At 45.5% G+C, this 225089-nt stretch overlaps 1 protein-coding gene across 9 annotated transcripts; it reads left to right on the top strand.

Moving 5' to 3' along the window:
* Nucleotides 1–16085: 16085 nt before the first annotated feature.
* On the top strand, nt 16086–213766 carry DTNB (dystrobrevin beta). 9 transcript variants are annotated; one of them, XM_082757277.1, is made up of 22 exons: nt 16086–16115; nt 16485–16563; nt 29771–29838; nt 34266–34346; nt 36184–36397; nt 41311–41396; nt 50978–51132; nt 57210–57315; nt 68856–69022; nt 76773–76897; nt 102525–102602; nt 120561–120650; nt 126994–127081; nt 142789–142874; nt 144572–144685; nt 149901–149997; nt 157089–157109; nt 194483–194642; nt 200802–200891; nt 203979–204032; nt 207374–207409; nt 209061–213766. In XM_082757277.1, the coding sequence occupies exons 3-21, from the start codon at nt 29772–29774 to the stop codon at nt 207376–207378; spliced, it is 1884 nt and encodes a 627-aa protein (XP_082613403.1). In that variant the 5' UTR covers nt 16086–16115; nt 16485–16563; nt 29771; the 3' UTR covers nt 207379–207409; nt 209061–213766. The 9 variants fall into 9 exon arrangements, with proteins under 9 accessions (XP_082613403.1, XP_082613405.1, XP_082613406.1 ...); XM_082757279.1 differs by having other exon boundaries at nt 203982–204032; XM_082757278.1 differs by lacking the exon at nt 16086–16115 and adding an exon at nt 16231–16269.
* Nucleotides 213767–225089: the final 11323 nt, after the last annotated feature.

The following is a 225089-nucleotide window of genomic DNA, read 5'->3' on the forward strand; positions in this document are numbered from 1 at the left end:
CAAGGCACAGTGCCTGCCTCGTCCCCTTTTCTATGACACCCATTTTGGCTTAAGTGAATCTCAAATCGCATTTATATTCCCCTTATTCCTGCAAGCAATTGCAGGACTCGTATAAATTGGAGGTGTTCAGAGCAACTCTGTTGCTGGGACTGAGGGGGAAGGAAACTGGGGGAAAAAAAGAAAAAAAAAAAAAAAAGAAGAAGTATTAACAAGTTAGGTTTTAAAATACAAATTTAAAAACTGAAAAGGCAGGCAACGGGTGTTTGAATATACTGCTTCGATTATTATTGGAATCCCTTGGGGAAAAAAAATATAAATAAATAAAAAGAAAGAAAAAAAGAAAAGACAATAAACGAGGCACCCAGTGACTGCCAAAAGTTGCTACCTACCCTGGGAAGGGCTGTCGCTCCCCAGAGTTGCACTGTAAGGGTGTGGGGCACGTACAGGTCGGGTCTGGATGCGGGGGGCTGCGCAGGGGTGCAGCTGAGCGTGCACAGCGAGAGCAGCTTCATCTCAGTCTCCTGGTGACGTTACCCCTTGGGAAGTTACCGCAGGCCTGAGACGGAATTACAGCTTTTGTATTCGTTTTCCTATTTAAGATGTATGGGTTAGATGAAATATATGATAGTACGGATGTCTTTTGATCTGCTGCACTTTTTAAGAAACATTCCTTATTCCCCTGGTACTGCTGCATCTCCCGTCCCCTCCTACCCCCCTTAGAACTTAAGCCCGGTCGGTCTCCCGTGGGCTCCGGCGACCTCGCGGCAGAGCCCGGGGCCAGCACCGTGATTCCCTTCCCGTCCATCCTCTGTGCCCCCGTGAGCCCGTGCCCTGTTTGCAAAGTCAAATTTAGGCAAGAAATCCGGCAAAGTTTGCATGGGAAAAAAAAAAATAATTGTAGTTGAGTGAGGTAACGCCTGGGCGTGTAAGAGCTACGTGGGCCAGTTCTAGCAGGAGCAATACATCAGGGACAACGTGGTCCGTCGTGCTGCAGCTATGCATTTTGGCAAAGGTTGTTTTGTCACCCGGTCTTCACCCATTTTGCTGTGTAAGATTCCACCTTAGCTTCTCACCAGCATTAAGAGGAATCTGAGGAGTGCTGAGAGCGGCCTATTCCTAACCTGTCACTCGAGGCTCTGTGTGCCCATAGGAGGTAGCACTTGGACAAGCAAAGCCTGCCCCGTGGCTTCTGTCTTATTGCAGATTCTGTTCCTCTTCCTCTCACTTATTTTTGTCATGTAAAACTACCTGCTTTATAAATGAATGTAAAATACCGTAGTTCTTCAGCACATGGACAAATGTGTATTTTATCTTAATGTTTCATTTTATGTTAAATAAAAAGCATATGATTTTATGGGTGTTAGTGCTGCTAATGTTGATTTTTCAGTGATTACCTTCTGTCTTTTTAACGGACCCCGATAAACAATACTGCACTACATTTTTCTGGCTTCGATATCTGTAAAGTCTTTTCCATACATTTCATGGGGAAAATTCTGGTTTAATAAACACTTTGCAGTTCCCTCAAGCCTCACTTCTTGGGGTGCTGAAACACTTTAAGGGCTTTGAGCTGTAAATTTGGGGAAAGGAAGGAACAGGAAAAAACCCGTATCACATGATAGCAAAGTCATTTATTATAAAGGGAAGAGTTCAGAGAAGTAAATCTGAAACCAACTTTCCTGATTTGTCAGGTAAACTTTGGATACAATTAACAATTAATAAAATCAGCAGGACTGGGATTTCTTTTCACTGAATCTGTTATAAGCACCAACAATCTGTATTTCAAGCATAGAAAGGTAATGTGAAGAGGCTGTGAACCTACTGAGTGAATAATCACAACGAGCATTAAGACTTAACATTAAATGGAGAAGGAAGGCTCAGTAAAGAAATGTGTGTCTTGCAGTACAAAGCGAGAATACAAGGCCAGCTGAGTTGGAGTTTGCAACCAATGGCCAAAAAAAATTAAAAAATTTTTTAAAAAATCACCTCATGCAGAGAAAAAAAAAAAAAAAGGCAAAAAGGTGATTAAAGATGGTCCACAGGCATGACCCAAACCAAAAGTAATGCTATTCCCCTGTTTTCACTGAGGACATTGTTGCATGTACCACTTCAACCAGGTGACAAGGGTTTCCTGTAAGAGCTGACACAACGCTGCAGCTCAGGCAATGCACGGGTTTGTTTATCAAGAGAACTGCAGTGACCTGTGGAGCACAGGGTTGATAGAAAGTAGTCCATAATATAGGATTGCACGCTTTCAAATACAGAAAATATTCTATATTTAAGAGTAAAAAAATTACATCATTCATATGCAAGGTTCTACAAGTTTTGAAGTAAAAACTACTTGAAGCCATGCTGAAAAATGGGATAGAAAACAACACAATCTCACCAAAGATCATCTCACCACAGACTAATTCAGTGTAAATTGTTTTCCGGTCACATAAGGAATATCTTCAGTCATACACATGATACAGGAAACTGGTATGCGGGAAATTGGTAATAAAACTTGAGAAGATGATGTAAACGTAAAGAACTGGTTTAAGGGGTCTTAATACAAATGGGCCCAGAAGTGGGAAATCGGTTTGAATGGGGGATCCTACTGAAATTACTCAGATTTTCATCTGTGACATTAGCACCAGAAGTCAGGAGTAGCCCAAGAAAATTAACCGACGACAGGAACTTGGGAAGTATCAGCAATGCACACATGGATAAAACTGGTAATCCACAACCCAAGTGACACGAAAACCAATCGAACACGCTGGTGTCACAAGGCATTTGGGAACAAATAACAAGCTTCTGCTTCAGGAGTGGGTGTACAGTAACTGGAAGTAACAGGGATGAGAAGGACCTTGACATACTCATTAATCATACCCTGTAATTATAAGCTGTCAGTGTGATACAGCCACGGGAAAGGAAAAACAACTCTGAAAGTCCAGCCCATGTATTGCCAGGAGAGATAAAATCAGTGACTTGCACAAGGTAATGAGGTATTTTGTGTGGTTCTGCTCACTTGCATTCAGGAAAGACTACTTAAAGCTGGAACAAATGTACTGAAAAACTTCCAAATAATCAGGAAAGGAAAAAGCTCTGACAGGTAAGAAAGAAGTCAAGAAGTTCAAGTTAAAACAAAAGCTGAAAGGTTTGGCATGGCGAGCTAGCAGCAGGCTAAACATTAATGGGCAAAACCAGCTGCTCAGCACTGGTACAAGAACAAATGGATATAAATTTGCTGTGGATAAACTTAGTTTAGAAATAAAAGAAAGTTGCTACTCAGTTGGCAAAATGTAAGACACAATGAAGCGAGTTACGGGGATGGTATGACTCCACCGAAGTATTGGGCTTTGTGCTCTAGGAAGGCTTTAATAGGCTTGTTTTCCTGAATGAGAAATTTTAGAGCCCAGTAATTTTTTATGAGCAATTTGAATTATTCCTTTCATTGTCGTGTCTGTGTTAACAGTGATGCCATGTCCTTGGCACCGCTTCGGCTATTTTGTTCTACTCTTTAAAGGTTATTATATCAGATTAGTACTGTACCATCTCAGTCCCACAGTAATGTGTCATAAATGTGAACAATTTCTCATGCACTCATGCTCTATTTCTCATCTTAAGGGCTCCTAAACACCCCGCAGTGCATGGCTGAAACAGCACAAAGTCTCTGAAGCCCTGCAGTCACAAGCTCCTGCTGTATTACCCATGGCTGTGCACCCTGCAAAGCAGCGGCCCTCCCCGACCAGCTCACAAACAACTGTTTTTAATTTCTGGCAACATTGGTTCCTCATGGGCATCTAACGAAAATTACCTGTCATTCCCTGTGGCAGCAAGTATTGCCCATCCTGAAGGAACTGAGCAGGCAGGCAGCCTGTCACCTACCAGAACCTGCTCCTCGCTTCCCACCCCGCAGGAGTTGAGCTGCTATCAGCAAGAAGTCATGGGACTTCTTGAACTTCTTTTTCTCTTTTTGAATTCATGTAACTGATCAGTTGCTGTGCCTTTTTGCTAAATGAATAAATAAAACTCTAAGCTTTTGTTAGCCCCACTGAACTCCGCTGTGACACCCGGGAGGAGAGAGGATGGGCACAGCCCACAGTTAGAAAGCAGCAGAGCCTGAAATCCAAGCATCAAAGGCATAAATAAAGCCAGGTCACCATCTGTTGCTCTAGGTTTCAAAGCCTCTCCCTACTGACCACAGGGCAAACTGTTTTTCCAAATGTTTATGCATACGCTAGGAACACTGCTAGTGGGGTGGTATGAAGGACGCATGCCCTCCAGCACATCTAATGTGGAGTCTGCATCTTCCTAGGAAGTGATGAATTGTTAATTTATTAACAATTAAAATTAAATTAAAGTTAAATTGTTAATTAATTAAAATGTTGAACAGTTAGAACAGCACCACAACCTATTACTTCAGCTGCAAGGGCGATCACACTGAAACAACCTCGACACAAAGTGCAGGTTCTCCATCTCCTGCTGTCCTTAAACCACAAGAGGATGACTGCTCGGATGATGGGCTTTAGCCAGTCAGCAGTAACGCAGCAGTGCAAGGAGGAGCTCATGAAAAAGAAAGAATTATGGGTCGGGAAAAAAAAAAAAAAAAATCATCCCTGGAAATAAGGATTAAAAATATTTTATCAATATCAAAAAAGACCAGAGAATAAAGTACAAAAGGAATACGACACAAAGTGAAAAATTCACTTCCTACCTCTGTTCCCACTATGGAAAGACATGGAAGTAAAAATCCTTTCCTTACCTTGCTGTCTCATTTCCTCCATTTTACATGGAGAACATGGAGTTTTCCAAAGGTCCATCTGGTGGTGCAGTGAGGCTCCAACATTATCGTCCCTACAACACACAACAAATACTTGCAGAAGTAGACAGAATCCTGTTGTTATGCAGTGGAAAACCCTGCCTCAGGAAAAACATCCCAGCTATTCACAGAATAATGTAGGTTGGAAAAGACCTCTAAGATCATCTAGTCCAACCTTTAATTGCTCCTAACTGGTTGTAACAAATGGGTGCTCATATTCTAAGGCTGCTGTACCTTCCCATGCCTGTTTTGTTTCAGCTCTCCATGCGCCTCTTCAGAGCAGCGAGTCAGCTGTGATAAGTGCCCTGCAAGAGAGCCATACAAAGCGTATCTTATTAAACAGACATTTCATCTGTATTTTAACAGACTCTGCTTTCAATTTAATAATCGTCATCTGGTTTGTTTTGTTCGCTGCCAACTTGCAATTAAGAAAAAAAAAATAAAAGCACCTCGTAAGTGAAAGAAAAACTGCAGAATCAATTTCTAAATATAGATAAGAAGCACACTCGTGGCTCAAGCAAGGGAATTATCTTGTCACATTAAACAGGAACAAAAAAGAGATTGCTTTTCTCATGAACTCAGGTCCTGCTTTATCTCATTTGCTGTGCTGGCTGTCAGAAGGGAATACCTGTGAGGTGGAGAGCAGCTTGAGGCACAGGAAACTGCAAGCAACAAACGCTGCTTGTTAAGCCCACAGCTGGAGATACAAATATACAGGGGCTGTAAGGACTTTTTTTGGTACTAGGATGGCTGCTAATGACCAAAAATGTGCATTCATAATTTTAAAAAATTAAATCATTACCAAAAAAAAAAAAAAAAGGAATCCAAAATTGTTATTCCGGTTTCTCAGATAGCCCATTCTCAACCTTACCCTTTTACTTACACACATTTTAGACTGGCCTTGGATCTCTTTACAACCATGTACAGCACAACTTCAAGTAAAGGGTAAGAAAAGCTGACAGATGATTTAAACTTAGAGCCATCTAACTTCTGAACACTTCCGATGGCATGGCACACTGAGAGATCATGCATAAACAGCAGTACAAGCACATGAGGGAAAAAAAAAAAAAAAAAAAAAAAAAAAAAAGGGCAAATGAAAGGCGACGGTAGCAGTCTGGTCATGAAAGATATCACCCAAAAGGCCAGCATTAATAGTGATACCAAAAAAGAGGGGAAATAGAAGATGTGAAAATGATGGTAGCATTACAAAGTGTAGACCAGTCTCACATGAGCTGTTACAGCCATGTAACAAGAGCTGTCCACCCCCTGCAGATGAAATATCAACAGTGCAAAGACAAATAGGACACTGAGGTTGGGTGAATTCTGATGTATAAATGTTTAAATCTATAAATGTGTAAATCTATCTTTTTCTATAAATGTGTAAATCTACAAATGTGTAAATCTGTAATGGTGAAAGAGCAAAAAAGCGTGCTATAGAGGAAATTAAAATCAAGATATCAGTAAAACATACAAGGTGGAAAGCCATGTGCAAATGCATCCTTCAGTGTTAGAAAAGAATTAGCTCCTAACTCTCACATGAGTGCAGAGGTATGAAGAGGAGGAAAATGGACGCCTGGAGTCCTGCAGACAGCGAGGAGCTGGCAGAGCAGACGGGTTCTGCTTTGTGTTTCAAACAACGTTAACCAGTAGCACCAGGCCAGACGGTCTTGTCTTTACCTTCTGTATTACTCAGGAATCCAGCAAAGGACAGCAGACTACAAGGTGGGCTGGCACCTACAAAAACAGTGTCAAGAACATTTTAAATTACAAGTATATACGGAAAGTTCCCTTTTCTTTACTTAGACCTGATCATAGACAATGAAGTCTGATGACAGTGGGGTACGACGTTAAAAGCAAGCCTGTCTTCAAAGAGGTACTTCAGGTTTCATCTGGAGAAATGAGGTTAAAAATTACTAAAGTATGTCAGAAGGCAAACAGCCAGGAAGAACATCACATTGAGGCCAGGTTGAGGAAAACATTTCAAAGCATTTCAGAGCTCCGGGCTGGTGTCAAAGCCCTTAGACCTGGCAATCACCGTGTTCAGCCACAAAGCCGCTGCCTGGCACACAGCAATGTGCCCGCTGATATTGCTCTGGGTTTCTGTTTTTTGGTAAAGAATGAAGCAATGAAATCTGAGAACAGGTTGGTGCGAGCCATCTGGAAGAAGCCAAAACTCTGCACGGTCAACTCTCTGGGTGACTGAAAAAAATATTTAAAGCTCAGTAACTACAGAGACAATAAAAACCTACAGCATGAGCTAAAAATTACGCTTTGGCAAGTTTAAAATTTAGAATTTTTAATATAAATAATATAAATAAACGTTAACTAGTACATTTAAGCATTCCTGTGCAGAACACCATGCACAGCCCTGATCAGCCACGACCATGGACAGGGAATTCGTCCTGGCACAGGCTCCAGGAAAGCTTCTCAGTCTGACCACGGGGACAGAGGATCTGCCACTGAGAGAACTGACACAAAAATGGAGGCAGGTTTCTTGCTCTTCATAAACACATTAAAACAAACAAGCAGAAAATTGCTACTGGAACTAAAGAGCAATATTAGCATAGGATTGGTGTGGTCTGAAAAGGGAATTAGAATGAAAGCCAGAAAATGCTTTACAGCTACAAAAAAACAGGATTTTTGAACCATCTTCTGATAGATGGGCAGGTGCAAAATTTAACAGTTTTTAAACCTTGAAAACTTACAAAGTGGATTACAGGCATGGTGTCAGTGATATGAAGGAGCTGTTCTTGCTGATCCAAGAGATTATTTCCAGTTTGACGTTTCTAATCACCAAATGAAAGCTGTGCAGTATGTCAGATTTGGTGATGGCATATGAAGGAGGGTCCAACTGATGCAATGTGCCGCTGTCGAATCACCCCATACCAACATCCTTCATACCCAGAGGAAACAAGCAGTGAACTCAGGCAAGCAATGTCTGAGATTAATTTAATGCTTCTTCTCTTTGATATGCCACCAAGAGCTCCAATTGTAGTAGCAGTTTCTGAAAAATGAAAGTCTCTCCTTGTGAGACCTGAACTGAGATTTTTTTTTTTCACATGATTTCACCATTGTCTCTACCATGAGCTGAAAAGAACGAGCTCCTTGGTTTGCTCTTCTTGCACAGGGCTGTTGTTGGCCAGGCGAGCTGTCCTTATCTCAACCCACGAGTTCTTGCCCTTTTACCTTCCCTATTCTGTCCCCCAGCCCACCTGGGGTGGTGGGGGGGGGGGGAGCAAGCAGCTGGGTGGTGCCGAACTGCTCTGCACTCTGAATTCTATGAATTTTGCCACTTTGCTAAGAAAGCAACAGTTGTAAAAGGCAAAGAACATAAAAGATCATGCCTTTCCCCACCCCCACTCCAATTTTTGCCATATTTTGCACAATTTATCTTTGAGAAAACATTTGCCCTTGGGATGACTCTGGTTTGAGTTTGCTGCCTCAGCACTGGGGGAGATTTCACTGCTGATGACTCAGTGCTGGCGCGGGCAGGCCAGGCTCTGTGCCGCCCCCTCTTCTTGATTCTTTGTGGTTCTTTTAGACAGAATCCTTAATACTCTTGTGTTGTTGAGAAAAACCACAAAGGAGACAAATACAGCCTGTTGAAAATATTTTTTACTTTAGAAAAATGGAAAACATGTCATGTACACTGATATGCAACTTTACGACCGATGTTGCAAATCCTTCACTTCTCCATACAAAGCTTAACCAACTCCAATGTTGTTTTTTTCTGCTTTCATTTCTTCTTCACTGCTACTAAATTTGGTTTAGCCCTTTCCCATCAAACTTACTGAAAATCTGCTATCTTGCCTGAAGCTGGTCCAAAACACAGCTTTTTACGTGTGTAGAAACTGAGTGGAGTAGGCCTAGCAGGTATTTTGTTTTTTTTTTTTTTTTTTTTTTTTTTAATTCCGTTCAGTTCTGCTTGGTTAGTGATGAAAACTAAACCAAAAGGCTGAATCTCTGCTGAAGGTCTGGAATGTGGAGACTTGTAAACTGATGTTATGGCTATGTTCCACACCGTGCCGGGCGCTGAATGCAAGCAATGCGGTGCTGAGGTACGTGATATTCCCATTCCCCTTCAGAGCTGTGCCCAGCAGTTTTTTACACAAATACTGGGAAAACCGTGGTAGCAGCAGGCAGCAGAGGCAGCACGTGTATGTACAGTGCACAGCACAAAGGGGGACAGTGTAGTGGGTTTACGTGGCAAGGTTTTGGTAGCAGGGAGCCATAGGGGTGGTTTCTGTGAGAAAGATCTAGAAGCTGCCCCATGTTTGGGAAGGGCCCCATTGTTTTCCAGATCCGAGCCAATAAGCGATGTTGTTTTGCGCCTCTGTGAGAGCATATTTAAGACAGGGAAAAAACGCTGCGCCACACAGCAGCCGGGAGAGTCAAGGGAGTGGGAGAACAGCCTTGCACCAAGGTCAGTGTAGAAGGAGGGGGAGAGGTGCTCCAGGCGCCGGAGCAGAAGTCCCCTGCGGCCTGTGGTGAGGACCATGGTGAAGCAGGATGTCCCCCTGCAGCCCATGGAGTACCACGGTGGAGCAGGGTTCCACGCTGCAGCCCGTGGAGGAGACCACGGTGGAGCAGGTGGCCCTGCACCCACGGAGGCTGCCGCCTGTGGAAGACCCCTGCCGGAGCAGATTCCAGGCCGGACCTGTAGCCCGTGGAGAGGAGCCCACGCAGGAGCAGGTGACCTGGCAGGAGCTGCTGCCCGTGAGGGAGCCAGGTTGGAGCAGTTTTCTCCTGAGGGATGGACCCCGTGGTACGGACCCATATCTGGAGCAGTTCTGGAAGAGCTGCTGCCTGTGGGAAGCCCACGCCGGATCAGTTCATCAAGGACTGCATCCCGTGGGTGGGACCCCACAGCACAGGGGTCGAGAGTGTCTGAGAAGGAGCGGCAGAGAAGAAGTGCTGTAGACTGACCATAACCCCCATTCCCCGTTCCCCTGCGCCGCTCGGGGGGAGGAGGTGGAAAAAGGGTGGATGGGGGGGGAAGGTGCTTTTGTTTTTTTTTTCCTTTGTTTTCTCACTTCTCTCGCTTGTTAGTTGTAGGCAATAAATCTTACTATCTCCTTATGCCGAGTCTGTTTTGCCCGTTACAATAATTATTGCGTGATTTTCTCGTCCTTATCTCAATCCTTGAGCCCTTTTCACATATTTTCTCCCCATTCCTCTTTGAGGAGGGGGAGTGAGAGAGCGGCTGTGGTGGAGCTCGGCTGCCCACTCGAGCGGAACCACGACAGACAGGCAGGTGGTGGTGCTGTGTAAGGTGATGGAAGAGTTATTTCAGACAAACATCACACTTGCGAAAAAGGAAAATATAATACCAGGATGCCTAAAGAGAAATGCTATTTGTAAGTCGTGCGAAGGTGTTATTTACCGTATACAGTACCAGGATGGCACTGACTTGGAGTATTGCATCTTGTTTTGGGAACTGAAGCTCGAGGATGAGTGGGCCAACTGGGCAGGAGTCCAGAGAAGAGCAGCTGAATGCTTCTGCACAGAAAACATGCCCTACGAGGAGGGCTGCTGTTTGACTGCGAGAAGAGAATGCCTGAGGAACATCACAGCCATCCAGAAATAACCATGAAGAGGAAGGGAGTCATTGCTCAATACCCTGTGGAGGAAGGACAGAGAATAGCACAGATCTAACTTGCTAGTGGTAAGGATAATTTCATGCTGAAACATATTACCAAGGAAGATTGCGAATTTTCCATCACCAGAAATTTTTGCAGCCAGGTTAAACAAGCACGTGTTAGGAAAGAGGCCCATTCAAGACTCCCTTTCTGTGCACCAAGAACACTACATTCCAAACAAGCATGATGTTTTTCTAAAATAAAACAATAACAAAGAATGTTATAAACCTTCTACATCTACAGTCATCTCACTTAGGGTTTACTTTTATTCCTCTTAACATCTTTGTGACAGCCCCAAAATGTAAATTCACTCTTGTGCTCATATCTGAGGTGACATCATCTGAGGTTTCCTTTTATTTTCGTGTTTTGTTCACAACTGGATGAAATGACATATGATGACACTGAAGCTGAGGATCTCAACAAGAAGGAAAGTATTTCCTATGCCAAATTTCCTGTTATTTTTAAACCGGTACCACTGCTCTGGAATGCTAAGTACATTCTTCTGACAGAAACTTCTGTCAGAATTGTGTCATCAAAGCAGACGCCTACAGAAGAATGTCTCTTCTGCTTTTTTGTGGAGCCGTTTCTGCATCCAAAAGAGGAACACCGTGGGCTTGTAAAAGCTGTTTGATATTACCAGCTCCAATCCACTTGTTCATCATTTAAAGAAAATGATATTTTGAAATAAGAGGTATTTGTAATATTTTATTCTCTCGATGCACACATCTATTGCCCATAAATACAGGGACAATTTGTGTGTATGCAAACTGAAGGGAGAATCCATTCCTCTGTATGCAGGCATTTTAAAGCTGTGACAGTGGGAAGCAGCAGAAAATGACAGTGTGGGGTTTCTTCATGTTTATCTCTCGAACGTGGCATTCGCTGTCTCTCACAAATTCTGACGAGGAAGTTAGTACGCAGAGGTGAGATGAACAGGATCTCCAAATACTCGTTATCCCTTAACAACTAAGCAGCAGCAAGACAATAAAGCAATTTACTGTAAAATCTATATTTTCAGCTGCTGATGATCAAAATGTTATAAATTTAATTTAACATCATTTTATGCAATTGAAAGAACTTGTTAACAATCCTGTATTACATTCTCATTTCTTTATGGCCTGTTCTCATTCAGTGGTTTCTTTCATAGCCACACAGAGTGTTTCTTGGACAACAAAGTCTAAATTCTACAAATACACAGCGCTGTGGAAGCAATAAACAAACCTCAAGCTGAAGCACCAAGCTCAGCTATTGTACTGTTTTCTGCATGCTTTCAGTGTAGCTTTCGTCCCTTCATGTCAGGACCCTGTTGGTGCCCAGTATTTCTTAAATGCTTCAGGGGACTGAGTGTAGCACTGCACAATGCAGTTTTACAGAGCACTCCAATCAATGCACAAAGATGATGTTGAAATTCAACACAGCAAATTAAAAAAAAATTATATATATATATATATATATATATATATATATACTGGTTTGGGTTACCTTAACTCAGGAAGTCATCACTATACCTGCTGCACTCCTCCTTTAGCAATTGTTACCCATAAGGGTGAGGCCATGGAGTTCACTCACTGATTCTATGCCAGAAACATGAGATAAGATTACTTTATCTCACTGTTGCCATTTCACAATTAGATGTCTAGATCTGAGCAAGTTACGATTTCCCTTACAGGCAATGCAGACAAAGGGAATTCAGAGAGCAATTCCTGCCACCATAAGACAGGTGCTTACTGCAGGTCACATAACTGCCATCTGAAAGCTAATTAAGTGAATAGGTACAATGGTCTCAGGGTGCCCAGATCAGACTCATTTATCTCATTTTTAGATTTCTCAGATTAGATGACAAGAACTCTGCTCAGGGGCTAGATTCACAAAGATACAGCTGTTTAAATGTCTCTTTATTCACAGAAGTACAACATGGGGACACTATTAACACTCATAAAACCTCTATCTAACCCTGCAGGTGGTTAAATTTCTATCTTATATAATGGAGTAATTCTCTTGTCTTTCTAATCCAAGTTAGAAAGTGGCTCCTGGGCCCCAGGCCAAGCAGAGGAAAATGCTTTCTGTCCATATTTTCCTACGTCTAGGATCCCACACCATCAGCAAACCAGCTGGGAGCACGACAGCTGTTGCTTTAGCCTTTGTACCTCCCTAACATAAGCCTCTCTTGTGTACACCATTAATGCTCTCAGCTCATTTTCTCGAGCCTACAGCAGTGTGAACATCACAGGGAAATACTGTCACTGTGCACCTTCCGCTGCTGTTTTTCTTGAGCTGCCCAAGTGTCCCATGTACTACTGCAGTGGTTCATCCTTTTCTTTTTCCTGGCATGGCTTGGAGAGGCTGCGGCCTACAATGGAGCAACACTGCCAGATGGACGTCGGCATCTCAGAGGAAATCATACTGCAAAGCCACCAGGGAATGCAAGGAGTCTTGTGCAAAGCCCAGCCATTAATCTTCCCTCACAGACAGTGAGGCTGGTTTGGGCCACAGCCCAGGCTTGGTTTCCCTTCTGTCGAGGCGAGGTTTTAGGCCAAGGGACTAAGTACACACTAGTGTGACTGTATTGCCCTGTCTACTCAGAGCAATGCTTCAGGAGGGAAGAGAGCGGTGTCTTACACCTCCGCCAGGAGCTGCTGCCCACTCAGGAGGCCTGAAGGAGCCTGCCTGTGTCAGGAGGAGCCCATTCCCAGCTATGCCACAGTGACCAGGGCATGTTCCTGAGGACTGGGCAAAAGCAAACCTCACTTCTATCATCAAGAAAGGCAAGAGAGATTCAGCTTCACCTCAGTCCCTGGGAAAGTGGTATCTGGAAGCCATTCTTAAACACAGGAAAGGCAAAAAGGTGATTAGGAGTGGTCAGTGAAGAAAAAATCAAGCATGACCAACCTTGCAGCCTTCTACGGTGAAATGACCAAGCTGATAGCCATCTGAGATAAGGAAAGGCCAGCGGATGTTTACTTTGACTTTAGCACAGCTCCTCAAAGTGTCTCCCATGACATACTCCAAATACAAAGTGTACACAGTGAGGTGGACTGAGTGCTGGCTCAGCAGGTCATGGTCAGTGCCCCAAGTCTGGCTGGGGACCAGTCACTAGGGGTGTTCCCGGGGGCTCAGATGGGGTCCAGATGTTTAACACCTTCATTAACCATCTAGATGATAGGACAGTGAACTCCCTCAGCAAGTTTGCAGTGGATACAAAGCTGGAAGGAGTGGTTGATCCTCAGATGGTTGTGATGCAGTTTAGAGGGGCCTCAAAAGGCTGGAGATGGGCAGGGCAGAACCTCTTCAAGTTCAAGGGGAGTGCCAAGTCCTGCACTGTGAACAACTCCACATACCAGTACAAACTGGTGGACAACTGGCTGGAAAACAAGCTGGCAAAGGACTGGTGGCCAGCAATGTGCTCTCAAGGCAAAGAAGGTCAGCACCATCCTGGGATTCATTAAGCAGTGTCACCAGCAGCCTCGGGGAGGCAATCCTTTCCCTCTTGTCTGCACCAGTGAGATCACTGCTGGCATACTGTGTTCAGCTCTGGGTTCCCCAGTACAAGAGAGACTTACTGGAGTCAGTCCAGTGAAAAGCCACAAAGACAAATGAAGGCACTGGAACACCTGTGATGCAAGGAAAGATTACAATCGCTGCACTGCACACCCTGCAAAAAGCCTCAGGTAAGCCTTTCTGTATCGAATGAATTCAGCAGCTGCTTCTAGACCAACACCCAAAGGTTGTTCACTGGTGTGAGAGCACACAGCACAGAACTGAAAGCCTGCAGGCTGCAAAAAGGTGATTCTATCCCAAATGCCTACCTGGAATGGCCCCTACCCCTTGCAGGATTGCCAGGATTGCCTGGAAGTTGTTTGGGACAGTACTGATTGGTCTGGAGCTTAGATGTACGCCAAAATATATTGGTCCCGTAACTGTTCCAGCAGTTAACAGTACAATCACATTCCAGTGCCAATGCCTATATCCTGCTGCTACCTAATTTACCAGCATAGATGCAGCCAGCAGAAACAACCCTTCGTATCTGCCCGATCTGGTTCCACTGCTGCCAGCGGGCCTAACTCCAGGATTCGGTAAAAAAAAACACATGTACTATCGTGCACATATATAGCTCACAATAAACATTAACGCAGCACCAGCTAGAATGTCTACGCAGTGCTGTTTTCTCTCATCTTTTTATCCCGTCGTGACCGAGTATTTCCCTCCCACGCGTGCAATGTTAGCGGTCCCTCCTCGCCGCACACCAAGACTCCCGTTCCTTTCCCGCAGGCACAGAGAAAGAACATTTTGCAGAAGGCGCCGTGGCATTTCCACGCTGGGAGGCTGAGCAGCGGGAGGGAGGCTGCACGCGCTGCCGTGAATGTGAGGGGGCTGCTGTGTGCTGTGAGGTGACAGAGCTGGGCCAGGCTGCCCCAAAGGCTGTGCAGCCTCCTCTGGGGATACCCAAACCCCTGGGATCTCGGGGTGACCCTGCTGGGCAGGGGTGGGCTAGGGATCTCCAGAGCTCCCTGCCAACCCTGGCAATAGAGCTTAGTGATATGGTTTAGTGGAGGAGTTGATAGTGTTAGCTCAGAGGTTGGTCTGGGTGATCTTGGAGGTCTCTTCCAATGTAGATGATTCTGTCATTCTGTGACAATATGCTTCACTGGGCTAAACTGGGCTGCATGGGGCTCAATTGGGCTGCACCGGGCTAAACTGGACCTGTTATACTGGGCTGGGCTGCTCAGGCCTAAATTGGGCTGCAGTGGGCTGTACTGGGTGAAAATGTGCTAAACTGGGCTCTGCTGGCTCAGATGGGCAACATTGGGCTAAACTGGGCCAATTGGCGCTGTGCTTGGCTGCACTGGGCTAAATTGGGCTAAACTGGATTCCACTGGGCTAAACTAGACTAAACTGGGCTGCACTGGGCTAAAATGGGCTACACTGGGCTGAATTGGACCTTTTACACTGGCCTGGGCTGCACAGGCCTAAGTTGGGCTGCAGTGGGCTGTACTGGGCTAAACTGGGCAGCACTGGAGCACTGTGCCCGGCTGTGGGCTCCCCAGCCCCAGGGGAACACGGAGCTGCTGGGGCACATCCAGGGGGGCTGCGGAGGTGCTGAGGGGCCTGGAGCAGCCGCAGCACGAGGCCGGGGGCCGGGCAGCCTGGAGAGGGGATCCCGAGGGGAACCAGGGACCCCCAGAGCCCCCCGCCAGCCCCGGCGCTCGGTGGCTCCGTGACAAGAGCGGCCGGGGCCCTGCCGCCCCGTCACCGCCCACCCGCCTGACTGACTGCACTGACCGCCCCCCCCCCACACACACACTGCGCATGCGCGGGGTCGCTGCGCCCCGCGGGGCCGCTCAAAGCAGCCGCTCCGCGAGCCCGCGGCGGGCGCGCGCAGCCCCGGCGCCTGATTGGCTGAGGGGCAGGTGGGGGACGCGCGGGGCGAGCGCACGCACGTCCGCCGCCGGCGCGGCGTCCCGCCTCCTGATTGGCTCCCGGCCGGCGTTTCGCGGTAGAGGGAGTGGGGCGGGGCTTGCGGGCCTGCCCTCCGATTGGCGGAGAGGGAGGAGGGCGCGGGCTGCGATTGGCGGCGGCGCGCGCGGCCCTGCGGAGGCGTGCCGTGATTGGCTGGGCGCCGCGCGGCGGCCGGGGAGCGCTGGAGCGGGGAGGCTGAGGCGGGCGGGCGGCCCCGGGAGGTGCGTGAGGGGCCGGGGGGGGGGCGGGGAGCGGGGAGCGGGGCCCGAGCCCTGCCCGGGGCCGGCCGCAGCCCCCGGAGCCCCCCGGGACCCTCGCCTCAGGCCCGGCGGTGTTGGGAGCCCGGTTTGTCCTGCTCAGGGCTGGTGCTGGGGGGTCCGTGTGGGTCCTGCTGGGGGCCGGGGGGGTGCGGAGGCTCCGCGGGTGCGTTTGGGCCGCCGACGGCTTCACCTCAGGGGGGTCCGGACGTCACCGGCTGCGTTCGTGGCTCCTGGCTTTGTAAAGAAGTTGAGTGTTGAAAAAAAGCCTGACTTTTTCACAGAACTTTCTTTTTTTTTTTTCTCCTTTTTATTTTTATTTTTTTTTTTTAGGTTGTCCGTAAATGTTCGAAGAAGGAGCTGAGGCCAGGAAAGCGAGAGTTGCCCTGAGAGACTTCTCCACGTAACCCAGGTGTGTGACGGGTCGGGGCTGACCTGCGGCATCGAGCACAGAACCTGATGTGAGGTAGCTGTGGTGCCTGCTCATTCACACTCAAAAATACCAAAGTTTTTCACTTATGACAGGCTTCTGGTGTGAATGAGGGGTTTCCGAGGGGTCACTGACACGCGTGAATGTTCCCGTGTGAGATGCTATGCTGTACTTTAAACAAAAAGGCAGTTACATTGCTTGTGCAACGGATCCCATAGCTGGGGAAGTTGAAACTTAATAAATGTTTTGTGAAGACCCAGGAGAATCTCTGTAGTATGGAGAACACCAGAGTAGCAGTGCCTTCGCCTTTCAGAGGGGACTGGTGAGCTGCCCAGGATGGTCTGGGTGGCACAAGTGTACTTTGAGAGCTGTGTCTGTGCTGCTGGAGGAGGCACGTCAGATAGCATCTGAGCTGTTAAGAGTTTGCTCAATAGCTGTGAGTTGCTGCCCTTTAAAAGTATTTTGAACTTTCAGTTTTCGTTTCTTATTCAGGTTCCTGAAATTGACACTGTACTGTGTGAGCTTCCATGTTCTGAGGCGCTGTCTGTTGTGGCTGCTCAGGCAAAGCATTCTATGTGCCTGGTTCAAAAAGATCAAATCCTCAATACAGGTTGTAGAATTTGAGAAATTGGCCTGAATAATTGTGTTTTATTTTACTCTTTTCTTTTCTTGGGAAGTGTACGTGGTCCTATATTGCTAAATGATATTATAAAGTGCACTTGAAGAAATGGAGGTAACCTAAAAGCAGCAGTTTAAGACAACTGTTTTCTGTTTCCTCTTTTCGAAAGGATATTTTAGATGAGCAGAGAATTTGGATAAAAGGGCGAAATGTTACTGACAAGCCTTTCTTTCTAGGGAAGCTGGAAAGAGGAGAGCTAATCACTATAGGCAGGGTAGCGCAGTTCAAGCAGTGACCTCTCATCAGAACGAGTATTTTGCAGAGGCAATCTATGGTCTGTGCTGCAGTCTGCCCGAAGTTATTTTCCAGACTGTTCGGCTCATGTCATGAGCAAAATCCTTTCTGTGACCCTTGAAGTCTTGCTGTACTTTCACCTGTCCAGGGTGCTGCTCCAGAGCCAGCTTTCCCAGGTGGTTGGGTTGTTGCTTTGGCTGTGTTGCCCCGTTTAAATCTTCCTTGGGTGTCTGCTTCTTGTCATACGCAGGACTTTTGTCTTCGTTGTGTAGCTGCTCAGTGATATACTCCCAGTCTGCAGCTGAGCTCTCCTTCATGACCAGGAAGGGAACTTCCTTTCCAGGTGTTTGGGACTTTTTTTTTTGCCAGGTTTCATCACCTGCTTGTTGTGATCTCACAGTTAGGAGGACAGACCCAGCAGGTCTCTGTGTAAGGACCGTGTGACCCCCATTTACCGATGTCCATTAAAGTTCTTTGCAGGGAATACAGAAGCCACGATTGCATCTAGGCTGCTGCGGGCAGGTCAGCGTCGTCTCAAACTGTTCGTTTGCAGCGGGCTGCCTCCTGCCTTAGGCTGTAGGGTGTTAGAATGGTGAACTCCTTGTATATTGTCTGTGCTGCAGCCAGTGTGTTCAGACTTCTCATTTATCACAGAGTGTAAACATTTCAATAATGATAGAAATTAACGTTAAGTGCTGAATGGTATAGAAAACTTATGAAGAAGCCGTGATGCAAAAAGAAGGGCTTTTGCAGTATCATGAAGAGTTGATAAACATTGAAAAATTATGCTTTTTAATTATATTACCCACTTAGGACCTCAGGGTGGCATTACGAGTACCAGCTTAGAATTTCTGCTAACTATGGTCTTCCGTTACGTGCTGCATGTTGTGGAAGTATATTGACAGTTTTTGGAAAGGGAGAGAATGTCAAGTCTTGAAGTGTAAACCAATGGCTTGAGGAGCAGTTGGCATCATTACACATGAACCACGGTGCACGTGGGTGCAGTACGTTCAGTCTGCGTACCTCAGAGAGTCTGCCTTCATGCAGCTGGTCATTTACAAGCTTTTCTGGGACCTAAATGATGCTTTTCTAATAAAGCTCCTTGCATATAATTCCCTATAACTTTTAAAAGGAAAGGTAACTAATTTAGGTTGGGTATTAGGGGAAGTTCCTTTACTGCAGAGGTTGTGCAGCATGGGAACAAGTCGCCCAGGGAAGTGGTTGAGTCACCGTCCCTGGAGGTCTTCAAGAAATGTGTAGATGTAGAACGTGAGTACTAGGTTACAGGTTGGACTAAATGGTCTTTTTTAGGGGGTCTTTTCCATCCAGAATAGTTCTGTGATTCTGTAGTTCTCTTACTACAGGCTGCTGTGTCTGTGCCATTGTGATCACCGAATAGAAACGGAGGCTACTTCCCTGTAGGCAAGGAGGGCTGGTTCTCAGACTTCCACTCAGAGCACAGCCTGGTTCTCCTGCTATTATCGCTGCTAATTTTTTTTTTTTATCATCTCTGTGGTTTCAGGATTATGCTATTTGGTGATAAGGATTTGAGTTCGTAACATTTGTATTAAGTTAATATTTCATTTTTTTTTCCTGGAGCGCTAAGGAAAAGAAACCATGATTGTATAGCATGTGTTTGATGTAGTGTTTAAACAGGTTTCTACTGATAAACTGTGGCTAAACTTAAATAGTTTCATGGATATTTTCCAGTCCCGTGGACTTTCAAGGCTTACCAGAAAGAACTAAAGTATTTTAACGTCTCAGCTGTGCTGAAGTAATACAGATCTATAAAAGAATACTTACACCAAGGAAGATTTTAGGTGACCTAAATATGGAAGGCATAGTAAGAGACCTTAGAATGCAGTATCAGTTGTGGAATTTTATTTGGCCAATTTCATCTGTTTGAAAATGAGTGGAATTACAATAGCAGATACTTAAACTTTTTGAAATTGAGATATACATATGCAATGTGTGCTGTAGTTATGAAACACTTGAAGTTATACCAGCTATACTGTAAGCATTGACTGTAAATGCAACATTTTTTTTTAGTCTTTATCTGTCTTGCTGCTTTCAAGTGCTGCTTTTTATTTCATTTATGAGGTGGAGGGATGAAGGAGGTTTGTCATAAAGCAAACGGGGGGAAGCTTAGTCCCTATCTTATATTTTCCAAAACAGAAACAGTGACATAGCTGAGATATAAAAGCTCTTAGTTTTTTAGAAGTGAGGGGTAAGAAATGTTGGTGACGTAGAGTTTTACTTGCCTTATTTTATTCCTCCTTTCTTAAAGAAGAATCTTCATTTCTGTTCAAAGTTGGTCAGATTCTGGGGATGTTGAATCATAGGTGATTGAAACAGGATCTAACAGTTCTTTTGCATGTTACAGACACGTACGTCAGAGCAGAAATAGAAGAGCACATAGTGCTGAATATTAAGGACCAAAAATTCTAGAAGGAAATTCTTGAATATAGTCTACCTGAGGAGTTGGATGGAGGCAGGGAAGCAAGGGAAGTTTCCAGTTCTACTCCAGTGTATTCTGGCTTAACGCATGGAGGTCAACTTCTTGTAACACCTGAATAGCCTATGAGGAGAAACCTCGGGCAGCAGTAAATGTTAAAACTTGGCTGGGCAGCAACAGCAGTTAACATACTGTGAACCTGCAGGTGTGTAGCAGAGCGGACAGCAAAGTATGTGGAAGCAGATGTGCTGTGAAGTATGCACATTAAAATGTTTCTCGTCCTGGTCACCTAATGTATGCAGCTAAAAAAATATTTATTTTTAAAATAACGTGGAATTTGAGCAAGCCTGCATGTCTTGAGAGGCCCAACAAGGAGTGCTGAATGGAGCTGCCGGGGTGTGAAGGTTGTGGTGGGGTTGAGTGCAGGAGGTGGGTGTTTCTGGGGCAGGCAGAGTGCCACGTAACAAGCACAACAGCAGTCCTTGAGTTTGTTTGTTTGTGTAACACTTTGCAGTGCTTACAGAATCTTGTCTTTTAATTACAGTTTTTTTTTCAGTAGAACGATCACATCAAAGACATAATGAGGCGGTAGGGAGGCACTGATGGTTTTGACAACTAGTTTGGGGACAGCCAATATTTTTAGACCAAAGTAGGTGCCAGGCGCTTCTGACACTTCAGAAAAAAAAACAGGTTTTCTTATATGTGGTACTATAAATATGTTCACTTTCCTGTTGACCATGACAAATGGCAGATACTCCTTTATAGTCAGTGTGGTACCAGAAATTTACATTCATCTCTGATACTTTCTTAATGACCTGTAACACTTGTTTAACAGATAAAGACAACTTCGTAGATTCATGAGGTTAATGAGGATATCTTTGCAGGCTAAATTAATGCAGGAGATAAAGTGATCCTTATGTGAAGAGTGAAACCTTGGATAAGCTTTTTTTGTATAATCCAGTTGTGGTACCAAAAATAGCCCGTTTCCAGGTGTTTGTCACTGCCTGTTGACTGGAATCGACTATCTCTACAGGTGCACCGAAGGAGCAGTTTGGGACCTTCTCCTTATGGGCTGAAACTTTTAATCTGGAGCACGGGGCAGGAAGGTCTCACGAGTTACTGCGCTGACTGGTGAAGGTGGTAGCAGGCAATAGGAGAGTGGAGGTGGTGATGTACTGCAAGTGGTGTTACCTTCTGATGGGGATGGGCTGGGAGGAGAGCGGTGTTCGTGGTCTCACCCAGCGAGCTGGAGAACAGGGTTAGTTTGCCTTCGGTCAGTGCCTCCTGTGTGTGTTATCCTGCTGGTGCTGCATTCATTGCTCCTCGTGCTCATTCCACTTCTCTAGGTGGGGAGAAAAGGGCAAAATGTAACCGAAAACGTTTCCTAATAAATATTTCATTTTCATGAAGAGGCAATTTCAGGCTTCTCTCCTGCTCCAGTAAGCATTTCTGGGAAGCCGTGCAGGTTAGCAGGGGCTTGTAGGGGTCAGGCTGGGAAAGCCAGGAAGCACAGGCTGCACAAATCCCCTCCAGTGGTGCAAAGAAGGCATCTTCCCTTCCTGAGAGAGAGTTAAACTATTGATTAGGGTACTTCTAACTTCCTACTGCTTGAAAATCATGGGGTAATACTTCATTTATCTTACCCAGCGTTAGCAGTGCTTTATTCTGAGGAAAACATTTTAGCTGCTCAATTCATTTTTGTTTGCGGGCTCACAGTAAGTCTATATAGGTGTCACTTTGAACTCAACCCTCAAAATAACAGGGCGAGTTGTAGAAATCATTTTTGTTCCTCAGGCTTTCTGGCAATAAAGAAGAATACGTGTGATCTCTGGTTAAAGAAAAGCATTTTTGTATTCTGGGCACCTTGAGCCCAACATCCGTGTACACTTCCTTTAACTTGCTGGAAAACGGATTTGACTGTACAATGCATGCTTCAACATGCAGTGTTGTCCTTAACAGCCTGTGGTTTTCCTGTTCCCTGTGCTTAAGGATGCCCTCTTACTAGAACTGCACGTGTATGGATACATGCCTGTAATCTGCCTCGTGTTCTCTTAAAGCTTTCTTTGCTTTTGCAGCTTCAAAAACTTTAACTCAAAAACTTTGCAGTATGTAGGCAACTGATGTTCCACGCTTACTGCTCGCCTCATCAGCCAGTCTTTGGCCTTGCACTGGCCCTGTGAGGTCTTTGGGGCAGGATTGCTCTATTTGTGCAATGCCTGGAACAGCAGTTACACACTTAAGCTGAAGTGTTGTACTGCTTAAATGCGACGGTGACTCAGATGGACTGGAACTCTACCCGGATGGGAGTTTTTTGTATTTTGTCTTAAGGTAATCCAGAGCTGCTTTTTAAAATAGTGTCCAACTTTGGAAAGAAACCCATGATTAAACATTTTTGCGTTCCATCTTTAACTTGGATCTAGTAGAATCTCTGTTTATGAATTTCTTCCTAATTGGGAAGATGAGCTTGCTGGTCTCAGGCCGGGACTCAGACCGGTGCTGTGGTCGTGAATTAAAGCCCTGAGGAGCAGCTGAGCATGTTGCTGCACGCTATGTGCTGTACAAACAAAGCAGATGGCATTTTATGCCTCAAAAATCTTAACAGCTTAAACAGAAGTGGCAAGGCATGGAGTAGGGAGGTGTTTATTTCTTAGCACTGATTTTTCTTCCAAACTTGATTGCCCATTAATTTAAAGGAAATGCACTGTATGATATGTGCATGGGTTTTGATCTGCTGCATTTGTGTGTTTTTGTTTTGTTTTGTTTTGTTTTGTTTTTAAACAAACAAACAACCCCATTGATCTGTAAGTTTGTTTGCAATGAAATGCAATATGAGTTTGGTCTTAATCCAGTGGTTTTTTATTTGTTTTTTTTTACTTACACCCTCCTAGACTGGAGCCAGCTCTGACTTGTGAAGATCTTTGGCAAGCATTTGAGCTTTCTGTTAGGAAACTAGGGACTAGAAGTTATGTACCATTTTTCAAAGATGTTCCGTTACTCATGTTCCTGTAGAAACTGAAGCAACATTTAAAGTATTTTTAATAGTTTTGTGCGCAATTATTGATGGTTTTAATGAACTCTGTTCAGTGATGGGAGCAGCATTTGAAATCTCAGTTAAAGTAGAATAATTATCAGAAAGTTTAAAATACACTTTAAAAAGCTGATGGTTTTGGTCTGTTGGCATAAGCAATTTGTCTTTTTTTTTTCTCTCTGGATTTTGATCCAAATGTGTTAAATATACCCCCTTGAAATAACTTCTACATCTCTTCCATTTTCCTCATGACAGGCGTAGTGGAATGAAGGAATACTTCTGATCATTGCATATATTCATGCTTGCTGATTAAAGTGAGGTCAGACTATGAACCCAGTCAGAATGAAAAATGAAGAAATGAGGAAAAAAGTAGGACAACAGCAGGTGTGCAGATGGACAGCAAGAGGTGAAGGAATGATCAATCCTTGGTTTCTGGTTCAAAGTCTTAGTAAAGCAAAGAGGAAAAAATACTTCAGTATTGTTTTACTGAGGTCAGCCTAGGGTAAGTAAATACAGGCTCCTCTGTACTATACATAAATTCATTTCTAGACTTTAACAAAACCAAGCTATTTAAAATTATTCAAATCAAATGAAGATTGAAGCCGTCGAAATTTAGAAGCCCAAAACGAATGAAGTCCTAAAGCAGATGTGACAGCAATAACTTCTTTCTGCAAGCACAGATATGCCCTAGTTTTTTTATTCAATATCTTCAGCTCAGTGACAGGTTTGTTAAAATCTTCAAAACTAAAGGAACTGACAGGGGATGTAAACTCTTCTTTATAGCACCAGTGAAGGTGGATTCCTTCTAATTAGAAAATTGACAGAAAATTATTAAACTTGTTTCACTGTGTATCTAGCACATTTAGATCAACATACATCCCAGTGTGGTATTCTGATTTTCTTAATTACAAATTTTACTGAACATAAATAAGGATAAATATGATTTTATCCTCACATAGCAACTGCAGTCTTCCTAGCAGTGCTATCAAATATTATTTCTGCTAGTAAAAGGTAACATCAGGAATCTGAACAAACTCAAATTTAATAATTCATAAATAAACTTGTATTTCTCTGTTCTCCTGTTTAGCTGATGAGGATGCATTTCATTATAAACAATGCCTGGAAAAAAACAGTTACCAAATCATAAAATTTTCTTTAGGAGAGGTTGTCTTACAGGTGGAAATACAAGATAAAAAAAATATATCAAGTATTTGAAGACTCCTCCCTCCCACCAAAAAAAAATAAAAGAAAACAACAAACAAGAAAATAGCCACCAGACCTCTCTAGCTAAGACACTGATTGATTTAGTCAGTAAATTAGAATAATCAAGAAGCAGTGAGAAGGTAGGGATGTGGAACCAGGATGGCAGCTTGCAGTCTGCAGTCATAACGGGGTGGGAGATGTGTGTGAGAGGGGCTGGGGGGAACAACGTGTGGCTGTAGCTAGCGCAAGAGCCAGGGCTGCTGCCTTAGCTGAATCAACTATGCAGTCTTCCTCCCACTGATCTGGAAAGAAAAAAAATGTTGTTTAGGCCGTTACCTACAGCTGATGAGCTCCAAGAAGAGCGAAACCTCTTAAAACAGGTCCTGTAGTATTGGCCTAACGCCCTCCCGAGGGGGCTTGCTGGCACTCAGTGTTGTGCCGAGGCTGTGAGCGTGGTCCAGAACCACAGAAACGTACACTAGTGTCATCAGAGGCTGGACCTGTGAAGGCAAATAGAGGAGAAAAACTGTTGTTAGGTTTCACTTTTTTATTTATATCATTAGTTTTTATCCAGCCAGATATAAAAACATAATGCACGCGTGCATTGTAGGAGTGGGAGAGAATTTTTAAAGGTAAAGAAAAGGGAGAACTGCGGAATAGAAGAATGGAATATAAACAAGAAAAGGGGGAAAAAAAAGAATAACAGAAATGTTTGGATTTACTTTTCTATTGAAGATTGATCAGATAGTGACAGTAACAGTAGCAGTTCCCAGCTGTATCAGTATGGAATTTGTTATCTTTCATACTAACTTTGTCATAGAGGTAATTCATGAGGCAATCAGTGTTATTGAAAGAGGGAAGGGATGAATGGATAAAAGAGAACTCTTTTTGAAGGTCTGCACAAAACATCCTACACGATATTTTAGTAAGGTACTTGTTTTGTTCTTACTTTTTTTTTTTTTGCAATGAGTATATACAAATAAGTGATTGCATTGAATGTTTTTTGTTTGTTTGTTTGTTTTTTAGAATATTCAATAAGAATCATGTATAAATATAAGTGGTTTCATTAGTGAATATTGTACTTTAGTGCACATACTTCCTACTAATTCTCAACATTATAAATGTAAATAATAGGCAACTTGAACTAATCCTCCCATAGGTCTTAGTACAATTCTTTCTGTTGTAGTAAAAAAAAAATAATAAATATTATAATACTACACCTCAGTAATTTTTGACAGCCTCTGCCTCACTCTGAATGCCTGGAGACGTCAGCTGAGCACATGCCTGATGACAGCACGAGCTGAAACTGGAGCAGGTTGCGGTTTGCTCTCACTATCTCTGAAGTTAAATCAGTAAATGCGACCCACAGCGTCAGATGCTGGCTTCAGCAGGAACTTCAACACCTTCCTTTCTGGTTTCAACTCCCGCATACATGCCTGTTAAGACTTCTAGACCTCAGTATTAGCACCTCTGCCAACTCATCTGGCAGATAAAAGATAAGCTCTTTGCCAGTAATGGGTTCGTCTTACTGATTTTGTGTTTCCTTTAACAAGGTTTCTGCCTCCTGACGTAAAGCAGAGCTGCGTGCTGTGGAAGCAGCACCACACTCACTTGAAATTCAAGCACTGTGCTGCTATTGCAGGGAGAAAACTCTGACTCAGACTTCAACAGAGCATCTGTGCGCTCTCTTGGAAGTTCTGCCTTTCAAGTCCTCCACCTTTGGTAGATAGAGAGTGTAAATTTAGCCCGTGCTATCAGAGCCAGGACTGATGTGAAGACCAGAACCTGTAGAACATGCTTTTACTTCCAGCTCTCTGTGTTTCTCAGAATCCTTGAAACTTTGGGACACATCCAGCCAGAAGGATTGGCTCTGGCATGCAAATTCAACTGAAGTTGGTCTTAGCAGCCTCTAAGGAAAAAAGGCAGTGGTTGAACATCCTCTTAGTCCTTAAGTGAAACAAGGGCTGTCATAATGCATGTGTCCTCTCCAGATTGCTCAAGGTTACAGAGCAGCTTCTGAGGAAGAAATACGTATGGAAATTATCCAGGACAGATCGTAGAGGCTCACTGTCACATCACCATGACCAGAAGCAGAGCAGGTTATCTGCCCAGACTGCTTTTTAGTTAAAGGACAAACGGGGCATTTTGTGAGAATAGCAATAATGTGACCGTGTCTTCTGGGTCTCGTTAGCAGCAAGCAGGAAAAGACCCACAGGTTGGTTTCATCTCGCAGAATACAGATGTTTAACTTGGAAAACACTGGGGTGAGGAAAGGGGTAGCAAAAGAAAACCAGACTTATGCATTGTCTTACTGTTAAGAATGCATCAGTATGGAGAGGAGGTGAGAAGGACCCCTCTCTTCTGTAAGAGCAAGGTTACGTTCTTGCCCAGAAGAGAAATCCAGCTGGAGTCAGAGATCCATTCCTTGGGGTCTCACTGTTCCCAGGTTAACTCTGTTCTCTCACAATCCTAAACATCACAAATGATAATGACCAGAGGGTGAACGAGGTGTCTGCTGAAGGAAATCATAAAGAATGCAGGCTGATGATTGGGAAGTTTAGGAGGACTCCGTTAGTAGTTGGATTTTGTTTGCTATTTTATTGTCCAGTATAGAGGCATGTAAAATTATGCAGAGAGTTGTCTTTCTCCTTTGACACATGTGCTATGATATATTCAGCATTGTTCTTATAAAGGTCTGATTAACATGCAGGGTAGTTTTAATATGAAATTCCTTCCTGATTTAATTTTCTGAATCAGTGTTGATTCCTGCATGGCTTTTCATCTGGAACTTCCAACTTTTGTAGCAGTTGACACCTTCAGGAAGCATCAGCAGATGTGTGAACAGCAACAGGTCACATGCCTTTTGTTATACTCCATTGTTACAGTGAAACTTAAATTCTGAGTTAACTGTATTTTGGAAGAGCTGTTTTTTCTGCTGCCTGTAGCAGTTGTGATCCTCACCCCTCATCTTTCAGCTGGTTCACATCAAACACTACCGCACGTGTAATGCCTTGCTGCTCCTGGCTGTTCCAGCTAGTCCTGTGCAGAGCTGCAACCCTCAGCTTTGTTTTTACTTCTTGTTCCTCTGTGCTTTCATGTCCTAGGCTTTTCCAGTTCCATCACAGAGCAGTTGGAGTTGGAAGCACCCCTGGTTCTTCTCGTGTTCTTCTCTGGGCATCTGCTTTGGGCTCCTCTTGGAGACACGACACTGCTTTGGCAAGCTGGCTTTGGCCCTATTGGAAGCTTTTATTTTCTCATTAGAACAGTAATAAAATGATTAATGCTTTTAAGTGTGACCAAGTATATTTCTTCATCCAAGCCCCTTTAATCATTTTATCTGGATTTTCTGTTACTGCCGTCCAACAAGTTGATCAGGGTTACTGTTCCGGAAGGCTTCGGGTCAAAAGCTGAAGTTCTGTGACAGAATAAGAATGGTTCTATTGACCAGATGTTTAGAATTATTACAGAATTACATGGTCAAGTTTCATTGACCACGTTTCGACCACATCTGAAAAATCTGCACATGATTAGTTCCTGAGCTGTGGTCAGTCGGGCTGTGTTAATCATAGTTAATGTTTATTTGAGCACATTCTGAGCATGGAGAGGCCAGTTTGCTTGTTCACGTCCCATTTCAAGGGCATCACTGGGCAGATGAGACACTTTTGCTTTGCAGAGAGAATAAAGGATAGTGCTAGCTCCTTTAAAAGCGTGCGTCCTGGTCAGCATCACTAATCTGGGTGTGAATTACGTAGGGCACTGTTCCGTAGCCGTGGTCGATGCAGCCTGAATGACCTCGTAAAAAAATAATAAAAAAAAACCATATCCTGATAAGTGCAAAGCAATGCAGCCTCTGTAGGGTTGGTATTACGGAAATGTCATGGTTTCATGTGTACACGCTACCAAACAGCACCACAATTAATTGCAGCACTCAATGCAACGTGCAGCCTTAGCCCAAGGACTGGCAGATGTTAACGGTATCGTGATGGTTTTTTGCTCTTGCAGAAGATTCAAGTGGTATTGTGCCTTATGTCTTCATAAAATAGTCTTTACTAAAAACAGTTTAAAAGACCAAGTAATTAATCCACCCCTCGGAGTCCATCTGTTGTGTAGAGAGGTGCTAGCGTTTGAGAGAGAGCTGCTTACTGGTGCAGTCGCTGGCCTTCAAGATGATGCGCGTATTTCATGGGATGAGGAAGTAAAGGGATATTAGTACTGAAAAACTGCTCTTAGGCTTGGGGCAGTGTGTGAGGGTAGCAGGAATATGTGGGTGAACACGGTGAATCCCATAGGCACTGTTTCCTGGAGTTTGGCTTTTGGAACGCGTGGCGAAGAGCCTTGGTTGAGAAGACAAGACGCTGATTTTGCAGATGCCCATTTAACTTAATGACATGAATTTATTGAGAGGAGTCTGAAAATGGAACTCTTACATGTACAAAAAAAGGCCATTGTTTTTTTTTGTTTTTTTTTTTTTGTTTTTTCCTTGAAAGCAAACAAAAAACCAGGAACACATAGGTTGAGTCTGTGATTTTTCTCAAGTCAGAAACATAACAAAGTAGTGTATTGCAGGTTACATTACACAACCAAGCAGCTATTTTCATTTTATGAACTGGTAAGGGTAAAGGTTTTGGTGGCTTCCAAGACGAATATATGCTGAGATCTTTATTGGAAAATAATTAACAGGCATTGGAGGACTACTGAGGGAAGCTGTTAATCAGGGAGTGTGTATTAAGTGCCAAGATGCGACTTTCTGTTCCTCGGTTGACATTTAAGCCTAATGAAATCTGTCCTGCCATGCTGCACGAGGATGAGCTGGCGATCTCCCTAAGAGCTGGATTCTGGTGCGATTGTAGAATGATTGGTGTTTTCTTTTATTTATTCATATATATAGATGCATATATGCGTATATATATTCATTTTAAAAACATTTAATTAGTTGGTGAATCGGGTAATGAAAGAATAATGTAATGTAGTAATTTTGAGTGAAAATTTGCACCAATGCTTAATTTAGTCACTTATTTTCGTGCCGCAGTTGATTGAAGTTCAGTATTTGTCTTTTAGGGCTATAGAACGAAATAAGCTGTAGGAGGTACTAAATTGTCCTGTGCCTCCTTACCTTGTGGTGTAAGTTGCACTATTCTGATGTTGTATCTTTAACCCATTTTCCTAAGACTGTGAGGACTTTGTTTTGGGCTGGAGGTGTCAAAGTTAAATGAATCCTTACAAGTTCAAGGGAGAGGAATGCAGCGTGCCTTCTCCTGATGAACACCAGAGCCTAAGCTGCGGATCTGTAGGGCTCAGCCGCTCGTAGAGAGGTCTGTCTTGCTTTGGGTTTTGCAGACAAGATCTCTGAACTTTCTAGGACTTTGCATAATATTGCTATGTATTTGTATGCAAGGTGTTAAAAAGCACGAAGCAGTTTTCTCTGCTGTGGAATGCTGTAGTTACGGACAGATGACTGTTTCTTTCTACTGGTCTCACTTACCAAATATACCCAAACTATTTCAGTTGAGGAATGAAATAATACTGTTTGCAGTAAGTTGCTCTTGTAACAAATTCTAGCACAAACAGTGTTTGCGATTTTTGTCTTCAGAATGATTGAGGAGAGTGGGAAGAGGAGGAGGACAATGGCGGAGAAGAGACAGCTGTTCATGGAAATGAGTAAGTATGAAATTTGAAGATAATATCATTTATTCTTTACCGAGAGCTTCATTTTTAGAATTTTACCAGGTCATTTACATCTTGTTTCCACAAGACCACTGCCTCATCCAGTGAAAATCATTCTGGGTGCTGGTGAAGAGGAGAGCACAAGAGGTGGGTCACAGCTGCCTAAAGAGTCACACATTCCTAGGTTATGCAGAGCTCTTTTTTAGGGAACATTCATGTTTCCTGTATATGGTGATTTCTGAATCTGGTTTGTGGACAGCTACTAAAATAAATAATGACAAAAAGGTCATCTTTTACCTTAAATTGTACCACAACATTAGTGTGGCTTGGAAGTGAAACGGTTTGAGGGTTTCAGGGGGTTGTTTTTTGTTTGGGACCATTCTCTGAAAGATAGGCTGTGATTGTTGCTACAAATCAAGTGCCTGTCTAGAGATAATCTAGATTCAAGGAATGAGACATAGCCTTTGTAGGTATGAGCAGTTAGATGTAAAAGCTTCTACGTTTGCGTGTCATCATATTATTTTACTTTCCTATTGAAACACGGGACTGAATGAAACTCCTAGGTTAGGCAAGCACATCCTGTAATCCCAAATATAGGCTGATGAGTGTCTGTCTTAAAACAAGTTGTATGTTAGTGCTACTATTTTTTTTGGAGGATTTCCAGAGCATCGTTCTTACCGTGGTTGTAAGTGTCTTATAATTTCAAGAGCAATTTAATTCTTGGCTAATTTATATCTGCTTCCTTTCATGTGAGGGCTGTCTCGTACACTATTTCTCCCCACCTTCCCAGCTGGGTTTGGGTTTGTAGTCATTTCCCTCTGTGGCTTGTTCAGCAGAGGGCACAAGCTTCAGTCTCCCTGCTCTACACCTCATCTCCTTCTCTGCCTCTGCTCAGTTCTACTTCAGCAAAGATGACTGCAATTGTACGCGATATCCCAGGTGAAATCTCATTTTAGGATCTTGTAAACTGATAATAGCACTTCACTACTGGAAAAGCTTTGGCTGATACGCTGGAGTATCACATTTATCTTTTATCTTCAGAGTGTTGTCGGCTTGCCATCGCTTAGGAACAGCTAGGTGTGTTCCTACAGATAGTGGCGTCTTGTTAGTAACCACCCATGGCCATACGTTTTTTTCTTCGATACTAATTTGATGAAGAGCCTGTTAATCCAGTCCTCAGTCATCTGATTCTTACTTTGATATTCTAATGACCTTGCAAATTGATACCTTTATAGCTACTTTAGCAAAAGATTTCTTCTGAAGCACCCATAATGTCTGGCTAGAGTGCTGTCTTCAAAGAGTTCCCCTGGCAGCTTTATTTGTGGCTGTTATTCAACAGGAAACTGACCTGCTAGTTCTTAGCTTTGGCTAAATTGCTAACGAAAATATTCAGACTTCTTCTGATTGTGTACTAGATATATAAATAATCAGAAGAATGATCTGTTCTAAGGCGTTTTTTTTGTTTTTTGCAGCTCTGGTTCTTGCTGGCTTTTATCAGTGAAAGTGCTGGTGTATGGGCACATTGAACAGCCTTTCTCTGTAAAGCTTTTTAACATGTCAGATGAGAAATCTAACGTTTTGAGCTTCATCTGTCCCTTGATGGAATATTTCTCCGTGAAGGCGAATGCATAAATGTTTTCCTCTGGATGAGCTTTTCATATTGCGATGTGCAAAATCGATGCTTTCAGCGATCGTTTGTTGTAGATCAACGTGCAGGTGTGTAGGTGGCTGCTCATGGGAGACAAAAGTAGATCTGATGGCATTCACCCACGTTGGACGTGCTGCCCCAGGATGTGCTTGTTTTATAGTACTTGCGGAGCTGTGTAACGGGCCACAACTCTGTGCAGGCTGTTCTCATTTGTCTCACCTGCAGAATACACACGGGAGGGTGTAAAGAAGACAGATCCAGACCTGTGGCAGGATACAAGGCAGGGGGCACAAACTGAAAAACAGCAGGTTCCTTCTGAATCCGAGGAGAAAAACAGTTTTACTCTGGGTGTGGTTGAGCCCTGGAAGAGGCTGCTCAGGGAGGTCTGCAGCGTCCACCCTGCAGATGGTTGGAACACAGCTGAACGGTGTCTGGGGCAGATTTCTGTAGCTGACACTACTTGAGGGGGAAGGTTGGACCAAATGGTCTCCAGTTGTCCCTTCCAGCCACAACTGTTCTGGGATTCTGAGCTTAATTGTCTCGAAAACACATCCTAGTCTATCTTCGGGTTGTTTAGAAGAGTGACCTTGTTGAAGCTTGTGACGCAGGAAGAGAGGGACAGAAAATGGACTTTTTTTTTGTTTTTGCATATAGCTGTTAAATAACCTTTTCATTTATGTATTTGTCTTGAGAGGGAGTGGTGAGCCTCCAAGTCCCAAGAGCCATCAAAGCTGTAAGGGCTGGAAGTGAGGCTGAAAGCTGATCAAGCTGTACTGCACATGTACCTGTGATATGGGGTGCAAGGCTAGCCAAGGACTGGACAAATAAATATTTCTGCTAGACTAAGCATGTTTTGAAGGCTCCTGGTCTGTTCCAGTGCTTTCTGTCTGTTGAAAGGTAGACACAGGCACCCTACTTGAGAGTTTTTTAAGGATATTGCTTAAGAAGCACAAAATCAGTTACTTTGTTCTAGTCTTGAATCAGAATACTTCACTTTAAGTTATTTGGCCAGATACTTTCCTGAAATGTAGCAGATGTTAGATTCTGTAGACCGTACAGTGAAATCATCCAGGAATGTTTGTTGCACCTCACTGTCATGCAGATGCTCCTCAGGTGCTGGCTGGTCCAGTGCCACTCTTGGGCAAGCTGCCATGGGGAGCCTTGGATTGGGAACTTGGTCATTGTCCTCACTGATTTTACAAATCTTCTCACCTCATTCCTTGGTGATGAAAAGAAACAATCCTTTCACAGTGGCTTCAAGACAGAGGACAGGTCTGTGCGAGGCCAAGCAGATGCTTTGACACTGTATTTGCAAATTTGTCATGAAATACCGGAAAGGCAAGGAGACTGTATTTTTGAAATTTGCAACTGTGAGTCAGTGGGTGCAAACACAAAGGTAATTCAAATGAGGTGTTTGCAAGTTGGTTTCTGAATTCAGAGTGCTGTAGGAGTGAATAAGTTATCACCTTTGAGCACCGCCCCTGATACAGCAGCCAGATACCTACTTCATCAGGATGTGGGTTTGTTGTTGTTGTTGTTTTTAAGTGTCTTTTAGAAGCCTAGATTGTATGAGTCACAGTTTTCTCCATTTCTCAGTTCTGTACTCATCTAGGTTGTGACTTCTGAGAGAAGCCTGAAAGACTACAGCAGATCTTTCTTTCATGCACTCCCGTGAGAAAACAAGAGGTGCAGGATCAATGTGCATCCAAACCCCTGCCCACGTGCAACTGGATTGTTTCACTTCACCTTAGAACTCCATTGATTATAGGGCATAGCCACAAATGCTGTTGAACTGTGAGCCCATTTAAAGGCATTTCTGTTTATGATTAATGGGATTTTCAAGCCTTAGACTGTTGGCTGCTTCCAAATTAAAAATGATCAATACCAGACTTTAGACCAGTATCATTTATCATCCCCACATCATTTATCATCTTATTTGATTGTAGAACCCTAGAATGGTTTGGGATGGAAGGGACCTCAAAGATCATCAACTTCCAACCCCCCTACCGTGGGCAGGGACCCCTACTCCCAGCCCAGGCTGCCCCCAGCCCCATCCAGCTTGGCCTTGGGCACTGCCAGGGCTGGGGCACCCACAGCTCCTCTGATGAGGACAGGAGATGAGCAGATCTGCTCAGTCTTTGGCAAAGGGTTAGTACATGTAAAACTTTCTGGAATTGCTCAAGTTTGTGACATTCAGAGTAACTGCAGTGCTGGCTGGAACTGGTAGCTGTGGTACAGGCTGGTGATAGGTTATAGCGTTCAAATCTTTCGTGATGTGGTATTGTTTGAAGGTATAATCGTGCTTTTAAATGTCTCGAAGTGGGAGGTTGGTGGTGAGGAAAGGATCCTCTCTTCTATGCTTTTTCTTCTGCTTCTTACCTTATTTGGATCTATTTGAGAGAAGAAAAGCATTCTCCTGGTGGGGCTGCAATGCAGATGGTGGTAGGAGTATCCACCCCCCTTTTCTTTCTCTTCTCTCTTTTGTGTACATGCCTTCCAACATCAGTGCAGTCCTCTTCCTTACACGCTTGCAACTTGATGGATTTATTGCTTCCATTTAGGGACTTCAGAGTTCTCCTGTCAGTCTCACACTTACCTCAGTTCTAATACGCTGTTGAAAATGACTTCTTCCTGAAATACCTCGTGAAAATCTTTGTCATGGGTACGTGACAAAGATGATGTATGTGAAGAAACAGTCATGCCATTTTTGAAGTAATCAAATAAGCTGAATGTCATAGAGGAAAGAAAAACACAAACTTTTTTTTATCCTTAGGGGCACAGAATTTTGATGTCATCAGACTTTCAACGTATCGAACAGCCTGTAAACTGCGGTTTGTACAAAAAAGATGTAATCGTAAGTTATAATTACTCTTTATCTTCATAAATTTTTCATGCATGATGGTTTCGAATATTCTACCCATATGAAATTCAAGTATAGCAAGAATAATCATCAATGGTAGTTGTTAACTTAAAAATAAATAGAGATTAAATGTACAATTAAAAAGAGGCAGTGATTTTTGACTGATACTCTGGTTTCTTCAGCTTTAGTCTCTAATGTTTAAAAAACAAAACTATAATTATGGGCCAGATTGACATATTTCAGTTGCCCTAAGTGTTGTCTGCAGACAGTCTCAAGCTGTTTTAGCTCCTGTTCCACCGTGGTGTAGCACAAGCCAGCAGACAGCTAGATGCAGGTATGAGTTTGGTGATGTGTAAGATGGTCACTAGCATGAAAGTCTCCAAGATTTGACTGTGGTGGCAGGCAGTGTAGTAGCCTTAAAGAATTAAGTTCGCACCACACTAGTCACTGTATGTTTTCTTATTCTGTTCTGTAGTCCTTCTACCTTAAACAGGTCACCAAAGTGAAGATTAATCTGAGGGTCAGTAGGTGATGCTACTTTGTGCTCTATTCCTTTGTTGAACCAGACCAAGCAAAAAGCTTGACGGACTAATGGACTCAGGAGTAGCTCCCTCCTTCCCGCGGCTACGACGTGGAATTGGCGTGGCAGAGGGCAGGAGAACGGCTGGGGAGTCCAGTGGAGGATGTGTGCAGCTGTAGAATGAAGATCCCTCGTAGCGCAGCTGAGCCAGGGATATGTCTCTGTTAGGGCTGCTGTAGCAGTAACTGCAGTGCCTTTAGTTTGATGGGTTGCAACTTCTTCATTCCTTTGGAAAAGTGTTAGTTCTTGTCTATAATGAATGCTTTTGAATTCAAAATACCTCTTAATTGGTAGTAAGGTATTAAGATAAGGTAATCATAGTGCATTACACACTTAGTGCCCAATTCACTGATGCCACACTTATGCCTTGAGTAACCCTTGATCCACACGTATGTACAGATGAGACCGTGCGTTTATGTTGTTCATCTGGACTGTGCAGTGATCCACAGGCATATGTTTGGTGTGAATACTTAGTTTGATTTTTATTGCTGTGGATTTTTATGTGAGAAATAAAAAGAGTGTTTTTACCTAAGAAATGTTAAAGGTGAGGCTTACATTAAACCCTTTCTACAAGGTAATAAAGATAACGAAGAAAATACGAAGTTAGCAGATAAATCTGTCCTTTGTAACTGTTGGATCATGCTCAGTGTGAACTGATGCTCAGTGTGAACTGCTGATCCTTAGACATCTTATCCCACTATCATGCATACCTTTTAAGCTGTGAACTATTTTAAAACATTTTTAATGTGGTTCTGCAGATCACTTAGTGTGGTTTTGTAAAACTATTTGACTACAAAGTTAACATTTAGATGCGCTAAGATACAGCGGGATAATTTAGGGACACACTTTGGAGTTCCAGATGTATGTTTACAAAGTGTTATGCTCTAGACTTGGCACCCAGATAATCTGGGAACAGTTGTAGTTTAACTGGAACATCAAGTTCCTCCTTCAGCACTGAACTGCTAGTTAACATGGGGATGTTGAAAATTATTGGAACCAGTTTATAGTGGATTTTGAATATGGCTGATGTCTTTCTGAAATGAAAATGGCCACAAGGACTTTGGGCACTGCTCTGTTGCTTAACACTAGCTGACGCTAACTCTGAGTATTGAGACTGTCTCTCACTTTGAATATGAAAACATAATGGTTAATTCCAAAACAGAAGCTAACGCAGTATTCAGAAACAGTACCATAAAAGTAAGCTTGTATGCATAACAGAACAGAAGTTAATTTTTTTTCCTTTATTTTTAGTTCATCTTGTTGATATCTGGAATATGATTGAAGCCTTCCGAGATAATGGCCTTAACACTTTGGATCATAACACAGAGATCAACGTGTCTCGACTAGAAACAATCATTTCATCCATCTACTACCAGCTAAACAAACGCCTTCCTTCTACTCACCAAATCAGTGTAGAGCAATCCATCAGCCTTCTCCTCAACTTCATGATAGCAGCATATGACAGGCTAGTAACTCCTCTAGTTGTACTCTTAAACTAATTTTCTCTTTTAGTTAGGTGAATGAAGCCAGCAACTGCATGAGTCTCTGACAAACTGTCTGCATGCTATTTCTTTATTTCATGAAAATGTGTGTTGCGCGCTCACACTTAATATCATAGTAGTGCCTGCAGAGATTTACATTGCCACAGCAGCAATGCTTTGTCTTAAAATGTGCTTTCTTGAGAAAGATGAGTTAGTGCTTTCTGGAACTTGCAGGGTGCTGTGAGCCAGGTATCTGAACTGAAATGCAACTGTGTTCTGTGGACTGTGATGAACTTGATGTGAACTTCATGGTGGTGTAGCAATGTTTTAAAAAGTGAACTTGTTTTGTAGAACCTGGATCAACAAGACCATTTAATAACGCTGCCTTGTTTTGACACTCAGCTTGGATCCTGTTATACATTATTTGACCCCATACACACTAATTCTCATTTGTTGGCTGGAAGAAGCTTGGTTTCCTGTTCAGAGTGCTGCCTAGGCACTTCGTTGTGTCCAATTGTATGAGTTTCTTCTGCAGCCTCTTTTCTTCAGGGGTTGGTTTGCTAATCTTCTTGACTATAAGTTATTTCTGTGGGTACTTTGAATAGCAACTGCAAATCTTTCACTGTTGTTTAGCACTTCCTATGCTTATTTTCTGATCTTTCTCACAGTCAGCTATTATTTCTGTCTCATCTTTCTTTTGCTTTTGCACTCCCTTCAAGCAGTAGAGAAGTACTTGTGGCTAGGAAGTTGACACAGAGACTAAGGAGTTCTACCCGAAACAACCTGGACCACTGAATGTGCCAAATAGTTGTTCTGTTCATAATGTCCAGGCTTTGATCCATTGATATGACCTCTTCTTAAGGTCACTGAAGAGAAGGTAGGTTTCCACCACAAAAGAAGTCCGAGACTTCAGAACAGTTGCTACCTCACTAAGGACAGTTAAAAACAACACAGCTCAGAGCAGGAGTACTGCTGTGACAGCAGAATCAAACCTGTGTTTTTCTCTGTTGTCTCATTTCATGTTAATTGCAAGAGGTGTTATAACTGATGAGTTGTGATTCTGAGACAGATCACAGTGGAAATGTAGAATTTAAAATAGAAATGGTTATGTTTTGGTGGACACACTCAAAAGATTGAGGCTTTAGTGAGAGCTTTGTCTTGCCCCTGCCCCTAACCTTGCAAGTTTGACCTTGTCTGCAGCCCAAGCAGTGCCCTTGTTCCCAGCACACTACAACAGCTTCTGTTGAGCTTCCTCTGTCTGGCGTGTGGGGCTGAGAGAAGCTGTGATGCTGCACTGCATTGTGCTATAGCAGAGCCAAGAATAAGATGAGAGGCAGGCTGAGGCCCCTCTGCAGCAGCCATCATGGCAGACACGTATTTTATAAAAATATACACATCTGCACTGGAATTGCATCGTTGGGGTAGCTGCATGGAAGTTTGAATCCACGTAGCCCAGTAGTTTCTTACAACGCAGTACTGGTGGTAACATCACAGGGCAGTATTAGCACTCCACCAAACAGGGATGTGAATCAGAGATATGATGCGTGTCTTTCCCATGGAGCTATTTAAGTTAGAGCTGATGTTAGGTAAGTATGAAAAATCTGTATAATGAACTATTCACTGACCCCCAGAACAACACTGATCATGGTGCAGAGCTGATGGTTCATACTGCCTACGATGGTGAGTTGGGCAGAGGAATAACTTTGCTATGATGTTCTTGCTGCTTTCTCCTACAGAGCTTTACATACGGGTGTTTGATGGTGCTGGTAGCTTATTCCAGTCTTGTTTTTCTTAATAGCATTCTGCAGCTTTCCAAAGTCCCCGACCCCAGAGTAGTGGCTCATTCCCTGACTCCATTTGGTGGCTTCAGGGTCTCGTGTCAGCAGTCCTAGAAATCGCATTCAGTTTAACAGCAAGCTTAGTCACTCCAACTTCTGTTTTTCTCTTTATACTGGAGGTAACAAACAACACCGTGTGCAGGTAATGAAGCAGTGTGCAGGAAGGGGGAGGGAGAGGCTGGCCAACAGTCAGGTGAGGAGTTGAGCTGGAAAGCAGAGAGTGCAGAGTGATGTGATCAGGAGGGACCTTGCAGCACAGCAGAGCTGGAGGGGGCTCCCTCATGTGCATCGGGAAGCGCCTGCAGATCAGCTCTGTGAGCACAGCTCTGATGCCTCTTCTGGGACATCGCCACCTCCGGATGCCTCTGAAATGGCTGCATGCTACGGCACGTGGCGTGGGGAGCGGAGAGAAGGGGTTGCAAGTCTGAGTCCTCTCCTGAGGATGCATTGGGAGAGCCAACGTGAGTGGAGCACTGTGAGGGGTGGTACGGGCCCACCAGGAGATGCCCCCCGTATGTGTGGAGCCCTGCTGGTGGTGGGCCAGGAGCCAGCTGGGGTAGGCCAGCATGAAGGGCATCGCTGCTCCAGTTGCACCCCCTCCAGTTAGGAAGAAGTGGGGTGGGAGGATTTCTTCAGGAGGCTGGAAGAGGCTTCCTACACAGGCCCAGTCTTTTTTGAACAAGTCCCCCAGTCCTGTTCGCTATCCTGAGAACTCCTGGATGTTGCAGGAGTTCCAAAATTACACTGGAAGTTCTGTCCTTTTTCCATTTGATAGGAAATTCAGCAGGTCGAGTAGCATTGTTCCAAAAATCCATTTAGGCATTGGCAATGAGTTAATAACTACGTCTCTCTACCACGTTGCAGGGGGAGGAATTTTTTGTTCTCAATTAATAAACAGAATGTCAGCAGAAGCAGGCCTAATACCTGAAATATCTCACTGAAGGCACCGTGTGATATTTTTCAAGGATAAAATTTTGTCCTGTGAGGACATATTGATGCCTTTACTCACTTTTTTTTTCCTGAAAATTAATTCAAAGCTGAACTCTGTTGTGAGAGGAGGAGTGTCTATTAAAAAGAAAAGGGAGGGAGGAGTTGAGACATGAAAGAAATTTGAGTTAGGTACCAAGATTTGCTTGGACAAGACTGATGGTCAAGGCTTCAAAATAATGAAATAATGGATCTTTTCAGACTTCTGATATAGGTGTAGTAAAGTCTTGTTTTCTTCTATTTGGCATAGAGCTGACTTACTCCTTTGAGGAAACTACCTAAGAGAAAAGACAGAAATGAAGTGGAATAGCTGAGTCCTTTACCTTGTCACTAACTTTATATTGCTCAAACCTTTATATTGCTCAACCTTTATATTGCTCAAAATAACAAAAGAATGTATTTTTTCTCTCTTTGTTTAGTTTCTTTAAACAGAAGTTAAAAGGTACCGGGATCTTCATAGATCTTCCTGCAAGTATAGTTCTGGAGAGATTGCCTCTCTTCCGCAGAGGCAGTGTTTAAAGCACGTTCTGAGTCCACGTTAGAGAAATAGCATACTGCATTTCTGATGCTTCTCAGCCTCAGAAAGGTCGAGAGCCTTTAACCTCACCATGGAGCGTGCAACAGCACCGTTTGCATATTAACTTAGGGTGAAGGGGGAAGAGAAGTCACTTGTTTACTTCATGGTGTCTCCATCTGGTTGCGTGTCTGTCGGTGGCAGTAGGCCGCGTCACCACTTCAGTGCCATGAGGCAATATTTACTTCCAGTGATTTCACTCCTCACACTTTCCAAGTGCTAGTCTTCCATGTGTGAGTGTTAAAGAAGCATCTCATTTACACCAAGAAGTATTCTAGAGGGTTTTCTTAGGTCTCCTCTAAATCTAATGATGTATTTTCCCCTTTGTTGTATTTACCATAGCAGTACAGATGATCAGTCCTGTACATTTAATTGCAATTAACTGAACTTTTTAAATATTCTTTTTCTCCCTTTACATGAAGTTTTAGCTTTCTCAGTAGTTTTTCATTCTGTTCTCTGTTGCTGTTTATAGTCGGGGATAAAGACTTGGATTTCTGCTTGGGAACACGTTGCTCAGAATTCAAGCAGCCGTTACCCCCTCCATGCACCTTCCTTTGCCCCTCTGAGCCACTAAGCTCGCTTTCTGCCAGCTTCACAGTGACAGTGGATTTACACCAAGATCGCCACGCTGTGGCCATCTAATATCATTTACTGGAGGTGCTCTACCCTGCCTGTGTTGATGTGAAGGGGTTTACAGAAATGCAGGGAGGCTGGACGTGTTCCTCTGGCCAGCAGTGAGCTGGCAGGGCTGCAGCGGGTGTTAGCTGTGTGAGCCTTACCCCGGCCAGCCTCGGGGCTGTGACTTGCTTCCCTCCTACCTTCATCCTCCTCTTGCTCTTCGGTAGCAGGAATAACAGGCGTGGCTGTTTCTGCATGCTGTGCGGTGCTGAATGGGCTTTTTCGTGCCTTCCGTAGAGACAATTGCTGATATTATAAAATAATGCCCCAAATATGCCACCTGTTCTGATAGCACAGCAGCTTTGTTAGCTGAGATTAGAATAAAACATTGTTCACGTTATTCCTGTTCCATGTGGTATATTGAGGATATCATACCCTTCTAGTGTGCTGTCAGTTACCGTACCATTTTTAGTATAAAATGTTTATTTCAACATCAAAGTTTAAATTGAGAAGTAAACATTTAAAGCAACCAACAAAGCATAGCAGAGGAACAGAGATGTATTACAATGAACAAATGTGTTTTAATGGAAGAGATTAACACTTTTTTTTTCAGGAGACATGGGATGAACAAGACAAATTCTAGTCTCTTTATCTGTGCACTTTTCGTAATTCTGCAAGAAAACTTAATTTCTGATAAGACACCTATTAAGAATTCTGCTTTATTAAAAATGCTTATGTTAGTAATACTGTTTTAATGTTAAGTAGTATTGATAGACCGTAGTAATTAATGGTTATGCATTTCCTTCCTAGGTCTTTTAGTATTTTTGTTACTTCTCACTCTATGTAGTAATTACTTACCATGTAATTTTTTTTTTCACAGCGAGGGCCATGGGAAGTTGACGGTATTTTCAGTGAAATCCATGTTAGCAACAATGTGTGGTGGCAAAATCCTGGACAAACTAAGATGTAAGTATTTGAAAGCAAAATCAAACTGTTTTATGAAATGTTTTTTTCTGTTATGGGTCACATGTGATGAAAGCTAACTTTTTTTGTATATTCAGCATTCTTTATCCTGAAGTGAAAATGGCTGTTTTTTGTGTAGCACATGCCATCTGCTGGCCATGCAATATATTGAGTTTGTTACTGAGTAGGCCTTACAAGTGCACTTACTTATTTTAAAGTGCTTTGACACTTCTTTACATGTAAAAATTCAGGCCTGATTTTTATGATAGTAATGTCAAAACTTGGTGCCATTTCCTCTGTTTTGAGGTCATGTTGCGGGGGGAGGAGGGTTCTGTACATCCTCTGCTTCAGCTGAGACACTCTCAGCATTGTCTCGTTATGTTAATTCCAGCTTCTGTGTTCTTGTTTTTGAACTCCTTTTTATTCTCTTTTCATCAGTCTTTACTTCTTTTACCTTGTTTCTGTGAGCCCTCTGCTCTATCTACAGAGAATCAATGCTACCCAGAAACATTGGGTTTGTCTTGTAATTCTCATCTTGTGTCCTTCTCAGTGGCAAGGCATACTGTTGTTTGATGGATTTTTTTTTTCCCTTTTCCATCCTGAAAAGCTGGGAAGTTAGTCTTACTGTCAGTGCCAGATTTTACTGTTCAAATGTTTGTCATTTTTCATCTCACTCTAAATTTCCTTTATGAAAGTTATTTTATAATAAATCATTCCTTCTGATCTCCATCGTTGTTATTCACTCTAAGTAATTCTTTAGACTTTTTTTTACAGCATTAAACTTCCTTATTTTTTTTAAATTATACAAAATACTAGTGTAATAAATTAAACTACTTGACAAAATCTGAAAAATAAATAGTGTGAAGGTATCACATCAACATGTTAATAGTAGGGTTGCAAGAGTTTCAGTATCAGAAGGAGCTATTTTTGCATCTGGTAGTAAATACAAAACTATCTAAAAGCAAAGCTGTAGGTGGCTAAAGTTAAATAAAGAGGAGAGGATGGGCGTATGTTACAGAGGATATTTAAGGCTTCTTTAAGCATTTTTAACAAATGTAAAATATATTAAGTATGCAAGATCAAACACTGGGAAAAACATAGAGACTACTTCTTGAGTAAAAAGTTACATTTTTGGATCCAATTAGGTTAAGGTTTGAGGAGGTTACAGTAGATAAACAGTGCAGCATAAGCTTGGGCCATTAAAGGAGCATTGTTTTTACGTGTAAGCAGGACAATACTGAAACATCAAGCAAATGGTAATAAGTGATCTGTTAATGGAAAAGTCAATTAACCAGTGGAATTAAATGTTACAAGAATCAATAAACTTTTGATGTTTTCAAACAAAGCTCAGCTACCATTCTGGAGGTTATGCTAAGCTGCAAGTTACTGATTGAAAAGGTGGCTAGGTGAGATGCTTTCACCTGAAGGAAATCTCATTTAATAGCTTTATTTCACAGATGTGTGTAGCCTGAAAACTTAACATTTTGATGTCCCATTCTGTCCCTCCCCCCCGCCCGCTTTCCTGCTTTTTTTCATACTATTTGAAACTCTCTTTCTTTTTGCTAATTATGTTGAATCCTGTTTCCTTTGCTACAGTAACTTTCTTTGTAAAAATTCTTAACTGAAATACATACCAATCGGAGGAAAGGCTTTTGAATGCTTTCACTGAATACTGCTATTTCCTGTAGCTTTGTTATATTCTGCTCATATCTTATCAGCTGACCTTTAATTTGCGTTGTACTCCTGGGATCTGTCCTCCAGTATCTGCTCTCCCTATTTTCCTAGTGCACTTTTATCTGAATGTGGAGCATTGTTTTCAAAAGAGCACATGGCTCCTGAATTTTGGACATCTCGTTTGGAAACCAGCACTTCTGTCTTTTTTGAATTCAGTGTTAAAGCTCAGTTCTTCTCCTTAGTGTTTTCAGTATGTCACTCGCATTGACTTCACCCCTTGGTGTTGTCTGTTTTATGACAGAACACTACCTGTTGACCACATCTCTTTGCAATCTGTTTTGTTGTTCTGTCAGGTATAATATTTTACAAATCAAAAGTAAATTTCTTTATTTGTGCCTGTAACCATAATGCTGACTTGCCACTGCTTTATAAAGTCATGGCAGTTCCTTCATGTGCACCTTTGGCTGTGGCCATTCCTGTGCCACTTCTGGACAGTCCCAGGTCCCCTCATGCCCTGTTGTTGTCTCTGCTTAGTTGAAGAGAAACTGAAGGACTGGAAGCTCCTCGCTGTTAATGTCTGAAAAGTTCACAGTGCCATAACAAGGTTAGACACAGAGGTGGAGTATCAATGCTTGGTGCTTAGGGACGTGGTTCAGTGGGTGACTTTAGTGGTAGGGGATGGTTGGACCCGATGAGCGTGGAGGGCTTATCCAACCTTAATGATTCTATGACTGCATGACTGACGAAGTGATCCAAGAAATGGAGATTTCAACTAATAAGAGGTTGAGATATAGGAGCAGGGGAAACCTGTGCAGGAGGCAATAGCTTTCTCTAAGCCAAGCTGTTTCCTAGAATCAAATTGTTGGCTTTTCAGAAAAAACAATAGGACATTTTTTTGTGGAAGATGGGGGAAAATTAAAAGTGTGATACAGGATAGTAGGCACTTGTAAATCTTCTGAGGGCAGAGAAGAAGAAAAGAAGTGTCTTACTGTTAGCAGCAAAAGTTGTTGAGTATCACTAGAAGTCAAGAAGAGTAATAAAACAGCTGAACTATTAACAGCTTTTCACCTGTCTTTCTGGAAAATTTCTAAAGACCAAGAGATGAGGAAAAATAAAAGTAATGTCATATTTGGAAAGAGTTACATGGGGAACTGTAGGTCTGCATACCTGCCACGCTTCTGGGCAAGCAGTCGGTAACAAATAATAGAATTAGTTGACTCATGGATAAATAAATTCTCATGGGGATGGGGAAGGAATGGCTTTTGGGGAGGACTGTCTTATGAAATTGTAGGAGTTTTTTAAAGTAAGAGGAAAAAAGAAGAAAAGATGGGCAAAGGAGTTCTGGCTGATACAGGCTTCTTGAGTTTTTGAAAGGTATTCAGGAATGTCACTTATCAAACACTCCAAGACATTAAAGTTTTAAAGGGATGAAAGATGAGGTCTTTGCATGTGTAACAGATGAGCTAAAAGGAACCTAAAAAAGAGCAATGAGGATCCTTTTGTATATTGAAATTGGTGGATAGTGCTGGACTTGAACTGTTTGAAACATGTCATAAATCTGGAAAAACACAATGAAAGGTCACAGTTTGGTACAAAGCAAATGAGTGTAGTAAAGCTAAGATAGTCTGTGAAGAGTTGTAATATCATCTGACAAAGCTGAGTAACTGAAATAAAATGGGAGCTGAATTTCAGTGTTAATTTATGTGAATTATGTAAAGTGGCACGTGCTGGAGGAGTGAAGTGCAATCCTAACGTCATGCACAGAAAGGTGAGCTAAGGGAGTTATCGCTCAGCTGGCAGATCCTGGAGTTACACTTCTAAGAAAAGGTTGACACTGTTTAGTAGTGGTTAAAAAATAAAATGTTATGAACAGGGAGAAAGGGCATAAAGAACAAAATAGGAAGGTTAGTATTGATTAGTAGTGTGTTTATACTTTAAATGAGTCCTGCTCTTGTACCTGTCACTGTACCTTTTCCAGATCTGCTTTATCTTTTCTGAGAAGAACAGCAAGGTCACCAAAGGTAGGGGAAGCCTTCTGTATCAGGAACAACTGGCTGTAGAGCAGGATTCTTCAACCTGGAAAGAAAAATGGTGGTGAAAGGATAGTGTTCTATAAAATCATGGCAACATGTTAGTGGTGAATAGAAAACAGCTGCTCCTTTCCCCCTCAGTACAAGAACTGAAAGGCATTAAGTGAAATTAGCAGTGACAGGTTAAAACAACAAAAAATAAGTATCTTTAAACTTTGCCAAAGGATGTTGTCCGTATCAGACTCACATCACCTGGTCACTCCTTGAACCAATTTCACTGACAGCAAATACATCAAGGGTTGCTGAATGCAAAACTACTAAGAGTGAGTGGAAGGATATTCCGGGGAATGTGCTTGCCTTAGCCATCTGCTGTTGGGACAAACAGACTTTTGATCTGATCTGCCTCAGCTGTTCTTACATTCTTTATTTCTTCTGTTCGTTATGAATATGCTGTCTTGTTTTTTCCCTTTCCTGTCTTTCCCACCTGTCTCTCTGATTACTGACCCATTTCATCACTGGACGACTTCTGTTTCCAGTTTACTCCTTCCCCCGACACCACTGCCTCCACTCCCTTTCCTAAGCAGGCTGTCAGCTCAGGCTCAGCTGGATCATGAGGCTTTCTGGAAACCGGGAAGTTGTAAATATTTTTTTTTCTCATCTCATAATTTATATGAGTGATAGTAATTTGGTTTCTGTACTTGCATATGTACAGGCTTTCTTTCTAAATTCTGAAAATGTGGACAAATGGTGTGTGTTTGCAGACCATACAGTGTCTGACAGTACATATAAAATGGAGTTGTTCCATGATACTGCTTTGCTCTCACTGGGAAAGATTATTTCCTGTGACATGATGCTCCTCGGGAAAGAGTTGCTTTACATGGTGTGCAAGGAAGGAGTAATAAACAGCCTATTGCTATGGAGTTTATTTTTTTAGCATAGATTTTTTTTTTAAACCAAAGCAATACTGTATTAAAATGTTGAAGTTTGTGGATTTGGGTGGCTCCATTTTAGCATTCAAGCACAGTGAAGTAAATAGCGTTTCCTTCCATGTCCTTTCTGCAGGGGAATTGCGAACAAAACTTGACTTTGAGTAATTTAAAACTCCACCCTGCTCATCTTTAGGGCTGTCCAACTTTTGTAATCATTATTTCCACCCGTATGGTGCTCCTTGGCTGCATTGCCTCAGTAGCTCCTTCTTTCCTCCCACCATCTGGCTGATAAGCCGTTAGTGCTTGCTGAAGTTCACCCTAAAGATTCATACAACAGTCTATACAAAATACTAGGTTTCACATACTGGCAGCCCCCAAAATTAATCTGCTGTAGGTGAATTAACCTTTTGGTGGACTTTTGATTTGGGGGAGGGGGCATTTTGTTTTTCGGAGAAGTTTGTTTTGGTCCTAATCAGTGGATCAAAGTAGCAGCAGTGGTAATAATATGTGGTTTCTTGTGATATCCCATCTTCTCAAACAGCATGAGCCCAGTGTATGGCTTTATACAGGCCTTCTTATATCTCATTTGTTTATACCAAATGTTGGAGTTGCCAAATCTGTTCAATCTATAGGTGACCAGGATGAAAGCCTGTTAGTGGCAAAAATACACGTGTATACAGACATGCTTGTACCTTAGAGATGCCTCCAGTGAATGACCATAGACGCTCAGTCTATCTGGTGGCTGTCCTTGGGTCCTCTGGTGTCTCCACTGGACGTAGGGCCTCTCCAATCCCAACCCTCATCACTAAATCTTCCTCCAAAAGCATCTTTTTCTGTGTCCTTCATAACCTCTTTGTAGGTGCTGGGGTGCTGTTATTAGGTCTTCCCGTTGTCTTAACCTTTTCCAGGCTGAACAAGTGCCATTTCCTCAGCCTGTCATGGGATTAGCACTCCAGCCTGCTGACAATCCTTGTAGGTTGTACCTTGTAAACCGTGTCCTCAGAGCTCACTTCAGAACATCTTCCATATTCTGTGGTTCTCAAATACTCGGTGATTCTGGTGGTCCCCAGACTGGGCACAGTATCTAGGGGAGGGGGTCTAACAAATGCAGAGTGGAGGAGGATAATTGCTTCTTTGATCTACTGGGTGGGTTCCTGCTCGTGCCGCTCAGCACACTGCTGGCCTTCTTTGCTGCCCTGGTGTGCTGCTGGCTTATCTTCGTTTTGGGACCCAGAGCCCCCAAGGACTTTCCAGCACAGCTGCTGTATTGCTGCCAGGCTCTCTTTGTGCTTGAGAGCAGGACTTCGCATTTGGCCTTTGGATTTCATACAATTCCTGCTGGCCCATTCCTCCAGCCTGTCTGGGTCCTGGTGGATGGCAGCCCTCGCTCTGCAGGTATCATAGAGCCATGCACCAGTTTGGGCTGGCAGGGCCCTCAGAGCCCCCCAGTGCCACCCCTGCCATGGGCACGACCCCTGCCCCCAGCCCAGGCTGCCCCCAACCCCATCCAGCCTGGCCTTGGGCACCCCCAGGGATGGGGCACCCCCAGCTCCTGGGGCAGCCTGCACCAGGCCTCACTGCCCTCAGAGGGAAGGATTTCTTCCTAATTAACTGGTCCTCCCCAGTTTTGTGTCTGTAAACCTGACAAGAGTGCACACTGACACCTCTCCCAGATCATCAGTAGCCACGTTAAACAGGGCAGATCCAGCATTAGGCCACTTGTCACTGGTCTCCACGCAGGGTATGACCCCTTGTCCCCAACCCTCCGAGCCTGAACATCCAAGCAGCCACATCCCCTTTGGTGCTTCAGCCACCCAGGCTGCGACATCCCCCCGGCAGAGCTGAGTTCTGAGGGAAACAAAAGCAAAAAGCCTTGCTCAGGTTGGTGAAAGCATTGCTTTCTCATAGAAGGCCAAATCAGAGGGTTTGCTCCATGATTTTCCCAGGAGCCAAGGTGGGGCTGACTGGCCTGTACTTCCTTGCATTGTCCTTCTGACCTTGGTTTGTGTGTTGAATTAAGACGGGGAAAAACGGCAACCATTTAAAAAGCACAAACTGATTCTTTTAAATTGATTTTTGTAGCTTTTACTGCTATTAAACGTAGTATTTAACAACTATTTCTTGAAGTTGTACAATAAAATTTGACAACATTGTAGGAATTGAGACAGGATAGCCTCAGAGGCAAGACCCTAGAAAATGAGGGTGCTGATTGTTGCTTTTGTTTTTCTTTATTTTTAACTTGTTCAGAGAAATGGTGGGGTTTTCAGCTATAACTGCGTAATGCATCAGGCAAACACCTAGCAGAGAAAGCAACAGTCAGTTTTGGCAAAATTATGAGCAACTGAAGAGACTCTCGAGGGAAATACTGGGCAGGTTTATCAGACGATACGAGCTCTGTTCGTAATGTTCGTAAAGTTCTACAAATATTTGAAAAAGGAAATCTTGAGTGGAACAAGCACTTTTATGTTGGTCTTTTTGGAACTGAGCAGCCTTTTGGTACAGTTCTAACTTTTTTATATTCTCTCTAGTTAAAAAAAGTTCATAGTAGCTTTGAATTGAAACTTTATATGAGAATTAAAGCTTAATTCCTTGTCATTGGGAAACTTTATTAACATACCTGTTGTAACATTAAGGTGGGATCTTGAAAAATTCCACTGTTAGCCCCTGTTTAGCTTGGGGCTTTCTCTTTTAAGGTAATTTACTGCCCTTCAAAAGGGGAGATGACTATTTAATTATATCCAACTAATCTTTATCTTTTCCAATTTCACCCAGTAATTTCCCATGTGGAGGTTTCCCCTTGTAGACTTCACTTTGACTATAAAACCACGTTTTCGTGACAGCAAGATATAGGTTAGTGGGTTTCTTTTAATTTACCCTTGATGTAGCCTGTTCTATTTTATCTCATATTTCACTTCTTTCCATAGCTTTAATTACTTTCTCCTTAAAATCACTTAAATCTTGCATGCTGTTGAAATTAGATTAATAGACTGTATTTACCCAGATGATTTTTGTACTTTTTAAATACAAGTACCGTCACGTTGCGGTCGTGTTCTGCCAGTCCCACCTTAGCGGATCTATTATTAGACCTTCAGTTTTTGGGAATGTGCCAGTCTGGAGTGAGTCTGATCTTGAATGGCTTAGGATTCTGAAGGGTTTGCTCTAATTAGTTAATTAATTTCAGTTATTTCCATAGTTTCCTTTTGTGTACATTACTCACCCTGATTTTTTTTTTGCATCATTCAATTTTCAGGTGAAACTTAACTTTTCTGCTTGGCTTAATTCTTTAAAAATATAGTATTCTTTAATAATCTGCCTTCCCCTTGTCCTCAAATTCCTCTCCCCCTCCTTTTTTTGTCCTATTCCTAGTATGCTTCATAAGATTATTCAGCAAGGACTTCAGACCTTCACTTCAAGCTTGTCCATTTAGCCTGTGATAAAAACTCCAGGTAGTTGCATCACCTGTAGACTTCTTCAAGGGCTCATTCATTCAGGAGTCTGAAGTCATTTCTCCAGTTTACTGGAAAAATGCCTCTCTGAAATAGTCTTTTTTACAGACCTGGCTTTGATCACTTAAATTAAGCTTATTTTCTGTCAACACATCCTTTTTGATGATTAATTTCTTATGGTGTCTTAAATAACCTCGTAGATGATTCAGGGGCTGTGTGGTGAAGAATTCTGGTATCTGTCACATCTTGGAAAATTTTAGGTCTTACTGATATTGCTGCTTTTCTTAGAGAAATCTTCCTTTATAGACTAACCCGACTGCAGTTAGATCAGAAGCCAAGCTTTACTGTTCAAGAGATTTGTGTTTTCCAAAGAGATTTTTGATGCCAGGACAGTTCTGGCTTATCTCTGTATGCAGCAGCCCTAATACCTTAAATGACACCATTTTCCTCCATTGCTATCTATCCATCTCTTCCTATATTTTTACTTTTCCTGAGATGTAAGAGTTGGGAGCCCTGGGTTAGTAGCATGGAACGGTTGGAGGGTTTGAGCCTTGTGAAGTAAGGGGGTAGAGGGATGCCAGAGCAGCATGCTGAGGACACGTCTTTCCATGGTGTGCCTGCAGCTCGGAGCGTGGCGTGGGGCTGGAAATGCCTGCAGAACTGCCCCCCTCCCTGCCAGCTGCTGGCAGGTACCCTTTCTCTTTCCATGCACACACAAGGCTGCAGAACATCTTGCCTGATTCTCTTTTTGGATTCAGAAATGCATTTAGGCCCACGTAGCTAATCTAAAAAGCATCCCTTTGCTCATTAAAAAACAAATCTTTTTTTTGGTGTCAAATAGAAGTTCTTATTTCAGTTCTTCAGTGTGCACAGAAACAAAATGAGATCAGATTTCATCTTCCCCACTCACCCAGCCCATGATTTGCAGGTTTTAGCCTGGGCAGCAGCAGTCATCACACCCCAGTTCGGCCACTTTGCCTGCTCCTGATGCTCTTTTCCAGCACTGGGCAACTTAAATCCAACACACTGCTGAAGTGCACTAGAGGTACCAGGAGTTTTAACAGCTTTGACTTTGTGATCCTAGAACTTTTTTTTTTTTTTTTTTTTTTTTTTTTTCAATTTTAGGAGGTTTCTGAAAGGATTCTACTTAGTTTTATTTTGAAGGCATAAGCATGAAGACGCAGTGTCCTGTAACTACAGTCTTACAAGGCATCCTGGCCTCTGCTTTCTTGCAGTTACAGTTAGTGAACTACGAGAGTCTTTTCTCTGGTTGAGATGGGATGGAGGAAACAGGAAGATTTATATCATCATGGCATGTTCAAACATGTTCATTCGTAAATTTTACCTTGTCAGCAAGTAAAATAAGAAATAGTCTTCAGATTTTTTTTAACAACAACAAAAAAAAAAAATAGAAATGTCTTGGGGTATAAATGAGTTGAAATTATTTTTTTCTTTTCTGCAGCAAGCATGTATTTACTCTAGGGTTTTATTATATTTTCTTACAGATATTTTCTCTCAAATATCAGATTCAAATGGACTAATGATATTTACAAAGTTTGATCAGTTTTTGAAAGAAGTTCTAAAACTTCCAACAGCTGTGTTTGAAGGGCCTTCTTTTGGATACACAGAGCATTCCGTACGGACGTGTTTCCCACAACAAGTAAGAGTCAATGAAACAGGATTTTTATATTGCTTGTTGATACAGTGCTTTCCTCTAAAGTCCACTGTCTTCTTTGGGTGTAACTTGTATGGGTTTGGAGGGAGGGGGATTGGTAATACGCAGTGTGTTATCTAAGCAATTTTAAGAAAGTCTGAATAATTCAAAATAGTGCATCTACGTATTAAGCAATTAAAGGATTTCACACAGTTTTAGTTTGTTTCCTTTTTGTGACCATTTCTACCCATCAGAAAAACAGCAAGGATAACCTTTCCCTTGAATTTTTTAATCTTATCAGCTTGTTGAGAGTATTAGTTTCAACAAATCAATTGTGAGTTGGTTTAGTCTGCACAAAATAAATACATTTGTACACGTAGCCTGTTTTTTAAACCACTTTAACTCTTGTCCTTATGGGTATAGCTGTTTTTTCCAAAATAGTTCCATTTAATATAATTTTTGGCGTACATGTTGCAGTACTGATCTTTTTTCTCTTTATACACTTTTGTCGTAATTTGCTTGTTCCAAGGATTTGTTTCTAATTTGATATATAAAATAATATAATTAAACCTTAAATCTACTGTAAACACAAGCCTAGATAATTTTAGGCCTAAACTTTAATGTTTAGACTCTGGTTATGACTATATTCTTGGAAGCATTGCTTGAAGAATTTTTTGTTAAATTTAAGTTAACTAGCAATTAATATATTTGAAGTACAGCACACTAGGAAAGAGCCTTTGATGTAGGAAGTGATGAGGGCTCCAGCTCATCTGTAAGTTACTGAGGGCAGAGCATTTTCATACTGATGGTGTAATTAAGAAATGTTTTTTTTTTTTTTTTTCTGTTTCAGTACTGGCTGAGGCATTTGTGGGCCATCTCTTGTTCCCACCAACCTGCCACCCTTTTTGTCAAGTCAGTGCAAGCCATTTCTGCACGTAGGGATATCAAGCTGATTAAATCAAATTTCATTTAAGGGACACCACTGTCGAATATCAAGCTGTGGCCTCGCTTTAGAGCTCTCAAGGTCAAACAGCAGATTGTAAGCTATACATGCTGTGTCCATTGTCTGCAAAGGGAAGCTAAATGGGAGTTGTTTTTTCCTAATTTGTTCTGAAGGCTACCCTAGGATGAGATGCCTGCTCGCCCTCTGGAGGTTACCATTTCTCTGTTAGCCCTAGAGAAGCTGCTTTAGCCAGCCAGGCTGTGAGAGCTGCCTGAGATTTGTCTGATTGATGGCAAGCTCATCATGTTCCAGGTGAGGTGCAATAACTGCCCACTTGCACATTTGTGCTGCTTGCCTGCAGCGTGTCATAGCACACTGATACCCATGAACAAGAAAGGTATTTCTTCAAATTGAGTCACTTTCAGAAATTCTTTTGTTCTAATCTTATTCAGCAAAGCAAAACCTCTACCATAAGGCAAGGTTGGTAAAGAGTGGTGATTTTTTTTGTTAGTTCTGCTATAGAGAGTGCCCCAAAACACCTCTCTCGTTTCTTTGAAAGCAGTGAAATGAAGTGGTCCTGGGAAGTGCATGGATAATCTGTCTCAGATTTGAATCCATTTTCTCATGCCTCCCAGGTTTGAAAATAAGCTTCCCAGAGGTGCTTCTCTGATACTGTTCTGTTACAGCATGTCATTTTGCTTGAATTATTTCCAGATGGCATCAATAAAGCCGCTGGGTTTCAGACTTTGGCATTTACATGATGGACATGTAAGCTACATCTGTACTAGTTAACTAAACAGTGCCAGGAGCTGTTCCATGGTCCAAAGATCAACTGGAATGGTCTGACCACATCCACGCTAATCATCTCTTATTCCCTCAAGAAAGGTGGTTACATGGAAACTTTATTGAAAACGCTTTCTAGCTGATATTAACACCAGATCGGGATGCTGGAATGATTTGGGAGACTGAGTGTTTAAATCAGGCACGGTTACACTAATACAAAACCATGTATAATTGAGTTTTAGGGCCAGGAACATTCCCTGGTGTTGCTTAAACTACCGAGAGACAAATACTTCCTGACCAGCAATGGTTCCTTCAGGAGATGCTTCTTGGAGGTGCAGAAGGTTAATGATTTACTGCTGCCTGAGTGGTGAGAGGGCAGACAAGCGAAGTGTCAGGGATGGTATACACTGCACAACTCTATTTCGTTTCCTGGGTCACAGATGGAATAATTCAGACTTGTTGCCCATGCAAAATGGGGTTTATTGGGATGCTTTTGGCAAGAGCTGCATTCTTTATGATGGTTTCCAGATGTATATAGAGCTTCCAGTCATAATTTACTATTCAAGGTCAAATGGGTGCTTCCACAGATATGAGATCATGTCATACTTTTCTTAAAACTTCTGTTCACCTGGCTACAGTCCATCTATTTGTCATAGAGATGCTGTATCACCATGACATTCCCTGGCTTAGTCAGAATCCGTCTGTATTTATGGCACAGCCTATCCCGCTATTGCAGTTATCTACTTCATGTCTCGTTTACAAAGCAGTTTAATTGCAGCGTTTCTACAGAGCTGTCAAGTTCCCTTCAGAGACCTGAGAGCCCCAAGCTTGGCTTCTGTAGAGGTCAAGTTGCAGGTTATTCTGTTGAAACGCAGCAGCACGAAGCAAACAAGGAGGCCAGGTGAGCAGGCACTCATCTGTAGGTACCTTGCTCACATAGTGGCTTTGCTGAAGCATTGACTGACTTGGGCAGTGTGGCTGATAGCCAAGCTGGCTGCCTAACAGCACCAACAGGGTCAGAAGATCTTATTACTCACTTTAACCAGACTGCAGGATAGATATATCCTATTTTTATCTATTAAACATAGGTCTTGTGTATAGGGATGGTATAAGCACAGCCTGGTGGAGTTGCAGAAGGAGCACAAGATGCAGGACAGTCGAAGTTACAGGTGGGGTCTAACACACAGCTGCTTGCTTGCACTGGTGGAACTTCACAGGTTGCCCAGAGAAGCTGTGGCTGCCCCATCCCTGGAGGTGTTCAAGGCCAGGTTGGATGAGGCCCTGAGCAACCTGATCTGGTGGGTGGCATCCTGCCCATGGCAGGGGGTTGGAACTGGGGGACTTTGAGGTCCCTTCCAACTCAAACCATTCTGTGATTCTGTGGACTTGATTTCTTCACTGCAGAGTTAAAAAACCACATATCTTTGTGTTGGCTCAGGGGTTCTAAATACAAGAGTAGCATTGGTATAACTTGTCACTGCTCCCACCTGCAAGGAGATTTGAGACAGCAGAGCCATTAAGACAAGTAGGTGTGCTAACAGCAAGATTTAAAAAGAAAGAAAAAAAAAGAAAAAAAAAAAAAAGGAGAGAAAAATTATTACAATAGTTTGGAGCATCAGCAGGTGATTACAGAAAATAGCAGTGTGGAAATGTGTTCGTTCTGCTGGGAGGCATTTGACCCTCACGACTGCTTTCACATTTGCTAATTTTCAGCTTGTGTTCTTGGAGCTGGGAACCTGTTGGCAGATTATTTGACTGTTTTTGAATCACAAATGGTGTCTGAGTGATGTTTTTGTGTTTGCACTCTGGTTAGGTTCTGAACCCAGCGGGAAATGTTAGACTAGCTCCGAGAAAAGCTGTTATTTAGGCTCCTTCTCTGCATTCCTAATTTTCAGGAGGAGGAGAGTGCTGCTTGCTTTGCTGTCAGCTGTGTCCTTACCAAGAATGCCTGCACCCAGGCAGGGTGATGCAGTGGTGGTAATGCTGCGTGCTTCTTTTCGGGTTGCAACACATCCTGTTATCGCTGTACAAACCCAAAGCCTGTGTCCCTGCTGCCCTCTTGTGAACGACGTGGCAGTGGCATCTCAGGCTAACAACCCACGAGGTTTCACAGCCGTTTTTGCCCCAAGGAGCCCTTAACAGCACAACGAAGCTCTCCTGCTGGCTTTGGGTTCTAACGTGGCTGTGCATATCCTACGTCTGCCCAAGGGATCCTGAGTCTTGCCTCCAGAAAATGTGTGTTCCTCGGAGTGACCCACAGCAGGGAGAAGAAGCTGCTCCTCTTCTGGGATGCAAACATTTTTTCATTTTTTATTTTTTTTTTTACTTTAACCAAAAAGTAGCATTCTTTTGAAATTATAGTACTATGCGTGAGCATTCCTATCCTGCCTGGTCTTTCCTCATCATAACCCTTGTAGCCACGATGAATTCTCTTGTTGACAAGGGGGCAACCGTGGCATTTATGTAGCCTGCAAATGCCACATAGCAGTGTGGTCCCTGCAGGTCGTGTTAAAACAAAGTCCTCTCGGGACAGAAGTGCTAGCACGTGGTGTGAGTGGACAGATGCGTAACGTGTGTCTTGAACTGTGATTTCTGGTAAATAACCTGATTTCTCTGTGGTATTTAGTGACGGTACACGTGGGAATGGCTCAAAGTTGTGCCCAGGGAGGTTCAGACTAGATGTTAGGAAAGACATTCTCTGCCATTCTTCTGCCAGTGCAGTAAATCCCAAACGTGTCTTTCAACTTTGATTTAGTTCGGATGTGATGATCCAGAACTTCTGCCTGCATTCTCCATCTCTTGCTGTAAGCAGTGTGTCAAACCCAAAGGGATCACAGCCCGTGTTGGTAGGGCCAGGTGCTGCAGCATTCCTTTTGAGAGCTCTGGCAAAAGGTTGCAGCCAGAAAATGTTTCATATGCTGTCATACATGAAACACGAGAGGTGAAAGCCAGTCAGAATCAGGAGCCTTGGAGGAGTATTGCAATGTTGTACAGCATCTATGTAAATAAGCAGCCAGGTGAGTGTGTTAGGACTGGAAACGTGCCATCTCACATCAGTCCCAGACCGCGTAATATCAGCAGTGGCTCCTCGTTGCGTGAGCAGAACTTCATGATCTGACCCTCACACTGCAGTTACTTCCAGTTAAACACTGTGGCTCTCCCACCAGAAGGCTTTCAGCACACGTAGAGCACATCCTGATCTTGCTGAGATGTGCATTTATTGAAACAGGTTGGGTTTCTTCGCCTCCCAACGGAGTTAGCTTCAGGGACAGATCTGTGTATTTGCCACTAATCACAAAAATATTGACACTTAAATATAAAACTTATCTTTACCAAAATAAAATATATGTAAATACATATATATTAAATATAACTTTTCTCCTTAAATATAAATTGCCTCTTTACCCCTGTAATTTTTGGCATGAGAGCTGCAAGTGATAGCTGCAGTTAGTTTCAGAGCTCCTGGAAAACCAACCTGGCTTTTCCTCCAGCTCTGCTTTACCCTCCCTGGTTCGGATCCTTTTTGAAGTAGCACTGCCATATGCTAAGGTGAGAAGAAAGCGTGATCTGACCAGCTGGTCTGCTGCCTATGAGAAATTCTTAATCCTCTGCCTTCCTGCTTGTGAAAGCCAATGCAGTCTTTCTTTGTATCCATAATATTCTTAGCTGTTTTTTTTTTTTTACAAGTTATCTCCATCTGTTTATATTTGCAGCAGAAATTTGCTCTTGCTCACTTGAGTTTAGAAAATACTACTCTTAAAACACGTGATTTTCCTCTCCATATGTTTTAATTTTATTTTCAGTTATATTTTTTAAATCTTAGCCCAATTCTCCCCTTGCCTCTTTTTCGTATTTTGTCTTTTTTAAAAAAAATCATTTACTATGTGGATAATGTGTGAATATTAGTTGTAGTTGCTTCTTTTTTTTTTTTTAAGTGTCTGCTTTTTTCAGTGCTGCCTGTATGTTTGAAGTGCCATTTTCTACATTGTTAAATAGCCTCCTCTCACATTTATTGTATCTCTCTTCAAAAGAGGATTCTTTAACTGCACGTCTGGAACTAATCCTGACTGGCTGGTCCTCCGTTTCTTGGAATTCTCTGTTTGTCTGCTTATCTTTTATTTTTGTGTGATTATATTGTGTCTGTACCAATACTTTCTTTGTGGTGTTACTGTTTGCCTAATGTAGATTGAAACTCACTGAGAAAAAAGTTGTGTTTTTATCTTTATAGTGTAGGATAGATTACTGGGATACAGAAGCTGAACAGTAGAGAGATTTTAAGGCTGAAAGAGCTTTTGGTATTGTAATTTTTAATTGAAATTGAATTTTTTCTTAAGTTGTCTTTCTTTTTTCTTTGCAGAAAAAGATCATGCTAAACATGTTTTTAGACACATTGATGGCTGATCCGCCTCCTCAGTGCCTTGTGTGGCTGCCTCTCATGCACAGACTTGCCCATGTTGAAAATGGTAAATAGAACGTTTTGTTCCAAACATCTGGTCAGAGCAGAGGTTCTGTTCAAAGTGTGTAAATATGCTGGCCTTCCGCAGTGAGAAGCACCTAAAGCTTTCATCGTTCCCACTGTAACTGTCCTAGTCCCAGAGCATTTAGGCTCAGACTTTTCTTGGAGTGACAAGAGTTTCACGCTTCCAGGAGGAAGACTGATTATTTATGAAATCAATAGCAATACAGAACAAGATTTGTTATTGGTATTGTTTAAGGTAGGGTTCTAGCATCATAAGTAGTGAAAGATGAAAAAAAGAAACAGAAAAACAATGTTCTCTCAATGCTCGCATCTATTTTGAAACTTAAAAAGCAAAACAAAATACCTTCACTTGGGCTACGCTTCAACAGATGCTTTCAAGTGCTAACTTCCAAAGATTTTGGTACCCATTCAAGTGTCTGTCTTGAGTAGCATTTGAGGACATGAGTCACTTCAGTTTTTGTTTTTTTTTGTTTTGTTTTTTACTATGGGAGGTGAATGTTCAGTTCTGCTCAGTTACAGACCTTTTCTTAGCTAAAAAATCATGGTTTTATTGCCTATGGAATGCATTTAAGGAATGGTAAGGTATGGAAAACTGAAATCAACAGTGTGAAAGAGGGGTGGTTTAGGAGGGCTCTGTGGAGCTCATGGAAGCTAAAAAGCTCCCTGCCGAAGTTTGTTCTCCTGTGCAAGCTATCAAATCCTTTTTTTTTTTTTTTTTTTTTTTTTTAGTGACCAGAAAGGTAATACACTGCATTTATTGTATGTTTGTACAGAGCATATGGTGTTTGATATGTGAATTCTAGGAAAACACATTTTTTTCACCCATAAACTAAACGTCTTTTGTTTCCTTCCCCACAGCAAAATCATGTTGTCATCCCTTAACAGCTCTGTCCTACTAGTTGTTACCTCTTCTTTAGCATTATTCTTTTATAGGCATCTCCAGGTGTGCAGATTTCCTCCTTTTAAGACACAGGTAGATAAACACACTCTTGGTTTTGCCCAGCTGTTAACAAGCACAGCTTTAAAACTTGGGTAGTCTTTCTCTGGCCAAATCTTCAGGATTTATGTTCAGTTCTCTGTTTCTTGACATTTATTTCTGTGATGTGGTTCAGTATTGCTCTGATTTTGATACTCTCTCTTTTGGCGTTTGTTTTCTTGTCTTTTCTTGATCCGCTTGCAAAGCATATCTGGTTGTGGTTTTATTCTACATTTGTACAGCACTGAATAAGAACAGAGCTGTGATGCTCAATGGGCTTTTTATTTCTTTATTATATCAGAAGAGAAGTTGAATTTCCCAGTTGCTCTGTATATTTACAAACATTTTCTGACAATTGTGGGCCTAATTAAAAAAAAAAAAAAAAGGGCGATCTTTAAAAGATTTTGAGGGGAGTAATTTCATGGAAATAGATCTTATGAGAAAACTTTTGGAAGAGTTGAGATGGTTTATTTCGATAAAATTTTAGGTAGTCCGTGGTACTGCATTAACAGAATGGCAGTGGCACCTGTTTGCTTTTTTTCCTTTATCCTCTTATCCTTACAAATTTGTACTTCAAGTGAAGCACACAGAGTGGAATAAATATGGTAAGGAAACAGGCATTAAACAAGTTGATATGAAAACAGGTCAGGGTAGAATTGCACTGAGCTTAGGAAAGGATAAAATGTTTAAAAATAATAGAGTAGTTCACTTGGAAGGGACCTTCAAAGATCATCTAGTCCAACTGCACAGGTGAAATGGTGGAAAGATCTGGAGATAATCCAGTAGTCCGATCTTTTTTCTTGAAAGTACCTGGAAGAAATAACTGGGAAGAATGGTGTCATCCTTGGAGATTAGTGTCTGTATTCCTCTGTTCTCTGACACCTCCTGGTCCTGTCCTCTGAGAAAGCTCAGAGGGATCTTATCAGCGTGTGTAAAGAACTGGTGAGGAACAGTAACAACAGCTGTGCTCTTCTCAGTGGTATCCAGTGGCAGGACAGGAGGCAATGAGCATGAACTGAAATACAGGAAATTCTGTTTACACTTAAAAATAAGTAAAAATAAAAAAAAATTGACATAAGTGTGTTAAAATACCGCATCAGGTTGCCCAGGCTGTGGAGACTCCATCCATGGAGACCCATGGATGATGGCCTGAGAAGCCTGCTCCAGCTGACCCCTCTTCGAGCAGATTTCCACAGGTGCCTTCTGGCCCCAGCTATTTGTTAATTTTGTGATTCTAGGTATGATTACAAAGAAAATCCTGTTAAATACTTCCCTGAAGTCCTTCATTTAGGTAGTAGCCTTCTCATCTTCCACCTCCAATCCTTAAATGATGTGTCTCTGATAAAATGGACTCACACTTAAACATCCATCCTTTAAGTTCGTCTCTTTACTACTGCAGCCTTGAACGTGTTTCCTCATATGACCTGATCAGTAGTCTTGTTCTAGAATTGTTGATTTCCACTACAAGTTAGTTTTCTCACGATTACACCTTGTCAGTGCTGCTGCTTCCTAGCCTGACGTCTGTCTCCTTCACAGTTTGTAAACATTCTCATTAATTACCGTGGCAATCACTGCCGAGTTCCTTCAGAAGCACCTGAACACCTCAGTTGACAGCCTTAAGAAAATATTCTGCAATTTCCTTCGTGGTCTCTTCAGCTCTGCTATAAGTAAAAGGCAATTAAGCTGTGAGGTGAGCTTGTTTTACTGGAGAAATAACATCTACAGGTAAGGGGGGAAAAAAACTTCTTTCTCAATGCATCAGACAAATTTCTTTGACTGCTTTGAAACTGTTCTAAATAAATAGGCCAGCGCATTATTTTGGAGAGCCATCATCTCAATTTGCATGCTAATGCATCATAATAACAGCATGCTTTTGTGCAGGCCTTCTAATCCGTTTAGTTTTGCTCTTGTAGAAAAAGGATCCTTTGTAAATGCGAGTGGAAGAAGTCTTCAGGCTATGTTCTTTTTCCTCTTCCATTCCTAAAGAGGAAAATACTGAAAAGAATATTCAGCTTTTAAATTTGCTGTTTGTGGTATCTTAAATGTATATTAACATTTGTAGAAATACTTTGCAATCTCATAGGCTCTCCAGGGTGAGGATTGGATCTTACCTGAAGTACAGCAGTTCAGAAAAACAAATGTACATGTGCGCGCGGAGAACACAGTTCCTGTTTAGGACTTCCAAATTCGAGAATGTTCCATAGCTTTTTTCATTTTTTATTTTTTCACTTCATCAGGTTGTTCTTCAGTCAGGTATTATAACTCAAGTTCTGGCTGCCTTCTCTGACAGATAAAAGTTTGGCCTTCCCAGAAGCTCAAAATAATTTCTGAATGGGATTGAGAATTGCTGCCCTTCCTTGTGCTTGACACAGTTTGTGTTTAGCAGTCGCTAAGCAGCCTTACCTTGGGTAGATCGTTTAGTCCTACATTTTGCACAAGGAAAGATAGAGTCTAGCAGTGGAATCAATTTTTAGCTTCCTTTTAGGAAGAGAAACAAACGAAAAAAGCTGGAAAATCCATAAAAATTGCAGTGATTATGCCATTTTTTTCCCTTTTTTTTCACATCTTCTGAAGGGAGCAAGGTGGTTTCCTAGGAAAATATGCCAGATATGGTCATGTTTTGACAGCGATGTTGAAGTATACGAATCATCCCGAAACTTCCCTGTAACGGTATTATTTTCCTTGAGGAGGGTGAGCGCAGGGTGACCGAGGTCCCACTTGGTTCTTGCAGAGCTCTGCCACCTCCTGGTGTTGTGTCTGATGTGTGGCTCCTCTCCCTTTCTTTCCCTCCACATTTCCAGATGGGAGGCCAGTGTCTCTGCGTGCTGCCTTTCCATTCCTCGGCCTTTGGTCAAGCACAGCAGAAGCTTCCATGGTTCTGTGACTCCTTTCCCGCAGCAGAACTGCCTCAATCTTTTGCACCTTTCATTTTTTTTTTTCTTTCTATGCTTCCCCAGCCTGCTGTGAATTTAAGAAAAGTAATATAAGTTTACAGATGTCCCACTCAACCCCTCAGAAACATCCTAGCAGTAGTAAAGGAATTCCAATGAGGATTTCATGCTTTCATTTTAGTCTCATTTGCTGCTCTGTTGTCTTGTCACCCGCAGAGAACCTCCCCTCCCTTATTTCCTTATTGTGATTACGTGACAATGTTTTTCTGATTATTTTGGAGCCGAAATGTTTTCCGTTTGTGCTTCAGAGGATCTGGACATTTTTGCAGAAGCCTGCATTGCCACGGGTTTGTCAGCAGGTGAGCAAGAGGCTTAGGAAGGGAAACACAGCACTGCTATCTCCCGCAGCAGTGACAGGTGATTTCCTGCACTGCCCGAGCTGTAAGCTGTCATTGAGGAACTATTCCGACTGCGAACCCTGTTCCTTAAAGACCCGTTGTGAACTATTTCAGTTCTCCAGATGGCTGCTTTAAAGAAAGGAAAAGGAAGCTGCAGGCTGCCATCGGCTTCATTATAATTAAGACCGATCCTCCTTGGAGAGGCGCAGCGTTGCTGCACGTACTAGTGAGGAACGTGGGGAGCACGCTTCCAGAAGGAGCTCCTGCAAGGATGCTTCAATCCATGCTGCCCTGCTGTGTTAACTCACGCCTGTGGTAGCTCGGTAGTGTAAGTCAGTCGTTCTGTGTAGCATTTCTGCAGAGCAGAGGAAGGTGCTCAGCAGCCTTTGTACAGCTTCGCCTGGCCCTTGTGCTCCTCCTGCTGCGTGTGCCCGTGCCCTGGTCAGGGCTCACATCTCACTGCACGCCTGGATTGTGTCCCGCTGGGAGCAGGCTGGGATTTGAAAGCCCATCATTTCTTTCCTGGATAAAAATTCCGTAATGCTTTTCAGTCTCTTGTCTTTTGCTGGTCCCTAGTCTTTCCCGTGGGATGTAGATTGCTTCAAAATGTTCTCTGACCTAGGCTCCTGCATGGCACGTGCTAAACTGCTGCGGTTCATCGTGAGCTGCTGAGCCCAGGCAAGGAGCCTCTTCGATCTGCAGGGTCTGTAGGTCCCGGGATGAAAAGCGGGGCTCTGCAGCAGTGAGTGGAGCAGGATGTGTTTAGGCCCAGAGATTAGGTTTTATTTAAAGACTTGGCAAAGCTTGATTTTTTTTTATGATTCCTCTTATAACTCACATTCAGACTAGAATTTCCCAGCTAATTTTGCTAGTTTTATAAGGCTTAGGAGGGGAGGAGAACAAACAAACCAAAAAAAACCCCACACAACCAAACAGCCTCCCCGTCCTCCCAAAACCTTACAGTGCCTTGTCCTCTCTTTACACGCTTTTCCCCCTCTTGCATCCATTCCATGGAGGATACGTTTGTGCATACCTGATTACTTGTCAGAAAGTGTCTTGGCAGGTGCTTTGCATTTGATTTTGATGTTGTTTATGCACCTACTGTATCGTAGGAATTTGTCATTGCACAGGAAAACTCAGCCACAGCAGCAGAGTGCAGGGCCAAGGAGTTTGGGTGTATTCACAATCCTTGATTTAGACCAAGGAGGTCAGGTTCCTTGTTCAGCAAGGTAAGGATTCCTGCTCTAAACTGCCCCCTGAGCAGGCCTCTCTCCATTGAGGTACACTAAGGATGTTAATCTGCTGGAAGACTTCTCTTCCCACTCATCTTAATCATTTCCATGGAAAAATATAAAACTCAGAGTTGGAACTTGGAGCTTGGCTTCTACATTACATATTAGACACGATTTTCGTGCTGATACGACATACAGCTTTATCAGGAGTGCAGAGTTTGGAGTCATGGGCCTTTTGGGGTAGATATGGCTCAATTCAGTAGGTGCATTTTTATCACGTGGCTTACAGTGTCGTTGGTAAGTGCTTTACATGGGAGCAATAGCTATTAGAAGTTTGGATGCACACATCAATATTCCTGGCCTGTGTCCACTGGGACAAGGCAAAATCTTGTAGCAGTATGTCTTGTTTACAGATGTAGCTATTAGTACCACATGAAAAAGAGTAGTATAAAGACAGATGTTTAAATAAAAGTTCGTATTTATAGTCATGGCACGTTCTTCAAAGCATTTCTCCTTCAACATTAATTCTGTCTTAGCCAGAGTTTTTGAACAACGCGTTTTTCCAGGTCTTCTCTGAAACATTTTAATATAAAAATATTGAATTATTTCATCTGCATCCTGCTTTAGCTTTCTACTTTTATTATCTCCTCTTTGATTTTTTTCTCGTATTTTACAATTGTCGTATTTTCATTTTCCTTTAACTGCTGGTCTTTGGAAATTACTCCTACGCAGTTTAATAAAGGCTCTGTTTTTTCTCCTCCTTATTTCTATCTACATTTTGTTCCTGATACCCTTCTTGCTGTGGAAATACTCTCGTGTACGCAGACAACTTTGCTGTGCTTCCCAGTTCCAGACCAGTCTTCAGTCCTGCATCTATCGGACTTGTTTCATGTGTCTTTAAAATTATGGTGATTTGAAATAACATATCCAAAATATGGATCCCCTTTTTCTCTCTGAAACTTCTTTGTTATTTCATTTTAGTAATCTAACATGTACATGACTATTGTATTTTGGAAGGCCTTATTGTATGTCCCTATGGGAAAGGCACTGTTCAGAAAGAGCAAAGACTGGTTTTGGGGTAAGCAATGAAAACAGAAGAAGAAAGATGAATACACAGAGGTGGGAGTGAATACACAGAGATTTCAAGACAAGGATTTGGGGTTTGCAGCTCAAAGATTGGTGGTGGAGTTACAGCTCCCATTTGGGTGGGAAGCAGTAAGAGGGATTTTGCCTGGAGTGGCCTCTGTGGAAATGAGAGAGGCAGGGGGAGGACATCACAGTGAGTGCATGCAGCAAGCTTAGTGATGAAAGGAACCTGGAGTTAGAGAAGGAAATAGGGACAAATTTTTGTGTCCTTAGAATCTGGAAACCTAAATATTGCATATATTTTGATGTTGGAGTGTCAGGGGAACAGACCACAGAAAGAGAAGGAAGGAAAAAAGGAAAAAAAAAAGGCATGTCTCCAAAGAGTGTCAGGTAACTCACAAGATAGCACAAGAAGAATCTCAAATAAATTAGAGATCTGTAGAAGAGAGCAAATGAGAAATATCTGAGATACAGGAGGGAAGAAGAGGAGAAGAAAGGTCACATCGGGTTCTTCCATATTAAATTTGGAAGAATTTAGTATGTCCTGATCAGAGAAGAACTGGGAATGAAAAGAGATTTGAATACCGACTTGAGGATTGATGATTGCAGGACTGAATATTGATGGCAAAAATAGGCTGCAGCTGAGAGTTAGAGATTGCCAGCCTCCAAAATTCTTCTCCTGTAAGCAGAGTTGGAAGGAGAAGAGGACCCAGCTGTGGTGGGTGAGTTTGGTGCCGAGCTTTCTTTCGGGGCAGTGGAGGAGCCTGAGCAGAGCTGGTGCTGCTGGGGTGGGTCAGGGGACACAGGAGGTCCCAGGACGTGTCCTGCAGGCAGAGGCCAGCCACCGACCATACCAGCTAAGAAAAATGAGGGAAACCAAAAACTTGCAGAACACAGACATGATCGGGCATCAGGAAAGGGAGGAAAAGCCACAGGGAAGAACTGGGTTTCATGGTCCTGCCTCAAGCTCCTGGCCTCCCCCGTCCTTCCTGCCCTTTCCATGGGGAACTGGTCTGCTGGAGGAGGAGGGAAGGAGCAGGTTGTCTCTGTCATGAAAGACCCGGTAGGAAGTTTGAATCTGGAGTACTGGCAACCAGGAAAGGGAATGACTGAAGTCTTGGAAGCAGCAAAGAGTGGAAAGAAGCTTACAACTCCCACTCCCATATGTGGCAGGGAGCTTGGAGTAGAGGCACACCTTCATAAGAGAAGGTGTCAACAGCAAAAATGTTCACTGAGACAGAGAAAAGAAAGCACGAGCAGTTATGATGAAAACAAGCATTTCAGAGGCAGGAAGGAGAGAGGAAAAATGGGTTTGGACATGAGGTCTTGCAGTCGACCTCAGTGCAGGTGGATTTATGTGGATGGAAGCATGGGAAGCGATCTGAACAGGAGAGAAGGGGAATAATGTTTGCAACATCATGTTTTATTGGCGTTCAGAAATGAACAAAAGATAGGAAAGGAGAGCAGCATCCACATCTGGTCATGCCATGCCATCTGGCAGTAGCCTAGGAAGGGAGGGCAGCAGGAGGACAGCTGGGAAGAAGCATCCAGTTCCACCTCATTTATTTAGTTCCTGTCCATGGCTACAGCATGGCACTTTCAGGAGGAAAAAAAACAAACCCAGAAAGTGCACTTCTTTACTTTCTATCCCTGTGGCCAGGCACCTTGTCCATGATCCAATAATCTGATGCCGACTGTTCCAATTTTCTCTTTACTCATGGTTTTTGGGGGCTTGCTTCTCGCAGTACACATAATTGCTGTCACTGCTGTTACTTTGCCTCGTGTTTACTTCACCAGATTGCTATTACTGCTTTCCTTAGGCACACCGGTTTCAGGTTCTTGATTCTTTGGTTCGGGACTCCGTAGTACTTCTGTCCCTTCTTCATCAATAGCAAGTTCTGCTACATGCATGGTGTCAGAGAAGGTAAGGCAAGCCTTTTTGAACAGGAAGATGAGATGAAGTGGCACAGAGAGGTGGCAGAACTTGCTGCAGTCAGCTTGTGCCAGCGTATCGGCCTTCGTTCAGGCAGCTCCCGCCTCGCAAGAGGCAGAAACCCTGCCACAGGCAGAGGGGTTTGGGGCACAGGCACAGAGTGAGTACAGAAACAGCTTTGGGAACCAGTAACATTATCCATCTCCCTTTCCAAAGTATGCAAACATTCTAGAAAGATTTACCTTTTTGCTTCTTAAAATCTTCAAAGTTTCACCACCTGTGTGGACCAGAAGCTGGTTTGAGATCAGTGTTGAAGAGTCTTAGGGTGAGAAAGTTTTTCCTGATATTCTCGCATGATTTTTTTCTGATTGCAGTTTAAACCCTTAACTACCTGGGTTTTGGCCACTGGCTCTGGAGAATGTATTGCTATTTTGTAAGTACCTCTTGCATGCTTGTACCTCACAGCCTGCTCCTAGCTGAGCTGTCTCCTAGATCTTGTTCAGGCCATTTTATTGCTTTCTCTTGTACATCTAGTTAACCCACATCTTCATTGAAATGTGATGGCCCAAACTGAGCACTTCTGACAATCATTCAGTATGTTTATGAAAATTGACCAGTACTTGACCTGGAATAAAGCCCTTTAGAATCCTGCTCATTAGATCTTACCATTTTGGCAATTAACTGCTCTCTGGTCTTTTCCAATGAAATTCACATCCCAGTTAAAGTCCTTTCATCTATTTCCTTCTGTTATGCAAATAGGGAGACCAATGTTGTAAGTAAATTATTCAAACAAATTAAGAAATTGATGACGTTTGGTGCTTGTTTCCTATTTTCAAGGTCAATTACTCTGTCATAGAAGGACACTAAGTTGATGTGGCAAGTGTTGTTCATGGCTCATTTCTCTGTTGTTCTTCAGGTGCTTCCAGTAATTTGCTGTAGTGTTTGTTCCAGTATGTATTCTACAAGTTAAGATAACACGGGAGGTCAGCAGTTACATATGTATAATTTCAGTTCCTTTTAAGGATGATAATTGCAATTCTTGTTATGTCCATTTAAAATCCCTTTGTTAGATTTTTTCTCATTCTTTTTTTCTTGGTTTTGTCTCTGAATATTTGTATTATTCTTTTAACCCTCGTTAATAATTTGTCCCTGTTACCACTTCTGTAGGCTTCCTTTTGAATGTTAGGTTATTGAGGAGATCATATTTTAGTGAAGTTGTTCTTTTATTACAGTCTACTCTTTCCTGTGTCCAAAGATAATTTATGCTTGTTTCTTTAGCATCATTTCTTTCAGGAACTGACAAGTCTAACTCACTTTTCCCATTGAATTTCTTCATCTTGTAGTGTGCCTACTAATTCTCATATGAATTTACTGAAACCTATTGCGCTGAAGTCATGGTCTCTCTTCTCCACTTGCTAAAATTCAGGAAATTGCTCTGTTTCTACTGTTTGAAATAAATCTACAGCTCTACCTTTGGATTAAAAACATGGTCATCAGTTCTTCTACCTGAACTTCCATTCCCAAGGGACATTTGTATCATTGAAATCGGCTATCATGATCCCATCGTTTTCTTTTCACAGTGTTTCTGTGTGCTACAATAAAGCATCATCCACCTGATCGTGTTGGCTTGTGCCATTGCTGACCAAGTTAATGCTGAAGTTGTCTTTCCTTTAATTGTTACCCAAGGGTTTTCAGCAATTAGGGCACACACATCCACTCTTGATGTAGTGGGCACTTCTGCAGTGTTCAACTGCCCAGACTTTCCTGATGTAGCAGAAGCAGTCCCTGCTCATGGCAGGGGACTGGAAGCAAACGATTTTTAAAGCTCCCTCCCAACGCAAACCATTCTCTGATTCTGTGGTTTCTGCAGGAGCTGTACCTCTGTCCATTAACTTGATTGCCCTGTGCAGTATCGCACCAAGTCTCAGCTGGATCAGCTAGTCGTAGCTGTTATCGTAGATCAAACTTTCAGGCTCTTCTCAGTTATCCCTCTTACATCTTGAAGTAGTTTTCAAGAGACTCATCCAAGAATTTCAGCTGACTGGCTAGCAGGCTGCTCTTTTTTTCTGTCGTCATCTCCATAGCAGTTATTTCTACCCACCTGTAACTACTTAGGCTCTTGCCCCATGGCGATGCTGAACTACTTGCTTCTGTGATTCACCTTCACCTTCATTCTGCCATTCTGTTTTCTGTGCCTCAGCTTTGAAGTTGTGCTTGACATATTAAGTTATCTCCCTTACGTCATTCTTATATTCCTCTTTTGTTTATTCTGACCTAAGACTTCTCTAGTAAATGGAGAAAGCCTGTGATCATTTGTTTGTGGATTAAAAAAAAGGGGGCAGGGAGGAAGAAGCCATCTCTTCTCTTTTTTTGTTCAGTCTGATTGTGTTGGTGACTCTGTATATCATACCTAATTTAACTTTTGTGTTCTTGAGGTGTTACGATTTAGAGGTTTGTTGGGGATTTCTTCAGCTTAGGCTATGGTGGTACAGGAGGTGGAGCTCACAGCCAGTGCAGAGCGAGGGAATTTCCTCAGTGAGAGGGGATTCAGAGCAGAAGCTTGTGGTGGCCTGAATTTGCCTTTTGTGTGGGAAATGCTCTCAGCTGACTCGAGGGCAAAGTGATCCCTTAGACAGAAATAAACCTTTGTGAATATGACTTTTTTGCTTTCCCTTTCTACTCATGTTCTTTTATGTTGTTGAACTTGCATGGAATTTTCCAGGTCTAAGCATATCCAAAGAGGGAGAAAGCTGTAGAATAAATACTGAATGTACCAGATGGTACTGATATATTATCATTAACTTAGATTTATGGTTAATTGTGCCAAAATAATCTCCTCTAGTCTCAGAATCCATGACCTGATTAGCATAAGAAATTGGTTTAGTGATTAAAAACCTTGGTGTTGTGTTGGTTCTTTTTTTCTGAGTTCCAGTGAAATCTGATGGTTGAAATTTTCTTAAGGTTTACTTCTTTTTCTTTTTCTTCTTCCTTCCTCATCTCCACCAAGTCTTCCATCCCGTGGAATGTTCATATTGCCGGTGTGAGAGCATGATGGGTTTCCGGTACCGATGCCAGCAGTGCCACAACTACCAGCTCTGTCAAAACTGTTTTTGGCGTGGCCATGCCAATGGTCCTCACAGCAACCAGCATCAGATGAAGGAGCATTCCTCTTGGGTAATTCACGTTTATTTGTCATGCTGACATAACCACTGCTGTACTAATATATTCTGGAAGTTAAAGTTGTTCTTATAATAGAACTGCACAACTGGACTTTTTTCAAATAGTTTCAAGGTTTTCAAATAGTCAAAGGGTATAAGTAAGTAAACTGCATTATTTCTGTTATAAATAATGTTACTCATTTATAGATGGTGGTCATTGTATTCAGTGGTGTTTAAAGCATACAAGTCCTTTTCAAGGTCCTAACACATTGTTTTCTTCCTCTCTTCATCACAGTCCTACTTTCATTAAATTTTCCTCTCTTCTAGCTTAATGATACATAAAGGTTGCAATACCTTTCCTCCTCAGAAAGGCTAAATAATTAGCACAAATCTTGTGCTGAGGAAGGACCTTTACCCAAGTGTCATCTTTAAACACAGTATTTCTTTAAAAGAGATGTCTATTGTTGTCATTGTCCTGATAATTGTAAATATATGCATTAAAAACTCTTAACTAAAAAATCTTAAGAAAATAATATAAGAAATAACATTTAGATAGAGGACTATTTGTTAATCACATCTGAAGAAATAAATTACAATTCTAGATTAAAAAATATATATATATTTTGTTGCAAAGGTCCAGAGTTTTTTTACTTATTCAAAAAGAAGTTCAAATGATGGTTGGATTTTAATTAGTAATTATCTCCATGAGCAAGAATCATTATAACATGACTGTTTAATTTAGAAAAGGGGGCTAAGTACTTGTTAGTAGTTGGAAGGAGAAGACAGGAAAATTCATACTTAAATATTGTCCTTTTTAAAAATGGCATAGGTTCCAGAACTTTACATCTTCTGGAACATCTTATCTGAACTGCTAGTTGAACTGCTAGTAGACTGTCATTGCCTGAAGAATATAAATCCAGTCTTTATTTTTTTTAATACATACCTATATATGCATTTGCTCAACAACAATATTTTGAGTGACCTGCTGACCGGATCAGAAGGAATTACCTGGTTTGCTGATACAGTAATACATATAAGTACGTACATACATATTTACATATTTTTTGTAGGTTCTCAGTCCAGCAAGATCTAGTTCAGACTTCTGTGGTACATTTTCAGAGCTTTGGAGCCCTGAAACCAAGAATAAGCGTTAATAACAAGTATTTTCATGAGGTCCTTTTTCCTGAAACTCTAAAATGACTTTAATTTTTGGATATGCTAAATATCAAATAGCATATAAACAGAAATTCCGGTAGAAACCATTTGTTTAATGAAAGTGTTTTGCTGAATGAACACACTGTTAGTTGGGGCCTGTTTTGGGAGAAGAAATACTCCCAACACTTTCCAAAACACTGATCACTTAAAGTTATGTATGTGCAGCAGATCTGGCAATCAAGTTGTTTGATTGGCCATTGTTCATTCTATTTGCATCTTGTTTAGGCTGCTAAATATAAGTACTCATCTGTCATCCCTAAATTCCAGGTAAATGTTGAAATGGCCAAGTTACAGCAGGGTGTAAGGTTTGGTGGCTGTAGTTTCAATGACAGTTGAAGTAAAGCAGTCTTCTTCCTATAAATAATGGTGTATTTCTTAGTTATAAACACCCTTCACTGAGTGGTTTTGGAAGAGCTATCAATAAAGCAAGCAAAGGTTCAGATGTTTCTATAGTGATAACATCTGACTTCCGTTGGGAAGGCATTACAGTGGGCACTAATCGAATGTAGAACAAAAGACAGGCCCTTTTATCTACCAAGCTACAGGCGAGCAATACTGTAAGTAGCTGTTAATAAGATTTTGTTCTCAGAATTGCTCTCTTACATTTCTGATTCATTTAATTTCCCACTTAGACTATCTTAAAGTCATAAAACATCTCAAGCACGTTTTTATTCATTCCCCTAGACACGAGCCGAGCAGGGACATGGTGCTGGACTTGCAAGGTTGGGGGGGCTTGGGTTGCCCAGCCTGTGCTGGGGGGCAGAGGAGGAGAGAGCAAAAACCCCAAAACATACCTTTGGAATCTTTGTCTTCAAGCAAGAGATCTTGCTAACCATGTTTCAAATTCAGTGTTTATTGCCTGAAATAAATTCCTGATCCCTTTGTAACAGTCATTTACTAGACCCTTGTGGTAGAGGTGGACATGATTTATAAAGAAAGGGCACATAGGTAATGAGAACACGGTAGAAAGACAACTTTTGGTGGTGTATTTTATACTTTCCAGCTTTTTGATTTTATGACGGAAGTGTTATTTTTTAATGGGTGTAGGATTTAGCAGGCAGGTGGACAAAGACAGGATCTGCAGCCCGTAGTGGAATGAAAACAATCTGGCAATGCACAGGAGAGATGCAGTGGGTTTAAACATTTAAAATGTGCAGTTGCATCTACTGGTAACTTTGCTATCTTTGGAACATTTAACACGTTTTTTCAGTGTTATCATCAATAACAGTTTTCCCAGCAGAAAGTGGCCAGTCCATTTGCATTTGATGTGCGTGCCTCAAACCTGCTTGTCTCGTTCGAGGTGACCCAGAGGACGCAGGGCAGTTGTGGCTAAGCCTGAGTAAGAACACCGATGCTCAGCACTTGCTGTGCTTTCACAGGAGGTCCCTTCCCAGCATTTCTGCAACCTCCCAGGGCATGGAGCTGAATCCCCGGCAGCAGCAAGCTGCTGCAGAGCTGTGCCCGAGCCTGCGCAGAGCAGCAATGTGCTGACACTGCCTTCTGCATCCCAGGGAGCAGGTAGCTGACTTCTAGTGCTGAGAATAACTCGTACTTACAGGCTTGTGCATACTTATGCAGGCATTGCTGCATATGTTAGCTATTGTTCATACATTTTTTTTTATTTATAACTCAGTTGGACGGGAAGATGACTGCTTATTAAATAAAAATGTAGGATCGGGGACAGTCCTCAACTGATGTACCAGATACAAATAGCCAAACCTTGGGTGTTTGGGCATTTGGTTCTAACTGAGGGTGAGTGCCAGGGGCAGAGTGGTTCAGTGGGTAAGAGGAAAAGCATTTTAACTTTTTAAATTTTTTAAAGAGTGTACAGCACAGAGCAGAGTTTCCTTCAACCTTGTATGTTACAAAAGAGAGCAAGCATTCCAGCCTCTGAGGAAGTTGTAGGGTTTTTTTGTTTGTTTTGTTTTAAAACTTTTTTTTTGAGCTTTCTCTGGAAGCTGGAGAATCCAGGTATGCTTGCTGGTAGGTAAATGCTATTTTGGTCATGCAAACTGTATTTAATGACTGATAATTACAAATTTAGCACCGCTGAGGAATGCAGTTTTGGACTTACCACTGTAGTAAGTGCAGAAAACATGCATACCAGCTAGTGCTGTGCCTAGAGAAAGAAGACTTCTGTAATATTCACCTGATCTATCCAGCTCTTGCTTTCTTCTTGAGTTGCAAATTTATTAACATCCATTATCTAGAAAGTTGTGGTGGAAGCGGTGTTACAGGAACAATTCTGGAACTGGTAACTGATTTGTACATAGTTCAGTAGTCCACCCCTGACAGCGAATTCTATAGGTGTTCAAAGGACAGGAAACCCCAAAATGTAAATCTTAACCATTTCAAAAAGGGGATCCACTGGGATGTCATTTAACCAGACACTGAATTATAACTGTTTAAAAGCTTCGTAGATTCCTTAAATATTTATGGTAACTGTTGGTAATTATTATTATTTTTTTAAACAAATTTAATTATTCTGTGCATGATGAAGCAGAAAAAAATGTTTAAAATATTTACTGGTAGACTTGGGGAACAAGGTAAGTATCCTCTGCTGATAAGTCTACAGATGTGAAAGGTTGAGGGTTTACTAAGGAAGGAATTTTGAAAAAAATAAATAAATTAAGAAGATTTGTTGTGCGGGAAAGCGGGAATTCTGCACGAGGAGGTGTTGCAGTTACTCTTTGCAGCCGCACTCAAAGCAGCAAAGCACTTCTGGCAGATTGGTGGGATCAAACCAATAGCTTCTCTCATAAACCTTTTGGAATAATGCAGAGAAGGAGCATGTCTTGGATGCCTCAGCAATTAGGTGATCAGTGAGAAGGGAAGGAAAGTTGCTGTATGACTTAACAGTTTGGAAGAAAACCAAAACCATGAATACAGGGGGCCAGGAAGGTTGCTGAGGTGACTCATCCACTGAGATGTTCCGTCCAGATGAAGAGCACTTATTTCATTGACGTGCCTGCCTTTTTTTGGATCATCAGCTGCACTTACCATCAGACAGACAATGCCCACAGCAGTGCAAATCCTGGTGAGTCATGCGCCGTGCCCATTTAGAAAGCAAAACAAAACGGATTGCGGTGCTGGCAGCTCCCAGGAGAGGTGTGGATGGAGCTGAGCGTGGAGCAGGACGTTAGCTGCTGACTGCGGATACTTCTCTACTAGAAGGAAATGTTAAGTGGTTGAAAGCGTTAGAAACTAAAGGCACCAGACTGTTTTTCCATCTAACTCTGAAGATAAATTAAGATGGTAAATTGGATTCTAGAACGTGTGAAACCCAGATATTACTGGTGATTTTGTAGTAGCATGTCCAGATTCCCGGCTTACTGCGATCCTGATGCGTTGGGAAGTAACAGATAATTCATAAAACATAGTTTGCCCTCGGCTATTTACAAATAGAGATTAAAGCCAAGAAGAAACAAGGTAAACAGCTGGGGAAGAAGTTGGTAAACATAAATAAAAAAATAAATAAATAAATGGTGGTCATAGTGATGGGCAAGTGGGTGGTGTAATTTGGGGAAGTTTTCTCTGGTGGTGTTAGTGGTGGCTGAGGGTTCTGTTACTGCAGGGCTGTTGGAAGGGTAGGGCATCCCCCCTGCAGGGTGCAAGATGCCTGTGGGAGACATCAGACGAGACATCAGACAGAAGGTTAGGACCGGTGACAGCGATGCAGGAGGTAGTTTTTATTAGATATTTCTGAAGTAGAAGTCAGTTAGTTGAGGCGTGTGTGTGTGATTTTTCAGGGCAGCCAAGTACCCATGAGAGGCATACTTGCCCAGGCAACAGTGTGCTCATTCAGCTCATTCAGCCTGCCGTGCTCTTTTCACTCTCAGCTGCACTGAGAAGCATTATCCAGAAGTTGGGATCAATAGAAATTATCTTCCCTCTGTAATTTTCAGAAAGTGAAGCTGCGGCAGTGGCTCGATATGACTGCATTCTAGACAGCATTGTGTTTGTTTGACAATATAAATGGTGGGCTAGCACAGTAGGGTATGGTGTTTGTTACCACAATGGAAAAACGCTTTTAAAATAGCCTGAAATACTGCGAAGAAGAGGTCACAGAAAAGGCACTGTGATAATGGATGGTCTGTGCAGAAACCAAAAGATAAACACAGTAACGAGTGAAGTAGGAAATAGATGAGAAGTGGGGAAAAAATTTGGACATAAATGTACGTGGAAAATTTGAACATGAAGAATGTTGACATTTAGGAAAAAACAGAATTTTACTTTTGGTATCATCACATTTATTTGATAACAAAATTAATAGTGCATAATTTGAATTTTTGCTGTGGGTTTAGTAGGAAATAATAGAAAGATCGGATTGTGATTTTTTTTTGTTGGCTTTCAAAATAATTAAAGGCTGATGATCATCTGTACCTTCCATGGTGAGAGCACCGTGCACTTCAACTGTATTTGCAATCTGTTGATTGCTATCTACCAGGTTTCCTCAACACATGAAACCCTATTAGCAAGTCTTTTTTAGCACTGTCTACTTAGTGAATTAGCAAGCTGAAGTGCTTCTGAACGCAGCTTTACAGAGCTCCCTCCAGGAGACTAACCTGGAGCAGTTAATTATCTCGGCATCCTTCTTACTGAAGCCCTTCCTGATGAGAGGCAATAAGAATTTGGGTGCACATCGGGAGATTTGTGCGGCACTGCCTGGACAGGGAGAGCCTGCCTGCAAGAGGCAGCAAGATGGATCAGGACGATTGAATTACCCCTGTCCTCTGGTGTCTGAAGGTTGTGGGGTGGCTTGCACTCCGTGGCCTCCAACGTGCTTCCTGCTGCTTCTCAGGTCGGGTCTGTGGGCTGGTGAATAAAAATTCCAGAATCTGAAAAGAATTAGGCTGCAAAAGATGGAATAATTGGGTTAATTTCTGAATTAACCTCTTAGTATGAGAAGCAGGCCGGAGTATGTGTTGTGAAGCAGTGTGAGCAGAGAGATGCACTGGAAGCCCACTGCAGCTACCAATCGAGTCTTCACTGACATGTACTCCAAGGAACAATGTTATCATGAGTGATTTTTTTTTTTTTCCAAGAAAGCATCCATCATGAATTCCAAGAGGCAGCTTGGAGTTGGAGTTCTCGGTTAGCATTGACTGTGAATTGTAAGATAATTGATGGAGGTAATAAACCTTCAATAAACAACCAGGTATCCTAATGTATTAGGATATAGTATAATATATAATATCCTAATCTCAGAGGCATCCAGCTCTTGTCTTCTAATTTGAAAGGAGTTTTTTATCCTTTTTCATTGTTTTTTGATTGATATTACTATTTTACTTAAAAAACATCCCAATAAACTATGAAGTGTAAATCCACAACTTCCTCACGCATAGGTTCTCTGCTCAAACAAGCCTTTATTGCCTGTTTTGTATTGCTAAAGCCAGGAGGCCCAGAGTTGAAGAGGCTCACTGGTTGGTAATTACTGATCGTTTAATTCATTGTTAGGGATTGTTAGTTACTCTCTTATGATAACTCCAAGATAAGGTGTTACTCTTGTTCTGGGTAGCCTTACCTCCTATTTAAATGAATGTTAAATTGAATTGTAATTTACATGTGCATTCAGAACTGGTTCAAATTCCACTTTGGAACATCTTACGGGAACAGCAGGCAGTGACAGGGTGGAGCAGTCAGCCACCCTGTTGCGTGTACGTGGGCTGTTACTGAGCCTGGTCTGAAGCACGGTACTGCCAGGTTACTTCTGAGCTCTGATAAAAGCATTTCCTGCTTCCTCACCACATCGTGGTGAGCTTGGTGGAAGTAATAACATTCTAAGACTTAATTTTTTAAGTCAACATTGGACTTACCATTTTAAATGCATGACCCAAGCCATTTTTCTGTGTGTTTGGCAACACTTGCTGCCAGTCTGTGTCTTCCTCAGCTGGTCCCAGAGTAGTTGGTCCTCTTGTGACATGAGATAACACATCAAGTGAACTGCAAAAGAAAATAAACTGGTTGTTCATCTCTCTACGTTTCACCTTGGTTTGCCTATAATGAACAAAAAATTGGAAGTTGTCTTTCAAAAACAATTACTTTAGCAAAGGACAAGAAGGAGAAGGCATAGCTCCAAATTTCAATTGATTCTAGTAGATTGGAAATGAACACGGTGCTGGCAATCGGTAAGGCTGTGCATCCAGGTCATTTACCTGCTTCTCTGCACCACCTTTTTTCTTCCCTTGCCCTCCTCTCAAAATACAACACCTGTGTTCAGAAGACCTTATCAGAGAGTGTAAGAAATTGCTTCGCTGGATGTCAGTTCCTGACAGAAACACCAGATAATTGGTTTATTTCTCAAAGTTACGTACTTTTGTTAAACTATTTTCATTTTCCAGTATTATAACACCAAAAAAACACCAACTAAGAAAACCAACTTGCTTATTAGTTTCTTTACTAATTTCTTAGTATGTTATAATGTAAATTGTTTCGAACTCTATGCTTTTTTTTTTTTTTTTTTTTTTTTTTACATTTTTGTCATCTGATTGCACATATTACACTGCTCTTTGTAATAGTCAACTCACTTTTGTCATTCTTTTCAAAAACAGAAATCGCCTGCAAAGAAGCTGAGCCATGCAATTAGTAAATCGCTTGGTTGCGTACCAAGCAGAGAACCGCCTCGTCCTATATTTCCCGAGCAGCCAGAAAAGCCACTTGATCTTGCACATATAGTGTGAGTATCCACTTTAATCTACCTTTCACTTCATCAGCGATATGAAACAAGGTCTCTGTGGTTGTGTTTGACTTTGGAACTGGCTAGCAGGAAAGAGCCCTTAGGTCAGTGTTATAAAGTTGCAATGCCATAAATGTTTACATGTTTGTCTGAAAAAAAATATATTTCAAACATACTGTTTTGTTAAGAGTATCTTGTTAACTAAAAATTGATACAGAATAAGTTTATGTATACTTAGACTAAAGCCTGACTGTGTATTTTGTATATTCCACTCACATTTATTAGTATTTGCCAAGTACTAAATGACTTTACCTTTTACACATCTCCCCATTGATAAAGTAGTCCGATCCATTTGTTGTAGGTTAAAAAGGTATATAAAAAAACAATGTTAGGTAGAGGCCATATTTAATTATGGTTAATATTAGGGGGTTTTAACTTCTTGCTGTGGGACCATTGACTTTATTTATCTCACCGAGAGGCTTGCTGTGTTTTTCTGCTCAGTGGTATTGCTGCTAGCCTTTCATCCTAACCTTATTGCCAAACAGATGGAACGATCTTAACAAAACAGCATTGTACTGGTGTTGGTTTGAACCAACTTGAAATCAGTCTGCTTCCCTCGTTTGCCAGTTTTCTCCTGAAAAGTAAAACTGGAGAAAATCATCAAATTCTGGCACTTTTTATTTTTAGTAAAGTAAGCATCCAGATAGATCTATTTTAATGTCCTACAGTCTTGAAAAAAAGTCTGTCTTCTCATCTAGCTAAATCTACATCTAGCTAAATCTCATCTAGCACGTGCTACAGAGAAGAGTGGGGAAAGAGTAGCAAAAGGAAGGGATAGAATCCCAGAATGGTTTGGGTTGGAAGGGACCTCAAAACCCACCCAGTTCCAACCCCCTGCCATGGGCACGTCCCCTGCCCCCCGCCCCATCCAGCCTGGCCTTGGGCACCTCCAGGGATGGGGCACCCCCAGCTCCTCGGGGCAGCCTGCACCAGGGCCTCACCACACTCACAATAAAGAATTTCTTCCTTATATATAATCTAAACCTACCCTAATTAGTTTAAAGCCATTCCCCCTTGTTCCATGACCGCACTCCCTGACACTGAGTCCCTCCCCAGCTCTCCTGCAGCCCCCTTTAGGTACTGACAGGCCGCTGTGAGGTCTCCCCAGAGCCTTCTCTTCTCCAGGCTGAACAACCCCAACTCCCTCAGCCTGTCTGCAGGAGAGGTGCTCCAGCCCCTGGATCATCTCTGTGGCCTCCTCTGGACTCCTTCTAATACTTCTGTGTCCTTCTGGTGCTGGGGGCCCCAGAGCTGAGCGCAGGGCTCCAGGTGGGGCCTCATGAGAGCAGAGCAGAGGGGGACAATCCTCTCCCTTGTCCTGCTGCCCACACTGCTGTTGGTGCAGCCCAGGAAATAATTTATGTAAAATGAAGGACTCGCATTTTCATGAGTGTTCAGTAATTTGCAGTTCTGAGAGTAAGTGGAGTCAATGCTCTTCTAGTTCTCATAAATATTAGATTCTTCTTGAGTGGTTTCCCTGTTGTCACAATATCTGAATGGAAAACCAAAGTGCTCAAGTCTGAATGTCTTATAACCACTGAAAGTTCGGTATTAGGATGTGCTCCTTCGACCTTTCTTAATGCCGTATGATTTTGGCTGTTTCAGACACTCCTTTTAACAGCTGAGACAGTCAGCAAGAAAACAATGGAGGCTAGCTTGCCAAAAATACTGGAAAGGTGAGAGTAGTAAAGCTTATCGTAGTGTGGTAAAACTTTCATGTGGCTTTCTTCTGTAACAAGCGTAGAAGACCCATAACATGATGTGAACAAGTTGTTACAATGCTAAGCTCCTTAAAAAACAGCATTTACCAGTTTCTGCTTAGCTGTGTGATTGCTTTCTCCCATTCCTGCATCACTGAATACTTCCCAACTTTTATACTTTATTTAGTCCTGTGCAGTGAGTGGAGCTGGATTTGACGTAACAAAATATTGCTGTTCTGATTTTCTCTGTGAGCTTGCAATCATATATTTAAAAAAAAAAAAAAGGTCCATTTTGCAGCTGTCCAGTTCCAAGCTGCAGTGCTGTGTTCTCCTAAATGCAGGGCTCAGTGGATCCCCGGGGACAAGGCTGTACCAGAGCGAGCTCCATGCCTTGGTTGGGAGGTGTTGTGGACTTTGAGCCGCTTAGCTTTAAATCTGGATTTTCTGTAGTGAGGTGCTGCTCAGCCTCATAGGAAAATCATTTTGTGCTTAAAATTTTCTCAAATCATGAAGCATCACGAACCCATTCACATTTTTCTGTGTGGGTTTTCTGTGCTGCTTCCAAGCTGATGATGATTGGCATTCACAAGAGACAATAGGGAGTGTACAATGCAATACTTATACAATTTTTTAGTATATATAAAGGTGATGGAGAAAGCTGCTGGGGGGTGCAGCAGGGGCTTGGAGGGTGCGTGGGGCTTGCAGCTGGGCAGGCACAGTGCGTGACACCTTCTGCAGGGGCTGGGACCGTGTCCCAACTTGGGGACATCTGCTGCCTGCTGCCAGCTTTAACGCAGGAGGGGTGCCCAAGGGACCAAGCGCTGGGGACCGCTGCCTGATTCAGGCACGGCGAGAGCACAGTAATGGTCTGATGTAAGAGCAGTGCAAGTAGATGGCATGTGGTATTTGTGTCAACTGCTAAATCACAGGAAAACAAAATGATTCTCTACTTAAAATGAACATAAAAATAAAATATATATATATATTTTTAAGAGTACCACCTTTGAGGTTTTCTATATAAGCTGGGATTTCTTGAAAATAGAGGTAACACTTTTTAAGCATGAAAAAGGACATATCTGGTGGAGATTCTGTCCTAGAGAATTCAACTTCAAAAGAGGAATTGCTCAGGGCTACAATGAGTCATTATTTAGGTGTAAGTGATCGTGACCTGATTACATTTGTTGCATGTAAATGAGGTACACAGCAGCATCTAGCAGTGCTTTAGGAGAGTCTGTCTTGCAAAGCTGAAATCAATGTCAGCTGAGTAAATAATGTGAACATAAAAATATTAATAACTAGGAGCTGTTTAAGAATACTTGGCCAAGTGACCCCAGGCAAAAAAGACTTGGAAGGGGAGCAAAAACCATTTATACAGCTGAAGGGGATGAGAAAAGGCAAAGATTGCGAGCAAAGAATGGAAACTGGGAGTTCTGCTGTGTAGAAGGTGGGTTTGAAAAAAAAGGATTACAAAGGGGAAAGAGAAATGGCCATACATTATTAGTATAAACAATAAAAGCCAGTAAGAATGATATTGGCCTGCTGTTGCATTTAAATAATAAATGATAAATTGTTCAGTCGTAATGGTTGAAGTTACAGGAAAATAGTTTTCAGATGGTGGTTTGGCTGGTGAGAAGGCAGCAATTGTGCAATATGCTGATGGTCTCAGCCATCTGTCAGAGGTAATTCAAAAGGATGTGGAATTGCACCTTCTACATTTTCAGCCCAAACTGCATTCCGAAAGAGGTGGAAAATTTCTTAATTTGGCTGCTTGCTGCTGGTTGTTGCCATGTCTTGGAGCAGTTGGAAAGCTCCCAGAGCGCTGGAGGAAAACACGTGTTACTTCTTGAGTGAAGTCAATCAGGGCAATCTCTGACACGTTCGGTTTACCAGCTTGACTTTGATGGTGAATACAATCATTGAGCAGCAGATAAGCTGTTTCGTTGATCAGTAAATAAGAAGGTAACTCATGCCCATCAGCACACACAGGCTTTTGTCAATTCGGTGTAGTCAGACTCAGCTTCTAGTTTTTGATTAGATTAATTTTGATTAATAAAGTGATACTGTTGAAATAATGCATTTACTATGAGCGCTGCATAATTTAGAAAGAAATCCTCAATGTAGCAGGCATACAGCAGATTGAAAGCAATGTTTGGCTAGGTGGCCTCAATATAACTGAAAAAGAAACCGCTGCACAGGGCGGGCTTTCACGTGGAGTTCTGCAGGGACCTGGCCTCTGTGCTGGTAAGGGTTGTTTGAATGGCCAGGAGGAAAAATGCAAAATCACTGCTGGTAGGCTGGGTAGGTAAATTAGAAAACCCTTGGAGGAATGATGAGGATTAAAAGGATGGTATACAGGGAAGAGTGACTCCCAGAATTTTGGAGTTTGTGGCATGTAGTTGCCTGAATGTGCATTTTCAGGGCAATTTTATAGCCAAGGAGGCTACTGTGATATGAGTGCGAGGAGGAGACTTCACCCTTGCTGTTCGGTGGTGGCATGATCCATGTCAGAAAACTTGGCAGTGACACAGTACCCACGGTCAGGGTGGGTGCTGGGAGGCTGAAGGGGTGAAAAAGGTCAATGAAAATGATAAAAGGACTGGGAGTGGATATTGGAGGATGCATAGCCTTATGTTCAAACGCTCAGGTAGCTCAAGTAATGGTAGTATAACACATGGAGGAATTATTTGGTATTTCTAAAAATATCCATCTTAGGGAAATGAAAAATAATCCCAGGGAGCTTTAGCAGATAAGCTTATCCAAAAGACACTGACCAGAAGTTGAAGCTAGACAAATTCAGAATAAAAACAACAAGTGTGTTTTTAATAGTGAATGTAAGTAATTAATCATTAGAATAGATTAGCAAACTGAAAAGTGGCAGAATTGCCTGCCACTGAAAATTTAAAAAACAAAAGGAGAGCAATTTTAGTTCTGTAAGAACGCCGGTCTCTTCTACCTTCTGTGTTTGACAGACACCCCCTTACTACGGTATTTCTCTATCGTTTTATGATCTATGAAAAATGTACACAACAATTTCAATGTAGCAGTCAGGAGCTTTACAGAATCCTCTGAAAGAGCACCATACGCATGCTCCAGCAGGCAGTCATGGATTTGCTTTACGTATATTTCCCAAAATAAGTGAATGTTTCTCAAAGTACCTCTCCTGCTCTTTACCTGAATTCCTGCAGCTGTGCTGGGTCAGCACTGTTACAATGGAAATTTGTTCCTCCTGCTAGGTCAGTGCTTTTTGCGCCCTTATCTCTCTGCCTGCCTCCTCCTCCAGGTTGTGAGCTGTGCCTAGGTGTGAGGTGTCAGGCTGCTGTAGAGTGATTCTGCTTGAATCATCTTCTTTTTTGGCTTTTGGCATACTCGATTTCCTGGGTATGGTTGCTGGAATCCACAGGCTCCAAAGTCTCTCCCCCATCTAAATGACAGAAAAAAAAATTAATAGGCATTGAAAAACCCCTTGTCAGTTTACACTTGATAAAGCAGAGATTGTATGTGACATGAATCAGTTTTCATGGGAGAAATCCGTTAAAGTTTTCCTTCACCATGGTGTTATTTCAGGTTACAGCTGGAGCACTTCCTCTGGCTCCGGACCCATCAGCGTGTAAAACCTCTGCATTAAAGCCTGTATTTCAGGACGTTGTCTGAGGTGGCACAAGGTGCAAAATGTGCTCAGGGTGCCCCTGCTCGGCTGGAGGTTGGACCAGATGATCTCCAGAGGTCCCTGCCAACCTTAGCCATTGATGTGACACAACTCCATCGCCTAGGATAAGTGCGTGTCCTATTCTTAGCTGAAATAGCTGTCCCAGCAAAAGCTGCCACCACCATTAGTCCTCCTGTGTGTCCTGCAGAGCAGAGGTGTCCTGGTGCTGTTGCTGAGTGTGGTGATGCTCTGGAGCATGGATGCTGCTCTGGTGACAGATGGGCTGTGTCAGATGCAGCTGCCCTGAGCTGCTTCTCCTCCCTTTCTTCCAAAAATTAGCATTTTCACCAGAGAGGTGGCGTGTGTCACCTCCTCAGCCGCTGGTGAAGGTGGCTCTGTGCTAAGGCATAATGGCACGGGCTGTGACAGCTGGAGAGGAAATGCATGTCCCACCCTGAAATCATGTAAAAATGTGATGAGAAAGCATTTTCAGGGGGCCACGGAGTGTTCAGGGAGAATATGTGCTACCGCTGGCAGGTCTACCAAAAGGTGGGTAGCCAAACTGTTGTGTGCGTGTTGGTGTCTGTGCCCTGTGGTCACTGGGGCCAGAGAGTTTGGGGGCGCTGAGGCTGTCAGTCCACAGCTCGCTCCTTCCTCCGTGTAAGCCTTCAGCACCCACAGCTGACACACCAATGCTATCCAGATCTCATGGACCCACAGCTGTCAGGGCAGGGTGCTGCTCTCCTCGGGGTGCTGGGGCTCCTCCTGGCCTGGATGCTGCAATCAGGTCTGGCCTCGGCCTTTCAGAGCCTGCCTGGAAGAGAGGAACATGTATTGGTAATACTTGCTCGTATTGCTAACATTTACCTTCGATACAGCGGGGCAGGAAGGGGATATTCGGCTGTGTGGGAGATGCTGTGGCTGGCACCTGCCCCCCAGGACATGCGGCATAGCCCTGGCTGTTAAGGAAATGCCACCTCTCACTTCTTACAGTGGAAGAGTGCTGCAGAAGTGCTATCTAAAATGGGACAGCTGCCTGCAGACTAACTTCTAATTCTTCCTGTTACGTTACTTTATTTCCATGTCATATTAAGTTTGAATCTTAATTGGATTCTGTTTCTAGCAAAATAGGTTTCATAGGTTTACCTGAGTTCAAAACAAGACCAAGAGCATAGGTTTAACTCTTTGAAAAAGGAGGAAATCAGTGAATTTAGAACAGAGCATGGTTCTGCATAGCCTGCTTACTGTAAGAAATCAGAACGACCCTGTGGCTCTTTCAGTAGTGGTAAAACCAGGGTAGGTTTGACACTGGATGTATTTCCTCACAGAAGTTCTGCAGTGATAACATATGAAGGGCTTAACTTTGGACATTAACATAACCTTTGTAAGATCTTGGTGAAGAGTTACGGTAAGAATAGCAGTTTGTGGGTTGCAGATGCTTTAGACCATCGGATGTGTGTTGCCAGGAGTTTTGCCCTGTGTGACAATCCAAAAACTGTTTATTGACTGTGCCCTCATTTTCCCCAGGACACCTCAGGCAGCAACGACCTGGGGCTCTTTCATTGCTTCAACCCAAAACCCCAGGGGCAGCGATGATCCCTCAAAAGCCATATTCCTTTACTTGTTGCTACTGCTGTGAGCAGCTCTACTGAAAAGCTTGAAAAATAAGTGGAAGCCAAAAACTGATGTGCTTACAAAACTGTTTCTTGGCCCTGACCCCCTCTGCAGCGCAAACAGTGGGGCTAAAACATCCTCAGCCAATTTAGTGAGTCTGCTTTAGGTGGAAATCTTTGGAAATCTTTTCTTCATCTTGCAGTTGCCAGAAAGCTCTGAGGGTTAGAGAAGGATAAAGGAATTCCAGTGGATTTGGGGTATTTGGATTTTCAAAAAGCCTTTTGAAGGATAATTTGTCAGAGCCTATTAAAGAAGGTAAGTTACTGTGCGATTGGGATAAAGGTCCTTTGATGTACTGAAAAGTGCTAAAGGTTAGGGAAGCAAAAGGTGGGGGTCAGTGGATGTTTTTTAGGGTGGAGGAGAGTTGGTGGTGGGGTCCATAAGCAGATCTTCACGGGACTAGGCAGGGCTGGCCCCTCTACTGTTGGCACAGCAGTGATGTTCTCGAGAACATTTTTGTCAAGTGTTACAGAACACTTTGCTGCTGAACCTGCCTTGCTCTGGATGGGAGCAGCAGCAGATCTGCTGAGCAGCATCTTGGTGCTCCTTCATCCTTGCTCTGAGGCTTGTCTGTCAGGCTGCTGGATGGCAGTGAAAACTGCAAACAAATCCCAGGTTTCTTCACACTTAGGGAAGTTTTCAGAAAAACCTTCCTCTAAGAGCTTTGTGGCCTCCAAAAACTCCACAAAAATATAGGTCCTTTCTCCTAGAAGCCGGGGTTGCTGATCCAAATCATCTAAATATATTAAATAAAATTTCAGTGAACACAAAGGAACAAGAAATATGCTTAGGTTGCCAGTATTTATTGCAAACATACATCAAAGATGACTTTTTATAGAAGTTAAGGTCAGGTAACATTAAATCAGCCGCTCTTACTGCCTGTATCTCATTGATCATTAAATGTCACCACCTTCCTTCTGTACCGAGCCAAGTAATTTGTGTTTGGGAAAGGCAATCTAACATAAAAACTCAATTTTGAGAGGTTATAAAGGCAACATTTCTTGAATAGTAGCTTGTTTGATTGAGTAGTCATCCTTCCTGTTAAATTATTTTAACATTAAATATTTCAAAATTTTCACTTAAACTATGTTCCATTCCCAGCCCTTGCTCTGTTTTTCTTTCTCTGCTGATCTACACAGTCGTACGTCTCTGTATGTGTGCTCCAGGAGCAGATCAGCTGTGCTGCCAGCAGATTGCCTTACCTGTCAGTTATGGTCCGTGATGCTTTTTGTAGTCACTGCTTTCAGAGACGCAGCTCTATTCTCTGAATCAAAGTCTGCGTGTTTATGCCACAGATGTATAACCTAATATTTGGCCTTATTAAAATAGTTCATTTTAACAAGCCTAACTCAGCAAGTGATGTGGATTAGTCTTTGTGATTGCCATTTCATCATTATTTACTACTTTATGAACCTATCTCATCTCCAAAGTTTATCAGGGCTAATTTTCCATGTGCTTCAAATCCGTAGTCAAAAGTCTCAAATCTTGTGCAGTAGCTGTAAAAATCCACCAAGATGATTTGATTTCAGAGATTAAGAACTGACGGTTTTGACATCTGGCAGACCTTATTGCATTCAGAAGGACCTTCTTTATATCACATAGCTCGTTTTCAATCAGACCCTTTCACAAACTTTACACCAAATTCCTGCACCCGTGCGCAGCGATCCCCGGCACCGCCGCGCGCTGTGCGGCTCCTCGGACGGGCAGCGGAGCGGGGATGAAATGCGATTAAGGAGCAGGAGGGCGCGGGGTAGGAGCCGAGTAGCTTGAGCCATTGTTGTAGCATCCGAGGGCTGAAGTTGCCCAGAGGAGCTGCCGAAGCCTGCAGCGCTGAGCGAAGCCGCTGGGGCTTGCTCTGATTTCCAGCAGCCGCCCGAGAGCCGCCTCTGCGCGCCTCGCGTCCCCACTGCCAGCCCGCGCCTGCGTCCGCTGCTGCCGTGGGAACTGCCGCTGCTATAGGATAATCCATCAGCGCCTTTTCCGAGTTCAGGACGTTTTTCCATAGAAAAGGAAGCCAAAAGCGTGCCTGTAATGCCAGAGCCCCGGTGAGGTCGCGGTGACGCTGCTCCACGCCAGCCGCAGGAGGCACAGGTGGGTCCGTGCTGTGCCGGAGCGGCCGGGGGGCTCCCATGGGAGCCCGGTGGGGACGGGGCCAGCAGCAGGGTGGGAGGGCTCGGGCTCGGGCTTCAGCTCCATCCCAGGCAGCAGGGAGCCGGTGCCCTCAGCCTGCATTCCTTGCATCACTGCCTGGTGCCTCCCTTTGGCTGCCGGGAACAGGAGGGAGAGCAGCCCGGTGTCCTTCCAGGCTTAAGGGGGAGGAAAAGATAAAGGAGATGATTAAGAGAATTGCTCTTATCTGAGTTGGGAGTGGTGGGAAAGGAGAGCACACGACCTCTCTGTGTGAGTGCCTCCTCCACTGGTACGGGTCACAGCCAAAAGCAGCCAAGAGAAACTTGCTTTCTGCATTGGGAGCTCCGAGGTTTCTCCTCGCACCCCTGTGTCCATGGGGGCCTGCACACATGCACAGGTGAGTCTGTGGGGTGTTTAAAGATTTATAAGCATCTGTTTCTCTGAACTTCTGTACTGGAAGCGATTCCCATGGATATTGAAGTTCCCATCCTTTATGGCAGTGGTTTTTATAGGCATGCATAATTAATAGTGCTGGCCAGCCCATCTCCCACAAAGCACAATGTTGAAAGTTTTTGCCCATCGGCTGCAGAGCTCAGCGTTCCCCTGTCGTGGGCAAGCACCCTCCTGAATCCAGCACCATGAACACGGGCACAGCACCGCTGGTTTGTGTGCCCTTTGTGTACACGCTCAGGTTCCGAGCTGATTTGGAGGCAGTTGAAGTTTCAGAAGGTGATGTGAAACTCTGACGAGCATGTCTTAATTATCGTCGTTGGTTAGGTGCTTGCACACAGTTGTGAAATGTTGGCAACCTGTCATTTTTATCTTTTTGCGGTTTTTGAAACTTGCTGTGTTATCCTAAGATGCATAAGCATTTGGTATGAATTTATTTTTTGGGAATATGATCGCTTATTTTTGATTTTCATGCTCATTCTGTCACTGCTGAGGAATGGGATAGGCATTTTTAACCAAAACTACATAAATATGCATTTAAAAAATGTAAAGATTTTAACAGAAGACAGATGACATTGCATTGTAAAAAAGGTTATGCAGTTGAACATGTTTAAGACAGAGATTTTCCCAGACTTTCATATTCTTTGAATACAACACCTGGCACACTGAATTTTCCTTCAATTCCCAGTGAAGGAGGCATGTTTCTGTATTTCCTACAGTGGTTGTGATCGCTGTTTATTCAGAACATAAATGTTTTTAGGTATCTCCACAGTGGTGGTTTTATTTGGTGGATACCCCATGCTCATTTCCTTAATTGCCTTAGACTGAAACTCATTCCCTGTGTGTGTAGCAGATTGGGCTCCAGACTACTGAGGAACTGATGTGTGAGAGATCTTTATCCCACGCTGGGAGGATGATTCTTACTAGATTTACATGCCTTTCTTGAGCTGTTCTTGGAGGATGGGACAATTTTCTAATGTTTGATTCTAAATCATTTTGCTGCTTTGCCCAGGCTAAGTGTTTATCTGGATTAACACATAGCAGCTCTTCACCAGACTTGGTAACAGCCTTTAATCTGTGGGGCTGGCATCTGTCTCAGCCTGATGGGCCTGTAAATGGGATTTTATTTTTTCGTCCTGACACCTTTTGGCCAGACTTCTAATTAATTCTAATTCATTCCGGGTAGGAAAGTTTGGATGCTATGCATGTCTTGATTGTGGCTGTCCTTATTCTCGAAGACAGAGCAAAGTTTTTCTGTATTTTGAAATCTTTTCTGTTTGTATCCATGGTAGGCTGGTGTTTACATTGTATAAATTGCCTGAGATACCTGCTCTGCCAAGCTGATATTCTAAAATTCTGGAATAATTTACTTGGGAGAGCTTGCTGAAGGTCTTCTGCTCCAGCTTAGAAGTTCAGTCCACCTCTGAGGTTCGATTACATTGCTCAGGGTCACCTCAAGTAGGTTACCTTCAAGCACGGAGGTTCCACGGCCTCCCTGGACACAAATGCCAATGCCTGACCACCACCACTCTGAGCAAATGTATCCTAATATCTAAACAGAACATCCCTTGTACCTCCACTGCATGTTATCCTCTGCGTGTGCTCCTCTTCGTACCCACTGGGCGGGTGGTCGCAGGCAGCCATGAGGCTCTCCTGAACCTGCTGCTCCCCGAACTAACCAGCTCCATCAGCCTCTCCTCGTACACTGCTCACTTCAGACCTTGACCATCTCGGTGGCCTCTGCTGCACTCGCTATTCCATGTCCTGAGGAGCTTAGAGGAGGACGCAGCACTCCAGGCCCTGTCTCACAGGGCCAGAGAGGAAGAATCCCTTCCCTTCACCTCCTGGCTCTGCTCCAGCTGGCAAAGCCCAGCATGTGGTCAGCCTTGCTGCTGTAGCTGGTGAGTTTGTGCTCCTCAGGACCCCCATGTCCTCCTGTGCAAATCTGTTTCCTAGCCAGCAGATTCTCACCCTGTATGGTTGCACAGGGTTATCTTGTCCGAGGTGCAGGACTTGGCCTCCCCAAGTAATGCAGTGGGCTGATATTCGCCCTAGGAAGCTGTGCTGTGGCTGCTTCTCTGGATTTCAGTATTGCCAAGCATCACTTTGGACACGAGGAAACTTAAAAATCCTCTCCCAGTAGGCGTTTCACACAGCTGCCCTCTGTTTTCATTAACGTGGTCCAGGTCTGAGTCCTATCACTAAGACTAGTTTCGTGATGAAGGGTTGTTACTGTCTTAATGAATTTCGATTAACTTTCAGCAAGTTAATTTTACTTTGTGTTTGTCAGAAGAGTAATACATCTCAAGTCATGACTGCCTCCCGTGTGATGCAGAGCTGGCAATTCTTTAGCACAATTGCACAAAATGTCTTTGAATCCTCAAGTTTGTTTGGTGATGAACTGAATTTATTAAAATACTGAACATTCTTTACAAGAAACGGCAAAAATTTGACCTTACACTAGCTTTAACTCGTACTTTAAGTGTTAACATATTTAACTACCCAAAATGCTTTCTTGCACTGCATGGGGAAGGAAGAGCCTCATAGAGCAGCGTATGAGTGCTGCTGGAGGCTTCAGGTATCCCTCCATGGTGATGCAGCTGGTGTTAGTGATCCATTGCCCCACAGCCCATGTGATGATGTATTGAATTATTCCTGATCTAGAAGGGTTTTTGTGAAGAGTCATAGTTTGTTAAATTTTATGTGTTTATGAGTTTATTTTTAATTTTGTTTTTATGTGCCGTTCTGTGAGTACACACATTTGTTACTACTTGAGATAAATCTCTGCTTGGTTTCAGGCTGGAAGAAGGTTGTTAATGGTTGTTAAGAAGGTTGTTAATCCAGCAAAAGAAGTAAGAACTTCCAAGTAATTTAATTATAATTATGCATATATATATATATATATACACACACATACACTTCTTCTTTATTCATACAGCATATCAATCTTACAGTGATCACTGCACAGTGTTAGTACAGAAGTGTTTGCTTTTGCCTGTGGCTTGGCACTGCGGCATTGCCAGGTTAGCACATTATGGCCAAGGTAGTAACGTAACAGCCAAGGGAAGCAGCGGTGACCTTTTCTCTTTGGTGCCCTAGATCCAGACCTGCTGGAGTTCTGCTTTAGGCAAACCTAAAGCCCTCGTCTCGGTGCTGGAGTAAGTGGGTGGAATGTTAAGATTTCTGTATTCGGGTCAGGCTCTGTGATGCACTCATCCATCTTTGATACTTAAAATTTATGAATTGCATATTAATGTTCTCTTTTAGTTCAAAACGCCCAGGTGTTTGCATTTTACTTGTGTGAATTGGGTTCCTATGCTTGTATTTCAGCCACTGCCTTTCTTTCTGGTCTCCTGCACACAGCTTTCTTGCTCCCTTCCCTCACACGGCTTTGAGGGGGCAGCCAGTGGGTCCCCTTCTCCCCTCTGGTCAGCAGGAGATGCTTTCTGGTGTGGCATGGCACACCAGTGGCACATTTGCTGCCCTTTCTGGAGCTCGGCACCCTGCCGTGACAGGAGAGGGTCGGGTCAGGCCTAGCAGGGCTCAGAGGCTCCCCAGGGCCATGATGGATGGACATGGGATCCACAGGGCCTGGGGCAGCCCTGCTGCCAGGCCCAGGCTTCCATGAGTGAGCACTGTGCTTTGCCCTTTAATTCAAGGGGGGAAGGAGTGAAATGTAAGGCTGGTTGTTTGTTTGGATGTTGGTGGTTTCATTATTGTTATTTTTTAAAACCAAGCCTGCTGCCTGTGCCCATGCTCGGTGCTGTCCCTCAGGAGCCCCCCAGACTCCCTGTGGTGCTGGGGCACGGCTGTGTGGGCACAGAGCAGGGTGGGTGCAGGCCCCTCCAGGCTGTGATACAGAACCACAGAATCATCTAGGTTGGAAGAGACCTCCAAGATCACCGAGTCCAACCTCTGACCTAACACTAACCAGTCCTCCACTAAACCATATCACTGAGCTCTACATCTAAACGTCATTAAAGACCTCCAGGGATGGTGACTCAACCACTTCCCTGGGCAGCCCATTCCAATGCCTCACAACCCTTTCCGTAAAGAAGTTCTTCCTAACATCCAACCTAAACCCAATACCAGTGATACCACACTGAATGCCACGTTCACAACACAAGCCAGTATTAATGGGCATTTCATAAAGACGCAGCAGAACTTACCGTGACATTTCGTCCTGGTGAGTAATTTACGTGTTCCCAGTTACTGGGAGTGGAGCAGTGTGATGGTGAACCAAAACAGCAGAAACCCGGCCATGGCTGGGCATTAGTGGCTGCAAACAACATGCTGTCCCTGCTGCCATCGGCTCTCGTCACAGAGCTTGGGGATTTGCTCCCTGCAGTACACAGCTTTTTGTCAGATCTTGGGTATTTGTGTATGATCTCAGATTTGTGGTTAGTTCTCAACTTTTTATCATGTCTGTTTCATTTCATCCTGATCATCTTAACAGAAGCATACGCTGTAAACTGTTTTGTAAATTACAACAAAAAATTAAAATAGTCTGTGCATCGTTTCGGCAGCTCAAATAATGTAAATCTCCAGAGGATGGAGCAAAAAGTTGAAACCTTTGGTCCCCTCGCCCAGGCAAAGCCAGGCTGGCTGACAGGAGCTGCTAATCTCGTCTTTGGTACCCAGTCAGGTCTGCACCATTATTGTATCCAAACGCGTTTGAAATGTTTCCTTTTGGCAAATATTTAGCCTGCTATTTTTGAATTATAGTTTTTTGACTGAAATTGTTGTCGGATTACACTTAGTTGGGTTATGTTTTATGCCTTTCTTCACATCAAGATAGCTTTTGGCAGGATTACTACTCAGTGCTAGTAGGAAAATTAGTCATAGTTAAACAGATATAAAAGCTCCATAAGGGCTTGTAGAAAACTTAACTCAAAATATTCCAGGGAAGTAGAGATCACATTTCTCACTCCTAATCACAAACATAAAACCAACACTTTTGAGTAGCATAAGAACAGAAATTGGCCATTTTCTGCTGATTAAAATAACAAAGAGAACAAACCAGTAATCGATCTGTAATATATACATGTAGTTTTTGTTGGGAAGTTGCTCACATGATTTGCACCGGAATGGAGTGGTGAGATCCAATTTACTACTACAGTTATGTTCCCTTTCTATAGGAGGAAAATGTTGGCTCAGCATATCCGTGGATGTATTTGCCCTTGGTGCTCTCATTGGAGGAGTGTTAGCAGCTATTTTTAAACAATTCCTAATTTTTTCTTACAAATACAGTGTCAGAAAGTAGTACATTACAGTGAGGAACTGCTGACAGTCATCTGGCACTTGGAATTTTACAGAAGTCTGCAAAGTCAGTGTTCAGTGCCCTCCTGCAACTGCAGTCATATCCATTATTTGAATTAAGATATCATAATTCTTCAGAAATATTTAAACAATACTGTGATCTGGATATTTTAGGGGACTGGTAAAGGATTACAGAGAATTTTGTGTCTGGTTCTTTGCCACCTAGGGATAACTGTAAGTACATTTCCATTCTCAGGTTTGTTTCAGCTGTGCATTGAACTGGTTTGTCCCACAGGTACAGGTTTCATCTGTTTTCTTTTGTTGCATGTGCAGAAAACAAAGAAAAAATACACAAGTAGCAGAAACTTAGATCTGTCTCCTTTACTGAAGGTAATGTGCATTTTTACAATAAACTTTATTTTCTATTTAACAATAGAAATAACAGGTAATGTTTTCCCACTTTTTGCTTTTCACATTTGCATGAAGGTCACTCACGCTACACTGAAAGTAGAATCGGTCTTCAGTGACTTTGTGCAAAAGCGCAAATCAGACAAATTTGAGATATTCAGTTCCAAGCAATATCTGCCTGTGTGACAGAAAGCCCTTTTTATTTGAAACTGAAGAAGTCTAAATAGTTGCAGAATAGAAATAGAATGTCAACAATTCAACTCTTTTCAAAATTTTCTCATTGTAACAGCGTATTTTAAATATTGTGGTTTCCGGGTTTAAAGCAGAGTGACACTTTAAAACTTTTTATTATGGAGAGGGGGGTTAGTTTCTTGTTTCCTAATCCCAGTTCCTACCCCAGATTAGAAAAACAAGCAAAAGAAGAAATCACCCTCTATGGTAAGATGTAATGTATTCTTGGTATAGTGTAGTATATTCCTACTTTTATAGGATAGTTTTTCAAAATACACGCAGCAGGAAAAGCAGGAAATGCGTGTTGCATTGATAAGTCATTCTGACAGAAGTTGCTACCTTGCAGCTTCTCATGGCTGCTTGTTAACTGCTGGAGAACGTTGGCCTTGGTTGCCTGCCAAAGTGTAGCTCTGATTTTGCATCTTTCACCTCCTGAATCTGGCTGGTAATTCCAACTTCTGAGTCTGATGGGTTTTGTATCATAGATTTACCTTCAGTCATTGTGTATATATATGACAGACAGAAGTTTCCGAAACTTGTCCTGCTGTGAAGTTTTTCCCTTACATTTTTGAGCAAAAGAGCTCAAAACACAGACAGAGATGCTACTACAGTTATTTCCTTAACCAGAGTTCATGGAGTCCAAATGAGTCATCCCAATTATTTAACTAGAACCAAAAATGCAACAGAGACTGGGAGATTTCCTTGAATTATTCCTGGTGCAAAGCAGAAAATATATTAAAAAAAATAGGTATTTTGTAAAAATAATTAACATTTATAACAGATGGAATTTGCCACAGTCATGAAAGTTCATGTGCTTTATTGCCCTCGTTATTCAAAATCTGCAAGGATATTTCTAAGTAGAATTTGTTCATTTTGGTTTCTGTTCCTTGGAGTTTGTTATATCCGTGCTGTGTACTGCTGTGTGTTTTTATTACAAATAAGCTAAATGTACATGTAGGTTGCCATCAAACCACCACTTATTTTGTCTGCTAAGTAGGAGGTTTGGAGTTAGGATTATCTCTGTGAATTGCATGTTTTCCAGCTTTCAGTTGTTCCCGTGTTTCTTCAGTGAACCATCCCTGATTTTCAACCTCCCTCCTGAATTGCAGTTCCAAAAATTGAATGCAGTTCCATTTGTGTTCTTACAGTGCCAAGTGCAGCAGAGCCCCCCTCAGTTCCCAGAAATTGCTCCTCCTTCTGCGCGTGGTTATTGCATCTGGCTGTTCTGCTCCAGCGGCACACCGGGGATGCTTGCTTAGCTGACTGCCACGAACCCTTGTGCCCTTTACAGCTATTTTCCCAAGATGAAGTCTGTTTGCATCCCCAATCTGTTAGTTGAAAAGGGTAATTCTAACACCCCTTTGCTTTCTGTTGTGAAGTTTAAGTTGTCGTTATGAGCTATTGCATTTTTAAATAGGTTTTCCTTCACTTCGTTGGCCTGCCTTCAGTGCCTCCTATTGAACAGATGTATTGATCTTATATTGTACTTACTCAAGCATGTAGTCAGAGGGAGAAGGCAGCAGGAGATCATTATTTAGATTTGAATAATAAATAATGGGGCTTTTTATGGTCTTAGTTATATATAATGCATAGTACAAAAGAAGTAATTCATTTCTTCCTACTTGGTGATAGACACCAAGTAATTAGAGGAGAAGAGTTTATACAGCAAATAATAGTAAAGGAATTGGCCTCTTAAGTAGTAGAACAAATTTGCTCAGTAGAGAGGACTCTGGAGAGAAAATTCACCCATCTTGGACTCGCTGTTCGGAGATGCATGGTGTGACCTACTGAAGTCCTGGCTGATGAATTTCAGAACATGTATATATCTGACACAGGTCCCAGAAGTGTCTCAAGTACTCAGAAGGAGTGGTCAGGCGTTGGGACGGGTTGCCCAGGGAGGTGGTGGCGTCACCATCCCTGGGGGTGTTCAAGGAGAGGCTGGATGTGGAGCTTGGGGACGTGGTTTGGTGGGTGACATTGGTGGTAGGGGGATGGTTGGACCAGATGATCTTGGAGGGCTTTTCCAACCCTAATGATTCTAATTCTATGATTCTGAGCAGTTTTTGAATTCTTCAGGCAGAGTGGAATAGTAAAGACAATGTTTAGGAAGAAGTCTGAAACCATTTTCACGTAATCTTACTTAAAAGTAGCTCTGCAGACTGCTTCTGCTGCAGCTATCTGAAGCTTCGGTGTCTGCAGCATTCCACGATATCCCTGCCTGCTGACACCAGCCCTCCTCTTTTAATTTAATGTGTGCCTGTATCACATGTTTAGCACACATTATCTACATTGAGTCCTTGCCATTTGCTTGTGAAGCTTCAAAATAGCTGCCGGTGTGTTCCTTGAAACTCCATTCTCTTGCCTAGCCTGTGAGTTACGGGTTAAAGCTTGTGTCTTGCTTTTAGATAGTCTTGACGTATACACTTAAGGAAGAGAATAGCCACTGCTTGTGTAAAGGCAGCCTGAAAGCCATCAGGAAGTACACGAAGCCTGAGTATTCTGCTCTTCCCATCTGCCTGCTCACCGCTTGGCCCCTGAGCATGTGTGGGTTTGTGGTGACTTGCTGCTCGTGGTGGACACGGGGCAGGCTGCTCCGATCTGCCCCTCAGACTGAGGAGAGCCCATGGTGTAAGACCAAAAGGCAGCCTGATTTGGGATGCAGTGTGATCATGGGCAGGGGTTGCTCGAAGAGGCTGTGGAATCTCTGCCTTTGGGGTTATTAAAAATATGACTGGGCAGCCTGCTGTGGCTGGTCCAGCCTGGGCAGGGAGCTGGGACTGGGTGGTGTGGAGAGGCCCTCTCCTACCTCAGTGGGTCTGTGACCTGGACCAGCCAGCTGCAGGAAGCACATCTGGGACACCAGGGGTGACCGAGCAGGCTGTTGGCAGTGCGAAAAACCCTCCGTTAGCTGGAGGTGCTCTGCCAGGACGGAGCCTGCCCCTTCCCATCTGCTCCCACCAGCGCCCGGGCTTTGCCTGGGTCCTTGCTGCTGGCCACGCGCCGTCCTCGGGCAGATTCCCGATGAAATGCTGGTGGCTGTTACATCAGAGAAAAAACAAAGATGCAAAGTCAAAGGAATAAGCTCGAGATCAAGTCCTAGTCCTGCATATACTGTTAGTTGAGTCTACTTGGGACTGTTTTTCACCAGTGAAGCCAGCTGGCTCAGAACTGTTCTGTCCGTGCTATTAATCTTCCTTACCTTCCAGAAGAGCTGAGCCACATCTGAACGGCTTCCTGGGAGTAGTTCCTGGCTCCGTCTTCTCCCAGGAATTGTTGGGAATTTCTGCTTGACTCAGACCAGAACTGTGCTAGGGTCTGCTAACAATTTACACATGTAGATGATCGCGTTCCTGGATTTTGGAAGACTCCCTGGCACGGTTTCGCTTACTAAATATAAGTGGGGCCAAACTGGCTCCGGATCAGGCCATCAAACTGCACTCTGAAGACTTGTCAGATATAAACAGTAGGAATGGTTTGAAAATGAGATGTGCTGGAGCTCTTCATCCTCAAGTCAGCAAATGACATCTCAAAATTTTTATTACAATTTTTGGAGGATTTGCAGTGTGAGGGGGAAGATTTCAATTGTATTACTGACATCATCCTTATAGAGCATTTTGCATACAGTAAAATGGCTTTATCCTCTCCCAGGGAGGGGGGAAGATAACCATTCTCATGCTCCCTCTAACCTGCTCCCGCCGCCTCCACTCTTCTACCCTCTGAACCTCAGTTTGGGAGCCATCTCAGCCTACCCATGACCAACTATTGCTGCTGCAGTGCTGATCATTGCATCACCGAGTGTTTTTAGTGGGAAAAGAATGATTTCACGTGCACACAATCCTGGAGGGAGAATACTGCACTGTGCTCAGCCCCATAGCTTATAGGTTGTTGTGAAGGAAGGAGATGGTGATAGTAGCAGGTAAGGAAACTGGAAATTACTGAAATTGGGCCTGCCCTCTTGTTAGCATGATGAGCTGGCGTGGCATCCTCAGCAATGCAGCCTCAGACTGGAGAGTTTGGTGTGTGCTCCCATGCAAAACCCAACAGCAATCCTGGAGCAAATGTCAGGACAAGCGGCTGGACTGCAGTGATGCAGATTGCTAAAGCGTGTAAGGAAAGCAAAGGCTGCTGTTAGGGGAAAGAAGGAACGTGTATCTGGGGGCATAACCTTGACTGTGTCACTTTAAAAGCATCGCAGCATTTGTTTTTATGGGCAAAACCAGGTGGCACTGCTGGCAGACGGGGACTGTGCTTTACCTCGGGTAACCTCAGTCATGACTGTTCTTTGGGGAAATTCCCTTTGGTCTCTCCTGAGGAACAAAGGTAAGACAGAGGAGGTGTGTTATTGCACTATTACCTAAATGTGTTGACATAGTCCTCCCAGCAATAAGGTGTGAGAAAAGCAGGTCGCGTTTATGCTGCTTTGAATCCTTCCTGATAGGTTACAGGAGAAAGAGATTAGTTTTCACAGGGTTGTTTGTGGAAATCTCCCCAAGGACTTCTCACGGTTGTTAAGCAAAGAAATGTCATTTCTTTACTTCCGTGGAAATGCCATGCAAGAGAGACCAAGATTTACATCGAATCGGATTGCACTTTACAGTCTGTGTCTTTCTTACTTGGAAGTATGAAGTAGCATAGGAAACATTAAGGAAAAAAAAAAGTTAATACTGCATGTGTTGTTAGAAACAAACAGCTCTAATGAGTTTAAGTTCATCTTTCCCGACCTTCAGTATGAGAAATAATGAATCACCCAGGAAAATAACGAACCTCACTGTGTTGCTTTTTCCAGCTGACACCTTGTCAGAGGGAAGCAAAAGGACTGTCATGGCAGTTGGGACATTATTTTTACAGTTTCATGGCATTGTATTTCATCAACTGTTATTTTGGTGTTTTGTTGTGTTGTTGTTGTGTTGTTTTTTTCCAATTAATAAACTGAACTAGGATTCCATATGGATTTGAGTACGCTTCTTTTGTAACAAGCTTTAAGTTAATGCAAATCCTTAATATCAAGATCTTGACTAGTGTCTGCTAGCTGTGGTGCCAGCCTGCCTCGCACCTAGAAGTGCTAAATGCCTCCATACCTCTGCCTACGTAAATACACATAGGTAAATATCCACCAAACTGACAGTTTTCTGTTAGATTTCTCCTTAAATTTCTGTCAGCATGGCTGTAAATGGAATAATAACAGGCAGAGGGTATGGTCAGCCACTCTCTGTAGTGTAGTGGGATTTAATGTAAGAATGATTTTTCATTTTTATACATGTAACTTAGATCTTTGACTTGTGCCTGCCTTCTGGCGTCGGTCAGGTCTTTGTTGTAATTCTTTGTAGTTCTCTTTGCACAAAGCAATGCAACCTGGATGGACTGCGAGTGGGGCTCCTGAGCAGTACCAAGGAGGCTCATAGTATCTGTTATTATCTTTATAGTGTAGGATTTCCCAGGTTATAGAGCAAAACTCACCTGTAAAGTTAGCAAATATATTCAAGACTTCATGTCTGTTCAGTTCATATGTATGTAAACACAGTAAGTGCAATTTAAAAGAAGTAACAGAAAAGACTGGCAGATGTCATGCAGTTATCCCTATTTCCATCCATATTTAAAGAATAACTTAATTCTAGGCATTAGTAGATAATTAAGCAAATGCTAGTGTTTACTACACTGCTGATCAGTGCACCTGAAAATGACTCTTTTTTGTTACACGCAATATACTGTCTGGTTCTGGCACACAAACATTGAGAAAAGGGAGAAAGTGTATGTTTGTACCAGAAGCTTAGCTTGAACTTCTGCTGCTTGACATCATTGGGACCCTTCAGACCCTATTTAATTGTCCTTTCCTAGGGACAGTGAAATGTGTCTACTTCCAGAATTCCAGGTGTCCATCACTGGCTTCAGTCTCATCAATTCCGGGTCTGAAAGACAGTTTTTTTATATTTTTTTAATTGGATGCAGTGGCAGCCCTTTCTCTCGAGTATAGATTGCTTTTCCTGAGCTTTGCATTTTCCAAGTCTCTGTAGACTGATGGGATCAAATATATCATGTCACTGTGCTGATTGCATCAGCAAGCTCAGATAGAAGTGTTTAGGGTTTGGTAAATTTTGTTTATTGTTGCTTTTTTTAGAGGTCCCTTTGCAAGGTGATTGTCTGGCACAGCAAAAAGTCTCCGGACTTGGTTGCTTCTATTTACTGAGCTTCTAGACTTCTGGGGCCTGAGAGCTGTCCTGGGTTTGTTCTGGACCTTCACCAGCCAAGTCTAAATGAAGACTTAGCCCTAGGCTTAATTGGGCTTTTCTTCAGAATGTGCAATGATTTCCCTACTTAGGAAAACTGTTGACACGTTTCTTATTTCTCATTTTTAGACAAGATTACCGAGAACAAATGTTACAGCAACTTCAGTTACATCTGAATCTCGTAGGTTTTTACAGGTAGGAGCAGGTAATTAAAGGGTAAATATTAATGATAGAAGTCAAGATCTTTGATTTAATTAGAGTTCTGGCAATAACTCATAGGAGTTTGGTGACATGTTTAGGAAAATGATGGGAAGATCTAAGAACAGGATATCATCCATCCTGGGTTAGACCAAAGAGCTTAGTCCAGTATCTTGTGTCCAGTAGTAGCCAGAAGTGGATGCATAGAGAGGGAGCTGGTCACAGCAGAAGAGACAGAAAATGTTCATACTTAAACATGGTTTGGAAAAAATATAAAAAGACAAAAAAACTGCTAGGGCTGGAAAACTCAAACTTCTGCTGCCTTCTTTAAGGTGATTTAAGGTGTTTTAGCTTCACAGAATCACAGAATTGTCTAGGTTGGAAGAGACCTCAAGATCACCTGGTCCAACCTCTGACCTAACACTAACAGTCCCCCACTAAACCATATCCCTAAGCTCTACATCTAAACGTCTTTTAAAGACCCCCAGGGATGGTGACTCCACCACTTCCCTGGGCAGCCCATTCCAAAGCCTAACAACCCTTTCAGTAAAGAAGTTCTTCCTAACATCCAACCTAAACCTCCCCTGGCACAACTTTAACCCATTTCTTCTCGTCCTGTCACCAGGCACGTAGGAGAACAGACCAACCCCATCTCACTACAGCCTCCTTTAAGGTACCTGTAGAGAGCAATAAGGTCGCCCCTGAGCCTCCTCTTCTCCAGGCTAAAGCTTATATATTGAGCGTATGAAACCCATGGATGTATTTAATCCATTTTCAAAATATTGTTACTTATCAAGTGGTTACTGTGCCTTCTGATGAGAGTCGGTGCTCAGTTCATTTTGAAATCTTTGTAAAAGCTACATACATCAGTAAAAAGTCACCGTTCCCATTTAGTGCAACTTCTGAATCTCCGTACCAGTTCTGATTTGGGGTTTTCTCATGTCTCAGGTGCTTGGATAGTTGCATTTTCTGGTGAGGCAGAAAAATCTCTCCTCAGTAGCTGCTTTGTCTTGTTTATGGTGATAGGGTAACTCTCATAAGCATCTCAGAGGGGACATTCGGTTATATTCCATTTGAATCAGAAATTGGTAAAATAAAACCAATCCCAGTTTCATAAAGAAGCTCTTTTGCTACTCCATTGGTATGGTTACAGCCTGCTCCTGGTGTCACAACCAGTATGATTTTTCTGTCACGGTTATACAAGAAAATACAGTGCCACCTTAACAGAGTTCCTATTTTCTGAGCAGATACTCCCTAAAAATGTATAAATGGCCTCAAGAAATCGTCTGGACTGGGACAGGCTTTATTGTAAGCAGTAAATAATACGGAGTTGTGCAGTTAGGTATCTTCTAACCAGATGTCACTGTTTAATTTTTTTCCTTGTCTTTATCACTGTGAGCAGGGATTTAGCTGGAAAAACAAGGACACTGGTATTTGCAGAACTGGAATGAGCATGTGGAAATGTCTTATAATGATACCAAAAACAGATTGCGAGTGGTGAATTACATCCACTTTCCTTCTAAAAGAGCCATTTAAAAGCAATGTTGTAATAAAATAAAGAACTATCCTGACTCAGAATAATAGGTCCACATAGGTGAACTTCTGTGGGATGACAGAAGATGTGCCCTCGTGTGAAATTTGTTACTTAAAGTAAAATGGATCGTGCGAAAACACAGCGATCCCTTTATGCATCTCGTGGCCACGAGCACGCTGTGCCCCGCTGGCAGCACCGCGCTCACGTCCTGGGCGTCTCGGGAACGGCTGCTGTGAGCTTGCAGAACCCCTCTGCCAAAATGTGATGCCCCGGGGTTAATTTCACATACCCCAAAATGATTATCAGTAACGAGGTGGCATTTATTGTGGGTCTGATTTTCCCTCCCAAAGCAAACAAAGCGAAACCCAACAGCCTGCTTCATTGCTAATATGCACAAAAGCCATGAGCCAATAGTTGTTGCTGAAAAATGCAGTTTTTGTCACAAAAGCTAGGTGTTTGTCTGACAGCAGCCCATATTGTTTTCAGATTTGCCTAGCAGGAGAATGCAAAGTCGGTAAGTGAATCCTTAGGGAAAAAGAGGAACTTTGAACTGTAGCTGTGGGCTGAACGTTTCTGATGCTCAGTCAAGAGGTAAATAAGGGGATAAAGGGACAAAGAGGGAGATGCTGTTAATTACCTGCTTATTAGCAGAGGATGCATTTGCATGTTCACTCACAGCATTAATAGATTCCAGATGTACCACAGCATGTCACAGCCATCAGGTTACCAAGTTTCCAGTGTGTTATAATTGCATTTCTGCTTTTTTGTACAGTACGAAGTTCTTTTTCCAAAGCAGCAGATTCAATAAATATCTTATGACCAGGGCATTTCTCAGGGTAATGTTGTATTTCAGAATAACCTGAATGTTGAAACATACAGCATAATTATTTCTGGGCTAATCTGTCTGGAGTGGGGATTGAGACCTGAAGTGCTTTTGTGTCTAACCCAAGATGAAGAAAGAACGCAGTAAGACCTGCGAGGAATATGATCTTTGTGATTTCACCTCTTTGACAGCAGGTGATTCTTATACGTGTTTGGTTCTCCAGATTGGTGGGCTCTGAAAGCTACTGAATGAAATAAGCTAATGAGTCCTAAGCCAGTTCCTGGTATTTAGAAATCCCGAACAGAAGCAGGGTCACTGCAGCAGGCACCAGGAATGGCAGGGAATCCAAAAACTGAAAAGCTCTGTTGGGACAAATGTGTTCTGTGCTGCTGGATCGTATACAAAGTTTGCAAGAATTAATCTCAACTGTAAATCTAAGTGTCAGTGAACAGGAAGATGATGGCAAATAGAAAACTGAAGATTTTAGGGCTGCGTTTTCAAAAAAAATATGCAGAGAAATGCGGCGTTTTTCTCCGTTACAACCTGTACAAGACATTTTGTCTAACGTGCAAATTGAGCTGCTGTCTGCGCATGGGCAGCTCTGCGTGTCTTTGGAAGTCTCCTTCTAAAGGATGGTAGGTGTGCTCGGTGGCTAAATGCCAGCAAACACTGACTCTGCGGTGGCAGCTCCTGCAGGTCGTCCCCCCTGACTCAAGCTCACCAGCAGAGCTGCCAGGGGGTGCCCCGGGCACGTCACTCCCCTCCCACACCCTCCTGCCCATCAGCATGGCCTTCAGAAAACTTCCAGGGCTGTAAAACAGCAAATATGGGAACATCATCCCATGGTTTTGTGGTTAGGGTGGTAAGGAACACGAGGTGCTCTGTTGGATTCTTCCAACTGACGTGAAATTTTCTCATTAGAAATCAAAGTCAAGCAGGTGCTGTGGTTGTTGTATAATTGATGGCTTATTGTAATGAGTCATTGCCTCGTTTCTTTAAACGTTTCAAATAATTCCCCTAATTTGAATGGTTCCTACATCTGCTTGAAGTATTAGACAATACCAAAGGTCAGCTATTTGATCACAAATGTTAGTTTTACCTTCATTTTAAAGATACGCATGAATTGTGAAAGCTAGTTAGAATAGAGCAGTTCAGTGCCTTTCTGCTGCTCTTTGACCTGATATTGTCACAGAAAACAGTGGTGTCCTTTTCTTTTCTTTTTTTTTTTCTTTTCTTTTCTTATCTTTTTGTTCTTTAAATCACTAACTGGAATAAATACTTTTATTTTAGTCCTCCTCGACCTCTGACTAATATGAACGATACCATGGTGACCCACATGTCCTCTGGAGCACCTACACCAACAAAAAGGTACGTGTGCTTTGCGATGGTTATTGTTTGTTTCTGTGAGAGGTTTTATATATATATATATATATATGTATGCATATATATATGGATTTTGATGGATTTTGTATCACTAGGACTTTTCTAACGTGTTTCAAGTAACACTGCTAGTTCAAAGAATGTATACGGCATCCATTAAAGCAGGAATTGTTTGCAGTGTCTCTTTTTGTGGTCTCTCCAAATAGTGATTTGCTTTTATTGCAATAGATGTTATGAGTGTGACTGAAGAAATATCTAAACAGAACTAAAGAGATTTTTGTTGTTCTTATTAAATAGAGCATTACTTTCAAAGCTGTTCTGAGAAAGGCTGCTCTTGTTGTATCATAGGCTCCAGTGCTTACAAAGCAGAGTAATTCTGTTTCTGCTTGAGACATTTCACATAATGAGTTTACTTTGTTGGCTTTATTAATGTTTGTTCTCCACACCAAACTGTTTCGCTGCCAAAGTTCTTTAGTTGCCCACGTCTAGTAGAGGCTAGTAGATGTTCTAGTTGAATTTGTGTTTACGTTTACTTATTTTCATATATGGAAATTATTGTATGGAAATTATAGTATAAGTGTACGTATGTAAATACAAAATACACTGTTGAATCAATTTGCACTTTTCTTTCTTGGTAAGTTATGCTAGGGAGAATAGCAAGGTGCTTCACTGAAGACTTAACTTGTCCAAAGCTGTGAATGAGTAAGTGTTCCCTGCAGGGAAAGAGAAACTGAACTGAAAAAATGTTCCTAAACTTTAATGACAAGCTAGTACTAAAGAGTAAGACAAATCCCTCATTTTCAGCAAGAGGGTTAAGCAAAGGTCCACGTACTTTCCTTCTGTTTTGCGAGACAAAAAAGTGAGTTGTATGTGCAGTTTTGAACTGGCTATGATGGAATTTAAAAATCTGTTTCTAAATCACACAATTCAGTGTGTACAACCTGTATACAACGTGCAGTGCAGTGTACAATTCAAATTCCCTTTGTGCTGAATTAGAAGTGAGGAGGCTGAGGGTGAGCAATTCCCAGAGTCTGCTTCATGGAGTGCTTGTGTAGACAGTCTTTTAGCAACACGACCCGTGGCGTTTTCTCATTTATTGGGTTGCAGGCAACTTGAGGGCAAGGTCTCTTCCATTCTGTCTTTGCTTTTAGCCTCTGCCTGAGGTCTGAGTCTGGTCGCTGTGGTGCAGATGATTGTCTTCAATCTCTGTCAGAGAAGATCCTGCTTTAGGCACGCATGTCCTGCCCTAGCACATGTATACACACAAGCTCGAAACATTTCCTGAGCAACAGAGCCTGCCAGGTTCTGCACCCTCTTCATCCTCTTTATAAGGTGCTACAGAACAAAACGGTCGAGCCCTGTGCCAGTTGGGACCCAGGGGCAGCAGTTAGTTTGGGCAGTGATCACCTAGTTCCTTAGTTTCTACTTCTTTGTCCAACCAACTTTTCCCATTTTCTTAATCCAAATTGGACAATTCACATTTTAAAAGTCTCTAATTCCACAGTCACTGAGACTTTCTCTCCTGTATGGTAGGCTGTGTTCTGACTTACCAGTGTTTTACTCTTCCACTCTTCCCAGTACAAGATCAGTTTCTGTGCTGGTATGTGGGAACAGTAGGTGCCTTTTTGTCTCACGGAGCCCTGTAGTCCTAGTAACCATTAGTTCGTCTGCATTATATTTAAAAATCAAATCTGATCTGGAAGAAGAGGACAGAGTGAAGCTTGAGCCAAGATGACCCACAGCAAGTACCCGGGTTTCTTTCTCTGGGAATGCCAGGAGACAGACTGGTGGAAAATATCTGCAGGGTGGCCTCTGATGGAGGACATGGAGCAGTCCTCCACAGATGAGTTTTTCAGTTGCCTCTTCAGTTCGAACACATGTGAACAAATATTTTATTACTGAAAAAGCAAACGAGAAGATGAAACCAGTATTAGCTTTGCTGCCAAGTACCAATCCTGATCCCAAAGTACACTTCACCTAAAGAAACACATCTTTTTCCTAACATCCAGAAACTCGGTCTTTCGCATCACCCTCATCTGCCAGCTATGCTGCTGTTCTCCTGTTCCCTGCCCCTGTGGACAGGGCCTGGCCTACCCCTTCCCTTAATCTGAGAAAGAAGGTGCCAGAGAAAATGCTAGGAAGATACCATACCCAGCTTTCATCCAGAATAAGAAGAGGGCCAGCTATTACCACCTGGCCTTCAACTGTTTTCTTGGCCACATAGACCTTACAATACACTGCTGAGATAAGAAGTAGTGCAATATCACTTCTGTGGGGGATAATGAAGGGAAAGAAAAGTGACAGCTCAGGGTAAGTAGGTATTAGTAAGTAAAGTGATATTTAATATAAATAGTAATTGGCTTATGACAAGACCTCTACATTGTCAGGTATTCTCAGGGTACAAGAATTTCATGCTCCTGTCAACCATGATGACAGATAGCAGATGCTTCAGTAAGATTATAAGCAGTAAGTCATTAAGTCAAGTTAGTAAGTCAAATTTTGCTCAAGGCTTTTGCTTTTACTCCCATCTTGCAGCACTCATTGGTTCACTGCCTCAGTTGTAGCATTTATAGAGACCACTACTTCAAAAATCCGGCACCCACTAATGAGTTCTACAATTCAATTATGAGCTGTTTAAGAAAACTCTTATGTTTTAAAATTCTCCTTCTTCATGCTATTGAAGCCACCTGCTTCTAGTCTAAGAATCCTAGTTAAAAGTCAACTTAATTTTTCCGTCCAAATTCAGTCGTGCTTGTTATCCTTCTCATCTTCTTTCAGTGTTTCTTTTTGATGTGGGATGACCAAAACTGCACCAAACTGCACCTAATAACCAAGCCTGAGCCCACTTTGCTGTCCTAGACCCATAATCTTTTGCTTGTGTGAGTTGCAGGGATCCGCATAGCTCTTGTGGACAGAGGCACACAAAGGCACACAACTACCGAAATCTTCCTCTTCTCTGATGTGGTCATAGATATGCATAGATCTGGATTTGGTCACAGGAATCCCAAAAATACCAATTATAGAAACTGCAGTGACCAAGCAAAGCATAAATAGCTTTTCAACAGTACTACCAAGACTAATATTTTGACTAATGAGGGCATGATAGAATCAGCAACACAGGGCTTTGATACACTTTGGCTTTGAGCATTTTTTTTTTTTTTTATAAAGGAGCAAGATGTGTTCCAGAACCAGTCTTTAGGAAACCATAAATCATCTTACTTTCAAGCATCTTCTTCTGTCAGGCATCACAAGAACTCACAAGCAGCAAATCTGTGGCAGGTGTCATCATCTGTGATCTCCATACCCATTTTAGTACCTGCCTTTTACCAAGATCCTGTGGCTCTTCCCTCTTCTAGGATCCCTCTTCCAAAATTATGAAAGGTTACTTCATCTAGCAGATTCTGCAGGAGTTCATGGGAACAGGCTTCTTCTCTCTGTGCTTGCTTATTCCAGAGAAGGAACGGGGTATTTATCTTTTCCTGGACCTGGGGGGAAAGGAAACGCTGCCTCAGGTTCAGGTAGTAATGTTTGCCTCCATCATTCCAGCTCTTCAGGCTCTCAGCTTGCAGAACGCACACTTCTCCATAACCACTCCACAAGCCCATGGGGATGTACCTGAGGCTCGCAGTGGGACCCAAACACATCTAACAGGTATTGTCATTCAGACTCTGCTCAGTGCCTTTGTTCTTTGCAAAACACCTAGCTGTGGTGGCTGTGTAGAGCTGTCAAGCCTAATCAGGGTGTATTTGTTTTTAATTACATCGTAATGAGAAGTAAAAGTCTTCATCAGAGCTTCTCAGGTTGTTCAGCTGAGGTTCTAGAAGGAGTGATCAGTGAAAGCCGTTTCAGACTGTATCATTTGTATGGTCCAAGCCATTTCCATCTCTGCAAGGTTAGCCTGCTAGTGTTACTGAGTTGTACTACACTGAAAAGTGCTTCTAAAGTAGCATAGATTATCTTAATTGGGCCTGTGTCCACTCACACTAAAGAAATGCTGCATGCCAGGTTTTACTTGGTACTGCCAAAACTTTGGCTCAGGTCAGGTATACACATTTTGGAAAGAATATGGAAACACTGCAAAATGAATTAGAAGAGAGCTATAGAAAACCTACAAGCTGAAAATGTGATGCTAGAAGAGCATTATTAGGGAAGTCAGAGATGTGATTTGATCGCTAGGTTACAAATGTTTATGCATGGAAATGTGTCCAGTAGCTAGGTTTCTTTCTAGCCTTGCACAGAAGGGCCTTTCAAGATCCACTAACTTCTGCATAACCTCTGCACGCAGCCAGTTAAATATATGGCTGCAGAATTTGTGGGCTTAGTCGTAGGCATGACAGCTAAAACACTTGGCTCTTGCTTCAGCTTGAAAAGGACTCCACTTGTCTCAGCATATGCCCATCCACGCATGGTACCGTATTTCTGAGCATCTGAGACTTTTAGCACGCTGACTGAGCCACTGAATACATTGAAGCATTGCTGATTCATTTATCCTCTAGTTTGTCAGAGACTTCAAGCACATGTCTGTGTCGTCTTTGTATTCTGCATTCCTTTGAACCTGGAAAATTTACAGGTACCTGCAGTTAGTAATAGAGTGAGTTAAGGCAGGAGAAACATTTTTTCCCCTTTGAAAATTTCTTGTATTTCTATTTTGTCAGTTCACACGTGTCTGGTTACAATATTTTCCCCCAAGATTTATCAGTTACTTTTGCTTAGGTTAATCCCTGATGTAAAAGGAAGGGTCTCGTTTCCCTGGCTGGAGGCACGGGCACATCTTGGCAGCGTGAAACAAATTTGGCAGGGTCATAGATTTCCTTGTGCAAGCCAAGTGGCGTTCTTAGCTGCATCTTCACGTGCTGAAGCTGGTCAAACTGGTCACATTTCAGAGAGCTGGCTTCTTTTGGAAAACCAAATTTATTCTTAACATTAACCTATTTGTTCCTATGTCCTATCTTAATAGTTTATGCACCTGGAGTAAATTTGGGGTATAAATGTTAGAAGTAACTTCTAGCATACTGTTTGCCTGTCTGTGGAGACAAAATTGTCCTGAAAAGAGGAAGTAGCAAAGTAACAGCAAATGCAGTATCCTACCTAAGTCCTTTCCATTAGGAGGAGCGGATGTTTACACCTTTTTGGCAGATGTTTACAACTTCATCAAACTTTCTTCTTCCTAGCTAATACATTCTGGCTTCTGACAGCAGGCTTATCCAAGAGTAAGGGTTTTTGGTTCACTTTGCTTTCTTTCCCCAAAAGATGGAGCAAATGTGGATGAATTTATTTCAAGGGACAGTTGAAAGGACCAATAACTGGATAGCTATACATGTTTTTATTAAAAAAAGAAAATGTCTGGAATTTTTAATCACATCCACACCCCTAATGGTACCTGTTAGGACACTGCTGCTCATAGAGCTTCTGGTAGATAAAACCAACGCAGAACCTGTGCTTCCTAGTAATATTTTTAATAAGCAAGGTGGGTACTGACGTGGCCCTATGGGCTGTGGGCAGTCCCACATCACACTGGTGACCTGAAGCTTGTGTTGGTTCACATCTCAGGCTTCTGGTGTGACACTCTTGTGGCGGGCAGGGTGCCTGCCCCGCCAGCCCTCAGCTCCCCCAGGGCACAGCGATCGCTGCTGTTTTGTCATCCCCGTCTGCCAGAGACATGAAAATAACCAACGTTTGACAACTGCTTTGTTGGGACTCAGACTGAGCTGAAAGAGCGGCATTTTAATGCCTGAGCTCACTTTTTCATAAGCTAAAAACTGAAAAACAAGCAAACCAAAGGAGCTCTCATCAAGCGCTGCTCTTCAGTCCGTGCACATCTCCAAGGGAAGCCTTCCTCGTTCCCAGCCTCCTCATCCTCTGCTTTCAGTGGGAAAATATCCAGAGGGGCAGTGAACTCTGCAGATCCCAGGACTTCTGTAGCTAAATTTTGCAAGAGGCAAGGAGCTTTCTGTGGTCTATAAAATGCTGCAGACAGAATGAGGTCAGAGAAAGTTTTTCCTGTTAAGCAGGAAGTTCTGGCAGCAGGAATGTAGCTATGGTCACTCGTGGCTTTGGATTATTTTCACGTTTAGGTATGTAATACTACAATTTTGTTATTTTTCATCTTTCAGAATGTAAGTGTCAAAATTTAAAAAAAAAAAAAAAACACTGATTTAATGACATGTTTACATTTGGTGGCATTGTATCAGATGTGGGAGGCGATTGTTTGGTGCATTTATCAGGTGAAACATTTACAAACAGAAAATTTGAAAGCAATCTTGTCTATATTTGTTGCCTATGATACAACAAAACAGTATTTCTCTGATCTTTACAGCCAATGAACCTTTCTAAATAGAAGGAGAGGATTGTGTCTCTTCTGTTAGACTAGGCCAAACCTGTTAAATATGTTTTGTCCTTTAGCTAATTTATTTTATATGATTCAGGGATAGATTTTTTTCTTTCTGTTGTGGTCAGTGTGCACTATTCTTCCCTCAGTCATTCTGTTCCCAGTCAGCCAGTCCCTCAGGTAGGTTAATTCCCCTCTTTAATACCCCTCAGCCTCTGCTGTTTTCTCAGCAGCCATCTCTCTGCAGGTTACGCAGCATCTTTTACCTTGCAGATCTAGGTTAGAATTTAAATGCGTCGTATTTTACTCTCGTTGATGTATGTAGCATGTGAAATATGGATGGATCATTCTCTGCCTTTTCCTAAAAAGGCTCGTGCGTGTGCCTGTTGTCCCTGTAAGCCCTATAAATGTGTAAGAGCGACAATCACCTCAACTGCTTGGCTGCCTGCAGCAGAGGCGTTTCCTCCTGAGCTGCTTGCAGAAGGCTCCCTGCACAGCTCATGTGCACAAAGAAACTCTGCTGGAGTGTGGCCGAGCAGCCCCAATGCTGCCGTCCCTGTTAAGATGAGAGCACTCCAGCAGTGCCTGTTCCTTCCCTGCTGCCTGTAAAGGGAGTGCATTCTGCTAGCTCATGCTCATAGGCCTCCCGTAATGAGTGTTCAGGGAGGCAAACATTTCTCCCTTGGACTGCGAAAGGCCTTTAAAATATAAGTGCTTTTAAACAACCTAGCTTATTAAAGTCACTAGGTTTGCTACCTATAATAACAAAATACTGCATCTGCTTTTTCTGATTTCTACAGCTAAGGAGCTCGGAGACTGTAGACATCTACATTTGGATAGGAGAATCATGTTCTTACCATCTAAAAACAAAACTATTTGCAGCTTTAAAACTAAAGTGGAGAGGGATATGATACCTATACAATATTCAGAACCAGTTCTTCTTCCTAAGAGATTGTATTTCCACTAACTCCAATTTGGATTTTTTTTTTCAGTCTTCTTCTCCTAAGGTCCCTGATTATCTGCTCTTTGTAGTCCTTCGCCCTCTTTCTACCTTTATTTTTGTTTGTCATTATTTCCCTCTGCTGTCTCCAGTGCCGTTGATTAGCATCCTGAGTTCTGTCCTGCTGTGGGTTTGCAGATGGTGCATGACTGAGCAGTTTCCAGATTTTTGATCAGACCTCCACAAACCTTCCTGCCATCAGCTCAGCATTGATATCTATGTCATTGATGTTGTTCTTTGTTTGTTTAGTTCTGTAACCCAGAGTAATTTTTATTTGCTTGGCTAGCTTAATTTATCTTCTGACAGTTTCCAATGAACCTTTTTTCTCCTTTGTTCCCATGTCCACATATATCTCTCCAACATTTCCTTCTAGCTGTCCAGTCAGCAATTCCACCTGAAAGTGACTGAAACTACTGTTACTGCCCATTCTGCCATTTGTCTTGGACAGGTGTAGTACGTTCATTTTTTTTTATTTTCTGCTTCTAGAGGTGTGTGACATCTAGAGACCCTAGCGCCTTTCTAGCTGTAGAGCCTTGCCACAGAAAGCTGGCAGCCTGTGGGCAGCTGCAGGTGGTCTTGCCCAAGGAAGATTTGGCAACACCCTGAAACCAGTCACAAGAGAAAGGGACAGCAAAGAGGAAGGAAGGATGAGGACAAGAGTCAGCGCAATGAATTAGTCTAACAGTTTCAAGCAAGGAGTCATGTGTTTCAGTACTTACTGCTTAAACTGGTATCTAGATGTCTATAGGCATTTATTTTTAACCTGTGGTTTTAAATCCTTGGGGTTCAGTTGTGAGTCTGTGGGATGTGGGTTTTGAGGAAGATGCATTAGGTGAGAGTGTGGGGAGCTTGATGGGGTGGAAGAAACAGTTGAAAGCATCAGCAAGGGAAATAGTCGGGAGATAGATTCGCTACTCTTAAGTGAGTATAATTTAAAATTCCAGATAACAGGGAAGTGTGTGAATAAAATATAAAAGACATCTTTGTTTTGGGGCCTCATCAGAGAAGATGCTTCTCTCACTGTTGGCATAGAGGTGGTCTGGGGCTATTGCAGAGAGTTTGCAGATACCATGCCCTGCAGTCTCATCCTGGCAGCCAGCGAGTGCCTCGTGGTGCTGCTGTGTTGGAACAAGCACGGAGACACAGGGCCTGCGGGCAAGATAGCTGTGTGTAATCCTGATGCTGCTTTAATGGTGTCTTCTAACCTACCTCTGCTGTGAAATGTTTGGTCTACCTTTAAACTGCCTCTCACCTCAGCTGCTTTCATCCTTTCTGTAGCTTTTTCCTTTCTCAAGCAGTGCTTCTTCAGGTTATCGTGTGCTGCCTCTGGAGTAATATTTCCCTGTCCAGTTCTTCCTCCCTCCAGTTCACAACGGAATTTCCAGTAACATTATTGCAGTCTAGCTGCTGTCACAGGGTTGTTGGGTTCAACAGAGTGGCATTGGTACAAACACTGTGCAAGGAAAGGGAACGGGGAACGAGATGGCCCCATCAGCAGCACCCAGCAGGCCGAGCAGGTCCAGAGTATGGCACTCCAGCTAAGGACTTGTTCTGTCGCCTTTCTCATCACGATCAAATCCTTCATTTCTTCCTCAGTTCTTTTTTTTTACTCCATTTTGCCTACACTTATTTTTTTCTAGACACAACGGACTGGCTGAGGCTGGGACCTTTGGTCTGTCTGGTCCCACACCTGCAGGGTGCCCAGCACCACATCCAGTTGCACATTGAAGCTCACTACAGATGGAGAGTCTCCAGCCTCATTAGGCAACCTGTGCCAGTGTTTTTACCAACCTCAGAGTTAAAATATATATATATATACTTTTTTTTTTTTAATTCAGATTGAATTTTAAATTTTGAGCCTCCTCTGCTCCAGGCCCAGCAGCCCCAGCTCTCGCAGCCTCTCCTCACGGCCTGGGCTCTCCCCGCTGGGCCCAGGTCTCTGTGCTGGGGGCCCAGGACTGGTCCCAGTGCTCCAGGGGCAGCCTCACCAGCACCCAGCAGAGGGGCAGGGTCCCCTCCCTGCCCTGCTGGCAGCTCTGCGATACTGATGCTTTCATTTTTGTTCAAGTCTTTGGTTTTCACACTTGCACATGTTTGGTGATGTGTGGACAGACACGTGACAGACACACTCTCCTCATTCAGAACCTCTTCAGACTGGCTGACCATTCAGACTGGTCTTGCTGAGCTCTCTCTTCCCTGGGCCTGGTAAGATTTTGATTTATTTTTTTTCCCCAAGTAACTTAGCAGCAGCATACATATTCAGACAGCTTTTATCACTGCTGTATTTCTGACTCCACTTTTCTGGCAGTTCATTCCTCCCTTCCTGTATCTGCTTTAAATTCAAGTTTTACCAGATAATGCTTTTTTTTATCCCTGTATTCTCTGCCTTAATGATGAGCATCCAGCAGGCAGCTGGTGTTGGACTGGTTTCCTGTTACGTTTCCCTGCATAATCGTGTGATTTTCATCTTAGATACAGGTCCCATCATCCTTCCTGCATATGATAGCTGGAGGGTAGGGGTCTGAAGAAATTAAAAGGCTGTTTGCAGTTTTCAAGTACTGCGGTGGTTTCCCAGTGACTTTAAATCTTGAAGACAGATTACATCACTGTCTGAACAGCGTGCTGTAGGTCAGTCAGAAATATGGCTTTGATTCAGAAATTACTGTGCTAAATTTCATTTCTGTTTTATGCAGAGAGTGGTGGTAATTATCCTTTTTGACCTTAACATCTATTTAAATCAATCACGGGAGAAAATAACGTGGCAGAAAACAAGAGATCCATCTAGATTATGTGCTGGCAGCTCTTCCTGAAAGCTCTTTCCTTACGGAGTGGCCAGAGCAGCAGCGTGCAATTTCATAAGGATTTGCAAAGTTGTGAGCCATGACATTGGAAACTTGCAGGGATTTCTTGCTGTAAATTTCAGGATTTTTTAATAGATTGTCTACTTTACTTGGCTTCCCTGGTAAGTTTTCAGAAGAGAGATTAATTTAAGACACCAAAAGCATCATTTAAATACTTCATTAATTTATTGAGCTCCTTATAAAGCCGCAGAGCCAAGAGTTACTGCATAAAGCTTGACAAGCAGCACTTCAGACATCAGGCTCTACATGGCTTGGAGGAATGATTACTCATAAAAAGGGTCACACGTTTTTCTAATAACCTGGGAGTGGAGGTTGTTCTCTGGCTCTTTTCCTCAGCCTGCCAGAGTTCCTCTCCAGCTGTAGAGGAGCCAGCCAGCCCTGCAAGCCCCGTGCTCCTCGAGGCACGGGTACGTGCCGCAGCCACAAGGTACCCGGCCAAAACCTTTACAGCAGGACCAGAGGAAGCGTCCTGCTGCTCAGAGCAGCTTTGTGCCCATTCCTCCGACCTCGTTCTGCCTTCCCACTTAATCTTGCTTCCCTTTCTCCCCCAGAAGGAGCACGTTGGCTTTATTTCTTGCTGCCTTTTGACTGTTGCTTTGCATGGTGTCTGTTTTTGTGTATGGTGGCTGTCGCTATACGGAAAGTGTGAGAAACGTGCTGCAAGTTCCATTTCCATGTTACGTTAAAGAATTCAGTCACAGCTTGTGGCTAACATGGGGATGAATAGGTGTTACTTTATCCTGAATATCATCTTCTGAAAACTAAAGGATTCTATGTTTATAGCATAATTTTGAGTTTCTGCTACCAGACTTGTATCATTTTTGTAAAAAGTAGAACAAAAGGAGCCCTTGGTGTGTCTGACTGCTGGCCGACCAAGTTAAGGCCAGGTGTAATTCTGGAGGATGTCTAAAAATTGTCTTGGAAGCTGTAGATATGAATCAAAGAGTAAGGTAAATAGAAAGCTGGTTTGTAAAGGAGATTTTTCGACAGTGAACTTCCCCAGACTTCAGGCTTTAAAGAAATTTGTAGAGAGACACAGCCATGGCTGTGCTGGTGGCAGAGCTGCCCCGAGTGCTCCTCTCCCCTGGCTGCTTGCTCCCGTGACAGCCGGCTGTGCCTGTGGTTGTACCAGCACTGCTGGCCAGGACCATTCCCTGTGCAGTCACGGAGCTGGTCTGGGATTGTTTTGTTCATGGAAAAAAGGGGAAAAGGAGGGAGGGTGGCGTGGTGGTGTCAAGAGGTGGCATTGCTGCTTCCCTGTGCTTGGGCTGCGTAAGCGTGTAAGTATTTTTGCTGAAATACGTGTCTGAAGGTGGAAGGAATACCTTCAGGTTCCTGAATATGTTATAAAACAATCACTCCGTACTCACGTAGACAGGGGATAAAAATAGTTGACACGTCTATGTTGAGAACAAATCGTGTCAAAGAATGGAAATTGGATGGTACCGGGTGGGTGGGTGGCCTCAGGAAGGAGGGGGAAGCATTAATTTAAAATGCGTTGACTCATGAAGCTTTTGACACTCTCCCATATGGTATTTTCATAAATAAACTAGTTAAATGTGGACTGGTTGAAACTACTGTTAAGTGGGTGCAACAGCAGTTGAAAAATCACAGTCGGAGAAAGAAAATATCAATATTTTCCTACCAAAGAGGGAGCACGTGTCAGGTAGGATCCCACAGGGGTCTGTGCCGAGTTCAGCCTTACTCAGTTTATTTCTTGACAGTTTGCATGATGAAATAGGGACACATGTACATAAATTCTGTACCGACGCTACGGAAATTCTTCAGAGGGCAAGCTTCTAATTCAGAATGGTCCTGTAAATCAATAAGATGAAATGAGTAAAGACAGCTTCAAGCGACAGAAAATAAAATAAAAAGCATGAATAAGAAGCAGAGAATGGCAGACTAGACAGGCCTATTGTTGAACAGTATCGGGGGAATTATAATGGATTAGAAGCTGAATGCAAATGAACAAAATTACTGCAAAAAGAGCAAATAGTGTGACTGGGGGGTGCTGTAAAAGGAGAGCCGTATCTAGCACTCCTGAGACAATTCCTCGGTTGGTTCTTGGGTAGCAGGGGCTTGGCACCCGATGTGCTTTAGGGCAGCATATGCTAAGGAGGCTGCAGACACACTGCATGTCCTGGAATGACCGACAGCAGTGCCTGGAGAAATGTCCCCTGGGGCAGCCCTGGGGGGCGAGGGGCTGGCGGGAGGGCTGTGCCCGCATGGGGGGGGCACAGGCACCGGGTTTGGTTCTTGGGAATGGAGATTCCAGGTCAGGGGTGCAAGCTGCAGGCCCAGAGATGTGTTAAGTTCTGTTGATAATGTTTCAACCAGGATATGTGGGACAGCAGCACCCTTTAGGAACAGTTTAGGCAAGCATCTGCTGTCTCATCCATTTGATATCCCCATTGAGGAGAGGGGTGGACTGCACACCCTCAGGTGTCCTTCCCATTTGACAGATGTAAATTAATTAAACCTGTGCCAAGCTGCAGAGCCATTCTGATTTTCTTCAATGTAGGCACTGCCTCGGTGTTTTGTGTGGAACAGCTTCACCAGGAGACCAAACGTCCACCTTGTGTTCATTAGCAAGGGGATCCCAGGATCCCGGAGTGGTTCAGGCTGGCAGGTCCCCCCCCCAGTGCCACCCCCTGCCATGGGCACGACCCCTGCCCCCAGCCCCATCCAGCCTGGCCTTGTAGGACTGGAGACCTCAGGACATAGGAGATGTGACTCCAGGTCCCTGCTGGCAGAAGAGAAACTTCTAAACTGTGGCTGCCGTGGTGTGGGCGAGTCGTAGGGAAGGGCAGGGATGCAGTGCTGTTCTGGGCACTGCTATTGTCAGTTCAGTGGTTATCTTGTTGTTTCTGTAGCTTTTGCTGTTGATGCATGACAGTAAAACACTTCATAAATGTCAGAATAAACAGCATTAATTTCCTAAGGCTTTGTTACTCTCGTTTTGCTTCGAGTAACTCAGCAAATCCTGTTTGGATTCACAATTGGCTTGGGCTACTCCAGAGCTGCCCTTTGGCATCGGATGCATTGAAAACAAAGCCTAGAGAAGCCAGGAGCAGAACCACATTTGGCAAGGCCAGAGACCTTGACAAGACCCTAATCACCCTAATTTGCCACGACCCTAATCAGCAGCTGTGGGAGCACCCCTGGGGTGTCCCAGCGGCTGGTGACCAGGAGCTGCGCTGTGGTGGTGCCGTGCTGTGGGGCCTGGCCCTGCGGCCTGCAGAGAGAGCCTGAGGAGGTGGGGAGGGACGGAGCCATGCTGGGATGAGCAGAGCCACAATGCTGCTTTTTGTCAACCAAAGCAACGAAATGCCTCAGGTCATGAGTTTGAAGCACAGCACTAGTTCGTCAAGGTACCTAGCACTTTCCAAAGGCCTTGGTGGCCTTGGTAGTGCTAGGCTGATGGCTGGACTTGAACTTAAGGGTCTTTTCCAACCTAAATGATCCTCTGATTCTATGATTCTGTGACTTAAACCTCAAAACACCAGAAATGTAGAGGCTGAGGATTATGTACACTTAATCCCACTTGGGTGGGATGGAGGAGCCAAGGGGCATTCCAAATAGTTGTGCACCTTACTGAGGCCAGCATGAAAGCATACATGCCTATATCCTAACAATGGATATATACATGATGTCCTGTCAGTTGCTCTGACACTTATAACTTCCACTTTTTGCTCTCTGCCCCGCTGCCCAGCTGTAAATCACCACACTGCAGCTGCTTCGGATGAGCACTAATTGCTTTACAGGCATTCCAGAGGTAATATACTGGTGAAGTTTGCAAAGAGTTAAGCTTGTCTGTAGTTATCTCAGGCTTTCCCAGAGGATCTGAATTCAGTAAAAGGCGAGCCCTCTGGAAACAAGAGCTGAAGATGTGTGTCAGCATAACCTAAATTCTGCTTTCCTCGAATAATCAGCCACCATTTCCATGATGTCTCTGCTCAGGGGACCGGTGCAGGCTGCCCTCTGCAAACAGGGCAGCACATTCAGCCACTGGGGTGCTTGGGCAGTGGATACATGTGTAATGCTTTTTCTTTGAACCGCAGATCTGTTTGTAAGTTTTGCCTGCACTAGATTTATATTTCAATACTTTTGTTCTATGAAAGCAACACGCGTACCTAGAAAATTTGTATGATACCTCGTGCAACTCACAAGGTGCCATTAAGCCCTACGCTTTCTCCTGCCCACTGCACTTAGATATTCATAGAGCCGTAGAATGGTTTGGGCTGGCAGGGCCCTCAGAGCCCCCCAGTGCCACCCCTGCCATGGGCACGACCCCTGCCCCCAGCCCAGGCTGCCCCCAGCCCCATCCAGCCTGGCCTTGGGCACCCCCAGGGATGGGGCACCCCCAGCTCCTGGGGCAGCCTGCACCAGGCCTCACTGCCCTCAAAGGGAAGGATTTCCTCCAAACTTCTAATCTAAATCTTCCTGCTTTTAATTTAAAACCGTTTCCCCTTGTCCAATCACTATCTGTCTGTGTAAACAAGTCACAGAATGGCTTAGGTTGGAAGGGACCTCAGAGCCCCCCCAGTTCCAGCCCCCTGTCATGGGCAGGATGCCACCCACCAGATCAGGTTGCTCATGGCCTCGTCCAACCTGGCCTCAAATACCTCCAGGGATGGGGCAGCCACAGCTTCTCTGGGCAGCCTGTGCCAGTGCCTCACCACCCTCTGAGTGAGGAGTTTCCTCCTAACCTCTAATCTAAATCTCCCCTCTTGTAGTTTAAAGACATTCCCCCTTGCCCTATCATTATCTCACTGAGCAAAAAGTTGCTCTCCATCTTTTTTATAGTCCCTTTTAAGTATTGAAAAGCCACAGTGAGGTCACCCTCTGTTCCCATGCAGTTGCTCCATCACAGAAATACTGACTGCTATAGAAAATAATATATATAATACAGACTGGTCAGGCACGATTTGCCCTCGTTGAAGCCATGGTGGCTGTCCTGCATCACCTTGTCTTGCATGTGCCTTGACGTTGCTTCTGGGAGGATCTGTTCCGTGATATTCCCAGGTAGAGAGGTGAGGCTCACCAGTCTCTAGTTCCCCAGGTCTTCCTTTCAACCCTTCTTAAAAGTGGGAGTGATGTTTCCTTTTTTCCAGTCACCAGGAACTTCACCTGACTGCCAGGACTTCTCAAACGGGCTAGAGAGAGGCTCGGCAACTCTATCAGCCAGTTTCTTCAGGACCCTGGGACCCATGGCATCAGGCCCCATAGACTTGTACTCGTTCAGCTTCATCGGGTGGTCTCCAACCTGCTCTTCACTTACAGTGGGAGGGACTCAGCTCCCCCAGCCTTCATCTTCAGGTTCAGGGAAACAGAGACGTGTGAGGCCTGACTGGTGGTGAAGGCTGAGGCAAAGAAGTTGTTGAGTACCTCAGCCTTCTCCATGTCCCTTGTTACCAGTTCTCTCCTCTGCCATTTATCAGCAGGGGTACACTCTCCTTGGCCTTTCTTTGCTGGCCAATGTACCCAGAGAATCCCTTCTTGTTTTTTTTGTGTGTCCCTTGCCAAGCTCATTCCATCTGTGCTTTGGCTTTCCTGCTCCACACCCGACCATCCCTGTGCTCATCCCAGGCCACAGGTACACAGCCTGTGAACACAGCGGTGAGTTCTCCCCAGGTGCCTCTACTCCTCTGGTGATGCGTTCAGCAGGGCAGTGGGCTTCCTCCCTGGGGATCCTCTTTCTCCAAATCTTCTGTAAGATCTGAGATCTTAGGGCGAAGGCAGAGAGGAGGCTGGCAGCATGTGCCATAGTTTGGCACTCCGTGATTTTCTGACGTTTGGAGGCTGCTGAGCAATGTTCTGCAGGGGGATGGAGAACCACCAGCAAGCTTCCTTGTGTTCAGAAATGTGAATGAAAAATCTGATAAGTGCTAAGAACAGTGCTCAGACTCATGTTAATTTAACTCTTTTTTTCCCTTTCAAAACCAGGAATGCTAATCATCATCATAATAGCCATCATCAAGCCATAGCCATTTTGAACTTACAGTGTGGTCATTTCTGCTGGGCTTTTTCTTTTCACAAGAGTGTGTGCGAGATGAGTTGTAATGAAAAAGGTCTCAGAATCCTAATTCTTGTGGTTGCAGCAATGTGCCAGCTAGAATGCTTATCTAAAATAAAGCTTTTCAGGACTTGCCAGTAGTCAGCCTTCACAGAGTGTAGATTGCTTAAAATTCTTCTGTGCAGTGGTTAATGTTAAGTCTTTCTTATTACAAAGCCATTATTACTAAGGTTGCTCCTTGCCCAGAGGGGTTGATGTGGGTAATTCTGCTTTGCCTCCTTTTCATAAGGTCTTACTCTGCTTCTGGCAGACTTCTCTGACATGTTGCTGCACATAGCAGAGAAAAAAAGAGTTTGTGTGCCTAAAAAATGTGAATTCTGCTTTCATAATATCTGCATATTGATGCTGAAAGCAATAAATGCCATATTTATAAAAGCTGCTGAAACAAATAGTTCCTGGACATGTGTGGAATTAACTGCAGTTTGTAAGTTGAAAGAGCAGCTTGAATACCTGACGTAGACATGAAAAATGGAATTTCTCGTATTTCAAGAAGAAATATATAATATGTTAAAATAATGGCACATTCACAAATGACTTTAGGGTAACAACCCGATCTTGTATCTGCACAGGACTGCTCACCTCCTGCTACAGAGCAGTGCTCTCTGTAGGCGTGCACCATTTCACGTGGCAGCACGTCGTACTGGGGCCTGTAGGCAGAACTTGACGTGGATGTGGAAGAGATCTAGCACAGCAGGATTGGTGTATTGCTCTTTGGGTTTGTGAACAAATTGTTCCTGCCTTTTTGTGCAATGCCTGGGATTAAAAAAAATCATTTTGTTGTGTCCTGCCAGGGTTATTGAGATGCTGCTATTTCAAGTGTGATAGAAACCAGCCTGTATTAATTGGACCATACAGACAGATAATTATTTCTGTGGGGTTATGTCTGACAAATAGTTCTTGCGTTCAGTCTCTATTCATGAAAATATTTAAAAGTGAAACAGCTTTATTTTTATAAGTGCTCAAACCAACCAAACAACAATGCTATGTCATTTGAGGAATCCCTGCCTGACGGTGGTTCTGTTGCTACAAACCACTAATTATTTTGTTTGGTATCGCTTTCCTCGTGTTTTTGTTTGGTGGCCTGTTTCATGAGAGAAAGAGAAGAAACTGGGTGCTTCCAGTTCTAATTTTAGACGTAGTAATAAAACTGCAACCCTGGTGGTTTGGCCTATATTCGGAGCTGTCTGACAGCAGAAAGGCAGCGGTAAGTTCTGCTCGGCTCGGAGGCGGCAGGAGGTCACCCCCCTCAGTGGCCATGGCTGTGTTTAGCTTTCTGTTCCAGAAGTGGCTCTCTGCAGACCACAGGTGCTGGTAGAAATGTCCCTGCTGCCATCAGGGACTGCCCCGTGCCTTGGGTCGGATGGGTATGGGTGGTGCTGCTTTCCCAAACCTGCAGCAGGCTCAGGGAAGTTCCACGGCTGTACTCATTGCACATTTAGGTACCCGAATGTTCTCCTAATCTGTGTTTTAACCTTTAGCTTCAGAAGCTGTTTTGTTCCTGTGACTTGCTGAACCATGTTTACACTTTTAATTGCTCATCTACTTGTTTTAATTTTTAACCATTTATTTCGTTAACATTCATTAGTTATTTGCTTTGTATTCACATATGTATGTTTGATTTACGTATTTATGTATTTATGTTCTGTTTGCTCTCTTTTTTTGCCTTCATCACTACTAGGTTACAGTGCAACCCGGATGCTGCCAGCCGATTAGCTGATGAGCATGCACTGATTGCAACCTTTGTGAACCGGCTGCAGAGCGGTGCACGGTCAGTGTTAGGAAGGAGCTGCTGGAGCGGGGGGGTGCAATAACGCTGTTTCCTCTGGGAGTCACGTTCCAGTCAAAGGTGTTTGGCCTCGGCCAGCAAATAGATGGAAATACACTCAGTGTTCTCTGAAACCTTCTGGAACCACACAAGTACGTGTGCACGCATGCACAAGCATGCAGAGGGGAAGGCACCAGCTGGGAAGTGGTCGCTGTGCCCAGTCCCACCCCGCTGCATTCGCTGTGCTGAGAGCCCCGTGCACGAACTGGGTAACATCGCCCCAGGGGGGTAAGGTAAATGTTCTTTCCTGACCATTCTAGAGTCTCATTTTTCACCCATAGGAAACCATCTAATTTCCACTGTAAGTTCTTTCACGGCCAGCTCAAAACCCTTAATTTTTGTGCCCACATTATTCTGCAACTCGAACTGTTCTTCCTCCTCCTTGTTGGTTATACCTCTCCACCTCCAGTGCAGTCATAGGCACATGTCCCACCCCACCACTAGCTTTGCCTACCTGAGCTAACCAGGCAAGCTCTTTCAGTGCCATCAGTGTGACCTGCATAATGTGGCAGTCTCTTTCTGTGCCTTTCAAAGAATGCTAATGCTTTGAAAAATTCTTTTCACTCAGCTTTAGTATTTGTGCACATTTATATTTCATATCTGTGTCTGTGTAGAGAACTTTTGCCCTAAAGCCCCAAAATGTAGCTCTCCCATTTCATCACAGGACATCGCCAGGGCCTTTTCTGTATTCCACTTCTGGACCTAATTAAATTATACCTTCACAGAGCCAGAGGTTTAGTGATCTGGGGGCTATATGTAAGGGCCTTGCTCTATCCACGTTGTCCTCCTCTGGATAATGTTTTTAGTCCTATTTCAGCACTCTGTCATGTAGAAATTTGTATTCTGCTGCCGTTTTGATGAAGTGCTTTCTGGCTTTCCAGAGAGAAAGTCAGTTTTTTTCTTGTCAGTGAGTCACTGTTGTCTGCTATCACCAGCTGTGTACTGCAAGTCCACAATATTGTTCACAAGATGATGAACCCCAGGAATTTTGGACTCTCACCTTAAGCCAATTACTGTAATCATCAGACTTTGAGATAGAAAGAAGTTTCTGCATCTTGCAGAGTATAGGACAGTGAAATACTGGGGGTAGCCCATAGTGGCCATGTTGCAACCAGCTGGAGTAGAGGCTTTCAGTCACTGAGGTCTTTGAATTAAAAAAAATCACTTGTTACCAGAGTAACAGTATACTCCTTGAAGAAGCCAAACATAAAGAAAATAGTGTTAATCCTGCTCTCTTTGTGGATGGGAGTGTCTGCCAAGCCAGTACGAGGGAATGCCTCTGCACATTCCTGATGAAATCTGTACTCCTTTGTCACTGCTTTTGATCTTTTTTTTGGATTATTTTTAGTGGCAGGGGGAAGGCAAAAAAATCTTCTGTATCTTTCTGCTTTTGGCAGGCTGTATGGAGATTCTCAGGGCACCCCAGCCAGCCATTGCAGACTGTGCCCATTTCTGACCAGGGGACACCAGTAGGTCCCACGTCACACAGCGCCTGCTGCAGCACCCATCCCTGGCTTTCCCTCCTGTGCTCTCCTGTTTGCAGCAGCTCTGGGCTGCTGCTGGAGGCAGGCTGCTGGGCTGCTCTTCTGGCCCCGCTGCTGTTCTTAGAATCATCGTGGCCCCTCTCCTGCCAGGGCTTTGGGACCAGAAGAGACCACCAGAGCACCTCCTCAGATGTTTCACACCAGATACTCTGGTGCAGAGCCCTGTGGTGGAGAAGCTGCTCATCACACTGACAGTCTGTCCCAGTGACTAATTATGCTTAAAGAAGAGCCCTTCTGCAAATTTGTACTTATTTTTCTTCCACTTAGAGTCACTGATGTTGTGTATACTTACATTTGCTCTTTATCGTCGAGTATCTTTTCACGTCCTTCAGCCAGCCCTTGAGAGCCTTTAAGCCATGGCCAGCTCCATCCCTGAGATTTTTCATTGTATTAAGGATTATTTAATTCACTGATGTCCTCCAACCAAAAAGTCCATCCAAGCTACGTAAGGCTTATAGCAAACAGAGCTCAGTGGATTTCATTTATTTGACAATAATATATTTTTCTTTTTTCTACCGACTGTATTATTATGGTAGCAGGCCAAATTGGCTAAGTGCTTTTCAAAGAATTAACAGAAAACCCCACCCTAAAGGATGTGCCACAGGCAAAGACAGCTGCAGAGCGCAGCAAGTGGTGCAGCACGCAGCGAGAAAGCTTACAAAGCTGATGAGCTTTACGTTATTACTTGAACAGTTGAACAGTTACAGATTGCTTAATCTGGGCATTCAAAACCTTCATTCCCCATCATTCAGCATCCCTGCCCCTTTCCACAATCCGCGTGGAGCCTCTATGCCAGCTCTGCTTTTCACCCAAAAAAACGTTAAGTAGCCCTACTGGGAGTGTCATTATTTTTATGTATTCTGTATTCTGCATTTCCTGCAGAATAGCTGGCCACCAGATTTGTGTGTTTTACTTTTGGTCAGTTGATACATGGACAGATGGCTGGTTAGATGCATGGCTGCTTTGATTTGGTTTCCTTTAAAATCCCAGTTCTCTGAAATCACAGTTGTCTGCAGCACCACTGACTTTAAAGCAGAGTGAAAAGAGAAAATCACTTTCCTTGAAGCTATTCTGTCCCCAAAATGCTTACTCTTCGGTCACCATTAGAATCTGAGAATCACAGAGCCACCTAGGTTGGAAAAGACCTTCAAGGTCACCACGTCCAACATCAGCCTGACCTACCGAGTCCCATCACTGAGCCACCTCCCTCAGAGCCACGTCCACACGTCTCATAAATGCCTCCAGGGATGGGGACTCCACCGCTGCCCTGGGCAGCCTGTTCCAACACCTCTCCACCCTCTCCATGAAGAAATTCTGCCTAATATTTCATCTAAACCTCCCCTGGCACAATTTGAGACTGGTTCCTCACACCCTGGTTGGCACCTGGGACATGTGGACCTTCAACTCAGTGCTGGAAGAATAAACCAATCCTTCTGTTTGCTGCCCTCTGCCCCTTCTCTGCATCATGAATTCCAAAGCACTTTTGCAAGGAACCGAAGATCTCAGAGCTCCCACCGTGTCTGAGCAGCTCCTGCACCCTTTACCAGCCCCCCAGCCCTAGCCAGTGGTTGGGCTGCCCAAGCTCATTTCTGTGTTAGTGTTTGACAGCAGGGCACTGCCATCTCGGCTTTCCCTTTGCAGACTACATCTGCCCCCTGAGTAGATGTTTCTTTTTTTTTTTTTTTTTTTTCATGTGTATGGCTTCACGTGAGCTTTAAGCCCAAGAAGTGCAGGCTTCTGCGTGTCCCCTTCCCCTGCCCCGGTCCTCCTGCCAGTGTCCCCACTCTTTGTGTTAACTCCAGCATTTATGCATCCACCTGCCCAGCTGGATCAGGGGACAGCCCTAGCAGAAAAGAGCTGCTTTGTCCTGCCAGCCCCCCTTCACCCTCCCTGATGCCCCAGGGGTTCCCCCTGTGGCCCCAGTTGCTCCATGTCCACCCGTGGTTGTCCCAAGGCTGGAGCGCGCCAGACGCACGATGCCCCAGCCCCTCCGACCCTTTCACAGGGTGTCTGCACTGCCTGCCCCAAAGGGAGAAGCAGGAGACCTCACGGTTTGACTAATCAGTGCTCTATAAGTAGCACAAAGTTATCAAAATAGACCTGACAGTATTTTTAGGACAGGGAAATCTATGGCATTACCTTTCCAAAATTCTGCTGCCTGGCAAATCTCCAAACTCTTCCTTGTGCCCTCCTCCCTTCTGAGCTCTGGGCTGCAGCCAGGGTTATTCTCTCTATTTTCTTCCTTTCCTGTCCCCCTGAGAACTACAAGGAGGTGAGTTTTCCCTCACAAAGCAATGTAAAGAACCCCAAAATGTTTCTCAGGTTGTTTTTACTGCCCTGTTAGTCCTACGGCGAGGTGCGTTGCAGGGGTGCCTTGAGCCTCCCACTTCAAACCTGTGTTGTGTGTCCGTGAGCACGCAGGAGGTTCAGGAGGTCTTCCTGAACTCCACTTCCCCTCTGGATAGAAAATATTTCTAAAAACAAAATATTTATCTATTAAAAATAATAATAATTAAAAAATATTTTTTTAAAAAAAAAGGAAAATCAGCTTTTCCTTGAGAAAGTAAGAAATTGTCAGTAAGTATTGTCTAATATTGTCACTCAGGTAAGAAGAGGCAGTCGGTCCAGGAACTGAGAGAGGTAGTAGGAGATAGCAGATTATGGGAAGGTGAATGGGATGGGATGGGATGGTCGATATTCCTGTAACAGCAGGCAAACTTGAGCAGGCTAAATTGCAGAGGTGATCTGACCAAAACCAGCATCAAACGCAGCAAGTGGGATGGGAAAAATTGTTCTCATTTAAAAAACAAAACAAAAACAAACAAACAAACAAAAAAATTAGCATGAGGTGAGAAGATCACCAAGCCTGGTGTAAAGACTCCGTTTTTGTTCTTTTATTTCTCTTTTCCCACCGTTTTATCTCACCTTTCACCAGTTGCCTCTGTTGCATTTGGTGCTTGCTGAGAGCCGAGTGCCTTCACACTGATCCCCAGCAGGCCAAACACGGAGGCATAGTGCTGTAATTTATAATAATCTGGACCCCATCTGTGTAAATTGTGGTACATCTGTCAAATTCAGTGCATTGTTTCTGTGCCATCTCAAGCACAGGCTGACTTTGAGTCTCAAAAGAGCTCAATTTGTTAAATTTGGCTTTACAAAGGTCTATCTGTGTTTTTATATAAACATAATTTATGCAACATAGGTTTGGTTCTTTGAATAATGTCAGCATACATCTGTGAAATTAAGCTTAAAGAAATGTAAATTATCTTGTAAAGTGGTAATGGGGACTGAAAGTAGCTTTTATTGTGTGTTAGATATGTATCTCTTTTTTCCCTGCTGCTTTTTGCGGTGTGATTCTGATCCTGAATTTCATTGCAAATGCATACAGGTACGGCACTGTAATTTAAGGCTGCCAACAAGGTATTTATGAATCCCACATGAAACATCAAGGATAGCATTTGGAAAGCTATGATCATGAAACACATTGCTCATTTCCACGTTAATGTTGATTTTCAGCTAACGATGTTTTGGTTTATATAACTAATTCACTGGCTCCCTATTAAAGGGAGACGGTGATGGAAATCTTTGGTGCAGCAGTAAGACAACAAGCAGCTACCAAATAGTTCAGCCTGACGTTGTCTTAGGAAGCTGCTCTTCCCCGTGGCTCTCCACTGGTGTTTTTTGGTGGCAAAGCCATTATGCCACACAACTGCATTGCTGCTGGATCTTAACACGGGCGGATTTCAGTTAATGCAGCTTGAAAGTTACCATTTGTCCCGTGTGTTTGTAGTTAAAGGCAGTTATTTGTGAGTGCTAGCGGCCAGGTCAGTGCTCCCGGCACTAATTGATTCCCAGACTGATCACATCCCTCACGCAGACGGGATGATGCTGATGTTAGAGGTGAGGAAGGTCTGGGTGCTGCTCTCCATCCACCTCCTGACTCGGGGACCTGGCACCTCCCATCTCTACCCCACTTGTCCTTTCTCAGCATTCGTGTCCGTTTCGTCTGTCACTCGATGGTGCTGTCACAGTTGCTGCTAATGATGGGAAATATTTTTAGCATCCCTTTCAGCACCATTTCCACACAGACAGGCTGTCTGCATGGGGCGATGCAGGGCAGCTCAGTTGTTTCATCCTCTGCTAGCTGAGGTGTGAAGGACCCAGTCTGAAATTACCATGTTCTGCATGGCCGGGCTTTGTCAGGCTGCCTTACAAAGTGACGGCTGCGTTTTAGTTCATGTTGTTCAGTGACAGAGGATGTTCTGCTTGGGCCAGGATGCATCCCTCCGTTCCTCCTCCTGCAGACCGTTCTGCTCTGACACTTGTCACCCCAGATGCCCCGAGGACGAAGCTTTGCTCCTTCTTCATTCCTATAGGCACCCTCTTCATCCAGAGTAAGCCGAAAGGGTTTTCAGAGCACCTCCTCAGAGACAAACTGATTTTTTTTTTCCCAATTATATGTATTTATGAGTTGTTGAAAACTAATTATATTAGTTTATTAATTATTAAAGATTACTTATTTTAGTCATTTAAAAGCGGAGTGTATGCGTCCTGGAGGAAATGCTGCGAGATGTACGGTCTCCAGAGCAGCCCCCACTTTGGAAGAGGAATGAAAAAGGGAATGAGTGAGGTTGTTTCCAGTGTGACTCCTGTTTCGGGTAGCCGTGTCCCTGCAACACCCCTGCCCGTTCCTGTGTCACCCCGGCGCGGGTGCTGACGGCTGTTGTGGCTTCTCCCCGCAGCGCCCTGGACAGCCCCGGCAGGCTGGACGAGGAGCACCGGCTGATCGCCAGATACGCCGCCCGGCTGGCTGCAGAGGCTGGGAATGCAGTAAGTAAATGAACCGGCTCCAGTTCTTATTATTCATCTGTTGTTGCTGCATGCGGAATATGTGGAAGGTGTTTTTCGGAGTTTAATTAGGAGCTTAAAGTTGGTAGGCTCCCTGAAACTGTCATCTTTTCTTCACGCACCTGATGCCAAGAGCAGCACGCCTGCCTCGTTCTCCTCTCCTAGCACAAAACTGCTGTCTCAGACGGCTGGGGAAGAGGAAATGACAGTACAAATGATGAGAAACGAGGTCAGGGGAGAGGAGAGAATAAGCAGATCAGTCCTACTTAGTCTGGAGGAGAGATGAATAAGTAGATACCTGAGGAAAACAAATCATGGAACAAATGTTATGGAATATATTTATTCCAGAGAGAAAGAGCCTGAAAGGCAGAAAGAGAGGTATTTTTATGGTTGCAGTCACTTACTATAGAATAAATTAGAACAAACAAATTAGCTTAGGGATATGGTTTAGTGGGGACTGTTAGCGTTAGGTCAGAGGTTGGACTCGATGATCCTGAGGTCTCTTCCAACCCAGAAATTCTGTGAAACACCCAACCAGCTTTAAATTGGTAAAAATAAATACTGCTTTAACAGAAACTTGCCACAGACCATCACGGCAATTAAGGGTTTACTGAAATTCAGTAGAATAGTCTAAATGGAAGGGGAGGCATCTGCCTTTGTGTTGCTTTATCCTCACAGAAGCAGAGCAGTGACAACAGGGTCGTTCCTCCAGGTGGATGGAGCAGCAGTGGAGATCCCTCAGCTTACAGCTGCCCTTTCACATCGCCACACCGTGTGCTGCTTAACACGTCCTCCAGCACCTGGCTGCTCTGCAAGCTACGAGCAAAATGCACCAAAGGCTCCCTCGCTGCTGCTCTAGGCAGTTGCTGTGGCAAAACCTGCTATTATCCGGATAGCGTGTCACATACAGGCTTTGCCTTCAACAGCCTCTGGCAGCAGGAATGACCTCTCCTAACCGCCTCACCGCTGTGGCAGAATTTATGTTTCCTGCCACCCATTAGTGTCACGAGAGCAGTATTTTAACATCAGTGTCTTCATTCATCTTTTCATTACATCTTCCTGTAAAAATACTTTCAAGTCCTTTCCAGCAAGGTCAGCTCATGCCATCCCATAATTTTCTTCAGCGTGTGATCAGCCAGTGATCTGACTCCATGGTGCGGATGGGACCAGATATTTCTCTTTAATTAGAAAAGAATTGCACTTTTAGAATGTTTTTAACTATCAATTCACAGTATCTCAATCAAGTAGTATATTTGCATTTCTGAAGTCATTCAGTTCACTAAAACTATGTTCATGTTGAATATTAAAGCAAGACAGTGTAAATTTTCCGTTTTAGATGAAAAAAGAGGATTTTACGTAGTCTTCACGTAAAACTATTGAGATAGTAAGTGCTGAATCAGTTTCTGTCTGGCAGATGGTGGAAGAATTCTTACTCATGACTTGACTTTTTCCAGTAACAAAAACTAATGTGTCATAATACGGGTTCTGAAAGATCCTAATCATTTAAAAAGCTGTAAATCACCTCAAATTGTTTGTGTGTAGCTCTGAAGGAGGTAAAAAATGAAGCAACTGTTTTGGATGTAAAGGAAGCGGCATTTAGAGCTTATTAAGACTTTGCAAAGTCCTTTGACAAAGCACTGCTCTCTTCTCGTCCAAGTAAGTTACCCTGCAGGGAGGCATCAGGGGCAGAAGTGTAAGGAAGAAAGAAGGACCTGAGAGTAACAGTGGTGTGCTTCCGTCGTGTCCAAAGCTCAACAGCACAGAACCTAAGGTTATTTACTAGACCCAGTGTTTATTCACAGTCAAAAAATAGCAGCCAAAATAGACATACTTTTCATATTCTGAAGGAATCAGAGTTTTAGGCACTCTTCCAAATGCTCTGCTTCGTGGCAGCTTCTAATTATTACTTGCCAGCAGGAGATCACCCTTCCTCAGCCCGCCCCTGTGTAACTGGTGTCCAAGCTGGCCATCACAGCTCGGGGAGGAACAACCTGCACTCCTGGGACTGCATGCCACAGCTGCAGGGCTAGCTTGGGAGGGTTCATTGCCTGTGCAATGTGGAATATCTGAGATTTTCCAGCCACGCTCCTTTTTTTTTAAATACTCTTCTTATAATAGCAAACAAAGGAGAGGAGCGATTCAGAGGCTGGGAAATTCAAAAGCAAAAAAAGGGAATCATTTTTTCTACCCATATGGAATTGAAATGTGGAAGATCAAATGACATTGCCTATACAACAGCCATCTCAGAGAACCAGTAAAAGAAAGATAATCATTGAGTAGATGGTGGCCAGCTTTACAGGCCAGCAGGACATGCAGGCAAGGGAATGATATTGAACGTAAAGGAAATACACAGGGTAGCAATATAAAAATAACACAGAAAAAGAGAACTGCAGAATCCTTGTCAGTTGAAATTCCAAATTTTTAATAACAGAGTAGAAATACCGCCCCCTGATTAGATGATGGTAGTGATCAAGAAATGTTAAGTGAGAAAAGACAAGCTGCAACATTTGGGACAGGTAAGAAGCAGTGGGAGATTTCAGCTACCCACATAGAGACAAAGTCAATGTCTTTTCAGAGGGGGATGCAAAAACTCATTTGAGCGCAATAAAGGATGTTTCCTTGAACAGTAGTTTTACAGTCCACAAAAAGAACCTCTCCTGAATTTAATCCTGCATGGTGCACCAGCATAAGTTCACGTGGGGTTAGCTGTGCTGGCTGATCTGTACTAGTAACCATCACTCACACAGATTTAACAGCAGGAGGGAGCTTGCCAAATAAATCCAATATGCAGATATTCAGTTTCAAGAAAGGGAGCTACATCAAAATGAAACAATTAGAAAAAATCCTAAAAGGATCAGTCAAAAAAAAAAAACAAACAGAAAGCCTATAAGCTGCCTGGAGACTGTTAAAAATGCTGTATTAGAAGCCCAGGAAAGCTTTGCGTCAAAATTCAAAAAGAAAACAAACCATACAAAAAACTGTTTTATGGGTCAATAAGAAAGCTAAGGAGGGTGTCCTTAGGAAAGGATGGCATTCAAGAAATGGAGAGCTTGACTGAATGAAAAGCACAAGAAAGCCCATAAACATGTCTGGTTAAATGTTAACAGGAAATTCAGAGACGGAGAGAATATAAAGAGCACTTCTCAAAGGATGCTGCAGTCTATAGTAAAAAGATTTTCAATACCATCAAAAGTAGGATAATCAGGAGGGAATCAGTAGGGCTCTCTGAAGACCAAGATGTTGAAGATCAGTCAGGAGTGATAAGAACAAAGCAAAGATGCCCAATGAGTTGTTTGCACCAGTCTTTACTGCTGAAGGTAAACGTGTTGTAACACGTGTAACATACTCTTTGTGGCAGGTAAGTACAGCAGAGTAGTCAGGTGGCTTTGAAATAGCACAGCAACTACTAAAACAGGTAACACAGATGTCAGGACGTCATTGTTTGGTACTAGCTCAAGAGTCCTTGACAGTCTGGAGGAATGAGCTGTCAACCATAAAATCTCAGAGCCATTTAGGTTGGAAAAGACCTCTAACATCACCAAGTCCAACCACTAACCTAGCACTGCCAGGTCTACAACTAAACCACGTCCCTGAGCACTACATCTACACGTTTTCTGAACACCGTCATGCAGTCCAACAGAGCTACGTGCCAGTCCTGCACCCGGGACAGGGTAACCCCCTGCAGTGCTGCAGGCTGAGCATCCACGGGCTGGAAGTGGCTTTGCAGAAGAGGACCTGGAAGCACTGGTGGGCAAAAGGAGCCAGGAGTGTGCCCTTGCAGCACAGCAGTCAAGCACGTGCAGGACTTTATTGGCAAGAGTGCAGCCAGGAGGGTAAGGGTCTCTGGACAAGAATGACTTTTCCCCTCCATTCAGCACTGATGAGGCCACATCAGATCTACTGTGTCTGGTTCTGTGCTACACAGTTTGAGACATGGACATAGTGGAGCACACCCAGAGGCCAGTAAGATGCTTAGTGGCTGTCCTACAAGATGTAGGAGGAGGTGCTGAGCGCTGTGAATGTTCAGCATGGAGAAAAGAAAGCAAAGGGGGATCTTACGGCTGTTTGCTGATAGCTGATGAGCCAGACATAGCGGAAGTGCACAGCGAAAGGATGAGGAGCAACAGGCAGTGATTACTAGAAGGAAATTCCAACTATGTATTAAGAAAAATATTTCACCATGATGATGGACAAATACTGGAAGAGGTTGTCTGGAGAGGAAGTGGAATCTTTGTCCTTGGAGATAGTCAGAGCTCAGCTGGAAGAGGTCTCGAGCAACCTGCTGTGAATTGGCCCTACTCTGAGCAGTACAAGGACTGGAAACCTCCAGAGGTCCCTTCTCACCTGTATTTTTCTATTAATCTAGACCTTAATAAAAGTAGAGGATGGGAACGAACTGCCGTAAAAGAGCTATGGAGTATTTGGAGACTTTAAAACCAAGATAGACCAGTGTCTGTTGGGAATATTGGAGACATGCTGATGTGAACAAAATTATTTCTTGATGTCCTCTCCAGCCCTATTTCTCTGACTTAATATGCTTTTTTTTTTTTTTTTTTCTTTTAACATGCTCTAACTGCTAGAAATTAAGAGAATTCCAGATGCAGAAGCTGTTCATACAACAGCCTAATGCAAAGTTGTTTATTCTTTTCTTTGAAGTGGCTGACAATGATCACTGCTGGAAATTGTACAGTGGACTTTGTGGTGATGGATCTGACTCAGTCCATCAGTTTCTGCATTTTCTCAAATTAGATAAAATGTTAAAACTGCCTTCTGCAGGCTCGTTACTGTAATAAATGTCACTTGTAATATGAATACAAATACATTCTATTAACATTTTTAGGGGAAAAGCCTTTGCTTGAAGTCTTACTGGGCCAAAATAATTTTGAGCCGGATCTCAGAGTTAATTCTTAAAGTCCAAGTCTGTTTCTTCTTAAAGAAGAAAAATGAATGGGGAGAGAGGAGAAGAAAGGAGAATGCATCATCTGTCACTCGATACATGTAATTTACTTAGTGGTGCAGCAGAGGCTTGTGGCATGCAACCAGTGCAATTATACACTGGTAGACAGCAGTTTAGTCTGCGTTCACTCAGAAGAACCTTTGACTGGGTTACTCCTGTTCTCTTCAAAACAGTCTTCAGAGGACAGAATCCTTTTTATTGAATTTAACTTGCTCAGGGCTATGCTTGGCTTGCCAGTTTGGTCACAGCAGAGTGCTGTGGATTAAAATAAGTGTTGGCTGGCTACACCAGACCGATTAGATGAAAAGCAAAAGAGAAAAGCAGAAGGTGACTAGATGAATAAAGTGAAAAAAATAAGAGAAGAAATGCCAAACTTCATTTAAATCACTGCTTCTAAGAGCAGAACTGTTTGTCTCCCTCTGCTGATCTGCTCAGGTGGTCAGTCTGAGGTAAGAAAAAGTTTGGTATTTCTTGTTGAGCACTATCTTTTTGATAAAGGCAGGGGATTGAAATGACCTGCAGTGTCCCCAGCCCGCTCACCTACTCTCTCTTCTAAAATTCCTTCTACATACATATCAGGTCCTACCTCAGTGTTGCCATATTACTTGAATATAGCTAAAACTTCACAAGGCAACCCAAGGCCCTCTGTTACTGATGTCCTACACTGCCTCCCTCTCGCCAAGCCAATGTCTCCTTTGTCTCCTCTCCCACCTCGTGCCACTTGCTCTGTCTCAGCTCTTGTTCCCCCTTTCTCTGTTAGCACACTCCAAGGTCCTCCTGGGGTTCTGCTGATGTACCTGGGCGGGCTGATTCCTACAAGCAGAGGTCGGTGTCTGGACTATGAACCAAAGTGCCTGCTGCTTCCCACTGCCTGATGGCGAGAGCCCCACGGCACCCCGTGGCACTCGACAGGAGCAGGGGGACGCAGGGACACCGTGCTCCTGGCAGGGCTCTGCTGACCTGTGCAGCCTTGCTAAGAAAAGCATGAGCACCTAATAAATATGAGAAAATACTCAATTATGGATGAGTGGGTAATTAGGTTGAGTTATGTGGATGAGTTACGATAATTAGGTTCTTGCGCATATTGCTCTTTTTTGCAAACAGTATGTGGTTGCTCTTCTTCCCTCAGCATCAAGCAATACTAAAAGCCTATCATCATCTCATCTCATCTCATTAAATCTACTGTACCTACAACCTAAATAATATTTGTAATATTCTCTTCATCTAATTTTTCTTCTTTTAGGCATTAGGCAATATTTCATACATGTTTTTTAAAGAAAGAAAGAACAAGTAAATCAGATTTTCTGTTGTACATCTTTCCAGGATAAATCCACAGCCTCATTCTTGGATCTTCTTTTCTTCTGGGTACAGTAGTTATATGAACCATTTTGTTATTTGTTTCTATTTCTGTCTTGATCATAAAGAACACTGTGACACTACAACGATGGGCAGATAAAATACTGGTGCAGTCTTTCCGTGACACGGTGTAGTCCTTGCACCAAGGAACTGGGAAGATGATGCCCACAGGAAGCAAGCTTTAGAGGTTTTTGGAAGTTTCTTCCAAATCCAGGTGATGGAGGAGTGCAGCTGCTTGCCAAACTGGCTTTTGGTGGCTTGATTTAAAAGTCTCATTAAATCCTCTGCTTTCACCCAAAAAAGTGTTCTGTAGCTGAGGTCTGAAGGCTCCTTGTGGCAAATACCAGTCCAGCTTGAAAGTCCAGCACGGCACTCTCTCACATTTAGTTCCCTATTCATAGGAAAACTTAAGTACAGTGCTAGATGGTTGTACTGTTCCTATGTGATATTAAGGATTTTAAGTAGAATTTACAATCTTATGAATTTTACTGCTGGGAGAGGATGGGGCTTGCCATTTTGATGATCCTCAGAACTTTTAAGAATTCAGTGTTCATGCTGAGCACCAGGAAAGCAGAAAATGATGGTGATCAGCCATGTTGGAGAGTTGGCTTAGCTATGAAACTTATTTTTTTTTCTTTTTTTTTCTTTTTTTTTTAACATTTTACCTTATAAAATGTTAGTCTCCAGCTCAGAAAGCTGTGGCTTTAGTCTTGCTGCTGTATGATGTAGAACTGGAGACCTGTGTTACAAGTCACTGTATCAAAAAGTCTTTTTTTGTTTTCACACTCTTCCATACGTCAGAATGCTTTTACTCTGAATAAACTTTGTAGATTGCTTCTGCACAGATCTATAACATTTTAGGGTTTGGTTATGCTGTATTAGGGCTTCAGGAACCCATGTTAGAAAACTGTGGGCTGTGTCCAAGAGGGCCAAGAAAAGATCTCCACATTGCTTCCATGCCAAAACAGTAAGGATTATTCTCTTTCTGAGATATTTACTCCTCACAAAGAAGGAAAGCTGCAGAGGACAAAATATCTAAACTGTTCATTTTCTCATGCAAATGTTAAAAATAGGGTTTGGGGTTTTGTTGTAGTAACTTTGAAGGCCTTACATCTCACACTGGTGCAATGACATTGAGCGTAGAAAGGGGATGTGTCCCTGCTGCTCAGTGCTGCTGGGCAGGTAGGGAGCTGAAACTGCTAGGCTGTTTAAAGAGAGGAATTGCAGCAATAAATCTTGGAAGACACAAGTCATTCATACCTGCCCAGCGAGATGGAGTGCAAATGTAAGAATGCTGACTAGTAAGTGAATGTTTTGGATTGCTTGTTTTTAGTGTTTATTTTTATTTTTCAGTGCAGAGGATTTAAGAACCACATATGATTTCACAGAGAGGACAGGTACCTTTCATCTAGGTAGTTATTAGTAACATGCAAATGTTCTAATAAATACATTCTAGATTTACAAGAATAGCATTTGCCATTGCAATCATGTACCATGTACCCAAGACACTACTGAAAGCTGTGACAGTAAGAATTTGTTGATAGTAAAATGCTGGGCAGCAATGAGAGCAGTGACTATAGGCAGGTTTCCTTCCCTGTGTTCTGGAGGAATTCATTCACTGAAGAATTACAGGCTGTCCAGCACGAAACCCGGGTTGGTATTTGCACATTTGAATGATCTCATACTTTCTATTATCATACGTAATATTATCTCCTAACAATAGTATTCAGAACACTCATTTGAAATATTTGCAAGCACAAGATGTAATGCACTGCTGATATATGAACTTAATTAGAAACCCTTAGGCCAGAAACAGGTCCCACACAGCGTCCACCAGCACCTCAGCCACTTTCCAGAATCATTCTACCCTGAGTAATACTTCCCTCGCCCATGAAATCTGCTTTTCAGAAGAGCAGTGACTTCCAGAGATAGCTGCAAAGGCTCATTAAGCTCTTCACTCTGCAAAGCAATCTGCAGTCATCTAGGCTTGAGAAAAGTAGTGACAAACATTGTCAGGTCTCCATGTCCCTGGTAAATTCTTTTGTTGCGATGCTGCATTTTTCCTTATGGGCTGCAGGGAGCTACTTGGCTGTCACAGAGAAAATAGTGGCATCTCCTGGGTAGGTTGTAAAACAATCCGGGGGATTATAGATCAGCAATGACTCAAGGAAAGATTGAGACTACTGATTTTGAACAAAGTGGCTGATAGGAGGTTCTCAGTTACTTAAATGACTTCTCATCTGTGCGAGAAAGTGAACACAGGTGCCCAGCATGCTGTGTGTTTGGATCTCAGGTGTGTTCGTGGGTAGAATGTCAGATATTGCACAGGTACTGCAAAGTTTGTCTGCTTTAGGACCACCAGGCTCTAGGCAGCTAGAGGAAATAAATGAAATAAATGCCATTCTTGAGCTACTAGAAAAGGCACCCAAAATTGCAACCTAAACACAAAGACTTCTTCCCATCATAGAAAGAACTGAATAAATAAATAAATAAATAAATAAATAAATAGTTTGTGGTTAAAAGCAGCCAATCTTTGTTACTGCCAATGTGATGGTCATATATTTTATTAGTTTCTGTGAAATAATGTCGTTTTCCTCTCAGGTCTTTAGCGGTTTATAAATCAGTCTGAAAGGAGACCAGTAACCAGAATGATAACAGAGAAAAAAGGAAGACTGAAAGAGAAAACCTAATCAAAGGGCTGGAGAGGTGGTAGGAGCAGAAAGGTGCCTGGGAGTCAGATTTTCTGGCTTTAAAGAGAAAGTTAAAAATGACTTGAATCAAAGCAGCAGAGAGTGGAAGTTGTTTATTCAAACAACTGTAATTTATCTATCTTTGAACAACCAGGTCTAGTGGGAGGTGTCCCTGACTATGATGGCAGGTTGGAATTAGATGATCTTTAAGGTCCCTTCCAACCCAAACCATTCTATGATCTAGTGCACAAGGCTGAAAATAGAGAACTCTAATATCTTTAGATTTGATAGAAATATGAGTTATAGGACATTCTGAGGGTATCTTAGAAGAAAGATGGCTTTACTTTTTAAGATAGGATTATTATTTATCATATGTATAGGGAAAAATGTTCTGAGACATTCCTGTTTACAATCCTGCAGGAAAAAATACTCAGAAAAAAGTTGCAGCTCTGGAACCAGCAGGTGATGTGTTTCCAAACTGGATTTTAATAGAGAGAACAAAGCTACCTAGCTTTGTTTATTGATTAAAGGAAGTTTTTCTCTTACACCCTTTCTAAGAGAACAGTGACCTGTGAGGAATCTGTAGAGGGTGGAAATGGCAAAACAAACGGCCTTGCTCTGAAGTATGAAAATTAAAGCTGAACGTGGCTTTTTAAAATCCGATCGTACCCCTTATCTCTATGCAAGTAATAGTTGGATGCCATAGTTGTAGATGCTTCACATGCTGTCAGCACTCGCGTTGATGAGAACCGGAGCCCTTCGGCTCGGTGGCTGCTCGGGGGGCTGGCTGCAGGCAGTGCCCACTGTGGGCCACTTCAGCTTTGCATGAGCCTTCTCGGGCAGATGCTCAGCCAAGTCATTTAAAAAAAACAAATAGTGGATGGAGTCCACTCCAGATGGAGTCCATTGAGGCAATTTGTTCCAATCTGTAAATTCATCTACCGATAAAAAGATTTTCCTGAATCTTAACGTAATTATTCCTTGCTTGGTTTGAGCCCACTAAGCATGCTCCTACCTCAGGGGACATGAAGAATAATATATCACTTCCCTCTTTGCAATAAGCATTGTATATTTAAAAGTTCTTATGTTGTCTCCTCTCCTTCTTTTACTCTCTTCAGTCTTTCAGACTTTCCTCATTGTCATTATTTATAGACCTCTGGTCATTCTCCTTGTTCACCCTGTCTCTCCAGTTGACTCTTAGCTTTTTTTGAGTTACACTCAGGCTGGGAACAGTAGTTCACCTGGGTTAGAGAACAGGGGTAAGTCACACTTGATAGCACACAGCACCCCTTGTTTCAAACAACCAATTCCAGGACTCTGCAAAAGCACGATGTTACTGACCACATTTGGTTTGCAAACCACCCTCATTTGCAGATTCTTTTTTGCAGAGCTGATGCCTTTATGCAGGTGTTTATACAATTGACAGGTTAAAAGTAAATATGAGAGTTTGCACTTGTCTTGATAGAATGCAACCTATTTCTTCAATTTCTAGAATTTCTCACATAATTTTATATTTTAATTGTGTCCTCTAAAGTCCTATGAGCTTGTCACAGTGTGATACAGTCTGCAGATGTGAAGCAAATACTTTATAACATCTTCCATGATATTAATGAAAATATTTAATGTTACCAGATCTAAGAGAAAAGCTGTAAAACCCATAAGGGGATGTCAGAAGCACGGCTGAAGTGAAAGTGTATTGTTAATAGTTTTTCTCCTATATGTAGGATTATATTTTTACAATGGAAGGCACGTAGTTTGCTTTAACATGATTTCTTCTTAAAACTCCATGTAGACTGTTACTTAGCCTATCTTCTAAGTAGTTCCTTGCAGTTCTATTTTGTGTTTTCTTTCCAGGAACTAAGGTTAAGCCAAGTGGTCTGTAGTTGTTAGTTCCTTCTTACATTGTTTGCAGATGTGAGCTTTATGGATACCCTGTTCTGGCCTCCAGAGCATCGCCTTCAGAAACTTAGTGCTTTTGGAGGTGAACACAAAAGCTCTGAGGCTGCTTTAGGTTTATGAAAGTACCAAAAACTAAGTGCCCTGATGAATTTCTTCACACCCCAGCTACTTGAAACATCTAAGTTGTCTGCAGTCAGTTTTGTAAGCAGAGTTTTTATCCCAAGCTTGTAAATTACATGTCCTGGACAGTTAAAATTTTTTAATATTAGACCATCGTGTTTGTTTTTTTTTTGTTGTTGTTGTTTTATATAAAGCCTAACCCAGAGAGCACAAATAGAAATCCCAGGGGTGCTCTCAGGCACGAGGCTGCACCTTGCACTCCTGCTGGCAGGAAGGATGGAGCGTGCGGCCTCCCAGGATGCCTGTTCATTAGGGAGGCTGGCACCGGAGCTGTGTCTTATTACCCAGTCAAGGTCAGATATATTTAGAATTGTCAGACATTTTCTGGACAAGCGTACTAGCAATTAGACCTATGTCTCTGTTGTTTTTTCTAACAGGCTCGGTGCTGTCCATGGCACTCTGATACTCTTACTTTCTGGGTATGCAAAAATGTAGACTCTTCTTCTCCTGAGTTCACGATGTAGCACAGATTAGGTGAGAGATAAGTGTGATTTCTCAAGATCGAGCACTCCTGAGCGTACAATAGACACTAAGGCTTTGTGTATAGCATACTTATCACACTTCTAGTGCCCGCATCTGTAATACTGAACTCTCTCACCCACCCGAACAGTGCAGCTGCTACAAACCACCTGTTGCAGATGGTTCTCAGCTTAAGGTAAATCCCAAACCATGCTGAGAATTTCTCAGAGAGATAGTTAGGCTGGGCTAAAAATATGTTAGGGGCCATACTAAATATCTGCTAATGTGGGTGATCAAATTCCAGTGCCTCTGCCTGGTGCTTTTTAAGTCACCAGCACAGGAATCCCCTTTGCAAACGTTCAGGCTGAGCATCAGATGCCATTCGAGGACTTGGGAGGTTTAGATGTTGGTGAACAATTGGCAGCCAGATTTTTTTCTGGGTTTCTTTAGCCTTGAGAAGACTCGTATGAGTTGTATTATCTATTTCTGCATGATGGTGGCAAGTCAGCTGACAGAGCCAGACTTTTTTCGGTGGTGCCCTCTGAAGGGCAATGGACATGAGATTGATTTCATTTAAACAGGAGAAAACGGTTCCAAATGGCAAGGGTGCTAAAACACTGGAACAGGTCGCCCCTATAGATTGTGCAGTCTCTTTCCATGGAGGTATTCACACGCAGCTGGACGATGTACACTTACTGCGTTCAGCTCTGGGGTCCCCAGCACAAGGACACAGGAGTCCAGAGGAGGCCACAGAGATGATCAAGGGGCTGGAGCACCTCTCCTACAGACAGGCTGAGGGAGTTGGGGTTGTTCAGCCTGGAGAACAGAAGGCTCTGGGGAAACCTCACAGCGGCCTGTCAGTACCTAAAGGGGGCTGCAGGAGAGCTGAGGAGGGACTCTGTCAGGGAGTGGGGTGATGGAACAAGGGGGAATGGCTTTAAACTAATTAGGGTAGGTTTAGATTAGGTGTAAGGAAGAAATTCTTTACTATGAAGGTGGTGAGGCACTGTCACCAGTTGCCCAGAGAAGCTGTGGATGCCCCATCCCTGGAGGTGTTCAAGGCCAGGCTGGATGGGGCTTTGAGCAACCTGGTCTGGTGGGTGCCATCCCTGCCCATGGCAGGGGTTGGAACTGGATGAGCTTTAAGGTCCATTCCAGCCCAAACCATTCTGTGATTCTGTCATTCTATGATGTCCTGAGTACCACGCTCTACTTGACTGCTTTGAGCAGGGGTGTTGTATTAGACATCTCAAAAGGTCTTTTCGAACCCCAACAATTTGGTGACTTAGAGCTATATTTAAAACATAACTAGACTCTTGGAAGCAATAGAACAAATAAGAAAATACTAAACTGTCATACAAAATGTGCATTGCACAGTTTCCAAATGACCTCTCGGCTTGTGACATTTGAGCGAGCAGCATGTGGGATGCGCCTCCTCTCGGAGACCATGCAGGTGAAATGGGACAGTGACATCAAACATAGGCTCAGGTTCCTCTGCAGTCTTGTCTTTGCTCCTGAGGGCTTGAGAACTTCAGGTCATGAGGGTGATTTCAGGCTTTGGACGGCGTTTCTGAAGAAAGGGATGAAGGACGAGGCTGTTTTCATAGGCACAGTGCTACTGCGTGGCAGAACAAAGGTTTCCGTGCCTCAGAAGAAGCCCCAGGAGCCCCAGAGGAGGCTGCAGGTGAAGCACGTTGCCTGTGCTTGTCCTCCTAGCGTGTCCCTCGGCAGCAGGACACGGGGACACCACAGGATATCAGCACTGTGACTCACCATTTTGGGGGAACCAGCTGGTCATAGCAGGTGTCATCAGCACAGGACAGAGGTCTCACAGAGAGGTCACCTCAGAAAGGACAGTGTGGTGGCAGTGCTGCTGCCGACACTGGAGGCCCCAGCACCGCCTGAACATCGTGGCCCTGTTCTGGCTCCTTGGCCCCCCAGCCCGGTCTGGGAGCAGCGTGCACCCTGTGCCCCCAGCTGCCGATGGAGAGGGCCCTTTCTGACCCTGCCACCAAGGACAGTGCTTTCTGCACTGTTTTCTCTGGTAGTCATGTTTTATTTTCTCACGCTGTTTGTTTTAACTCTCAAGCTGGTTTGGTTCTTCTTGCCCAGGCCCTGCCTTACCCAGCAGCTTTCACACTGACAATTTCCACGTCATTAGGAAACTCCCGAATTAGCCATCAGATCGCTCAGGAAAGCGCAGAAGACCAGCTTGCAGTCGTGTCACTCGAGCAAGGCTCACTTACCACACACAGACCTCCCCACCACGTGGGTGTTGTGTCGCCCAAGTCTGGTCATGGTTGTGTCCAGGTATGCACGGTGAAACAGCCCAAAGTGTAGTGGTGTGTGCCCCCTCTGTCCTGGGGCTGCCACTGCCCACCTTGTGGAAGCAGCGGTGGATGCCGAGCCCTTCATCCATCTGCTGTATTTTTTACCAAATACTTTCCGGAAGTGGTTGTGAAAGTGTTTTCTCAAACCAGGAACCCAACCTGAGGTCTTTCTGAAAACGCTGTGGTAAAAATCTCTGAAATCTTGAGATCAAATGAGAATGAAAAGGCAAAAACAGAGCGCCGAAACTCAGGGCTCTTGACAAAGCCCCGGAGATCTGCGGCTCGGCACAGCTGCTGCGCGGCGCCTTCATCCTTCTGGCACCAGCGGCGCGGTGACTGCCAGGTGCCCTTTACCCACTTCTGGACTGTTCGGCCACATCCAAGGCATCCTTGTGGTAATGTCATCAACGTGACGAGCTCAGAGTTGAACTGCGAGGTCCTTCTCCCCGCTCTGGTCCCAGCACACACCCACTGTTGGGAGGGTTGGTAGCACTCGCAGCATCTCCTCCAGTAGTAAGCTTCTGGGGATACTGACACCCCATTTCCCAAAAATGCAGTAAGAAGTACAGCACTATGGCCTTAGTCATCTGCACTGCCAAAATGAGTGAACCCTATCTATGCTGGAGCCAAAGACAGCCAGAGTAAGGAAATCAGAGGCGGTAATGCCCTGGTGCCAGAAGCAGACCCTATGTTCTGCCTTGTTCCTCAGCCATGGAGACTTGTCCTCAGCAAAAGATGTCTCCCCAGCTCCAAGTTCTCCCAAGGAGAACTTCTTGTGTCTAATGGCCAGGATGGTTTTGAGTTGCATGGGACCTCCTACGCAGCATCTTAGGATTCCACTGGAGAAATGCACTGAACCAGGACAACCAGGACCAACCATTCTTGGTCCTTGTAACCAGCTTCTTCGTCCCGCAGCCCAGCTGCTAACAGGTTCTCCCACAAAGTACAAATCCTTGTTTAATTGCACAGTGCTTTTCTCAGGTGATGGCTGCTGGTGAAAAGTGTGCCGAACACAAAGAGGCAGTGAACCTTGATTCCCATTTAGTTATCGTTGAATCCACAAAAGCTAACAGCACTGAAAGACTTCATTTAACCCCAGCGTCACTGCTGAGTTGATGAATTGGAAGAAGGGGAGAAACTGGACCTAGAGAAAGCACGAGAAATTGGTATCAGCTTGCTGCAGAAGCTGTTTGAAGACCTTGCTGCAAAGATATTTCTGTCAAACTATTTCTAAGCATTAATGGCACTACATTGTGCCAGTGTATTATAAGAAAAAAATGGAGAACAGGAGTTAGTCACACCGTCAGCAGTGTGTTCTGATGTTCGACAATGGTATAGGTATCCTGACCCTAGCTGTAAGTTATTTTAACTTTTCTTCACTCACTGACATAATGGAAGGTCAGTGTTTCACTAAAAGACTTTGTGATAGAAGGTGTAACTGCATCTCTTCCCAGGGAAGCCTGTCTGTGCTTTAAGAACAGGTAGGTATGCTGTATTTTTTTCTGAAGGTCTTTTAAAAAATGGCAAATAAAATTCCTCAGACTGATGGTGTTAACAGATGATTCATAGCGTAGGCAGAGGTACCCGTAGCCAGAGTCCTATGATTTCATGAGTCCTAAAGCAGTATTTCTGAGACACCGTGATCAGATGTGCCCCAGCAGTCCAGCTCAGCACAGCTTTTTTAATAGCTTTGCAATCTGGGCTGTTAATATTGTACTGTGGCAGTCAGGAAACATGGGACTGGATCCAAACAGTGTCATATGTGGTTAACAGGTAATGAATACTGTGTTTAATTTTTCTCTGTTCTCCATCCACCAGCCTCGCCCACCAACAGACCTGGGTTTCAACTTTGATGCCAATAAACAACAAAGACAGCTGATAGCAGAGCTGGAAAACAAAAACAGGTAAAAACCAAGCTTTGATCAGTATTGTTTAAGGAGCAACATTTGAGGAGAGAAAAGCCTTTAATCCTATGCTTTGTTGTTTTTAACTGTTTGTATTATATTAACCAGATTGTTTTCCTAGATCTTTTGTTGAAGGGTGTAGCTCCCTCATTAACCAATTAGCACCATGCTGATGCAGCTGCAGTGCTATTATTTATTCCTCAGGGAGCAGGTTGATCTTTTTAACTGATCTTCTTGAAATCATCTTAACCAATACCAAGTATCAGCATTGCTGCCCTCAAACCCAGCAAACATCACAGCTGGGTAAGCCATTCAGGTGGCAGCAGGAAAATAAATCAGCTATGTAGTAGAGCAGGCAGGTTGAAAGGCTGGGGTGGATAAATATAAGTTGGGAAAAAGGAGGATTTTTTTCCTTTTGCTGGAAGACAAAAGAGTCTGAGGAAATTAGGAGGCCTGAAAAAAAATAGGAGATGGACTGTAGGAGCTGATTTCCTCCTCTTGTTCCAGAGGGGCTGTTAAGAGATAACTGTTTCTGTTGTAATACTGCATTTGCACTTACCTGCTTCTTCACCACCCACACGTCAAGTTCATGTCCCTCTGCCTAAAAGAAAGTAAGGGGGTGCTGTTCTGAAAAGCAGGCTGTTGAGCAGTTGCAGAAGCAACACTGTATTGCCCAGCCAGCCAGCAGGTCACCTCAGGGTCCTGGTGCTGTGCTGGCCTCACAGCTACACCCGGGTCTCCCTGTGCTGGGTGCGTGGGCTTGCATGGCCCTTGGGCCTTGAGAATTGCCAAGGCAGCCTCAGCAGACCAGGTAAATAGATTTAGTAAGGTTCATTTGGAGGAGTCCCAGTTCCTGGAGAGTTAGTGTACCTTGATCCTTGTACCATGTGAGTGTCATAGTTTTAGTACGCTACCAAGAGAGCCTGCAGGTATTTGAAATTATTCATTAAGATCACAGATAAGGGAGATCTAAATCAGTGCTGTTATGAAACTTCATAAGGAGAGCAGCTTAAAGAAAGAGCAAGGGGGAGAGATTTAGAGATTGTAATCTTCACTCTCAGATCAGAAAGATTTTATTTCTCTGTTAATAAATGAGTCCTGAGCCGCAAGGGATGCATCTCCTACCCGCAGCAGCTGGGAGCATGTGCGACGCTGCGGCTGCTAGCTGCTTGCCTTCCCTTTGTGAGGCCTCAGGGCAGCTTGTCTCTGTTCCTGTGAGCTGATATGGCCAGGAGCTGGTGCTTCGCTTACTCCTGCTGCCTGCCAGGAGCCTCGCGAGGCTGAGTGGGAGGCCAACCAGCTCCAGCCCTGCTACCGGTGCCTCTGCTTCAGAGCCCTTCTGATGGAATATGTGCAAGAGCGGGTGGTGCTGAAAATGGAGCTTCTTCCTCTTAGAGCAGTCCTTTAGCCCACTGCACACAAAAGGTTTTGAAGAGACCTTGCCAGCATATGGCACGCGAGCAATTTCATGCATCTTACTACTTAAGTAATAAGCGTTCTGTGTGTATTACAGCAATTCATAGGACTGCAGTAACTTACCTGTCTTGGATTTGAGTCTGTGCCAGTCATATGTGAACAAATCTGAGTACTTAGACCGGAGACTGACAGAAAGAGTGCTTGAAGGGTTATAACAGTATTTTAAGAGCAGTGTAAAGGCTGACCCTATTCCTCTTTAATCTTTCCTATCGCTGATATAGAGAGATACTCCAAGAAATTCAGCGTCTGAGACTGGAGCATGAACAAGCCTCGCAGCCCACACCCGAGAAAGCCCAGCAGAACCCAACTTTACTGGCTGAACTCAGGCTTCTACGGTAAAAGAAATATCTAAAAGCTTGTCTGCATTTGGTACCGTGGCTAATCAGCCCATGTGGTCTGCTCTGTAGCACAGACAATGCTAAATGTTATCCTGGATGGCATAACAGCAGCGTATCTTCAATGACCCTAATGTTTTACTTTGAACTGCTGAATTCTGACGACTGACAGCATATTAGAATTTGTTCTTTTATAAGTGGATTTAGATGTAAATAAAAGTCTCTGAAAATGAATTCTTTGTATAGTTCAGAAAACTGTTTGCAGAGAAGAAAAATAGTTTAACTGCTTTTTATGTATTGTACAAAAGGGTGGAGTTGAAGATAAGTGTTAGTTATTTGATTAATCACTGAAACTATGAAAATTCATACCTACAAATATTAAGACACGCAGCCACAGCTGGAGAAAGATCTTAAAAGCCTCTTCAAGTTAACATTTTTAAGTAATGGAGAAATTGTCAGTATTTATAGAATAAAATGTTTCAGAGTTTGGATAGTCACAAGTGTATTCTCTGGCTATATTTTATTTCATCTTCCATTGCTGGTTAATTTCATAGCTTAACCTTCAAAAATAGTGTTTGTAATCTAAAGTACATTTTAAAATTTGAGCTCTTGGCAGCAACAGCTCTTTGAAAACTACATTGTATTTTATTTGCTGGGGTAAACATTTTTTCTGTCCACTTAGGAAATAGCAAAATTATTGTGCTTCCCATTAATGCTTAAAGGTTTTCCATAAAGTGCAGTGTTATTGTAACGGAGCTGCTGCAACTGAAGGTGGTGTCTGCAGAGTACAATTCTGTCCCATACGGTGAAACTTAAAGCTTTCAAATTCTGTCATTACTTTTTCATACAGAATGTGCTATTTATGGTACATTTCATATCTCACTGGTATTTTCATTCTTTTATCTAATGATAACATTGCAGAGATTTTCTAGCTATGTGCTTTACATAGCTATGTATGTATTCTTTAAATGTTTAAAAACTGGGGAGGAAGCAGAAGATATCAACAAATGTTATGCAAGAGCTGGAAAAAAGGATATTGCGAGGCAACTTGATATGCTGTTTGATCCAACAGAAAAAGATGTAATAGGCACCAAGAGCTTAAATTGGAAACAAGGCACATTCAGACCACAGATAAAGCACATGTTTTTTGAAGTGAGGCAATAATCTCAAGAGCAGTAAGAGTTTCCAGTTTCTTGATGTCTTTCATAGAATCACAGAATGGTTTGGGTTCAAAGGGACCTTAAAGATCATCCAGTTCCAACCCCTGCCACAGCAGGGACACCTCCTACCAGCCCAGGTTGCCCCCAGCCCCATCCAGCCTGGCCTTGGGCACTGCCAGGGATGGGGCACCCACAGCTCCTGGGGCAGCCTGCACCAGGGCCTCACTGCCCGTAGTGGTTAGAGTAAAGAATTTCCTTCTTATATCTAATCTAAACCTGCCATCTTGTTTAAAGCTAAACCTCATTCTCTCTTGTCCCATCACCACACCCCTGACACAGAGTCCCTGTCACAGTCTCTCCCTCAGGAGATTCATTAATGTAAAAAAGGTTGAATTACAGCACTGTACTTGGAGGGGAGTGAGAGAGCAGTTGTGGTGGAGTTCAGCTGCCTAGCAAGGTAAAACCACCACAAGCATGTACAACCAGTCAAGAATTATCATGATTTCCAATGTGTCCTTCTATATCACCCAGGCTAGGAAATTTCTCCCTAAATTCTCTTACCAATGGACTAAGGGCATCCACCCATTTCAGACAGACATTTAAGCTTTCGTTTTAGAGATGGAGAGAATACCACATCCCCTCATACTGTTAGTGTGCTCCTCAGTTAGCTTCTGTGCTTTGCCTGTGCTCAGTGGGCTAGGATTGTGCATGTTATTTCTAACCTTTGTATGCCTAGTGCCATTTTCCAAACCTTGTCTTTTCTGTGCTTTTGTCTGCTGAGCCAAAGAGATCTTTTTCAAAATTCCTGTCTGAATGCAAGTTCTTAGAGATTTTGACTCCTTCCCTTCTTCCTCTCTTCCTGCGTCAATGACTTGAATGACCTCGACAGGCTGGAGGGATGGGCTGAGAGGAACCTCATGAAGCTCAACAAGGGCAAGTGCAGGGCCCTGCACCTAGGGAGGAATAACCCCAAGCACCAGTACAGACTAGGAATGACCTGCTGGAGAGCAGCTCTGCAGAGAGGGACCTGGGGGTCCTGGTGGACAGCAGGCTGGCCGTGGTCAGCAATGTGCCCTTGTGGCCAGGAAGGCCACGTTAACCTGGGGTACATTCGGAAGAGTGTTGCCAGCAGGTCAAGGGAGGTGATCCTGCCCCTCTGCTCAGGCCTGCTGAGGCCTTACCTGGAGTGTTGTGCCCAGTTCTGGGCTCCCCAGTACTGGAGGGACATAGAACTACTGGAGCAAGTTTGAGGAGGGCTATGAAGATGCAGAGGGGCCTGGAGCACCTGTCACACAAGGACAGGCTGAGAGAGCTGGGCCTGTTTATCCTGGAAAAGGGAAGACTGAGGGGAGACCTCAGAGGAGGTCTACTTGGAACCAGAGGTCTCTTTCAACCTCATTCTAGGATTCTGTGATTCTGTGAACTTCTTCAGTCTCTCCATACAGCAGGTTTGCCAGATCTCCAGCTTGCTGTCAAGTTCTTCTCAAGTCCTCTGCATCTCTTCTATATATAAGCTGCAGGGCTGGCTGCAGTGTCTCCTAAGTAGTCACTGGTGCTATAGATAGAACTAATGTTAGCTTTCTTAGCACCACACATCACTCTCATTAATAAATTCAAAGAACACATTAATTTTCTTGACTGCATAGCATCACACTGGAAGTTCACAATTGGGTTAGCTGGGATGGCAACGTACTCACCAAGTCACGGCCACCCAGAAGCCCTTCCCCAAGCCTGTGTGAGCAGTGCCTGATAACCTTGCTTTCGATAACTTTTAAGCACACATTACCAAATCATCTCAATTGCGTGTATGAAGGCAAGAAAAAGTTAATCCGTGGAAAATCAGCTTGTCACAGGTTTAAAAATTTGCAGACAACACAGCCCATAAGGATGAGTCAGCTCTACCACATTGTTGGCAAAGGTAACCTTGGATGAAGTAAGGCTGCATCTGTCATCTTACACATTTCTGTCCTGTTGTTCTTAGTTTCTTCTGCTTGCATGTGCTCAGGATGCTCATTTATACACAGGTGCCATGGATCAGTTTGTTCCAGGCATATGACTCAAACTGCATCTCTCCGTTTCTGTCTCCAGAGACTGACCTGTCATTTTTATCCTATAACATTTAACACCTTTTGTCATTGACAAACAGTTCCTCTTTTTTTCTTCCCTGAAATGAAAAAAAAAGAAAAAAAAGAACATCAGCCAAAATCTGATACACACAATGATGTTGATTCTTAATTAACAATTACATTTGGAGAGCTGCACATATTCAATATGTTGATTTTTACATTATTTGTAATTGTTTACCAGAATGTTCTATTAAATAACTATAGAATAAAAAGCTACAGAATTTGAACTGATCTACAGAAAAGGGACAATATAAACGTATAGAGCTATGTTTATCGTGCTTTTTTAACGTAGGAGCCTATAGCAAGGCAAGGCTTGGTCTATTCTCCCACATGCCTGGTGACAGAACAAGATAGAATGGGCTAAAGTTGCACCAGGGGAGGTTTAGGCTGGATATTAAGAAGAACTTCTTTACTGAGAGGGTTGTTAGGCATTGGGATGGGCTGCCCAGGGAAGTGGTGGAGTCACCATCCCTGGGAGTCTTTAAAAGACATTTAGATGTAGAGCTTGGTGGTATGGTTTAGTGGAGGACTGGTTAATGTTAGGTCAGAGGTTGGACTCGGTGATCTTGGAGGTCTCTTCCAACCTAAATGATTCTGTGGTTCTGTGATTCCAGGTGACCATGCGTATATAATCATCTCTTCAGTGCCTCGGTGGTTTTTTATCTATATATATTTGGGGGGGGGGGGGCATTTAATAACCACATTAATCAAAATACAAAAAGAGTTTAAAGATACCATGAATAGCTAATCATACTATAGTGCTCATAATGTTCTGTTCTTTGAAGAATCTGTATAGAAACTGGTTAATTCTGTAATGCAGCCTTAACAGTTTCCTGGTTGGGGTGAATGCTTGCTGTATGCCGTATCCACAGTCACTACAATAAAAGCAAGCCATACTCAACAGATACAATTCGTCTGATTTAGAGGCCTGTTTCAGTTCCGGATTCTGAAGTCCAATTGGTGCTTCTAAAACCTGTTGGTTATTAAAATTCCTAGAATGATTTATCCGTTGTACATCATGTAAGAGTATAGATAAGATCTAAGGCATTTAAAAATTCAGTCTTCAATATGTGGTGCCTTTAACTTTGGAGGAAGACATTATTATGTCCACAAAAATAACTGTCAAAGACTAGATAAGCCTTTCTCATCTGCTTTTTCTTACAGTTATTTATTATTCCCAAGTTTGTGATTTGTGGGGTCCAGCATTTTTTAAATCATATAAGATACTGAACTTCTGACGTGTTGACAGTTCGTCTTTGAATTTCTCTTTGTATTAGTTACTTCTCTGTGTTTTTTTTAAATATAAAAACGAACCATACGGTCATATTTCCTTAGATCTCCCGCAGATAGGCATCTGTAGAAATGCAGTGGTTTTTTGATGCCAAGGAGAGGGAAAGACACTTATTGCCTCCTATTCTTGTTACATGGGTTCTGGTAGAATAGAACAAAGGTGTCAAAGATCATACGTCACTCTGCTGGACAGAAATAGCTCTGCCGAGTCTCCATCCAGATAGGTGATAGCCCAGTGCTTTTCCTTTCCAAACATCTGCAGCCTTTTCTCCTCTTTTTTTTTTTTTTTTTTCTCTCTTCCCTCCCATAGTTCATTCTTACTTGTCTGAAAGCTCTGCAGGATGCCTGGCTCTGACGTTAAGAGTGTTCTTAAAAGGAAGCTGGCTTTTTTTCTCAAAATACAGTGCTTTTGAAAAAAGCTTCCTACTACCAAGATGTTAACTGTAGATTTCTGGATTTTAAGTGAAAAGCATGATTTTTGTATTTAGGTTTCATGGTCATTGTATGGTATTTTGCAATATTTTTATAAATTGGAAATAGGGGGGAGTGACAAAAAGCAGTTATATCTGAATTTCCTGACGTGGTTTTGAAATACCCAAAGTTTATTTTCTGAATTTTTCTTTCATATAACTTGAACAGGCAGAGAAAGGATGAACTGGAACAGAGGATGTCTGCACTCCAAGAAAGCAGAAGAGAACTGATGGTGCAGCTTGAAGGGCTGATGAAACTGCTCAAAGTAAGCCATTTCATGTCAGAAATGCAGTGCATCCTTCTCTCCCACAGGTCTGGAATTCACTATTGCCGTTCTGAGATTCCTGCTTTGCTGTTTTTACCATTATAAATACTTCATATAGAATACAAGGAATTTGCAAAAAGTCATTTCCTTACTGGCTCTGCATATTGGTGCAGATGGTTAATGAGATTTCAGGTTCATATGCTGCTCTTTTCGTTAAAATATCAAGAACATGTAAGAATAGGAAGGTTTTGGAGAAGAATAAGATTTGGTAATAATCTACATGCTGTTCTGGGTAACAATTCAGTTCTTCTGAATTTAACTGGAAAATAAACAGGAAACTATAGTTACTGTAGTACAGAATATGACTCCCCAGTGGCATGGCAGTGTTTCACCAAGCACTACTACAGTAACCTTCGATGATTGTAGATGATTTGTGTTATGATGGTGTTGGTTCTGATTTGTATTGCATGATATTGTTTGGATTTCTTTTGAGGGTCCATTATTCTTTTCATAGCATACTGCCAGGATTGAGCTCATAGGTAATTACCAAAGTTTGAAATATTACTGTGTGTTTTTTCTTTCAATTCTTTAAACTGGACAAGAGCCTCATTCCATAAAATGAATGGGAAAACATTGTCCTTATTCAAAGAGTTTTTGATCTAAGATGCAACAAAGATACAATGCACAGTGGAAGAAATGGGAGAGGGATCACAGCAGTTACAGTGACAGGAAAAGCACAGAGTTTTATGGTTTAGCTATAGGCACCTCTTGATAGTTCTAGAAAAACGTAGAGCTTGTCTGCACTTGAAAATGATAGTTAATTCACATAGTATATAAACTTGAAGTTCAGTCACTCTTTTCTTCAAAACACTCAATACATAATACAATTCACTTGTATTCTGGAATAAGAAAGGCTATGATCAAATACTCTTTAGAGGTAGCTGTTTGGTTTTTTTTGTTGCTGTTGTTTTTTTTTAGCTTCCCCGTGCAGATGAGGCACATGGCTAGAATTAATATTTGGGAGGTATTTTTTTATGCCAGTGGTTCTGCACACCGTAATTTTTTTCCGCTCAGACAGTTAACATCCGTCTTCTAAAAATATTGAAGATAATAATTTGCTAAATTCAGCTTGACTTCTGCAGACCCTAATCCCTTGTGAGTTCAAGTGTGAGTTTCTGAAGATGGGCATCCAAAACTGAATTACGAATTTCAAAAAGTACAAAAAGTTGTTGCATCAGAACTGGTTTGATTCTTTGTGGTTGAGATGACCACAGCCTTAGCATTTTAGGCATTATCTTGCAAACACAATCAGTACAGTTATTTTGCTTTAAGATGGTGACAAGCTCTGGTGCACGTTTTCCTGTAGCCCCTACTGTTTTCAAAGCACTCATGAGCCTTCAGACATTAATCCTCCCAAACACTACCTGGTGTGAATGCTGTCATCTCCATTGGGTTGAGTGGCTGTTCTGTCATCCGGCCTGACTTTCTTCTCTTCCACCTTGAAAGCCTTGAAGGCCAGGCGGACTAAGAGAGGTGCACTACTTGGAACCTCTACAAGCAGCCTGCAAAATTTCATCTGCCCCCTAGCCACGGGTGAATTGACAGCCGTGCTCTACTGTCCATCATGTTTCCAACTCCTGACTGCCCGAATGGTGTGTGCGGCCTCTTGCTCAGCTGCTTGGACAAGGGAGCATGGCGTTGTGTGGAGCAGCAGCAGATGCTGATATCAGTAACTCACTGGTGAGGAGAGCAGAGGCTACGGCAGGATACTGCAGAGCAAAGGGAGCACGTGGGCACCAGTGGCAACATTGCAACTGGGGAGATGGAGGAGGGAGGAAAGGGCATTGCAGGAGGGGGAAGGGAACCATAACTGACCCCCATCTGATAAACCTGTGTTTTTAGGACCCATTTGTTAACTTTGAACATGCAGTCCACTTCCACCAGAAATTACAAGCTTGTCAGAAAATTTTAATGACATTGCTAGGCGGTATTACACAGAAGGTTAGTTTAGAAGCCGTCTCTTACTAGACTTTTCATTTATGAATCTATTGTCTTTTCATTAACTTCCCCAGTTTCCAAAATTGCTAAAAAACTAAGGGCAAGTAGGAGTGGATCTAAGGAAGAACTTCTTCCCCAGGAGAATGATGAAGCAATGCAGCAGGTGCCCAGAGGGGCTGTGCCATCTCCATCCTTGGAGGTTTTCAAGGCCCAAGGGGACAGAGCTCAGAGCAACCTGGTCTGAGATTACTGTCCTGAGTAGGAGGTTGGACTAGAGACCTCCTGAGGTCCCTTCCAACCTGAGTTATCCTATAAGCCTGTGACTGTTACAATTATTTGGTTTTACATGTTGCATAATATGGTTCTTTGAATTTCCCCCTTATTAGCTCTATATGGAGCCTGCCAGCTTGTCTTTGATGAAAGCATCTTCCAGAAAGACATCTGTTCCTGAACTGATGAAATCAAAAATGGAAAATCCACTGCCAATGCAAATTTGCTTGCACAGTTAAAAATGTATACCTTATTTTGAGTTTTAATGTATTTAGCTTCAGTTTGCACACATGGGCTCTGGTACATGTGGTTCTTCCTCCATTAAATCAAGGAGTTCTTAGTGTCCCTGTTTTTCACCCTGTGCAGATACTTACTCCTCACACTGACAGCACTCCTCTTTTTTAAAGCAGTTGGACAGGTAGAGTTCTGCTGAGTTTTTCATAATACTGCACTTCAGTCTTTTTATTATGATTTTATTTGCCTTCTGCTGATATTTAATAGTATTTTTTAAATTGGGCAAAAGCAAACTGTACGTTGATTTCTTCTCTGACTCTAAGCAACGCTATACAGGGAGTTACAAGAGTAGTTTTATTATTCTTCATTGCTATTTTCCTTTTTGTGCCTTTCTGCACCAGTGACAGCTTTTTGAATTCTGTCGGTTATCCTGTTCTTACTCCATGTAATGTGCTTTGTTTGTTTTGTATAGTGCTAACTGGTTAACGAGAATGTCACAATTAAATTTCTTCATATGAAAATATATTACATCTGTGCAGTTCCTGTAGAAGCCAAACTTGTAATACATTCAAATAAGAAAATCAGATTTATTTGGCAAGACCTATTTTCCATGAAGCTATAAAGCTTCATACATTACTTATTAGTTGAATCTTGTATCAGCATTTCTGTTTGAATCAATTAATGATATGGCAAGATGTTTATACTTAATTGTGTTGTCTTATCTCCCTTTTTGAATATCAGTGCAAGACAGCACAACCCAGTCCTTGGTCCCTTCTAGGATCTGTTAAAAATTGCTTTAACTGGACCAGATAACTCCTCATGCAATTACTGTAAGAGTTTTGGCTGCAAGCTGCCCAGGCCTATTGATCTAAAAATAGTATTTCTAGTAGATACTCTTTTAACACGTTTTCCCATTATTGGTGGAAAGTGTTTCACTCTTTGCTGACGGAAACTACAAGGGGAAAGTACAGCGTCCTCCTATTACTCAGACACAGAAAAGAAATACTAATTCCTATTCCCCTATTAAGAATTTTACCATCACTATCAAGACCCGATATACACTGCCTCGAGGCTTTGTTTTGTTTCTGATATCTGTGTTCATTTCAAAGACTCCTTTCTGGCGGCTTTAGCCCTGTCAGACATGAATTTTTAGTTCAAGTTTTAGCTACTCTTCTAATTTGGTGCTCTTAAAAGTTTTCATTTATAATTTAGATCAGCTGTTAAGCTTTTATGTTTTTTCCATTTTCTTATACAATATTTTCTGCATTTTTAATGCCACCGTCATTTCAGTATTTAGAGCTGGATACATCTTACCTAACTTTGTGATCTGAAAGTCTGGTATCTCAGCTCCCTCTGTAAACAGGAGAGAGAGGAAAGCATACATTTGGAAGGACACAGTTGTTCTCTGGAGGTTCGTTTATTTTTTCCATTAAATATAGAAGGAGCCCAGATGATTAATTGATATTGGATGCCTTTGTTTTCAATGGGTATGTTAGGTAAGATGAACCCTGATCAAAGCAAGAGGAGTTATCACTCTAATCTACTCTGGTGATTTATCTAACACTATTTTTAACAGACTTCCTTTACATCTTTGTTACATATTTTTATCTCTGCATTTTCCTTCATTTTCATTTATAACTTCACTACATTCTGAAAAAAATATTCAGTTTAAAGCTTGGTCCAGGCAAGTTCTCATCCCATGGTGCTGGGGCAGGGCCTCCAGCTGTGAGGGCTGACCCGTGCTGTGATGGCGGCCTCGGAGCCACAGAGGGGCCCTCGGCTGGCTCGGTTGTGTGTGGGGGCAATCGAACCCCCACGATTTGTGTCCCGCTCTGATGTTTGTTAGCCAGCACAGCCATCTGCCCACACTGCTGCAACATGCACCCGGGTTGCTCTTTGCACAGTGTTTGCTTCTGAACCATTTATTTGTTGTTGGCCTCGGGGTGCGCTTCGTGCTGTGGCACTCAGGAGGCCGCAGGTACCGGGGTGTAGGCACCTGTGGGTGGTTTGTCCTGAAGGAGTTCAGGTCCTTCAGCTCTTCACTAAGTGTCATTAGTGGTGTTTTGGCTGCACTGTCCAAAGCTCTCTGAAACCCTTTGAGCCTTTGAACTCCGGGCCAGTCTGTTAGCGCTGGGCAGCGTTCCTCGGATGGCACCCACAGCGCTGCCCAGGCGGCCTCCAAGCACCATACAGACTTAGCAAGCACCATCTTGGATAAGGCCATCCCAGTCTGGGTGATGAGAGGTGACAACAGCATGAACGTGCAGATTACACCAGAGAGCAGGCCCACATGCAGCTGAGGTGAAGACCAGGGCCTTGCGCCTGAAGGGCTCCTGCAGCGGCCACCATGGTGCTGCCCATGGCTCTCATGTCCCCCGGCAGCTCCAGTTAGGCAGAAGCGAATCAGACCCTTGCACATGAGAGGCCTCTTATCTGCCCCAACTGCACAGTGGCCAGTTATCTGCCAGCGGTGTCACCAGTGCCCCCCTTCAATGCTTTTTATCTTCTCCTCATCCAGGCTGCGGGCTTACCTTTCTGTCTTTTCTTCTGAAGACTTCTTTAATCACCTAGTGCCATTAGCTGGCACTCTTCTAATAAGTAGTCAGCTGTGATGATTGTCTGCCTTCTTGCAGGGCTTTTGCCTTAAGCTAGAAGGATATTCAGCAGACATATCCCATATCACTTTTTTCCATTTCCTCAATGGTAATTTCCTCACTAGCTGATTTGATGATTTATCTAATAACTGCTCAGTTCTTCCTAGCAAAGCTCCACGTCTCTTGAGATTTTTTTTTCACATCTGTAGTTAATGCTAAAGCCTCATTTTTCAAGCTAACAACTTTTTTGTAGAGTGGAGATCATTTAAGATCTTTTCCCTGACCTGGCTCACCATCTGGTCCTGTGAGTCCCCGTGCTTGAAGAAGGAACAACTGGAAACATGTGGGAATGGGGAGGGAGGGCAGCAGTGGCCTCCGCAGCCGATGTTGATTCATGGTTCAATGACACCATGCCCTACATCTGCTACATCAGTGCCTAAATGTGCACCTGAACCACCCCACATCTTGGGAGAAAAAATAAAAATAAATATAAATATATCTGCTCAGAAATGTGGAACAATATGGTTATGTGTTACTGTACATCTCTGCAGTCACTTCCAGTGTATCTCTGTAGTGCCCTCAGTGCACAGTCAGGAACACATCTTTATCTTTTGGTGTAGTGGTCAGTGAAAAGAAACTACTCCAGATTAGGGGACAGAGTCTGGTTAGTCCTACTCAGACAGGAAATAAATGAGGGAAGGTGGATAAATGGGTTCATAGATCTCAAGGTCAGAACTTCTATTCCATTCAAAGCCAGCAACTTCTATTCCATGAATTTTGATTCCATGAACTGAATTTCTGGGGAGATGTGCTGGGGAGTGGTCCTGCTGCTCACTGCACTGGCACTCCATGCAAAGCCACTGTTGGAGGGAACACACACTGTTACCCTGAAAAAGCTGTAATTACTAATTCTGCAAACACAAGAGTACTCAAAAAATATGCTGCCTACCTATCTTTCTAATGCACACTGTTGCTACCCCACCACAGCTGCCATGCTCCTCCACACGACCAAGCCCCCATGACAGAACAGCCTGTAGAGCTCAAAATGGTGTTCCTATTGTTATACTGGTGAGGACAACATTTACGAAAACATTTGAATTGTGAAAGAAACTCTCAATATATGATATTTTGCTCATACCCAAAAAGGCATGTATAGTTGAAGTTAGTGTGATTCTGCTGGCCCAGGAGGATCATAGCATACATTTCTCTGACTCAAAAGCTGATAAATTCATCCATGTTTCACTATTTTTGGTCTTTCAAATTAGCGGTGGTCCATACTGATAGTAGTTGCATTGCAACAATGGAATTGTTCTCTCTTTTTGCCTATTCCGTATCTTTGGTGTTTCTATCTCCCAGTTTCTCTCCTCCCATTCTAGATCTGATTGCCTGCCACTCTTTAATTTGCCCTTTTGAAATCTGATCTGCAGAGGTCACTGCAGGTCCGGTGCTAGTGGTCACTCTGTGATCAAAAAGGTGATATTTTAGCTCTCACGTTATGACAGTTTTGGTCTTTGTGATGGCAGATTTGTGCATGCAGGAAACCAAATGCAGTGCATTGATTGCACACTTCAAAGGGTGTTTCCAGACTTTTGAGGGTGGTAGTCTGGTATTTCTAGACTGAAAGTAAAATTGTCTTGAGGACAACTAGAGAGTCATTTCTGAGTCTAGGATAGGAAGAGAAACCAGTACAGGTTCTGCTTCAAGCAAAGATCACAGTAACATCCATTCCACGTTTTCAACTTTCCCAAATACTGGTGGCCATTTTAGATGAGTCTTCTTTTGAGAATGGAACAAATTACATCTTTGCTTTCCCACCACAACAGTTACATCTAACTTCTGTGTTTCCGTTTGTGTCTACAGATGTTTCTACGATTTGCCATGTTCTGTTCTTTCATTGGATCTGTTATAGATTTTGTGTATGTATGTTTCCTTATAGTACAATAATTAATCTACCCTGTTTCTCTCTTCACCTTTTTCTTTTGCCAACGATTATAGGAAGAAGAGCAAAAACAGGCAGTAAGTTGACTTCAGTTTGTAGGTGATCTAACTTTTTTTCTTACTGCATGAAAATACAATTTTCTGTTAATTGGCTTGTATGTATATAAACCACGGGATGTCTTTCTCACATCTGAATTTGAAAGCAGCCTTCATGATTATCCAGTAGAGCATGTTTCTGTGTATGTCCTTAAAGTTATTCCGCTATCACTTTCACATTGAGCTGATTGCCATGGGTACACAAGCGGTAACTGTATTCATTAGTTTTTTATGGAATTGTGCATGACCATCCAGGGTTGAAATGTGGGTTCTCAGCTGGCTTCAAAATTTATTATCTCAGAGATTCTTTAGAGTGCTTTCCATACTAATAAAGCTTTCTTGTCTCTTCAGGTATCCTTAATTTGCCTCTTTGCCACATGCAAGTCCATGCATGAAAACTAATTAATGACTTAATATTCTAGGCATGGATCCATATCATTCAATCATGATATAGTCTCCTTGAATTAGTCCCAGTATGCTCATTGTAAACAGGATGAGTAAACTAACAAGAGACAAGAATGCATTTACTTTTTACTGATGCTCATTTTCTCTGCCCACCTATTAAAATCTGAATCCTGTGTTAATTTCCGAATCCACTCCAGAGGGAGCCCTTTTGCTTTTCTCAGAAATAACCAGATGTTCAGTGTCTTCTCTCCAACAAAACATTTTTTCAGCATTTTTGAGCATGTTTTTCTTTGTACACAAAGCATTAATGAAAATTAGTCCTGTGTTTCCCATTGGCTTTATTTTGTTGTTGTTAAATGTTGTCAGATATATGACATGCATTGGAAATACTCGTGACTTTTTTTTTTTTTTTTTTGTAATGACATATATACTTCTGGTTAATTTCAATTGCTGAAAACACTTCAATACTACATGTGCTGAAATTGGCTTTTGGTGACTCCTGGATGGCCATTTATTAAAATACTGTCATCAACTTAAAAAGAAGATGGTGGTAAGTGTGCATCTTCTGTTGGAGCCTAGTTCTTCTTTAGTTGATGCTGCCAGTGAAGATTTATCCCTGGGTTTGCTAAGGCACCTTGCAGAAATTCTTTGGCTTAATGAAGGGACCAGATTGCAGCATGTGGCAGTGATCTTCAAGGAATTTCCTGGAGAAGGGAAAGCAACCAACACACCACAGTCCCTGTCCTCCCACTTCATACTGTGCAAGTGGAATGTTGTATCGCATGTCATTCTCTTACCCAGCATCACTGCTAGGAATAATCATCTGTATGGAGATGCAGAATTTTATTAGCTTGTTTTTCCCATGCTGTGATTTTTCATCCTGATTATGGATATAGAAAAAGGGTAAATATGAGATCAAAGGAAGAACTTGCCCAATTTTTCTTCCCTTCTCTCCCTGGAGCACTATGTTAGTGAGAGGATAAGAGAGCCAAAACTGACTGCTAAAATAATGTCCACACATTGTTACACTTCCCAGTCCCATTCTGTTGGAAGCAGTGATAAACAAGCCAGAAAGGATTTGAAGCTCAAGAAAGCAGATTTTGACCAGCCAAAGAGCACGTAACTGATCTGTATGTAGGAACTGAAACTTTACATCCTTACCTATCATGGGCTGAAAAAGACTGGAGTTGCTCTGCTCCTAACTGTAAAGGTGGAGCCTGGAAAAGATGGAAGTCTCAGGGCGCGGTGTTGTGCTTGGCTAAGAAACACACAGTCATAGGAATCACAGAATAACTGAGGTGGGAAGAGACCTCTGGAGACCATCTTATCTACCTCTTATGCTCAAAGCAGGGTCAGCTAGAGCAGGCAGCTCAGGATCTTGTCTGATCAGGTTTTGAGTATCTCCAAAACTGGAGACTCCACAACCTCTCTGGGCAACTGGTGCTAGTGCTTCACCAGCCTCACCATAAGAAAGATTTTTTCTTTATGTTTAATGGGGAATTCCTGTATTTCCATGCGTCCTGTTACCTCTGGTCCTTTCACCGGATAATACCAAGAAGGGTCCAGCTCTGTTTTCTTACTCTCTTCCATCGGGGATTAGTACTCATTGTTAAGGTCCCCTCGATCCTTCTGTCCCAACTCTTTCAGCCTCTCTTCATACGGCAGATGCACTTGTTCCTCATCATAGTTTTTGGCTATTCCTCGAACTTGCTCCAGTCTCGCTTTGTATCTTTCTTGTACTGGGTTGTCCAGAACTGGCCACAGCACCCTGGATGGAGCCTCACCATTTCTGAGGAGAGGGGAAGGATCACCTCCTTCATCCTACTGCCAGCACTGTTTCCAGCGTGGCTCAGGATGCTGTTGACATTTGTTGCTGGAACATTGCTGTTCAACTTGTTGTCAGCAGGACCCCAGCTCTTTTTCTGCCAAGCTGATTTCCAGCCCCCAGAGCACACTGATGCACGGGGTTATTCCTTCCCAGGAGCAGGACTTTGCTCTCTGTGTTGAACTTGGTGAGGTCCCTATCTGCCCTTTTCTCCAGAGGGATTCAGAGATCTCTCTGAATGCCAGTCCAACCATCTGGTCTGTCAGCCACTCCTCCTAGTTTTGTAGTGTCTGCCAACTGGTTGAGGATGTGTGTTGCCCTATCATCTAGGTCATTTCTGAAGCTTTTAAACATTCTGGCCCCAGTACCAAATCTTGAAGCACACCACTGGTGACTGGCCTCCAGCTGGACTTTGCATTGATAACAACCCTACTCACCCCTCTGTGAGTTGGTGTCTGCACTATTTTGGAAAGGAGGTAATGGCACATCTCCAGTCTGAAGTCCAAAAGAATTCATTGGACCATACTCTCACTTCTAAATGTCTTCAGGACTTCATGTCATCCGTTTTCTCCAATAACAGGCATACTTGAACACAGGGCTGGCTGGGTGTGAGATCTCAGCTTAAAGAAACACAGCCAACTGAAGAACTTTAAGAATATTATCAAACATGACACTGTCCTTAAGACCCTCAGCCAGTTTTGGTGGTTGTAGAGTTGCATCTTCCCTCTACATAAGCATATAAAACCCTAGGGTAGCTTGGGAAGGGTACCAGTGCAGTGTGAGCTCAGCCAGCCCCATCCTGTGTCCACATCAGGCTTGGACAAAGAGGCTTGTCTGATTAGTACTTCACAAAGGCCTACAATCCAGCCCACAAACAGCTGGCCCACATATGAGGAGCAGTGGGGAACACTGTCTGGGTCCTGTGGAAGAGAAGACCCAAGTGCCCTAGTTTTCTAGAGGGATGATCTCTCACCCCTTGATGAGATGGCTAGGTTATGTGGTGGTAGCCTGAATTTATGTGAAGGATTAAGGTAAATAAGAGACAAATCAACAGAACAGTCACTGATTCAGTACTGGTTGCACATCAAAAGCAGTAGCATCAGCACCCACTTCAGGAATTTCTGATTTCCCTTCACTGCTAAAGCTGCAAGTCCCATGCTGCCTTCTCCATATTGCTAGCAACAGGTAGAGATGGGTCAGAGAGGATCGGTTGTCTTGGCTGTATTCAAGCAAGTTTCTTGGCCAGCAAAAAAGACTTCCTGAAGAAGTCACCTTGTTCATTCTGCATTTAAGGAAACGTACGCATTCCAAGGGCTGAACATACCCAGGCTAGCACGGACATTTTGAATGGCTTGACTGACATCATGAGCCACCATTGCATCCAGTGCAACAAGACGCATAGCCAAGAGGAGCAAGTAAGGGTTTGCTCATATATTTGCACCCAGAGTGATTGCACATCTAAGCACTGAGGAGAGATCTTTGCTGCCAGTGGCAGGGCAATAAAAAGTTACTTGGCTGCTGAGGTTACTGCCAAGTACCTACAGAAAACTGTGTGGGAACTGACTTCCATTTCCAGCAGAAGGCTAGTTGAGCACAGTGACATCTGAGACAGCAAACTCCAGACACAAACTCCAGTCCTCAGAAGGCCAAAAGCTGTGGCTCTCTTGGCCAGTCTGGCTCGAATATCATGGCAAGCTATAGGGAATTTGTTTCATGAGAGGTCTGCTATTTCTGATCCTGGTTCAGAGTTGTTTTTCTATCAAGATTTTGAAAGTTTCTTTACTGTCTTTCCCTTCACCGGACTGCTCCTTCAAATCACTTGGGCCAGTTCTGGTTACACCCTTGCGGAAAAATGCCTTGTGTAGAGATATTGCAGTAAAGGGGTATTAAGCCACAAGGTATTCATAGTCCATCACACCATTCTCTATTACTGCTAAGATTGTTGTGTCCCAGCTAATAAAGATCATTTCCAGCATAGATCTTAATTTACAACAGGACCGTTTTCATGTCACAGCTGGTGAGAGACTTAAATAATCTGCTAAATATTAAAACCTTTGTTTTATAGTCAAATGAACAGCCATTGGAGCTGTACTGTTCACTATTCAGAAGAACGTTAAAGGAATTCACAAAGATGTACATCACATGTATCATGTCTTTGGCATGTAGCACAATAATACATACAACAAACCCAGAGGAGCATCAAGCACTCGTAATCCAGCACAAGAGAAGTGCTCTAATGCCGAACAGGCACAGAAATGGCTTCACAGCAAAGGAGCTCACATGGGAGTGCTTAAGCACTGGAATGGAAATCTTTTCCTTTCTGAAGATGGTGGGAACCGTGCGGCATTGCAGAGCAGATGAGGCTCGTGAATTTTGAGGTTATATTACCAATCAGAAGAAGTGGACACGCTGACACCAAACAGTCCTCGTGAAGTTGTGGAAATCGTGGGAGGGTTGCTCCTTAACCCGGTGGATGGGCTGTTAGCAGTCCCAGTTTTCCTGCCTTCACTAGGTGGAGATGATACCTTCCACTCCACATGAGCGGTGCAGGGGCAGCAGTACCTCTTCACCTCATTTGCAGTGCACATCCCTTGTCTGTGGTGAACCTTCATAACCAACAGCTAGAGCAAAACTGATCCCAGACAACAAGCTAGGGTGATACCTGTGTTCCTTCCCAAGAGCTGCAGAAACCTGGGAGAGGGGAATTCCTAACCTTGGGGAACGTGTAACTGCTGAAGAAGTCTCATCATGTTGATGTCTGAATATGAGACTGCTGTTCAATACTATGTCTGTCTTTGCTGCATCCAGAGGTCTTAATTCACCTCTCCAGAGTGGGTCACTGATGCATGGCTGGGTGACCCCCACCACCATGCACTGGTGCGTTTTAACAAAAATATGAAGAATTCCTCCTGATGCCTGAACACTGCAAGTCCTCTGCCTTCTTGTACTGCGTGGCCCCCTTCGTTTCCAGGGTGTGCCTTTGGTCTCTGTGGATGATTCCAAGCTCTCAGCATTGATGGATCATGTCTGCCAGCAATATGGCTAACGTGACCCAACTTGCTCGAAAGATAATCATTCATGTTCATAACTGAAGAGCCTCTCTGAAATAAGTGGAAGATCAACCTCTAGGAGTGAATAGCTCAAGTAGCTTAACATAGAATAATCCTGTTCTGTGTAACATAATGCTGTTCAGGATAAACTTAGGAAAAAGATGAAATCTAGTTGCCTACCACGCTGGCAGCCTTAAATGCCTTCTCTGGTTGAGCTGAAAGAAGTGGTAGCAGTTCCTGAGACTTGCAGGCTAGGCCTGTACTAGTGAGCGTGCATGGAAAAGTTCTCTGACACCGAGGCCAACTGGCATGAAAATGCCTGCCTCTGCGAGCAGATTTTCTTAGGCTCCAAGACCTGGTGGCTGCATGCGGTATTGGGAATGATTCCTGCAGTGTGCCTGGGAATTGCTGGGGAATGTGGTAGCTGAGATGTGTTAAAGCTGTGCCAGGGAGCGTTCTTACACTTTAATACTGTAAATTACTTTGTTCCAGTGCCAGAAACACTCCTGGGCATGGTTCAGTTCACTAATACAGACAGACAGCTTTAGAGTAAGCTTTGAGTTTGTGCCTCCACACGAGGAGCCATGTTTATGGGTCTCCTGAAAGACACCAAACCTAGAAAGGCTCCTGAAGGAGTCATTTAGATGTTAAGTTTTTGAAGTCATATCGAGAGTGGGGTGTCTGTACCCGTGGGGTATATGTGTCAGTCACATCTCAGCAAGGTGGGCTAGGTCTGTGCTGACACCTGGTACTGAAGAGGAGAAGACTTTCCCCTTCTCGCTGACTTCCAGCACTACCTTGGCTACGAGGAGGAGGGCTTGGCAGAGAGTAGCCATGGATGTGCATCAGGATTGCGTTCCTGGAAGTCTGGTTGCTCTGATGGCTCACGCTGCCCTGTGGTGGTTGAATGTCAGGTAAGAGCTACATCTCCCAGTGACACGATGGCACTTCCCATGGCAATTGTGTGAGTGCGCTGAAATGTAGACCGAGGTGTGAAGCCAACATCTACAGAAGACCTGGTTTCTGTCTGAGGAGAAGGAAAATGCCGCTCCCCACCCCAAGCAGCAAGGCTTTAACAAGTCTCCCTGGGCCCACTCAGCCCTCCCCTGCTGCGCTCTCCATCTGTGTGGAGCTTGGAGGGCAGAGCTAAGAGGATTGAGCACGGCTCAGGCGGCAGCAGATGAAAGTGGGTTGCTGCTTTTCTTTCTCGTGCTGTGTGTAGCGGATGGTGGGGGCCAGACACGGCACGGGTCTGCCAGAGCCTTCTGAGAGCAGTGCCCTGCTCGAGGCGGGCGGTGAAGGGGTGCGAGGTCCTCTCCTGATGCTCATCTGGGAACAGCCCAGGAGGGGTTTAACCACGCTGCCCCATTTCGGCAGGCACACAAGCAGCGTGATTAAGTGCTGTCAAACACGCAAGGCAAACTAAAATAGTAGAGAGCACTGAGATGTTTTTATTTCTGATGTGTAGTAACCGGAGATATTTTCAAAAATAGCAGTTGAGAAAATTGTCACGGAAAACTGTGATTTTTCATATGTTCCTGCTGTCCCATTAGGAGGTAACAGCCATAACGTAGAACCATTTATCCCGGAGTACCCACTCCATTCATGTCTTCCCTGAATCGCATTCCTCTGTACTTAATCACATTTTGGATTGCACAGCCAGAAACAGGCAGGAGTTTGTTCAGTTTTATGTTTTCCAAGTCTTGCCTTCGCTGAGAAAGACACGTATGCCAAGTTTGAACTTTTAAGCTGCTACCATTTTTAACAAAGCTCTGCACAAAAGCGTTGTGGCTACACTTGCTTTTGACTTGGGGGAAAAATATGCTTATTCATTCTTATGCACTTCAGAAACTGCTGAAGGGTTTTTTATTTTCTAAACAGATCCTCTGTCAAGAGGCTGCCCAGCGTGAACATTTTCATTTTTGATCTTCTGGAGGTTTCCGATTGTTTGCTTGCTTGTTTGTTTTAATACACATTATTTGCAAAAAGAGAATTAGAAAGGAAACTGTCCTACAGTGCTTGCACCGGAGTGCATGGTGCTCATACAAAGCAGTTACTATAGGTGTATTGTGGGCAGTTATAAGGAAAAATCAAGGCTTGGTCACATCACGTGTGGTCAGAGAGGCTCCAGGAGCCCCAAGAGGTTGTTCCTGTATTCAGGACATTTCCCCTCCTTCAGTCCCATTTTGATGTTGATAATTTGGAAGGTCGGCAGCAGGAGCAGCCTTCGTGCTTCAAGAAAGCACTGCTGGAAGTTGTGGCACCGCCGTTGGTTTGTGGGCTGCAGTGGAATGAAGGGTGTTGAGATGCATTTCATGCAGGTGGACTGACTGCGGCTCTGGTCTGCGCAGCACTTTGCCAGCGGGTCATCCCATACAGACGGTCCCAAGACCAGCCCCATGCCCTGGGGAGTGAGGACAGGGCTCTGCAGGGAGGTTGTGTGTACTAAAGCGTGTGAGAGCTGATGGTGAGGTGGCACCTGTCTGGTACAATCCTTCAGGCAGTTTCACACAGCCACATCTCCACCATTTCTGCAGCAGACCCCGCGATGCCCCAGGCACTGAAGAACCCAGGTCATACAAGGGGAAGGCAGTGCAGACAGCCTCAAGCCTTAGCACCTTGCCAGTCCCCCTAGCTGAGGTTAAGCACCTTGCAGGCCCAGGAGACCTTCAGCAGACCTAGGGGATGCTCCTGCACTCCCTGGGAGGCCCAAGGTCTCAGAGGGTCTTTCGGCACCAAGCACAGGAGTACGGAGCCTGCTCAGGCGTCGTGGCTTGCCCTGGGAAATAACTGGAGACTGGGGGAGCAGCTCCATGGTGTTGCCTGGAGTTAGCACAGAGTCCCAGAGGCTGGAAGGGACCTGGAGGTCAGCTGGGGGCTGGCCTGCTGGGCCCATTCATCCCGTCAGACCTCAGCTGCTCTGCAGGACCACCAGTGCCATCACACAACACTCCCACCCCTTCGGGTACCCAGCATCAGGGCACCCAGAACCCCAACAGTCTCTATAACGGGGCCACCACGTCCTGCCAAAGCAGCAGCCTGCATGCATAACATCATGTCTCCAGGCCTACGCACAACTTGGGTGCAGGGGTGCACGGCAGCAGGGCTGGAGCTAATCACCACCACCAGATCCGAGCTGTCTCTGTGGTTCTGATGTGAGGAACGTGTCGGGCGGACTGTGCCCGAGGGACTGCAGAGTCAGAACAGTGTCTGGGAGGTGTGTGAGCATGGACTGGCAGTTTGGGGTGTATTAACAACAGCTTTTTTTTTTCTACAAGTCACTATATGAGAAATTTTGCTTTTAGCAATTTAGAAATGTTTTTCAAATACCCAGATTTTCTTGCAATAAAACCAACATTTTAATTTTAAGGTTTATATTTTGATGAGGAACCAAAGGGGGAGGCCATACTGCTTTACGGGACCATTTGATGTAGATGGAGAAAGCAGAGTTGTGGACCAAGGGTTAAGTCAGTCCAGGGTTAAGTCAGCTTTACAATAAGCTGACTTCAACAGCAAAGCCAGCTTGAAACATTCCTTTTCCTGTGCCAATATTCACTGCTCCAGCAATTATGTTCTTACGGTTTCTGAGGGGCCATGCTCCAAATCAGAGCACTGAACTGTCCTAATTAAAGACAGCGTTCCTAGAAAAAGATGAAGCCAGAAATTCTTGTAACTACACCTTCATTGACCTTGCATCAGATCTTCAAGAAGCACAAATCCAGACTGGAAGAGGCTAGATGTCGTTCCTTAGAGTGAGCCTTTCAGGGCAGCCACTAAAACTACGTGGCAGAAAGCAGCCAGCAAGCACCTCTGGATCAGAGAGGGTGCACCAGCAGTCAGCTGCGTGCCCCTTTGCAGCAGTACAGACGAGGATGGTTCCTGTAACAGCAGATCAGAGAGAAGGTTATTAGGGACAATAAGCAGTGTCCCACCAGAATCAATGATCATTTAGAACTGTGAATTCAGTGCTTAGGCTTATTCTGCAGGAAAATTTCATAGGTCTCCATTGAAGATCTCATATGCAAGGTCAGAATGTGTTTGTAATTTTTTTTATTTTTTTTTGTGGCATATATTTTCCCACAAAGTGGGTGTTTCTATCCTTTGTTTTTTCTTCATGAGAATTCATTGTGGTGTGTTAGTGGTATTTTTCATTCCACATGCATGTTTCCACCAAAACATTTGTTGCCACATTTTGGGGTAGATATTCATGAGCATATAGATTTTGTGTTTTTGTTGTGGAGATATCATTAAGATGACTGGAGAGATATACTGCAAGGATTTGCATGTGCTTGGCAAGGTTGAATTTCACTTGATGTTTGTTTAGTCCGTAGGAAATGTGATGCTGATGATGAGTTTGGCAAGACTGAAAGTTAGAAGACAGTATTCAGGAATAATTTATTTTGCCATAGTTTCTTTGAGTGTAGATTGCAACTGGTTATATGATGATCCTTGGAGAGTCCAGAATGTGAAATGCTTGTTTGCTGAATTTTGTACCCTGACTGTTCTAAATGCTGACTGTTCTAAAGCAAATTTTTCTTGACTTTATAATCAAGGACCTGATCTAGTATGTAAATAAGCTTAAGTGCAGACAGTGCGTGCATACTCCTTCAGGATATGCCTCAGTGTATGCTTAATTCTCTGCAATCACTAATTCCTTCTGCTGTGCTGTAGCACTGGATTGGCACCCAAATACAACTGACTGATGCCATAAATAGTGTATATGCATATCTGTAGCATTTTAATCTTAACCAAACTACAAAACTGTGCATCTTCACATCCCTCTGGATCAAATTGAGTGTGTCCATTTCAGAGACGGGGAAAACTGATACTTTTTTAGACATTCAAGACTATCCAACAAGCTGTTGATGAAATTCAAATGAGAGCTGTTGCTTGTATCTTGGCTGTCACTTGTAGAAAGAACTGGTTCTCATACACAATCATGAAAAATATGGAAGAGGCCCCGTTGCAACAGCACATACTGTAACTTGGTTCTTAAGGGCTGCCTGCTCTACACCTTGCAGGAGTTACATCCACATGGCTGAACTCTAAACATTTGTTAGAGTGGAAGGTGTATAATACTGTTAATCCCCAGTAATTCAATTGCAGAGAAATTAATATTAAATGTGTTTCTGTGTGAGCATTTGTAATACTTTCCCTCTTATCATTATGGAAGCATAGAAGGGTAATCAAAGCCACATGAAGGACATCTGGATCCAGCATTGGTTTATATGGCACCTGGCCCTTATTAATAGTAATGAGGAAATAGCAGTTTGGGATTTCTTGACCTCACATGAAATTCATTTCACTGGGCAAAGGTTGCTAACAGATGGCAGCAATTTGGGGCTCATTTCATCATCTGTTACACAGACTTTATTGCTTCATTTTGGCCCTTTCCTTTGTAAGGAGCTATCCCTTTTTCCACCTCCTCTCTTTATAAGGGCTGTCTTTTTCAAAGGGAGTCCTGAAACATCTTGTTAAAGCATGTTATATGCAGCACAAGAGTTTAGGTATGGTCTGATACAACAGAATAATCCCTTTGAGCATAAATCACTCTTTTACTAACTGTGTTGTAAACTTCTATCTTTTTGAAGTTGGTAGTTTCTTCTGGGTTATTGGCCTCTCTCCAATTTGTTCCCTATTTCCCCAGCCCACAAATACACTTTTGCACTCTGACTTTAAGCAAATTAAAGAGATTTGAGAAGACACAACCCCATAATTGTCAACACAAAACACTATCTCAAACCAGAAGTTTGTCACTGAAGTCTGATTTAATAACATACCCCAATGAGTTGCGTGCCAGTGAGCCTGGTGTTGAAGAGCGTGAAGCATCTAGAGAAAGGATTTCCTTTCAGTGTCTACTTCACTGTTGTCATATTGGTGTGGACTCAATTATCCTCGAAGAGCATCCCTGGTCAAGCAGCTGTGAGGAGATCTTTGCAGAGCTTGCTGAAGCTTATCTGCAGCTTGGCTGGGCGGTGGTTGGATGCCTTCCCTGCTGGCCATGGAGCTAGCTGTCAGGCAGAACTATCTGTGATGCTCAGCAGCATCCCAAGAGGGTAAAATCTTTGATCTGAGTGTTCTGTTCTACCTTTTTTTTTTTTTTTTGGTAGTTATAGCTGATTCGAAGCATGCTAGTAGTAAGATAAAGAAACCTCAAAAATACAGATGTAGTGCTGTTTAGTATTACAGAAATATTATGAATTCAAGACCTTGGAAATGATGAGGTTCGATATTTGCTTACTCAGATGTTATGTTAGCCATTATGGTGATAGCTTCCTCTTGTACAGCGATGGCTTCTGCGCTGCAACAACATGTATTTACAACGTAACTATCAAAAAAATCAAAATACTTCTACGTAGTCAAACATTGGTGTAAATATTACACCACAGTGCAGAAATGAAAAAAAAAAAAAAAACATACCTGGAATCAATTTATCCTTAGTGCTAGATCAAAATAGTTTTACCTAAGAGTCTGATAGTCTGAAATATCTGTTCCAGCTGTACATTGTGTCTTTCATGATGCTTTCAAACTGAAACCTCTTGGGGGTTTTATTTATCAAAGTGAAGTGAAAGTTGTTCTAACTATTAAAATCATCATGTAATCCAAATTGGGTTTAGAGAGAAGTGCTTGCATTGTATTTGTAATTTAGTTTGACTACTGTAAATATCCCTACAATTTTGAAAGCCCAGAGCAGATGTGCTTAAATCCACAAAGAATTAAAATAGCAGAGAAAGATAAAATCTCAGTATTTTGACTAATGCATTTTAAGAAAAAGTCTGCTAATGTGAAAATTAATTTTCTTTTCCCTGAACCTTTCTCTGTTGAAGTAAATTCACCAGTAAGGGGGGGGGGGGGAGGTGCATGTTTTAAGAAAGATCTGAATTCCAGTAGCCTCCCGGGGCTGAAAAAAAAAGCAGATGTGTACCCTTGGTGCAGTCAAACCCTGTTCATCTGTACTTATTGGAAAACACTACGTGTTTGCTTCTAGGGGCTGCAGTTCTCCAGATCATTGACGATTTAATTCTGTGTTTCTGACAACATTAATGAGTTCATCAGATTAAATAAACTACAGAATTCCAGGAGAGCTAAATCGTGTTAGTTGGGTTCTGCCATTATGAATGCTCTTGGCACTGATGCGTGTACACGCAGGGCTCTGCAGGGCAGCGCTGCGCATCCAGATGTCGGGTGCGCTCTGCCTCGTCGCAGTCACGGTGGGCACGGCAGCCGTGGTCCTTACTGCCTCTCTTGGTGAGATCAAGTCATCGATTTCTTAGCTCCGGTTATTGCTCTCAGAGATTTTTACAGTCTCTTTCACCCACCGATGAACAGCCTCACTAGTTGTCGTTGACCTCTCTGAGCTGGATGCTGATGGTCAGGCTCACCGCAGTCCAACCTGTATCTTTAGACATCCCTTCACGCATTCCTTCTCCTTGGTGCAGAGGAACAGGAACCTCTGATCTCCAAATCTCCTGCTGCTGATACCAAGGACAAACCTACAGCCTGGCGGGAAACTCTTTGGCATCAATTTCAGATCCAAAGTCTTACTTCCATTGTCAGTAATGGCAGCAGACAACACATCACCTGTGACATTAGGAGGTTCCTCGTGGTATTGTCCTCTCCTTTGACTAGAGGAGTGATGAGAGATCAGTCTTGACTGTCCAGAATATCTCTCCCAGCTCTGTACTACTTCATACCTAAAACCAGCTGGTGATCGCTGTTTAGAGGCTGTTGATAGTGACCTTGGTCATCACCAGTGAATCCTCACAGGAGATTTGGTAAATTGATAAATGCCAGCACTGGACTCTAAATCAGAGACTGCTCAGTCCAACCACACTGCTCTAGCAGTGGCCTTCAAGCCACCCATGCTCACATGGCTGGAGAATGGAGCCAGGATTTGTTCTGCTTACTTCCATCCCTTTTCCACCTGCCTGGGGCAGTGCCATTGGGAACCCCACTTACTGATGGGTTCCTGTGGAGGCTGCTGAGTGCAGAGGCCCAGGCTCTTCTGCATCTCCATCTGCGAGCTGCCAGAGCACCATAGCCAAGCACAGCTTTTATTTTGCCTGGAGCAGGGCAGTTTTCTTCCTGTGGATGCTCTGAGGTGATAATGGGGAACATGGGAACTGTCAAAGCAGCTGGGTCAGACAGCAAGAGACGTTTCTGAAAAGAAGGGTGAGAAGATCAAGGCTGCAAGCACTGGGATTCCCTAGAAAAGGGGATAAGGAAAAAGCCTTCATCTTTAAGGAGTTGGTGTTTATCAGGTAAACTGGTCACATTCTCTGCACTTCTGAACACATCCCGTGCAGTGTGTGCTGCTGTGTGTCGTGTGTTGTCTGCCCAACATCTCAGCTCCCTGCTGGCCACTATGCTGGCCACCAGCTCAACCAAGGCTGCAGTGCTGGCACAGCTTCGTTTTGCCCATGGGGAGAACCACAAAGTACAGCAGAGAGCATCGCTGTGTCACCCACAACAGTGCATGCTACTCAGCTGACAGGTCAGTAAATTTGGCACCACTGTTGTGAAGCATCTGAGGATGAAGGAACATGAAATTCAAGAAGCCTCACTGCTCTGCCAGTGGCATCAGATACGAGGGGCAGAAGTCATTGCCTGTGCCACCTGTACCCACCTGTGAGCCAGCCTGTGCTTCTCATGGTCCTTACTCCTCTCAAGTGATGCTTCTTGCATGAACTTGCTACAGAACAGCGTATGCTTGTCGCTGTAGGTAGGAGATCACATTTTTTATTGCCAGTGTTGTTGTTTTTTTTTCATTGAAAAAAAGGTTTGTTTGTGTTTTTTTTTTTTTTTCCAATGCTAGACCCAATAAGATACTACAAAAAAAAAGAAAAAGAAGTGCATGTCTTAGATCTGGGAGATAGGTTTGCTTTTCTTCTTGTCCTCCAGCTCAGAAGTGATACCCCCAGAGAATGCCCTGTTCTTACTTTCCTATGTAAGCTCTTGCAAAATGGAAGGAACAGATCGTATTAAGATCATAGGGAACTTCTTGCTGACTGAGAACAGACAAGTCCCTGCAGATTTTGTTTTCCATCAGAAGCACACTTTGGTTTGACCCCAGTGGTCAGTATATATTGTGTGCTTGGGATGTAAAGTCATACATCAGCATGCACATAGCGCTTACCATGATCAGCTGAATAATCAGCCTGTGAGTTTTGCATCAGAAGGCATGGCTGGTGGTGAGAGGAAAGAAGCTACAGTGGCTGTTCCTCAGTCTTTGTGATCTGACAGTGACAGGACTAAGTCTTTCAGATTATCTCCCTTCCTCTTTGTGGCTATTCGCAGCTCATTGAAAGACCACAGCATCACATCAGAGAGGCCCTCGTAATGCGTCATACCCTGTGTCCATATGTTCTTAATTAGCTCACGAGCCACTCCTTCCAAAGATCAAAGGCGCTTCACCAGGACACAAGGAGCTTGCTTTTAAAACATGCCTGCAGCAGCTGCTCGGCAGTGGCTGCACGATGAAGCAACCTCCTGCCTTTTGCCGAACATGCGATCCTTGGCTTAGGTCTCGGGCAAACGTGGGGAGAGCAGTCCTTCAATCTCAAATCCATGTAGCAGCTGATGCTTCTCCTGTCTGTCTAGAGTGGATCCCGCTTCCTCTAGTAATCTTTCACCTTTTACTAAAGGTGTGCATCCAGTTTACTTTTTGCCAGCCCAGTGCAGGGGATTCACATTGCCACCTGCTCCAAAGAAAGGATCCAAAGCTTACCTGGCCGTAGTAGGGCTTACTGAGCCAGCGAGAACCCCATGAACGTGCCTTCCATTGCTCATTTTCCAAGCCCACAGCTAATGCAGGCACCTACCCGTGCTGGCAGCAGTGGCTTGGCCTTGCCACAGTGCCTGTGCTGAGGAGCAGGAGGTGGCCAAGGCTCCTGGGCAGCAGTGAGAAGATCCCTGGGAGTGCAGGAGAGGGCCCCACAACTGCTCTGAGATCCATCTGCCAAAAGTGCCTCTTGCTGTAGGTAAGTAACTACCACCTCTTCTTTCTTTTGGGACACAGCCAGCATCTCTGCACGCATCAAGCCAGCGAGCATCACTGATGCTGCTGGGCAGAGGGGAGGTGGGGACGTTGGGTTCACCCCACAGGCTCGGGGTGATGGGGCTGCTTTCTGTCGTGCTCTTTCTTATGTCGCCTCCGTGCTCCTTTTTGCTCTGCGTGTAGGCCGTCGCCCGTGAGGCGTGCACCGAGGAGTAACCTCGCATGCAGATAGTGTCATTACTCAGATGGATGGGGTTATTGATCTGCAAAGTGTCTGCAGAATCCTTGGACTACCAGCCTTGCAGACAACTCATCTGCATTTGTTATTGCTTTTTTAAGAGCCAAGTATGTTAAAAAAGGATGACAAATCCTTGAGTACTTTATAGGTAGCACACTTCAGAGAAGTAGTGAAAGTTGCTAAGTAACCAGTTGCTACTTACCTATGAAAATTTATAAAAGCATGGCTTCAAAGAGTGTGGAAATGACTAGTGAAGGGCACTGTAAGTCTTCTGTATTCTGCGTAAAGCATAGATGTATTTATCCGAAGAAATCCAACTTTCATCATAGTACAGCAGTGCTTCTCAGACCCAATATAAATATTCGTTCATGTTCACAGTCTTCCTGAAATGGGTTTAAAAAGTATATATTGATGAGTTTCTGCAGAAATTTATATTCATGGTGTTACCAGTGAGGTATGCTTTCCTTAAGCTGTATTCCTCATGGTGTTGTATTGTTCCCATTAAACATTTCATTTGTGTTTTTATTTAGTTTTAGTCACTTCACAGTTATCCAGAGAAAACATTTAGATACAGAAATCCAACTGTATTCTCTTTTATTCAGCAGTTAGATTTAAGTTTGTCAAGCTAAGAATAAAATACCCATTTGTGTACCCCTGTTAAGGAAGTATTTGCTATGCTGGCCTATGAGCAGCGAAAGATGCATCACCTTTCTTTTTAAGCCTTTGGCTCTGTGTGCCAGCTGCTTGTGTACATCCCCACCATTTAGCAAGGGTTTGAAGAAGGAGGATGGGGACTCGAGCGAGGCCATCGGTGGTGGCCATGGCTCTGCTCAGGGTGGACGCTCAGGGTCCTGGCGTCGAGCAGGCCTGGCAGCACCAGGCCGCCGCTGCTCCCATCGCATCGCCTGCGTGTCCATCCTATTCGTGGTGTTCCCTTCCACAAACATCCCCAAAAATTGCTCGGCGTTTGGTTTGTGAGGATTTGAGAGACTGACAGGCTTTAGCTTTCTGGTAAGGAGGAAATTGCAGAGCAGCATAAGAGCAAATTGTCCTCTCAAGAGACAGTTTCTCATCCCAGGAAAAGAGAGGGAGGCTTTTCAGGCTAGGAAGCTACAGATAACATGGAGTTCAATTTTTCTTACAGTCACTCTCTACATAAAGGTAATATTTTCTGAGAGAGTTCATGGCCAGAGAGGTTTCCCTATATTTTTGTGGCATTTAAGGTCCACATTTGTAGCTTGGCTTTCAGGAGGCAGCAACTGAGGCTGTGCTAGGAAATGGCAGTGTCCTGTGAGGACAGAGAAGGGCAGATCTTCCTCCTCAGGCCATGGGGGCATCACTTCACGAGCTGCAGGTCTTCCCAGTTGGTGAACCACCAGAATCATTGTGCTCAGGGCAGACACTCAGCATACGGCCATTTCTAGGCCTCTTACTCTTTCATGTCAATTTGTAGTTGGGTCTCAGCGCAGCCCGTTCCCTGTCCACATCGTGGGGAAAAGCAGGTTGGTCCTTGCCATATTCACGTTAGCCAGGGATAAGTGCACCTGTGAGCACGACTAATTAATTTTAACTGGAAGAGGGGAATAATATTTTGCCTTCTATACCAGTTTGCCAAGCTGAAAAATGGACCCAGAGTGTGACAGAGGATTTAGGTCTTTGGACTGAGAGAAGCTGAGGTGAAAGGGTGCCGAGGAAGTTCAGCATGCAAGTCCAGCACAAACACTGAAACCATCACAGGCTGTGGGATTTGGGAATCTCCACATTTCTCACAGCAGTGATGCCAGCACGTCTCCAAGAGCACGATCTGTATGCACAGCAGCTAAGTTTAGCTGGCGAGGCTGGTGTTCATGACTGCAGGCAGTGGTCCTCCGAAGAGCAAGTCGGAGCAGCTGAATTAGCCTCCTGCTCTGAATCACTTTCTGGAGGACGCTGTCCCTCCCACTGTTGACTTCGGCATGACCTCAGGAGGTTGGCCCCACTCAGCGAAACCAGACTTGACAAAAAGCCCTGCCTCCCCTGGCTCCCAGCAGCGTTTCTATTCTTAGTCCATTGACGAGTAGTTTTCATCTCTCTCTTGATTTTTGGCACATGACAGTCTTTCAAAGGCAGAGTGGGTGAAAAAGCCAAACCTTTGCACACAGTTCTCGGGAACACTGAAGGAGCACGCGGTTTCTCTTAGTCACCATCAGAGGACTCTGTGGAAGTCCCCCTGGCCGTGACGCCTGCGGCTGCGCTGCAGTTACGCAGAGCAGCGTGCAAGCTCTGTGGCTACTCCACCAGTGTGAACTTCTTGCTGCTATGATTGCCAAAAGCTTCCTGCAAAGCCCAAAAAGGTAAGATCTGAGGACTGTTAGGGATTCAGTGAGGGACAGCGAGCCAGAGAGGGTTCACATTTAGCTATTTTCACGTCTTGACTTTTTGGAGCACAAGTAGGCAGTAACCTTCTTAATTCAGCTCCTGGAAAGTCTCTGCAGTTTGTCAGCACCGCTGGTTCCAGGCTGAATGCTGATCTCTCTCGTGAATAATGCATTATTTTTTCACATTCCAGGCAGCTCCCAGTTTCTGCACTGCAAGCAGCATATTGCGCTAGCTTTCATGTGCTCCGTGCCTGTGCTGGCCTGAGTGCCTCTGTCCCAGGGCCAGCACTGGAACATATATGTGGGGCTGCAGTCTGCCTTTCTGAATTAACCGTGTCTACTTCAGCCATTTACATGGCACAACACGGGACTGGGCTATTTTGGCAGCAGGGCAGGCTACAGCAGCACCTGTGTTGACAACGTTCATCACCAACACAGAACTTCCCAAGTATAATCTCTAATGTCCTTGAGGATTGTATAAAATATTGGGAGAGTGTTCCAGGAAATGATGGAAGCCATGAAGAATTTAAATATTTTCCCGAGTTTTCTGTTCTCGCCCACATTCTGTCTTCATTGGCTTCCTCCTCTTTTTGCCAACAGATTCAAAACTCGAGTCACATTTTTTAAGGTCCTGCAAAAACGTTGGGTGTTTTTTACGCTTCCTTTCTGACACGACAGTCACGGATTTAAACAACAGATGAGCGACCTTGTAAATCCATCCGGTGTTTTCTCCCTTTTCAGGGTCTGAAGCTGTATCATTAATTAATGATTAACTCTCACATCCAGTTAGTAATTGTTTCCATCACCACCCTGACATCAGTCTCCCCTTGGGACTACTCTACACCTTTTTTTCTCCGCATACGTCAGTAAAATCCCAAGGGCTCAATTTGGAACCAGAATTACCGCTCTCCTCCTTCACCCGATTGCCACTGTGGGTCCCTTTACGAGCATTTATGTGCCATGACTAGCCACAGCTACACAGTCCTCCTGGCAAGCAACAATCCCTGTTGTGAACAGCTCACAGTCCGTCCTCCTGAATTGGCTCCAAGGATCTGCTCGGGATGATTCGTGCGCTGAGCGCAGCCGCTGGCTCATGGCCCCGTAGGCGGGAGGGCTCTCGGGGGTCCCAGCCCAAGTTCCTGCTCCTCATGGCCCAGCTGGGAGGAACGGTCCCATCCCTGGTGCCACGGGCTGCCCCTTTGCTGTCACACCCCAGGATGTGGTTGGCCTTTGCTATGAAGACACACTGCTGGCTTCTCTTCCACGGGGCTCGGCTTGCAACTGCTGCAGTGAGGATGGGCAGGAGGAACGGGCCGGGGAGGTTGGGAGCCCAGCTTTGGAACTCTGCTGTGGTATGGTGGAAAAACTTTCAAGTACTGAAAATCAAATTGACTGAATGGCATTACTGGGTAGTACTGAGTGCCTTGGACAAACACCTTTTTGGATTAGGCACGGAGAAAAGTATCATTCTGCGAACCAAGATTTCCTCTCATAAAAAGCGTTACCTCTAAGCACTGGAACATTTTAAGAGATGTCGTAAAGCCAGACTGCTTCTCATCATGGCACGTAACCTCATTTCCAGTTACACCTTCTACAGGGGAGGTCTGTAGAAGGTGTAACTCTTCATAAAAGGCCCCTGGGCAGACAGGGCCATGCTGTACAGATATCGCTGCAAATGCGTGCAATGCGGCTGGGACAGCGCTCTGGCCATCAAGAGCAGCACGTCTTCCTTGAGAGGGGCACTGCTCTTGGGTGTCGGGTATCTCCTGCTGTTGTCAGAACTGCTCAGATAAAGTCTGGTCCAAGCCAAGAAGCAAATTTAGGTTTTTGTTGGGTCTGAGAGAAGGTTTTTGACTTGAGAGTTCTTCTCTCTGGATGGCTTCCCACAAACGTTATTGAATAACACAAGTGTTGCAAGCACAGAGAAATCAGATTTTTCAGTAATTGCATGGTTCTGCAAGAAACAGTTTTCTTTTCTGAAAGTAACAATATTCTGTTAATGTGTTTGTCAGACATTTATCTTTTCCTTGAAGCAGGTGTTTTTTCCTCAAAGCAACCCATTTTAAATGACTGAGGCATTTTAGTTCCTTGGGAAGGCTACTGTTCCCCTACAACTGTTATTTATACACTCCAAGTTTGTGTTGCCTAAATGTAGCAAATTATTTGTGTTTAAAAAAAAAAAAATCCCCAAGACTTGGAAATTCACTTTTCAGTCAATCCTTTTATGTTCAGAAGACACTCACATTTGCATAGCAAAAGGTTCTCAAATATTCAGAAACGTTGCACGTACAAATTTCACGGCGCTGGTACGTTAATGCACTACACCTGTTCCCCAGGATTAGGTGGTAGGCTGTTTCCTAGACAGAAGTGTGACATACAAAATGTGTGAGATCGGAGCTGGCCAGCACGTTGAGCTCGCCCATTTCCAAGCATATGCTCACCGAGGGGGGTGACCCACACTGGCACCTGGAGAGGGTCTCCTTTCTCCACGCCTGCTGAATCTGTGCCAGGGAGCATCAGGCGTGCAAGGGCACCGGCTCAGGGCCAGGACGAGGATGCACTTCCACAGGACTGGGGCGAGATGGGCCGAGCAGGGCTGGTGGCACTAACCAGGTGACATGGGCATGATCCAAGTCCAGCATGGGGCTCACAGGCACCCGTGCTTGTGTTCGGCCTCGTGCCTGGAGGGCCAGACATCCATCTCAGACACTGCTCTGAGCAGGCCATGGATTCCCAGGCTCTGAAGGCCATTAGAGCAGCTAGTCTGGCATCCCTTATATCATATGGCATTTCACTTGGTTACTTCAGGTTTTGAATCCAGTAAAACCCTCCTCTGTAATAGTTTGTTTAGGCAGAAGTGTTTGTGTGAAAACACGGTGATACAAAAGATCCATTGGTGTGCATTGCAAGTTATCCCCGCGGTACGTCACGCATCGTTGAAAAACATGTTGTCTCCATTCCAGAATGTGGCTTCAGCTTCCAGCTGGGTTTGATTTTACCTTTCCTGGCTAGATTAAACACCTCTGGTATTCTGTATTTTCATCTGGTGAATGTACCGACCTATTTAGATAAAATCAGCTCTTAATTACTTTTTGGATAAGTTAAGAAGGTAGAGGTATCCTAACCCGCCACTATCAGTCATCTTTACAAATCTTTAAATAATGCCTCCACTTGGCTTTTTTTCTTCTCAGCACCTTCTCCTTCTCACTCTTTGTTTTACAATGTAGTATCCAGAAGTATTTTCCTCAGATACTTCAATATCATCGCCATTAGCATTAGCATTAATTACTTACTGACTCCACTTCTCTTTTGCCACAGTAGCCCACTGAAAGGTCCTGCTAATGACCATTAGTTATAATCCTTTAATTTTTGTTGTTATTTTCTCTTATCAGCTGTTCTCTTATTTTTCCTGTTTTTGATGTTAGGCTATCTGGTCTTAGCTACCCAATCGTTCTGATTTTCCTCTTTAATATTACCAAGGTAAATGCTAATATACCATTTGGAATTTCCCTGTTACTTCAAGATATATTAAAATTGGTATCAGTAGGCCAAAAACCTCTTCAAGCAACTCTTCAGGGACTCTTAGTTTCAAGTTATTCATCCTGCTGCCTTTAAAGATAAGTATCTCCAGAGAACAGCACACTGAATACTGAAACACTGTACAGTAATCAAGTCATAAAATCTGGTCCCAGAACAACTACCAATTTCCCCAGCATCAGTCATTTTGTCTTGGTTCACCACCATGAAGTATGGTGCACTTTGTAGAAGAAAATCGTAATTTCTAACCTTCCTAAACACTACCGGTGTTTCTAAAGGAACACTTGGAGACCCATCTCAAATTTAAATCTTCCAAAACCATGAAACTTCACTTGTGTGCTTCGCAAGTAGTTGCCTAAAGAACAGCTCGTCCCACTGCCATTTGCTGTGATACTTGGTTTTTGCATTAGCACTCTTCGTCTGTATCAGTTCTCTCTCTGATCCATTGTGTTCAAGATCCCGGAGTTCTGTAACTAAATGAAAAACATTTAAGAAGATGTGCTACCACCCACGCACATCTTTTTGTCTTTACATTCTTCACCTTTCCTAAACGGGAAAATGTTGGATTTTAAGATTCCAAGCACGCAAGTGTTTTGCAGTCAGAGTGCCAGTGCTACCAGGTTCTACTGTCTTGTAACCACAGTTTCTATTTCGTTTGCTGCTTCTTTGGACTCCTTCTTTTGGATACCCAAATACCTTTTGATATTTTTATATCCATGTCTTCACAACACCATTGTTCTTAGGCAGCAATTGTATTTTTTACTCTTTCTAAGCTGGAAGACAAAATGCATGTCTCCCCCAGTTTCCTCCTTCTCCATTTTGAGTTCCTCTTTCTGACACGGGAAGAACCAGAGCTGTACACGGTGTTCTGCAGGGTGTCTCACCCATGTTTTATACATTAGAATAGAGGCGAGGGCGTCTTACTGCTAATACTTTGGGAGTGCAACCAGGAGCAGCCTGCCTGGCTACAGTGTCCTCGTAATTAGCACTTACCTGGTAATTAGTAGCTTGTGATGGTAGCCAGTCACCAGTTCCTCTCCTGTGACCATCTGTGTTCCAGGGCTTCTGCCCGTCCTGTCTGCCAGCCTCTCTTGCTGCCATCGGGCATGGCCATACGCCGTGCGCCGTGCACCACGCTGTTGCTATTGTTCTGAGCCTCAGGTTCGTCCCAATCTTTATCTGTAATATTCTGATCTTCCTCTGTATTAATGATTCATCCTAACCTTTATGTCATCAGGAAGTTTCATTAGAGTGCAGTTATTTTTGTGCACATAATTAGAGTATTAAATAGATGAATCCTTGAGGAATTCCACTTGTATCCTCCAGCCTGCAGGTTGTCTTTCAGCAGAACCCATTTTCTTCTCTCTTTTGTGGCGATAGAGAACCACAAATCACAACTCTGCCTCGCTGGTTGACCTGTGTTGACAACTGTTTCAGAGAGCAAAACCAAATACCAGGTTTATCTCCTGTAACCTGTTATTGCATGATGCCCCAGGCAGATTCCTTGCTGGTTCGTTTTCTGAGCATCATGTAACAACTCTGTGCTCTGCCTTGAAGATTCGGCACGGCCGTCTCATGGTCACAAATGAACAGACCATCTTTTCAGCTTCTCACATGCTTGTTTGCCTGTTATATCTTTGGCAATGGTTATCACATCAGGCTGACCAAAATGACTTTGTTCTATGGGTGCAGTGTTGAAGTTTGCGCTCCAGTATGTGTGTCTTTTTGTCTAACGCAGCCCTGGGAGTTGCAGGCTTCAGAAGCCTTTTTTCCTGGTCTGAAAAAAAGAGAACATAGCTCATGCAGGATTACAAAGGTACTTCTTTGTTGTCAATATCTGTCGTATATTTAGGCGGAACTATGGTTTGTGTCCAACTTTCTTGCAAGTCACATGCCCTTGCCTGCTTAGAAGTTCATGTGCAAACTTGTTTTATGTACCGTCTTCTTAGCTTTATATTCTTATTACCAAGAATTTCATCGATGGCTTTAAAAGCTGGATCTGCTCAGGGACCCATTAGTCCTGGTAGTTATCCCATAAGCTCTTTAATTGGGTGGCATCCATCATCATAGTCCTTATATCCTGTCCAAGAACTACCAAAAATAACACTTCTCTTTTCTCCAGCTTTAGGCAGAGCCACCCTGCTCGTGCTCAGGGAGAAAGAAACGGATCTCCGTGAGCAAAATTTCAGGGATGAATGGCATGTTTAGATGTGCTGTGATGTGCTGGTTACTGTAGCCTCTGGATTTGTTTCCCTCCTGGTGGTCGGTGGTGCCGCAGGTATTGGGCGGCTGGGCAGGGCCCCTTGGTGGCCTCAAATCACGGAGACCTGCAGTAATCAGTACAACTCTCGTGCTGCTGCCATGGAATAACTGTGCTGAAAGTCAAGCAGACTGCCTTTGTCCTTCTGGTCGTGCAGGGCTGCCTGCTCAGCTTGGGTGAACATTTCTTGCATTTTGTGCAACAGTTGGGAACCCGGACCTGCAGCTCTCAGTGTGTACCCTGGTGATGGCTGTCTCCTGTTTTGGCAAGAACAGAGAAATTCCTGATCCACCACAAGACAGTGATCAGTTGCTCAGAGCTGTCCGTGTGCATCCAGAACCATAACACGAGAGTCTCGCCCCCGGCAGACCCTCACCACAGCCGGTGCTGTGTGCTGAAGCCCTAGGAGGCTCCTGGGGCAGAGCTGCTTTGATCACCTCGGGAGCCAAGGTGGAAAACTTTCCAACCACGTTAGATTGCCGACGAGTTAAAGGGATAAAAGTGCCAGCTGAGATGCCTGAAAATAAAACTCGGGTAATTTTGAAAGATAACACTTGCTTTTAGTCTTCGTAACACAAGTCCGCCAGGGAAATCGTATGGGAATTGAAACTGTAAGAGGCCTGGGAACCACTGCAGCGAGAGAGCAGACCGGGCGGGACTGGAGGAAATACTCGATGCTGGTGAAGGGAACAATCTGGTACATATTGAGTGCAGTGACTGAATCCCTGCATGAGGCCCTGCTGGAAGGGGAGACAGCACATGCCCCATAACTGTGGAAATGGTGGATGAAAGCAAAAATGTCAGGCTTTGAAAGAAGCTAGGAAAAAGAAGGCATTCTGTGTGGTAACCAAGATTTTATTGTTTCCTGATCCCTGCTCTATATCCCACAGCTGGGGGGATCGAGAGGAATGAAAACAAACAACGTTTCATGAATGAAGGAGTTCAAACGGCTATCTCGCGCTGGGGCTGGGAGCGGACCTGCTCCGGGGAGCCCGGGCGGCAGCTGGAGGCGAGCAGGGAGGCCAGCAGCAGAAGAAGGCAGCCTCGGCACGAAGCTGCCACCAGGAGGGCAGGAGTCACTAGCAGCCATCACACCTTCTGCTGTGTTTTACTGGTATATAAGGATTTGGGTGTTTAGTGGTAACCGCTGGAGGACACGCTTGTTTATTTTTCTAGCTCTGACCAATGGAAAAGTCCAGCGGAGCTTCCTCTTCTTCCTCCCCGCGCTTTCCACTTCTGTAATTGAGTGAGAATCACCCTCGCTGCCCTTCAGCTTCCTGAGGCACGGTGCTAACGCTGCAAGAAGCACGCGTGGCTCTGCTGAGCAGTGCGCTCTGCCCACGTGCCAGGAGCAAGGCAGGGTGCGGGCTGGCTGCACACAGGGGCACGGCTCCCCCACCCCAGACAGAGGGCGGCTGGAAGGATTCGTGTCCCGGAGCAGTGGCGGTGAAGACGCATAAAAACACTTGTCCTGAAGCAATGGGTTATCTGTGCATTAGAATTAGAGCTGAAAAAGCAAATTGGAAAAAGAGCTGAGTAATATAGTAACGTTGCCAGAACAGCAGTGGAAATAACGCTGAGGCTAGATATCTACCAATTTGGCAGCAGGATGCGATGAGTCGTGCCCTGCTGCTGCAGGATTAGCGGCTCCCTGCACGGCGGCCCCACCAGCTCCGGGGCGTTTCAAGGAGGGGGGCCTTGCCCCTGGGATGGGAGATGGGGGCTCCCACAATGCCATTTGGGTTTGGCACCCGAGACTGCAGCTGTGCTGCAGCCTCTGCGAGGGCTGGCACTGCAGTGAGGAGGGGAGAGCTACCTTCTTCGAGAGCAATCTAGCCGTTGTTAATTAACGCAAGGATTTAGCAGCAAAGGCTGCTGCGCTGCGCAGTTGTGGCCCCTCTTCCCTGCGTGACCTCGTTGCCGGATTGCCTGCCTCGCGGCCCACACTGTATCGCTGTGTGGTTTGGTGTATTTAGTCTAATTACATGGGTTTTAAACAATTAAATGCAAATGGCGTGCTGCAGTCATCCCTGCACTGCCTGGCCTTTCTGCCGCGCCGTTCGATCAGGCAGCTGTGCATTGCCGAAACGCCCGGCCCTGATGGAGATCCAAAAGGGAGCAGTGCTGCTGGTGAGGATTTACAATGCATTGCCCCACGTGAGCCCTCTCTACGCACGTGCATCTCTGTCTGCATGTCTTATGCGGGTAGGTCCACGCACACGCTGGTGCTGCAGGGTGCCCGAGCCCCGTTCTGCAGTGCCCTCTCCTCTCCGCTCACAGCACTTTTCTCTCACGGGGTCTCGGGGCAGCACATCAGCAGCATTTCCCAAACTCGGCAGTGGTGGGGTTGGGGTGTGCTGCGTTTGGAGGCGCTGCAGCCGGACAGGAATCGGCCACGCGAGCCATCTGCTCCCTGGCCGCCGGCCACGCACCGGGCACCGGCGCGGCGCTTGCTCGTTGCCATGATAACAGCCCTGCTCTGGGGTTTAGATGGGGGATTTTAGCAACGCTTCAGAAAGGTTATTAGCCGGCCGCGCTAATAAGCTTTTTATGTGTGCCTTTACGTGATTGTTCTCGTCGATTTTACTGTAATGCGTAAAAGCGAGGCAGGAAGCGTAAGGCCTGTGTGAGCAGATAGCCCTGGCTAATGTGCCACAGAGGACGATAAAATTTAATTTTCCTACACGAATAAGGTTAACAGGACTGATTGGTAGGGGATCTGAGTTCAGTGACTTTATTTTCTGTTTTAAATATTTTCCTGAAAGTATATTTGCGGAGAGGGCGTTGAATTATTTTTGGCACATGCTTCAACCCGGTTGGAGTTATTCAAGCGGAGGCAGCAACAGCTTCACCTGTAGCACTCAAAGGAATTTTTTTCTCCACTTCGGGTTAACATAAACAATTTTTAAAGCGCTAGTAAAAAGGAAAACCACAAATGGCAATGCAGACCTAAATTCTGGTGAAATACCTTAAAGGGAACCTATAGCCTGAACGCAGCCATGGCGCTGAGCAGAGCAGTGCCCCTGCAGGTCCTGCACAGAGTTTCAGCTCACACAACCCTGACACTGCCATCAAATAGCAGGACCGTGCACTTTGGTTGCAAGTGTGTTGTTTGCTACGTCCAGAGACTGCAGAACGGGACAGGGAAGGATGGTACTGAAACAAGATTCAGTACCAGCAAGCTGCAGCAGTGCCTGCTTGTGTGGCCGTGCTCCTCACCTCTGCTTGGTTTCTCTGTGAAAGCTGTAAGGACAAGACCTTGTGCCAAACTGGCTTAGTGGGGTTCCAGTTTGCGTCACAGGTTAAAGCAATTCAAATCTGTCTGTACTAGAAAAAAGCAGGCAACTGTAAGCATAGCTGTCGTAGTTCTCCTCTACGATGCCACAGGTGGCTCTGGAACAAACAAACTCTTGCTTTCTTTCTGTTCTGTAGTGCCGAAGCAGCATGGGCTTGATGAGCTTAATGCAAAGCAGCTATAAATTTGGTTGGAGAAGTTATCTCCAAGGTCAGTTGTCAAGGTTTTCCTGTTAGAATAGAAAGACGTGTAAATTGAAATTCCTCTGTAGTTCATTATTTCTGTCCTGAATTAATTACTATTCAGTCTTCCTGCAAGGGACTTGGGTTTGCTCATAACATCTAGCAGGAGAAGATTGCAGGGGTTTTAGAGAACGGGGTAAGAATTTGAAATTATCCTGAAAAATTGCAGGAATGTTTGGAGGGAAGAGAAAAAAGAAACTGGATTTCAGTATGTACAAAGTATTTGTGCAGTGAAGTCAGCTAAGTAAGTATAAAAAACTGAGCAACTAGAATGAGAACCATTCTGCACCTGGGGGTCACAGCATGAATATAAGTCAATGTATGATATTAAAAATAATTAAAAAAAAAAAAAAAAGAGATTACTTTGGGGTTCCCTAGGCACAACGAGCAGCCTCTCCTTCCGTGGACCTTCACTGTGGTCTGACCTGAAACAGGAGGTCTGGTTCTGGGCACCAGCTTTCCAAACAGATGCAGCAAGTCCAGAGAAGATCAAGAGGAAGCTTGCCGGCTCTGATTCATCAAAGGCTAAAGGACCCATGCTGTTTACTCCAGAGAAGAGAAAGGCTGAGAGCAAGTTTTAGAAGTCTTTGAATATGTAGAAGATAACAGCAAGGAGAAGGGAAGTGCTGATGTCCTCGTCCAGCGGGGCTGGGCCGTGCAGCAGTTGCTGAAAATTTCATTTAGGAATTTCATTTAGACTTTAGGAAAATCTGAATGAAGAGGTTTGTAAGAGCATTTTGGATAAACATTTGTCAGGAAGGGATTATGAAGAGTGGGTCCAGCTGTGGTGGAAGGGGTGGACTGGATGTTTTCCTACAGCTCTGTTTTTCTGTGTTTCTGTTCATTTCAGGCCAATCAGAGCAGCCTGTGTCAGCGAGTAGCGTCCTTTGTAAACAGCAGCTTTTGTAATTCTTGACTGCAGAAAAAAACACCTGAAATTACACTTAACAAGTTATTACACAGTGGTAATAGCTGCAAAGTTTTCTGCAGCTTTTCAGCATGCTGATGCTGTGACAGGCTTCCTCAGGAGATGCTCCAGGCCCCCTCTGGACGTGTCTGCGTGTGCAGACCAGGAATGTCCACAGAGGGGCTGCTCCTGCCCCAGCGGTGGGGACGGACAGGCAGGACACCGCAGTGCACACACACTAAAAAAACAAACACCAAACAATGGAGAAATGGTGTGAGCAAGAGGTTGGGTGGAGGAGCCGACACGCAGCTGCAGGGCATCAGGCAGGCCTCGGGCCGCACGCCGCTATGAAGGAACTAAAGGCAGCTCTGGGCCAGCAGAAAGCTTTTTACGGAGTTTACAGTGATGGTGAAGAGCTCAGCTTGGCTCCTCGGAGCCCCCTGTGCTGGTGGGCCTCTCGAGGATTTGAAGTGCCTGCTGGTGGCATTTCTGCCAGGCCTCTCCATTGTCTTTCCCTTTGTCTGTGCAGAGTCTGTGTGGTGTCAGGCTGCGGCAGGGGAGGTTCAGGCCGGGTATTGGGAAAAGGTTCTCCACCGAGAGGGTTGTCGTGCACTGGAACAGGCTCCCCAGGGACACAGTCACAGCGCAGAGCCTGTTGGAGTTTAAGAAACGTTTGGACTCTGCTCTCAGTCATATGGTCTGAATTTTGGGGTAGTGTGGTGCCAGGAGTTGGACTCGATGATCCTTGTGGGTCGCTTCCAACTCGGGATATTCTAGGAGTCTATAAAAGTCTCACGTGACAAGGCCTCTTTGCAGCAAGACTGTGTTGTCTCACACCCACTACACCTCTGTTGTTTATTCCTCATAGGCTAAAAACTTCTTGGTTTTCCTAGTTTGTTGGATTGTTTTGCTGAGGATCGCTGTCTGTACTGCTGTCTGGCTAACCTGCCTGTGGTAGTCCATAATATTCCGCTTAGTAAAATATTTGTACTTTTCAGCACTCATAAATTTCCCCAATATTTCAAGGCGTTTCTAAACAAAATTAACCTCAGCACAAGGAGCATCTCAGCTCGTTGTTTTCAGGCTCCTCGATGCTATTTATTGAGTTGGCTCAGCCCCAAAATGAGCAAAGGAATGCAAGGGCGCTGCGGCTTTTGGATTGTATATGTGTGAAATTTTAAACACAGATGATGTAGGCTAGACGGATGACCTATACATCCATGGAAAGAATAACTTGATTTCCTACTTGCCAGCTTTTTGGTGAAATATGCAGAAAGCAAGATTTTTCTTCCCTGCTGCAAGATGTTCTGTGGTCACAGTACATGCAATGGTGTTCGCGGGGGTCACCCTGCGCATTCGAGCACGGTGGTGTCAGCAGTACTTAAAAAGGGGGGACAGGGCCTGGGGGACAGGAGCAGGCGATGGGCAGAGTGGCAAGGAAGTGCAGTACGGGCTGAGGCACCTCATTTACTGTCCGTGGATGTGATAAAAGCTCTTCAGCGTGAGCCTTGTGGTACTCGATGTGAGGAAGCCAGACACTGCCTGATTCTTAAATAAAGACAAAGGAGAGCATGGTAAATGCGAATTAGAAACTGTGTGCATGATATGCAGATGAAAAGCCCATTCCCATTTCACTCTCTAATGAAGATCCCCGCTTTTTCTTGGATGCTGTTTGACGTTGTCTGATTTCCTTAATTTCCTACAGCAAATATGCAGAACAAAAAATGAGACTTGTAGGCCATGTGTTCATATTCTCATTTTTGTTCCATTTCTGCAGTATTGTCTGGAGTTAGTTATTTGGGGCATGATGAGGTATTTACTTGTCTAAATCATTTATCTAAAAACTGTTAGCTCTCTTTATGCATACACAATCCTGTTTATTTTAATATATTCATAGGAGTAGGCTAGATAATAAAATACATTAAAATCAATGTATATTTCTTGCAACGCAAATTTTATAAATTTCTCAGAAAGCATCTGTAGGATCTCAACATTGTACAAATGTGATGCCTGTTGTGGGTATTTAGCCCAAACTTCCACTCGAAGCAGGACTGCTGCTGGAACTAGATCAAGTCAGTTCTGGCTTCAGGTAGGCAAATTTTGAAAACGCCCACGGACAGAGGTCCCCTACCTCTCTGGTGACCTCTCCCAGAGCTCCAGCATCCTTCCCATGAAGAAGTTTTTCCTAATGTCCTAATATCCAGCTTCTACAAAACCTCTGCTCGGGGTGGTGTACGAGCTGGTTGTGCTTAGCCTAGAGAAGAGGAGAAGCGAGGGAAATCCAGCAGTGATCGTCCATCTCTGATGGGTGACTGAGGGGAAAGCATGGCCGGAATCTCCCAGATGTTCAGAGCAAGAGGCGATAGGAACACATTGCCTGGGTGGATTCTGGCTGGATGTGGGAAGGAAATTCCCATGAGAGTGGTTAAAATCTGGGGCAGGCTGTCCAGAGAGGTGGCATCTTCCTTCAGGGAGAATTCCAAAGATCAGCTAGTTGATCACCACCTCCTGAGCAGTGCCTTCAGGTTGACCCCATTGATACAGGCTGTTGGGCTGGACACCTGAGGTCCCTTCCAACACGAGTTTTTCAGTTACTCTGTGATCCCATTCTCTTTTAAAACTCTCCTCTGGCATAATGGTTGTGGAAAATCCGATGGCCGGTGACCAGAGTAGCGGGGTGCTCTGGTTAAACTGTCAGAACAAGGCAGGCGGTGGTGCAACTATTATTTTGTATGCATGCTAGAAGCTGTTACTGCCACTGCTTCCTGTACCTCTATTGAACTGGTTTTGATGCACAGCCCAGTGCTCTGTCTCTTCATGTTTTTTCAGGAAATATTAAGGGGTTTTTAGGTTAAACCTCAGAACTATTGTATATAAGACTTGATAAACTGGAGCCAATAAATCTAAGTCAGCTCCCAAACATTTCAGGAGCTGGGTCAGAGGTTTCTTTGGTTGTTTTTCTAAATTGAAATCCATCTTCTGTATCCTCCTTGGTGCAGTTGCCGGGAAGAAGATGCAAGAAACCCATTCCCAGGGTTTTTAAGGCTGCTGTTCTGCAGAGCGTGGTCTTCTCTTCCTGGCCTAGTGAAGTCAGAACCTGCTCACGAATCTGCCTCTACTCTGTGTACAAACACCAGAGCTTTCTCGGAGGGGCCGCGCTGCGCACGCTCCCTGGCAGACCACTCTCAAAGCTGCAGAAGCAGTTGGATGTGCCGGGGAGCAGAGGCGCTGAAACAAAAGCCCCACGTCAGGCTCACTTCAACAGCTTTAGAAAGCACAGGAATAGCCTCAGCTCCAGTATTTATGACCTTGCCCCATTCCTTCCTCCCCTCTCTTTGCCTTCAGCCTCTGGAGAGGGAAGGCAGTGAGAGTGATTTATTGAATTGCCCTCAATGCTGCCTTCCCATTCAGCCTTGGGAACAATTCCTGAGCATATCCATTAACTGTCGCATGCTCCCTCCAGGCTGTCCTCATTCCCTCCCCACGTGTGCAGAGGCACAGTTAAACCTGCCACCTCCTCCCACGGCTTCCTCTTCTCGGGGCCAAGCCCCAGCGCTGCGCCGCAGCACCTGTGGTTGGCGTTGTGACCGCCTTTTGGCAAGGGCTCCTCTGCTCTTCCTTTCTGCTTCCGCGCTTGTCTGCGTCTACCAGATGTCTTTCTTGCTTTCTCGGTAGATAATGTGCTTTCTAGGACAGGGCTGTTTTCATGCCGTACAGCGTGAGCTCAGGCTGTGCGTGAGGCTTGTTATCACCATGAGCATCGTTGGCTCCTGCTTGTGTCCTCAGCATCCTCTGGTTCCATTGCTGGGTTTCCTGTGGCTGTTCTGGGGTTTCCACAGGCAATGGTACCTGAGAGCCGTGGGCTGAGGGTTATTGCCCAGGCTGACCTAAATAATGTTAATGGTTAGGAAATGCCAGCTTACAGCTAGCTCACACATTCTTACTTCTGATTGCTGGATGTATATGTGTCACAAATGTTGTCTAAAGGTCATATACCATTTTTCCACATGCATCGTTTTTCCACAGGACTCATCACTCAGTGCAGAGTGAAAACAATCATGCATGTTTGAGGCTACATTCACTATATAAAACACAAGAAAAATGAGGTCAACATGTAAAATAGATTTGTTTTATCTGGAATTAGAGAAAAACAGATATTACCAGTTGCTAAAGAACCACATGCAGCCCTGAGCCAGGAAAGCACCCAGACCCTCTCCTTCAGGTATTCATGTGTGTGCACACTCTTGTGGGAGTACATACAGCCACTGGAGACAACAGGAATTTTTGCTACAGCAGTACCAGAAGAATACGTTTGTAAAGCCTTCCTCAGATGTGTGCAGCAGTGCACACCCCATGTGCACACCATGAGACTGTTGCTGAGGTTGAATCAATATTTCTCGTCCTGTCTTTTTGTGAGTGCATCACAAAATTACAGATTTCCTTTGGACTCAGTCTTGAATCATAGAATCATGGAATATCCTGAATTGTAAGGGACCCACAAGGATCATTGAGTCCAACTCTTGGGTCCCCATAGGACCGCCCAAAAAATCAGACCATGTGTCTGAGAGCATTGTCCATCGTCCAGTGGACTTTCTTCCTTTCTTTCCCAAAGCTTCTGCTCATTTTGTCCATAAAGTCAGTGCTACTTCTGTGTTTTAAATTCTGCAGTGATAGTTGCCACTTTTCTTCATATATTTGATGCCTGGTTTCTGGATTGGCCTGGGAATAGCTCCATCCGTGCTCAGTCTGTATCAAGAGTCCAGCCCTGAGCAGAAAGAAATCATCATCCCCCAAAGTACTCGGCTCTTCATTCAGCCCCAGCAGCCAGAGGCTTGTGCAGGTCTCCAGGTCCTGCTCGAGACCCATGAAGGCATCATTTCCATGCATGAAAAAAATGGCCACCTGAGTGGCCTCAGAGCAATCTCCCAAGAAATCATCCAGAAGGAAGTCTGATTCTTTCTTTCCTCGTTGGGACACAAACTTTGAGGGTTTTGTGCCAGCCCCTGCAAGACTACATGTGCAGTGTGCATGCAAGTACAGCTTACACCTCTTGATCTTCCACCTGTGTTTTGGTAGATGCTGCGTTAATGAAAAAGGTGTAGTGCTTCGTGTGCTTTGGCAAGTGTCAGTGGGCCAGCTAAGCTGCTCTTCAGCCTGCGCTGCTGGGGACAGTGTCCGGTTTCAGTCCTTGCTACCTGTGACTCAGGATTATCTTCCAGACACACTAGAGTCCTGTCATTTGTAATTTTAATGAGGTACAACCACAACAGATGTGTTTTTCAGTTTGTTTTTCTCCTCCCAGCTCTTTCACATTGTTCAAGACTTGTCTGCTTGGGGTGTGAATGCTCCCGTCCTTGATGGAGACCTGTGTCCTCCTCTCCATCTTTCAGTGAAAACAGGTGCTTTATATTGATCGTCAGAAGGAGTGAAGAAATGTCTTCCAGAAGAATTTCTGCGTTTTTTTTCCTATTAAGTTCGCTCTTGAGACTTGACAATTTCCTGCCATAAGCCTCAAACTGGGGCTGCTGTTTCTCCCAATTGGTGGTGGACCAGCAGAGGTTGTGCCTCTCCCAGAACCAGGGCAGCTTTGGCATCTGCGGGCTGCAGCCCTGCAGTCACACTCCCAGCAGGCAAGCACGGACAGCCCACATGTGTTTTGCTTCCCGTGAAGGTGATTCTGTAGTCTTTGCAACCGAAAACTTTCAGATCCTCTTTCAGCTATTGGGTGCTGTAGGGTGTGTTGCCTGGGGTCGCTGGACATGGTGGTGTGGCCATGCGTGAAGCAGTGACAGCAGGGAGGCACAGCACTGCCCCAAAGCTGCTGTCCCTTCAGCTGTATTTTCTGTGCACGCAGTCACGAGCTTTTCTTGAAATCACTAAGATTTCCAGGAACTGTGTCATTGCGAGGATGAGGGACGTTCCCAGCCTCTCTGCTCTAGCGGTTGCAGTATGCAAATAGGCACGGTCCATCTGCATGCCCAGCGGTTGAAAAAAAAAAAAATTAAAGTGCTTGGGTACTTATTCTAAGAATACAAAATATAGGTGACGTGTCTCAAAGATGAGTGGCAGTGGAAAAAAGATTTCCCTGACTCCCCCAGAGGCCTGATGTACGTGGAGATGCCTGGGTGCTGCGCCTTGGCCTTTGCTGCCAGCCCATCAGCGTGGGAGCTCCTGGGGCTCAAGGGCTCCTTTTGGTCCAAGGCAGGAGCACATCTGTGCAGATGCCCTGGGCCAGATGTGGAGAAGTGTGGAGCTGGCCATGCAGGCTGGAATTTGCCTTCAGGCTTGGGCAGTGGTAGAGTCTTACTCTATTAATCTCACTCTTGTTTTTCCAAATAACAACATCTCTAGCAGGCTTTTCATTTTTAATCCCTCTCACCTGCCAACATTAAGTTGGCCTCTGGGGTTTAATATGGATGTGTGCTGAGGTTCCGTAATGGCAAGGTGGGACCTGGGGACCAAATTTCCACACAGTGCAATTCCTCCTACCTCCTCCACCAGCCTTCTGCCAGGGAAAGGTGAGTTCCAGCTCACTGGCTGCTGTGCTGATGCTGGGCTGCATCCTGCTCCTTGCTCTCAGTGGGTGCGTGGTCTTTGTGCCTCATCTGAGCATCTGCCCAGGTGGGCACTGAGCAGCACTGAGGGCAGGAGCCATGGGGCCGAGCAGCCACTGCCACCAGCAGAGCCACGCACACAGCTGCCACCATTCCGTGCAGACTCGGTGTTTCTGTACACGTGCAGGTCTTTTTTTATGGATTTTATTTCAGATTTTGGTGCAGGGGAGTGAAGCTGACGGTGTTGCGCATGCATTTCCTTTATCTGCTAACAATTTCATCTTGCAAAGACAATCTCCCCCCTGCAGCCATCTCCCCTGCAGGCGCCAGCGTCAGAAGAATATTTCGCTCACTTCTTTAACTCCCCGCGTTATTAATGCAGTTTCAAAGCAACAGCTTCATGCACGGGTGGATTTCTGTGTTGTGCTTTATGAGAATGCCAGCTTCAGGCCCTGGCCGTCCCGGTGCTGCTGTGGGAAGCCGGGCGCCGGGGCGGCTGCAGCGGTGCCACCGGCACGCACCACCGGCTGCCGGGTTGCCCCGGTAACTGGTGCACGTCAACGGGAGCAAACGATGCACGGGACAGAGAATAGGAGACAAACAGAACGGCACAAGCCAAACAGGGATTTAATCAGGGGCTGTACGGTTTTAGTGTCCTTAACATGTGATTTTTTTTTATGGGCAGCTTTCCCCTAATCAAAGGCAGCACGGCTTTCATATAAATGCAGTCACAGGTTGTAAATCATGGCTAGCAAAGCATGGCAGACCTGATCGCTAATAGTGTCGCAATAGAGCAGGAGGGAGTAGAGACTGCTGAAAGACAGAAATCGCTGCAGAGAATGACCAGGTTATAGAACCATGGAATGGTTTGGGCTGGCAGGGCCCTCAGAGCCCCCCGATGCCACCCCTGTCATGGGCACGACCCCTGCCCCCAGCCCAGGCTGCCCCCAGCCCCATCCAGCCTGGCCTTGGGCACTGCCAGGGATGGGGCACCCCCAGCTCCTGGGGCAGCCTGCACCAGGGCCTCACTGCCCTCAGAGGGAAGGATTTCCTAACGTTTAACCTAAACCTGCCCTCTTTCAGCCATTAACAACATGTAACAGGTCACGTACAGCATATAACAGGTTATTAACTGGTACATGCTTTGTGGAAGGGCGATGTCCTGCTCTGCCAGGCGGTGGGGGTGGCACTGAGGAGCTCCCTGGAGGTGCCATGGAGCACCCAAGTTGCTGCTCTGCTTGACAAATGTCTCTGGGGCGCTGGCATGACACAAGTGCATCAGGGAGGTTACTGTTTTATAAGCACAGAGCCAACAAGTGTGTGCCCTTTGTATTTACCTTCTCCTCACGAGTCCTTCAGCCCCTCCTTGCTCATCACCACAGTGGCTGACTCCAGGCTCTGCTCTGGAGGCTTTGCTGGGGCAGCAATATTCCCAAAACCAGGGACTTTTGCCCAAGTGAACATTATAGCAACTTTCTATGAGCCTTCAAACCTTTTTCATGGGGAAAAAAAAACTATATTTGTTTGATATTTGCTATGAAATTGTACATTCTGTGAATGCACACTAAGTTCTGGGCCCCCCTCAGCACAGAGAGAGCTGGGCCCAGCAGGGAGAGCCCAGGCCGTGCCCCCGGGGTGCTGCCAGGCCCAGAGCCCCCGTGCTGTGAGGAGAGGCTGCGAGAGCTGGGGCTGCTGGGCCTGGAGCAGAGGAGGCTCCGGGGGAGCTCCCCCATGGCCGTCAGTACCCGCAGGGAGGTGCGGAGAGGCCGGAGCCGGGCTCTGCTCAGCGCTGCCCAGGGCCAGGCCCAGAGGCTCCCCCTGCCCCTCAGGCAGCACTGCTGGGCCCAGGGGTGCCCCGAGAGGGGCCGGGGGCTGCTCCTGGGAGAGCTCCCCGAGCCCAGGACAAGGGGCTGGGCACCCTGCTGGGGCAGGGGGGGACAGGGAACCCAGGGGCTTTCCCAGCCCCAGTCATCCCATGGGGCTGGGAAAGCCCCTTGGGACCATCACTGCCATCTGTGTTGCAGAGCCACTCACGAGGCTCCCAGCAGCACTGCAGAGCCCGAGGTAGCTTTGGCCAGTCTGGCTGTTAAAGTCTGACCAGAGAAAGATGTAATTTTTGATTTTTTTTTAATGACTTTAGGCACATAGGTGAACTTCCTGTGCAAATATTAATAAATCACTTGCATGGCACTTGTGGGTTTGGTCAGCCACTCGTCACGCATTTGCTGTTTGCTTTCTGAACGTTATCTGCACCTTGCAAAGCCGTGCTCTCACCGTTCTTTCAATAGGTTGCCCAACTTCTTGTCTTTGTTTCGTCTAACAGTGGACATCTGGGGGCTTGTCCATAGCAAATGTTGGTTCCTGACCCTGCAGCAGGACAGGGATGGTCCTTCAGCAGCACCTCGCTGCCACCACAGAGAGTTCTCACTGCTGCCTGCAGGAGAGCAGGTGCAGAACAACCCAGGGTAGGCAGCCTGGCGCATCGTGCCACCGCCTTGGGTCCCCCAGCTGCATGGGGAGAGATCCAGCACCTGACAGTCATGCCTCACATCACTCAACCCGAAGGTGTTTTGCTGAAGCGTCTTCCCTGATGCATGCTTTTTCTTGTATTTTTACAGGGTTATTTTTAGACATTGACCGAAAAAAAAGTTTAAAATTTGGAAACTGTGTCTGGTGTTTCCCATGCAGGCACAAGCAGCAGGCTCGGCACACTCGTCACCCACCCACGGAGCCAGCCGCCCCATGCCCATGCCCGTCAGATCCACCTCCGCCGGCTCTACCCCAACGCACGTCCCCCAGGACTCGCTGGCAGGTGTCGGAGGGGACGTGCAGGAAGCTTTCACGCAAGGTGAGCATCACTCAGAGCACAGCCACACCGGGGGGCAGTCCTGTTGTCACCACACATGATGCAAACCTAACTTGCCGGTCCTGAGATAGTAGTCACGGGTCCCTTTCCTCTGCTTTAGGCCAAATATACTGGGGGCAAGTTTCTAATCTTTACAACTTAATGAAGTTATTTCTGTGAGCGTGATCTGCCCTCCAGGGAAGGGCTCTTCCATCCCAGAAAGTTATGCCCACAAGTAATTTAATGGGTAGACATCAAAAACTGATCAGATTTGCACATCCGCTGGTTGAACTGCTCTAGGATTTGTGAGAAAAGTTGGAGGGAAAAGGCAGTTAAATGACTAAAAGCAGAGAAAACAAGCAGCCCTCCTTCCCAGAGGGTTCAGCTCAGAGTTTCTCACCTGGCTGCTCGTTATGAAGCACAAAGGAGGCTGCCGTTCTGCAGCAGCGTTGGGTGAGGACTGTTCCTGGCAGAGCAGTCGGCTGCTGTGCACATCTGCCATCCGGCACGCTGCCTGCCACGGGCACAGGAGTGCAGCAGCCCTGGGGGGAAAAGGGAAAAACTGCTGAGTATGGGGAAACAGAACAGAGAAGGGAAGTGTGGGGGGAGGCATAATGAAGAAGCAGAAGGACACAGATGCCTTGCAAAAATAATGGTTGGACTTGATGATCCTGAAGGTCTTTTCCAACCTAGTAGGTTCTATATTTCTGCGACTGTGCTTTCTCTTGCTCCCGTTCCCCAGTTCTTGCCAAGGATCAGAGTTCCTTGTTCCTTTGCACCTTCTCTAGATGTTATGCCCCATGCATTTGAAAAAAAATGCCACTATTAGGCCTAAACTCATTGTTGCCAACTGCTCTGTACATACATATAAGAAATGCTGGATTATCAGGCTGTTTCAGCTCTATCCCCCTCCTTGTAAGGTCTCTTCCATTTCTGTGGTAAAATCAATGTGGTTGGATCAAATGTCCATTTGCAAATAATACAGTTTATAGTGCTTTGAAGAAAACCAGGGCAGCAGTTAACATACATATTTTTATTCCCCAACTTCTGTAGGTAGTGTGAGTTTATACTTAGCTGCTGTTGCTTTTTACAAAAAATAAAAAAATTAAAAAAACATTCTGCAGTCACGCATTTCAAAAGTTAAACTTTTACATGTCAAAGCCATTGTCGGCTCAAGAAGTGCTTTGGAATTTGAAGACAACTAGATGAAAAAAGAAACGTTCCACTCAATCCAGATCTCTGCCTCTTCCTCACCTACTGGAGAGGAGGAAGAACGGAAGCTCCATCCTCGGGGAATGTTGGAAGAAGGCAAGCAAAGACATGACTGTCAGTCTGATGTCAAGAAATTTGGCAAATAAGAGATTTTTACCTTCAGGGAGCCATCTCTGCAAAGGAGTAAATTAGTTGTTTTTCAGTCCTACCTTCTTCAACTCTGCTCGTAGCAAAAGAAATCATTCCCAGTAGGAATGGGTGCCCGTATTTTGTATTTCTCGGGAGTGGAGTCACTTAGGTTTCGTGTGCTCTCTTCCTTTCTTTTGCCCATTTTGGTCCAGGACTCTTTACCTGTAACAATCCAGAAGCAGCCTGGAATGTAGAGCTCTGAGAAGGAGGTCCAGGACCTGATCTCCCCGGGTACCTTTGACAGACACAGGGTTTGCTTCTGAATCACTGGGCCCTGAGAAACTCTGGTAGCGTTTTGTCATGGGAAAGAATATTCATCTGGATGCATGCAGAAGATATGTTTTATTTTACCTTTATGAGTAGCAAGTTCTGCACTTAACTCTACGGACTTCTCATGCTGTAGCCTGGCCTCTCTATTGATTGAACACCTAAGTCCTAAGAAGAGTTATTTTGAAGTAGACCTGCCCCAACCACGTTCCTGGAGACTGACACCCCCATATCTATTTTATAATTCACTTGTTGACTATCAAAGGACAGAAAATCCACATCTCTCTAATGTGCTGGCAAGGACTTCAGAAGTTTGTGGGCAAAGACGCCCAGAGGGCAGCAACTCTTCCCATGGACCTCTTGGTACTCCATGAGAAACCCCATGAGATATTTGACATCTTAGAGCCAATAGTGCCAGGGTGCAGTAGACTTTCTAACATCTTGGTTCTCTGCATTAAGCAAGAGTGCTCTACATCTTCCAGAGGCCGAGCTGCTTATTTCCATAAAAGATGACAACGTGGATCACATGCTATCACAAACTGGAGGTGGTGTTTTCTCATTCATGAGAATATTTCTTGCTGGATAGGGAAGGTGGTGAATATTAATGTCAAATACTTTTGTCGGATGTTCTCCTTTTTGAAATAAAGAACCCGTTTAAATAAACTTCCCAGAACTGATGGTATACCTCAGAACCAAACAGATTGTAAAGAACAATTTGCATTTATGGTTGCTGATTGGAAATAACCTTCTGTAACAGTCTTCTTCCTTGCCTAAATGAGCTGCTGCCGGAAGAAGGCAAGGAGGAGCAGGAAGTAGCAGCAAATCCTTTTAATTGGTGTTTAATCCCCGGAGTGCTACAGCAAGGACTGCAAGCCTTCAGCCCCAGCGTACTTGGTAAAATGAAAGCCTCTGTTAATTGTTCTCCAAAATTTCAGCCAGTGAGCAGGTCAGATGGCGGAGGAAGTCCAGTATGAAAGCCCTGACTATCTACAACTCATCTATGAGAAGGATGTGCCTTTTTCCGATCCCATCAGTAGGAACAAGCTCCTCATCTCTCTAAACACTTCCAGAAACGACAGCAGAAGCAGGCATTTCCAGGGAGGCATGATGCCAAATACCAGAGGCACAACACTCCATCTGTTGCTGTGGGTGGTCCAGTCGCCTCCTCTTCATCTCTACAACAAGTTTGATGGTACAGCCGAGAGCTCTCAACTGATTTCTTTGGCAGCTGCCTTTCCTTCCCCCTTTGCAGATTGGCTTTCTTTTTCCAGGCTGCGTGAAGTGGAACAGCAGTGCAATGAGTCCTACCAGTCACTGGGAAAATCTGCTCTATCTGGTTCATCATTTTCCCCTTTGGTTTTTTAATGAGGAAAGCACAAAGAGATGAAATGATCTCCTTTCTGCAGCTAGGAGTAATGAACACATGATTATAGTAGTAGACTAACTGCCCTACTTGATTCTTTTTATTTTACAGTATTGCTTTGGCATCAAAATGTGCTTTCTATCCATCTGCTTTTTTCTTTGGAGATACAGGCAAAAGCCATGACAAAGCAAACTTCCCTCTGCATGGTTTGCAGTCAGAGCTGTCTTCCTCAAACTCCTGGCTCCGCTACAAGCTCACGTAATGAATCAAGGGATCATTCATGCCTTTTACCTGAGTGACTGGTTCATAGGGGAATAATCTTCGTCAGGACCTGTTGATGTTGCCCGAAGTGAAAACTTGTTTTTTCTAGGTTTCTAACACCTGACAGAATCTCAAATATATGTAGCAGTGTATTACAGGTAGTGTATAGAACAGTTTACGGCAGGGCTAAGGACTCAGCAGCTTGGTGTCAGCAGTGGTGATGGCTCCCCAGGAGCAAAAACACATAGGCAATGCCTGCAATTCAAAATTCTTGCTTAAGAGTGACATTTTTTTTATGTTTTCTAACAAAAACGTTTAAATTACCTTTGATAACTCTTGCCAATCTATCATATTCTTATCAAATGGGAGAGAAGAGGAAAAGGGAGTGAAGATCTCAGTTCTATTCACTTCTCGTGGCTGTGACCTACAAATGGCCTGGACTGCCAGATGCTTTTGCAAGACTACATCTTGTCTTCACTCCAGACCATGAGTCTTCTGTGAGCCTCCCTGTCAGTGCTGGAGGGGAAATCAGCAGGTCTAGAGAAGGAAATCTTTACAGAATTGATTCTTAGTGATCCTGATTGTATGGTGTTAAGATGAGACATGTTTCTTCCATAGGTGATCGCTTGATCTTCCCCTTGGCCACAGGGAAAACACAGTAATGCAGTGTTACGTTCAAATGCCCTGGTGGTATTTCCATTGAAATCTTGAAGTAGAAGCCACCATCTAATTAGGGAACTAATGCTGCTGTTTATCATCCTGAAAGAAAAGAAAACAGTCCCTCCAAAGTGCCCAGATGCAAATACAGTCCACCCCTGCAAACAGAGAGGTGAAAATTCCTCTTGTGATAACCACGGTGATGACTTATTCCTCTCAACAACTAGAAAAAACTTTCAAGAAAAAATGGTCAACAGACTTTGTAATAAGTTTCCAGGAATGATCCTTCCGGAAAGGCAATCTGCACAATTAGTGCTATTTCATATTAATCATGAAAAATCAGGCAAATTCAAGGCAAGTAGAGAACACAGGAAACAGGATAAAATTTCTATATTTTCACATAATAAAATAATTTAATGCCACAAGCCAGGAGGGCTTCCAGTGGCTTCTGCACGTAGATGTCCAGACAAGCTCGTTAACTTTATTCATTTGTTTCACGGGAGGCACTTGCTGGAGTTTTACAACCTTTCCCTCCGAGAGTAACACCAAGCAGGGAGGTGGCCGTGCCTCACCTGAGCATGCAGTGACAGTCCTTGGGACAGCTGGAGGCTGGGATGAAGGAGCCTTCTTTTGGGCAGGTAACAACTTGGTCCTCTAAGCCAAAGCTCCCAGCCTGCTGGCCCAAAATCTGCACTTTTTCCCAGGAAAAAAAGTGCTGTTTGTGCACGTACAAGCACGCACAGTGCCTCGCTGCCTCGGGCATGATGCTGTCCCCTTGGCACCCCAACCTGAAGGGGAGGGATGTCCCTGTGGAAAGCACATCTGCTCTGGAGCATGCGCTGGCAGTGCTAAAATCCGCAGCAGCCGGAGGCCTCAGAGCACCGCAGCTAACAACAAAACTGTGCAGAGGAGAGGCAAAGCCAGCGCAGCATTTGGGAGATGAAAGCAGCATGTCTGGAATGAGAGAGGCACCGAACTTCAAACAAAAGCAAACGTGTAATGTACAGTTGTCGTTACTGCAGTTGAGTACAGCTGCAGAATGTCACATCAAATGGCTCCGCTGATTCCACATGTGTTGTCTCCATGCCCTCGCCGGAGCAAATGACAGGACAGGATACCGGCCACTGAGATCTTAGAGCACTGTCAGATATCAGCATCAAAGCCGTCCTCCTGGAGGCTACGCCGACTGGGACATCTGGTGCGTGTGCTGGGTAACAGACTGCCTAGAGCCATTTTCTACAAGGACTTGAAGTATGGGAATGGCTGAGAGGTAACCCAACGAAACAGCGCACGGATGTGCTCGTGGCAAAGCTCCAGCACGGGGCCACCAGCGCCTTGGCCTGAGAAACGGATGCTAAAGACCACCTGCCAGGGCAGAAAATAGGAACCCGTGCCATCAAAGCCTGCAAATAAAATCTTAACAGTGTGAAAAGGTGCCGGAGGGCTCAGCCAGGATGGGCAGTCAGTGGCTGCAGCCTCTGGGTGCGGTGAAACTGGGCGGCAGTCAGTGGAGAAAGCACCTCTGGAACAGGGAGACCAGCACAGCAGTGGTCTGCCAGGAGCAAGTGGCGAGTGAAAGATCTTCTTGGCAAGAGGCAAGAAGGCCCCAACGTGTGGCCGTGCCTGCTGCTCTTGCTTATAGGTTTTTTGGGCGGTTTCACATTTCCTTTGCAGATTTGGGCCACTCACAGTTCCCAGTCGTGCTTGCCCAGATGTTCAGGTTGCTGATACGTGAGCGGGTCCCTCCAGCAGCACAAGTGCCTGGACAGCGCTGCTGGAGCTGGGCTCGTGGCACGTGGAGGAAGAGGAGTACTTCCTCCAGCAGTGCAAGAGGAGAGCTCTGCACAGGAGGCTCCTGTTACTCGCTGCTCCTCTCAAACCTCAGCAACGCGACGTCGCTGCAGCAGAGAAGCCAGCAGTGGTAATGATGATGAACGAACGGACGAGCGTGGATCAGCTGCAACCAGCCCAGCAACTCCCAGCTTGAAAAGAGGAATATCTGTCCTTGAGCGAGGAGAAGAGCAGCACTAATTAGCCAAACAAACAGGCAATCAGGCAGCCGAGCAGAACGGGATCATTCCAGAGCAGCAGAGCTGGGTGCTGGAGCTGGGCTCTGCTGCAGGCGGTCGCTGGTGGGGCTGGGCAGGGTGGCACCGCGGTGCGGGTGGGTTGGCGGCTGCTGTACCTGCTGTTTGTGTCTGCTCTGCTCCCAGGTACGAGGAGGAACCTCCGCAACGACCTGCTGGTGGCCGCCGACTCCATCACGAACACAATGTCATCGCTGGTGAAGGAGCTGCACTCGGGTAAGCGCCACCCTCACGACGCGTAGCTGCAGCAGGGAAGGGAGAGCTTGGCGCCACGAGCTGCAGATTTGTCCTCAGATTTATTTTTTATAAAAACTCTATTTAAGGCATAATGCAAGATTATGTGTTCATTTTTTCAATGATAAAAATGAAAAATCATTTTTATAGCTAACATTACCGAGAGCTCCAAATACCATCTGAATAGGATTTCCATTGATTTTATCGCTGATAGTTAAGGCAATATTCTGCACATAGAAGCCTGGCTGATAGCAGCGTTGATGATTCATGAAGCAGAGTAAAATTTAGCTCATGCACTCCTGCTCGTATCGATCTGTGCATGTATAATAGTGGGAGCTTTCTGCAGTGCCGTGCAGGCATGTCTGGGACCGCTCACTGGTCAGAAGTGTCACTTCTGCAGTCATACTTCTGAAAGTCAGAGCTCCTTAACAGCAGAAGCTCACAAGTTAGCAGTCAGGGCTGATATTTGCGTGAGTCTACACAAACTGTTGCTTGGTGGCTGTGCTACTCTACCAGCAGGTGAGACTGCTCTCAAATGAATCCCCACTAGACGCTCTAATCACAAACATATAGTAAGTGTATGTGAGTCCAATTTCAACAAAGGATTAAATGGCACTGTGGAAAAAAAAGATAATTATTCCCTTCGTGCCTTTTCAGTGCAAGTAAACATGCTGATTGGACTATAGGAGCTTTTGCTGTTGTCCAAGAGCACATCCCGTGACTCTTGAGCTTTGTCAGTGATGGAGTATGAGATTATTTGGTATTCCAGCAGCCTGTTCACGTGCTGTGAGAAAGACAGAAAGCATCTGCATTCAGACCGAAATCGGGGTTTCTGTTCCACACACACCTGGAAGGTGCCTCCCCAGCCCCTTTCTGTATCCGGTAGTTGCATCACATAATCCCCTCCATAAACTTATCAAGCTCCATATTAAAGCTAGTTAGAGCTTTTGTTCCCACTACACTTAATGGAGAAGTCATAGTTATAAACCGGGTTGATATTTTACTGCTGAGCAGTAAATTCACCCAGCCTAAATCCTGTGTCTTGGCTGCAAAGGCAGCTGCGAGTTAATAAAGTCTTTCATGTATTACAGCAGGAATCACCAGTGCCACTGCAGTGAAAGGGCCTTGTGTTTCTTCAATAAATCACCATGCTCCGAGACGCACAGCTCTGTTCCCTCCAGGCTGAAATGCGGTGAACAAACTCGCTGCCCAAAACAGATGTCTGCAGTAATTTATTTTTTGCTTTTAATAGAAGCGCACATTTACAGGGGTATGGCTGAGATCAGTGTCTGGTCCGTGGTGCTTGTGGTGGAGGTGGAACGTCAGCTAGACCTTCCTGCCCTCCTCTGAAATCCACGAGAGCTGGGCAAATGCCAGCAGAGCGGCTTTACGCTATCAGAAACTGTTTTGGTCTCGTCAGGTGTCGTGCGATGCAGTTACGGGTCACAAGGGAGTGAAAATAAAATTAATTACAGCCTCTTTCTTGCTGATAGGCAGATAATAAGGAAGGCTCCCTTGAAAGTAGCTGGAATCACTTCGTTTGTGTAAATTAGGAAAAGCATGAGTTATCCTCAGCTGATGAGAGTCAGTGGGATTTAACACATATTGTCCAGGAGCGAAGCTGTGAGCAGAGACACCTCCTCCAGCCCGGGGCTCGCAGGCATTGTGCACGAACAGTTTGTGAGACGCTGGTGCCGGCACTGCCCACACCTCTGTTTGCCTCCCCATAGCTCCGTATGAACCCCAAAACCAGTGCTTCGGAAAGGGAACACTGCTTCGGGGTGTGCATTTCTGTGTGGGCTTCAGAGGTGCTTTGATCATCCCCAGCCTTTCTCTCCTGTGCTGATAGTCCCGGTACTGCCGCTGCTGACTAGGTGCTGACTAGGAAACAATGATGCCATTTTTACTCAGAGTGAGCTCAAAAACACACGCCTCTGATCCCCCGAGGCTGAGCGTAATGCTTCTGGAGGAGGCTCAGCCCCTGCCCTGCAGAGCTGCCGAGCAGGAGGCAAGTTCAGGACCCGAACCGAAGCGATTGCTCAGCTCCTCTAGGTCACGTCTCCTTATGAAAAATGAGCTTGGTTTTGTCAGTGCTCTCTCCCGCGCTCGCAGTGAGGACTCATCGGCAGCCGTCCCCGGGTAGGCAGAGGTGGTGTGACTCCACGGGGATCACTGGTCCTGTTATCAAAGCAGCAAAGAGAGCAAATGTTTGTATGCCTCCCTCGTCAAGATCCACTTTGATCAGAGCAATTCAGAATACTTCATGTTTTCAAATTGCGCCTTTTATTGCAGGGTTTTCTCCCTTTTCTTTGCTCTCAGCAGCATGTGAAGTAGGCAGAAGCGATAGCACCGCTCATAACAACGGTTACCTGTTTACCCAGGTCTCACTGAAATGTTGCACATGGAGATATGAGCCACCATCTACAGAAGAATGTGACCTTCTGCTCCCGCACTCTGCTATATAAATATGAGCCTCGCCATAAATTCTCTTCAAGTTAACTGGAATTCGATATAACGAACCGCCAGCTCCCAGGCATGAAATAAAAGCCCATCTCTCGGGGCACAGCCTGTGAGGCTTTGCCCCAGGGGCTCACTGAGCACCTTGCGTGGGCAAACTCTGTGATTCCAAGGGGGAAACCTCCAGGGTTTTCACCTCCGATCACCACAGAACTTCCTTTTTTCTTTAGATTTGACTTTAGCCTATAAAATGTGACTTCCTTCCCTCTGTCCATATGGTGCAGCCCTTTGTTTCTTGCAGTGCTAAAATAAGAGTGCTCAAGGGACTTCGGTCCTGTAGTGCCTGGGAAATGCAGGCGCTGCCTCCAGCCAGCACCCTACAACCTCTGGTTGTCAGATCAGGCTAAGTGGGGCCTGGCTGGCCACCAGGAGTGCTGCAGAAAGGATGCTGCTGCTTCCCTCCAGGTCCTTTTGGGGAGCCCAGACCCCATCCTCCATCCCCACCAGTATCAGCTGCCGAAAAGGCCAGATCCTCCTTGCCATGGAGGAGTTCCCCGAGTGTCTGTTGTCTCACCTGCTTGTCTCACATGTGCCTTTTTATTCTTTTTGAAGCAGAGGAAGAAGATGAAGAAGAAATGGAAAAAATGCAGAACGGAAAGGATCGAGGTAAGAGGATGGATTACGGGTTCCAAGCTGTACTGCTCTTTCTGATTTCTTCACCTCTAGGAGACCAGTTTGCTGCCTCCACGTAGGGTCCCAGGAGAGGATTTTGGGTGCAGACGCCGCCGCGCTGCTGCCGCTGCTGTTACGCCACCTGCAGACACGCAGCAGGTTTGCCTTCCTGCGCCGTCCCCGCCGTTCTGCACCATTGCTCCCTCCACATCTGCCATGGCTCGAGGTGACGTCACTGCCAGCGTCTCTGCAGTGTGTATTCAGCTCCAGAGAATGTTTTTCTTTAGCAAAGGTCATGCACAGATATTTGAAACGTGTAAGAGGAGGAGGAGGAGTTGCTTCGAGTGCTGCGAAGAAATCCAGTTCGGATGAATATATTAGGGAAAAATAAAACAACGTGTGGGCTGGTTACCAGTGGAGTTACTAAGCTGTGGGACTGTCATCTGCTGAACCACTGCCTCGTGTGACCTTGGCTGGACAAATATTCAGAATTACTCCGTTGATGATAATCCTGTGTAGGCAGTGCAACTGGCTAAATGGGGTTTCACAGGAGGTCTCTTTCATCTCTGCTATCCCTGGATTTCAGGTCTAGAAACTAATCCTCCCCAGACCACGCTTTCTTTGGTGTGAATGAACACATACCATGTGCCAGCAGAGTTATTCACAGGACTGGAAGTGATCATCGCAGGCGTGGAACACAGCCCTGCGAGTTGCAAACAACCGTGCAGTGTATGCTTGAGTTGGAAGGGTCTGGAGGAGATCTGTTCCTCATGTCACACTCCACAAGCAAACACAAAAGCACTTCGCAGAGCCCTCCTTGGGAAGAGGCCTTGCCCAAACTAGAGGGAGGAACAAAATCCTCAGCAGCCTCTGCCAAAAGAATCTGGGAGAAAATGCTCTCTGGACCCCAAAACGCGTTGCTGGGACTTGCTTCTCTGAGCAAGGGCCTTGGACAGGGACGCATCGGCCCAGGCATTTGTGTCTCACTTGAGCCAAGCCTGATTTCAGCATAGACAAACTTGAACTTTTTATCCTTTTTTGTTCTGTGCATATTTTCCTTCTGGCTAAGATGAAGCGAAGGGGCTCATATTTCACTCTCAAAGAGCTTGTTTTCCTGGGTTTTCCTGCCCAGGGAGCGAAGCATTCAGGTGTTTGGGAATGCTCTGCTTCCTGGTGGCTTGTCCATCAGTATTAGGCATTACAAGTTTGCATGAAGATAAGTTTAATTTTAGCTAAAACGACAGTTTTCAAAGCAGAACTGTGTTGGCTCTAAATCACAGGACTCTCTTTGCCCTAGAACATTCCTCCTAAGTTAAATATTTGAGATGCTTAGCAGATGACCCTTCTGCTTTTTTTCCAAATGTGCATTGTATCTTGCATGGGAAATAGGGAAAGGGGGATTTTGGAGAGTTGAAATGTGATGTATGGTAGCAGAGATGTAGTAAGACAAATTCTCTCTGATAGTCATTGCAGCAGCATTGGAATCAGGAGAACGGAGACATACCAAAAGCAGAACTTGGCCCAAAGCATTTGTGTGGAATGTAAATATTATCTCTGCCAGAGATTAAGTGATTTTTTAATGTCACAGAGTTAGCGAGATAAAAATCTGGCAGAGAAATCAGGGAATGATCAATATATAAATTACAGCCCTCCTCTAGTGTGTACTCTTGAGAGGGCTGTGGAAGTGCTGAGAGCACCTCCAGAAAGCAAAGTGCACGTGGTGATGGGAACTCCGTGCCTGGGTTTTCTTGGAGCTGTGCTGGGGACTGGCATTACAGCTCGGACCACAGCCCAGCCTGGTTTCATACCATTGCTTTTCGGAGCTCGTGTATTTCCAAACCTCTGCGTGAGCGTAAACAAGGGAGCCGCGGAGTCCTTGCGGGACTCTGCCGTGATGTGTTTCTTAGGGACAGCAGTGCCCTTGGGCTTCCTCACGAGTTTCTTCACCAGGTTATTTTGGAGTTCTCTGTGTCCCAATTAGTCAACCTCAGGGGCTCTTCCCCTGAACTCGCTTCCCTGCTGGAGAGGCTTACGTTCACCCGCTTGGTACAGCGGTGGTGCTGGGCTGCCTTAGGGTGAAGTCATTTGAGAAGACTCCAAGTTGGCTGCTGCTTCTATGCTTATGGTTACAGATTAGGCAACCTCTCGAGAGATGTCTACATGGATTTTCAGGCACAGAAGAGCACGGCTGGAGCTGGCAATCCCCATCTGTCCAGTCACGTTAGCATCACATCATCATGCAGCTCAGCCACAGCCGCCTGCTTGGGTTGGCCCCTCCTGAAACCCGGTGCTACACGTGCTGTGCCTTCCATGTATGCCAGACACTGCTCCTGAGAGAGGGTTCATCAGGTTGGATACCCACTCGGTGATGCTGTCCCACAATCACTGTTTGTCATGGCTCCGACGCCTCACTCCAAGACTTTTATTGGTGACCAAGAGCTGAATCCATGACAGCATCACCTGAAATAAGACCCTGCATGAGATGGTCTCTTAATGGATTGGCCTTCTGGATTGTGTAAGCCTCAGAATGCTAGAAAAGGGACTGACGAGATCTGATCTGCTCTGTCAAACTGCTGGAAGGAAGGGCATGGTTTGCAACCTCATGAAATTTGTTAGCCAAAAATATCCAACTGAAAATACACTGAGCAAAACCGGAGTCCATGAAGTCATCTGTCGCACAGAAAGAGCTCCTCTAACGAGATCCTGGATGTCGGGGCAGAGCGTGCCTTCAGCAAGCCTGCAGGTGCCCCAAACCATGAAACGGGTCAGCAAGAGCCTCCTGCAGAGCCAAACAGGAGCCAGCAATGGGCCCTCACCACGAAGGGGGCTGCTCCGTTGGGCTGCACTGGGCAAAGTGTTGCGGGTCAAGGTCAAGAAAATTGAGCCAATCTTTTCAGTGGTGCCCAGTAACAGGACAAGAGGCAATGGGCACACAACAAAATACAGAAAATGTTGTTTAAACATAATAGCTGTGAGTCTGGTCAAACTGGAAGAGGTTCCCAGAGTGGCCGTGGGGTCCCTGCCCTGGACGTGCACAAACCCTGGTGGGACCGGGCTCTGAGCACCCTGCTCTGGCTCAGGGGGGCTGGTGGTGACCTTCTGCAGCCCCTTCCCACCACAATTCTGGGTTTCTGCAGTTCTCTGAGACAAGGAGCACTTTTCTTCCTTCCTTGTGCTTCAGAGGACTGGAGATTTATCCAGATGCCCGTAAAGCTCTCTGCAGCCCAGACAAGAGTCACCCATTGGAGCAGTACGAGATGGGGAGGTTAGATTTTTCATTTTAAAGGAAATACAATTACCTGCTTTATAAATGTGTCTTTTCCCCTCTGTTGCAGGTTAGACGGATGACCACAGACTGTACAGTAATTCAGGTGAGCGTGGCTATCGTTTTTCTTTGCCATTTCCAGTAGCAGTCTCTGCGCGTGCTGCTGCAGAGCACACGACCGAGCCCCCGGTAACCCACTGCCATTTTTTCCTTTATTTTCTATTTCTGTGTAAGACGAGGAGCGTTCCCTGCCTGTTGCTCCACAACCATTCAAAAGGATGCTGAGTTTTTCTTGTTATGACCCAATTTTGCTCCTGCTGCAGACAGTGGGAGGACATCATTAACTTCGGTGAGAGCAGAATTACCAGTACTACCTCTTATTTTATTGGTATTACTTCTATACTCAGAGGCCTCGGCCAGGAAATAGGACCCTATTGTGATGGACACTATCCAGATGTACTAAAAATACAATCTCTACCCTCAAAGAGCCTGCACTTTACGTTATAATAAGGCACAACAGATGGATAGACAAACAGGTGCTGGAGAGCATGAGACAGTGTCAGCGGAGAAAGAGCGAGTCCTGCGCTGACAATGCCTCTGAAGTACCTGAATAAGATCCCTATCTTGCCCCCGTGAAAAGCTCGTAGGAGGGCACCGGCTTGGGTTTCTACACTAGCATGATATTTGCCTTAACCACAATGCTGATCTTTCACCGTTTGCAGTGGGAAGGAGGAGGTCCCTGTGGCCAAAATAATGTGGTATGGACACAAATGTAATTAGCCGGGGCTTGGGGATGGGAGAAGAGGCAGCCCGTCTGTCTGGGGCTTTTCATCTTGCACTGGAAGGCTGTAGGTTGGTTAGTTGTGGAACCTGGGCAGGAGAAAGAGACTTTTATCTTTAAATTGCCATCTCAGATTCGGCCCATGATGGTGGCGGGCCAGATGAATTAGACGTGACCAATGTGCAATGGTTTTACATGACAAAACCAGCACAGTGCTCCTCCGAAGGTAATTTGCAAAGGAGAAAAACGGGGCTTTTGCCCTTTCTGCCTCCCTGCTGTTTTGGTAACGTATAGAGATAACCTGAAAGCGGCTCCGAGTGCCTCTGATAGTTTTTTTACATTAGAAATTCAAGTCCTGCCTCGGCTGGGAAACAATCTGGTAACTCAAGAAGGAGCAAAACTGTGCCACCAGGGAGGAAGTCAGCTATGGGGAGCTGCTTGTACCGGGTGGCTTTCTCGTAACTTTCTCCTAAATTTAGGGTCCCTTTGACCCTGATTGCTGAATAGCATTTTGGAGAAGGGGGTGGCTTGGACACTGCCCACCCCTGAGCCACCAGCCTGGGGATGAGGAGCTCGCTGCTCTCACAGGTCCACCAAGGGCTGATGAGAGCTGAATTGGAGGCAAATGAAAAAAAAAAAAGAAACTTCTTTCAGGGTTCCTTTATCCTCCAGAAGAAACCAGGGAAGAACATGTCTGCAAAAGAACAAAACCCCCTCCAGTCACCATAAAACCCTGCTGCTTCTCCAGGTTCTTTGGCCTCTCCTTCGTGGTGCTGGGCTCAGTGGTGGGTCCTCCCAAGCCTCCAGCGACAGAGGGGCCTGGGATGGCCCAGCACCTCCAGGGGCTCTTTCTGCAGATCTTGGCTGCTCTTTTTTTTGGGGGGAAAAGCGCCCGGCACCAACCTCACCTTGGCTTGCAAAGTCCAAGCTCTGCTCCCCGCGATTCTCACCCAGCGTTGTGTTTCTGTTGGCACAGGCACAGAGGGTACCACGGCGAGCTCCTCTTCGGAAGACGTCCCCACATCCTTCGGAAGAGGCACGTTTCAGCTGATGCATCCACCATCGTGCAACTGTGAGCGATCCCAACCACCTGCTGACGGCAGCAGCTTTCTCGTAACCAGCTGGAGGGCTTTCCCTGCGGGCATTTGCCTCTTAGGTTACTGCATGTACTATTTTCCTAAATGTCTTTACTAGCGATAAGCAGACAGTGCCCCATCGAACCCAGCAATTTATGGGAGGTTAAAAAAAAAAAAAAAAAAAGGGGGGGGGAAGATAATTCTCCCTGCTCCTGCTCAGTGTCCTGATCTTTTTGGATTTCCTACCAAACGGTGTCATAATCGCATCACACGCTGGTTGTTTCCTCTTGACTTCTGACCCTCGGTATGCATGAAAAAACGGGCGTTGCGCCTTTTGAGTCTCCTCGCGTGTAACACAAAGGGGATTCTGAGTGCAGACCCTCTAAAAAAACCCACCATCTAAAAATACCACTCCGTCTATCGCTGTTTGGTTGCCATAGTGTTTGATGTTGCATGTCGTTCTCCGAGTAAATGACAGGGCATGTCAAGGGGAGAGGAATGCGTAACAAGAGGAGGAGCAACTGTAATTATGGGCCATAAACCCTGGATGAGTGCCTCGCGGGGATTCCTGGCTCCATACTTTTCTGTAGACTGTTACAAAATTTCCCTTCACAAGCAGGGAATTCAGGGACGAGCACTGCGAGGTTGACATTAGCATCTGCGCATTAATTTTGGAGAGCCGAGTTCAGGTTTGTTTAAAATTAAGAGGAATGACAGAGTTGTGTAGTCTGAGGCTGCAGGCTCACCACTGTCTGGATCCTCGCTGGGCTTTTCTTTTATAGCTGCTTAGAAAACATCGTAATCAGTTCCAATCACTAGTGATTTTATTTTTTTTTTTTCTTGGTGCTTAGGAATGTTATTTTTAGTGGAAGGAGCTGAGTGCCCTAATGCATCTATAAATATTTATCAAGGGTGATGAATGGAAAGGAGTGATAAACCCTGAAGCCAACCCTCAGCTTCTCTTCCTGTCTGAACCGATACGCTGCATCGGTTCTTGGCGGAAAGTGCTCGTTAGGTACCTACAGCCCTTTGGGAGAGAAAAAATAAACATACATGGTGGCCACAGATTTAGTTGAGTATAAATATTGTGAACGAGCTGTCAAGAAGGAAAGAAAAGTGATGATAACCTGGTTCAGCGTGTGAGCTCCAGCCTGCCAAACACAGTACACTTGGAAGGACTTGGAAGGTTTCGTGGTCGCCTTTGTGCGCTCTCGGCTGAGTGAGCGCAGTTACTGCCACAAGTCGTCTGGATGCAGCTGTGCAGACTCACGGGGATGCACGTTTCAGAGTGCCCAAAGTAAGAGGGTTTTGCCCGTGGCCATGCTCAGGGACCCGGTGGTGTGGTGGTGCCTCCAGCAGTCACCATCACAGCTGCGTGCACCGGGCTCCTCCTCACGCTGCCACCATGGGACCCCTTCCCTGTGCCCTGTCCCCTGTGCCACCAAAGGGGAAGGGCAGGAGGACCTTTGGGGTGCCCGGCACGCAGCTCGGAGCTGGAAGGAAGGGATGGACGCCCGCCTTCTGCAGCCATCAAGGCCACACATTAAACGTGAAACCTAGATTCACCGGGGACCATCGTATTTGCTGCTTTTTTTTTCCTATTATTACTCACCCTGTGACTTTCCCTTCTCGCTTCTGTCACCACAATTCACCCCAAGTGAGGCCAAACTCTTGCTGCATCTGTCGCCTAATGTCACCTAACGCTGCCCTCGCTACGAGCTGATTTTTGGGGCACAGCCACGCACGAGGCACATCTCCGAGCCTGAGGTCTGGCTCCCCTGGGACACGCTGGCCACCAATGCACCCACCCCTGCTGGCTGCGACACCCATGGGTGGCCTGCCCACAACCCACAGTGTCACAGGCGCGTGGGGGACACGGGTGGGAGGCATCTGTGGGTCTGCTCCAGACCCTATCCAGCTACCCAAGGCTTTCTAGGAGGGTTTTGAACATCCAGCACTTGCACAGGCGCTTCGGTGTCTCCCTGTGGGTCTCCACCTCTGTGGAGCATCAAGGAACCTCCTGAGAGACGCTCCCACGGCTCTGCCCACGCAGCGCCGCTTGACGCTGGGTTTGTTGCTTGCTGCCTCCTAAAGGAACAATTCCTCCAGCAGCGCTGCAGCAGGCAGCCCAGCTCCCCCAGCCCCAGCGTGATCCCCTCCGGGACCTGCACCCCACGAGGTGCTGTCCTGCAGGAGCGAGGGGCTGGACACCGGAGGATGGGGCTGTTTGCGCCCGTGGGCTGAGCGCTGCGTGCGCCGCGGTGCCTGGTCTTTGTTTGGAAACCTGACAGCTCCAGCGGGTGTTAGCAGGCACAGCCAGGACACGGGGGGTGTGTTTGTGTGTGTGTGTGTGTGTTAAATGTGACCCCCTGTGCCACGGCCCTGCATTACCTCACCCGCAGTGCCATTTATTTTAGCCAGTAAAGCGTTTTAGCAGACGCTCGATGTAATCACAACGCCGGGGCGTGCAGGTTGCTGTCAGCCCCTGCACCGGGGCTGTTACAGGGAGGATGTCGCTGCTTTAGGAGGCCACCAGCGGGGCAGAAGGGACCCGTGTGCCACCAGGCTGCAGGCACCCCGCTGCCACAGCACAGCCAGCAGCAGCAAACGGGCACTGGGGCTGTCGGGAGCGACTGCAGCGCTGCCTGCGTGCGTCACGGCACAGAGGCTTCATTGCACTCGCCCTCACCAGCCTGCTGCTGACAGCTTTGCTGTGCTGCCTGCTCACGGGTGATGGAAACGATGCCGTGGGCATCCCACCCCATGGTGCGTGCTGCCAAACACCAGCGGTGACCCTGAGGAGGAGGAGTGCTGCGGGCTCGGGGCTTGTCACCACTGTGACACTGCAGGAGGCCACTGCTGGTGTCACCCGCTCGGACCCTGTCTGAGAAGCCTGGCAGCAGGCACTGGTCTTGCACTGGGATGGGGAGTGCCATCTGATCCCGTAGGGCACCAGGACACACGCTGCTGCTGGCCGTGAGCAGGACCACGACCTGGTGAGGGAGGTCCCGTGCAAGGCAGCAGGACGCCTGTGAGAGTTTGGCACTCCACCGATGCCAGGCGCTTACCCGGTGACATTCTGGGGCTTCGTGTAGGGAAACCAAACCACCCTAGCTGGCTTGTGGTCGACTCTGAAAACTGTGTGCGAACTATTGCTTGCCTTCGGAATAATCGCCTTAAACCCCACGGGAGGAACGGTTCAGGCCAGGCTTTAATGTATTCCCCCAGGCTGTATCCTCTGGTGTTACAGCTCCAGGGCGTGCCCATTCCCCTGCTGAGGACATTTTCATCTTGCTGGAGGAAAAGTTTGCTCCTGAGCCGCTTGAGGTGGCCCTGGTGGGGTACCCAGGACGTGGTGTTTTGGGATCAGCCCCGCGGAGCTGCTGCCGTGCACCCAGCGATGGACCTGGTGAGCTCTGCTGCCTCTGGACGTGCTGCTTCGGTCCTGTGCTGGCCCTGCACGGCCAGCCCAGAGCCTTTCTTTTCAAACCAGGGGGTTGTTTTTACAGCTGGATCGTCATTTTTTTGCCTGGATGCAGCAGTGAGGGTCACGAGCGAAGCCAGGGCTGGGTGCGGCGCAGCCAGGGAGCCCTGGGGGGGGGCCAGGGTCTGCTGCAGCCAAACCCTGGGGATGGTGTGCTGATATTTGCAGATTGCTCTCAGGTGATTTCTGCCCCTTTTTGTGCTTTAATTTCCTCACTAACGCTGCCCACAATGCCTCTTTTCGCCCGAGCAGTGTACAAAACGTGTGGTTTGGAAACCACTTCCTTCTCCACATCGCCCTCTTTTTCCTCGGGGATTTCTCCGGGTCCAGGGGGAGCGGCCACCCCGAGCACGTGCTCTGCGAGCTGCTGGGTTTGGCAGCTCGGCGGGTGCACTTGTGTCCCGTGGGGACGTGCAGGGGGTGGCACCGGGTGGCACCTGCCCTGCAGGGTGCACGGCTCCCCCGTGGGGACGCTGGCAGCCCCCCGGCATCGCCGGCTGCCACCGCGGCGTGCACATGGACGGAGAAACCCCCAGAGACCACCAGGTGGGAATCCTCACTGCTCCAGGTTTAAAGCAAGCTTTGCAGCTTTTCTGAGTGGAAAAAAAAAAAAAAAAAAAGAGAAGCAGGAAGCCATTACCAAATGTTTTCTCATGGGAAAGTGACCCGCACGGTGCCATTCTCCGTGTCTGCAAAAGAGGCCAGAGCTCGGGTGCTGATGGGGGGTGCCAGCAGAGCGCAGCCCCCGTTCCTGTGCCATGGAGCCCTTCCCTTGTGCCACGTCCCTCGTGCCACGAGTCCTGTCGGGGGCTGCAGAAGGAAGAAGCTGGCGCTGGCGATTTCTGCAGCCCCTCCACATGTGTGGGTTCGGAGCATCTCCAGCTGTGCTGAGTCCTTGCTGCCTTGGGGACACGGCTGTGGTTCTGGGACGTGGCCAGCGCTGTCCCCCACCTCCCCAATGGGGTCGGGGCCGCTGGTGCACGCGGATTCCCCAGGACCCAGCCCTGGCACCCAGCGCGTCCCCGTGCGTGGCTGGAGCGGGAGCGTTTCACAAGCACGTGTTGGAGAAGATGCTGTAAGTGATGGGAATGTCTCTGGTAGGAACCTGTAAACTGGAAGCCATGTTCTGTCGTCTGCCAAATATTTAATAAATTCCTCTCATCCCTAAGGGGTGTCTTGTCCCTTCACCATGCGAGAAAAAGTGGAAACGTTCCTGGAAAAGCCAAAAAAAAAAAAAAAGAGATTTTAGTAGGAAATTGCTGCTCCAAACCACGGCATGGTATGAGAGCAGCTGCCAACACTTAGCTGTGTATTTATACGAAATAGCAGAGCCGGGGATTATCCGCATTTGTCATGGGTGCAGGTCACTGCAAGCAGACAGAGCTGCCTGTGTTCGGGGCCGCGGCGCCCGCCGCATCTGTGCCATGGGTCCGGCGCCGGCGGTGCAGCCCTGCCAGATGTTCCTCCCGAGACAAATTCTGCACCAATTCTCAGCACATCTGGCCGCAGGAGCAAGGGCAGGGTTTGGAGGACGGAACGAAGAAGAAGAATCGGGGCAAGTGCACACACCTCGAGCCTCCGTCTCCTCCTGATGCGGCGCCAAAAATTTCTGTCTTGAGCTGCGCCTTTTGGGTAGCGGGGACAAAAACCCAGCAGAGAGGGCTCCGGGCTGCCACGCACACGGGGCTGTTGTCCCCTTGGTTCCCCAAAAAGTGGTGCCGGTACCCGCTGCCCCCGGGGCGGGGGCTCATTCCCCATCCCACCCCGATGTGTCCCTGCATGTAGGATTTCCCCTGTGCTCTCCTGCGGCCGTCCCCAGAGGCGATGCCGTGCCCCAGCCCTGCTGCCATGGCCGTGGCTCCGCCGCCAGCCCGCGGCCAGAGGAAACTTTAGCCCCAGGAATCCGTGGCTTTACGGGCACAGGTGCACCCCCTCTGCTCCCTGGCCCCGGCCTGGCACAGCTCCAGGCACTCGGTTTGCTTTAGGGATTAGTGGGAAAGATGCCACCCCCTCCCCTGCCAGGGGGGGCTGCTGCAGGGCTCGGGGGGCTTCGTGCTGCTCGCAGCCCCGTGTGAGCAAGGGCAGCTGGTGCCCAGCGCAGGGAAACGCCAAGCAGGGGGTCCTGGGGGGGGCTGCAAGCACAGAGCATCCCCTCCTGCAGCCCCGGCCTGAATATTCATCCTCCACTCCCTCCCCGGCTGTGCTGGAGCTCCGGCTTCTCTAATCACACCCTGCAGCAGCCCTTCCTGCTTCCTAATTGCAGCACAAGGGACCCTCTTATCGCAAAGTCCTTCCAAGGAAATAAATTGGAAAAACCCAGAAGAGCCCCCGGGCTCTGCAGGGGCGCAGGGCGAGTGCTGCAGGCCCCGCTCCGCTGCTCCGGCACTGGCACCAGCATCAATCAGCACATGTGATTAACACGAGGTGATTAACACGAGGTGGTGGTGCCTGCAGCCGGGGGTCACCGGCTCGTCCTGGTGCATCTCCCACAGCCACCGGGAGCACCGTGACGGGGCTTTGGGGTGACACCGGGGCTCCCACGGGGTGCCCAGAAGGGGACCTGTGCCCGTCCTCGCAGCGCAGGGGCACGGTGCTCTGCGCCTGGAGCACGCTCGGCCACGCTTTTGTGCTCACACACACGCGTGCACGCTGCCTTGCACACTCGTGCATGGTGCAGTTGTGCCTCTGTGCACACCCGGGCACCACCGCGTGCGCATAGCCACACGCACACGGGTGCAGAAATTGGTTTGAGCAGCCCCCAGCAGAAGCCTCGGCCGCTCCCAACACAGCCACCAGCACCCAGGGACCGGCTGGGGAGGGGCTGGGGAGGGTCCCCCCCACCCTGTCCCCACCCTGACCCCTTGGGGAGGGTCCCCCGCACCCTGACCCCTTCCCGAGGGGGCTGCGGGTGCTGTGCCAAGGGGACGTGGGTGCTGTGCGGGGGCTCAGGACCCCTCTGCAGGCTGCAGCCGGGGTCCCCATCCGCTGGCCTCGTCCCCTGCCCCCTCCCTGCCCCCCCTGTTTATTCTCTCGGCGATAATATCTTCATGCCTCGTTAGCGTTGTATTAAACCCAATTACCCCCAGCCCGGAGGAGGGGGTGGGTTCCTGCTCTGCAGGCACAGCACAAGGGCTGAGCCCCGTGGGGACCCTGAGGGCTTTTTGGGCACCATGCACCCCACAAATGGGCTCAGGATTGGGGACCCTGTGCCAGAACCCCCCTGCCTAGCACTGGGAAAGACCCCAAACCCCTGCCCGTGGAGCCCACCCCACTGCCGTGCCCCCACACTGCACGGGGTCCTGCACCCCGCAGTGACCCCAGGTCCCTCCTGTTGGCCTCAGGGGCACCCAACACCACAAAGGGCTGGGAATGGGGTCCCTGCTCCCACCCCACACCCCCCCTGGGCCCTGCTGTGGTCTCCATCCTCCAGGGGGGTCCCTGGGGGGGACACTTGTGCCATCGCCGCCCCCTCCCCATTATGGGGCAGCCCCACAGCTCGCCCCCCCCCAAGCACAGCAGCAGGGCAGGGGGGGGGTCCGGGCTCCCCCCGCCACGGGGTCGGGCGACCTCCATGTAAGCGCTCTGACCCCGGGGCTCCGGGGCTGGGATTTCTCCTCATTTGCACCGTTTAATGGCCACCCTGGGCTGCGTTAGGGCTGGGGCTCCCATCCATCACCGTAAAATTAATTCCTCTGCCACTCACCGCTCACCGCCACAGGCTGCTCATGTGAGCCGGGGCCCTTCCCCTGTGCTTCCTCCCCAGCCCTCCTCCTCCTCCTCCTCCTCCTCCTCTGCCCCGCACCTTGGGCAGCCAAATTAATGATTGCTGGGGCAGGAATGGGGAGCGCCCGCCGGGGTTATCGGTGGGCGAGCGCAGGGCAAACACCCAAAGGGAGTGGGGGCGGCTGCAGGGGCGCCGGGCACGGTGCTGGTGCTGGGGGGGGGTCCCCTTCCCCTGTCCCCCACCACGGGGCTGCTTGGACCCAGGCTGGGAGATGGCGTCACCCCAGTGGGCAAATGGGGACCGAGCTGGTCCCCGGGGGAGTCACGGCCACCGTGCCCCCCTCTCTGAAGGTGCTCACGTCCCTGTCTTCATCCTGGGGGCAGAGGTGACATTTGGGTGCCCTGAGAGGGGCCTGGGGGTGCCCGGTGCCTCCGTGCAGGCTGTTTTTTTTTTTGGGGAAATTTGGGACTGGCTCAGCACAGCTCGGCCTGGGTGAGCCCCCGGGGGGTGCTGCAGGGTGGCACAAGCCCCGGTGGCACTTTGGGACATGGCTCGGGGTGACACGGCCCCACTGGGGGTGTCTCCAGGCTCTTTTCAGCATCCTTCTGCATACACAACGCCCGACGGGGGGCATCCAGGCGAGGGGCTGGGATGTGTGGGGTCCATCCTGGCCGCCCCCCGACACACTCTGGGACACCGGGACCCTCCTCGCGGGGTGCAGGGGGTGCAGGGGGGGTTCAGGGGGCCAGGAGCAGCGGTACAGAAGCAGCATCAGCGCCACCGCAGCTCCAGCAGGAGCATCTCAGCAGAGCCCCCCCCAAAACGTGTGCGCAGAAATTCGGCAGCGGTTACGTAACGAGGAGCCAGCGGTCGCGGAAACAAGGTCAGGAGCGAGGGCTGCAGGGCCCCGGGCTGCTGCAGCGGGGGCTCGGGGCACGGGGAGGCTGCTGCAGCCAGCCCGGCACGGCACCAGGACATGGCACAGCACCAGGACATGGCACAGCACCAGGATGTGGCACAGCACAGCACATCATGGCACAGCCGTGCCACGGCAGAAGCAGCGCTGTGATGCTAAATTCTGACACAGATGTGGCTCCCAGGGGGGGTCAGGTTTGGGAATGGGGGCACCGGCTCCATCCCCCTGCACCACGGCTGGCACAGGCTCGCTCTGAGGGTGATGCTCGCCGGGGCTGGCACAGTCGGGATCCCTGCTCCACCAGCACCCTGATTCCCCCTCCAGCCATGGCGCATCCTCCATCTGCTGCCCCCGTTCCTACAGCAGCAGCCAGAACAGGCAGCAACAAACCCCCCCCAGGGGCGAGGTGGTGCCCGGGGGCACCCTTCCTGCCTGCTGCATCCATCGGGGAGCAGGGCGCACAGCGGGGGCTCAGCTCTGCCCCTTCCCATGGGCTTCCCCTCCCTCCAGCACTGCTGCAGATGCTCTCCAGGGATGTTCAGCCCAGGGCGAGCGTTTCGCAGAGCCTGTGAGGTCTCTGGGCTGACAGAGGCCGGCGGGGGACGCCCGCTGCTCCTGCACCAGCCCGGCACGCCTGGCAGCTGCAGCGGCGCGTGACGCTCCCCGCGCAGAGGCTGCCTCAGCCGCTGCCCCCTCGGCGCAGGCAGCGCTGACTAAACGGGCTGACCGTGTGTCACCGGCTTAATTTGGCACCCGCCCTCTCGGCGAGATCCATTAATCCAATCCCCGCGCCTGAGCCCCCGGAGGGAGCTGCCTCTGAAATTGGCACCTGTCACGGGGACGTCGTGCCACCGCTCCGCTCAGTGACGAGGCTGCGCTGCTGGGGTGGGGATGGGGATGGGGATGGGGACGGGGATGGGGATGGGGACGGGGGTGGGCACCGCACCCCTGCTAGGGCCATGGGAGGACAGAGCCGTGCCCCAGGCCCTCCAGGAGCCTCTTTGAGCCCAAAGAAGCCCGCGGCAGGCAGAGGAGCAGGCAGTGGCACCGCTGGGTCGGGCCCATCCCGTCCCCGCTGCTGCTCCATCCTGCGGGACGGGAGATTTATGGCCCAGAGGAAACTTCTTGCCAGGAGTCTGCTGCCCTCCTCCAGCCGGCTCTGACCTCTCCTGTCACACCGAGATTTAAGCCCGGGATAATTGCACCTATTAGCCTAAACGAAGCTGCTGGTCTGGGAGCAGCGGTGGCTGCTGACGGAGCCCCGCGGGGCCGGCGGTGTGGTGCGGGTGGGCTGCACGGCACCAGCTGCACCCCCCCCCGGGGCTGGGTTGAGCCCTGAGCCCCCAGCAGGGATGGGGTGAGCTGGGAGCACGCCTGGCCCAGCCCTGCTGCTGGTGATGGGAGAGCTGTAGGACACCGCTGGGACAGGGAAGGGGCATGGAGATGTCTCCACGCGGCACATCAGAGCCACCGGGCACCCCAAGGGGGCTCGGGGGCTGCAAAAAGGCCCTCGGTGGTGCAAAGCACAGCCCAGGGCAAGGCATGGAAGGGACAAGAGCTGCTCCTCCCGTGGTCTGTGGGGTCAATGCGATGGGTTCCAAGAGCCTGGTGCCCCCCAGCAGGGTCTCTGCCAGGCTGAGGTGTGCGCCCCTGGCCCACGGCCGCATGCCCGGCCCCGTCCTGCTGCTGTCAGGGAAGTGTGGGGTGGCTGTGATGGAGCACCAAGACCCAGCGTGGGACAATGATGACCCCTGGCCTTCCTCCTCCTCCTCCTCCTCCTCCTCTTCCTCCTCCTCCTCCTCCTCCCCTGGGTTTCCAGCAGCACCCCCCACCAGCCTTGCACCGTGCTCCATCATTACCCAGCGTTGGTTCCACATCACCGCCAGGGTTTGTTTGTTCCCGGTGTGCTTCAGTTCCCTTTATTGTCCTCCTCGTGCTGCCCAGAGGCTCTTCCTCGATGCTTTTAGTATCCCTTATCAATTTTCCATGTGCTGAGTCCAGTCCCATGACATTCAGCAAGGTGGCAGGGGCTGCCCATGGGGCTCACAACAACCCCTCGCAGCGGTACGGGCTCGGGGATGAGGGGTTGGAAAGGTGCCTGGTGGAAAAGGAATTGGGGATGATGGTTTACAGCCTGATGAGCATGAGCTCACAGAAATAACATGGCCAGCAGGACCAGGGAAATGAATGTCCCCTGTACTTGGCACTGGTGAGGCTGCATCTCAAATATTGTGGTCAGATTTGGGCCCCTCACTACAAGAAGGACATTGAGGTGCTTGGCTGAGCACAGAGAAGAGCAATAAAGCTGGTGAAGGGACTGGAAAACAGGACTTAGGAGGGACCCGAGGTGGTTTAGTTTGGAGAAGAGGGTGCCGAGGGGACACCTCACCATTCTCTACAGCTACCTGAAGGAGGTGGCGGTGAGGGTGGTGTTGGTCTCCTTTTCTCAGGCAACAAGTGGTAGGATGCGAGGAAACAGTCCCAGCTTGTGCCAGGGGAGGCTGAGAGTGGATATCAGGAGGAATTTCTTCAAGTAAGGGGTTGTGAAGCACAGGAATGAGCTGCTGAGGGCAGCGGTGGAGGCCCCATCCCTGGAGAGCCGTGGGGACGTGGCTCTGAGGGACGTGGCTGAGCGGTGGGACTCAGCAGGTCGGGCTGATGGGGGATGTGGTGGCCCTGAAGGGCTCTTCCAGCCTCGGTGACACCCTGACTGTGGTTCTGCACAGCTTCCATAGCTCCCCGTGGAACCTGAACGCTCCCCGGCACCGTCAGCGCCTTCCCCTTTCCCACCAGCAAACGCCACCCCCCCTTCCACCCAGCCTGGCTGGGGGGCTGCTGGCACACACACACACATAAAAACACATAAAAACACATAAAAACACATGCAGAAACACACACACAATATGGAAAGGTGTCCCCGGCTCACTCAGCGAGGGTGACCGAGATCCACCCGTCCCCGGGCGCAGGGGGCCCCGTCCCCCGTCCTCAGCCCCCGTCCCCCGGTGCCCGCACCCCGGCCGGCCCCAGCCGTTTCCTCCTCCCCGTGGGCCAGCAGCAGCTTCCTCCTGCCGGGCGCGGTGACAACAGGATGCGGCCCCCGCCGTGCCTCGAGAGGCGCCCGGCACGCTCCGATGCGCCCCAGCAGCGCTTCGAGCCCGGCACGCACCGAGGTGGTGGCGGAGCCGGTGGCAGGGTGGCAGGGAGCTGCCAGCATGATGCTGGCACGTGGGGGTACGGCCCCGTCCCATAGCCAGTGTGCAGGGCTCTGAGGTGCAGAGCTGGTCCCCAGCACTGTGATCCCCGGGGGAATAATTTGGGGAGTCGGCCTGGGAGCCATGGGGATAATGCCATGAGCAGGGGTAACGCCATGGGTGACTCTGGGAGCAACAGGGATCCTGCCAGGTGCAATGGGGAAAATAGAATTGCAGATTCCTGGAGTGGTTTTGGCCTCAGAGCCCCCCCAGTGCCACCCCTGCCATGGGCACGACCCCTGCCCCAAGCCCAGGCTGCCCCCAGCCCCATCCAGCCTGGCCTTGGGCACCCCCAGGGATGGGGCACCCCCAGCTCCTGGGGCAGCCTGCAGCAGGGAAGGGTTTCATCATAACATTTAACCCAAATCTGCCCTCTTTTAGCTTAAAGACACCTCTCGTCCTGCTGCTTCCCTGCCGGGCAGGGCAGGAGGTGTGAGGGTGGGAGCAGCGGGTGCGGAGTCTTGGGCACGGCTGGGGGGCCCCGTGCAGGATACTGCCCGGCCCCTGGGCCCGCTGTGGTCAACGGGAAGTTGGGGGGAAAAAAAAAAAAAAAACAGCAAATGTTCCTCACATCGAGTTTTCCTTTCAAAAGGGGGGATTCAAAACAAGAAGGAAAGAAGGCTCTGTTTTTCAAGAGAGTCATGTTTTCCATCCCCAAAAACTGTCAGCAAAAGCAGAAACAAGGGGTGAAACCTTCTGATGAGTGAAGAGAGAGAATCAGGAAGTGTTTTGATGAAAAGCATCCTACCACCTCTGCCAGACAGAGGCAGACAGGCAGAGATGAGTAACCCCACGCCAGCTGTGCCTCATCTGCAGCCCAGATGCCCCCCAGGCGCCACCCCAGCACCGCGGCCCCGCTCCCGGCCCCGCTCCCGGCCCCGCTCGCCGCCGGCTGTGCCGGAGGATCAGACACAAGCCTTGGGTCTGGAACACGACGTCTGTGATTTGGGCAGCACCGAAATGCCGCCTTTATTTACTGTCCTGGGCACGTGACCCACACGAGTGCAGTGGCGACGCGGGCGCGGGAGGAGGAGCGGTGCCATTTCGCTCGCCCCCGTGCGCAGCCGGCGCCGTCCCACCCGTGTGGCAGGCAGCACTTCCTTTCTTCTAGCAAACCGGAGTGCAAAACACCTGAACACCGACTTTTTTCCCTGCACACCGAGCCCCCAACCTGGAGCCCACGTGTGGCGGGGCAGGCAGGTAACGCCTCGCGGTGCTGCCCCGGGGCGCTCTGCCTGGGCTCCAGCCCGCCCGCCCGCCCGCACGCGGCCCCGGCAGAAGTCACCGGTGAAAATATCAGTCACCATCTGGAGGGGAAAAACCCTCCGCTTCCCTTTTCTCTACTTCAGCAAAGTCAAAAGTAAGGCCGCGAAGGCGCGTGTTTCTAGGCAATGATTAACGCCGAGGCGGGGAGGCACCGTGTCCCCGGCGAGCCGCGCGGCGGGCTCGGTACAAAGGCTGACTTCCCGGCGGGTTTGAAGGGCTCAGCCACGCCTCAACAACACAGCAAAAACCACAAAGCCGCTCGCTGACCGTCCCTGTGAAGCTGCCCTGCCGACGGCGCAGTGGGGCACCGGGGTGGCTTTGTCCCTGCCAGGTCCCCGTTGCCACCCTTGGGTACGCCTGCTGCGCCCGCACCGACCTGCGTGCACCCGGCTATGTCTGCATGCAGTCCTGCGTGGAGCCAGGCCTGTAGGTACATACGTGATGATGTACCTGCATCGGGCTGGCCTTATGTGCAGAGGTACCTCCACGGTGCTCCTCCATGCAGAGGTACCTGAAGGAGGCACCTCTGTGCAGAAAAACCTCAATGCAGAGGTACCTCCATGGTGCTCCTCCATGCAGATGTCCCCGAAGGAGGCACCTCCATGCAGATAACTCCATGCAGGTGTACTGCACACAGATACACCTCCATGCAGAGGCACCTCCATGGTGCACCTCCATGCAGATGTGCCCACAGGAGGCACCTCCATGCAGATAACTCCATGCAGATGAAGCTCCATGAAGATATCCTACACACGGGTACACCTCCATGCAGATGTACCCGAAGGAGGCGCCTCCGTGCAGATAACTCCATGCAGGTGTACTACACACAGATATATCTCCATGAAGAGGCACCTCCATGGTGCACCTCCATGCAGATGTACCCACAAGAGGCACCTCCACGCAGATAACTCCGTGCAGATGTCCTACACACAGCTACACCTCCATGCAGACGCACCTCCACGATGTAACTCCACGCAGATGCACCTTCATGACGCACCTCCATGTACCCAAAGGAAGCACCACGCAGCTACACCTCCACGCAGGGGCACTGCCCACAGATGCAGCTCGGTGCAGCCATAACTGCATGCATGCAGCAGCTGCTGGTGGTGCCGGGACCACTCCGGGCCCCACGCACAGCCCCGCTCGCTGCGCACTGCTGGGCGCACTCCCTGCTGGCGCGGCGCAGGCGGCCTCGTGCATGCCCGGGCTGCTGCTCGCTGCTGGCCGCTGGCCAGCCACGCCGGGTCCAGTCACCTGCAGTTTTGCAACACAATGAGAGGGAAGCCGCAGGGGCCGCAGAAAGGAGAGGAAGGGTGTGCCAAGCAGCAGAGCAATTAGGGTATGGCTTCGGGATATGTTAAAAAATTCCTGCAGCGCGGCAGACTCAGACGGGGAATGGGAGAGGGAGCGCACGTGCGCCAGCCGCAGCAGAGCCCGGCAGGGTGCTGAAGCTGGTGCTCCCCACGCACCTCGCCGCAGCGGTGGGAGCCTGGGGAGAAAGATGGGCAGCCCGAGGCAGAAACAAAATGCTGAAGCCTGGGGCAGGGACGGAGGTGGCCCAGGAGGGCCTGCGGGGACACCGGGGAGCTCAATGGGGTCAGCGTGTCTGCAGGCGGCTACCGCAGCCCAGGCCGGTGCCAGTGTCCCGAAATAGCAGAAACACAGCACCAGCACGGCCGGGGAGCCAGGGCTCACACCGAGCTCGGCGCTCCAGCAGCAGGAGCAGGGACCTGGAAGGAGCAAGCGAGCTGCCAGCCGCCGAGGAGACCTGCAGAGAGGCAGTGACGGCGGCCGCCGGTTACCAGGGCACATGCTTGTGTTGCAAGATCGTCACTGGATAAGAGGGGCAGCCTGGGGCACACTTAGCATCTGGAAAAATACCTTCTGCTGGGAACGAGCTGGAGCATTGTGTGCGGAGAGGGCACAGGGAGAGCGCAGCGAGGCCTTCACCTGCCTCACCAGGCGGCCGAGTGTCTCGGGAACGGGGCGAGCGCGGTTGTGGGGATTTATTCGGCTGATAATAGCTCCCTGGCACACCTCCAGAGCAGGGGCTTAGCCGCCTGGGCGCGCCGAGCCAGCGAGGCAGAGGACGCTTACCCTGGGGTCCCAGGCTGCGAGCTGGCACGCTGCGCTGCCGAGGGGCCCCGAGAGGCAGCACGACAGGGGAGACGAGGCAGATCCCTTATCTCAAATACTTCAGAGATGACACACCAGCGCTCAGGGCAGCCATCGCTCCTCCTCGTACCTGGAATCATTGCAGGGCGATGCCCAGAGCTGCACTGGGTCCCGGGAACCGTGGCTGCAGCTGCCCCGTGGCCATCGGTGCTGCTGCTGGCCCCCAGTGCGCTGCCCACACCATGCGTGGGGCATGGCCAGCGCCAGAGCCACGGGCACTGGTGCAGAGCAGCACCGTGGGCTGTGTGCAAGGAGGTGTCGGTGGCACCAGCCCCCAACCTGCAGCATCCTCTGGGATGGGGAGCAGGGGGCAGCAGGGGGGCAGCTCTGCCCTCCTGCATGGGACGGGGGGCGGCGGAGGGGCCGCGCCGTGCTCGTGTCCCTGCCCAGCCCCAGGCACGGGCACGCGTTCAAGAAAGCCATTAGAGCGCGAGGGAGAGAGGGAGCAGCTTTCCCCTGCAGCAGTGAGCAAGACGGTCGTATTAAGTCAGGGGAATGTAACATTAATTATTATTATTAATTAATGTCTTATTTTACAGTGCCCCCATGTGCGCTAGGCGCCTTCCAGCACTGAAGGCGAGCCTGGGTCCCTGCCTAAAAGGGTTTGTCTGGGCTGCAGCCTGCGTGGCACGGCCGGGCCCCTCCGTGCCCACGCTGGTGCTCCTGGTGGGTTGATCTTGGCTCTCCAGCCCCTACCCGGCACCCGGGGCATCGCCAGCAACAACCTCCAGGACACCTCATGGGTGTTTGCACACCTCAAGGCAGCCTAATTGCTGACTCGTTTGGGGCATCTTCTGGTTTAGAGCCCCCGTGGTGTGTCTGTGCCTGTTTTCTGGCCTCCAGTACACACCCAGAGGGTGCTCAGGTCCCCACATGGCCCCAGGACCCCCCTCTGGGCACCTCTGGCCAGGACAGAACAGGGCCTACGTGGGGTGTGGGGTGTGGGGTAAGGGTGCCCGGCGTGACTGCCCCAGAGCAGAGGCAGCCAGAGGTGTCCCCAGGGGGTCAGGGCTCAGCGGCACTGGGGGACCAGGGGCACACAGTGCCCCGGAATTGCATGGCATGGCACGGCACTGCACAGCACCATCGCCCAGCACCGCATCGCCCAGCACT

Source organism: Aythya marila (assembly GCF_965140915.1).
Source record: "Aythya marila genome assembly, chromosome: 3".
In the NCBI taxonomy this organism is placed as follows: Eukaryota; Metazoa; Chordata; class Aves; order Anseriformes; family Anatidae; genus Aythya; species Aythya marila.

Excerpts from the sequence above, each read along its gene's own strand:
- DTNB (XM_082757277.1), top strand. The coding sequence starts at position 29,772 with ATGATTGAGGAGAGTGGGAAGAGGAGGAGGACAATGGCGGAGAAGAGA. Across the intron at positions 29,839-34,265 it reads ACAGCTGTTCATGGAAATGA|GGGCACAGAATTTTGATGTC; the intron begins GTAAGTATGAAA and ends TTTTATCCTTAG. Across the intron at positions 144,686-149,900 it reads GCTGAACTCAGGCTTCTACG|GCAGAGAAAGGATGAACTGG; the intron begins GTAAAAGAAATA and ends TAACTTGAACAG.